The following is a 271,008-nucleotide window of genomic DNA, read 5'->3' on the forward strand; positions in this document are numbered from 1 at the left end:
AGGTGACCCTGGGGGGCTCCTCCACCCCTGATGACTGTGTGATTCTGTGATTCAGGACACCAGGACCCCCCTGAGGGCACCAGGACCCCCTGAGGACCCCCTGAGGACCCCCTGAGGACCCCCTGTGCCCCTCGAGGCCGCCCCGTCCCCTCACAGCTCCCCGCGCGCCACGGGGCCGCCCGGCCCCAACCCGCAGGGCCCCCTCCTCCCTCCTCACACATCCCCCCCTCCCCTCCCCTCCCCTCCCTCCTCCTTTGGCGCCTTTTCCTTCCCGCCACGTCGTTGCCCGCCGCGCTCTCCCCTCCGCCCCGGGGCCGCGCCCTATTGGCTGCGGGGGCCGCGGGCTGGGCGTGGCCTCGAGCTCATGGCGCGCCCCGCTTTCAGGCTCCGCCCCCTCCCGCGGCTCTCCCGGGACCGCCCCCGCCTCCCGCTACTCCCGCGGCCGGCGCGGGGCCGCCGCCGCCACACCGGAGCCCGGCACCGCGCCGAGCAGCCGCCACCCCCCGGCCACCCCCCAAAACCCCCCCTAAAACCCCCCTTTACCCTTCCGCCGCCACCCTCCCGGAGCTTCCCCGGTCGCCGGGAGCAGCCACAGCCCCGGTTACCGGAGCCGCCCCGCTGGCTCCCGGTCAGTTTCGGGCCCTGGAGGGGGGGGACGGCAGCGGGATGCTGCTTTCTAAAATTAATTCCTTGGCCCATCTCCGCTCCGGGCCCGGCGGGGAGTTGCACACCGGGAAGGTGCCGCCAGGTGAGCCCCCGGTTAGGGTCGGGGGGTGGTGGTTGGGGGGGGGGGGGGGCTCGGTTTTTTGGGGGGCTCCGGTGTTTTGGGGGGGAGCGGCGCGGTGATGCCCGGTGCCTCGCCCCGCAGGGAAGGAGAAGGAGCCGCTGGAGAAGCTCTACCAGGTGGGCCCGCTGCTGGGCAGCGGCGGCTTCGGCTCGGTGTACTCCGGTATCCGCCTCTCCGACAGCGCCCCGGTAAGCGGGGGGACCGGGGGGGGAGCGGGGGGACCGGGGGGGGGGGGTCCGTGGTACCGGGGGGTCGGTGGTGGTGGCTGGGGGGCGAGCGCCGTGCTCAGCCGCCGGTCCTTGCCCCGCAGGTGGCCATCAAACACGTGGCCCGGGACCGCATCTCCGAGTGGGGAGAGCTGGTGAGTGAGTGGGGGCACCGGGGGGGGGGCACCGGAGGGTCCCCGGGGGGGTGGGGGGGTCGGGGAGGGAACCGGAGCATCCCTGGGTAAGGGGGAGTGGGGAGGGAGCCGGAGCATCCCTGTAATAGGGGAGATTTGGGGGGTGGGGGGGGGGGGAGTGGAGCATCCCTTGTTTTGGGGGGGGAGTGGGGAGGGAACCGGGGCAGCCCTGGTTGGGGGGGGAGACCGGAGAGGGGAATCGGGGCAGCCCTGGTCTGGGGGAGTATGTAAGGGGAAAGGGAACATCCCTGCTTTGGGGCATTTTGGGGGTTGGGGGGCACTGGAGCATCCCTGGCTTGGGGCGTTTTGGGGCTTGGGGGCCACCGGAGCATCCCTGCCTTGGCGTTTTTGGGGTTGGGGGGCACTGGAGCATCCTGCCTTGGGGCACTTGGGTGGGCACCGGAGCGTTCCAGCTCTGGGGGTGCCGGGGAGGGAACCGGAGCATCCCTGGCATGGGGGGTTTGTGGATTTGGGGGGGGGACACCAGAGCCACCCCAGCCGGGAGGGGGACACCGGGTCTGAGCGCGCCATGCGTCCCCGCAGCCCGGCGGCACCCGCGTGCCGATGGAGATCCTGCTGCTGAAGAAGGTGGGCTCGGGCTTCCGCGGGGTCATCCGCCTCCTCGACTGGTTCGAGCGTCCCGATAGCTTCGTGCTGGTGCTGGAGCGGCCGGAGCCGGTGCAGGACCTCTTCGATTTCATCACGGAGCGCGGCGCCCTGCCCGAGGAGCTGGCGCGGGGGCTCTTCCACCAGGTGCTGGAGGCCGTGCGGCACTGCCACAGCTGCGGCGTCCTGCACCGCGACATCAAGGACGAGAACATCCTCATCGACCTCTCCACCGGCGAGCTCAAGCTCATCGACTTCGGCTCCGGCGCCCTCCTCAAGGACACCGTCTACACCGATTTCGACGGTGAGACCGCGCCCCGGGGATGCTCAGCGCTCAGCATCCCGACCCCCGCCGCCGGCTTTTCCCCTATTGCAGCAGCTCGGGGAGAGAAGGAGGAGGAGGGAGGGGAGGGGGGGGGGGCAGCAATTATCCCAGCCGCCCGGCCAAGTTGCTGCTTCTATTTTTTTTTTTTTAATTATTTATTTTTTTTTTTTGGCACGGGGTGGATGTTGTGAAATGGGAGCCGGCTCCCGGCGTCAGCCCAGACGCCCAACCAACCTGCTCCGGGCTGGGGCGGGAGGTGTTGGGGTTGTTGGGGGGGGGGGGGGGGGGACGGCCCTACAAAAACAAACAGCTGCCGGGGGGGGGTTGCAAAACCTGGTTTGCAGCCGCAGAAGGGCTTGCGTTGCTCCGCTCCCCTTGTTTGCTTTGCTTTTTTTTTTTTGGCAAGGAGTGTGGGGGGGGAAAGGCGTGGTTCCCCCCCCCTCCCTCCCTCCCTCTCCCTTGGGTTTTTATTTTTTATTTTTGCGTGTAACGGTCGGCTCCCAGCCTTCCCCGGCCCCGTGCTGCCCCCTTTCGGCACCGGTGGCTTTTTTTTACAACCCAAAGTTTGTAAACAAGAGTCACGTGCTGGTGGCGCAGGGGGTGGCGGGTCGCACGGTGACCCCCCCCCCCCACCTCCACCTTGCTGCCACCCACCCTAAAGATGCTCGGGCGAGGAACCGCGGTCCCCAAAAAAGGGATTTTGGGGCGGGGAGCATCCTTGTGACGAGTGGCACCGTCCCCACGCAGGTACACGGGTGTACAGCCCGCCGGAGTGGATCCGCTACCACCGCTACCACGGGCGCTCGGCGGCCGTGTGGTCCCTGGGCGTGCTGCTCTACGACATGGTGTGCGGGGACATCCCCTTCGAGCAGGACGAGGAGATCCTGCAGGGCCAGGTGTACTTCAGGCAGAGGGTCTCACCAGGTGGGCACCGGCTCCGGGGCACGCGGTGGGAGAGGTGGCACCACACCCGGGGGGAAGGGGGGCGGTGGGATTTGGCGGCACGCGTCGCGCCGTCCGTGGTGATCCCCCAAAAGTGGTGCTGGGTTTGGGCAGAGCTCGGAGGAGGGAGGACAGGAGCTGACCTCTCCCCGTGGTGGTTTCTCTCCCGCAGAGTGCCAGCACCTCATCAGGTGGTGCTTGTCCCTGCGCCCCTCGGACAGGCCGTCCTTCGAGGACATCTTCAACCACTCCTGGATGCAAAGCGTCCACCTCCCCCAGAAGGCCACGGAGATCCACCTGCACAGTTTGCTCCAGGAGACGGGCAAATAACAGCTCCCTGCCTCTCCTGGCCCTGAGAAGCGAAGGACAGCGGATTTTCCTCCTCGTGACCGTAGCCCCGGGTGGGGACCGTCGCGGGAGCACGCACAGCTCGCTCCAGAGCCCGGAGACTCGGTCCCTCGGTGGCCGCGACCCAACCCAGCTGTCCCGGACTTGAACCGAATGGTCCTGTCTCACTTGATGTTTTGCCAGTAAATTTTATTTTTATTTTTGGAATTTTTTTTTTTTTTTTTTTTTTTTTGTCTTTGGGGGCTCCCACGAGTCTTCCTGGCCTGCTGAATTTGGGACTGCGAGAGGATCGGAGCCCTGACTGCGAGAGCAGCTCCAACCTGGGGACTTGGGGGGGAGGGCAGGGCAGCGCCGCGGCCGACCGGCTCTCTTCTTCGCCGTCACCGTCTTCGAGTGCCTTCAGTTGCAATCCTGGCTGTGCTGGAGGAAATACTTGAATTTTCCTACACTGCTGCTTTTCCGAGACTCGCCTGGGTGTAGAGCTACTTCTTCTCCCCGTGCAAAAGGAAACCGGGCGGATGGAGCTGGGGAGCTGTCTTCGCCTCCCGCACCTCCGAAGCGCGCCGCCGTCTCCTGGGGACTTTTCTTCCTTGGGCTCTTTGCTTCCCGTGCCCTCACGAATGCACAAACAATGCAACCCAACAGAGCTGTAAATGTGTGTACAGAGTTATACAGGAGCAAAGCTTGATGTACAGTTGTTAATAGTGGTAACATTTTACCTTTTTGTTTTGTTTTCCTTCCAGTTTTGTTTTTTTTTAATTTATTTTCATGGATTTGTTTTGTTTGTGTTTTTTTTTCTTTTTTTTTTTTTTTTTTTTAAAGGAAGAGTCCTAGCCACTAGGATAACTTATTTATTTATTTATAACTCCCGTGGGTCCCCAACCCATGCCTTGCTTCTACAGCTGCTGATCCCTGGGTTCCCATTGGGGTCTCCCCCCCCGCGTCCGTCCCGGTGCCTGTTTCACCTCGTGCTTCCGTCGGATGTCTGGCCGTGGCGTGGAGCAGCCACCCTGCTCCCATCTGTGCCCTGCCACGTGCCCGTTGGGGTTTGCAGAGGATTTTCGGCCTTCCCCACGGGTACCTGGGGGGACCCCGGTGCGTGCCGAAGCGGGGTCGTCCGCGCTGTCGAGTCTGTCCGTGTAACCAGTGTGTAGCCGGCGGGTTTTTGTTAATAGCTAATATTGTACAGGGGAATTCAGAAATCCTATTTTTTTTATACATGCGGTTTTAAATAAAAACTTAAATCACTTCAATGCCCCGGAGGCACCCCTTTCTTGCGGGGAGGGAAGAAGAAGGGGGTACCGGTGACCGCGCCGCATCGTCCCCAGCATCGCACGGAGAGGAGGCAGTGAGCGAACGGCAGCACCCGACCCGAAGAAATTCTCCTTAACCGGGACTCGCCGGTCCCAAAGCAGCACGGGGAAGGCTGGACTGGGCCCTCCTCGGGCGTCTCCAGCTCCGACCGCTCCTGGGAGAAGAGATCAAAGGGGTGTGGAGCCTTTTCGTCTCCATTCATCCGCGGGCGGCCGCGCGGAGCATGTGCTCGGCCCGGCGAGTAAACAAACATCAAAGCGCCCTTGCGAAACGCCGGATGTTGTCAGCCAAATTAAATTTGGGTAACGCGGATCCTGTTGCTCCGGCTCTGTCGGCGTGGAGGAGCGTGCGTTGCATGCCGGGGTGCCGGGGGGTGAAGCAAGCCACCGGCGTGCTGCCCCCACCTCCAGCGCGGCTGCGGCCGCAGCCAAGTGAGAGGAAGTCGATCTCCGGATTACGAGAAGTCGGTCGCTATCAGGCAGCAGCGGTAACGCTTCGCTCAAGTTTTTGCCCTCCAAACTGCCCGAGCTCACTTCCCAGCTCCTCAGCGTGTTCAGCTTTGGGGCTTTTTTTTTTTTTTTTTTTTCCTTTTCTTTTTTTTGTATTATGATTTTTGCTTGGGACTTTTTTTTTTTTGTGTTGACGTCATGGGAACAGGGCTTCAAAACTCTCATCTCACGGGTGGTGCCGTGATGGGTTGGAGAGCTCCTTCCCCCACGGAAAGGGGCACTGACCATCCTCCAAACTACTTCCCCAGACCCCTGACTGGACCCAACACAGGACACCATCCTTTCCTTGGCTCACCCCACATATTTCTTGCTTAAAACCCCCCTCCCAGCGCCCCTTCCCCAGGTCACCCCAGGTGAGCCCTTCTCCAAGCTGTGGGGCTGCTGTGAGGGGGCTGGGGGGCCCCCCAGCCCCGTCCCCAGCTTTGCGGTGACTTCGTGCGCTGTGTCACTGCTGCACCTCTGCCCTCAGCAGCAAGCGTTAACTCGGTTTGTTTGTTTTGCCTTTTTTTTTCTCAGCTGCATCTTTCATCTCCTCCTCGAGGCTGCTCAGAGCAGGAAGCGCAGCTCCGAACGGCTTCAAAGTTCAGACCTATTTTGAGATGCGGTTTGCATTTAACCTCCTCTCTTGCTTTTTTCCTCCGGACCATCCGGGAAGCTCGCTCTTTACACGAAAGCAAACCTCCTGCCTCGCAGCGAGGGGGCCTGAGCCCCCCGAAACGCTATCGCGGCCGCCCGGGCTGCGCACGGCCCACCCTTCCCGTAAACGCTCGCTAACTGCTGCGGCGTTTCTTAGAAAACTCGCCGCAGAAAGGCCGAGCAGGTCCGGCACGCTGATAGTCACCGCGTTTCCGCCTGCTGCTGATGATTTTGCTCGCACCACGGCAGGGGAGCGGTGCCATCCTGGGGATGTGTTGTCCCCCCCCCACCGGGCACCCAGCGCTGCCCGGGTGCCGCCTCACCCTGCCGGTGGCACGGGCTGGGTGCGAGGTTTGGGTGCTGGAGGTGTGCGATCCTTGTGCCTTGCCGAGGGTTAACGCCTTTGTGTGTGTGGCTGAGAGCTCTGTGTCCACGTCCTGTTCCTCTGGAAAGTGTGGATGGGGTGGGAGGCACAAAATCAGCCCCAGCACCATCACTGCGCATTGATCCATGTGCGTGGGTTTCCCTTCTCCCTCCCAGGATGGCAGGGTTGCGCTGAAGTTGAAGGATTTTCTCCTTCTCCAGCTTTTCCTGCTGCTTTGCGTCATGGTGAGGGGTGCTGTAAGGAATACATGGCAGGCTGTGGGCTTCCTCCTCACCTGCTTTTCTTTCTCCTTTTCTCTCAGCTTGCTCAGCCTCACACTCTTCCTTCACTGTGTCTTGCATGGAGCGTGAGACCCCCAGGAGAGAGCCCGTGAGCCACCTGTCCCCAGCCCATGAGTGGGAAAGGGGGGGCTGGAGTGAAGGAAATGGCCCTTTTGCCCCTATTTCTCCATGTTTTAGGGCTGTTTGCTGCCCCTTGGGGACACCAGCTATGATGGAAGCCACAGGAGCCATCCATCCATCAGGAAGCAATCCAGAGCCAGCCTCGCTCTCTCGCCTCCCTTCCACAACTGCTCCTCGCTGCCCTTTTTCAGCGTGGGAAGTACCCACACCCAAAAAGAATAATAATAAAAAAAAAAGGCCGGAACAGGACCAGGATGAGATTTCAGGCCATTCGATCTCCCCTTCTGGGAGCATTGGGGTCACACAGAGAGCTGAGGGTGTGCAAAGCGCTCGACAACACCTTTGGCTTCCCATCCTCACGGCCAAGCACCTTGGCTGGGGATGGATGTGTAAAGGACTGACCGAGGAAGCCGCAGCAAGAGCAACATTTCCATTTTCCACATCCCTTTCTGGGAACGGGAGAGGAGCAGCAGCCAGACACCTGACACGGCCGGGAAGGCACGCACCAGCCCTGCGGAGAAAAGGCTCCCGGCGAGCAGGAGCCGGGGAGCAGAGGCTTGGAGGCAGCAGCTCGCCCCGCGTCCCACTGCGAGGAAAACATCTCGCTGCCCCCGAGGCGGCGGCGGAAACCCTTTGGCCCTTCTCACTGCTGTGAGTCACAGGAGCTATTTTAAACACCTGCCTTAGGATGAGATGAATTATCAGCGAGCCGCGTGTCCCACGGCTCCAGCTCCCCGGTAATGAAGCCTCGTAGGAGCCGGTCTCGGAGAGCTTCGCCGACGTCCTGTGTGGCAAGAGGATTATCTCCACGGGGCATGTGGGGAAACTGAGGCACGGCGCCCCGACTCGCCGGAGACCTTTTGCGGTGGAGTTTAAGAGCAGGGCTCAGCCTGCCTGCTTTTTCCTGCCCCATCGCTCCCAAAAGTGAAATGACAGCCTGGAGAAAGTGCGAGCGTGCGGCGAGAGGTTCCCGGGATTGTTCACGGCTTGGGAAGGAGCAAGCTGTGACCACGAGGAGAGGTGGTCCCAGTGCTGCCCGCAGCCTTCCTCGGGTGGGACTGGCCACCAAGCAGCTCCCAGCCTCAGCCCCGTGGTGTCCCCACATCCCCCAGGCAAGGGGATTCGTCCTCTGGGAGCTGTCCCATCTCAGCCGTGGAAAACCACATGAATTTGGGGTGAAACGCCCTTTCCCAGACCTCCAAAAACCCCGTGGTGTAAAGGCGAGCGGGGCCAGGTGCTGGTTTCAGGCACCTGGAGCCCTGCTCGGTACCGGAGCCTCATGTTTCGTCTCGGTGATGCCACTTGGGGTTTACAACAACCTTCCCTAGAGCAGGGTCTGAGCTAACGCTGCCTCCGTGACACACCGAAACTGCATCACTCGGCCCGAGAGTTGGTGGGGGTTTTTATGAGGAAGAAACACTTTATTCACCATAAAAAGAAAACATACCGCAAAAGCTTTCCAGTGTGTAAAGTTGAGTCAAATTTAGCAACTTCAGCTAAAGAGGGATGTTTTTAAAAGAGGTCATCAGTGTTTTTCATCCTTCTCCAAGCTTTTTGTCCCCTTCCTCCAGGGTAATGTTCGTGTTTTTAATCACCATGTTTGTTACAGTTAGGAGGGGGTTAAGCGACCCGAAAAATGAAACAACAGCTCTTGTTTCACACTGAAGCAGCCATTTCAGTTAACCTGAAATGACACATGGGTGCGTGTCAGCGTTTGAAGGGAGAGCGGGTTGCAAGAGCGGAGATCTCACCCTGCTGCGAAAGCTGTGAGAAAAACAGAAGCAGCAAAATGTCATTTCAGGTCAAACCCACGCTGCAATTCTTCACGTTCTCCCCCAAAACGTGCCGGCGGGGCTGGTGAGAAAGCAAGGCAGGGCCCCCCAGTGCAGGCACAACCCATTGGTGCCGACCCCGATGGAAACTGCCCCCGTGCTCCCCACTGCTCGGCACAGATGTGCCACAGCAGCCGTGATCTGCACCAGGCTGCTGCCCGTAGCTCAGTTTTTGCTGTAGCATCCTTGTGTGTGTGCATGGGGGCAGGAGTGCACACATGTGCTTGGATGTATGTCGATGCCCCCCCAAGCATATGGGTCTGGCTGGATTTGGCACATGTTGGCCAGCTGAGACCTGACAGCAATCAAAGCTCAGACACAGGCTTGGATTTCAGTCCCTTTTGTCCCATCCCTTGGATTTCAGTCCTTGGCATCCCTCTTGTCCCATCCCCATGTCTTTTGGGGAGGGGAGCAGAGCCAGTGAGCCGCCATCCCTTCTCAGGCCCTCGAGTCACTCTCCTGTTTTTCTAGCAGGGTGTTTCCAAACAGCCCTTGATACATTCAGCAACCCAAGCATGAGAAGATGAGCTGTGAATTGCTGTTAAAAAGCAGAAGGGAGATCTCCAGCAAGGATTTATCCCTCGGGCTGGGGAGGGACAGCAAAGGGAACCCACCCTGCCCAGCTGGAAGGGCCAGCAGGCACCCAGAGGAGGCTGTGCAGGGACCTGCAGGTGCCAGAAGTGTCTCTAGGACAGCTGGACACAGCCTCCCACCGACACCAAGGGGATGGTTTCCATTTCTCGGTGTGCTGAGCTTTCACGCTTCCCACCGCCGCCTTGCACGTGGCAATCACGTCCCAAACCAGGGCAAATTCCTCGCACCTGGGCGGCGTTTGCAGTCATGTTACGGGACGGGGAGCTTTGCGGTAATGCAAATGGACGTCGCACCTTGCAGACCACACGCTTTGAGCCACGTTGCTCTGGCTGGAAGGAGCAGTATTTCTGTCCCAGTTCGGACCAGCCCCTTTCTGGAAGCCCTGCTCGCCCTCCTGACCAGGATGGCACTGACCCCCCTGCAGCTGGCAGCCTCAAAAAGCTCTATTTTTTGCTAGTTTTAAGTTTCCTTTCTCTGCTTCAGCCTCGGGATGGGAAAAGGAACCGATTCTTCTCGCTCGGCTTTCGTTCTCGTTCAGAACCGAAAGCTGCCATGCTTCTGGGCTCGCTGGTCTGCTCCTGGCCACGCCGTGCCCCCAAAACACCTCCCTGCATCCCCAGAACACCTGGCAGGGAAACAGCAGCAACAAGTGGATTTACACCACTGCACCCGCTGCTAGGCCAGGCTTTGTGGCTGTAACAAGCCTGTGCCGCCCTCTGCTGTCAGCCCCGTCCTTAGAAAAGATAATTTTTCTGCAGAAATGTGCCTGCAATTTTTATTTCCCCCTCGCTTTGTGAGCACGCGCAGCCCTCCCGCTCCCCAAAGGGTTTCCCCACTGCACTCGGGGTGGTGCTGAGGGGACAGGGACAGCAGAGCTGAGGGTGGCAGCTGTCCCTTGGCTGGCTCGGGTGTCCCAGCGTCTGAGGTGTCCCCGAGGGGCTCCCTGCCCGCTGCAAATAGGGGAAACTGAGGCACGGGCTGCGGCACTGACTCGTGGCCCTGCCAGCCACCAGGCACTGCTGAATGAGGCCAAGGCAGCACGGGGCCATCGCGCCTCGCCCCCCGGGATCTGGATGTCCCCATGTCCCCAAGGCCTTGGTGGCAGCACGCGGCCTGTGCCTGCCGCCATGGGGGCCTGGCGCTAGGGGCTGCCCCCATGGTGGGGTTTTCTCCTCAGGGATGACAGAGGGGGCTGGTGGGGTCCCAAGATGTCACCACTAAGTCTGTTTGGGGGTTTCATTTTTAATTTGTTTGGAAGCTTTTGGGGGTTGTTTTCTTTATTTTTGTGTTTATTTGTTTTGATCTCTGCAACTCCCTGAGAGGAAGGGGTGGGGAGCCGGGGGTCGGCCTCTGCTCGCAGATAACCAGGGACAGGAGCAGAGGGAACGGCCTGGAGCTGTGCCAGGGGAGGTTGAGGTGGGCAATGAGGAGCCATTTCTGCTCAGACAGAGCGGGCAGGCGTTGGGACGGGTTGCCCAGGGAGGTGGGGGAGTCCCCGTCCCTGGGGGGGCTCCAGGAGAGGTTGGGGCTGGTGCTTGGGGACACGGCTCAGTGGGGACAGTGGTGGGGGGTGCTTGGAGCAGGTGACCCTGGGGGGCTCCTCCACCCCTGATGACGCCATGACTGTGACTCTGTGTGTTTTGACACCTGTGCTTTTTTTCCACTTTACCCCCGTTTATTCACCAGGCGACCTCCCACACCTCACGGAGGCCGCCCCTATAACCCCACTATAACGCCCTGTTAACTGGGGGACGTCCCCTGGGGGCTCAGTGAGATGCCCCCCGCGCCCCCCCATCCCTCTGGGTGCCATGGCAACGGGGAGGGGGGGAGCACCCGGGGACCCCACCACCCCTCATTCCCCCCCCCCCGCTCCCTGATGGTTCAGCCCGCCGCCACCTCCCCCCGTCTCCCCGCGGGTGGTTTAACCCGCTCCCCCCCCTCCTCCCCTCCATGGTTTTGTCCCCCCCTCCCCCAGCGGAATGGTCTCTCCCGGCCCTCAGGGCGCTGTTTAACCCTGCCCGCCCAACCATTACCGGGGCGGGGGGGGGGGCTCACGAGGGGAGGTCCCCTCCCGTCCCCAGCGCCCATTGCCAGTCCCCACCCCTCGCCCTTCTTCCTTCAGCGCTAAATACTCCTCCCCACTCCCCTCTACAGCAGGCGAGACGGTTCATCCCACCCCCACAATAACCGAAATGGCTCACCCCCCCCCAAGCATCCGAGATGGTACATCCCACCCCCTCCTTCCCCAACCCTTCCTCGCATGACATCACCCCCCTCCCCTCTCCCCATTGGCCGAGCCGCCGGGACCGCCTCGAGGGCGACCAATGGCGGCGCTCCCTTCGCCCTCAACCAACATGGCGGCAGCGGCGGCGGCTTCAACCGGGCGGCGGTGAGGGCGGGGGGGGGGCCGCCGGGGCCTTCTCCGCGCTCCGCCGCTGCGCCGGGGGCGGCCGGGCCCTGCCCGGCCCCGTCCCCGTCCCCCCCCCCTCGGCCATGGCCGCCGAGAGCGGGCGGCACTTCTGGAAGCGCAGCGCCAAACTGCCCGGCAGGTGGGGGCCGGGGGCTGAGGGGGGGGCTTGGGGGTCTTTGGGGGAGGGGCTGAGGGGGCTTTTGGGGGGGGGCTGTGGGGCTTGGGGGGGGCTGTGGGGTTTTTTTTGGGGGCCCTGAGGGGTCTTGGGGGGGCCTGAGGGGTGTTTGGGGGGGGTCTGTGGGGTTTGGGGGGGCTCTGGGGTCTTTTGGGGGGGTTGTGGGGGGCTTTGGGGGGGCCTCTGGGTTTTTTTGGAGGGTTTGGGGTTTTTGTAGGGGGTTTCTGGGGGATTTTGGGGGGTTGTGAGGGTCTCTGGGGTGTGGGGGGGGTTTGGGGGGGCTGTGGGGTTTCTTGGAGGGGTTGGTTTATTTGGGGGGGATTTTTTGGGGTTATGGGGGTTTTTGGGTGTGGGGGGGTATTTTGGGGTCTTTGGGGGGGGCTGTGGGTTTTTTGGGTGTTTTTGGGGTGTTTGGGGCGGTTGTGGGGTGTTTGGGGTTTGTGAGGTTTTGGGGAGGAGGGGAGTGGAGTAAGGGGGAGATGTGGTGCTGGGGGGTGGGGAGGTCTGAGGGGGGGCTGCCCCTGTGCTGGGGGGGCTCCAAGGTTTTGGGGTGAGGGAGGCCGAGCCTTAACCCCCCCCCCCCCTCCACCCCAATGAGACCCTGCACGGAGACACCGAGGAGACCCCAGCCCCCTTGTGGAGCCCCCCCTTTTCATGGAAGTCCCCCCCTTTTCTTGCAGCCCCCTCCTGGAGGCTGCCCCTCCGGGCCCATTTCCCAGGGACATCGCAGGGACACCCCCGCTGTGGGACCAGGGGGCTGTGCTGCTGTGGGGTCGCTCCCTGCCTGGCCCCAGGAGCAGGGCACAACGGGGTGGCTGCAAACCACATACCCCAAACACAAACCCCATCGTGCTGGGGGCGTGTGGGGCCGGGACACCCCCTTTCCGAGGATCCTTCTGGGGTTTTGTGTGTGTCTGGCCCTCCTCGGGCTGTGTTCGTGCTCCTTTGCCTGATCTGAACCCTGCCCTTCCTCTCCGGGTGTAGGCACGGGGTGAAATCAGTCGGCATTAAATCCCAACGGGCTCCCACTCGGCTCCGTGGCTGCTCCAGCACCCTGCTGTCAGTGGGGCAGCCCGGATGGGGCACGGCACCTTCCCCCTCTCCTCTCCTGGTTGGAGCGGGCGCTGTGCAGCCCCTGGGTCCCTCCTGGCCCCATTCTTTCGCCCCGAGCTGCTGCCTTGGGGCTGCTTCGCCTCGGCACGCTGCAGCCAGGGGAACCGGTCGGGGAGGCAGCCAGCCCTGCCCAGGCAGCGACGGGCCCTTGGCAGAGCTCTGCCTCCAGACGGGTTCCTAAATCCCCCCCTGCTGTCCTCAGGGGTGGAGGAGCTGTGTTACCAGCCCTAAATACCCCGTGTGCCATCCTTTCCAGGAACGGGTATGGGCAGGGCTCGTGCCTCAACCCCAAAGGGCAGCAGAGGTGTGGGACACCCGGCACTGGGCGTGGAGCTGCCTCTGGTGCTTCTGATGTGAACTTTGTGAGGTCTTCCCTTGGCTCCCTCTTTCCCTTGCCCCGACAAGCTGGCTGAGGGAGGCTTTGGGATGATCTGGAGGCCGCCCTAGGTTCATTTGCCACGATGGGAGGAATGGGGCCGCTTGGGTTTACGAGCTTCTAGCTTTTCCCTGTTGATTCAGGGCTTGTGGCAGAAGTGGTAAACGTGGTTTCACGTCTCCCGTGCTGCCCCGTGGCTGTTGCATTGGGATTTGTCCCCCCTGTAATTTTTGGGGTGTGTTGGCAGGTTGGCGCCGTGCGTCCCGGTGCGCGTGTTTATTTATTCCCTGCTCTTCAGAGAGGTGAGAGCAGTGAGGGCTGTGTGGCGCTTCCACACTGGTGTGAAAGTGGGGATCAGAATCTGCTCGGATAAGCCCTGAGGTGGCACCGAGCGCCTGTGACACCGTGTCAGGAACCCCGGCCCCGCTGTGATCCCCGCGGCACCACAGTCACCGGTTGCACCACGGATGTGCTGGTGCCCCTCTGTGCAGAGCTACAGGACCTGGACGTGAGCTCGGGGACCTGCTCGGGTCTGTCACGGGGCCGGGAGCAGACGTGGAGTGCCCCGAGGGCCCAAAGGTGCCACCTGGCAGCCGTGGGGGTTGGCCCAGCTCGGAGGTCACCTGCCGGCTGTCTCGGCGTTGGCGCTGCTCCATTTCCACCTGCTTTGTTATTCCTACACGCAGATGTGTGTGTGTGTGTGTGTGTGCTGAGCCCAGCCTCCAGCACCAGCCTCCTCCTGCTCCGTGCTCGTTTCCAGCCCCTGCCCCGGGTCTCCACGTCCCTCCCATCCTCCTGGCCCCGTTGCTGCCACCTCCCCGGTCCCCACTTGTCCCCCGCCTGCTCTCCAGCTGTGCGGGGCTGTGGCCCCCTCCGGCACAGCCAGGCTCTGCTCGTTTCCCTGCCGGGCTCCATCTGCAGCTCCTGGAAGCTCCATCGGGTGCCCTGTCCCTCGTGTGCCAGCTCTGAATGGGCCCTTGTCCCCGAGCTGTGTGCCAGGGGTGGCCAGGGCTTGTTTTCCACAACCCGAGCGTGGTTTGTGGGGTGGCTGTGAGTGGTTACCCCAACGGAGCTCGTAGCTCAGGGTCCGTCTCACTTCCAGAGGCTGTAGCAGCAGTGGTTTGCCTGTCTGACAGCTCCTTTTTGGGATGAGGCTCGCTGTCCCAGGGACGTGTCTCGCTCCAGACCCCACGGGAGGTGGTTGCTTGAGCTGGGATTTGGACCCGTGTCAAACCCCGGATCGTACAGGCGGCTGCTTGGCTCTGGCTCTGAGCCTGAATGTCTGCGTGGGGATCAAACCTCGGGTGCTGAGGGGTCCCAGCGACACTGGGCAGAGTCCTCCCCTGCTCCAGAGGGCTCAGGAGGGTGAAATCCCAGAGGTGGACAGCCCTCTGATGGAGCAGAGAATGAATTTCGGAGAATGATTTTCAGATCTCTGCCCCCTGCTCGAGATCCCAAATCCCAGCTCAGGCTGGAGAGAACCGAAGAGCTCCAACAAGGCTTCCCTTTGCTGCTGCAGAGACCAAATCTTCAGCTGCACGTGGCGCTTTGGATCTGAGGCTCTTTTTTCTCTCTTCCTGCAGCATTCAACCTGTCTACGGAGCGCAGCATCCCCCGCTGGATCCCCGCCTCACCAAGAAGTGAGTGTCCCGTATCTCCCGGGGACGCAGCCCGTCTGCTCTGCAGCTCTGGGGCTCGATCCTGCGGTAGCTGGAGGGCTCCAGCATCCCCTGGAACCCCAATATTCCCCCTCCTCCCTCTCGCTGGGAGTCCGTGTCCCGGTTTGTGTTGCTGGGAAGGGCGAGGTGGAGGCGCCCGGCAGCAGGGTGACAGCACCCGGGGAGAGGCAGCGCTGCCCTGCACGGCCTCCTTGACCCTGTCTTGGCCATATAGCGCTGACGGTTCCCCTCTTGGTGACGCTTCAGCTGGTGGACTTTGACTTCTGTGGCGTAAGGGTGAATGCCAGGGCTCCTCCTGCCCCTGAGGGAAGGCACAGCCCGCTCGGTGCCCTGGGAGCGACCGCAGCTGTGCCAGCAGCGCCGAGGAGCACCGACGGGCTTTGTGCGGGCTCTGCCATGCCTCTCCCCAGGTCTCGGGGCTTTTTCCGTGTCTTAATCCACCCGGGTGTTGTAGGGGGGAGGCAGAGCTGGAGGAACTCTGCGCCTCTCTGGTTTGCCCTGCTGAGCCCAGCAGCCTGGCAGCTCTCCAGCTGCTTCTTGGCACCGTGGCCTTTCCGTGCCCTGATAGCGCGCGGGCTGGGGCAGGCAGGAGAGGCTTGGCGCATGCCCTGGGTTTGAAAGGAGCAACTGGGAAGCTGGAAAAAGTCAGGGACCGGCTGCTCGGAGCTTGGACACGGGGAAGGGAAGAAAATGGGCCGGTCTAAGGCACTGCTCTGATGCTGTTTCTCTCTGGCTTCCAGCTTCATCAAGGACCGCTCCAAGGCCAACGCGCTGCCCGTGAAAAGCAAGAAGGCCTCCAGCTTCCACGAGTTCGCCCGCAACACCAGCGATGCCTGGGACATCGGTGACGATGAAGACGAGGATTTCTCCTCCTCCTCCTCCTCCTCTTTGCAAACTCTGAACTCTAAAGTGGCCAAGGCCACGGCCGCCCAGGTCCTGGAGAACCACAGCAAGCTGCGGGCAAAGCCCGAGCGGGCCCCGTCTGCGTTCAGCGACGTGCCCACCAACTGCAAGGTCATCAAGTCCAGCAGCGAGGCCCAGCTCTCCAGGACAGCTGGTAAGAGCAGCCTCTGGCTCCTGCTCTCTCCTGGCTGACTGCAGAGTCCAGCCCCTTGCTGCTTCTCGTGTCTGGTGCCCAAGAGGCTCGGGCACAACCCGTGTGCCCAGCAGCGACGTTCGCTCCTTCAGAGTAGCCTGTGCTCCAAGGAACCGTTCTCTTCCACTTCCACGTCAATCTCTGCTTCAATATCCTGCATACAACCACTCTTGGCTTCCAGGATCCTGTTTTCTGGGCTCTCAGGGGTTTTGTTAAATTCTTGCTGCCTTTAATCGAGGTTGGGATGCAGCCCTGTAGAGCCCGGTGCAGGGACCCAGGCATCAGCCCCTGCTCCCTCTGCCTTGCTCTGGGTGGAACTCAGCAGGTCCCTGCTGCCAGCAGGTGGCATTGGCAGCCCTCCGCTGCCTCTCTCTGTGCTCGCAATTAGCTCCATCGCTGTTTAAATCACACGAGAGAGGCAGCTCTGAAGGTCGGTTCCTTTGGGCTTCCCACAGCTTCCTCCTGCCTCGTCTCCTGCGTCCTGCCCGCGTCCCCTCACACGTGGTGGGGGAGGTCTGACCGCGGGCAGGCAGATGTCTGGGGGGATGCAGGAGGAAGGAAAGGAAAGAAAAATGAGGGGAAGTGACAGAAGAACAACAGCGGGTCTCTGCGGGCCACCTGAGCCACCAGAGTGGGCCACTGGGACTGGGGAAGGGAGGTGGCAGCTGCGTGGCGAGCCTCTGGCAGCGGTCAGGGAGCGCGGTGGGGTTGCAGAGGTGCTGTCCCCTCCCTGCTCTCACTGTGGCCTCTGTTCCCCGCAGAGGAGGCCTGCGTGCGGACCCCCCTTCAGAAGCAGCAGTCCCTCCCCCTCCGGCCCGTCATTCCTCTCGTCGCCCGAATCTCCGACCAAAACGCTTCGGGTGCTCCCCCCATGACGGTGAGGGAGAAAACCCGCCTGGAGAAGTTCCGGCAGCTCCTTTCCAGCCACAACACGGACCTGGGTGAGTGGCAGCGTTGGGCACCTGTGGCTGGGGAGGAAGAAGGCAGAGGGGGGGGTGCACGTGGAAAAAGCACAATTCGGGTTGAAGCAGCGTCTGCTCCGGGCTGGAGAAAGTTGCTGCCTGCAGCGCTACAGGTGGGGTAGCTGCAGGAATGGCTCTGTTGGCAGATGATAACCTCTTCCACCAGCTGCCTGCCTGTTTCCAGCCTTTCTCCGTCTCACAACTGATGCTGGGGTCACAGGGGGCTGTTGGGTTCTGCCTGAGAGCCCAGCCCAGCTGTGAGGGGAGCCAAGCCCCGAGCTGGAAGCGTCCCTGCGCACCCACATCCCCAGTCACTGCCGGCGTGGAGCCGTCCTGGAGGCTCAGTGTCTCCAGAGCCTGCAGGAGCAGACTGGGCTTTCCTCTCCTTCTAGGTGTAGTGGTGCCTGGACGTGCCTAGGATCTAATCCATTGCCACCACTGTCCGTTTGCAGATGAGCTGAGGAAATGCAGCTGGCCCGGCGTGCCCAGGGAGGTCCGGCCCGTGACGTGGCGTCTCCTCTCAGTGAGTACTTGGAGCCATGGTGCAGGAGTTGGGGGGAAATTTGGCAGCTCTTGCTTAGCTGGGGACACAATCCTACACCTTGGTGCGTCCCAGGTTCAGTTTCACTCGTGTTGGGCCTGTTTGGGATGGAGTCATCGTTTCCCTGCCCTACGGGCGAGCTGTAGGATTTTTGGCCAGGGAGCGTAATTGCTAAAAATCCTCTTCAAGCAGGTGCTGGGAACGTGGTTTGTTCCATTTTGGGAAACTGAATCCTGTAAGGTTGGGTTGTACCAGCTCAGAAAAGGCCACTGGGGGCTGGGGAAAAAAAGCCCAAACCCACAAACTCTTTCCCCTGCCCCGGGGTCCATGTACCCAAAGTTTCCAGGCACGCAGCAGCCTGGTGGGATTTCGGGGGCTGGTTTGTGGTGGGGGCTGAGGCTCTGCCCTGACGTGGGGTTTCCTGCAGGGTTATCTCCCCGCCAACATGGAGCGGCGGAAGCTGACTTTGCAGCGCAAGCGGGAGGAGTACTTCGGCTTCATCCAGCAGTACTACGACTCCCGGAACGAGGAGCACCACCAAGATACTTACCGCCAGGTACCCCGCTGCCTTCCTTTCCTCCCCCTGCCTGCTGCTTGCCCCCGTGCAGCTGGGTCGTGCTAGGATGACTCCTACCTGCTAGCTAGTAGGAGCTTTCTCAGGGTCAGGGCACTGTTTCTGTCCTTTTTCCTTAAAAATTATGGATTAATCCTTCCCTAAATTGGCCAAATAACTGGATTTCAGACCCCAGCTCTTTCCCAGCCCACCTCTGATCACCAGACCTGGGCAAAGGAGACTGGAGATAGAGCTGTAGATGCCTTCCTCTGTGCAGCTGCCATCTGTACCCTCACAGTGCTTGTCAGCAAGCCCAGCTCTTGCCTGGGGTCATTGCAGGGTGGATTCCCTTCTGGTGGGCTGTGTTTGAGTTATTGTGTCCCTTAGGGGTATGGCTGCTGCATGTAACCTGTGCTGTTTTCCAGATCCACATCGACATTCCAAGGACCAACCCGCTCATCCCCCTTTTCCAGCAGCCGCTTGTCCAGGAGGTAAGGGGGGAGCGAGGCTCCTGCCCCACATCGCTGTGGGGTCGGGCAGTTTGTGTGTGGGGTCAGACCAGCACTGCCCCCAGGCTGAGTGGGCTTTGTAGGGTTTCCCTGCCTGATAGCTCCCTGTGGCTTCTGATCAGCAAATTCCTGCTTAAATGGCCTGGTTGTGCCCCAGGTTTGTGAAACGTGTCAGCCTTAGAGCTCGAGGATTATGAGATCAACCTTTTTTTGACAAAACATAGCTAAGGATTGATCAGAGTCCTGAAGCTATCTCTTGGAAACACATTTTTAAACCATTTCTGCGTGAAGTGGTTCGTGAGGAGCCCAGGCAGGGCCAGGTGTGAGAAATGGCCGGGAGGTGTGAGCATCTGTCCCCCGTGGACACAACCTCAGCGTGCGCAGTGTGTCAGGGCTGGAAGTAACAGACCGAGGTTGTTTTGGGGGAGAAGCTGCTGTGGGGGAACTGTCCTGGTCCGTGGCGTTTTGCTGGGAGCACTGTGCTGGTGGCTGCTGGACCAGGAGCCCAGAGAACAACTGTAGCTGTCCGTGTGGCTTTTGGAAAGCTGCCATCTGCAGTCCTTCAAGCAGAGGCTTTGAGGACAAGACCGGGGCTCCTCGCTCTGGGAAGAGTGATTGGTTTAGTGGCAATCTGTGGATCAGATTGGGTTTTCTCTTAGGGCTGCTGTGCTCCTTACCTTAGCCACACTGCTGCAGAGCCTGTCAGCGCATGATCTTTGCTCGCTGAGCTTAGCAGTTTTGCTTCTCCGCCTCTCCTTTGTGCACGGCTAACGCAGGTACCTGCTTTCCTTCCTTCTCCCCTAGATCTTTGAAAGAATCCTGTTTATCTGGGCCATTCGACACCCAGCCAGCGGCTATGTGCAGGGCATCAATGACCTGGTCACTCCATTCTTTGTCGTGTTCCTCTCTGAATACGTCGGTAAGTGACAGAAGTGCCAGTCGCTGCTTGAAGCTGCCTCCCAACCGCAGCGCTTGAAATGGTGTGAGGTGCTGGCATCCAAAAAAAAGCTCGCCTTGCTGGAGGGGACGTGTTCCTCTGCAGCTCCCGTGTCACGCTGGAGATGCGTCTTGACCTTAGAGTGTCTTTGCTGCCTGCTTGAATCGCCTTCAGTTTCGTAACCTCGCTGAGCTCCTCAAGTTGAAGTGCTCAGGGTGGATTTGCATCTGAATGTGCTTGGCTTGGAGGAGGATGGGGCCTCGAAGGCGCTGGGGGGGTTTTGTCAAAGGCCCAGAGCTGGGGGAGGGGGAGGATCTTCCCCTCAGAGCTTGAATTTGGAGCTCGCCCTTGCTCTAGGGAGAGCGAAGTACAAAGAGACCCCGCTGAGAATGTAAAATAAACCATTTAAATAGCGATCCCTGTCCTGTGCTGCCCGTACAGGTGTGTCTGTCAAGCTGAGACTTTCAGAAGGCAAATCGACTTTTCCCTGCTGCTTGTGGCTTTCTTGTCAGCCCGGTGCTTTCAGCCCGAGCTCAAGTCATTTTCACTTAGAGGATTTTGATTCTTTCCCCAGCGCTGGCTGTGTTTTGGGGTTGACATTAATGCCAGGGTGCTGTAATCCCTGTGCCTGAAGTCTCTTATTTTTCACTGTGAGGAGAAGGAAAAAGGACTTCCTAAGACTCCATTAATGACAGAGAAATCCTGCCTGACAAATATTTTAGGGTCCGATCCAAAGCTCGTTGAAGTCACTGGAAGCCTCCCACTATCTGGCTAGGGCTCTGAGCCAGCAGTGATCTCTTTGCGATGTCCTCAGAAGCCACAGGACAGCCACCCAGGTTTCCACAGTGGTAGCCCGTGTGGCCAGGGCTGATCTCTGCGATGTGCCATTGCTCCTTGCAGTCCAAAGGAGGAAAAAAAAGCTCAGCGTGGGGCTCTGCTACCACCTGCAGTGAGCTCTCTTTCCTGGGAGGTAAAGGACGAGCTGTCTGTGCAGGAAGGGATCTGCCCCAAGTGCTGGAGCTGCCTGCGTGTCCCTGGGCTGACTTCTAACCATGCACCGTGTTGGCTGTCCAGGCTCACCTCTGCACGTGGCTGCCGAGCTCATGCTGCACTTGACCCATGTGGGGCCACGCTTCTTGCCATCCTCCACCCCTTTTTATCCTCCGAAGCTTTCTCGCTGAGTTCGAGGACAAGATCAGCAGTGTAGGTGGGAAGGAGCCGGTACCGCTCGGTGCTGCATGGCCCCTGCTGCTCCATCACAAACCCCTCGGGGTTCCTGCGCCTCCTCCCCTTCCTGAGTGGTTTTGTTGCCCGCAGGATGCGGAGCTTCCTGGGCTCTGCTGGCCCCACTGCTCAGCTGCCTGTCCTAGGGCATCCTGGGGACCCTGGGGTGTGTGTGTGATTTGGTGGGAGCTCACAGGCTCTTGATTCAGGTTACAATCTCAGCACGAGGCCAGGCAGATGCCTTGTCCTTGTCCTGTTTGCTCTGTTGGTGTCTCACGGAGCAGCCTCACCTCCAGTAAGGAGCTGTCCCCATCTACCAAGCTCACTTGAACCCACCCCGTGCTTTGGGCATTCCCAGACAACAAATCAGCTTTTCTATGGGTTGCTTAAAACCTCTCCTTGGTGCTCAGCAGCTGATTAATGTTTGGCTGGTTCCCATTACACATCAGATGCTGGAGCAGCCTTCAGAGGGCTGCACGGGCTTCCCCAAGAGCTAAAACATGCCCACGGCCCTAAGGAAGGTGGGTAGCTGGTGGAGGGGATGGTCTGCAGCTTACCACTTACCAAATGCATTCAGGGAGGAATTTGGCAGCTTCGTTCCATGGGAGTTGACACAAGGAACAACCCAGCAGCCCCCGATAACCTCGCAAACTCCCGGGCCCCGTGTGCAGGGGGATTAACTGCAGCCTGGTGGGGGTGTTGGGACCTGGTGGCCTCCTGTCCCTGCTGCAGGCGGTGTGGGGGGGGGGATTTGTGCTCCTGGCTGGGTCCTGAAGGAGGGGAACAGCCCAGTGAGTGATAAAGTCACAAGAAACTCTCTCATGTAGCCTCACCGTGATGCGTGAGGGATCTGGATGACCCCACTAACCTCTCACGCTCCTTCCAGGCGCTGAGCAGGCTGCAGCGAGCCCTTGGCAGATGGGGTGGATTTAACTGCTGGGTCTTAGCACAGCCAGCTCGTTTCCTCCTCTTGCCATGCCTCAGCTGCTCAGCAGCTCGCAGAGGAGCTCTGGGGCCCCACCACTGCCAGATCCCTGCCTGGCGTGGTTCCTCCTCGGTGGATCGATGGCTTGGGCTGCTGGGCACTGCTGGTTTTCAGCTGGTGCTGCGCAAGGAAGAGCTCGAGGGAGGCCGTGGGGCTGTGCGAGCAGCTGAGCCCCCCGTGCTGCCCTCCAGCACGGGCTGCCAGCCCCACGGGAGGGTGGGGATGAAATCTGGTGGCTGAGGGGCTGGGGCAGGGCTCTCAGCTCGGTGCCTGCCAGAGGAAACCACGAGCCCCTTCCCCAGGCACGGGGAGAGGACCCGGTGAGCAGAGGGGTGCTGAGCTGGCTGCACACACAGCACCTCTCAGCTCGGGTCCCGGAGCTGCTGTGCTGAGTCTCTCCCAGGTCTTGGGGCTCGTGTTTTCATCTAAAGCAGCAGTGATGGAGCAGGGGACTGCAGAAGGGAATTCAGCACCCAAACTGGTTCCAGTAGTGACCCTGTCCCAGTGCTCCCTGCCCAGCTCTCTGTATTAGGCTGCTTCCATCCCCAGTACAAGGCCCCGCCAAGAGGGTGGCCCCGAGCTCATCTTCTCCATCCCATGCTCCTTTCCAAGCAAGATCAAAGGTGCCTGTTCTGACTTCTGAGCATCTGGGTTTGGAAATGAGCCCGTCCAGCCCTGCCATCCATCTGTTGATTCAATTTAGCAGTGACGGCTCCCACAGATGCATCTGCCAGCAGCACGATGGCTGCTGTCCTCCCGGGGGCTTCTCTGCTCCAAACACAGCCCTTGCAGCTCTTCCAAGCACAGGGCTGCCTTTTTTCTTTTTTTTCCTTTTTTTCCTGGAGCTCTCCTGTTAGCCCACCTTGAGAAGGAGAGGTTCCGCAGTCCCTCCAGTACCTGGCGCTGCTGTCAGGCTCCGTGCGGAATTAACTTGAACTTTCTCTGTCCAGAGAGATGTTGGGCAGCTGCCCGCAATCAGCCCCTCGGTGTCCCCGTGAGCCCCCTGGTGTCCCCCACCCCCCTGACTCTCCCCCCTGTCTGTTTTGCAGAGGAGGACGTGGAGAACTTCGACGTGACGAACCTGTCGCAGGATGTTTTGCGGAGCATTGAAGCCGACAGCTTCTGGTGCATGAGCAAACTGCTGGACGGGATACAGGTGAGCCTCTGGGGCTGCAGGGAAGCCCCCTCCTTTTTGGGGTAGGTACAGCACCCTCAGCTTCTCTCTGTCTCTGGGTGAGAGCTCTTTGTATCCCTGGCACAGCCCTGGAGCGGCCAGGCAGACCTGCAGCACCCCTAGCGTTTAAAATCGAGGAGGCTCTGCCTGGCTGTTTGTCCTCTGACAGCAGGTCCCGGTGTTTCAGAGATTTCTTCTTTGTTGGGCACGATCTGGGGGCAAAATCCTGGGGAAACGAGCTGCTGCAGCTGTACAGCCACTGCTGTCCCAGCAGGGACTTCACAGCAGGCAGCTCCCGGCGATCAGCAGCCACATCTCACTGCCTGGGGGCTGTCCTGGCTTCCCGCAGAGCTTGGGGGTCTGGCGTGGGTGATTTCTAGGTGTTAATCTGCTGCTTCTGACCGATAGCCTCTCCCCCTAGGATAACTACACCTTTGCACAGCCGGGGATCCAGAAGAAAGTCAAAGCCCTGGAGGAGCTGGTCAGCCGGATCGATGGTAGGTGGCGAGGGGATGTGGGCGGGGGGGAGTCCTTGTGTGACCCAGCAGCACCCTCAGTGCAGGGGGTTGATGCTCGCCTACAAGGATAGCACAGGATGAGCAGTGGGGGCGTTTGGGAGGAGGTTTGAGCTTTTGGAGTGTGAGGAAGCCGGTGTGCTGGGGGCAGCGCCTCGGCCGGGAGCTAGGGCACGGTGCTCCCCAGGTGTGTAAGGGAAACGTGCTGTTTCAGAGCAGGTACATAACCACTTTCGGAAGTACGAGGTCGAATACCTGCAGTTCGCCTTCCGCTGGATGAACAACCTGCTGATGAGGGAGCTGCCTCTCCGCTGCACCATCCGCCTCTGGGACACCTACCAGGTACGCAGGCTCAGTACGTTCCCCGTGCAGCGTGGGGAGGAGGTTTTGTGCAGCAGGGAGAGGGGAGAAACAAAGCATTGTGCCCCTGGGGCTTTCCCAGGTAGCTGGGGACAGTCGGATTTCTGCCCACCAGAGCTGTGAGAGCTGACCCAGAGCTTTTTGTTGTCCGCAGTCGGAGCCGGAGGGATTCTCGCATTTCCACCTGTACGTCTGTGCTGCCTTCCTGATCAAGTGGCGGAAGGAGATCCTGGATGAGGAAGACTTCCAAGTAAGTCCCTGGGAGTGGGGGTAATTCCCTCTGGGAAGAGGGGAGGGAACTGCCCTAGGGTGGAGCCCACTGTGGGCCTGGTCACCCACCCGCTCAGGACTGGCTCCCAGATGGTCTGGTCTCGGGATCTTTGCCTGAAAGTAACTTCTGAGCCCCTGTGCTCAGCTGGAGGCTGCAAACATCAAACACCAGCTCTTCGCTGGGCTCGAGCTCTGGTCACAGTAAGTCTCATTGTGGTTTGGGGGCATCTGAGGTGCTCCCCTCATTCAGAGCAGGACACGAGCACTTCCTAATGCTGCCTCAGAGCCTTTCAGACCTGCAAGAGGGACGAGTGCTGCTGCTTCTGGTGCCATGAGCCTGCTCTGGAGCTGCGTTCTGCCTTCAACTGCCCCAAACTAAGCATCTTCCCCTCTTTCAGGGCCTTCTAATGTTGTTACAAAACCTGCCCACGATACACTGGGGCAACGAAGAGATCGGACTCCTGCTCGCTGAAGCCTACAGACTCAAGTACATGTTTGCAGACGCTCCCAATCATTACCGCCGATAGGTGCCAGGACTCGACTCCCTCCTCTGCCCTGTGCCCACCTCCTCCTCCTCCTGGCCCGATCTGATCACTGTGGCATTTTGTCGTCCCGAGTCCCTCGGACACTCCAGCCGGGAGCTGCTCCTCGCTGTACAAAGCTCACATCGACTTGTCTTAACTCTTCTGTGTGCCTGTCCGCCACTCCACGCGCCTGGTGTGCCACTCCAACCACCGTCAGTATTTCAAGCCAGGGAGAGAGGCTTGAAGGGGCTCGGGGGCAGCTTTGCAGACAAACTGAGCCGAGGACGGAGCCCTCCTGGCCTCTCCCACCCCTGCCCAGGGCTTGTCCAGCTGTTGACTGCCTTGGCTTTGCTGCCGCGTGTTCGCCCACCGCTGCACACGCATACACACGCGCTCGCCGCCTCGCACCCGTGTGCGCTGCCCCATCCCGGTCCCTTCTCTCTTCAGACGCAGTTCGATCCAACTCCCAGACGAAAATGCCTTATCAGAGACTGCCTGGCCGGAGACCTTCCCCGGGGCTGCAGGGCAAGAAGTTTCTCAGGGCCTGGCTTCGCTCCCAGCGTCCGAAGACCGCGAGCGCTTTGTGGCTTCGCGAGGGAGCTGCTCGTGCTCTGCCCTCTCCTCTCCATCCTCATCGCCTTCCTCCAGGTGTTGGCGTGGTGGGCACGGCGGGGGGACCACTCCACCCACGTGTGCTTGGAACGATGCTCGTCGGCTGGCCGAGACCCTCTGCGCGCGCCGTGCCGTCGGTACAGCCCCTCCTGGCCTGGGGGGAGCGGGGGGCTCCTCACCGCCCCCTCACCAAGCCCCCGCTCCTCCGAGGCGTTCTGTGTATATTGTGTTCTTGTGTATATGGGTCAAAGATGTACAATATAAGTCTTCTGTTTGTAGCAGATATGATTTTATATTTATAACATGCATCCCTTGTTCTTCCCATCCTCTCCACGCCTCTGAAGGCTGCCTGGGTACGGCCTCGTTGGGCTTTGGATCCCTCCCGAGGTGAGGGGGGAGCCGGAGCCGCAGCTCCTTCTGCCCTACTGTGTTTTTGAGGTGTTGAGTTTGTCAGGGAGTCGTGTGGTGAAAATATATCTCAAGGCTTCCCACGCAAAGGGGATTTGGGGGTTTAGAGGAGAGGGGAGCTCCCAGTGGGTGCGGGAGCTGGGGGAGAGCAGGGTGAGGAGATACAGGGTACGGTGCCCAGTCCCGGTACTGCAGGGCACAGCGGTGCCAGTGCTGCCGGGGGCTCTCCTGGGCACAAATGGTCCCAGATCCGGTGCTGGCTGCCCCTGGTGCTCCCCATGGTGTGGACGCATCCTCTGGGAACCCGGCACAGCCAGGGCTGGCCTCACCTCCCTCGGTTCTTAACCGAAACCAAGTGTGAATGTTTTACTGGGCTGCTTTCTTCTGCGGGTGCTGTCCCTGTCCTGCTGGGCTTGGCTGCGGGAGGGTGCAGGGGACGGGTCCGGACCCCACTGGGGTTTCTTGGGGCTGTCAGGGCACGATGTGGGGGTGCCCAATGCGAAGAGGCAGCGGGCCGTGAGGCCGGGGCCAAGCATGTGGAAGGCAGAGCCTTGTTGCCAATAAAACTCCAAACAGTGTCTCAAGAAATTGCTTTCCTGACCTGGAGTTTGTTGTTTTTTGTTTTTTGTTTTTTCCTCAGGCATTTGGACTTTTACTTTATTTTCATGTGTGCCTTTTGTTGTTTTCTCTGAGCCAGACCTGGCGGTCGGTAGTTTGACAGGACTAATTAAAAGAAAAAAAAAAAAAAAGAAAAACCAATTGAATTGCAGGCTGAGCTGTGTGGTCTGGCACGTGTTTGGGCTGGGGGTGGGGGGCAGGTCCTTGTTTGGCCCCAGGGGGCTTTGGGCAAGTCGTTTTCTTCCATTGTGCCTCAGTTTTCCTATCCATAAAATCTGGAAATTCTCCTTTTTGTACTAATCTGGGGGAAAGCATTGGGTTTGGTTTTGTTTCAGAGAATGGAAATCACACAGAAGGGGTCGCCCAGCAAGGCTGGGGGCGGTGGTGCTGAAAACCCAGCAGGGGTGGCCCCGGTGCTTGTGTCCGGGGCTGCGGCGGGGGCTTGAGGTTTGGTCTCCATCCCATGGCCCCCACCTCTCCCTGGCCCTCCCTGCTCTGCCCCTGTGACCCTTTCTCCCCATATTTCCCCCCCCAGGTTCACTGCAGAGGGGCTGCAGGGTGTTAATTCAGGGCTCAGCCCTATTACCCCCATGTTCTTTTTTAGGACTTGTTGTCGGGGGGCCACGCTGCTGGGGCCCCCAGCACAACCCCGCAGAGGCTCTGCACCCCCTGCTCACCGACTGCCCGAAATAAAACCCCACAAACTCGCTTCACCCTGCCCCTTTGGGCTGCCCCCACCGCCAGGGGGGCACAATTTAAACATCCCCACCAGGCTCCCCGTGCTTCTTCCACCCATCCCTGGCCCACGGGGAGAAGCCAGGGGCGAGCAGCAGCCGAGCGCCTGGAAGGTGCCATTGTCATGGAAACCTCTTAGCCGCAGAGTAATTCCCTCAGTCAGCATCTCATTTGTTAAAAGAGGAAAAGGAGGAGGTGGAGGGAAGCTATTTTATTACAATCTAATAATTCCAACCCAAAATGCCAGCGTGGAACTAAATAGGCGGGTGGACTGACGTAGGGCCGCGGCTGCTGATTTTTTGGTGCTTTCCTCCTGGGAAGCTGCAGCCACCTCGTGCTGCTCCCATGTCGCAGCCTTCCCAACATCTCTGCTTGCTCCTCAATCCTCATTCTCCCCTGTTTCTTGCAACAGGTAGAAAATATTAAAAAGAAAGTTAGACCCTCACCTTTTAATGCCTCCCCATATATCTTCAACGCTCGCTGAGCCAGGACACTGCACCGTAAAGCCTTCCAGCTGCCCGTGCTGTACTTCACCATCCCGCCGGGTCAGGCTGTGGCCAGGGACGGTAGGGATGGTGAGCCAGGGTTTGTTTTGGCTCTACATGGCTAAGGAACAAAAGCTGCAGTAAGACAGCCTGAGCAAAACTGCTGGGAAGGCACAGAGAGGGGGGCTGGAGCATCCCAAGGTGGTGCCCATGGCCGGGCAGCACTAAGGAGCAGCAGGATGGGTGCTCAGAGCAGTCACACACAGTTCAGCTGTGCTTTTTGTGTGCTTTTTGTGTGCTTTCTGTGTGCTTTTTGTGGCCTTCAGGTCAGCCATCCCAATGCTGCTGCAGCTCTTCCATATCCCTCAGCCGCAGCTGCCACCAGGCTCACAGCCCTGCCCAGGTTCAGCTGCCCGGGGTCTCCTGTCCAAGCTCTTCACCCTGTTCCCTTCAAATTAAATTCAGGTGGAGACAGAGGCGAGGCTTTCTTTTAACCCATCCGACCCCTTGCAAAGCCCAAATGCCCTTTTCCTAGCACACATCACCCCCGTGCCATTTGTGGTGCTGCGGCACGCTGATAGCGGGGTGGGGAAAAAGGAAAGGAAAAAAACAAATCCCTTGGCTCCAGCGGGGTGTCCCCGCCTGCAGCAGCACGGCCCTATGCAGGGAGGGAAAATGCCCGTTAGGGAAGATGGAAGGGAGATGCTCGTTAGGGGAGATGCTCGTTAGGGGAGGGAGATGCTCAGAGGAGCCAGGCTGCAGAGCCCAGCCCTTGCTGCAGCCGCTCACTCGGCTCCTGGCTCCATCTGCAGGAGCCCCCAGGCCCACCAAGAGCCACGAGTGCTGCCAGGAGATGGGATTCAAGCCCCAAATTTCCCCCTTGCCATCCTGCTGGGGCTCTGCAGCCGCCCCAAGCAGAGGGCTGCCTTGCACTGGGATCCCATCCTACAGAACCCAACGCTTCATGCATTGCACAGGGAAAAACTCCCCTGCAGGAGACGTTCGAGGTGACACAGGACTTTGTCTCTCCATGTCTTCCTTCCCCATGGATCCTCTTCGGGGCCATAAGCCCATCTGTGTTGCCTGCACAGGCACCAGGTGAGCCGGGGACACCCTCGCTCTTCCCCCAGCCAGCCCCAGGGACTGGGAAGGTTCCCTCGGCTCCCATCAACCAGGGAGCAAACAGCATTTCCCAGAGCAGAGCCCGCAGGATCAGCACCCTCTGCCTGCCATCCCCGTGCACCCGAGAGGCCCAGACATCAGGACAACACCAGCACGGACTCCTTTTTTTTTTTATACATTAGAACATTTATTTCTCAGAGAGAAAATATAGTCTCAGACAGTCAGATTATAGTAGGTAAAATTAGCATTTGTTTTTTTCTTTACAAGCATAGATTTTCATATTACCTCTCTTATACCATCTGATATAAACAGTTCTAGAAAGCAAATAAACTCACTTTCTACAATAAATAGAGCAATCTGTGCTTTACAGCAGACTGACAGTAACGTTTAGGTCCCGTAGCAACAGCAGGATATTAGCCAATCCAAACCCTAAAATGTCATTAAAAAAAAAAAAAAAAAAAAAAAAGAAAACAAAACGGAACAAACAAACCCCAAGATCTTAGAACATATACACAGGTCACAAGTCCACAGCTGAGCTACCACCTGGAAAAGTGTATGTCCCTCAAAATAAATTACACCGTGTGCATATAAAAGACCCAGCAACACAACTGAGGACTTCAAGAATGGTGACAATAGGTCTAAATAATTTAGAACAGTATCTTACAACTATATACACAACATCCTTCCCTAGCCACACTCCGTAGGCATTATTATTATTATTATTATTACAAAACCCTATGCCCCATCTCTATATGTTACAGGAATCTTCCTTAAAGTGTGGTTCCGTGTCCCAATGTATAAGAAGTGGTATTTTAAAAAAGTAGACCAAGTAGAAATGGCAGTGATTACTCCCCACTATTCATTATTATTAATTATTATTAATTATTATTTTGACCCCACATTCTCTTCAGTATGAAAAAGTTAAAATAATAAAAAAATATCGAGTTAAAAAGCGAAATGGTGATATTCAATCTACAATCTTGCTCTGCACCTTTGGTTCTTAAAATGGGAAAGCAAAGAGGGATACACAACAGAAGAGATCAGAGAAATCAAAAATCCTTGGCTAATAGAAAAGGTTTTGTCATCTGTTTCCGAACATCGGTTGTCCCTGTTTTTGCCGTGCAAACCCAGAAAAAAACAGGGGTTGTCAGCAGAGCTGGGTTTATTTGTTTTGTAATGATGACAATGCTGGAGACCCACACACTAGGGAAGGGACAGACGTGTGTGAGAGAAGGCGAAAAGGCAAAATGGTTGTGTGCTCTACTTAGTGCTTGGTTTCAACCCAAACCAAGCCCGAGGAAAACTTGAAAGAGACAGAAAAGAAGGAAGAAAGGAAGAGGAGCCCCACACCAAATGTGCATAAAACAACACAAACGATGCATCTCCCTCCAACCCTGATCAACCTCAGTGCCTGCAAAGCTGCTCTAGCTCATTGGACACCTCCAAAATTAGTTTTGTTTCTTCAAAAAAGGAAGCTATCTCTGCTTATAGACTCAATTCTGTACTAAACCATGATATGAAATGTGACTGAAACAAGCACAGTCATGGAAATCAGAATTTAAATGTGAAACTACCAAAGAAATTTCTAGGACATAAACACACACCAAAAAAAAAAAAGCAGATAATTTGCTTTTTATATTTAAAGCTCTGTGCATCTGTGCATGTAAGTGTGTGTAGCAGAGGGGAAGGTTACCAAAATATCTCAAACTTTTCTAAATGCAATGCAAGAAATCGAACACGAAAACACCGTATGTAGGCAGGAACAGCGCGATACGAGCTCCTGGCTACAATTTCTTGAGCGTGATGGGACAATCAATGTCATCTAAACAAAATAAAAAGGCCAGTGATGGACAGGGTAAATTTGGCACGAGAAAGTCCAGTTGGGATTTCCATAAAGGATCCTGGTTTGCTTACAGCGGTGACGGGTTCCCAGGAATCGCTCAGGGCTGGCTGGTGACTGCAGACCCTGGTGGCACGGGGGAGGCAGGGGCGAGGGTCCGAACATCCAGCAGAGCTCTGGGCTCACTGCATCAGCTCCCCGTGGCTCCCGCCGCCCAGCAGCTTCTCCTAACACCTTCCTCCCGGCCCTGTAGACTTATACATTTCATCTCCTGCCAGCTCTTCAGCGAGACACATTCAGAAAGAAGCTGGACAGGCTTTTTGGCACGTGTCAGGGTACTTCGAGGAGTGCTGACGGCTGCTGGGAACGGCGCACCTCGCACGAGGACACAAAGGGGTGGCAGCCGCCCCGCTCCCCGCTGGCAGCGAGCCCCCGGACACCCAGCACCCTAGCGGTCTGCTCTGACCCCCAAAGTGGGCAACGGGGTCTGGAGGAGGAGGCCTGGCTGCCCCGACCCGTTACAGGTAATTAGACGTAACGAAGGGGTGATCTCCTCGCACGCGGCTCATGTGAATCATGGCTCGGTCATACGCCACCTGCACAGACTTGCGGATGCTGGTTTTTCGGCCTTCCATCATCTTTAGTTTGTCCACGGTGTCGTCCACGCCGAGGGGGTACACCTTGTCACGCGGGAGCCACTGCCTGAGGTAAGAGGAGAGCACAAAACCCAATCAGCAAGGGCACAGAGAAAGGCAATTAGTCACTGGTTGTCATCTCCCCAGGAGCAGCTACATTCACTACTTTTTTTTTTTTTAATTAACACCCCACAATGACGCTATGAAGGTGTAAATGCCTGTATTGGACATGGGAGAACTGCAGCCAAAACGCCTTCCTACATGAGCACAGGTTTTTCTCCACTGTCCTTCCTCAAAGCTGTAAATTCTCCTCAGAGCTCCGGGGAAACTTGGAAACTTTTGTGTTCTGCACAAAGCAAGTACAGGGACTTCCACTGCGGGAAGTTTTTATCACCAAGACAGCTCTGCCTTCTTCCAGGAGTCTGTAAGCACCGTGGTTTGGGCAAGTACAACCATCTGAGTGCCATCCAAAGCAGGCAGCTCCCAGGAGACACGCTCCAAGTCCAAGCTGACCCCAACCAAACGATGACTTAAACTGCAAGTGCCTCCTCTACACCAAGTTTTGATTGTGCGGTCGTTAGCCCAGGTTAATTAGCACACTCAGAAACGTGCCATCTTTCCTAATGAACTCCAGCCCCATGGAGTTAGATCTCGGCCACGGTTCAATGTTTCCCAGCCAGCCAACACAGCCAACCCACGCAGCAAAGTGCGTCTCCACCATGAAGATGAGGGGCTAAGTTTTGTCTTTGTGACCTTTCTGCAGCCTCACTGCAGTCAGCAGAATTTGGATCTGGCACTAAGCGGGGTCTTAGGACTTCCCTGAGATGCTCTGGCTTTGTACAAATTGCTTGCAAGGATCTAAGAAGTGGCCACTTAAAAATGTCAGGAACCACTGGAGCTTTGTCTTCAATAACAGCAAGGCAAAATAGAGGAAATGTTGATTTTTACTGGGCAGGTAGTTTCAATTACAAACTAAGAGTTAGATTTTTCAAAACCAATGACTACAGCAAGGGGCAGTGTGACATTGCCATTGATTTCCAGCTACAAATCATTAGTAGCTCCTTGAAGAACATGCCCGGTTATCAGGAGGTTCTGGTAATCAGGGAAAGTGAAACAATGCAGCGTACAAAGAACAAGCCTCAGACGTGTGTATCTTTGTACCTCTTTTCTCCAGAGGACATGAAGATACTCAGCGGGTGATGCAAACATGATCCCTGCTTCTCTGCTTCCCAAGAAGAGAGCACTGGCTTTTACTGCCTGTCTTGCCCCTTGCTTCCACCTCTTCACTGCATGAAGTGCTGCTGCAGCCCCAAAATGCAGGAGGCAAGGCTCCCCCTTGCTGCTTTACCTGCTGTGCGTTTGGCTCTGCTCTCTCCCAGGCACCTTTCCTCCATCTGCAGCACAGCCTCTGGGCAGCGTGCCTCCTTCCTCCAGCCCTTCCCTGCCCTCAGGAGAAATATTTGCCCTGGTAGGGCTGCTACCTCCCTAAAGCCCCTTCCAGGGGTGCAGGTAAAGACTATGTCAAGGAGACGAAGGAGGAGGACTCTCGAAGTCCTGCAAGCCTCCTTTTTAAACTGTTGGTGTCTCGTTTTATAGAGGAAAGAGAACAGGCAAATCTACTCTCTTCTCCATTTGCATGTGCACCCCAACTGCTCAGCATCTGCTTTGTCCTCAGTTTAAACCCTGCAGATCTCTGATCCCAGCAGTGCACAGACACCGACTCCTGTGTTATGTGTTACTGTTTATTGCTTGGTTCCTGTTGCATTTGCTGGTTAAATAATCCAGCAGGTTCAGCAGACGGCTGGCTGCCTGCCTCATCAGGGGGACTCACCTTTTCCAGCACAATGCTCCAATTTTACGAGCTTCCCATTGTTTCTCGTGCTGATTTCAGAGCCTTATTGCTCATTTTTAAGGCACTTCATTGGTTTGTGGCTTATTGTATGTCTGGGTTATTGTTACCACATGAGCCTGGTCAGCCACTGACACTAAAATCAGCAGATTCAGTCTGTCTGAGAACAGTGAAAGGCCTTGAGATATTTCACTTGCCCTGAGCCAAGTGCTTACACCTCCATTTTCCATCTGAAAACAAATGGCTTCATTTGAAAACTGCAGGTATCGCTACCCCTGAAAAATCAGGCTGTTAGTTTAGGTCTAAATATGGAAAAAAAATCCAGCATTTTGAAAATGTTACCCTGGAGATTCTTGGCAAATCTTTTGTGCAGCAGGGAAACTGGCTGCTGAGTCTGCTTGTGTTTTGAAGTAAAACGCTCCCTCTAATTTGCCATAGATTTTGACCACTAAATTGGCTCTTCATGTGTCTCAGTGTTTCTGTGGTGCTGTGACCCTGGGTGAAGGCTGTCACGTTGCTCAGCATGGAAATGGAGCAGTCAAATGTCATGGTCTTGGGCCAGGGAAAAGCAGACCAGCTTCCTCATTTAGACTTTTCTTGATTGCTGCACATTTAAATTCTGATTTACATGTAACACCACCATAACAATAACACCTGTATGCTCCCATACGCCAAAGACTACGTTAAATCTTGCCTCTCTGCCACCACAGCACTCACCACAGGCCCCCGCCTGTCTGCACGCACTCACCAGGTTCTCTTGTTGTCAAAGAAAAGGACAAGGAAGAGTTTTTCGCCTGCCTCTGTCTGCCTCTGCTCCCCCAGCTTCAGCACATCCATGGGTGGGACTGGGATGGGGACTCCATTGTGGAGCAAACCCTCACGCGGCATCTTGGGGTCGATTATCTAGTGACACAGGGAAAGGATATTTAAGCACAAACCCCTTCAAGCACTGCAGAAAATGCATTTATTTTTCATGTTCTTTCCGTCTATCCAAGCTACATGATTAAAACCTACTTAGGAAGGGTAAACAAATTGCTTGCTCTATCTCAGCAGCTCTTTTTAACGAATTCTCCTATCCTCAAGGCTTCAATTTGGAAAAGAAACCAGTCAGCCCAAAAGCCAAGCACCTGATGTTAAAAAAGAAGTGAAAGGACAGAAGTATGTGGCTCTGTGGGGCTGCAGATGCATTTAGGCTAATTGGTAATTAAGCACAAACTCAGCATGGTTGTGTTCAGCAGAGGATTTCCCTCCCTCTCTCCAAACCTGCACAATAAATTTAAGACCATTGCTGTACTCAGCAGGCATAATGTTATTTCACAACAGCTCCATTCTGGTGCAATTCGATTGACTTTAGTGGCATTGCTGAGATTTATGCTGTTATTAGATCAGAATCAGACCCCGTATTTTATGAGAGCTGACAAGCAATGCGGGCTTTATCAGGCCAGGGGAGCGCAGACTACAGTCATTTTGGAGAGAAATTACAACAAATGCGTCAATTGTCCCTATATCAAGCAGAAATGTCAGTGTCCAACATTTGTGCTGTATGATCACGGGAGGGGAACAAAGCAGCGAAAGGTGGATATATACAAGGTCTTTTTTTCTCTGCCTCCTGATCCTGGCTTCTAAGGGCTTGAAAAAGCAACTTGGCTTTGACGCTGGCCAGCTGTAGGATTTTATTAAGCCACTTTACCACCACAACACATTGCTATAAAAAAAAAGCCTTATTTTTGAGCAACCGCGCCATGCTAAAGCACAATCTAACTTTGGTTGTAGCCACATCATGATCTAAAAAATGCTTTGGCTGGCCAACACGGCAAGCAGATCCAAAGCTGTTCTCTCCTCTGGGTTCCTACCCAGAGTAAAAGCACGGATGAGGGTCATTCTTCTAGCAGAATCTGCTCTTTTTGACAGCATCAGAACTGTACTCTGCCACGGCCGGGCATACATGCTGTGTCAGCTTACGCATGGTTTCACAGCTCTGCTGTTTGGATGTAGGGACCTGTATAATTTCCGTGACGACTACGCTTGCTTTCAGCCTCCTGCAATTTCTCAGCAGTCACAAGCGCTGTCTCTCTTAGTGATCCCAGCCATAAAGGTACTTCGGGGAACGGCTGCAGCCATGCAGAAACTACACGGAGCAGAGGCGGCTGGAAGAGCCGTGTCTCAAGGGATATATTTAAAAGTAGCAGAAACAAGAAGACACAGTCAGACTACCTAATGTTCTTACTTTTATACTTACTTCAGCAATCTCTCTCTGTTGATAACTTAACAGGCACTTAAAAGCCTGCAGTGCTACTGGCACTTCCTAGCACTAGCTGCACGTTATCCTACTTTGGAACTGAGCATGGTGCTCACTGAAGCCAGGTTTATGGATTTCACAGTAATAGTTAAATATCTAAAAAATGATAAACATTAAGGAAGCACTGTTCAAAGGACTAGGTTCCAAAACATGCATGCATTCTCATTTTCAAGTCAAACATACAGCTGTTGCAAGAGGATCTGTATATACCATAAGGCCAGCTGGGCACCTACATACACAGCTGTACTCACTGGGTAAGAAGATGTACAGGCAGTGAGACACCAGTGGCACCTGGTGCCTGCCTTTACAAAATTTAAGTCTTCTCATTCCTATAGTACTGCAGAGAGGAGAGGGAGAGGAGAGGGCTCTGAAACAATGAGCACAGGGAAAATAAACTGTGAAAATGGAAAAAAAAACACAAAAAACAAAAAACAACACAAAACCCACATAGCACATGATTTTGAGAAGCTTTCCTTTTCTGTCTGGCTACACTGCACACTTGCACTGTGTTCTGGGGTACCTGCACTGCTGCTGCAGACTGCAAGAGAGCAGAAGGTACTTACCAAGGCAGGGTAGGAGGGATAGCCACGGCACTTGGCCCACACGAGCTCCAAGGGCTCCAGCTCAGCCTGACTCTCAAAGGCCATCAGGAGAGTCCTGCCTAAGGGACAGAAGGAGGCATGGCTTACAGGGGCCCAGGTGCCAGCATGGAGGTTGCAATAACACAAGAAACCACCCCATCACCTAACCCAGTCCTGATGGCTTGCCTTGTCTTGGTAGCAATCAGTTAAAGCAGCTGAATGACTGTTGCACTTAAAACACGTTGACAAATTTTCTGTTTCAATTTCTTTTATCCTGTTTGGTTAGACAGCAAGCAGTGAAATTCCAGCTCACTTTTGCTGAGAACAAACCTACTGTCCTCTTATTTGTCACACAAAAGCATACATTTAGTCACTGACATGCACAAATGCACAATTCCAGAGCACTTCTCTTAATTAAGACAGAGAGCAAAATGGAAATCCACTTATTGTTTGAACCTACATACATTTGGTATCCACATCCATACGTGGTAAGACACGCATCTCTTCCACAGTAAGTTTATGATAAATGGAACATGCAATGAGACATAGCATGGCTCCAGTGAATGTCCAGCCTTTTTTATGGTGTGTCAGTACAGTTATGTTCTGCCTTAAGATAGTTGTTCTCCTAAATCATAGGTCTAAGTCCATGCACACACGTAGAATCATAATATCAGAGAAATCACAGAATGGTTTGGGTTGGAAGGGACCTTAAAGACCGTCCAGTTCCACCCCCAGGGACACTTTCCATTCGATCAGGTTCACCAAACTCTGCTTTGAAATGAATAGCTGTAACATTGATGAAATCAAATGGGTATAAAAGTGATGAATTTGGTCCATTACACTCCACCAAGCTAAATTCACCCTCAGTGGAACTGATGAAGCTGTATCTGAGATTGATTTGGACCTCTGCTCGGAGAGCTCCTTTTTATTCCTTGTAAATACGAATATCCAGCCAATTCTGATGTCACATACATTGAGAGTATTTGATCTCTGTAGGAAATGCCTGCTTCTCATTGACAGAAGTCTGTTAGCTACCAATTTTTTCAAACTCGGGTCAGAAACGTTGCAGGAGATCTATTCAAGAGATGAATAACTCATCTGCTAGCTCCTGGCCCTGGAAAAGGAGCAATCTTCATTACTGTGAGTTTTACAGCAGGCAGTGCTTCCTCTGGGGGGAATGGTCAATACTCTGACTTTACCACAAGTCAAACTGAATCTAGAATATGCTGAATACAACCCAAATGAGTGCACTGCCAAGGCAGACCCGATGTGCTTCTCTGTTATTACATTCCAAGCGCATTCTTCTGTTAATGAAACGATGTTATAAAGCACAGAATCGTGTGATTCCAATTCTCCCGATACCAGCCCCTCTCTGTAAGCTTATCTCCAAAGCAGATTGCTGAGCACGAAGGGTCCAGGATGATAACAGCTCCCGCGGAGACAGGAGCCAGTGCACAGGAGCTGTACAGAAGGGCACGGGCATACCGGGATGCCAAAGCTGAATTCTTATTTCAGAGACACCAGTGTAAACCAGCAGTAACTCTATCAATGACACACCATAACCAAGATGAGAATCTGGCCACGTGAGTGCTGGAAGAATGGTGTGTTGCCTTGGGGAGCATTAGAGGAGTGTGACTTAATTACACTATTGGATAGCACAGTCAGACAAAGACAACGACTTTGTTACGAAGACCTTGAAAGCAAGGATAGCAATACAAGAGGGAAGAGCTGTGAAGTCATTTCCAGAGAGACCTCTCCTGTAATTATCATTTACTGTTTGTATTGCAGCATCATTAAGGAGAACTAGTCCCCTATCTGAAGAAGGCAGTGCCAGACACATTACACCAGATCAACAGAAAGCAAGTATCCGAGGAGAACACAGGGCACAAGCAATCAGCAAAAGTGAAAGCAGGAAAAACCTTTTATGCAACAGCATAAATTGGTAAAAAGCAGGGTGATAACACAGGGGCAGGTTAGCATCCTGACCGTGCCATCTGTGTGCTTCCAGGAGGGCTGGTTCCCAACACGCCCTGAGACCTGCTCCCCCTGCTTCAGGTGGGGTCTCAGCCCTATCGTGCTGTGGGACAGGAGCGAGGTGTTCCCCAAAGCAGAGTCCCCGTGAGCCACTCTCACCTGAGCTGCTGTAGTCAGAGTCTCCGTTCACACCGTCCAAGAAGGGCACCCGAGAAAGAGCTGGCTTCCCTCGACTTCGCTTGGGAGGCATCAAACCACTGTTAGAACAGACAGGAAAAGCAGGGCATTAGGAAAAAATAGATTACCCCTGAACACACAGCCAAATAAATGGACTCCCCTGTTTAAAATACTGAAAAATAACTGCACTGGTGCATCCCTGATGTGAAAAGAACACCGAATACTTGAGCAAAACGTCTCTTCTGGTGCAGGAATGCTGGATGTTGTCCCAGCTTTTCCAAGAGTGACGAGGGGGGCCTTATACAAACCTCATTATTAACGTGAGGAAGAAACCCAGCAAGGACTACATGCTGGAGAGGTGATGCCGTGATGTTTGGCACTCGTGCACTCACCCAGTTGTGTGTAAACTTCAGAGAGGACAGAGCAGCCCTCTGGTACGATGCCAATCTATCAGCAACTGAACTCTATCAGCCCAAGTTCTGAACATCCTTTTACCTCCCTACTACACAGATTTCAGAAAATAGCACATCTCCATCTTAGGCAATCACATTTTTTTAACTTCTGGTAATTATTTTTTACAATTCTCTAATAACCACCCCATTCTGAGTGTATTTGGTGCTCAAAAAGACAGAGTGGAGAAAAAGCAGTAAACAGAGCTGCTCCTAAATAGAATAATTGTACAAGTTCTCCATGAGACATCAGCTTGTTTTAATTCCTTGTTTTGTGGGTGTCACACAGCTCTAATGTAATTTTTGCTATGTGAATTGCTTGCAATTATTGTAATAAGCACTTACATCGCACTTTTCATCTTCAAAGTACTTTGCAAACATCAACTAACAAGCCCCCACGCTCCCCTGTGAATTCGGTTTTGTCTCTCTCACTTCCAGATGGGGAAACTGAGGTAAATATAGCAGGGCCATGAGATCAAGACACGGTCTGAAAGCGAGTTTCTGGCTCCTTGTCCTGTTCTGAGTTCATCCTCGCCCCGTGAAGGATTTCTGCATGACTCAAGGGCTCCCATTTAAATGACATTACAACTCTGCGTGAATCCAGCTCTCTGCTTTTTGTTCCCATCCACGCAGCTTCTCGACTTACAATATTTTACTGCAACAGTTTCTTGTGAGATCATGGCAATATCCCACTTACAGGAGAGGCAGTGATGCTCAAGCTGAAGATTTGGGTACAAAACTCAGAAAAAAGGGGAGAGAGGAGGCGGTGTGTGGATGTCAGCTCAGAGAAGCATTAGAGGCCTTTTGCCTCCAAGGGGCTCAGCATCTGCTAAGGGAGATAACTCATCAAGGTGCTGCGTGCTCCCCTGGGGCTGCCCAGCCCCTGACAGTGGATGTGGGATCACTCTGCCACCATTTCCTGCCCTCACAGAGAGCTCATTCCCCCCAAACCCAGGCCTTGCCTCTTTCCACTGACACAGGCACCAGAAGGCCCTCAGGAGACAAAAACCCAGCTCTGCATACCTGCAGGACACTGCCTGTTGCCTCGGGCCTTTCCAAGTATTTGCTAAAACATTTGAAGGAATTAAGGCGCATAATGGCTTATCTTTCTGTCCAAAACATATTTTAAACAAAGATGTTCATGAGTTAAAAGGCCAACTAACAAAACACCAGCTCCTCTTGTGTGCTGCTCCACAACGCACACATTCATTTTTTTCAAAAGTTCTGGATGAAGAACACAGGGATCACCACAAAGTTTGCTTCAGGGTTAAAATGTTAATTTCAACCCCCAACCAACTATGCTGTAGCCAAATTTTAAGCCTTTGAAAACCTACTTATGATGGAAACACTAACCAAACCTTAGCTATACGAGTAAACTTATGCATCTCTAACATTTATGTGTTGAACCTAAAGAAAAAAGCTTCATAGCAGCTAACATTTAGGATCACTCTGCAAAGTAGAGTGAAGTTTTCATTTAAAAAATGCTCCTGGGACTCAACCCTGCTGCAGAATACTCTGTTACACAACAGACTGTAGTCTCAGCCCTAACAATGGGTGTGCACGGGGAATTTTACAATCTCAAGTGCCCAGCTACCACTGCAAGCTTGGGGTTTTATAGGACTAACTGAGCATACACGCTGGAAGGAAGCATAAAGTGACTGAAATTATTTCCCTACTGACAGGCCATCACCCTCAGGATCATCGAAGACAAGCAGAGGGCAATGACATGTCTAAGGCACTGCAAGTATTGCTCACATCAACCCTAGTTGCCCCTGTAGCCTGCACTCACAGCACAGACTGCAGACAATTTTGGCACAATGTTGTATAACTTAGGTTTCACTGTGCAGTGAAAGGGTTGTGAAGTGTAAAGTCAGTGTGAGGAGGAATGGACAGGGAGATAAGACCAGAAAATGGGTATGGTACCATGGTACCTACTGCATCTGACCAAAATACAGACGTTTGCTTTCAGTCTGCTCAGTCCTGTCTGAAAGTTCTGTTTTTGAACTTCTGGAAGGAAGAAAGCAGCCGTTCAGTAGGTGGCAGAGGTTCAGTTTTGCCTGTGGTGCTGGGCTGGCCTTTTGAGATCAAAGGGTTTTCTGGCCTTGGCTCTCAAGAACCGCAGGAAGATACGCATCAGCAAAGAGGATGCGTACGTACTGAGAAACAGGAGTGTAACAGATGCCCACTTGCTTGAAAAATCAAGCAGTGTTCTGGGACCTAGAGCTTAAGAGGACAGGATGGAGCCTGAGAAGTTTTTTTCTTTAGGTTCAACACATAAAATAACTATTTGGGCTGGGTTTTAAACAAAGAAGTTGAATGACAAACCCAAGCCAATAAATCCAGAGAGGAGATATTTTGGGGGAGCAGCTTAGCCCAGGGTCTTACCTGCAGGCTTCAAGCACCAGCCCACTGCCCAGGCCAGAGCCACACTCGGAGTCGGAGCCGTTTTCTGCGTGCTTCGCAAAGCCATTGGTCACTCCTGCCAAGGAAACAAAAGGGAATCAGCCCCAGGAAACAGCAACAACACACAGAGACGCTGCCAAAATTCGGGTAGGGTCCCTGCCTGCTGACCTGGAAAGCCAGGAGCAGTCACAAAGAGGATGAGTGCTTCAACAGGAGTTCCCCAGGCTCAGCTGGAACCCGAAGGTGACCAGGGAGAGGTATTTCTGCTCCCCACACCCGGGAAACTGGGCTGCCTGAAGAAGCAGCAAGTGCTGGCGAAGTGCCCTGGGTAGAAGCCCCCCCTCTTCCTCTCAGGCCAGTACAAATGTCACTGCAGTGGAATATTTCAATTCTGTGTCCCGGGCACTGACTGCACTGGAAATCTTACCTTTGCTGCCAAGTTTCCTGCTCCATGCACCAGAGGGATACCTACACAGGGAGCTGGCATCACCTCTGGGATTAGACAAGAACCAAATCTCCCCAGCACAGGCAGGAAAAAAAAAGGAAAAAAAAGGAAAAAACAAACAAACAAAAAACCAAGACCAAGCACCAACCCAACACTGCCCTAAGAAAAGCAGAGCAGGCACAAGCAGGCAGACGACCACTGCCTTTACCCACCATAAACACAGCACAGGGGTCCAACAGTCCCCAGGTTTCCTGCAGGCTCCCTAGAATTCCATGACCCACACAATTGGCAAAATCGTGTCAAGGCCACTATTATTTCTCCAGCTTTAACACTGCCACTGCCACAGGGAGTGCATTTTTGGGCAACACCTTGGTGTGACAACCCTGATCATGATCACGCTGACCTGCCTCTGTGGTAACACAGACTTGGCATACCAGACACTCCCTCCAGTTAGGAGAAAACAATTGTGTTTGAAACAGTTGAAGGCACTGAATCACCAAAGCAGTGCTGCGATTCAGGAGAAAAACAGCAGTGCTTCTTCAGCAGAGGAAAAATATTACTGCCTAGTTATCACTGATTTTCCAGCACCCTTCCTGTATTTTTCCTTTTTTAATTTCAACTTCTCATTCTGAGCTTTATCCACTGTGGGTAACTCCTCTCTGCTTTAATTACTGGCACACAATGACAGTGTGTCCCTCAGCTAGCAGCTCCTCTTTGGAGAAGACATTCACATTTCCTTTAACCTGTCCTGGTAAGTCAACCCCAATGTGCAATTGCTTTCCTCCCACTCTCTATTTACGAACAACCTTCGACAGCCAAATAACTTTAAGATGGTATTTGAGGTATGGGCTGTCAAGCCTTACACATGGGAGCTGTCCCACAATGGCTGTTAACACAGAATTGGAAAGAAATCACATTGCTGTCACTCAGATGTTCCTTTTCACCTTGAATCTTTCTAAATTTGATCTCAGCTGCTTATCCTTGTTTACGGGGCTCTTTTGAAAAGGAACCTGTTTGGTCTTCCCACTAATTTTATCTGAGTCTCAGAACTGAGAGTACAGCTTGGTTTAAAGGCAGTGTTTACCATCTCATCTTACACGAGTGTTGTGTTACTGGTCCACTGCACACTCCCAAACAAACACATCACTTCTGCAGAAGGAAACCCTCGCTCCTCAGAGTAGCCTACTCAGCACAAAGTTTCCTATGAGGGCAGGAATGCCAGCACTTCTCAACCTTTACTACAGACCCTGCAATCTCCAGCCAGGTCATTCAGCATCTCTGCAAGCAGCTGGGCATGGTGGCTTGCTCTACAAAAAGTGATGAACTCCTCTCAGCAGCCCTGCTGACTGGTGAAAGGAAGAATTACTTGTAACCCAATCTGGGTTTCATCTCTTTAGCTTTAAATGTCTAAAACGGAGCTGTGTAGAGCTGAACTAAGTTACCACAAACTTCATGTATAGTCACGGGAGAAAGAGGTGCAGCTCATTGTCTTGTCTGCCCCGTTTTAGGAATCTGCAGAAGAGGTGAGGCTTTCCTCAGGCACTGAGGCTTTCCTCTGGCTCTGGTGACTGTGTCCTCCAAGCACAAAGTGAGTTTCAGGTGAGCAGTTCACATGCAAACATCTTTACCTGGCCTCAGCGCTCCCCCTCTCCCAGCCCTACCTAGCAGTTTCCAGGTGTACAAAAGGAAGAGAAACCCCAGGAATGAAGGAATCACCTCTCTGTCCTGCCTGCCTGGGCGACTTCTCTCCGTCGCTCTCGCTGTAACTCCTGCTCTGCGGCCGTTTCCGGGCTTGTCGCTCCCTGTCGCTCTGCCCGTGGTCCTCCCCGTTCTCCAGGGAGCAGTCCAAGCCCCTCTGCAGCTTCACCCCATTCTTAGCTTTTTTAAAAAGGACAGATGTCCGTCGGCCCACGCCACTGAAGGGGGGGCTGGTGGGGGTGTCTGCAGGCGGCAAGGCGAGTCCGTTCAGGCCGTTGTCACTCAGCAGGCGCTGGAAGGCCTGGCTCTCCCGCTGCAGCGCCTTCTTGTCAAAGAACTCCCTGTCCGACATCACCTTCTTCTGCAGCTGGTTGAAGGACTTGGTTTCGTTGATGGGTTTGAGCGTCGGAGGGTCCTGCAGAGACTCCAGCTCCGAGAAGGAGGGTGCAGGGCCCGTGGGCTCCAGGGTGGGAGGGTGCGGGGGCTTGGCATCATCTGATAAAGGAACACAGAATCTGCTTGAACATTTTAGAAAGAGTTATTCTCTAAACTACACAGGGTCACTCCTGTCTTCCACTAAGGCCACAGACAGGAGGAACAGCAGGTACTGGCTGTCGACATGCACTAGGAGAGTCAGAAGTAAAATCCAGTTGCAACCTCTCACCTTTCTCCCCTTCCTCATCCTCTTCCTTCACCGTTTTATCCAGCCCCTCTTCCCACGGCACAGGCTCCCCGTTGGGCAAGGTCTTGTTCTGCTGTTGGGCCAACTTCTGCCGAACGGAGTTGATTTCCCGTCTCAGGAGCCGGATGCGTCGCGTCCGGGCACCACTGGACCGCATGGGGCTCACAATGTCTAGCTTCTCCAGCAGCTCCTTCAGCTGGGCCTCCAAGGAGAGGTGAGCCCGGTTCTCTGGCAGGAGGATGTTATCCACTGCAGCAAAAGAAATTGTAACAGTGAAGGGAAGGAGCAAGGCTTTTCGGAGAAGGGAATTCCACTGCTGCTATTTGGGACCACAGCCATGCCTCATTACCATTGATGCTATTTATGAACCAGTTGCTTTAGTTTGGGGATTTACAAAGTACTAGCCTTGGAGCTCGGACTTCCTTCCACTGGGTAAAGAGCAGCTGATTTAACTTGTACTGCCCTCCAGTTCCCGTTACTGTCCCAGGGATGGCAGTGAAAGAACACGTGTCTGCACCCTACACAAGACAGCTCGCAGTCCAGGTCCTTCACAGGCCTGCTGAAGTGCCAGCAACAGCTGGAGCAGGGCAGAGAGCTGAGGGCTGCCCTATCATACACTAACATGAATTTCATAGCAGACTATCTGTATTTAGGAGGGTTGAAACATTTAGGAAATGAATCACAGACTGCAAGCTCCGAATGCTGGATGGCAGAAGTGTTCTGCACTAAGTTTAGCAAAGAAATTGTACACCACTGCCAACCAGTGCTTGGGATCTGCATCCTGAGATGCTGATCTTGGCTGTGGGCATGGCTGGGGTCACACTGTGAATGGAAAGTCTCACCTAGAAGGATTGTTTGGGTCCCAGTACCGTAATGCCACATCATCTCCTCCCAGCCCTTAGGGCTCCATCTAATCTAGTTGGTCTATCCTTTATCAATTTGTTGCCTACCCTGAAAGGCTTTGCACCTCCTGTGCCATCCTAGAACAGGGGTGAACCCATGTCAGTTTTCTCATTCAGTTCTCCCTTATTATTTGTCACATTTGCAACCAAGAGAATCACAGAAACTGAGAAAGAAAATAGTCTCAACCCCTGAACAGTACAGAGTTGGCTCTGTAACAAGCCACAAGTATATAATGATTGTCGTTTTGATTTACAATGAAATATATGACCTTCCCTTAGAGCAAAAATCCTAGATCCACCTTTGCATTCTTCTTTAAAATACCAATTTATGATACACCCATGGCACAAATCAAGTAACATAGGCAGGTACAAGGTTCTGAGGCAGATATGCACTAAAAGAGCTAGAACTAAGTTGCACTTAGCTCCGAGAGCTCAACTCACCTGAAAACCTGCTCTTTGAGGCTATGAAGGAGTTAGATATATGCTTAGGTAAATACATGGGTAGGAAACATTTTTTATGTTGAATGATGGCTACGATTTTCACACAGGCTGTGTGACACGCTCAGAACAAAGTGCATGGTTACGATCTAGCCAGAAAAAAAAAAGAAAATTAATCAACACTCACCATCCTCCCAAGAAAAGCGGTAAAAGTCCTCAGTTTTGGGTGACTCGGGCAGGTGAATCCCCACATCAGTGTCAAAGCCGATGCTTTCAGCCTGCCGCCGTGCATGACGCAATATCGCTCCTCCGAGGTCTCTGAGCCGGACAGCTGCTCGGTGGAAAATCGTGTCTTTAGCATTATACCTCATGCAGTTGGTAACTATAAGGTTAAAGTCTTCCTCAAACTCATCCAATGTTCGGTACAGGTGGGACTCCAGCTTCCGCCTCATGGTGGAAAAATCCATTGGGTTGGAAATGAATTCCAGGTAATCTGGAACCTAAACATATAAAACCTGTACAATTACAAAAACCATTTACTAGCCAACTAGAGCGCATCCATCATAAGCACTCTGAACGCCCTTTCCACCTGCAAGGGGCAGTGCCAGCAGTTTATTTGTGTGTCACCCAGTCAGGGCAGACACATCCTGTCTCTGCAAAACACTACTCGTCTGAGATGCGCTGAAGCTTCCAGAAAACAAAACCCTGTTTTGGCCTGGAAGGATCCCCACACTGTGAGTCCTCTTTGAGATATTCTTCTGTCCACCAGCAGCTTGGGACAAGGTGGTTTGTGCTGCCCGGGTTATGACAGCACATGAGCTTCTGCCCAGCAACACCTCATCTCCAACCCGTCAGACACCCCTAGGAAAGAGACTTGCCTCGTTCAGGTTAACGGGCTCTGCGAAGATCTGGGCAGCATCCTTCTCCTGCAGCAGGTCCAGCGTCGTGCGCAGAAGGACATTGAAAGGCGTCAGCTGTAGCTCCATAGCAGCCTGCTGAACCTTGACCTGGGAACGGGAAAACGGCGATGAGGACAGTTATCGAGGACAGGATATGCAGATAGCATCTCCCTCTTGTTTCTCCTGAATCATCAACCCAGCCCCACTCAGTGGTGGAAACCTCAGGTCATCATGCCACTGGCCTGCTAGACTCACTGCTGAAGAATTTCTGGCAAACAAACAGCTTGTCTTTTCCATGTGCACGATGCACATTAGCAGACAGCACTTTGCAGAGCCTGATTTCAGAGTCCAAACTTTTTGCATGGGGAACTCCTTCTCATCCCATCTCATAAAGCCAAACAAGAGGAAACCCCATGAACTTGAAAGAGTAGAACTAAAAATGAAAACAGGAAGAAGTTTTTCATGCCTGGTAAATTATCCTGTAGAACTCCCTGCCTCAAGATATTATTATGCCAATTAGCAACATTACAAAAAAGTTAAAACTATGTAGGCGTTTACATGAACAACAACACTTGTAATTAGACGAGTGAACATAAACAAAGTTCAAGACACATGCTCTCACACTTCAAGGCAGAAGCCACACCACAATAATGGTTAGAAGCACGTGAGTTTCATAGTACAGTTTCTTACTCCATTCTTTATGGAGTCCCTAATGCTGTCTTGATTTCAAGCTAACAAGTTGTAGCACCAGTTTGGTCTCTTACACTGAAACTCTATTCAAAGGAAACTGGAAAAGGATAGAGGTATTTATTTCTCCTTTAACATTTTAATTTCTTTGATCTTGTAATCCATCATTATGTCATTAAATCAACCACTTCAATAGGAAAGGAAAGCAAGTCTGTTTACACAAAGCAAACTGTATTTGATGTGCTCAGCAACAAGACAGCATCAATAGGAGAATGAATGAAGGCAGATAAAGCAACCTTTAAATCAACAGCATGACCACGCTCTTCCCCCAAAACAGGAAAGAACCTGAACAAAGAGTCAGAACTCTGGAACATCCCTGCCACTCACCTAAAGGCTGGGCTGGGCTGGAGCTCCAACCAGATGCACTTTTCTGTGATACCATATCCATTTCTAAAGCACACTGCAGTTTCAAAAAGCTTTTATGGATTTATCCAACTGAGATATGGATACACCGAGATATCAAAAGCAAACAGATACAAAGCTCAAGTGATTTTTTTTAATCCTCCTACCTAAAATATGTCCACACAGCAAGCAGGACTGAGCCACTGCTATAAATGAGAGATATCACAGCAAATGAACCAGTGCTGGCATCAAGAGGCCTGCAGAAAAGCCGTGGGCAGTTTCTGGACATGAAAAAAAACAGCTTGCAGAGGGGCCATGATCACAGAGGATGCTGATTTCCCCCTGTCTGGCTCCCTGCAGTGCCTAGCAGCAGGGAGAGCACCCAGGCAATGCCTGAGGGCATGCATTCAGGCTCACATGTGCAGGTTGAGTCTTTCATGAAGCTGTCCTTGAAGATACCTTGTGTCAGAGAGCACAGCTGTGGCTGCACTGCCTGACCAGGGGTGACAAGGAAACACCCTCAACAGGCAGAGCTGGCAAGCAGATGAGGTAACTTTAACCAGTGCAACTGCACACAGGTCAAAGAGGGAACTGGAAAATTTAGTAAATTAACCTTAAAAGTGCTTCTTCTCAAAAAGGATACTTAGAGGGCAAAACATGGGAATTTTTAGATGTAAAAATGAGCAGAATTGTGATTTAGGCCTTTTTCTGGAGAGGGTGTTACCAACATCCTGAAATAAACATTAAGGGAGATCCAATTTCTACTCTGCAGAACACCTAGTCCATGCCCAGGACAGAAAAAGAAGGGCTGTTGGAGGTCATGAATACAATTCACCGTTAGTTATGCAAACACATTTCCCCAGCGTTCTGCAGCCCAGCACTGGTCCTGGGGGCAGAGGCTGTTATGGACATAGGTGCTGAGCGAGAGGTGGCTGCTCTGCACATCCCCAGGTCAGACTCTATGAAAAGAGGAAAAAGCTCAAGAAAAACCTGCCGTGCTCCTCTGCCTTCTGCAACACAGGGTGCTTGCATAGGGCTGAAGCAGCAGCCTGACAGCCCAAGGTACCTACCTGCTCCCGTTTGAGCTTTTCCCTCTTACGGATGAGCTCGATGAGCAGCCGTGCCCGCTCCAAGTCATGTCGCAGTTTCTGCCAGTACTTCAGCTCTTCCTTCACTGCGCTGGTCTTCTCATCCTGCTCCTTCTGTAACACATAACAGCGGGGCGAGATGAAAAACACAACTGGCTTCCTCTGTTTTCTCCTCTTTTCTAGGTGTCCCCCATGCGCTGCTCTAATAGCCTGACTCTTCTCTCCTTGTCTCTTGTTCAGATTATGTCGCCTCCTCCCTGCAGTGTTTAGCTGTCTAACAAACGTAACATCAGCCCTTCTGGATTTTGCATTATCTGTGAAGTTTGGCCTAAATCATACCGTAGCTACTCTAGGAAAACACTTCAGTGCTTGCTCACTTCTGCTCTCCGTGCCTTTATATCAAAGTTCATTACAGAGGCTGGAAATTCTTTTTGTTGGCTGCTGTGCATTGAAGAGGCAGCCCAAAGGGTTCACAGTACAAAGGCAAGGCGAGCAAAAGCATTGGAGAAAAAAAGCTATTATTATCCTCTTTGTAACCAATAGGAAATTGAGCCACGGAGAGATTCGCCAAAACACAAAGGAACAGCCAACGCTGGGAGATGAGCTCACACCTTCCAAGACACAGTTCAGTGGTTTCACAATGCAATCATCCTTCCTCTCCTAAATCTGCAGCTTTTCACATGGTTTTGAGGATACAGCTGAGGTGCACATACTTTTGCCTTACTGCCAGGAGAAGGATGATAAATGCTTTGCATGATCTCGATGGCTTATATTTATAGAACATTTGTCTTTAAGAACTTACTTATGGCAAATTGTTAACCTAATACAGCAAGGAAATGCTGAGTTTCCCCAAGCTCCAGGCTGATGAGTGGGAAATATTTGTTTTATTATTCATCCAGAGCTTTCCTGATGCAAACTGAAAGCCTATAAATTCCTCCAACTACAGTAAAACTAAATGTGCACAACACACACAATACCTACTACCTGCCTATGTCACAGGGCAGAGTCTTACTATTTCATTACGTCACCAACTACTTCTCGTGCCAAACACAGCACTGTTTAACAGCATCACGTCACTCTGGGATGCCAGCTCAGAGGAGGAAGCAAAGAAGCCCAGAGCTGATGATTATGTGCAAACTTTCATGTGAACGTCCATGGGAGGGTCAGAAATTCAAGCTGCAGGAAGAATGATCCAAACTGGAATTTAGCCAGGACTCTGGAGCTAACACCCATTTTCCTGAGGAGAGGAACTTCAATCACGAGAGAGGAACGTGGTTCTCTGACTCATCTGAGAGATGAGGCTACCGAGGGCCCGTCACGCCTCTGCACAATCCCAGGTCTCCTGACTCAGGTGGAAAACTCTTACCTGCTGGCTCATCAACACTAATTCTGGTGGCAGAGTGGACATCCCCACTGGTACACTAATGCAGCTATTCAGGCATGAGCATACCCAGAGAACAAAAGTAACTCAGGAAGAGCCACTGTCCTCCTCCTCTTGGAGAGGGACTCTTTATGAGGGCGTGTAGTGATGGGACAAAGGGTAATAGCTTTAAACTAAAAGAGGGTAGATTTAGATTAGATATTCAGAAGAAATTATTTACTATGAGGGTGGTGAGGCATGGGAACAGGTTGCCCAGAGCTGTGGATGCCCCATGTCTGGAAATGCTCAAGGCCAGGTTGGCCTGGGGGTCTCCAGTTTGGATGGGGCTGTGAGCAACCTGATCTAGTGGGAGGTGTCCCTGCCCATGGCAGGGGGATGGAACTGGATGATCTTTAAGGTCCTTTCCAGCCCAAACCACTCCATGATTTTATGACTGTTAGAATTCTTCTTTATGTTCTTCCATGCCTAACTCCTGACTAACAATCCAGGCTCATTAAACAATTCTGTAAGTGCACAGGCGAGGCAACCCTCTGCCTGTTTCACCCTTCCCAGCTATGCAACAAGTGCACCCTCCCAGGCTGTGTGTTTGCCATCCCCCCAGGTGGATCCAGCCCACAGCACGGTACCTGCTCCGCGTTCCTCTGGGACTGGAGGTGTGAGTGCAGGCGCCGGATCAGGGGCACCCCATTCCTCGCTTGGCGCTTCAGCAGCCAGTAGTTGTGGAGCCTCTGCATGAACTGGTTCTTCCTCTGGAGGGAGAGGCCGCTGCAGATTTTGTTCAGCCTAAAGGAAGCAAAGAGGCGTCATGGAGCCAGCTGCAAAGCAACGGTAACCCCGCAGACCCTGGTGATGCCACCAGGTTCCTGATGAGGCTTTGTGGTGGGCAGCTTTGAGGCTGAGTGTCGATGCTTGCCCCGATCCACACCTGCAACGGGCACAACCTGGGGGCTCTCAGCCATGAAGATGTACGTGCTTGCTTTTCAGAGCACATCCCTATTTCAGTAGCAGCTTGGCTGGAGGGTCTGACCAGGGACATCACTGCACAGTCAAAGCATGCAATCCCCCGTTCAGCTCCAAGCAGTAACCTGGAGCTGAAAAAAACTATTTTTCAACTACAGCTGAAAAAGCAAAAACTATTTTCAGTGCCAGAATAACTTTACTGAGGTCACTGAAGTTTTATGTCATGAAGCTGGAGCCTGGGAAACTAACTTGACAGGAGTCCAGGAGTAATATAGTACCTATTTTAACCTTTTCAAACCATTCATTAGATTATACACGGTGCCTTATCAGCAGTCTTTCAAAGCTAATCTGCTGAAATACTGGCGACACATCACCGCAACTCCTCAGGCACCAAATGAGAATTCATCACTACCTAACTCTGCATGAGAGAGCTGGGAGAAAAAACACACAGCCAGATTCAAAGCTGCTTGCAACACTGACAAGTTTGACATGCTCTGTATTAAAAGGAGGAATTAAAAAAATGACGAAATGAGAAGTTTAAAAGAAAATCAATAGGAGGATGACCCCTAATCGCCTGCCAATGTGTAATGCCTGAAGTATTTTAAAAACACCTTCACAGCCATCCATGTAAATTTGGTTGCTAGATGGGTGGTTGCTAGATGCCTGTTAGGGACTACTGAAGATACTGCATTATGTGACAGTTTGGGACTGCTGCTTGACAAGGCAGGGAAACCAGTGTGCTGCTGACACTTACAGGGAAGAGCTCAGGTGAGGAGCACAATCTGAACCCAGGTGTTGCCAGGTTTTGACTGAAGAGAGTGCTCCAAGTTCAACAACCAGAGGGACCGAGTCCTCAAACAGACCCATCCAGCTCCTGCTGCCCAGCTCCAACACTCACCTGTAAGAGGGAATTTGTGCAACTGTCACCATGGGCACAGACGAGCGCCCATCAGTCGCATCGCCGGGCTCCTTTTTGATCTTCTGCTTCAATTTCACTTGGTTCTTTTTCAAGGACCCTTTGGGAGGGCCAGAATGGGCTTCCTCCTCTCCCTCCTCCTTCACAGTGTCCTCCTGCCTCTCACCGGCAGCAGCTGGAGCCCCTTTTCTCACTGTCCCAGGAGGGGAATGGCTCTCACAATAAGCAGTCTTGCGCACGGTGAACGTTGTGCCGTTGATGCTGGTCTCTCTCATGGGTTCGATCTTCATGAAGAGACCGGCCCGCTGGGCACAGGTGACATGGAAGGCAGTGTAACAGTTCACCTTGTGGCACTGGATAGCAGCTCCCATGCCCTTCTGCTTGCAGATATAGCACGTGAGCTTCCACCGAGCCGGGGGAATGTTGTTTATCCCTTCAATGGGCTCCAGGAACACAGTGTTTGCAAAACAGACCTCCGGGATCCAGATGGCACAAACCACGTGAGCCCAGCGGCCATCGCTGGTCTGCTTGAAAGCTCCACCTTTGTTCGGGCAAAGGACACAATCCACGGGGCGAGAAGGAGACTGTAGGCAGCAGCGGCAAAGCCACTGCCCCTCGGGGATGTAGGGCACGCCGTAACACTCCTGGTGCACGGCCAGATTGCAGATATCACAGAACAGGATGACGTTGCTGTTGTGACACTCATCGTCCATGCAGACGCAGCAGAAGGCATCCTCATCGATGAGGGACTGCTGAGCCCCGTTGTTCCGGCTCTCGAGGTACGACTCCTTTTCCAGCCGGTCCACCAGCAGCTCAAAAGTGTCGGCAGAAACTGTCCCGTAACCATCATCCCTTCTCTTCTCATTGACCATTTCCAGCCAGGCCAGATCCTCCTCATCCATGTCATACTCCACCTCTGCATCGAGGTCCTCGGGAGGTTTCTCAATGTATCGGTAGTAGGCGGCAGGGAGAGGGGGGGCATCCGGCTGGCTGAAGATGTCCACCACACGAAAGTTGGGCTGGGGTAAGTGTAAAGACGTCCCTGGTGCGTGTTTGGAGCAGGACTCCTTCTTCTTGCCTTTGGAAGGTGTTTTCTTGGATTTGGAAGGGAAAAGGGGCTGCTCGCTGTTTTCCTTGTTGCTGTTGCACTCCGTGATGTCCTGGGCAGTCAGCTCGTCCTCGGTGATGATTTTTAAGGGATCATAGATGCTGATGCGGTGAAGCCGCCCATCGATGTCTACTTCCACGATCCGCTGGGCCTGAGCATACGTCAGCGTCTCCCGAGTCGGCGAGCACTTGAGGCTGTAGGGAGAAGGAGAACGCCTCCCCTCCAAGTTCTGCCGGGACCTCCTCCGAGGCTTCCTCATTGCTGCGGCCCAGGGTCCCTGCAACAAACCAGCACCAGCGTAAGCCAAGGAGACAACCAAACAGCAGCAGCACAGACTGAAAAAGCCACACGGCACCGCAACAGAAAAACATTTCCACTAAAGACCCCAGCAGTTTCAGGCTTGCTGAGGTTTCTTCACTTTTTTAGCTACAAGCAAGGACCAGATATATCAATCATTTCTTGCAACGCATATCACAGCAACGCACAGCACCCTCCAACGTTCTCTACGTGCATGCCAGGAAATGTGCATACCCCCATAGTACCAGCTGAGAAGAGCTGCAATGTGTTTTCCAGCACAGCATCTAAACACTCTGCTGTGCATTCAGGTCAGCAAACTGCTCAGATCCCCAGGAACTCAAACACCACTTATTCCATCTGCTTGCACCGTTCACACGCTTAGTTCACACAGGCCAAGTTCTTCTCTCTGTTCTCTTGCCCATGACTTTTCTTTTATATCCTCGACAGCACACACAATGTGCTGGATGTTTTCCAGGCCTAAACGAAAGCGCTGTTCCTGCCCTATAAAAGCAGTTCCTTATTTTTTGTGTGTGTGGCTGAGCTCCACGTGAGAAAACCAGCAGCGCTCCCTCAGTCCTGGCGGGAGCTCACCCACATTTCCCACCTCAAGGCTGCCGCTGCCACTCCTTCCTTTCCCACACCGTGGATGCAAAAAGTGTTCTTTTTGCTCCAGTTTTGCTTTCCCTTCTCCTGCAGATGTAGCTGTTCCTTACACCACTCCGCAGACACAACATGCTGAAATGACCCACGTCCCTCGCATTATGCAAAAAGGGTCAGAGAAGCCCAAGAAGAACCACAGGATGAACCGAGCAATGGGTGCTAGCTGCACATCCCTTCTGCTCTTTGGCGGGATCTACAAGGAAGCAAAGGGGAATGAGCAGCACGGACTTACTGGCTCTGGCTCAGCATCAGCCCCTCTGGAGCCACAATCCATGTTCAGGCACCCGAGCTGGTTCTGCGTGCAGGATCCCAGCGGTACAAGCAGGAAAGCAGCAAGACACCTTCTGGACCGAGCTGTCCCAGGAGCTGTGCAATGGTATTCGCACGGAGCCTTAACTAAAAGCCCACGCCAGCTCTGCCCTCGCAAATGGCTAATCAGCAACTGAGATAATTATTTGAGAGTCGGCTCCTGACGTTAAGGAGGTGCCCGGCAAGGGGGAGCGAAGAAGCCTGGAGCGATGAGAAGAGCTGGGGGAGGATGGAAACACGGCAGCAGGAGCCCAGCGCTCTCAGGGCTAAGGAGGGAGGCAGCAAAGAGGGAAAGTGGAGAGGAAGCCAAATGAGTAATGCAAGGGAGAAAGACAGTGTCAGGGATGGGAACACGAGATATGGGAAGAAACAGGCCGAGGAGGAAACGGGCCGAGGAAAGAGGGAGAGGAGGAAAAGAAAAGCAAATGTAAAATCTCCCCAAGAAGATAAGCTGCCCCAGAGCTTATCTGTTGCTGCGCAGAGGCCTGAACCAGCACCTCACCCTCATTTAGAGCATTCCACACTTGCAGCCCTTTTCTGTGGGACTTGCAGACAAGAAAAACCACTACAAAAACACAATTTGCGTTTAGCTGTTGCATTATTTCTGCTCTGTGATGGATATAACCTCACAAAACCTCATCAGAGCGAGCAGCACCTCAAGGGACCAGTGCCTACAAGAATTCATGAAGTTATCCAAGAAAGGAGTAACAAATTCCAGGAGTGACACATTTCTCTCAAAAGTACTGGCTGTTAACCATGAGAGCAAGCCATGGTATAACACGTATGCTGAGAAACAAACAGGCTTTGGGAAAAGTTTCCAAATCCTCCTTTGCATCCACAGAAATAAGCTGCACGTGCCAGTTTCAGTAAGCACACCCATAATGATGGAGTCTGAAAGCACAGCTTAAGCACAGATGCAAAATACGAGAGGGCAATTTCCACCTGCAAATATAGATATCATGATTTCCAGGATTTTTGACTTAAAACGCTACTCAGCCACTTGATCAGCAGACTGCAGAAATGCAACTGAACTTGTCCCAGATAAACTCCAATTGCTTCAACCAGTAGCAAAATAAAAGAATTTTTAAAAAGGGTATAAAGGCAGCTTGATGTACAGATAAAAAAAAAAAAATAGGAAAGAAAACCCTGCTGACATAAGGCTCTCTTAAGTGAGGAAGATGTTGGAGGCAAAAAGTTACACGAACAAAAAGATATTGGAGGATAAAGGAATTAGAATGACCTGACCACAGTCGTTATTAATATTGTGTTCAGGAGAAACAAAGCATTAGCCAATTGCTGGGAGTGCAGAGAGATTAGAGGTTTGCTTTTTAAAACAAAACAACAACAAAAAACAAGCACCCCAAGGAAGGGTTATTTTACCTGTTGATGGAAACAGCAAGGGTAATGCATTCTTGTAGCTTTAGTGAAACAATCAGAATATTGTCTGGAGAAATTACCCCAAGTGGGTTTTCTACTGACTGTTATAAACCAACCCATTTGTAAAACACACAATTACTTAACGCTACACAGAAGGATCTAAAATGGTACGGAAATTGCTGCCAGCAAGAACTGAGTGCCTGGGATAAGACATGCCAGCTGATTTCTAAAAGGTATCTAGATATTAGGAGAGACACAGCTACCCACCTCCAAAATGCCTTGAAAGCAGCCATGAAACGAACTCAGACACACTGCACTGAACACTGAGACCTTGTCTGCAACACAGAAACTTCTAAGAAGCAATCTAGGAATGTTTTGATCTTCTTGGCACACTTGAAAACATCTCCCAGCCACATATAAAAATAATCCCTCTGCAAACAGCATCCGTGCACGCTGAAATGCTAAAGAGATTTGACTTCAGCAGGGTTAAACGCTGTTTCAACCCATGCTGTTTCTGTCCTACCATGGACAAAGGTTGTTGATGTAAAAGCAGAAAGTTCAAAGAGTCGTCCTCTTGCTGTCGCCAGTGTGCTCAAGGCTTTCCAAAAACCTCCCATAAGCCATTTCCGTTGGGTATTGCGCCAGGAACAGGGGGATAGGTTCCTAGAGAGCACAACTGAACAAACAACGTGGCTAAAACGCACAAAGCTGCCAGAGCTTAATTTAATTCTATCCCACCAGTTTGCTCAGAAATGGCTCAATTCTCTCCAGCAGCAGTTTTCATACCTGTGGCCCAGAAACGCCTGGGGTCTAAAAAGGGAACTAACAAAAACAAGCTCCATCAGGAGACTTAAATGTACTACAGGGGTGTAGACAGCTCCACTTAAAAACAGGGAGAGATCCACATTTTATTGGAATACAGGCCCCTATTGTATATGCAGCCTGGAAAAATCCAGCACAAGTGGATCCTCTAACAGGGCTAAATGTCGCTGTGCTTTACACCCATGCAAGGCTCCTCTGAGGACCAGAGGCACCCGCTCACACCTCAGGAGCCCTCAATCTCCTTCCCAGCCCTCCTTAACTCCTGCAGCCCTTCTTTCTGGCCTCGCCATGCAGATGACCAAGGATTTTCTCTCCAGCACCAGGTTTCTTTGCTAAACCTGCAGAGGTCACAAGGCTGAAGCTCAAGGCAGTGATGCTGGGGGAGCTTCTGGGCCATTTCCAGCATGGTGTGTGGATCCCAGAGAAGAGCTAGGTCCCCTGCTGATGAAGATCTTAGTGATTTAAAGAGAGGAAAGCTACCTAGACCTCAGCAGGAGGCAGACGGGAATAGTGCTGCTCTCACTCCACTCCAAAGCATCCTGACCACGCTGACTATGGCTGATACAGCCCTAAACAGCCCGGTTTTAGTTAAGGCTTAGCCTGGTGTTAGCAGCAAAGGCCTCTCCCCGGGACACCAAGTCAGACACGAGGCCTGGAGCCGTTCGTCCTCCCACTCCTCAGCGCTGTCCTGTGCTGGCAGCGCCCCAGCCCTGGGCAGCCGCCTGTTGCTGTTTGCCCTGATTTTAAATCTGCTCCCGCGTAGCAGGGATCGAGCACCTACAGAGCTATTTAAGAAACGTATCCGTGAAATAACAGCAACAGACACCACAGGAGAGAAACTGCCTGAGGCAGCCGCATCCCCTCTCCACCACATGGCTCCTTCTCTTGCCAACCAAGAGCACCAAGAGGGCCAAACTCCTCCACGTACCCACAGTGCCCATGCTTCTCCACAGACCCACACAGACCCCAGACCCTGTGAGTCCACCCCAATCCCTACAAAGCAGCCTCAGGAATTGCTGAGAGCTTTCGAGCTGGTGCATGCTCCGGCACACAGTGATCAATCCCTGAATATTTCTGTAATCGAACAGAGCCACAGCACATGCCAGGAGTTGTGCCAGGCTGCAGGAGCGGAGCTCTGTGTGGACATGGTTGGGTGCGACACGTTTATGGCAGGCTGGGGGTGAAGTTTAAAGGGAAGCCTGGTCACAGCTGCAGCCCCCTGATGTGGCAGGTGCCAGCTGGGGGCAACTCTTGGGAGCTCCTGGCTGCTGTCAAAGCCATGACAGCCCCTCAGGCAGCCCTGGTTACAGCCAGAGAACTGGGGCAAGGCACAGCAGGGTCCCTGCACAGCCACAACGGCGCACCCATGGGTGCAGAGGGCGAGGCGGCTGCGCTGAGCTCTGCCCGTTCTCAGCACCCCGGGGTGCGAAAAAAGTCCCCAAGGAGCCCCGGAGCTGGGCGGGAGGGGGAGCGAGAAAGAGCGCAGGAAAAGCCAAGCCGCTATTGGCTCCCGCCGCTGTCCATCCCGGCCCCGCCGCCAATCCCAACGCGAGGCGCCGCGGGCCTAACGGGGGGCGCGCCCGGCCCCGCCCTTGGGCCAATAGCGTGGGAGAAGGTGGGCGGGGCCGCCACCGGCGCCGTGCTGAGGGGGAGCCAAGATGGCGGCCAGGGGGGGGCTCGGCGGCCGCGCCGCTGCCCGGCCCCGTTCTCCCGGCCCCGCCGCCGCCGCCCCCCGCTCGCTGAGAGCCGCGGGCCGTTAAGCGGAGACCGAGCCGGGGGGGGACCGGCCGCGCTGCTTGAAGCTCCCCCCGGCTCCTTCCCGCCCTGCCCGGTCACCTTCCCGCGACCCCAGCGCGGGGGGTGCGTGAGGGAGGAGAGCCCCTGAGGGAAGGGGGGGGGGGGCCGCGGCCTGCCGCGCACCGCGTTACCTGCCCGCTCCAGCGCTCTCCGCCGGTGCCGCCGCCTCCTTTTAGGATTTTTTGGGGGGGGTTCTCCTCAATTTTTTTTTTTTTTTAAAGCAAACCTTTCCGCCTCCCAACCCCCCCCCCCCCCCCCCCCCGTTGGGGCGGACGGGCTCACCCAGCCGGCGGCGGGAGGGGAGGGCACAAGATGTCGGCTCCGTCCTCTCCGGCAACCGCCGCCTTCTCCTCAGCGCCGCCTCCTCATGCCGCTGCCGCCGCTCCGGCCCCCCCGGTGCCGCTTCTCCTCTCCCCCCCCACAACCTCCAACTCCCTTTTTTCCCTGCTCCCACCCCCCCCCCAAAAAAAAAAAAAAAAAATTTAAAAAAAATCCCTCCCGGGGGCCCCCCCCAGCGCCCCCCGGTGCTGTGTGGAGGGGATGGGGGGGTTGGGGGGGGGAGCAGGGGACACCACGGGCACAAGATGGAGGCGGCGCTGGTGGCGGTGCTGGTGGCGGCGGAGCCCGGCCGAGCGGCGAGGGAAGGCGGCGGGCAGGCGGGGGAGGGGGCTGCCGTGGTTCTCCGCTCCGCTTTCTCTCTGTCTTTCCACCCCCCCCCCCCTCCCCCGCCGCGGGCAGGGACCGCCCGCCCCTCCCCGGTCCCTTCCCACCCCCGGGCTGAGCCGAGCTGGAGGCCCCCGGGGGCTGCGGGGTGATGGGGAGGAGGTTGGGGGGGGGTTGGTTGTGGTTGGGGGTGCTGCTTGTGGATGGTGGTGGTGCCCCCCCACACACACACACACTTTGTGCGTGGTGGAGAGGGGGCTGCAGAGCTGCTGCTGGCTCCGGGTGGTTGGGGGGGGACACATAGAGTCGTCGTGGCCCCCCCCCCCCACAGCTTGGGGTTAGCCCAAGGGTCCCATCTTAGTTACACCCGGAGATGGGCAACCCAGCTTTTGTCCCAGGTTCGGGAGCGTGCCTTCGTGCTGCGCCCGTTTTAATGAAAAATTGTTTTATTTATTTATTTGCAGGAGGCGTGGGGTGCTTAAAAAACACGTGGGAGCCTGCTTGGGAGCAACGCCAGGCGCCGGCTAGCCCGGCTGCGCTGCCCGCACGGCTGCACCCCCCAGAGAGCGTGTAAGCCTTGTGTCTGCCACGGTTCGGCCAAACAAGCAACATCAAACAAATGATGAGAATAATAAGAGTCCGTATTTATTTTCTAGTCTAATATTTCGGGTCCAGATGGCCTTCTAATGTGCAGAGGTGTGGCAGGGTGGAAGGACAGAGAGGGACCAAGAGGAATGAGCGAGGAAGAAGTTATGCTTGCAACTGAGAGAAGTGGTGAGATAGGAACTCCAGAGGCTCCTACACTTATTTTTTATAGCGCGTACCACATACTTGTGCATATGTACACTCCACCTCCCACTCACGATCATGCAGAGGATTGCATAATATTACCATCTGAATTTACAGAATTAACCGAATTGTTTTCAGAGGAAAAATTGAATGTTATTTTCCCTCGTTTACAGTCCAACTATAGATCTTTTGTCTTTTAACGTATGTTAACTGCAGAACATGAGAGCAGCTGAACAGCCTGTGACAAGTCTGTTCTGCACAGTACTCCGGTTGGACCAAAGCTTGCTGAAGCCTAAAAAACATGGCAAAACATGTTCCTTAATGTGGAACAGTAATGCTGTGACAGATTTTACATGGCAACCTCTAAGTACTCCTTTCTGTATATATATTTTTAAAGAATCTGTTGTTAACTCATCAGGACTCAATATTACATATTCCATGATTTTTTTTATGGATGAAAATAATCAGAGTTACAGAAATAAAATACTCTTTTATATAAGATCCCACCTAACCCCCAGAGAACAACAATGCAAAGCACAATCCTATCTATGAAAGATAACAAAAAAAATCTATCAAATAGGTGTTTCAGCATCTGAGTAGTATTGGGAAGACTGTTACACTGTAAGTAAAATCATTTTAATAACTGCAGGGAGCAATTTCACTAGCTCATTTCCCTTCTTTATGTGAGAACTTAGTTTGATTTCAACACAGGGTTTTCTTGTATCTTTTTTTTCCAGTGTTTTTTTTTTTTTTTTTTTTTTTTTAATATGACAAACTTGTGCAACTTCTTTTATTTTGACCTCAGTTTTGAAGCTCTTTATACTCTTAGATTTGCACTGAAATTGGCTTATTATAATCACATTAGGTTCCAGTCTTGCAAAGATTTGCATACATGCTTAATGTCAACCGTGTGAATAGCCCTGTTAAATTCGGTAGGATGACTCGTGCACAACATGAAGTATGCACAGACATCTCTGAAGATTGGGGGCCATATGTTAGAACATCAAAACAAGTTATCCATCATTTAATTTTAAAATAGAGCTGTGGAACTAATGTGTTATTTGAAAAAACATCCTGGACTTATCTCAAATCCCAGAGGCACAACTTAATTTAATTTCTTTGCTCTTCTACTTTTTAAAGGGTACGAGTGCAAAACCAGCGATGTCGCTTCAAATAAAAAGAGCAGCTGAGACAGTTCAAACAGAGCTGGGCACCTTCAGTTGTAATTTTCTTCATATTTATTCAATTACATAAACATATTTAAAAGGGGATAAAATTATCATTTGGAATTGAAAACTGAAAAGTGACCTCTTTTTGTTTGTTGATTCATTAAGCCTCAAGATGAGTATGCTTTTATATCTGTGCCTCAGTTTGTTCTGGGGCTGTTTTCTTCAGAAACACTGAAATTAATGCAATTGCTAAAAAGGATCTGCGCACCTTAAAGGTCAAAAGCCCGATACCTCAAAGTGATTAGCCTTAGCTGCAGTATATTTCAGCTGGATTTGCAAGTGCTCAGCTGTACTTCCTAAGACCCTACTTTTGTGTGGAATATTTATAGCCCTGTTCAGTCCCAGTAACTTCAGAGGTGACACAGGCACCCAGCCCTGTCACCCCAGTGGTAATTAATGGTGTTCTTTTTTTTTAATTATTTAATCTTAACAGGTAAATCAGTTTTAAAACCCTTTTCAAGTTTTCTGAGGAAAGATCTGATATTATAGTTGATAGGAGGAAGATTATAATTTTTGTAACCAAAGGTGGCTAAAAGGAGTTAGCTGTCTCTCATTCAACTGAAAATTAATAGGGGTTAAAGATAAATACTAACCTTTCAGTATTATTTAATAGAGCACAACCCAACAAAAAAGGAGTTATCAATCAGCCAAAGTGCTGACTGCATCAAATGTGCAGCAGCATTGGCTGAACATGGTATTAAAAGCTGTATAAACCCACGTGCTCAGATAATGACCTCGTAGAGAGAAATCAGGCAAAACATCCCATACATCACAATTGCTTGGAAACACTGACATTTTCACAGTGGAGTGATGCTGATGGCCTTGAACATAACTGCAATTAGTGAAGTAAGTGTCCATCCGTTCTGGGGGAAAAAATGAATTAGTACAGGCTATTTTGGGTCTTCTTTCATGTCTCGTTTCTCTTAGTTGGGGAAAAAAAAGACAATCATATTACCAGCCAGCACTCCACTGACCCATGATATGGGAAACTGCAGAGGATTAGGAACACTTTGCCTGGTTACTTAGGCAAGTGAGACATGGAAATAGGAAAACACGTCACCATCCTTCTTGCAGTATTGCAGAGTTCTCAGATGTGTTTATAATTTCCTGTGTTGTTTTTTTTTTTTTCCTAACCCATTATCACACACTTAAAAACTGAACATGATTCATCTGTTTAGTCTTACTTAGAATGTGAAAAGATTAAATAATGAAAACAGACTCTTTTTCCTGTGGGATAAAATAAGTATGGTTTTCTAAGAAGCTGTAGATGCTTTCAAAGCTCTGCACTGAAAGGTTTCTACGTAGTGTCCAAAATGTGGTGAATATCGCGTCCTTGTTAAAAAAATGCTGATAACTTTGTAGTGTCTCTTAAGAAATAAGAGGAAAAAAAGTTTAATCTACTTTTTCTTGCTCACTCAACTCTAAGTACCTAATAAATATGATCTGCCCCATAAAGTTGCAACTCACAGACCCAATTTGCTGTCAAAAAACTTGCACAGAAAGATTGTTTATGATGAATTTTTCATTTTCCAAGTAACAATAAAAAATAATGCTTCCTAAACTCAGAAATAAACGCAGAATGAACACAAGTATTTCATGAGGGACATCTGTACATTATGTGAGGTAGGAACAAATGAATTGTAGCAACATAATTTTTTTATTGTACATCCTTAATATAAATAGCAAGCATATTTCTGACTGGCCTAATTTACAGAATTTTGGATGTGCACTTAATAGCTGAGTGATTCTTACCATTCGATTCTGTATTTTAAAGTATGTAAACTACACAAGGGGAAAAACTAACACAAGGAATGTACATCAATTATGTGTCAGTGTGGGTCATCTAATAGACGCACCTGCGCCCCAGCATAACATCATTTCTGCTTTGACTAATAGTGTCTGTCAGGGTCACACACCCCATGTCTCTTGTGCTGATTTTAAAGTATTTTATACCTTGGCCTGAGTCAGTGTCTCTGCCAAGTAAGTGTTTTTTAAGCTCCTTACATGACAAGTAAATATGAATTATTTTTTTTCGAGTAGCACATCCGTCTTCAGTGAAAAATGTCCATAAGTGCCATGTGTATATGGGGCAGTTGGTCTCTGTAACTGAATGCCATCTTTCCACTATCACCCCGCTACATTTCCTGCTATCTCGTACACACAACAACGCATGCACCTCCCTGGTTCTTGGGCTTGCAGAGCACCCACTCCCCATGCTTGTCACGATACTGGAAAATGCAGAGAAGTAGTATTTGGCTCTGGGAGGATGCGTGGCATACTAAAGGAGTGCTCGGCAGGGTCAGTGAGTGAATGAATGACTCTCAGAGTGTGGAGCCCCCACAGGAAACTGTTAAGATTGTTCTATTTCAGTGCTCAGTGTAAACTCACAGAACAGAAAACCTACTCAGAAACCTGCTCTGTGAAGCAGGCGATACTTTCTGGAAGTATATTCAGTAGAAAGACCGATAATGAAGAGATTCCTACGTGCTACACCTGAAACAAGTGAACTGGTATTTGCACGCTTTGAAAGCAAAATCTGCGTACCCCAACTCGGTGGTGGTCACATTTCCTCTTCTCATGCCCAGTGGTACTGGAAGTTCCTGGTACCTCTTCTCATCCCCTGGTCAGACACAAGTCCTGAATGGCATCTCAGGTTATTTAAAGCTATGGAGGCTCCTTTTCAACTGCCATTAGGACGTTCAATACATTACTTTATCACAGAAATGTTTTCTCCCTCAGTCATCACGGAATGCCAGCAAACTCCAGGCCTTTTCAGGTCTTCCTAGCTTCCCCCTCCCCCTTTGAAGCACGGCAGGACAGCTAAGTCACACTCTAAATTCCCATTTAAAGTGGTCTTCAACCTGAATGGGTCCTTTCTGAAAGAAAGCAGTTCTCCAAAAGTCTGTGCTGCAGATTTACTCCATTTCAGACCCTTGTCCACCTCTGGCTGGCCATAACTGTGTGTCATCAGAAGAGCAGTGTGCCTGACCCACAGTCCTGAGCCATCTCCCCATACGTCTGCGCACACTCACCTGCACGGTGAACCTCCTCTGCTAGACACCGAGCCTGTTTTACTGGGGCATAAGCAGCTGTAAACACGTGCAGCTGAGATGTTTATGGCAGTCGCACAGAGCTCTCTGACCTCTGTTAAAGATTATGCAGTGGACAGGGCAGCCAAGTCAGATGTCAGGTTCAAAGGGACAGAATTTCAGCTGGGGATTGATGCAGCTGAAACCTCTCCCACTGGTCAGGGAGAATGCAGATTGTATCACACAGCAGGAGGAAGGAAGGATGGTCCCTTACTCTCATTAAACTTTGGTTCTTCAAGATCTTGTCAACAGGATCCTGCTGCATGCCTTCCAGCCCAGCTTTCTAGTGTATTTTGAGGCAGAAATGTTGAATTTCAAGGGAATTGAGGGAAGATTGCAACAGCTCTGCATTCAGTGCCCTTACCTAAGGGTGCAGTGAGGCACAGGGCTGTATGTGGCCCAAAGAGATAGAAGCCAAGGGAAACTGCATCAGTGCAGAGCATCTGTGCAGCTAGAGCAAGATAACATCAGTGCAGTCATATCAAAAAGCTGCAGTTGCCATAGGGCTATCCTGAGCAGTGCACGGTGTGAACTGCAGCAGAGAGAGACCAGAAACGCAACATCACCTCGTCTGATTCGCAGTGAAGACCAGAGCTCAAAAAATGCTGTTCATGGTGCACTTCTCCCTTACTTGAGGTCTGTACAGCAAAACCAGAAATCATTCACAGGCAAAGAAGAAAATTGGAAGAGTACTGGAAGTGCACATCCTGGCTAAAACAAACTAAAATGACTCAGCAGCTACAAAAGGGGTGGAGAGCGGAGAAACATTGCATATGTAACTGAGCTCATATACCTTCTATGTTCATGTAACCCTAGGGCCCGTGTTCTCTGGGCTCTTGCACAGAGAAGACCCTGCTCTCTTGGCACACATCCCCTGGGATGGACTTTGGAACAACCACCTGAACCTGTCTGAACGCAACAGGGCAGGAGATGCCAACCAAGGAGATCTTTATGCTGTAGTTCCAAGTTGTTATCACAACTAACAATAGCAGCTGCCTAGCACTGAACAATCTAGTGCCTATCCAACAAGCAGTGGATCTGCAGGTAGATCAGATTCAGCACAGGCTGCAAAACTTTCTGAAGATTTACCAGGCTAACACGCTGAGCTCCGTGCTACTTTACAGCTTGTTCTATTAATACCAAGCTCACCAGCTTACTTAAAGCTAGCTCAGATGTGCTTGCATGTATCACACCTCTGGATCACAGGGTGGATCTGCACATACCTACCAATTTACAGGAAAGGATTTGGAAAGTGATTGCAGTAATCTGTAATATTTTTAACCTTTGCTGTCAACTGCAGGCAGAATACTCTGGCAAGAAATTAAAGAGCTGGGCAGCACCAGAACCATTCTGTACAGCACGTCAGCAACCAAGGGGCTCTAATGATAGCACCTGCAATTGTAGGGAAAAAATGTGGGTCCCAAACAGATCTATATCCATGTACATACTTTGAACATCATTTTACATCTGACAAACCTCGCTGTGTTACTGCTAGCGAGCCTTAAGCTTGATGGCTTTCAGGAAAACCTCTGCAGAAGGGGCTGATTGCATAAGTCTGTGCTCCTGTGCAGACTCTGTAAGACCATAAAAAGATACTTAACCTGAATGAATCATAACTCCATTACTATTTAGGCTTTTCTCTATGCTACCTTTAATATGTAGGTACATGGAACTTATCCAGAGGTTTATTACAGTCCATTCAAGAAAACTAGCAATTTCCATCCATAGCAAAGCTGCAGGTAGATGACTTATTAGAGAATCAATCTTTAAAAGTGGCTGTGCCTTTGTATCCTGCTCAGCATAGAACCAGCAGAAAATGATGTCTTTTTTAAGTACTTCTATTAGTTTTGGTTTAGCAATTAGCATTCCCATGTGATTATTAACCAAAATGGTGTTTAAGGGAATATGTGACAGGCTGGGAGGCGTCCTAATACATATCTAAAGATTTTTTTTGTGGGGGTGAGGCATACTCATTCATATTTTGAGCAGGAATAAAGGCCTGTCAGAGAAAAATCTATTCTATAGCACTGCAGAAAGGGGATAAACAGCTCTAAAGTCCCTATAGTACTTAGGAAGCTCTGCAATTAACTGTTTAGCATATAAGCAATGAGAACTTCTAGGAATAGAGGAAGGAGGGAAAAATTCTTAAACACTGTCCAGTCGCCTGGTCTCACAAATACTGAAGGATCACAACATCTCCTCACATACAAGTGGTCAAGAGAGAGCATTATAATAAGCTGTGCAAGCAAACACGGGACATATTTCAAAAGGACTAAAGAGAGTTAGTGTCTACAGGATTGTAGAGTTAGAAAGAGGGCTGCCGCAGAGAGGCAGGAATTTAAGGAACTACAATACCAGACTTTGAAACTAGCTTGGAGTCACCTTACTCTCCAGAAACCAACTCATCCACATCTGCTTTCCCTGAGATATCCCACACCAGCAATAAATTACACTTGATTTCTTTATAAAAAAGCATTTAGCATTCAGCATTTAGAGAGCAGGCACCAAGGCAAGAACCTACAGAGCTGTAGTCAGCCTGAAGTCACTTTCAGATCCCATTTGCTTATTTTGTTCTGGGAATTGTTTTTCATATTTCTCCTCTTCTAATGATAATAACGTTCATATCAAACACCTGTGTGTTTGGTGGATTGGGAAATATTGACACATACGCATCAAAAATTTCCAGGTGAGCGTCTCAGAGGCAGCAATTTCTTGAAGCCACCAAGAATTTCTCACTAAAGCGAATGAATTAAAGTTTGCATATATAAATAAGAAAGCCTCACCAAAGGAAGTACAGTAAAGGGAATTTGTGAAGCTCTTATTTACAAGGATGCTATTTAGCCTGCAGCAGCTTTTGCACAATAGCAGAAAAAGATTTTCTGAGATGCAATTTATAAGGATGCTGACTGAAGGATCTAATCTGATACTCCAAAACTAAGGTATCTGAAATTATTTTTGTGCTCACTGAGTTGTGTTTTCCTTTCTGCTAATGCTACATTGTTCAAGCAATGCATTCTTATGCTTTTTTCTCCTGTATATACATTTTTTGATCCTTACTCAGGGATCTGAGCCTTAGGACTGACAAGACTTCAGACATTTCCCAAATGGTCAGTTTGAATGTCTCTTCATGGTAAGGGGTGAACAGCTCTTTTAGAAGACTGGAGCAAAAGATCCCAGGTTGACCTGATCCCTCAGAGCAGGGGGAATGAGAACATTGAGGGCTCACATCACTGGACCGTGTAACCAAATACTCGACCTGCTGAGTGATAAAGGCAGCCTGCGGCGGGCAGGGTAGCTTCAGGGAAAGGGTGCTCAGTGAGAGATAACTGTGCTAAGACAGAACCGTTGGGGAAACCAGGCTGAGCATAAAGGCAGAGGCCCGTGTGGGGCAGCAGGACTGCTTGGTGATACCCAGCTCCTTGGGATACCGGGTCTGTGAACGTGGCAAAGCGGCCTTGAATTCCCCAGTTGTGTTTGCAGATAGCACTAAGGAGGAGACAGCACGGATCAAAACCTTGAGAATGAGAGAAGCAGAGCAAAAAGGAGGAGCTAACAGCTGTCCAAGGGAGGCAGCACCCTAGGTGGGAGTTTTGCAGATAGGAGGATGACAAGGTTAGAAGTTTGAGAGCTGCTCTGAAGGGAGACTGAGTCCACAAACAACTGGATTCCCATGGTGTCCTGGGAGCCTACAGCACCTCAGCAACCTCACTGTGCCAGATGCTGTTTGACTGCTCAGGGAAAGGGAACGGGTTCAAAGTTAGACTGGATAAAGTCTTGTTATGCTGAATTTCCCAATTTACTATTTTGCTTTGGACTCACTTCCCAGGCAAATTTACTGTTTTCTTAAAGTGCTAAAACTTGTCCTTGGAAGGAATAATAAGAAAGGAGCAACGTAAGCCCTGCTTTCTCAGCTGGAGGAATATGGGGGAGAAAAAAAGAAACACGAGGTAAAATCACCCACAAAGCTTCAATGAACGTATATTTATCTTTAGTGTTGAAAACTGGGGGTGCTTCCCCCTTCAGTAGTACAAAGTCCAATGCCCACAGTGTGGTGTCATCTTCGTGTTTACACACACAGAAGTCCCACAGGCCAAACGATGGCTATGAGCGAGGTAGCGTGGAATAAATCCGACCTGTCACCCAGCACAAGAAGTGAAACCCAGTCGCAGCTGCACCAGTTGCTACAATGACATCCCACTCCGCTTCTTCGAGTCCTTCCGTGCAATGGGACTGAAGGACAAGATCTCCTTGTAAATATGCTCTTGAAAAACAGAACAAAATAATTGATTATCAGTAGCATGTCTGATTGTGGAGGACACGAATGAAACTTTGACCATTACGTGTGCAGAGAGGAAGCATTCATCTGAAAAGATACGGCAGGTACAAGCTGAGGGAGGGAGTCAGACAAAGCAGAGAGGCAAAAAGAGGAGTGAAGAGAGAGGCAGAAGGGATCTTTGCTGAATACATAAAAGCAGCAGCAAGGAAAGGAAGATGTATGCCATCATTGAGGCATTAATGGGCAGTCGCAGCTAAGCCAGCCTTACTCAGCATGCTCACAGGAAACAGAGCAAGAGGCAGGAAAGTCCCATGCTAGACAGGGGCATGACTTCAAAGAAAAACTTCTTACTTTTCCACTCCTCTATCGAAAGCTTTTCATGTTCCAGAGAATCATCATAGGACTGTTGTGCTTCTGTCTCCTCCTCGATGTCTCGGAACTGTTCGAAATACGGGTGGGCCAATGCCTCTGTGGCAGTAAGGCGCTTTTCCACGTCCAGCTGCAACATCTTGTCAAGCAGGTCCACTGCTGTAGGAGGAGACAGAAACATGGCTAAGTGCATGCAGTGGAGAACGGGCATCCTGAGCATGAACCCTGAAAGTGATAGGACTAGTGTTTCCAGTAATACATTTCCAGACCTGAAAATGAAACAGATTCCTCAACCTGGCCTAGGCAGCATGGAGCTCCTGTCTGTGGTGATGCAAAATCTGCCAAACAGCAGCCTCGGGTAACTTACTAACAGAAGTGTAGGGGTAAATTGTATGGAAGTAACGAATTAGTCTTGGATAGGCCTTGCTGCATGGATGGAGCTGCAAGATCGTAAACAGCAAGCCAGTAATTTCAAGATATTTTTCAGTCACTTGCTTTCACTCTGACACCTGCAACTCAATATAGCCTTAGCATGAGTAATCTATATAGAAATCTATACATCCCTGGTAAACAGGAAGGTAGGAGACTCAGATACTGACTGCCTGTTAGCCCCCTTCTGACTTGGTTTTAATAGCTTCACGCTTTCTTCTTCACACCTTTTAGAAGAGTTTTACTCTCATTTGTAATCTACTTGGGGAAAGAGCTACTTGTAGATCAATTTTTACAGTGAAAACTGCATGTTCCAGCTACCTGTCAAGTACCAAAAGGTACAGGTGTTCAACAGGCAGCTGTGATCTGAACTGTGCAATTCCCCCAGAAAGAAATTCTACTTGAGTGGACTTTGGGGCTCTCTCAGCACTTTATCAAAACCTGCAGTGCCTTGGATGTGGGGCTAGGGAAAAGAAAAAAAAAAAAAAAAAAGGAGCCTCATTCAACCTCATTCAAATATTCCTAATCATAATATCATCTGCTTTGCTACAAGCAATGAGCTTTTAAAGCCAGTATCAGCCAAAATTCATCCCAACTCTTGTACCAAGTGTAGCTGAAGGTGTAGTTGAATACAATTACACACAACTGGTCTAATCCTATAATTTGCATCCTGCAACCTAGACATCAAGTTTGTTAAGACAGCACACTCTTCTGGCTTGTTAATACAAGAGTCTGAAGTTCACCTCTTCCTTACAAGTTGTATGCTACAGACAGTGTCCTTTTAAAATTAAAAACCAAACCCGAACAAGTAGGTGGCCAGTAACAGACCACTGACACTGCAGTGCCAATAAAAATTTGTTTTGCTTTTAATTCATACATATTTGCCCTGGGGAGGGCAGCCTCCTGTGGGCACACAACCTGCAAGGGAGGAGGTAGTAAGAAGTTCTGAGAAAGAGGAGCAACTAAACTGCAGCTACGGCAGTCGATCCAGCTCATTTCCAGCTGTGAAAACTTGTGAGAAATGCTCAAGATTACTTACCTTGGGGATTGGCTTTGGGGAAAAGCACAGATAAATCCTTCTTAGGCAATTTGGGAAGGGACTTGATATAACTCTTAGCCTGAAAGGGAAAGGAAAGCACAGCACATGCATTTACTGCAACTGGACACGTGTGAGTAAATGGGTGGTAAAATAGAGCTCCTGGGTCTCATTACTTAGAAAAAGAGAACAGCAAATTATCTCAGACGTCATTTCAGTGACCAGTTTGTAAGGAACAAAATTTTATCAACTGAGATACAGAAGTATTCATGCTTTAAGAGCAGCTAAGCAGGAGAACAGAGGAGGGATGCAGTTTGCTGGTGTGTTAGGCACCTCACTTAGGAGCCCTGATGCCCAGCCCCTACAACCCGTACCAGTTCTTAATTCAAAGCACTAAAGTCAAATACATCAGATGCATCGCTAAGAAACATCATTGCTGTCAGGAGGAGAGATTGCTGTCTCTCCTGTTCACGTGCCTGCTGTAAAAGCAGCTCCTCTCCCCACCTCTGGCAGTGAGAGGTGAACAGCCACACTGAACATGCTTACCGCTTTGTCCTCCAGTTTCTCCACGAAGTCTTCTCCTGGATGCCCCGTTACTTTCAGGATCTGAGTCAGTTGATCCAGGTCTGGCAGGCTGTGTTAAAGATTATCTGACCTCTAGGAGCAAGCCCTGGACTCCACCCAGCAGCTCAGCCTGCAGACTGCATGCAGGAGCATCCCAGGACCAGCGACAGCTTTGGGCAGGTTGTGACACAAACCCAGCAAAGCCACACAAGCAAAGACTCATTACACTGGCAAAAAGAGCTCTTTTCCTGGGATGCAGTTTTCATCAACAAGGAGTTCTGGCACAATTCTGCCAAAGCCTATGCCCACAGGTTTGAGGGATATGCAAGGGCTGTGGGAATCAGCAGTTTAGGCTGCTGATGTACAGTGTATGTGGCCAGCACAGTGGTGTATTTCTAAGGGTGGCTCTGCCCCCTCCCCTCCTATCTCATCTCTGTTTTCCTCACCAAAAAGACTCCACTGGTCCCCTGTGATTACCTCTTAGTAAACCAGGCCACCACCGATTTCCCTCAGTAGCCTCATTCATAAAAGGCCTTTCACACATGCCAAGAATCATTGCCCCAAAGGGAAAAGGTTCAGTTTGAAAGGATACAATCTTTTCCTTTAAACAGCGTTTTCCCAGTCAGCATTTCTGCCATGATGCAACCGATAGACCAGATATCCACTGTTTGAGGAGAAAGAGAGAGAAAAAATAAAAAAGAGAATGGCAGCTTTTAGGAAGAAAGGATTACAGGAGCTGTTGCCTGCTTTTTCAGTTCTCAACAGTCACTGATTTCAATTTCACTCCCATTTTCCACCCTCCCCTGCCTTTTCTATGCTGCTAAAATCTTGGCTTTCATCATTTCCCACAGGCAATAGCTTTGGGAGTTGTGCAGCTGGGACTGTATGGCTGGAGCACAGCAGTGCTCCAGGGGACACTGATGATAAAGAGCAAAAACATTCTGGTGGATTATGTGAGATTTGACATGGGCATGACAGAGGGATCTTGGGATTTGTCACAAGACAGTCACACAGCTGAAGCAATGCAACTCACCTGTCTGGTTGTAATGCATCCAGTTCAGGATGACTTCTGGAGCTCTGTACCAGCGTGTAACCACATAGCCGGTCATCTCAGCATCAGCGTGTCTTGCCAAACCAAAGTCCAAGATCTGCAGTTCACCAAAGCAAGAGAAAGAAGGAAGGGCAGGAAAGAAAAAAAAAAAAAAAAAAAAAAAAAAAAAAAAAAAAAGGAATCCTACAGGCAACTGAGGATCTGCTTCTAAGAATAAATGAAGCAGATCCAATCAGATAATAATGAAGTTCTAACTACACCAAAACCACTCGTGGGATGGTTCAAAGAACTAACAGGTTTGTCTTAATTCCACTGTAAATTGCAAGCCAGCTGCAAAACCAGTTGTCCTGGGGAGACCCTGCGGAAAGGATCTCTGTCGTGTGCTACCGGGAAGGTCACTTCCTTTCTTGTAGCTTACGTCAATTTAAGAATCTCACAGAGTTTAGGCTTCTAGAACCTGAGGCCAAGGCATGCTCGCAGGCCATTACGACTCACCGTTTCCTATAAAAACACCCTGCAGCTGACAGGAGATGACCTCTCCCTCAGTACTGGAGATGAACATGGCTTGACCCAACCTTTACAGGCAACGGAGCCACTCCCTGTAATATACATTACAGAAAACACATGCTAGACCATCACACCAGTGAGCTGTAAGCAGTCCCTTCAGAGCACTACTGAAAATAATTTTGTCTAGAATCACAGCCACCACGTTTCAGGTCCTAGTCCATGGGAACCAAGGGGTAAGTGTGGTTGTATCCAGCTGTCCTTCAGGGATCGTTCACCTAACACAAGTGTTGCTCAGAAGTATTGAATTTACTTAGGAAGTCATTATGAACTTCAATGCAGCTGGAATTACAGTGACAGGATGTTCATTCCAAGTCTTGGGCCCTGATTCAGCAAGTTGCATAAGCAGGTGAGTATTTCCCACTGTCTGCAACCACTGTGTAATGAGGTACCCTGAATCAAGCCTCAGGACGCAAGAGGAAACATGATGACGCCCAAATGCCAGGACTCCTGCTCGCAGAGCAGTTCCCCAGCAATCTGATATGCTACACGCTACAACGCGCTGCTTTTTCACCTACCTTTAGCTGGCAGTCTTCGTTCACAGCCAGGTTGCCTGGCTTCAGGTCCTAAAACAGACAAGAGCAGAATAATGCCGATGTTTTGATTTGCAACTCGTCAACACGAGCCTTAGTCAAACCTCAGTTCACTCTGGATAGCTTCCCATAACATCCCGAGTCCAATATCAACACAGCAAAGACAACATGCCTACTGTACAGGTTTATATTAAAGAGACTTTTTTTCTGCTTTTTCCTGAAGCAGTTTTCATTCAAAAGCCATAAAATGCTTCACAGCTCATTAGAAAATACAGCATTTCCTCAAAATGCTGCACAGCTGAGAGCAAATACGAACAAGCACAGGGCACAGGAGGGAAAAAGAGGGAGGACGCTAGAGAGAACTTAGAGCAGATGAGGCTATTAATGCAACGATGTGCAGGAATTTGTTAGCTTTATGACCAAGCTGAGTTTCTCCTAAACAGACAAAATCAGAATAACAGTGCACATGAACTTACCCTGTGGATGATTCCGGCAGAATGAATATACTGCAATAAAAAGAGGAGCCACAATGTGATCAACTGCAGATAAGACTTTCTTTTCTCCCACAGAGAAATGAGAGCTACAAACAAGGACTTGCTGAGAGCACAGCCCTGGAACCTGCTGCAAGCCCCTGGCCCTCAGTGCATGACCCCAAATAAAACCTACAATCACAGGAGGAACAATGGCTGGTAGGAGAAGGCCACCTGGCAGCAATCTGAAACCCACAGTGAATTTCTGACAGTATTTGCAGTTATATTGCTACTATAAAGAAGAGGCACAGAGAAGAAGAGGAGATGTGGAGCAATAGTTCCTTACAGAAAGTAAACTAATAGCTTGAACTATCAAAACAAAAACATCAAGATTACAGATAGGAACATGTTCGGTAGATAACAAGAAAACTTCTGTTTTGAGTAATAATCCATGTGAAAAAATATTAAAATCAATCATTAAAACAAAATTGGAAATCACATTAGAGTTGCAAAAACTGACTTTGTGACTTTTATCACACCAGTTAAGCCTTTTGTATATTGTTTCCCCCCTTTATTTAAACTCAAGGTAACAGTGATCTGGGGAAAGGTGTTATTAGGGTGAATTCATTAGTGCCTTTAAACTGCTCTGGCTTTAGGTGAAGGGTATTACAGAGGGTAGTACTATTAAGATACTATCCCTACATTTCAGGGTTTGCAGTGACTACTTTCTGTTCTCTCAGAGGCCCTTAAAAACAAGCACATTCCTCATTGTGTTGAACACAAAATCATTCCCTCCCTCTTCTCCACTGAGGGCCTACGTGGGAAATTCAGCAGAATCCCGTTTGCTCCCAGCCCCTTTCTTTCTGTGCAGAGCTTTGCTAAGGGTTTTGGCAAGTCAGCGACGCAGCCGCTGCCACGGAGAAACCATCACAAGCTTTAACTGCTGCAGTTTCAATACCTGATTGACTAGTGTGAAAGAACAGTAATTTTGATTGATGTGTGCTGGAACAGGAGTAGTTCAATAGCAATTACCTGTTGTCAGTGCACGCAATAAAACCCCCAAGTCTTCCAAGACAGTGCTGGAAGGGGGGGGGTTATTATAGTCAGCCCAGAGTTGACACAGAGCAAGATCTACTCGTAGAGGAGCTGCAGTGAGTCACTGAATCTGCTGATGCCCCAGCCTTGTTGTCATTTCTCCAGACCCACCTACCTTCAACCCTTTCAGCATTTGGTAGACCAGGTACTGGATCTTTTCATCACTGAATTCATGTCCCATGATCTTTTGTAAATCTGTCCGCATGTATGGCATCACCAGGTAGCTAAAAGGCAGTAAGACAAGGCCCTAAGTCTAGAAGAAAAAACACAGGGAACCAGGCTAGCCTTGTTCTCACTTGTCTGTTTCCTGTGGCTGCATCTGACAGGAGCAGTTGGGACTATGGTCCTAGCTAACTAGCATAGCCTGTAGTGATGCTAGGATTTCCACCTGCTCTGAAAATTGCTCTCCTTCCCTCAAATCAGATACCTGACATCAAATAAAAGCAAGGATCTTGCAAAACCTGAACAATCCTGAATTAGTTTACTTTAGACTTTAGCTGTTCAGTTCCAGATGGCCTTACACCATCTGGTAGCTGAAACATCTTGTTCAGCTTTAAAGAGTCTTGTAAAACTGCTGCGTTGGCTACCAAATATATCTTTATAACATTCTTCGGCCGTGCCTTGGAAGACAACATCAAGGTTCCCTCAGCCTTTGGCCTGCCTGCTGAGGCTGCTAATTGGTTTCCAGTCCTCCAGCAGGAATTGCTCTGAGAAATGTCAGACAAATTTTGTGCAGGCTGCTAAATATCCAGCCATCGACTGCAAATCCAAACCCAGATGCACACTGCTAGTGCCCAAGGATGGGGAAGTGAAAACAACTTAAGGACTCATCCAACCTGACCATCAACACTGAGGGAAGTGGAACAACAACAAAAAAACTACTACACAAACAAAAAACGCATCCAGAATCAAGGTGAAAAAAAAAAAATTTGGAAATTCTCAATTTAATTATCCCAGGGACTGATGAGCAATACTTCTCCCATCCTGACTCCAGCCTCTTAGTTAGCAGTCATGCAGCCAGAGCATTAGCACGGATCATGCCACATGTGATATGCCGTGGAATGTAATGCCTCAGTTACCCGTGTCAGTCTGTCTGTGGGGCATTCCCAGCTGTGAACATGGCATGTGATCTATTTATGGGGGTTTTAGCCATAAGAACTGACCTTTGTTTTGATTCTCCTTGTTACTTGGGGATTACTTGGCTTTAGTCTGTCCCTTTTCAAATTGGTCTGTGGAACTGCACCTCAACACGATACGCTACTCTGCTGCTAAGCCTGCAGGTGTCTAGGGCAGTGATCGTGTCTAGACAGAGCCAACACAAACTGCACACTTACAAGTCCTGGAATCCGTGGTAGGAAGGAGCAGAGGTGAAGACATCAAGCAGCCCAATGACCTGATGGAGAAGAGAAGTCCAAATGTAAGCCTGGAAAGCATTTGCTGTGCACGTGGGATGCAGGTAGCAGCCCTGCACCGGCACATGCACGTCTGTGAGCACTGAGAGCTCTACGTGAGGAATCTGAGGATTCTTTGCTATGCTATGCAGCTACTTCTCTTCTTACTAATACTCAGGAGCACCCATTACACATCTGCTCAAGCCTGGTGCCAACTGGGCACAGTAGGCAAGCAGCAGTTAAGCCCTGAGACTGCCGGCACATGCCAACTTTTGAGACGTCTCAATCAAAACTAAGGTGCTGCCACCACAGAAGGCTTGCTCCAAAGTGGCAAGAAAGCTTCCCTTGCAGGAAGAAAAACAGCTACTTACGTTCTCATGTTGCATATGCTTCAGCAGCATGAGCTCTCTGTATGCTCTCTTGGCGAAGATCTCCGACTGGAAGGGGCGGCATAGCTTCTTGATGGCCACTTTTTCTCCTGTCTTCTTGTCTATGGCTGAACTGCAGCAGACGAATAAAAAACAGTTCTGACTATGCAAACATGTCTTAACAAACGTGTGTTTTAACAAGTTCCCTTCTAGCAAAGAGCTAATTCTGGACCTCAGAGAAAAACAGCAAAAAAAAAAAAAAGCCCCCTTGATCTTTCTGTGCTGGCAGAGGAACTCAGTGGAGCTCTCTGCACAGATTTTTCCACCGCATGACTTGGGTTTGCAGACCACAGCCCATGCTTTTTGGAGGACTAGACAGGATACCAAGCAAAGCATTAGCGGCCAGTCTTTACTCCCATTAACATTTCCTCTAACCTGCAGCAATGAGCTGGAGCTAACAGAGCAGTGAGAAGAAGGAAACGCAAATAGTTAAAGGTCAGGATCGCTTCTAGTTCTGCCTTCTCCTTTACTAAGTCATGGAGATAAGGGAATAAAGCAATTTCCTCTTTGCCATCTGCTTGGAAGTTACTGTTAAAGGTACGTCAGCTTTCCTCACTGTTTTCTGGAGCAAAAGCAGGCTGTCACATGCTAAAAATGCAGGCTACTAGAATTAATTCCCCAGCACTAAAGATCTCTGATGCTCTACATATGCTTCCGTATAAAAGCAGGTCTGGCTGAAAATGAGATTCTGCTCGTGAGCTCATGGAAACACGGTGCAAGAGCCATAGCAGGAGAGATGACGTTATTCTCTGATCACATTTACTGTCTGCAGCAGGGTTGGGTGATCCTGTGACACATGCTCTTCTTTTGGAGGCTCTGTAATCAGATTGCAAAGCAGGATCCATATTTCACCAGATAAGAAGGAGGGAGGAACATCCTCAGGCTGTCTTCAGGATTCTTGGTGGTGTTTTCCAGGGACACAGAGGTGTCAGCACACCTCATTACACCTTGGTGCCTCAGCCCCTCCTCAAGCCCTCCAAGAGACAACCGGATGAAGAAAGGGCTTTCTGTGCCAAACCTCACTGTGGGCTTTCCGGAGCAGTTTTGTAATTCCTTCTTCCATGGGGATACTGAAGGGCCATGAATTGGCATCCTCAGTTCCACAGCTTTTAGTGGCACAGCCCACACGAGTGCTGGCACCTTCCAGCTTTGCACACACCTCTCCCCTGTTTTTTTTTTTTTTTTTTTCTTTTTTTTTCTTTTTTCCCTGAAGAGATGCTCAAGTCACCCCTACCATGGTCCCAGACAGCCAGGCTCCATCCACGGCTCCTTCCAGGCACTGTGAGGACCTGAGCCTAGAAAGGGCCGGTACCATAAGCAGAGATGACACTACCATGACCTCAAGGCCATCACTCAGAGGCAAGGCTTTCCGAGTGGCATAATCCAGAAAACACCACATAATAACGCAGTCAAATGGTGCATTCTGCTGGGTTTAGGGCAGACATGCAATAGGAGAGGTGGAAATATCCTGCTCATCCTGGTTTCCCCTTCGGTTTAATGCCAAGGAAGGGTTATTATTCCTTGGTGCAAACCTTGGCAGTCTGTTGAACAGCTTTCTCCGATTGTCAGCCCCAAGTAATCAGTTGTGGTGTGGCCTCCAGCAGTTCAGCTTATCAACAGCTCTCATCTAGCAGAGACAACATCTCTGGTACCATAAGGCAATCTTCCTGCTCATGGCCACTAAGGTCCCTTCCAGCTGCTCTCAGTTATTGGCGATGAGAGCAGACACATCCTCTGAGAGCTTCAGTATGACTGATTTTGTCAGTCTATTCAGCTGGAAAAAGCAAAGGAAGTGCTGGAACAGCTACGCCAGGCAGCTTCGGCGCTGAAGATCACATAGGATATCTTGAGAGGGAAGGGGAGATTGTCTCACTGTCATTAGGACATCAGCAGGTGTTGGCAGAAATGGCAGCACAGTGTAAAAATTCGCCAAGGAGCAAGTGAATTAAGAGGAAAGGACTGAGACCTCACAGTCAGACACCTTCTGCAGATCCGAGGTGCTTTTCCTAACCCTGGAGCGCACATTCTGACCTGCTGTCCCCACATCTGCCCTACAGAGCACGTATCCAACCCCACCACTCAATGCAGGACAGCGTGAGTGCACTAGCTTCAGCCTGCCCCGTGTAAGCAGCGTTACTTTCACCCTCGCCACCAGCCAGAGCTAAGAGTTAATTCAGCTGACACGGCCGGGGTGAGCCCACAGCGTGCTTCCCAGCATTGGTTTAATGAGTAGCTGGAAGTGCAGGATGACGCCAAGGCCAACCTGGGGGCGAGGTCCCACACAGGCCTGCAGGTGACGGTGACACCGCCGCATCCCTGGGACCCGGGGCGCAGCACGCCGTGCCCACGGCCACGGACGGGCAGAGCCAGGTCCCCACCTTGGCTGGGAAGAGCAGCGTTGGGGATGGCAAAAAACTCCTCCCACAATTACAAAATCGCTATAGATTTCAGCAGAATTAACGAGGGAAGAAACGAGCATTTGCTGGTTTTCCTGAATTAGCTCGAGGATGTGCAGAAGCTGGCTGCTCCAAAAATGCTGTGCTAGAAAAGCTTCCCAGCAATTCCCAGCAGAGGACAGCAAATCCTAACTCCACATGCGTCTTTGTACATGAATCAACACCAGTCCCACTCTGCCAAGCAGCGTCCATGCCGTAATAATGCCCCCCTCTCCCCTGGGTCTGTTTTAACACATCCATCCCTCCCTGAGATTCTTCACAGCAGCTGAGGTCCACACAGGGTCCAGTAAAAGATTTGTCTTACTGCTGTTTTTCTCTCCTTTCTTTTTTTTCTTTTTTTTTTTTTTTTTTTCCTAGTGGTCAAGGATTTGGAGGGATTTGTCTTCCTTTTTTCCCCTATGACTCACCCATTTTTATTTTCTTGTAGTCTTCCTGCTCTACTTTATTATAAAGACCAGAAAACACAGTGCAAATATAAAAAAACTTCAAGTTCAGTCTTGCTGCTGGAGTTTGCTGGACTCATTTAAGTGTCTCAGAAGCCCACCTTGCACACGAACAGCAAAGTGGGGAAGGAAACATCTGGTGCCTCTTTGCGTGCTGTGAAATAGGCAGCCAGGGGACAAAGCCAGAACTTAGGCCCCAGGGTTTTGGGATTCCTCCCAGGAGAGGCACTTTGCCCAACACCCAGGAGAGGGGACACACCTCCCATTTTTTGTTTTTTGTTTTTTGTTTTTTGTTTTTTGTTTTTTTTTTTTAAACTCATCATGTTATGCAACAAAGGCTGCATTCAGATGCTATCAATGGGCTGCTTCAAGTTCAACCTTTCTAAAAGTCATCAGTCTCCTCCAATTCACCAGCACAAAGCAAGATCCGACTTCTGCTTGCTTTCACTATCGGCACCTTTGCCCATGTAATTAACAGTCGCTCAATAGCTCGCACTGCTCTCTTGTAGGATGAGGACTGTTATCGGCCAGGAAGGAAATCCCAGGCTGTTACTGATCCTGTTTTACAACGCTTTCTGTTTTATGAGCTCAAACTGGAAGCAGAACTGGGGGCTGTACCACCCAGCTGCTTTTCCCTGGGCAGACCAAAATCAGCTGCCTTGAACCGCCACAGCCACCCCTGTCCCCGGAGGCTTGGTGCTTTGTTCCAGGACCCAACTCTTACCCTTTACAAACTGCTTTCAGAGACCTAGTTTTTTGTTGTTGTTGTTTTTCCCTTTCTGCTAGACAGAAATCCTCCCTTAATCCAAGCTCAAGACCGAGGCGAGCCGAGGAGCTCCCTGACCCGAGGTCATGCCCAGCCTGGCAGCCCTGCCTACCTGCTCCAGCTGCTGGGCGAGCGTCGCGTCCCGTCCCGCTCCCCCCACCTCTGAATGGATGCTGCAGAGGTGAGCTCGGGTTCAGACCTCTCCCCGCTGCCCACCTGGGGCAACCGCAGGAGGAAACAGGTCCATTTTCATCCAGACAAACCACCTCCATCACGCATGCAAATGCCCTTCGTAATGGAGGGGTGCCCCTCGGCACCTCCTCGCTCCCCCCCCCGAGGGATGCTCCGAGCACCCCCTGCGTGCCCCTCGCTGCTCCCCACTCACCAGACGGAGCCGTAGGCCCCGGACCCCACCGGGTGGAGGGACGTGTATCTCCTGGGCAGCTCCCAGACGGTTTTGTTGAGTTCCTGTCTGTAAAAGCCTCGTCTCCTTGCGATGTTCATCGCCCGGCGGGTGCGGGACTGCCACCCCCCCAGAGTACTGGAATACAGCGAGGCTTCTGGGGTGAGACAGGGACACCAAGGCCTTCGGTGCCGGTAAAAAAGGACTCTAGCGAGTTTCCTTCTCCGTGTTCAGCTGATGTGAGCGTGAAGGGACATGTCTTTCGGCCCTCCTCCCTCCGCCTCCACATCGGCTGCGATGAGGCATCAGGTTTCCAGACACGCCTCGGCCTTGTGCAGGTATTTCTGGACGCTCCTATCGGCGCGGGGAGCAGCGAGCCCCACGGCAGACACACCTCTGGCCAGGGCGCAGAGCCTCGCGCTCACCCGGTCTCGCCTCTCGTGCCTGGGCCTGGCGCAGCAGCCATCCGCCGGCACGCGCCGCCAAATGCCGTGGTGGGGCTCGGAGGGGGTCTCGTGAGATCACGGCTCCGATGAGTAAGGGCTTGCCGAGCCGGGGAATCCGGGGTCACGTTTGATGCGGAGGACAAGCCACAGCGCCTCGTCAGACGAGAGGGATGTTCTCTCCAGATGGACGGGGACAGCGCCAGGCTCGCGAAGAACAACCCCAGGGTGCTAAATCCACCGGAGAGCGAGGAGGTGATGGTGATTTTCTCCAAGCTCTCGGCTTGGTTTCCCAGCAGATGAAGGCTGGCTGAGCTCCACCTCCATCCAGGTGACCGCAGCAAGGAGGTACAGGAACCATTCTGAGACCTGCAGGTGCCTGAGGCTCGGCTGGGTCTGGTTTCCTTCCCTGCAGCAGGTCTGACCCCATCCCAGGTGTCCCCAGACAGCACAAAACCTGAGTTTGCTCCTTCCTGCAGTGACAGCAGTAAACACAGGCAGCCTACACCAGGTCGTCCCCTCCTGGTAAGCAGGGAGTGCCTCCACGCTCTGCTTGGACTTTAGCTGCCCAAGTGGGGCTGTAAAGGTGCATCCTGCACACAGAGGAAGTGACTAAGGGGTGCCCTAACGAGCCAGCCCAGCCGCTCACCGTGCTGGACCCTGCCAGCCCTCAGCCCTGCTCACATCTTCTACCAGCTCAGTGCCTGCCATCCGTAAAGGTGGCCCTGCTTTGAGTGCATCTGTGCAGCAGGACTACGATCTGATAACAGGAATCACAGAAAATGCACCATCAAGGATTTAGGGAGGATTCATTTTACCTGGTTACAGGTAACAGCAGCTACAGCAACTGCTCTAACACCTTAGAGCTGGCCCTTATGTTCTTCAGATAGCCATGGTAAGGTCTGCAGCTTTATTAAACAAACCAGGGGCAGGGTGTTGGTAGTGTTTTAGCTTTGCTTATGCATGCAAATAAATCCGGCTATAGCAACAGTATGGTAAGGAAATAAAACAAAGATTGGCTTGGTTCTATAAATACACCTGTGAGCAAGAGGTGTTACAGCAGAAACTGCTGGTACATAAGCAAACATGCAACTCATTTGTAATTTCATGAGCACAGAACTCTTGCTCAACTATGCATGCACACATAACTAATCAGCACGCAATTAAGGAGTTCTAAATATCTAAGACATGTCTCGGCTGTAGTAGGATGAATTAATTTAAGTGACCAACTCAAATCAAATAGGAAACCTTAAGGCATTAGATTAGGAAACCTTAACTCATTAGATTTTGTAGGTGGAACTTCCTTATTTTTCCCCCAGTTCACCTCCCACTGATTTTAGTATCTGTTGTTAACGAGGCTGTATTGTAACTGAGCACACTCAGGAATTAGGGTTCTGGATCCCCCCACACCCACTGCACAGCTCTGGAACAGGGGAGCGTCCAAGAGGTGGATGCCAGCTACCTGCCCTGGATCAACACGCACCACCTTGTTTTATCAAGGCCTGGGAACTTCAGGTACTGAGGCTTTCATTAGCGTGACGAACACTGTTTTATTCAATCATTTCTCTCATCGTCCTGATTGAATTATAGCACCGGTAAGCAACAGAAGTCAGAAAATCTGTGTTAAGGAGAGCCAGGATGCTCCTGCTGCCATAAAAACCCTTCCACCACCAGCCAGATGATAGCTGAAGAGCAAAACAAACAAAAACCCCACACAACTAAATGGCAAAAAACTGTAAACCAGTGCTACTGGGGAAAGGTCCCAGGTTCAGGCAAGTAGCAGGGCACTTGTTTATTGTGTTCAGTAAGAGCTTCCCTACGCTAAACAGAAAAATTTGTACTGTGTCCAGTACTCACGGTCAGACTCTAGGCTAGTTCTGTATCAGAGAAGTCACTTGGGAGAACTACGGATGCACAAGCCTCGTGTCAACAGCGTTGGTCAACAGTTACACAACCTTGCCCCCGGCCCTTTCCTCCCCCCCCAGTCCTGTATGACACGAGGGACAAATTCATCCCTTGCTAGAACTAAGTGTTTAGTACAAGAGGTTTGAAGTACCATCAGTGCAATAAATCTGAAAAATAGGTTTTATTTTTAACCAGTGGTATTGTGACATCTTATCTGGCATAACCAATTACAGCAAAATTCATGGATAGAAACAAAATAGCGGATCTCTTCTTTGAAGTGCATCCTCCTGTTCAGTCCCCAGGCAGCTGAACAGCATTGCACTGCAGGTAGGGAGTGCATGCCACTTGGGCTCCCCTTAGAGTACGGACTTTGAATGAAACATTCCCACTCACACACACGCACAGACACACACGCGCACACACAATGTCTATATTTTTTTTAAAAATCTTTAGCAATATTTCCGCATGGAATCACACTGTAGCATCTACACATAAAATGGCTGATAAAAATAATCTTGCTGTAGGTTTACAGAGTATATCTACATTTTTCATTTGAATACCTGGACTGCCGGTCCAGCAGAAAAGGGAGGTTTTCTGTCTTGATTTTGTTGGTCTAAGGAGAGTTTTACCCCAGAGCATGGCGTAACTCTCTGTTCATCTCACCCCAGACTTTATGAAGTATTTGACCTGAAGAGATCACTGGAAAGTGACCTGAAGAGATCACTGGAAAGTAGCCTAGGAGGAATTGATGGCTTTATTTTTCGTGTCCCATCCCTTTGTGCTGCCTCTTCAAACATGTGGTAAAAACACTACAAACAGTTCCTCTCCATCCCATAGGTAACAAGAATACAAAATACTGCAAAAGCCCTTCTCACATACACGGGTATGCTGTCTGCACAGGATGCCTGCAACAGATAAATGTCTTAAAAAGGTCTCCTCCACAAGTCCTAAAACTGGGCTCCTGAGCTCCCCAGGTATAGTTCTAGCACATAAAAATGCTGAGAAACCTCCCCACTGCCAGTAGCTAACTCTGGGCATTAAATTCATGCAGAGACCTGTAAAATACAAAATATTTGAACCACGTTTGTATTCAAACATACTCCTTTTTCCTGTTTCCTCAAGCAGAGTTCGACCTGCTAAAAAACAGCCAAGAAGCTCTTATCAGAGATGGTAAAATTTCCTCTAGTAAATGTTAGTTTTATATATATAAATACTTATATTTATAGATATAGACAGTGAAAGGGAGATTGTGGTTTTATGCATGCTTATTTCTTTGCTTTGGATTCCAACATTTGTAGGAAAAATTCTTTTCAGGAAATAACTTAAATTCTGGCACAAGATGCCATAGTTGTTTCTTTGAAGAACATTTTTTTACACTTGATCTCACAAGAAACCTTCCATCCCAATCTCTCCTCCTCTGAAATCAGATCAGAACTAAAGAAAAAGGTGCGTGTTTCTGTGCCGTATATTTTATCCTTTTCTCACCAAAGCCTCCACCGCGGCAGGTATTTCACACCGAGCTGCAACACAAGAGGAAGGATGCTGTGATTTCATGGCACTGGCTGAGGTACTCAGTGAAACTGTTCACTGATGATTTAACTGCCCCAGTGCCATCCCCAAGAAGTAACAAAAAGTAAGCAGCTCTACATGCACATACAGCTACGACATGCAAGAACATCCAATCCCACCTTTCACAGAACAAGATACACAACATGTGGCTAGCAAGAATCTTCTCCAGCCTCTGTCTCCTGAGAACTAACGCTGGGAAGCCTCAGAACGAGAAGAGGGGAAGAGGCAAAAACACAGAATACCCAATCCAAGGCAAGATGCTGTTGCCTCGGAAAGTTATTTCCTGAATACATAGAGCTCATGCCTGGCTATCTGGGAGCCTTCACCCTGAAAAACAGCAGGGTCAGATTTTCCACTCCAGACTTTCTTTCCCCTCATTCCCCATTCACTTAAGGCACAAACTTATTTACAGTTTCAAACAAAACCTTTTCACGTTCCAAGAATCAGTCATCAGAAAGCCTGTATGTTCTGCTGTACCTTATGTACCAAGATCTGGATGTAGATCAGCCCCCTGGCATGGAACAAGGCCATCCCTCAACTTTACCCTCACTCCTGAAGAAAACAGAGGAGTCTCTACGCCTATCAACCAACTTCCCTTATTTTGAGGTTACTTAATTGTAGAACAACTGACAAATGGCAACGATTGCAACCAAACTTTGAATGTCACTTTCCCCACCTTGCCCCAGCAGCGCAAACTGTTTGAGCACTGTTTCTGTGGAGGACTAAAGAGCAGTCAGAACAGGTCTTCAGAGGCTTGCCCCAGGCTGTACACAGAATACAAGAGCATGCAGCATGTTTACATAGACTCAGCTTTCTTCCCTCCCCCCACCCTCCCCGATTCAACACACACAAAACCCCTCCACCAAGGAGAATATTGTTGTGACGAGGCACTTGAATGATATTTGGAGAGTCCCTATGAAAAGGCCTTCCCCTCACAGTGAAGTGGGACAAACAGAAGAGAGCAGGTTCTCAGGACTCCATCTCCTCTTGGTCAAGCGGTGGTGGCACAAAGCTGATTACTTCATCGTAAGTCAGGCCTGGTGGGAAAAACGGGAAAGAAACTTAATACGGATTGCTAAAGACATCCCTCATGTCAGAAAACCTGCAATGATCATAAAGGTTCTTTCTAGCTGCATTAAAAAAATCAACTAAGTTTTAATTTTTAAAAAAAAAAAGAAAAGAAAAGAATGGATATAGTATCTCCAAGACTAATACACACAAAAGATACTTCCAAAACATTGACATGGATGCAGTTGAAAAACAAAGACATGAGCAACCATGCCACCTACACGCCTGTAAACTCCTAAGTAGTAATTACCAAGGACTGTGCTAATTACGTGCAGTGGGTGATAAATTCACTCACTGCAAGGACCTCAGAACAAACAGTGTCCACATTTTTTTTTTATCAGCTTCTTTTGCACCTCTAACTAGCATGGCTTAAATGAACTGCAGCTTAAAGGATGGACCATGAGAGAATCAGGCTCCCTCCTTTCCACCAGACTCACTTTTCCATTCTTCAATCTCAAGTTCTCTGCTTTCAAACGACTGGTCATAGGGGTCTGCCACTGGTTCATCGTCTGGGTCATGGTACTGAGCAAAGTAGGCGTGAGCCAATGCTTCCGCTGCAGTAATTCGCTTGTCTGTATCCAGTACCAACATCTTCTCTAGCAAGTCCACAGCTGCAAAAGCACCAAAAGAGAAAAGAGAATTTTAAACAGAGAGCAATGCGAGCAACACTGTGTTCTGAAACGTAGCTCATGGAAGCCCAAGGTATACGAGGAATATCTAGTTTCTCAAGAGGTACCCATCACTCACAATTACTTCCCATATACCCTACAGCCCACATGTATTTTGTGAACTGAAAGATTGCATGCATCTATTCTGACCTACTTCTGCAGCCAAATCAAAACTTTGGGAGAAGTCTTAGTAGCCCAGGACATGCCAGGTTCAGCTCTGGGAAGAGCACATTTAAAAAATAAACAAACAAAAATAAAGAATCAAACCTTACCGAGTGGATTGGCACCAATAAACACATTTTCAAAGTTCATTTTCGGCATGTAAGACAATGACTGGATGTAGTTTCTTGCCTGTGGAAACGAATACTCCGTTAAGTCTAACACAATCGAGCCACCAAGACAGAGTACATTTCAATCATCCTGAAGCACCACTTATTATGGTCTGTCTCCTCACTTTGCCGCCTCTTTACTTGTTCTGATACTTACTAAGCCCATCTTATCCCTTCCCAGCTAAAGGCCACTCAGGACAGTGGAGCACGAGCTGACATTACTTGGGGTTCATGCAAGACCGAGAAGCAAAGAGGTGCTGCAGGAGCTGACTGCCTCGGAGTCCCGACAAGGCTGCGTGCAGTATGGTGTCTGCTGGTAAGCCACACGTTTCACGCAGTGCAAAACCAACTCACTTCCAGGTTCTCCTGAGTCTCAGAAGGCTGTGGTTGAGTATGCACTGTCCAAATCTCAAGTCTTCATTTAGTACAAGAATCTTGCTGAAGAACAAGGAGTTAATCGCCCACCCCATGCCACATGCGAGCATATCATTTCTAGAGGCAGCAAACGCTGCAAGTGATGACCTGCCCTGCAAACCACCCCCTCATCTGCTCAGGTCTCACCTCATGGCTGGGCATCCTGTTAATGAGATATGCAGGGGGTGTTCCCGTCAGACGCATGATCTGCTGAAGCTGGTTAATATCTTAAGTGCCTAGTCAAGGGCTTTGTTAAAAACAGTGCAAAAACCATTTTAAACAGAAAACAGCTGCATACAAAGCATCTCTTCTGCCAACCACAAGGCACATGCCAAACAGGCAGGGTCTACTGCTTTTTTTTTTCCCCCCTCAAATACTTGTGAAAGTTTAGCAATTGCACCAGTGAACACTTAAAACAATGGAGAATTACTACGTTGGTAACAGCGTCAATACAGAAAGGAGTATTTCTGTCTGCCATCAGTAGCATTACACTACAACATGGTTGCTTTCACATTTCCCAGCAGTTTTAAGCCACTGGAGTAGACATTTTATTTGGATGAATCTGCTCCTCAAAAATTTTCCTAGGCTGCTGCAGCTACATAAAGCCTCAGGAAAACAAACAAAAATTAGAACAGAAACAAAAATCATATCCTCCGCACTCGTTACCAGCTTTTTTCTTCCTGCACAGAAAGTATTTAAGTTCCTTCTGGTGCAAAGTGAAATCAGCTTACAACTAACACCTCCTTCTAAACAGCTTTGAATGCACTTTGATATGTGGGCGAAGTGACAGAAGGCAATAAGTGCAAAATTAGCAAAACATTAGCATTGCATAAGACATAAGAGTTAGCTGATGCCAGTGAACAGGACAGAGAAAGTAAGAGGATACCGAAGAAATGCAGCAGAAAAACAAATACAGAATTTCTTACAGTGACACATTTAAAGCCCTCAAATAGTTCTGCCATCTCTGTACAATGGAAAAATGTAGTAGAGACAGTACTTTATTGCATTTTTAAAAAACACTCTTGATTTGAACCTGGCTAAGATCAATTATGCTTTTTATTGCACAATATTAAAGAAGAAAATGTTTAAATCTTACACATACAAACTAATCTTTTGCTTAACCTAGCCAACCTTTAAAGCTTTTCTCTCTCACTAATCTGCTGTACTTCAAATACCAGCCTACCCTTCCTCAGAGTCCCAAAAGGTCAGCTCACAGGCAGCCCGAGTGACCTGCGTTAATCATTTCTACCACGCCAAGAGACACCCCGGGATGTTTGAAATTGGTGTGATATTCGGTAAATCTACCGATTTGTTCCAAGCTGCACTACTTCTACCTTCCTGAAAGGTAATTCAAGGTTAACCTCACATTTACCCTAAGTGTTACACGGGAAAGAACATGAGGTGCAGCACAAAATTATCTTACTGCTCTCCACCACGCTGACCCTGTTACTTAACAGAAGCAGCAGCGAGTGACTTGCTGAAGTGTGTCGTCAGTTACCTGTAAACGAGTTCATTGCCCACTACAGATTGCCTCGTTAATCTGTACTGTTACACCATCCTTTGCTCTACGTTTTATGCACTTTACTTTCAGTAACACGTAAAAATGAATGCCGTTTGAAACTGTCTTTGCAGAAGTTCCCAATCCAAGATTAAAACAATGAAGACATGGCGATATGGCTGAAGGTAGATGTCGCCCTTTAAAAAGGAGGCTGTAGAAAGCTTTTTGTGATTATCTTGACAAAAGGACCCCACACACATAAGAGCACCTAAAAGGCACTTTAGCTCTTATGCTACAAAAGCCTGAGATGGTTGCAGCAGTGTTTCAGGAATTAATCATACTACAGAAGGGACTGTGCGTGTCTAGAAGGTAACACTTGCTCTTGTTCAGTTTCCCTCCCCAGAAAGATCCTTGGGTAGGCAATCTGGAGAAATAATAATTGAGACAAGGCTCAAGTTCTTAGCTGTGAAAAATACTTTCCCAGCAGCATCTGATGATACAATATATCACAAAGTATAAACCCACAAACTGAAAAAAAAAGTCACGAAGCAGTAAAAACAGAATATGGAATGAAGAAATCATACCACAGGCAGAGTTAACAGAAATAAAGATCAGATACACACAGCAAATGAACTCAAAGCCATCCAAGAGTAAAGAATGACAAAAGAAAAATACAAAAAGAAATCTCAACAAATACTACAGACAGACTACAGGAGGGCAACACACAAACTTGGGACTTCCAAAAGGGCAGATATTACAATCAAAGTGTAAACTCACAGACTCTGAGGAGATTTTCTTCAAAAGCTCAGGCCCTGGGGTTCCAACGAGTCTCAAAATGAGCTTCAACTGATCAATATCTAATGATGGACCATAAAGGAAAATGCTGGGACAAATCAAAATGAAAAGCGCAAAATATCAGCCTATTAACGTTGAAAGTTAACGCCTGCCAAGGCCTCAACTGAAAAGCTATTTTAAGCAAACTGTATTCATTCTTCTCGAACAAAATTGCATACCCACTTATAACACAGCTCCATCTGTATTAGACAGATTGAACAACTCGACTAGAAAGGCACCGCATGCATCGAGCTGCTCACTGCATCCCTACCCATCGCGGAGCAGAAGTCCAAGCTTTTTGCCCCGCTGGCAAAGGATGGCTTTACATGCTCACTTCACCCTGTTAGCCCCACACCAAAGTAGCAGCAGTCAGCAGGATTAGGCTGGATTAGTGACAGACAAAGCAGGAGACTGAAAAGTGTAAGCACTAGTATTAAGAAAGTCAAGGCCTTTTGTGAACACCTGACAAGATGATTCAGCCACGGGGAAAATTTGAGAGTTAAGAACGTGACTGGACCCTGCTCACCACCTACAGCTCTGCTATGGGAGGGATTTTTGGCATCCCTGAACCCTTCCTTGCACCCACAGCAGCAGCTGGAGGAAGGGGCTGTGCAGCCAGCAGAGGGTGCTGGCTCCCTCCAGCTGCTGCAGGGGATGCAGGGCAGGAGGTGAGAAGCAGCCGAAGCACAAGGTAGGCTCAGATCTAAGATCTCTCTGGAGGAAGCTCTTGGGTGACAGCACTGCAGATGCAAAGAGTGTTTTAATCCAGGAAAGAGCCTCCACGAGGCCACTTACCATCCTGAGCTGCCCTCTTAATTAGGCAGAAAAACTTGGTATTTGGGATATGTGACAAAACACACACTCAATGAAAAAAAAACAACATTGAAGACAGTTGTATGTCTAAAACTCCACATAGTAAGGAGGTATATTTTTAAAATCATTAAAAGAATAAATCTCCCTTCTTCTCCAAGTTATCCTCCGTGCTGTCCTTCAAACCCCACTGGTGATTCCAGACTGTCCCTAATGTTTATATTTGCCCTCAAAAGTCTCTCAAGCTAGTTACAAGCTTTCCTTTCAATAAAAGCAGTCTATATACTAGATATTTTTTTTCCCCCCTGGGATTAATGCCTTCCTGATGTTTTCAGATGCAGTTACGATTCCTTCTGAGAACATCAGATACTACTCACATACTACTTACGTAAAAGCATCTTTGCACCTACCAAGGGACTGGCTTGGGGGTTGCTTTTTCTTTTAAATGCAGCGTTCCTGTGTTACTGGCAAACTGGATACGAAGGAAATCACCGGTACTCTGCTAAAACCTTTATCTTCTAATTTAAATCATGGTCTCAAGTTTGCCATATAAAACGTAAAGCCCCTGGAAGCAGTACTTTGGCAGAACAGCTGAACTAATTTCTCACTTCTCAAGTTGCTTGGCCAACTCCTACCTACTCAAAACCTCAGAGTAAATCCAATGTATCTAACGGGATTTAGCTTAGCAGCTGAATTGCAAACTCCTAATTATTAATGCTGAAATGAAATCACTGTATCTACTGCAGTAGGAGAAGAAGCACAGGTGCTACACTAACCATAATTAGCTCATTTAAATTGGATTTTCCTCTGTGCCACTTAAAACAGCCCTTATACCTCTTACTGACTCTTGTGAAAGAAACAGTTGTGCAAGTTGAAGACTGCCAGCACCCCTCAGATGTTACATCTCACACCTCAGTTTAAATATTTAAATTCTTTTAAAGGTATTTAATATCGTGTACATCAGGTATGCCAACAGTATTGTTGCCCAGTCTGCTGTCAGCTCTTTTCCCCAGGGACCTCATGCTATAGGAAGATACTTGTGTAATGTGCTTTAGTGTCTTCTCAGATAAAGAAAAGGAAACACAGAACTTGTCACCCACACTGCTACAGGCATGCCAAAACCGAACCACTACATCTAGTTTTATGTCTGCAATCTGTAACCTGATGAATTACAGCGTTCATCTAACTGCAGGGCCTACCAGGTTCTAGGGACGTGAGCCATAAGCAACTACAGACAAGAAAAAACACTTAGTAAATACAAAGCAAAAGAAAAAAAAATGTGCATGGAGAAGGAAAACACAGCATGCAAACCCCAAATGCCATCACCAAGGTACCCGTGACAACTGACAAGTCTCAGTGATTCTGAAATTCAGAAAACGATCTTCCATCGGCACCAGTAGCAGGCATTGCAAGACTAAGAGCTTATCCAGGCAAAGCAAAGGTCAAAAGTTGATTTAACTGCCACCACAGGCAAAAACGGGATGCATCAGAAGAATATGTAATTTCAGGCTAGCTGGTTATGATGAAGTTCCCATATTACTAAACAAAAATAATTAAAGAAGTATTTCTCAGAGTTTAAAGGGAATACAGTCAACTTAAAATACACAAACACACAAAGCTGTCTAAGCTAAAACAAAACATTCAAGGTTTTCTTATTTGTGCATTATCATTTTAATACAAATTGAATTGTCAAACGTCAACTTTCCTACGTTATGTGTATGAATCATTCATATTACAGGAGCTGTAAAAAAAAAAAAAATCAGGAGCATACACTTTTGACAGAAACTGATCTTTGAATATAACAGATAAAAAAAAAGCCCGATGTTAAAAGCCTGAAGGACTCCGATTTTTATTACCTCACTTTTTGTCTCTAACTAGTCTTCCCCACAACCTTTTCTACCTCCTAGCAGAGATTTTATCAGTATTAGAAATCCATCTGTCATGCAAGTATTTTCATTTGTAGATGACAACAGGAACAATTCAGTTAGTGTACATTCAGTAAAGCTAGAAATATTGTAATAATCCTGCAAAGCTAAGCCCATATAGATCACAGTTGTATCACAGTTGTTTTTTCTTTTTTCTAAGAGTACCCAAAACACTTGCTTTAAGGCAATGACAGCCACGTTCAGGATCTCCACTGATTAGTTCCTTCAAGCCTTCACACTAAATTCAGCATTAGTTTATCAGAGGCATAACCATCACACGGAGCACTGAAGACCTTCAGCTCCAAATACAACTTTGTTACTTACCGGACAAAAGCAGCTGTACAGTTTGCTTGTTCTGAAGCCCATTTACAAGTAATGGGAGCATCTCTAAACCTTGTAAATTAATACCCTGTGGGCTGTAAATAACATCACATCACTTCTGCTAAATCCTTGGTGAAAGGGAGCAGTATTTCAGTCAGAGAACTACCTGAACAAGAGGATGATTGTCCTGAGCATACTGAAAAGGCACTGCTCAGTCATTGTCTATTTGATTTAGGAAACGTGAAGCCATAGAGCTGAGAAAATTATCTTGACACCAAAAAGCAACAAGAATGTCAATTTTCCCAGTTGTTGGAGGGGAGGAGTTTCCAAATTTTCAACACCCAGAGTACATGGTCACACTGCCTTCAACTGGAATACAAATTCCCTAGAACTGCAGTGGATGTGGGCATACCGCATCCTTGGCTACCAGAAGCACGGTAAATATACTCAGAATTCAGCATTCCAGTTTGCCAGCAAGTGTGCAGTGACACTGCAGGAGCAGCACAGACCTCAGCATATCTGTGGCACGAAGAAACTATCAAGAGACCAGAAGTACTCAGCAGGATCCAGATCTGGAAAATTCATATTAAAAATTTCAAAAAGAAAAAAGACAAAGAAAGAAAGAAAGAAGAAAGCCTACCGTTACCTTACTTCTATTTGTTTTCTTTAGATGTCAGCAAAACTGGAGTGGAAGCTGATAGCTTGGTGCCTTTCTAGATTCTTGGATAAGTGTAAGATGCACAAACAAGATTCATGACCACAAACACTGCTCCCCTTACCATTCTAACCTCATGACCAAGCAGCATACACATTACTTGAAGTGGGAAACCACCCATGCAAACTGTAAGAACTGTAAGTACTACAAAGTTTCACCTGGGATAGAAAAGGATTGAGCCTAATCCTTGGTAACTTAACCAATTCAGAACAGAAAAAGCATTTAAGTCAAAAGCGTTACTACCATTTACAAGAGAAGTTGAACATTTAGTGTGAAGAGTCACAAACATCTTTAGGGAGATCAAAGTTACTTACTTTGTCACAGTAGAATAATTGACTAATTCCTATCTTAAAAGCAAACATTATTTTGCTTTGTGGATATTATTAGTTGTAACTCACAGCTAAAAACACAGCTGTAGAACAAAATAGATCTTCCAAGCCTGAGAACTTTCTTCAATTCATAAAGAACACACTGTGAAACATTTCTTATGTGTTTCAAATCCTATTAGGAAATATCTTATTTGCAAGTATCAAGATTTTTAAAACTTGACAATGTCACCATTACTAGGATGCAATAAAGTCAATAGCTTAAAGAACTTTGCTCATATTTTAACAAATTAATGCTTATTTTTTTCCCCTTGAAAAAACAAAACTCTGCGTATACCAAAATATAAATGCTAAATCAGCTGATAAAGTAACTTTTTTTCTGGCTTCTTAACCACTTTCCTGTTAGTCTGCTTCTATTCCTGACAACAGGAGAACATGCCAAGGGTAACTAAACAGTAGAGTACAGCAAGTTCAACAAGTTTGGAGAGAGATTACAGGACGACAGGCATAAATAGAGAAAAATGATGAAGCTAGAGCATATCAAAAGGAGAGATGAAAGCGTCAGAACTGTGTTGAGAGTTGCTCCCCCTGCCAGAGAGTTTTGGAACCTGGATGCCTTCCAGAAATAACAGTACACAGAAGGCCAGCACTTCATATATTTCAATTAACGGACATAAATACTAATAAATTAACAAAAGTTAATAAAATTAACAAATTGAAAGAATTAAGTTTAATAAAAGGTGGGCAACATCATTTTCTCTTGCAAAGAAACCCCACTTTTTAGGCAATGAAACATCTTGACGTGAGTTACCCCTGTAAGTCTGTTCAGCCACACAACCAAGTTCTAAGTACAACGCTTTGCATCAAGTCTCCTGGGGAGAAATACCACCAGCTCTTACAAACTGCTTGCTTAAATTTGCCAGTGTCCTACCAAGCCCACTTTGATACCACAGAAATAATTTGGAAGAGATTTTATTCAAGTTTGAGCTTCCACATCAATACAAGCATACAGCGAAAGAAGGCTCGCAATCTGTTTACGCTCAAGCATGGAAGTAGAACCTAAACATTGCAGAGCAGTTTGGAATGAGATCCTTGGCACTAACGAGTCTGCAAACCCACTGCTTTCACAGCATACCACCAGGATACAGAAGAGAGGCCAGAAGGGATGCTTAACATTTGCTAGAAACGTGAAGCATGAGAGGATTCACAGCAGACAGACTACTCCAAGCAGTTATTTTCTACAACCTCAGAGAAAAATAAAGTTTAAATAAACTAAAAAAGAAACTCCCAGAGGTGATCAACACAATTCTAGTCATGCTAATAGACAATACAAAATAATAGATTTGCCTCTTGCACTTTGCACACTGTGATGATTTCTGAACGCACTTCATCATATTGTGAGTGAAAGAAACCATTGATAGTAATTCAAAAAAACAAACCAACAAAAAAGCACAGAACTTGTTTCCTCATGAAGTATGTGAAAGTGGAGATCTCTAACTTCCATTTACAGAAAATACATTACTTGTAAAGGATACGGTCTGTACCAGGGAACAACGTTCTTCCAGTCAACAGTTCAGCCATAATGCATCCCACTGACCAAATATCAACTGAACAAAATAAAATAAAAAAAAACATAAGGCAGAAAAATAAAGTCTCAATAGAATCACCCTATCCAACAATTGCAAACAACTTTGTGCTTCAGTAGCCTCATGGTGTTGAAATAACCTGCAAGGCAGCTGACACTGTTCAATAACCACTTGGCTAAGACTTGTCCGAATAACGTAATACTACATCAGGCAAGTTTTCCTTCCAGAAAGTAACCGGCACTGGACACCACAGAGCTAAGGAGCTATCTACAAAGTCAAGGAGGAAGAAACCCGTTCAAGACTCTAAGGAATAAATTTGTATATGATCTTTCACAAATTCTACCCCAACAACCACCAACTATATTAGAGATACAAGACAAGCCCACATACATGCAAGAGGAAAAGAGAAAAGATGAAAAGTAGTAAGGTATGAAACCAGAGTAACACATTATTCTTATTGCTACCTATGCACCCACGTACTAGAACTTCCTTGGTATTTTTTTCTCCTTTCTGTGCCTGATCTGAAAGAATTCTAGGGAAGCAAGGTGCGTTGCTGGGAAGCTACTCAGACTGGCAGGAGGGTGTAACAAGGATGAAGTGGCTAAAAAGAGAGGAAAGGAAGAGACATTTATATATATTTTTAGCATTTCTTCACCCCATAATCACAGACAGTTTTAAAGTGCATTTCCAGCAGCTTCCTAGAAAGGCATCTTTTCCCTGTTCAGATACACTCCATTCACTCACTTTAAAAGCCAGTGTGCTAGGAAAATAAGGGATAAGCGTTGACAATATTTTCCCAATTGCAATTTCAAAAGGTTCAAGTTTAAATAAGTCTTGTGAATGTTATCACAATGATTCATAACGCTGATCCAAGACTGCAGTTCAAATACTATTTCTGTGCCTTCTTTTAAATCACCCTTACTGGAGTGTAATTACCGTAACTGTCAATTTACACAATCAAATGAAAAGGAACAGGTACATAGGACGACTTCCTTTTTTTCCAGGAATTCAGGAACAGAGAAACCCTTTTTTAGTGAAACACTCTACCTGTCTGGTTGTAATGCATCCAGTTCAGCATGATCTCAGGAGCCCTGTACCACCGGGTAGCCACGTACCCGGTCATCTCATCATCTGTGTGTCGAGCCAAGCCAAAATCCAAGATCTACAGAACAGAAAAGACATCCGCCAATTACTGTCGTGCTACAACGTCTAGTTGTTTGCTGTAACTGCTTTGCAATTCTTGGATTGGGTGGAGGACAAGTGGTGCAACTGCAAAAGTGAATTACGAAACTAAATTTCATGACCTGTTAAAAGACACCAGCCTAGAATAACAGCACTCAGTCAGAATTACGTCTAGGTATCTTGTCTCTAAAACAACCAGGTCCAAAGTAAAGCTATTAAGTCTTCACTTTCAAAGTGATTCATTAAAAACATGTGAACACACAGAGAAGAAACATGAATTCTGTATAAGCACCCTTAAAACCATTTATGTCTGGGAAGGACACGATTAGTTTGGTTTACAAAAGTATTTTGTAAAATAGAAAAATTAATTCCCCCTTTAAATCCAAGGGCCATCCACAATGCATTCACTCAGAATACAGTCAGATTAGTCACATGGGGTTTAGTTACCTTTAGCTCACAGTCTTCATTTACAGCTAGATTACTAGGTTTTAAATCCTAAAAAATTAAACAACATCAGCATTAATGGCAATACATACATTGCTGCACAAGTCTGAAGTAGATAAAAATGTGATTTCAAGTAGAAAATAAGACTCCAACTAGTTTTCAACTCTCTGTACTCAGGAAAATAATTTTATCCCAGAATCAGCTCTCTTCTAGTATATGCAGAATTGTCAAATACAAGCAAAAATACATAAAAGGCTGACTGCACCACGAGTGCTGTAGATGGGTATTTAACAAATAGAGAACCTATTTCAGAAAGATACAGGAACAGAAACTGAGGATCTTGAGAACCACTCCCATTGCTAAACTTTTGACTGTTTAATGAAATTAATTCTCAGAAAATTTCTTCTTGATTCTGTAGGGTACATTGTAAGATTCTGTGTTACATTTTTCAAACACCTTAGTTCATTGCAGGAAGTAATCTCAGGGTTAATACTCACTCTGTGTATTATGTCAGCTGAATGGATGTACTGCAAAGCAAAATGACAAATTTTATTAACAGTCCAAGTAGCTTTCTTCTCATTTCCTCACCAGATAACACTGCCCTACCCCATCCAACGCAATAAAAATGTTACGGCTCATCTGCAGGAGGAACCAAGTGTAGCATCTGTAGGTTTCAAGTACATAGGTATTGCACTCAGTCTCTCCTTAGGAGCATTGCTACCACGAGTGAAATGAGAGAAAAAATGAAACTGAAGAAATGGAAGATTCATAGTCAGGGCAGATTAAAGGACAGCACACTACATAACCTCCCAGACTCTGTCCACAGGAACGTACACAAATATCTTCTGAAATTATACATAGCTTTACCGTTACAAAGTTCCAGAGAGGTACGGAAGGAAAGAATAATAATAAAAGGTTATCCTACAATCCATTAGGAAAGTTACAGAAGCCCCTCTATGCACTCATATGAACCTCTGAGGATATGACATTCATCAAGAACTTGCACTTCCCACTGATGAGCGATCAACATTCGGGCAGCACAGCTGCAGGTACCTTCAGCCCCCGAAGAATTTGGTATATGAGGAACTGCACATGGTCATCTGTGAGTTTCTGGCATTTCACAATGTTGTTCAGATCTGCTCCCATAAGGTGTGTCACCAAGTACCTGTGAACAAAAGGAAACAGGCTATGAAGCAATCTCTTCAGCATGATTAGGATAAAAATTCCTTATGAAGCACCACTAGCAGGGCTGGCTGTCCCAGGCATGTTGCTGAATGAAATATAGTCATGACACACTACATGATGTAGCAGATTAGTACATCAATTCCTACAGCGCTGGTCAATAAAACAAGTGAACAAATTGGAAGAGTGGAATGGCATAGGATGTCCAAATGTCTTTTGCGTTGTATTTCACAACTGCTTGAGAATAATGGCAGACAAATTAAGGTGACAACAATTCCTGTAATAATCTGGGAGAGGTACAGGAGATAAAAAAGATGTTTTGTTGCAATCTTCAGAGAAGTTACCTACACATCATTGAATTCTTCTAGTGACTTGGCAGGGGTGAACACATCCAACAAACCAATAACCTAGAAAGAAAAAGGTAAAGTGAAAGAGCTGTGAAAAATATTCATAGTATACAGTTAATAAGGTCCTTTGTGGAATAGAAACTACTCATTCCACTAGATGTTTTATTTCCAACTACATGAATCATTCAGATGTAGACAAATTAGTATTTATACAAGATCAGACACAAACGTACATTCTTGCGTACAAAAACATTGAGGTCAAAATACACAGGTGTCTTTTCACACCAGCCATCCACTTAAAACATCAAGTGGGAGCCACAACAAATCAAGACAATTCAAGGCAGGTGTAAACACTGGCTTGGAATACCTGATTTTAAAAACCGACTAAAGTTTGGGTCAGGGAATGAATGAATTAAAAAAACACCAGACAAATCTGTTTGCTTCCTGCTAAATCCTTAGTTATACCAGTGACTCCTTATTAAATCAGACCTAGGAGACTATTTTTCCCACGTGTACTGAGTAAGGATCTGCAGCACAAGCAGTGAATAATAATGACTACACCAGAAAGCAAGTCAGGAAAACAGTGCAACGCAAAGAGGACCCGAGTTTCACACGGAGCAGACAGCTTCACACTGTCTCTTGTATTTGCTGCCCTACAAGCCTCTATTCCACCTTTCCTTTTCACACCTAAGCTGTTCTAACAGTGAAGGGTAAAAGGGCATGTGTGAGCTACTCCGTGGAAAAGAACAGCTATTCCTTGTTAACCTGGAAGTATCTTCTAGTCATTTACATTTCATTTAGGAAACAACCCAAATCTGGTCAAAAATGTTCTAATTTTCACTATGATGCACTTTTAAACATTATTTTCCTTCTTTTAATAGTATATTTTTGTTGGTGAAAATATGAGATAAAGACACAGGTTCCTTCTTCATATTTGAAGTCTGAATCTCACCTCTCTTGGATACATAAGCATCATGAACATTTCAGCAATGTCAGCAATGTTTCAAGTGTGCATATGAAACTGAGAGTTGGACTCCTGTGGTTCCCCTTCGGCACTTTTTTTTTTTTTTTTTTTTAAATCTCATTATTTACACTTGCCAAGGATGTCAGGGCCAACTGAGCTACATTTCAGCCAGTAACTAAAGCCAAACATTTCAGGGAAGCTAGACTGTTTTTGGAAAAGAGAACAAGCGGGTAGGAAATAAAAGCCTCTGTCTCATCTACGTTATATATGCCAGATTACATGTTCATTGGGGAACCTGAATGAACACTTTTCTGCCTCTCCTCATATACATCACAACTCTGTTTCTGGACAGACATCATCTTCAAACTGTAATATCCACTCTGCATAATACTTCTTATGTTTCCTTTCTCCAGTGAACTCTTCTGTATCAATATTTACAGAAAAATGCAATGTTACCAACCCATTTTAGCATGAGAAGACGAAAACCGACCTTGCCACCTAGACTTCAGCTTTTTCATTTATCGTTTTTATCTTGCTACACTCTAAAGCTCACTGTCACACTATCCGTATCTTTCATCAACAAGTTCCACGAACACAAATTCAGTCCTTTTGCAGCACATCACTGAGTCAGTTTTAAGGAAGTGTGGTCACCAACAGCTGGAGAGCCCCACTCCCAAATTTTGCATACCCCTTGCAGCGTTTTAGGTTGTCGCAAAGCTTAAAACTTCTTCACATGACACAAATCCCAGTTTGCTCACATCTGCTCAGGGTTGTGCTTTACACAAGCTAACGAGGCCCCGTGAAGCCTGCAAGTATTACGCAGCCATTCTGGACTGCTCTGCAGGTCCGTTTATTTGCTCAAGATCAACATGACCAGACTCGATACAGGACACAAAACTACCCTGTGCTCAAGCTCCTTAAAATGCTGTACCTACCAGATATTCTGCGGTGTTCTGCGCCGTGTAAAACCCCATCTTTTACCTCCAACCTGAGACCTGAACAGTCGTTGCACTAACGAGCCTGTCGGAACTGGCTCTAAACATCCCTGCATCTGCAAGATTTTAAACCACAACCTAGATAAACGTCCCACAGAGAGATGATGGTATGATGAACTGATAACAAATATTTCTATCTATAAACAATTTTTTAAAACATCCTTTTATCCCTTACTCTCAAAGATATATATATATATATGCCCATTGCAATGCTAATGTCAAAAATATTAATGAATACCAGACGTAGAACTCTTGTAGCACCAAACTAATTTCCACTGTTTAATCATATTAGCTTGGACAAAATGGATCGATCTCTGATATTTATTTATTTCAACATTCATTCAAAGCTTTCCTCTGCAACAGTTGGGAGAATATCTCAGGTATGTGAGAAGGTCCAGAATGACCTCCAGGGGATGGATATGAAGCAGGATCAAATGTTATCTCTACCGTTCAGACAACAATATCACACAGAGGCACTGAGAAAATACTGCTGAGAATAGCACAAACGTATCAAAAGCTCCCATTCTGTCAGCCACGCTACAAACGCCAGGAAGATTTAAGGGATACCACCTGCTGGCTGCGGTGCTAAGAAGCCACAACACACAGCTACCGTTGCCACAAAAGACAGAGCTCTGATCAGACCGTCCGGGGAGAACGTTCCAGTGAAACCAGGCTTGTTTGTTTGTTGCCTTAGATAAAAGTAGGCGGCTCCCTCAGCCCACTTGTTAAACATTATTTCCCTCCTGCTAAGCTGGAGTTTGCTTGGACAAAAACCAAGAGCCTTCCTTCCTCTAGGCACTCTGACAGCTCTACAGAGGGCAAGTCATGAGACTTTTCGCTCTGCTGCAGGCAATATTTGCTCCTAACAGCACACAGAACTAATATGCCAGGGTCTGACATGCCACAGACACACACAATTGTTTGACCATTTTCTACAGCAAACTGAAGTTATACTGAGAAACGATTAGACAGCTTGTAACATAGTTCAACATAACATCTGTCACAGTCTATTTCGTTTGTTTCCCTCTGTTGATAATGGATGGCTTGTAAGAAAAGACACCTTGATTTCCCACCCCCACCACCCCCTTTATCCTTATTTTATTTACAGGAATCTAGTGAACATCTACATACTCCATCCCTTTCTGTCATGGTAACATGATGGAAGTCAAAACAAGTAAAACCCTCCAGAACACACCAAATCTTGATATACATGTGTTGTTTCTTGTTTTTCTTTTTTTTTTTTTTTTTTTTTTTTTTAATAAATACTTAACATCACAGCAATTACAGCTTACTGTGCACCAGGAGAATGGACTGACATCACCTGTGTCCTAAATCCTTAGCAATAACCTGCTAAGAAAAAACTTCCAAATTACTCTAGGAAACCTTAGACTTTTTAATTCAGAATTGATCTTAAATAAAATAAAATAATCCAACAACACCGCATGCTTTTCTTCAGCCATAATCCCTTGGAAGACTGCAAGCTTCATATTTAGTTTTAGTAAAACCTGTGCAAGGAGATCCTTACATTCAGCCCTGGTGGATGCTCACCGGACAGCCCAACTTTTCTGAGCATCTCCCTTAACTTACATTTTCATGCTTCATGTGCTTAAGTAGCCGCAGCTCTCGGTAGGTCCGCTTGGCATGGATGATAGACTGAAATGGTCGGGACAGCTTCTTTACAGCCACACGCAACCCGGTCTTTGTGTCAAAGGCAGAGCTACAAAAAAGAGCAATCAAATTGTCAAAATTACTAATTCATAAGCACCCCCAAACCCTGGTAGCAACTCCAGACAGCAACTACGTGGAGACTGAGTCTTAGTCAAATTGATTTCTCCATTTTTTCAATGGAAATTATTCCAAAGCATTCTGGTCCACAACCTGCACCCCCACTCCAAACACCCCCACATTTACATAACTGTTGGTTTCTACAGAAAACATTTATCAGATGCATCTTGTTCACATAAGTAAAGGGAAATTAGCATATTTTAAAAGTAACTTTGCAGAAAAGAGGGATATTTTTATAATTTTTCTGTCTAAAAGACATTTGTGCTTTTAAACATAAATAAAAGCATGAAACTCTGGAGGGAAGAAGAGTACTTGTAAATATTATCCCTATTCTTAAACATACTTTCATAAACCACACTTCATCACAAAATAATTTGCTATGCTGCAGATACCATCTCTAATGGCTTAAGCCCATACAAAAACCCAAAGCCTGCTCCTAATAAAAACCAACTATGATGGTTATTAATCTCAGTTGAAGCTGAAATCAAACCTGTTCGGTTAGCAGATCTAATCCCAAATTCCTACTATAAAAAAATGTACGTGAATAAATGATATTTGGCTGTACATTACCAAAATTTGTCCCTTTAGCAGAATAAAAGAATTAAAATAACGTTTCTTCATTTAAGCACATAAAGAAGTATGTTAAACTTCGACATGCTGCACAAATCGTTCAGTGCTTAGGGTTTACGTTTAAGGAACCGAGGAAAAGCAAGCATTTAGCTGTGAACTAAATGACTCCTCTTTCTTCTCTTCTTTGAAGTTCTTATCGAAAGCCAGCACTGGTTTGTCAAAAAAGGAAAGGGGAGGAGAAACAGAAGATGTGAAATCAAGGTTATATGTGATACAAGATAACCAACAAAGGGCAAGTTTGGAAGGGAGGAAGTCAGAGAAGAGCAGCATGGGTTGATTTTCCTGCTGCACATTGATTCAGGCCAGACTCCTGATTCCATTTAAAAGCCAGTATGTACTCATTCCTGGGAAGCATCAAGTGAAAAGGAAAGCTTCACATTTATAACATAAAGTGTGAAGGAGCTCAACTAATAGAGACCAAAGCCAATCACAAAAACGGTCCTAGAACAACCCCACAGTGCACATACAAAAAAACAAAGCCCCTCTGAAAAAAATGCAGTTGTCATTTATACTTAAAGCAATTAATTGCTTGCAAATTCACTCGCAAAGAGATACATGTAACATCTCAAGGAACTTGCTATATGATGTTTACAAGATCTAGAAAGAAGCTTGTATTTTGTTTCCTGCAGGCTGCAATCCTTCCCCAGGGAGCTGCAGAGCACGGGGAAGCTCGCTGCGCACGGCGGGCATCTCCTCCCGTACGAGGGACACCTGCACACACAGTGCAAAGAAACCTCTGGAAAAGATACGAAAACAGGGCCTGGAGGGAGACCACAGCAGCGCCAAATTGACCCAGCTGAATTTCTGAAGCCACACCGTGCTGCCTAAAAGGATGCCCCAAATCACCGTTTCTGCATCTTTTACAGCCTGGACGGGCAGAAGGAGCCACGATCATTTTGTAACCCTGCTTTCAGATGACCTACATCAAGTTTTCATCTGCCAGTGGAAAATTGATATTTAAGCCGCAACACTTCAGGAACACAGAACGCCTTTTTTAAGCTTCACATTTACCACTTTGCAAAGTGCAAGCAAACCTAATTCAGGCTCTAATTATATGACGATATTTTAGCGATGCTCAAGGTGTTTTCTAGGACTTGGTGCAGAAACGAGATTAGTCATCTGAATTCAATACAGGCTGTTGTGGATTAGTCACGAAGCTCCACCAGCTTTCAAACATCTCAGGTGCAGAAGGCGGCGTGCACCATCTTCTCTTTCATCTCCAAGAGCAGGGGATGCCCCGCGCACCGACAACCCTCACAGCCACCACCCAAGGTCAGATTTCCCTCCTGGTTCCCACACGACTCTCTAAGAAGACTTCAGAGCCACCAGAAACAACACAAGCTACCCAGGAGCCCAGAGGAAAGTCAATTTCACCTTATTTTTCATGACATTTTGGGGATCCTGTTAAATCATCAGCTTGCTGTAGTAGTTTTATGACCTGCAGGGAGACCTGCACTCTGCAGAACGAGGAGTTATTTAACCAGCAGCGACACCGTGAGCAAGTCCAGGAGACAAAACCCCACGTTACTTTGTGTTTGCAATCTAGAGTAACTCTCAAAGTCAGAGGAATTCTAATCTTGGGCATATTGGAGGCCTAAAACCTGTTTCCCTACAGATAAAGGCATGCTGAGTAATTTTTTGCCAATACAGCTATCTGCCTGATGCCATTTACAAGTCCAGAACACGGAGCTACCAGCAGCTGCCACGCTGGAAAACATTTTAAAACACACTAAGCTGGCTTTCATCGCAGCCTTAAAACAGCTGCATTACACTGATCGTATTGCACCTAAAAAAGCCCAACTGGGAAAAACCTGTGAGATCCATAGTTTTAAAATCCCTTATAAAACGAGCTCAACACCAATTCCGAATTTATCACAGCTTCCACAGTTTATGACTCGTTACACAGCCCTGCAGCACGGCACATGCACAGCATCTCCCTCAGCTCCACCTCCAATTCTGAGCTACCCTGAACTGAAACCAGGACACAAGAGCTGGAATAAAGCAATCACTTCAGGGAACCCACCCACTGATTCATTTTACATCTTCTCAGAAGTCACATCTGTAGCAGTCTGAGAACCTAAAGCACACCCAAAATTACTTCAAAGTCCAAGACATTCAAACATTAGATAATCACAATGCCAATTTTTGTGCAAAACTCTTTTGCTAAATGGCATGCTGCTCATGGCTGGTGCCTGTGCAAAGACCCAAGCTGACTGAAGCATTTCATTGGTACCCTTGGAGTTAGCTCACTTGTCCCCAGCTACAGACAGAAAAACACAGTTTGTAGCACCCAAGAGCTTATCAGCAAAACCAGTTGCTTTTCAGATCCGTCTATAAACGCATGGCAATCATTTACCCTCCCAACACACCGTGAGAAGTTGTAAATCCTCCTCTGCTGCGCTGGGTTCTGCTGTATAAAAGCATAAAAGCCGCAACAAAAACCTCCCTCTGGCAAAGACGCGCTCACTCCCGTTTCATTTCTTAATCCACAAAGTTTCCAGCAGGTTCAGCCCTCGCTTTCAGAGCTCTGCTCCCTGCTCCTGTGCGTGCCCGTCTCCCACACGATCCCTCCTCACGTGTGTCCTGCTACCGCCACCTGCGTGGCTGCTCCATCCCACTCCCTGCGCTGGCGTTCTCTGCAAACCACTGCTCACGTCTCCACCACACCTCGCAGGCACTTCCCCAGGGCGCACACGTACTTCGGAGGCACCTGCACACCTCGATAAGGGATTACTAAGCCTAAAGACACACATTGGTTAAAAAAAAGTACACAGAACTGCTGCGAAGGGGATGGGTAAGGTTTAGTCGTTTCCTCCGGAGTCTGATGTTTTAAAATGTCTTAAACCCACAGTATTTTTCCATTAGTTTAAAAGGAGGGGAATTATATCAGGGTCTTCCTGATACCCAGGAAATTCAGAGTCAGTGATGGTAAAACTGCAGAGAGAGGGGGAAACAGCTACACAGCCTGGCAGCTTACGAACAAGAAAGGCTGGAAGACTTTTATGCAAGCTCCTGAGGAGGAGTGAGTCTCAGCTGTGCAATTTCTTTCCAAAGGAAATAAGGTAACACAGAGAGCCTGCAAAGCAATTAAACCAAAAGCCTTATTGTGCATATGGACCAACGTGACACAAATAACTGTTAAAAAAAAAAAACAACACATAAGGAATAAAATAAACTTCAGGGACCACACCAAATCTGCTTTCACGTTTCAGAAGCTGATGGCAAGGAGCACCAGAGCACCTGCTTGCTTAGCTCAGAACCGGCTGAACTGCAGCCTCTTGCAGAGCCTTCCCCCGGCACAGACGAGAGGCGCAGCGAGCCTCCAGCACCACTGAGTCACCCATCGATCCCGTCCCCATCCTGCAGCCTCCCGCACCAGCCAGCCACCTACACCCCTTCTTTTCCTTACACCAGGTGTACTGACCGGTGCTTCGGGAGCCCACGGGCTTTAGCGCAGACCTCGTTACGGGTTTTGACCAAACCCTTTCCATGCAAGAGACTGCGCTGCACGAAAACACAGAACGCTGGCAGGAACAAATGAAATATCATTTCACACAACAGATGTCATTGCAATTGTTACGTGACTTCGGAACGAACAATCCGAGCACACACGGCACGCTTCTCGACGGCTTGGCACTGCTGAATCCCTACTTGCAGCTCCTTACATTTTCAGTTTTTCTAAACTGAAAAAATACTTGAGTGGGATGTTTGAGCGTCCTTCTCCCAGTGCTGCACACAGGATTCCAGAAAACACTAGAATATTTGCTCTAACTTTACACGTGTGCTTTGGCTGCCTTAAACTGCCAGCACAAAATGCCTTTCTCTGTCCACTGACTTCACAACTAAAGTCATCTCAGAATATCCCAATATAAAAATAAATAAAAAATAGAGTATTCAGAGTTGTACTTTCATCAGACATTTGAAGTAGCCTACAGCAGATACTCCATGATCTAAATGATTCATTTGCTGGCTTTATTCCTTTATTTATTTATTTTTTCTTCCACTCTGCAGAATTACCTCATTTTGAAATCCCTCATCTTGCCAACTAAGTAAACAACAAAGCATCTCATTCTAATATAATAATGCTGTAGGCAGATAGATACAGGAGTATATTTAACCAGTCAAAGGGTGGTTAAAACCCCACAATTTCCTCTCCCAATACAGAGGTACTCCAAAGTCCAAGTCTGAAATAAAGCCGGTAACTTATTCCTGGCGTAGAAGGGGGAGGGAGAAGAGGGAGAAAAATCTGTAAAGGCACAGAGAGCAGAGCAAGTCATTGTAGGAACATCCTAAATACTATGCATCACCAGTTGCAGCTTAACAACATTACAGATCAAAGAGAATTATATATGCATGGCTTTTTTTTTTTTAATCCGGACATACTTTCTATATTACTAGTCTTCCTGAATAGTGTCTTTTCTGAAGCACGTTTTCAGGAGAACGTAAAGAAAACCATTAACAGGGACTGCACTGAGGCTCATGTGCCACATGTCTGCGACTGCTTCCAATACCAAATTGTTTCATCGGGGCTGAACACAATTGCACAATCTTTGAAAGTTTTGACACAGCAAAACAGGAAATTCATGATGCAAACTCTTCGGTTATTGGTTGTGAAAACAAACATTGGAAGTGTTACGCACACAATGGAGATTGTGAGGAGGGGGAAAACTGAAGGGGAACGGGCTGCCCGTGGAGGGCCAGCCTCAGTACAATGGCCAAGGCACTGAGCAAATCCATTTCCGACTGCACTCGGGGAGTTATGTAACTGTGGCACTTAAAGGGGTATTTATCGCCTCGGCCTTTCTTTCACCAGATCTAAACCCTTCAAACATAAAAAAACTCAGAAAGGACACTGCTTAGACTTTGTCTTTTGTGGCATATAGGTACTTACATACTCGGGGCACAGCAGCTTTCAGAAATGCATGTGATTTAAGCAGAGCTTCCTGACAATTTTTAACAGCTAGCTAAAGAGCAGCAGAGCACTTCACTTCTTCAAAAATTGCAGCACATGCAAAGCAACTCTTTTTTTATTACCAGAGGCCAGTTTGCATCAATCCTTAAAACATAAATGATATGAATTTGCACATTATGTTAATGAAAAATAGGCACGCCTGCTCAAATACAGCAGCACAGCAGACGTATAGCCATTATGCACTCCTATTAGGAAACTCTGATCACGCTCTGACAGCGCCAAAGGACAGAGAATGAAAAGCAGAACGCTCACGGTGTCAAAATTTCTTAGTAAAAGGACACAGCAATCTGCTAACACACACACCTCTACTGGGCTGCTAAAGCCTAAACGCCACCCTGATTCAGACACGACCTTGTCTTTCAGCTGAAACGAAGTATGCGGCCAAGTTGATTCACATTTAATGATCCAACATGTTTCAGCAGAGGAACTACAACCGAGGCATGTGTTCATATTAGGTAAGCATTAAAGGCTACGCCGTGAGCTGCAAGCCCTGCTGAGCACTGCAGCCCTGACACCCGGACGCCGCTCTTCCAGGCTGCACACTGCAGTAACTCAGTCACTGAGCACGAAAACAACCTCTCCTGCCTTGACCTAATATTGCAAACCAAACAACGCTGTTAGGAAGCCGGGGCTGGGCACGGGGCCCCCGCAGCCTCCCCTCCACCAGCAGCTTCCAGCTCACGGTGCAGGGGCCTGGAGCGTGAATGCATCCTGCAAGAAAGCGGGGCCTGAAGGGAACCAGGACGAGAGCTGGCGGGCTCTGCAAAGCCACAGGGGCCCTGCAAAGCGACAGGGGCCCTGCCAGGCTCTGCAAAGCCTCTGCCAGGCTCCATCCCCTCCTCCCCCTGCCAGGAGCTGAGGGAAGGCAGGGGGGGAAACGTGCCCGTGGGAGCTCGCTGAGGGAGAGGGGGGGGGGGGGGCTGGGCTGTGATTATCTTTCCCCTGCAGAAAAAAAAAATCTGTTTTAGTGCCACCTGCCATGTGGTGCAATCCCCGGCGCATTCCAAAGGCGAGACGTTGGCTTCTCGGCGGTTCCGCTGTTAAACCGAGAGAGGGGGGGGGAAAGAAAAAACAAAAAAAACGGCGGCGGAGGAGGAGGAGGAGGAAAGCCAGGAGTGGGAGAGGAGCCCCCCCGGGGGGGGGTGTCGGCCTCCTTGTCCCCCACCTCAGCACTCACCAGACGGAGCCGTAGGCCCCGGAGCCGACCGGGGAGAGGTTCTGGTAGCGCTCGGGCACCTCCCACACCGTCTTGTTCAGCTCCTGCCGGTAAAACTTGGGCCGCTCCTGAGACATCGCGGCCGCGGAGCCCGCCCCGCCCGGCCCGGCGGGAGGGGGAGGCTCTGCCCGGGGCACCACCACCACGTCCAGCAGCAGCAGCAGCAGCAGTAGGAGCAGTAGCAGCAGCAGCAGCTCCCTCCTTCCTTCCTCCCTTCCTCCTCTTCCTCCTCTCCTCTCCTCCCGCAGGCGGCAGCAGCGCCGTCCCCTCACGCCGCCGACCGTTGGCCGCCGCCCCGCCCGCTCCCCCCCTTCCCTTCAGCGGCTTCTTCTCCTCCCCTCGCCTTCCCCTTCTCCTTCTTCTCCTCCTCCTCCCCTCTCCTCCCACCTCGCAGCCCTGTCACCGCCTTCCCCCTTTCCCTTCTCCCCTCCTCCGCCGAGCCCTGACGGGGTGCGAGAACCCCGGGGAGCCGCCAGGGGACGGGAGCCGGCCCCCGAGCGGCACAGCCCGGGCTGGGCACGGCCCCGACCCCCGCCGCCTCCCGGCCCCCGCTGTCCCGACCCCGACCCCGACCCCGGCCCCGGCTCCGGGCGGAGATGCCCCAATATGGAGCCGACACGGAGCTATCGCGAGAGCGGCCCCGATCGCGACGGCGGCCCCAGAAGGGCTGTGAGGGGAGGAAGCCGCCGCGACATGGCGGAGTGTGTGTGGGGGGGGCAGCGAGGCGGTGCCTCGTGTGGGGCGCTCGCCTGTGTGGGGTCACGGAGCCCGAGGGGGCGCTTGGAGGGAAAATAAAGGAAAATGTGTGAAAAAAATGAGTGAAAGCAGCAGTTGTGCGGGCCTGAGTTGGCCTGCGAGGTGTACCTCGTGTGCTTCTGGAGCTGTGTGTGTTGGTTCTAATTAATTAATTAGCGTTGGTGAACTTCCTGAGGACACTTTGTTCCCTCAGGAGGGCTTCACGCCAGCAGGGATGAAGAGAGCTAAGCTGATCCACCCAGATTTCCCCATATATTTCCCTATCTTTCTGTGTTTGCTTGGAGAACAAGCTATTTCCCAGCGCTGTAAGAGGCCTGGCAGTACCAAAGATATGTATGTGCTTCAAGTATGTACTTAAACCAAGTGAAACCCTCGAGTGCTGCAGGTTAAGCAGGGTTTGAAGTGGAGCCCAAAGTGTCTTCGGTAGGTAGTAAGTACAGGACGTCCCAGCAAATAAATAGCATGGGGTTTAGGGATTAGGGCCGCTTGCTGCTCAGTTGCAGGCTTGAGTCTTATTAGCAGGACAAGACAGACACATTGGGAATGGAATATGGAAGCCCACTTTTAAAATACTGGCTTCTCTGTCAAAAATAAGATTCTCTACACAGCCCACCAGAGTGGGACACTGTCCTCTGCTGCTGGGAGTCCTCACAGAGGTCTAAATAATAGGAAAGAGCTACAGTTAACATTTACCATTGCTTGCATCTAAAAAGTAACTACTTCCTAACATGCTGAGGGGTTTAACACCTTTAATTTGTGATCTCTAGCTTCTTGTTAGTTTTATTTGTTGTGTTAACTTACCTTGAAAAGGTGATGGTGCTCAAAGATGTCATAAACAGCTAAGGTTTCAAGAGCTTGTACTGGTTTGGAAGATCTAAACTCATCCGTGGAAGACCTTGATTTATCTCTGCTTTAAAAAGAGGAAGAAATCGTGCCCTGGAGATGGTTTGAGACTTGCCTACAGCCAGCTGTTTCTGTGGTTTAGGATGACGGGTGTGCGGACGTGTTGGTGGATATGTCTTACAAGACAGTAAATACTGTGTCAGGGTGCCTGGAGCTGTATCAGAAGTCACATATCTCAATGATGCAAAGCACTAAACCTGTACAAACTGATCCTGGCAGTTCAGGAAATGAAATATGAGGAGAAAGCTTAAATCCCAATGATATATTTTTTTTTTTTAGGTTTGGGTACTTTAAAGTGAGTGCATTCTGACAAGACTTACTGCTCACTCAGTGCATCCTCTTTTCCTTCTTTCATCTGCCCATAGCCTCAAAATACGTTCCTGCTTGTCACCACCTTTCTCGTATGTAGGCTCTGGATTTGAATTTTTATTCTGCCTCAGCTGTCGGTATGAGAACTTTAGAATATCTTAGCTCTGCTCTTGCACTGGACCTTTGCTTACTCAGTATGCGCTTTGGGAACTCACATCTTGCCTACTCTGAGTTATAGTGATTGAATTCAGATCTCCTTCCAGATATTAAAAAGCTCAGGAACGTGAGTCAGATGTTTTGGGCATTTAAAAACCTGAATGGTATCAGATACCCATTTTACACAGCAAGTTGCGGCATTTGTGCGGCCTCAGATTTAGCAGCTCTCTGTACGATTCAAACTAAGCCTTTTTCCTCCAGCATGGAAAAAAAGGAAAATTCAGATGGTTTTCTTAGCTGTGGTAGGTTTATGGAGAGAGATTGCATTCAGTTCCCTTAACACGGGCCTGCTTTTGGGATCACATAATGGAGGGGATCCAGGCTGGTCCTCCCTACAGAGCAGGAATATGGCAAATTCCAGAAGGCCCTGGTGTTCCTGCAACTGGCAATTGATTTGCTTGATCCTAAAAGCAGTGTGTCTGTCATGGGTGTCAGCCTCCAGAGCCTTGCTTATCCCTGCTGTTACCTTCATGGGAATTATGTTGGGGTGGATTGACGACATATTATGCTTTTTGTTGGTTTTGGTTTTAATAGATATTTCAGTCAATCACCTTGTTTCTTTATTCCAGTCTCACTGCAAAGAACGAGAGCTTTCATTGTGGTCTCCAGTATTTGCTGTTCCTCGGTTTTTCATTGTGATCAGAAAAAAAAACATGGAGTTAGACAACGACACTGTCCGCACTTGCAGGCAATCAGCAGTTTACAGGGCCCCCAAAAAAATTAAGACAGAGAAGCAGTTTGAAGCATTCTTGGAAAGAAACCTGCCTTCCACCTTGCATGGAGAACTACAAACCCCTCAACAGAACAGACGGCTACATTGCAGGTGAGCTCTATGCCACAAATTGGACAGGGGTAAAGAAATGGAGGAGACTCTTCAATCCCAAATGTAAAAGAGGTGCTGACTTTCCCACAGCTTCTGATTAAAATGCCAAACTGATTGATAACTGAAGCAGATCACCCAGTTACAGAACTCGTACCCAAAACATGCAAAAAGCTTAGCACCCCACTACCAAAGCTGCTGATTTGCAATCCGCAGAAGTGTTTGCTCACTTCAGGACTATGATAACATGAAGGATATATGTGTTGTAAAGGGAAACTGTTGATAGTTGTAGTCCCCTCAGTCCACCTGTCAGACACAAGCTTTCAATTTTTTTTTTTTTTTTTTTTTTACTGATTTGTGCAATTTCTTTGCTCCTATTTCTTAAATTTCAAGAACCATTTTCTGTTCCTTCTTAGCTGGGGACATGGAAAGTTGCATAATGGTATGCCTGAGATTGACCAAACTGCTTTTGCATTATTTTGGAGCTATGGTCCTACATTATTCAAGGAGAATGAGGCAAATGTACTGCCTATACAGCACTAATGCTTCCACAGCCTGATTTTCCCATCTGCCAAAGTTCTCTTTTGGTCATTATACCAGGGATAGAAGCATTTCTTCTGCCAGAGAAGCCCTGTAGGCTCACTAGAAGGCAGGCTTTGTTGGCAACTTAGGAGAATTCCTGGTGTTCTTCCAGCAAGGCAAATAAAATCAAAAATAGGAAGCCCTTTCATCAGCGTCCCTTTTAGTTTTGTTTGACTGTGAATGCTCTTGGTTTTCTGACTGAATCTCTCTTTGGATATGGAGAGGACTGTCAATGGTTATGACTGTGTCTACTCTACAAAGTCCTTATAAGAAAGTAAATATAAAATCTCTGATTCATCATTTATCTGAGCTTTGTTTCAGCATGTAAACTGAATGTATACTGAAACTCAGACTGTTATTTTGGGACCGTGACAGGACCTGAGACTCAAGTCTAGCTATGGGTGAGGTTCCACAAGGTGTGGTGAGCTAATCTAGCAGCTTGCTGCTGCCAGGTGGGACAGGACACACAGGGAAAAGGAGAGTAGGGGAGCCAGACTTCCCTCTTTTTGTATAGCCAGCTCTTACATCAGCTCAGCAACGTGGGCGACTGCAGCCTAAAACTGTGGATCCTGTTTTACTTAAACCATTGTAATTTCCTGGTGGTAAGTGAAGGCAAATGGAACCATAGTTTGACTCACTTCTGAGCTTTCTAGTTTTCCATTTCACCTTGAAAAAGTGCCATTGATTAATTTCTGTAATAGTGAGATCATTTAGACTGTGCAATAGCCATCCATCCCGGCACTGTCTTTTCATATGTTAAAAAATAAAAATAAAAATTAAGAAGGAGATTGGATAAAGATCTGCAGTCAGAAAAACAAAATTACTTGCTGGAAAGGCTTGAATTGTGTATAATTATGACGTGATCTAGAGTTAAGTCTGCCCACCCAGAAATGCCTGCTGCAATAAAATAAGTCTTGCCCAGATGTTGAAAGAAGAATTATACTTTAAAGTCACGGCTTATTGGAAACTTTATCACTGAACTTGCTGCGTAATAAGAAAATGTCTTTATTCCCTCCCCCAACTCATTTCAGAATCATGTCTTTCTTGCTTCCTCATGCTGTTTTCCCTGTTTCTTTTCCACTTCCCTATCTCTTGTGTTTTCTCTGTTCTCTATTTTGTATTCACTGGGCAGCCCAGCATATGGGCACCTTGGACAATAACACGATGGGAAGGGACTCAGCTCTGTAATATTCTCTGGGGCTCAGTCTCCCCAGCCACTGCTCAAGGTTGCAGAAGCCTTGTGCATCGCTTATATTTGGTTTGTAAGTAGAAAATCACCAATATGGCCAGGGGATTAAAAAGGGGAAGGAGGAGCACAGGACTCGGGGGTTAGTCAGAGTTTACCTACTGGAAATTTTGATTCAAAGATGTGTAGGCAAAATAAGTCATCCAGGTCAAGTCCTGCTCATATCTCTGTGCTAAGTAATGTAGTACAGGAAACTTTTTACTGGTTTTTTTTTTTGGATGTGGGATAGGCTTTTTTTTTTTTTCTTTTTTTTTTTTTTTTCCCCTCCAGATGCAGCATTTGTATGTTTGTGGTGTTTGGGTTTTTTTTTTGATCAGAATAGGAGCGATCAAATTACCATCTCCCATTTTTCCGCGGTGTTAATGAGGTCAAGTAATTGATGCGTTCGGTGCTGTGGCGCTGGCAGGGTGTCATACGAATGGCACACAGACTATTTGCGATTCATCTGAATGGAATGCAAAGGCACAGGGGTGCCTATGTGGGACTCACGCTATGCGCCAGCTGGAGCTGGGGAAGGCGAATGCTGGTGTGGGTTCGCAGCGTAGGGTGCCTGCGGAGAACTGACGGTAGCAGCGTGGCTTCTGTGCCTGCACAGTGTGAGGTCATGCAAAAAGGCTGCAGAGCGTGGAGGTTGTAAAAGGCATTGCATATCGCTCAGCTTATTTGATTCTTTTCAGATTCTCCTGGGAAAGGTTCAGAAAGTTAATTCGCAAGATGTTCCCTGTCCTGAATTGGCTTTTTTCGTATCAGTTCAGAGAATGGATCTTGAGGGACCTGCATGCAGGCCTAAATATTGGGATATTTCAGATTCCTCAAGGTAGGCAGAGAGAAAAAAACCACTTCTGCTTCCTTTCCTACGTCAGCCTTTTCATAATCTACCGCCTGTACGTCAATTCTGTTCTTCCAGATGTCATCGGATTATGTGGGAACTTTAATTTACAAGTTCCCTAAATAATTAGCCTATTTATTTGCACATTTGCAAGAAAGTGTATGTTCTATAATCTATTACACAGTGTAATTTCAAGGAAAGGACACTGCCTCTTTTCATAAAGTCTTCCTCAAACTAAATCAAAATATAGACTAATAACAGCATTTTCCTGTATTGCAAACAACATAACACAGTCTTTAAAATCCACCTTGCAAAATCAGGTCTCTTAGATACTTACATTTTTGCTTTCTAGGGCTGTTAGGAATTTGGCTGACCAGGTTACCTCTGCCAATGGTCAATTGCTTCCTTTCCACGTTCTGCTGCTCAATGCTATATGTTATATTTGGGACCTCGCATCATATCTCAGTAGGTGAGGTTTATTTTGTACTGCAAAATGTTTCTACAGGACGTAGAGATTGTGCTCAATGCTGCTTCAAAAAGCCGCCAGGATATCCTAATCTATTTCATCTAAAATGCCGATGTTATTTAGGTGAGAATCCAGAGCCAGAGATTCTCAATTCATTGTTCCACCCCTCTGCAGCTGATCTGTGGTGAGAATTTCAGGAAGTCAGTCCAGTCCCAGCCGTGAGGCGCCCTGTCCCCCTGAGGACACAGCTCCTGTGTCACAGACATCACAGCAAAGGAGACAGCTGGAATGTCAATGGAGGCGTCTCCTACATAAAGTAAAGGGCCAGCGCAAGCTGCTTCCCATTTACCCTCAGGATGTGACTGTGATTCATGATTTAGCTCCTGGTCTTCTCTGGGGGTCTTGTAGATTCTTGCTATGACCGAGCTGTTGATGGTTTTACATTTTTAATTTGTTCAGAAACCAGATTATTAAAATCCTGTTTATGTGTTTATGATAAAAAGTAGACACATGGAGTTCTGGCCTCTTTGGCAGTTCTTTCTCAGACTGACTGTATTTTTTGGACTTGGAAGTGTGTCCCTGCCAGTGGCAGGGGGTTGGAATGAGATGATCTTTAAAGTCCCTTCCAACCCAAACCATTCTGTAATTCTGTGATTTCATGGCAGTTCATTGCAATGAATCCATTTTTGTGCTCTACATTCAAATCTTTTTGTTGTGCATCTGATCAAACAAAGCCTGTTTGTAAAATCGTAGGAGTCTGAAATTTTCGGATGGGACTTTGGAAACTTTAGGTACTTATTCAGAAACATTAAAATATATATGAATAATATTACATATATGAGTGAAAATAGACAGTCTCACACTGTACAGACTGATAGGGGGGGTGAAGAGATGTCTGTGTGCTTTTAAGATGAATCCTTGTTGCAACATCTCATGCAGTTCCATTTTCTTCTCTGTGTTCTGTTGGTCCCAGGCTCATTCAGCATCCTAAATCTGGTGGTGAAAAACATTCTGAAGTCTTTTAATTTCAACCAAACTCTGTCCTTTAATGGTTCAGTGGACAATTTCTCAGGCCCTACACTTACGGAAGATCATATGGAGGCCTTGACACTTACTGCATCAGTAACATTTTTGACTGGCATCATTCAGGTAGAAGATGAATCTATTTTATATCCTTAATGATGTGTCCTTATGTGTGTTCTCTGTACAAATGTGAGAAGTGGAACTGCTTGCATGTTCTTACCACAAATACTAAGCTCAGCACATTTGAGTGCGTATGTTGTACAAACTGGGACGTGAAGGTCTGCCTCTTCCTCTCGGGATGTCTGAAGATGTGATAGGTTCAGATTTATGTGTTGATGATAAATACATCCATGTGTGAAGTAAGTTGTTATCCTTTGTGTTGACCAGTTCTCCAGTATGTAGACCCTTAGGTAGTCCTACATAACTGCCCACACTTGATATAAAGTACTCCTGTTTTGTTTGGGCAGTGTCTTAATTGTGCATAATGAATATAGCATGTTTAAATAACTATCCATCATGCATGGCAGTGAAGAGTCATGCTCTTCAAATACAGAAACAAGAAGGGCGGGTTAGACATAGCTAATTATATTGCATCTCACTTCTCGTTTGTTCCATACAGTTGCTGCTAGGCTGCTTCTGCCTGGGGTTTGTAACAAAATATTTGCCAAAGACTCTCGTTGATGCTTACCTCACTGCAGCAGCACTGCACGTCATTGTATCCCAGTTCATCTTTATCTTTGGTGTCATGCTTGACTTCCATAAGGGCCCTCGAGACATTTTCTGCGTAAGTGAATTCATTATTAGTTGAAGAAATGCATGTTTCTTGTAGGGAACGGAAAAAAAAAAAAAAAGAACAGTTGCAGAAATTGAAGGCAATTTCAGAATAAGTCAGTTGCTAAGGGATATCTGTGCAAGTCTCAGCTGTGGTTTACTTTCCTTCCTGTTGTCTTGAACAGTGTATGGAGATTATTGTGCGACATGCAAGATGAAAAATCTGTGTGTATCTTTAATTATTTATGTAACTTTATAATTCTTAGCATGTCTATATTCATAGCAGAGTATGTCATAGAGGAAAAGGTACTTTTTTTCCTCAGTTGACCATTGTGGGCAACCTTTGGACACACAGTGTCTTTGTCATGTCTTACAAAAAAGCAGCAGACTCAAAGACAAGTTAATGCTAAGTCTTCCTAATTTATTTTACTAATGTCAGAGAAAGGTGGTGTAGAAGAGAGAGGAAGGATAAAACTAGATCTGAGTTACTTGTGGCAGCTTTTTCTCTGCAGATACCAATAATTCATTTTAAATAATGTTTTGCTCTTAGCATCTCTCTCCTCTCACTGGAGATAAGTTTTGTAGCCAAAAGGATGGGTTCAGTTGTCCAGGCAATGTGTGTCAATCTTCTAGAATATAAAAATAGTTGGAGTGTCTGCCCCTGATCCTCTGTATGATGATTCCTTTTCAGGATATATTTCATTACTTCCGGGCTCTCCCAAAGGCTAATGCAACCAGCACATTGCTGTTTTCACTTAGCTTGCCCGTGCTATGGATCAGTAAATGCATCAGCATAACTTATAAACATAATCCAATTGCATTTCCTATAGAACTTCTCTTGGTAAGTGTTCTCCATAATGCCATCGTGATAACTGAATGAACAGTTCAGGAATGACCTGTCTGAGATGGTGGTGTGGGGCTGAATACCACAAACAGCCTTTGTCATTGATTTGTGGGGTGGATTTCAGCAATGAACTTCTTCGTTCTTCCCTGCTACTGTGAAAATAAGCTTTATTTACTTTATTTACTTTTTATTTTACTTACTTTTTATTTATTTCCTGTGAAAATAAGCTACTGTGAAAATAATCCCTCCTCACAAAAGGCCATGAGAACAAGTCACAGTGAATTGCTACATGAATAAAAAGCAGTGTATAGGATGAAACCACCATGGAAACCCAGTTCAGGACTCTGAATGTTAATTCTTATCTTTATTAGAGACTAGAACCATGAACTCGAAGCTTCAGAGTCTTGATCTAACTATGCTTCTTTTTTGGTCTGGAATTGTTGGAAAGGGATATTCAATTTTGTGACATTCAAAAGCAGTTCTTGTTGTAAATTCTGCAATATTTGTTGCTGCTGTTTTCTCCACTTTTCTCTTTCCTGGAAAACAGATGAGCTTTTTTAATCCAAACTTTCTATTGAAATGAAAATTCTGACTTTTATGGATAATCTAGAAATCTAAAAGATAGCTTATTCCATAGAAAAAGCAGCTACCAAGAGCCCCACCTTGCTGACACTGGAGTTGAAGCCATTTGCCACTTGCCCAACAGGGGCCTGTGGGGCACCACCTGTGGCAGAGCATAACATTACAGACAGCAAGTTCTTTATCAGAAAAAAAAATAAAAATTATTATTTCTGAATGTTCATAAAGGTTAATAGGAGTAAAAGAATGATTTGGACTAAGAAAAAAAGTCCATGTTTTATGTGGGATATGTCAGACATTACTACACTGTAGGCATTAGCACATGGCTAGGAAGTATTAATATAACACACTTTATTATAAAAAATACATTAACATTACTTCAGGATGCTGTTATGTTTACACACTGAAAAAATCTGTGTTTGAGTCCTTTAAACACTCCTCAAGATTAACTGTCTTTAGATCTATGGTGTACAGCACCAGGAGCAAATGCTGTATAATCCCTGATACTATTTCTTGTTTTCTTTCCCAGATCATCACAGGCACCATTATTTCCAATCACATTCATGTTTACGCTGAATCTAGTAGTGCTGTGGTCAGTAAGATTCCTCAGAGGTTAGTTATCTGTCCTGTTCACGGGGTTATACTTTTGAGATACGAAAGGATGTTTCAGTCTGTTCTTGAAATCTGATGGGCTGATTCTTACTGGGCAGCACAGTTTTAGGAATAATTCTTCAAGAGATTTAATTGCATCATCGTTTCAGAACATATGCAGAATTCAAACTACAGTCTTTATTCAGGTTTTGTTAGACACAAAAGAAGAAATTTGTATTTTTTGTGAGGTGGAAGCAAAGAGTCTTACATATTCAGAGCATCTCCTGGAAGGTGCTAAATGATGCCTCTGGTGTTGGTCCTGTGTATGGCTTGTGCACACAGCCCAGACCAGGTTTAAACTTACCTGTTCTCTGATCCTGTAGGCTTCTGCTTCCTACAATGCCAGATTTACCAAACCTGAGCAAGATCATTATGCCTGCTTTCTCCCTTGCTATTGTAAGCTGCTTCCTTCTTGTCTTTATTGGAGAGAGGTATGCTTCGCTTCACAACTACAATATTTCCAGCAGTCAGGTGAGGACAAAGCTGCACATACTTCCTAGGCTAAGGAGCAAGCTGAATTCATGCTAGTAAAGCCCCTAGTTACCTGACAGTAGTAGAAGTGCAAGGATGGAGTGAATATGCCACCTGATGGTTTTGTAGCAACTCGTTGCCCTTCCCTATAGAGGGGTGGCTGCTGCACATACATGAAATCCACATTAGTGGCCATCTTTTAGCAAGAGGCCTTGGCATAGCCTCAGTGGTTTGGATGACCTGCCTGCCAGCAGACACACACTGGTGCTACTGAACCCAGAGGACCATTGCTGTTGTGAATCCATGAGATTTATAAAAGCACACAACGTGATTAACTGAAATTGGAAATGGCCAGAGCTGCCATGGCTCTCTGTAGGTGGCTACTGTCCCAACGTATGGGTTCTCTGCCCAGAGTGATTGCTCCAAGAGTCTTTTGCTCCGAGAGTCCAAGAGATTTTGTTCAGATGTACTGAAATTTGCCATGCGTTAGCCTGGAAACTGTGGGGTTCTAAGTGGATTTCTTTATAAATAACAACTAGAGTCGGGTCCATGAGATCCTCTGCTATGAAAACTTTGTACCTTTTAAGAGAACTCATTTAATCATGGGAGACCTTGTTTTCCAGAAGGTTTTCTGGGCTGAGCAACCAGCTAGTGTGAGCAGAAGGAAATATACTTCTTGTTAAGCCACTTCTATTTAGGTAAGTTATTCATTTTGGGGTTTTCTCTGCTTCCTTATATTTCTGTTTTACAGGAACTAATAGCTGTGGGGCTATGCAATATTTGCAGCTCATTTTTCAAAAGCTTTGCTATCAGCTGTGCTATTTCTGGAACTGTCATTCAAGAGAAGACAGGTGGAAGAACACAGGTGAGCTGGGCTGGATTTGTAAAGCTTCTACGCTCATCTAAAATCACTGTATATTGATTGTAGGCTGACATTTCGCCCAGACAATTGGTGAGATGTAAAGTTATATACCCGTGCAACATGAACTCACATGCCCTCTCTGTGTATGTTATGTACTGTAATTATGTGGTATTTACAGCATGTGATGTCTACTGAAGGAAGCCAGAATTCTGTAGGGAGAATAAGATATCTTCATACAGTTTGAAATTGTATTTTAGTTAATATGTCCAAAAAGACAAATGGAAAATTGTTTAAGCACCCTTAATTCTGCCACTTCTTCCTAACTTTCGAGTACTTTGTGATCTTAATATTTTTAAGGAGGGCTTAATATATAATTATAATTTCTAATAATATTTTTTATCATACCTCTTAATTGAATATTTGTACATGACTCACTGCATCACAGAAGTAATTTTGTTTAATAAAAAGCTTGTTCCTAAGGCTGACTTGCATGAGAAGTATCTTATTTCTCAAATGAAGTTATCAAATCAAAATCCTGCATTCTTGTGCATAAGAATAGTCCGTTTAGGCCAAATTTATATCTACTGAAAACTTGAGTATTCTGCAATGTGTATAATCCATTACAGCACACCTGTGGACTTTGTTAATTGTCCCCTGGTTATTTTTCCTACTGGGTGCTGTTACATGGAGCATACCTACTTGTGTAGAGGGGACAAGTAAGGAAATGTTTCTGGAAGGCATCTCTAATAAAGTATTTCTGTTCAGTTAGCAGCAATGATTGGAGCAACTATAATGCTGGTGATTGCACTGAAACTAGGATACTTTTTCCAGATGATTCCTAACGTAAGTGAACATGAAATAGTTATGGTAGCAGCATACTTACTTTCTAAGCATAATATGAAGATTTCCTAGACAGTCGGGGTTATATCATTCTCTAGAGTTAATTGTTTTCATGGGCAGACCGAACCAAAACAATGACTTTAAACTCCCCTAAATTTCAGCAGGCTGAAACACTGGATAATAAACAATGCATCTCTCTCCCATCTCTGACTGTTCAGAACAAGCTAAAATTGCTTGGCTAAAAGCATTCAAATTTCACTGCCAGGGTGTGTAATTTAGATGTATTTCACTTATAGTTTCCCATCTTCCAAGCTCTTTTGCACAACTGTATAACACATTAATGAGCTCCTGTCTTGCATCTGTATAAGTAATTTCTGCTTCAAAATCTTTAGTGTAAAGAGGTAAATAAAATCTTCAGAAATGGGAATTTGTGTTTAGTGTCTCTGATTCTAGCTTGGTCATTGAGGTTTATTTTAAAAATATATGCACTACCAAACTACCTTTTGTGCATTTTTTGCTGCAAACATTTGTTGTTGCAGATTGTTCAGAGGACTCAATTTTTTACTTCTCTCTTAAAATTTTTATCTAGACTTTTTTTTTTTCCCTTTAAGTTGTCTTAGAGAACAACTGACATAGAGCATTACTTCCTGATTTTTTTTTCCTGGCCTCTTTGTGAGATGGGAGAATTAATCCCCTTCCCAAAACTAGCTGACAAAACAGAATTTAAACATCTACTTCCCTTCAATCTCCTTTTCATTTCTAGGAAGGGCTGTTTCAATAAATGGTGTCAAACAACTTCCTAAATTTGGCAATGCACTGCCCATGCTAATTGAAACCACTTTTCGAAACAGCAGCTCTTAATTCTGTAGATAGTGTTGGCATTTATCCTAGTGCTGTAGGAGGCATAGGGATTCACTGGAGAATATTGAAATGGAAACTACATACAGCATTTCAAGAGGAAGTCCAGTTGTGTTGGCAAAAGTAATTGTGAAGTCAAAGAAGTTGCATGCTACTTTCATGTTGCTTTGCAGATCAGAGGAGATCTGTAAAAATTATGGAAATAAGTTTTAAATTCTGAGCAGTTTGTCTTGGATATCTGTGCCTTAGCATGTTGTGGATGCAATAAATATCAGATGGATTTTATTTTCATTATTATTTGTACAGGGTGTACTGGCTGCTATTGTGGTATTTAATATGCTACCTTTTCTTCAAAAGTTTCTGGACATCCCCACTCTGTGGAGACAGGATAAGTATCATTTAGTAAGTAGCAAACAAACAAACAAACAAACAAACAAAACCATCTAAGAATTGCAATGTGCCTTAAAAGGAGAAATGCATGTTTTGGGATGGTAAGGCAAAGCAGTGGCCATTCTCTTAGAAGAGGGATCCTTTGAAATACCCACTGAAAGAATTGTGCTGAAATCTCTACAGATCAATTTGCAATTCTATACAGGGAGAACTGGTCATTGTAGTTGTTTCCCAGATCCCCTGAGAAGGAAATTGTTTAGCTGTCAGTTTGGAATATGTTAACTCTTGTTCCGGATTTCTCATTAAGAGAAACGCCCCCAGTATGATGTGACTCCTCTTAATTATTGAAGCCCTGTTAAAAAATCAGGAGATTTGAGCTGTGCATAAGATTTGTAGCTTGTGGGTTCTAAGGATTGGGAAGGCTTAGCCAACACTGAACTTGATGATAGAAAGGGTCAAAAAAAATCTACCAGACCTGCTTCTGTTATTTGCCATGGTAGAAATCAATCCTTTCTGTCTGGATTGAGGGTTTCAGCATCATCAGACCAAATCTTTATCTGGGGATCTCCGTACAGTTTTGTATTTTCAAGAACAAAGTGCTTATCAGGAGGGAAGTTCTCAGCACCATTTTTTCAGCCACATCTGGATATTTGCCTTGTTCTTCAGGGTAGACTGGAGTGGTGGAGGCATCTGTATAGCCACTGCATATCCCCAAATGCAGGGCAAAGGAAAGCAGGCAGTCCATCTTGTCCATAACTGTAGTTGAGTTATGCATTTTGAAGTCCTGCACCTTTTTCTTGTGATCTTTGTGATGACATCCAGGACTGGGGTAGTCTAGAGGTATTGCTAAGATTATTTTTTTCCTTCAATTTTCAAATGCTGGGCCTGAGTTGGAGGTCATTTTTATATGATTTCACAGCTAACGTTCACTCTGTCTCTTGTTCAAAGGTTATTTGGCTTGGAACTTTTGCTGCAGTGCTTCGTCTTGGTCTTGATGTGGGATTAGTGATCGCCCTGGCACTTGCATTCTTCATAATCAGCATTAGGTCACACAGGTACTTGTAACTCCTAGAGCAAAATGCTGATTTTTCTGAGAGCTGATGTTGTGGAGATAGCTATGCATGTGACAATGGAAAAGTAGTTCCATGTTTGTAAACACTTCAGTCAGGTCATCCTGGAGTCTCTAATACTATCCCAGAGCAATAATCTTGTCAAGTCCACGGGCTCTAGATTGGTCCTTTCTGCAGGTGTGCCATGCAACTGGAAACTGCTCCCTGTAGTGTAGGCATCAGCCAGGAGATGTGGTCTGTATGCACGCATCTGTATACACGCTGCCAGAAGGATAAAATGAGATGATGTGTCTTTATTTCAAATGTATTCCTTAGTCTTTATTGCCATTTACCAAGTTGCTCTATCTTCTCCATAAACCTAATCTATCATAGCTGAGGGAGATTCCATTGGGCCCACATTGCTCAGTGTGTTAGCTGCTATTCCAGCCAGGAAAATCATTTATAAATCCAAGCAACAACTCATGATATTTACCATGATAGGGAAGTACTTGTCTGAGTAGGCTGAAGCCTCTAGAATAACGTGCAAAAAGCTAGGAAATGCCTCAGTTCCTGTAAATATCAAACCAATCCAGAGTGGCTCTGAAAGAATACTTTCAGGAAGAATTTCAGTTGTCTGAAATTCCCAGTATTCCTCTGCTCAGAGTTATGGGTGGAATTAACAAGTGGCTGGCTGGCTGGTCATTGGAGAGCGGGAAGACAGAACTGACCAGAACTCACCCCAAAACCATGCAGCACCATGAGCAAAGCACAATACCCAACCCGAGGTATTCTCCTTAGAGGCAAGATGCTGCACTAAAGCTGCTGCATGGCCTCTGGACCAACCTAGCCCATGTGTAGCCAGCCCTAAGCACAGCTTGCAACTGCTTCCAGCTGTACGTGTAGCTGTATCTTTGAGGAAGGCTGTGGGAAGATGGAGAGCAAACACACTTCACTGGTGTAATAACAATAATGCGATTGTTCCAGACCTAGAAATGGGACATAATACATTCTTGAAGGCACCAGCATACCTTAAGGGTGTGCTTGTGTGCTGCTCCCCTATTCAGCAAATGCTATTTGGGAGTGAATAATTTGCTGTATTCACACCCTCTAAAGTTAGGGTTGGTATATCCAGTGAAGAGGAGAGAAATGGAGATCAAGCTTTTAGGAACATGCAGTTTTTCTCTGCTGTATGTGAAAACCTAATAAACATCTTGTTTCAGAATGAAGATGGTGGAGCTGGGACAGATTCCAAACACGAATATTTATAGAAGTTTATCCGTCTACAGAGCTGTAAGAGGAAACAAAAAACAAATGTTCCATTTCTCTCTGCAATGCATCTTTTTCCCTTAAATGCCTGGGGGTGGCCATTCAGACTCGGTTCATTTGATTCCAAACTTTGAAACTAAAGAATGCTTAAATATCTGGAGAGCAAAGTGACTCAGGTACCTAGCTCAGCCTGCTTGCGCCCCGTGAAGCTCCCTGTGTCAATCTGTGTTGTCCCCGTGGTGGAAGCCACACTGCGGTCATTTCCGGAGCTGTTTGGTATTTTATGCTGACCTGCTTTTCTCAGGCTGGTTTTGTCCACGCTATGTTTGTTTTCACAATAACAGCTGTGCATGTGCTAGACTGACTCACCGATCCTTGTGGTGATGGGATAACAGCTAGGGCACAGGCTTTTTTAACACACTATTGCTAAGACTTGCACCCTACAGAGTTGGGCAATACAGCAGTAGAGAGCATTGCCAGCTGGGTACATGCACAATGTTATGCTGATGGATTTGCAAAGATCAAACAATAGAAAAACAAGGTTAGTAAGACAAGTACATAGTGTGTGTTTTCTGCAGTGAGCAGTATTAAAAATAATTTGCTCGTTTTATATTGTACCAGTCAACTGTCATCAGTGATAGAGCTGCTGGAGGTACGTTTTTTTAACAACAAGAGGAACGGGTTTGTTTTTGATGATTAGGTCCATGTTGCCAGTGCCACTACCAGTGGGAGGTGTAGTTAACATTACCAGAAACTGTGTCCTTAGGATAGCACTTTGCAGTCTATTGCATAGTCAGGAGGGGAAAAACGGCTCCTGCTAAGTACAACTCTCACAGATCCAACTTTTGTCTTAAAGGCAGCAGAGATTGAAGGTGTCAAAATCTTCCAGTGCTGTTCTTCCATTTCTTTTGCAAATATGAATAACTTCAAAAATTACTTGTTACGCAAGGTAAATGCCATTTTTTTCAGTTAGTGGAAGTTTCTAAGATCTATTATCTCTGTAATAAGACTATTTTTCTCTTTCAGATGGACATGAAGGCAGTGCCTCTAGATCAAAATGAAATGAGGGATTTAATTTCAGATTCTTGGTCAGACAGTTCGCTGGAAAGCAAAGATTTTGAATGCTCTTGTGTCTGTGATCAACCTCTACCACCACCTAGGGTCAGCTTTAAAAGTACATTTATCTAATCTGTCTGTTCGAGGTGTCTGCTTTTCAGTTACTGAGGACAATGCTCTTAGCTTGCCAGAATTTAGGAGGATGTAAAAGTTTATATAAAGCATATATATATATTTGCTGTTTGAAAATAAGCAAACATTACCATTGTATTTCTTCATGTATACTTCATGATAGAGCAATAGAAGCTCAGCTTACTGGGTGAATTAACTAGCAGTTGAAAAATTCAGCACATCCTCTCTTCTTCTCCTCAGCCAAGAGAATTAATTTTGTAAAGTGCTTCAGTAAGCATTTTTTTCTTTTTCCCCAAAGAAATGAGTGAAAGTGGAATGTGTACCACTGCCAATATTGCCAAGAACGAGTACAAAATGCCACAAAGGCAGCTGTGATTATCCTGATCAGACAATTATCTCATATCTTTCCTGTAATTGGCTGCTGCGTGTCTTCTGGAGAGTCACTCATATCCCTCTTTATCTGAATTTTCCAAGCCTTAGTTTATGAAAGAAACTTCAGGCAAAAGAAGATATTTTCCAAACAGCTACATGTAATTTTTAAGTCCTTTTATGAGAAATGGGTTGAAAGATAGCAGTCTGGAAAACATATGTGGCACCGAGGTGCTTAGGAAGCAATGGATAATTTAACAGCATCTTCTAAAGTGCTGAAATGCAGAGGGTGAATTTTCCTGTCTTGTGCTATAAAAATAATAATTAAAAAAACACACACACACACATTTGGAACTATTAAGAAAAAAATTTTACATTGGTCCACCTAGGGACCAGCAGGCATACAAGAAGGGAGACGCACAAGAGGTCTGCAGAACTCAGCCAGTAAAGGTCAGCTTACTGTTGCCTAGGAAGGCAATGCATTGTAAAAATATGAGGAAGGAAAATAAAATGTCTTCTTAGAGTGGGAAGAGATGTTGTATGAAGCCACAGAAAGTGTTTTTTAATTTTTTTTTCTGCTTTTTTTCTTTTATGGAAAGTAGAAATAATAAGTCAGGTGGCAGTATCTCAGGCCATTTCAAGATGTGGAAGAGTGAGGTACACTAGTGCTATTTGGTGGCTGAAGGCACTCTTCTAACCACATCTGAGGTTTGCTCAAGTCACCTGCTACTTTGCATACACTTGTGGCTTTGTGATATATTTAGTGTTACTTCAGATGTGCTTTTTACCATGAGAGAAGAACTATCATGTGATTTACAGTGTTTATTTGCAGAAAAAAAAATATTAAAAAAAAATTCCACCCCCCTGGGCCTAGTTCTTTCAACCACTGATGTATTCTCCACTTTCCATCCTAGATACCATATACAGCGAGACTGGTGAAGCAAAGTCACACAGGCAGAGCTTCCTCGTCATCTTCAGTGAATTTGGTACGCTGGTCCAAGAATGGAGACAGACACAAATCGAAAACGCTCCTGGTGGGAACAGCTGATGCACAGCTTCCATCCCCGGGCACTAACACAGGAGATAAGACTGAAAAGAAGGAGGATGAAGGGAAAGGAGCTAGCCCTTTGGCAGGTTCTGCAATAGATAATTCCTCAGTACAGTTAGGTCAGGAGGAAGAGTCAGTGGATTTGTCGTGTCCAGTTCACACCATTATTTTAGACTTCAGCATGGTGCAATATGTGGATTTGCAAGGCTCAGACTTACTGAAAGAGGTAAGGAACCTAAATCTAGCATGAAAATGGGAAACCTAAAGTTTACCCGATATCATATGTTTTTGGTTAGCCTCAAGTGCCCTGCTACGTAACAATCTATGTATCTTCCCGTTGACCATTCAGGGTGCAAAATTAATCTATTTATTTTCAGAAAATAATAACTTCCCATAAAGCCACTTTTTTAAAAGCAAAAGTCACATTATTGATGCTTGTTAAAACCTGCCATCCATGGTCATTAGTTCTAAAATAATGTAAACCAAAAACATACTTATAAAAATCTCTAATTTGCTGTTTCCATTTTGGCTGTTAATTTTTTTCTTCCAACTTAGAAAAAAAAAAATCTCTTCTTTAGAAGTGTAAGATGTAAAACTATCAGCTATCTTTTCTTGGAGTGATTTGATTGCTGAATGCCTAATTAGCCTTTTCTTTGAAGTAAGACTTGAACATTTTAGTCTTCAAGTGGGGACCCTAGCCAATGGAGAGATATATTTAGCAAAAATAAATTTATTGTAGCTGTGCTGCTCAGAAAGACAGTTCCAGATGGATTCTTACTCAGCTCCCTCAAAGTCTATAGCTCAACTTCAAAGAGTTCTGTTTAATTTGTTCCTAACACCTATTGGGAATAATTGTGCATTGAGCTGATCTCCCTAAGATCCTTGAAGATTTATTTGCCACCTATTAAATGACTTCCCCTTTGGGGAGGGAGATGAGGTCTTTCCAGATTCCTTCCAGCCTCATACTGTGAAATCCTGTGATTCTCTTGTGATTCTCTGAAATATTGAGGTTTATGGCTTCTTTTTTTTTTCCCCCTTCAAAGTAACTCTTTTTTTACGCCTTTTAATTACAAAGGGCCAGGAATAGAGAAGATGGTGAGAAACAATCCCCTCTAAAATCTGGTTCTTTTAAAATTAAGTTAATACATCTAAAAATGCTGGACATAAAAATTGAGACTAACAGAATTACAGGTCATGCTTGAAAACTCAGGTTCCTATTCTCATTGCTTACATGTGGGCATGGAGTCTGTGTATGTAGAAATGTTTTGAGTTAACCTGTTCCTGTAAGACATTTTTGTATAAGTCAAGAAATAACACTGGGTGCTGCATAGTGCACTGCAGGAGGGTCAGCAACTTGCCCTGGTTTTGGAGTCAACACTCATTTAGATCTTGAACACCCTGGCTGTTTAGCGCTGAGCTAAGAATTGGGATTTGAGATGCTGGAAGAAGGATTTCCTTCAGAGACAAACCATTACAAAGGAGTTCTTTCTTCATTTATGTTTTACCTTCTGGTGCACTTACATAAAGCAAGATTACTCTAATGCTGGTATGGGATTCTTTCCACAGATCATCCACATGTTTCGTGATGCTAGCATTACAGTCTTCATAGCTGGCTGTCACCGTGAGTACAGTATTTTTTTATGGATATTAACTGATCATGAGGGATACATTTTAAATTTCAGCTATATGTTTCAGCTATACTGCTTGTTGTGACTTCTGCTGCTGTTTATTCCCCCCCCCATTTTTATAGCCTCTGTGATTGCAGTGCTTGAGAAGAATGATTTCTTTGTCAGAAGTGTCACCAAACGAATATTCTTTCTAACTCTTCACGATGCCGTGCTGGCTGCTTTGGAGAAGCATCAAAAGCCAGATGGGCTACAACTTAGCTCGAAAGAGGTTGCCGATAGACTACAAGCTAAACACGAGAAGGTAGGATATTTTGCTTACATTTAAGTCTTCGTGTTGTTAATTACTCTGTCAGTAACTTAAAAGGCTTGTGATGTTGCTGAGGAAGTAGGGCACAGCAGATGCTCTTTTGAATTTTTCAGTTATTTTGTGGTTTGCAATGGACGGAGACCAAAAAACAAAAACAAAAAAACAAAAACCACCAACAAACCACCAATAATCCAATTTGTTTCTCTGAGTCCTGTGTTCCAGCCTGGGGAAAGACAACTTTGTATGCAGACTGGAAAGGAATCAGGCCAGTTTTGCAGCAGGGAATGACTTTGTGGCATTTTAGACAGTTTCCATTTCTCCCACAGAGCAAGGACCCTGCCAGGGCAGAGCAAAAGCTCCAAGCTTTTTATTTCCAGAGGTTACTGCACCAGCTCCCTTGGGGCTGTTGGGAGAAGTGAAGGACAGCACTGGCTTGATTTTCCAAAGAAATGAAGCTTGTGCACGTGATCTTTCTGCCAGTCCTGTGCAATAGTTTTTAAGCTCATAGGCTGTGTCAGCCAAGTTCAAATAGGGTAGACAGTTGTAAGTTCCAGGAAGAGCCCTTCTTCTGAGCAGAAGATTCCAGTAATTGCCCCACCTCGGAAAAAGAACCCAGCCTTGGCTAACTGTGCTGTGCATACCGCCAGGCTGGGGTCCTATAGCTGAAGGAGGGGGGAATGAAAGAAAATAAAATAGCCAAATCCATAAGAAAATGGGTTTCTTGTGTTCTGCTGCCCACGGAACAACTTCTTTAACACTCTTACATTGGCATTACACTGTCTAGCACAAAGGTATTGAACTTCCTGACTCTCTCCCATAGAATGAAGGTGTCAGTACACATTCACCACTGCTTAGGGGACGTGGGGAAAAGGTTGGGAGCAGCTTCCATGTAGGAGGTGACAGTGGTTCCCCAAAAGTCCACTGTGAGACGAGGCTGGGCCAGATGTGCAGAAGGGACCCACAGCAGCTTAGAGCTGGCAGCTTGGCAGCCCTGCTGGCTCATTCCTTCAGCAGCTGGGGTTTTGAGCTGCCCTGTGCTCCCACGGCCCTCTTGCTGCTCACATGCTAGTGCCTTGGCATGGGAACCGCGCTTGACTGGCTCAACTGACTGGCCACCCTTGGCCTAGAGCAATGTTTGTGTACATTTCAGGAAATAGAGTCGCTCTTGGAGAAGACCAGAGAGTTTTCCTCTACAAGGAATTCTGACACCAGATTTCTGTGTGAAGTGCCATCAGATATCTCATGCTCAGCCCAGAACGAAGCAGGGCCAAGCCCTCTCCGGCGGTTTGATTCTTCATCCTTTCAACCAGATTTCGAGGACCCAGGCTGGGAGAAGAGGTGGAAGTAGACCAGCAATCCCTGAATTACAAGTGTTGGGGAACTGGGATGTCAATAGAAGGGAGAAAGGTACTGTCAAGCAACAGTTCTGGTGGTTCTTATCAGCATTTGATGTTATTTTTTTTTCTTTTCTTTTCTGTTCCAGAGTTCTTAAAATAGACAGCCTGACTAATGCCTACAGTACTTCTGTTGTTCTAAACAAAAAGCAGCATTTATATTATTGCTTTCAGGCATTTTCAAATAGATATAATATTAAGCAATAGCAACAGCAGAGAAATTTCAATGTACAAGATAATTCCTAGTTTTGTAGTGAATTCTAGCAAATGATATGCACTTCTTTCCTGAAATTCTTTAGAAATTAGTTTAAATGCCCCAACTTAGTACTTTTTATATATTTATTGGTTGTTAGTAAGTAAAACTCATCTGCCATATCTTGGCAGATTACATGCAGGCAGTTTCATTATCTTCAGAAGTGTGTATAAGTGTGTAGAGTGATGTGAAGCTTCAAAGAAAAGCATTTTGTCATTACTGTTAGACAAATTGCTGAGGTTGATAGTCTGCACTAACATAACATGATGCCAGTCCTTTGAGTAATTTTCCCTCCATCTGTCTAGCTACCTGAACTAAATCCCAGTAAACAGTAATTTATTTTTTCATGTTCTTTGCATTCTCTTGCTGAAATAGTAAAGAATGGAGAAATGTTTTCATTTTGTTCTGAAGAGCCAGGAAAATTATAAACTAAGATACAGTTAACGCTTGGGGAAAACAAAATCAGCTTACTTCTATTTTCTGTACGTCAGCCGTAGAGTTTAACACAGTGTTATCAGTACAGAGGAATGATCTAGGATTACACTGGAAGCAGAAACATTTACCTACAGCAGCAATACATGCCACGAGCTTTTGCCATACCCTCAGCTGGAGGATCATTTCATGGCACAGACTGCCCACTGCGAAGAGCGAAATTAATTAATTGAATTAATGAAATTATTTAGTGAAATTAATTGTAGACGAGTGGCCAGCACTGTGTCTATATCCTATTCAGCCCCATTTCAGTGCAAAGTTTTGGTGTAAATGATGGGTCCTTTATATACAGGTCTATGCTCTGGGCTGAATTCCAAAACATGTGAACAGCTCTAACTTTCGCTGCTGGGCATTGCCTGGTTTCTTGATGTAGAGTAATAGCATGGTGGTTCCTCTGAATTCTGCTCCTGGCTGCTAAATTTTAGCAATGATACAATGGCTAATAGGAATGTTAATATTAAACTACCTGTAATGTACTGCAGTGAGTTCTTCTCCTCTTTTTTCCTTTTTTTTTTTTTTTTTTTTTCATTTAACTTCATACTCTTCCAAGGGGTTTCTCAAGGGAAGCTGCAGCTCTGCATGTGTGAAGTGCAATGGCGAAGGATTTTAGTGAACATTACTGTGCTGAGTTGCTTACTGGGAAGGAAACTGAGTGCTGGAACCCTCATACCTTTTGGACTAAAAGACAGGAAAAACTGAAAGCTGAAATGGTATTGAGTAATTCTCAAACCACATATGCTTCCCTACATTGTTTTGGACAGTGGCTTCACGCCAAGCTCCTCTCAGCTCTGTTCAAAACAGAGTAACACAAACCCCATGAAAAGCATAGCCCTCACTTCCAGATTCTCTTGGCTCTCCTGTGGCAGCCTTGATTTAAGATGAAGTGGCATTCCTTGCTGTTGGCACCATGCAAAGTCTGCACTACAAACTCAAGACTTGATTTTTTTCTTTGGCTTGCATAGCAGAGCTTGGAATCTTTCCTTCCTACCCCCATGACTCTGCAGAGCTGAGCACCAGGGGACAACTCAGACGTCAGTATGTTAGCTCTCAAATTATGGGTATTTGTGTTGCAAAACAAATACCTTGCTGAGAGGAAGTCCAGACAATCCTGATCTTTTTCCCTTATAGCTGCACGGTGCCATAACTCTGCTCCTGCACATGTACAGAAGGCTTCTGTGTTTAGCCAAGCACAAATCCCTGGACACAGGCTGCAAAGTGACAAAGCACGTACTTTATGGCCGAGGACTCCACCTACACCTCTGAAAAGCCACAGAAGTCAGAGTTCAAAGGCCTGTCTGTAATCGTGTGCTTGCAGGCAGTTTGATGTTCTCACCTGACCTAGTTGCAACAACCCCAGTTGTTTTGTGCAGACAGCAGCTTTTTAATGCTCTTCCCAGCTAGCGTGATGCCACGAGGTTTTCCTAGCAGGGCACGCTGCAGCAACCCAGGCAGCTCCCCCATTGCACCGTGAATTAGAGGACACAGATCCCAAAATATCACCATGCACGTTATCATTACACACTGTGCAAAGTGCACGCAACCTGCCAACCCTGCTGGCGTTTTATTAACACGCTGCTTTGCTGCATGAATGGCTGCAGAAGACAAAGCAGTGGAGAAGCCCCAGGAGTTGCAGGGAGCGTGGCAGGAGCAGTTCTTGGGGCATTGTGCTGCGGGGTGTCACCCTGCACAGGGAGTATGAGGAAGGACCAGATGGACTGGTTACAGATGGGCACGGTTCGGGGGCATTCATTCTGCTAGTGCCAGGCTGTCTGGGGAAAGAGGGATGGATTTGGGCTAGGGTCTGGCAACCCTTTGAGGGTACTACCCCAGACTGCGTTTTTCTATCCCAGATTAGAAGAATCAGGGAAGAAACCCTGCAGGAGTGGAGGTGCTCAATCCCCTGCCAGTAATACCTTGCTTCTGCAGGAGACCTCTGCGTGAGGCTTAGGTTGTGATGGCACGTGGTGATGGAAGCAAGCATCCGAGGGTCTGCGATCCTTATCTACATCCTTGCTTTGCTTTGTTGCCTTCCAATTTGGCCATGTGCCGTCTTTGATGTCCTCACATGAAGAAATCTGGCCCAGGAAGCACGAAACAGAACAGCAGCCCTGGCAGGTAGGAGCTGCACCTCATTAGAGCCAACTGCAGAGCACATTTAGTACAAACACGGGGCACCACATCCCTCTGCAGTACCGGGGTGCTGAGATCCCTGCAGGTTTTGTGCTGTTTCTGCTGGGACTTCTTTGAAGCAGGGGCTTTCTGAGAGTTGCTGCAGGATATCAGTGGGGGGACTGCATCGTGCTTGAGGTCTTGCAGCTCACATTGCTCTGAATCCCAGGTGTGCAAATGCTGAAAATTAGAAGCGAGCTTGTCCTTCTGTGTTGTGTTAATATCATATTTTGTGCTGCAGTTTCTCACTTAAAACTCTTTGCAGGGGGTCAGAGGAACTATGCCCGTAACTCCCAGAGCTCGTAGTGGATAATAAAGCAAAACCTACAGATGATGAAAAGGCCTTTTCTGCCTCCCCAAATTGCCCACGTGTGTACCTACCTCCCCTGGAAAATATTGATAATCTGATGCCAAAGGGCCCTGCTTTAAAATGCCCTGTGCGAGGCATCTGGCCGAGGACGCGCACTGCTGGGTGGCCGCGGCTCCCTCTGCTGGTTTCCCCGCAGCACCGGGCCGCTGTGCGGGGCCAAAATCGCTTTCTGGAACCCCAGAGGATGCAACAAGTGCTCGTAACAAAGCTACAACCGGTTTTTTTAGGGGTAAAACGGTGTTAAACAGAACGGAACTAGAAGCTCTATGGGAAACGTGTAACCCCTGAGATACTGGTCCAGCAAAGCCCATGGAAGTGCTGTATCAGTGCTGGTAATGCCGCCTCCGATTCTCGCATGGATCCACCGAGGGGATGGAAGCACCACGACCACAGAGCCGTGCTGGCACCTTCATTACCCCCCTGGTAATTAACCAGCCTTCCCCCTGCCCCGCGTTATTCGCCCAGCTGGGGGCAGGACGACGAGGTCCGCAGGAGGCTGTGCCCAGCCGGCACCCAGCGCCCCGGCCCCACCGCTGCCCCCACACCGGGAGGTTCGGGTGGGGGGGTGGGGGCGGAAATTTGGGGCAAATCCGTTCGGAAATCGCCACGGCGCTGCTCCGGGCGTGGCGTCTGCGCTGCGTGCCGCCGGCCGCGCCCCCAGGGGACGCCGGCGGGGGCCTGGGCACCAGCTCCAGCCCCAAAATCCCCAAATCCAGCCCCAAAACCCCCAGATCCGGCCCCAAAACCCCCAGCTTCCCCCCCTCCCAAGAGCCAGCGGCCATTTCCCGCCCGTTCCCGGCGCGGGCGCGGGAACCAGACCACGCCCCCTTTCCCTCCAGGCCACGCCCCCTCTCCTCTTATCCCGCCCCTCGCGCGTCACACGCGCCGCATGACGTCACACGCGCGGCGCTCCGCCCCCTTCCCCCCAGCCCCAGCCCCCCCCTCCCTCCCCTCCCCGCGCCATGCCGCTGCCGGAGGCGGCTCCGGCTCCCCTCCAGCCCCTCCCCGCGGCGCGCGAGCGGGGGCGGAGCCTTCGGCGAGCGGAGGGCGTGGCCCCGGCGGTTGGCTCCGCCTCCAGCAGCTCCTCGAGCCGGGGGGAGGAGCCAGCTGCGCCGGTGGGCGGGGCTCTTCTCCGGCGGCGGCGGCGGCGGCGCGCGAAGCTCGGCGCATGCGCGGCGCGGCCCGGCGTGGCGCAGGGGGAGGCGGCGGCGCGCATGCGCGGGGGGCCCACGGGGCTGCCGGCCATGGAGCGGAAAGGTGCGGGCCGGGAGGGGACCCCCGAACCCCCCCCCAAAACCCCCGGTGACCCCTCGCGGCTCCCCCCCGGTCCCCTCACGCCCCTCTCCCTCTCTCCCCGCAGTGCTGGCGCTGCAGGCCCGGAAGAAGCGGACCAAGGCCAAGAAGGAGAAGGCGCAGAGGAAGTGAGTGGGGGCCCGGCCTCCCCCCCCCCCCCCCCAACCCCCCTCACGAGGCCTCCTCAGGGGGCTCCTGGGCGGGAAGGAGCGGTCGGAGCCCCCCCCCCCCAACCCCCCCTCAGCACCGCCGGGTGGGGCCGTGACGGGGACGAGGCCCTAAGGGGGGGGGTCTCGGCCTCCAGGGGGGGTCTCGGGGTGTGTGTGGGGGGCTCGGCTCCTCCTCACGGGCACGGGGAGGCCCCGGTGGTGGCTCCGTGGGGTGGGGGCCGGGCGGTAACGGAGCCCCCTGGGGGGCTTTGGGGGGGGTCCGAGCCCCAGCCCGGGGCTGCAGGCGCCCGTCTGCCCCCCCCAGAGCAGCCCCGTAACCGCTGCTGGTAGGCACCGGGCTCCCTTTGCTCCCCTTCCCCCTTTTTCCAACTCTTATCGCAGGAGCCGAGCGCCTCGTTCATTCCTTCTCTAACTTTGATGCTGTCCTGCGGCTCCCTTCCCACCGCAGGAATCTCGCAGGGCCCTCGGTGTGGTGAGCGGCTGGGTGCAGATAGGAGAAATTAAAGGATCTGCAGTAAACGCCAAACAATGGCTTCCAGCGGGCCGCCTGAAGTGCTGCATTCATTGCCGTGTACGGGTTCCTTCCCGGTCAGCGGTGATGTAAATCCCCGAGCCTGTTCTGTAAATGCCCTTTATTTCTGTAAGGACTCCATACCCAGCAGCTTTTACACTTGCTGGTGCACAAAGTAAGGCTTGGGGTAGGCGTGAGGTTCGGGGTGCCTTCCTTCAGACCCGTAATGCTTTCTTAGTCACTTCCTCTGACAAATCCTGCGTCTTTTTGGAACTTTTTAGGTTGGTTTTGTCTCCCTGCCTGGTTCTCAGGCAGGGCTCTGAGGGGTGAAGAGTGTTACTCTCAGCTCTCTGGGAGATGTGTGTTATATTTCCCCACTGTTTTGTATGTTTTCTGGTATCTTTTGCAGATAACCTTAGCACAATTTTTGAAGAGTTTCTCCTTGATCTTTGTGTCCTAATTTCCCAATGAATAATCACGTGTTTAGTTTTCTTCTTGCCTACTTTAGTTTTTTTTTTCTTGTTCAGCTGCAGACAACCAATGCTGGCTATGTTTGCAGTTGCAAGGACTGTTTACATGTTAATCCTGAAGCTGTTGAACGTTAGCTTCCAGTGCTGGCGTGTTTTTAATAAATAAATGAATGAATCCTCTTTAACCACATAGCTGGAGCAAGTCCTGTCCAGGGCTGCTGCTTGATCTTGCCCCTAACTCTGATGTGAGGGGAGAAGTATGCTGCTTGTAAAGTGCTGTGCTTACCTTCTGAAACTAGCTGCTTCAGCTCTGTTTGCCAGTGCTATTTATTCGATCCTACCTCAGAAGTTAAAGAAACTCCCAGGCACTTTATGCTTTACGTTGTACAATGCAAAAGGCCCAGCATCAGCCTCTGATTTGGAGGCCCAGCTGCAGATCCGTTATGCTATTTAAATACAAAGCTGCTCTGCTTAAATCTTCTAAAATAAGCTTAGCTGCATTGTTGTAAGACTTTCTCCATAAAATCTAAACTTGAAGCCACGTGAAATGTCCTCTTAACACACATTGTTCAATGGCAGTTGGTCAGATCACTCGTCACTTTTCCTATATGGAACAGCTGATTTTAAAAGATTAGGATTGGCAAGAGTTAGGAGCTGCCTCGCGGGTAAGTAAAAATGCAAAGAATGTTCAGAAGGGATTTAAAGTAATTCAAAATTGTTTTCACTTTGGAGGTGAACTATACCTGCTTTGTGTTTTTATTGTCAATCCAATCTGGCTAAAAACAAAGAAAAAAAACACTTAAAATAATTGTGCATAGTATAAAACTAGCAAATTGTCTCTTTCATCATTCAGTAATGAAAATTGCAGCAATTTAGGTTCAGAGAAGAACAGGCTAAATTGTTTAAACAAAGTAAACCCCTGTAAATACTAATTGCAGTTCCATTTATAAGATTTTTTTTTAATGGGAAGGTCAACAAAGTTCTTTGTTCTCTGTGAATCTTAGTCTGCTCCTCTGTCTTCTTGTCCTACCTTTTTAAAAGCTTTATTTGATATCAATGAAGGAGTGAGTATGTGTCCTAATGTTCTCTTCTGCAGAAAGAGCTGGAAAAGCTTCTTGGTACTATGAAGGTGTGAGGTACCCATTTCTTCCTGCTCCAATAAGTTACCCCAAATCTTCTGGTCGTCTGCAGGAATCACTAAACCAGCTGTTTCAGATCTCTGTTTAGGAAGCTCCTCCTAGCCTGATCGTCTGTCCTGCGTCTGCTGCTGCGGAGCTGGGAGGCTGCTGTGGCTGTGGACCTGTCGCCCTCCGTTTCTGTGAGAGAGGAGGAGGAGGAAGGCAGGGAGAGTTGCAGCTGAATGGCTGGGGGGGACAAAAAGCAAATCTAAATAGAGAGATCCTGAGGTCTAACGCTGCCTGTTGGGTTGCTTTGTGGCCTTGAGGGAGGCATTTATTTAATTTTCCTTCTCTCTTTTCCATCATAAAGGAAATAGAAATCATTTTGAACAATTTAAATTCTACAAAACGAGAGGCAAGTTGCTGTTTGGTCTTTATCAGTGTCAGGAAATGCACATGTCAAAAAGTTCTAGTCCCTAATACAACGTGGGGAGTTTGGTATGTAGGCTACTGTAACATAGGCTGCTGCCAAAAGATAATGTTGCTGAAAGCTATCTGGAAAGTATGGGATATATTTTATTTTATATTTTATCATCTTGTGAGGTGGGAAGATCTCTGGCATTATCGGGTGATTCCCAAACTTCAAAAAAGCCCATCTTTGTTTTTCTTTTTTTTTTTTTTTTTTTTTTTTTTTTTTTTTTTAATGAGCTTGTAAGCTTAAGTTTTTTTCTTACTAAATTTTTGTTAAGTGTAACCATAAACTTGTCAGGCAGCTGGATCTGATGAGGTGGATTCAAGTGGTTGTTTTTGCTTGATTGCCAAAAATCTGGAATACTTCTGCATTTCTTATTTTGAGGCAATTACCCCTCAGAGCTGAGCAGATGTCTTAGGTGTAGTGTTTGCAGAGGTGCTTGGGGAAGCGAGGAGCTGCACGGCACTCTCCTGGGGACAGTTCTGGTGCTGCTTTTCCTCCCGTGAATTTTAGGGAGCTGAAAACACCATTCCTGCATTGTGGTGTGCTGTGTGAGCTGTGCTGGGTGGGCAGAAGGGTGCGACGGGTGTGCCGAGTGCTCTGGCTTTCATCAGCCACAAGGTGGCTGCTGCCGTGCAGGGCCGGTAGCACAGAGCACGTGTGGCTGTAACGGGCTCGTGGTGCTCCAGGAAGCAGCGTGGGCTAGCAGGAGTTTTTCTGAAGGCTTGGGTTTTGGAGACAATCCCTGGGTACTGTGTGGGTGGGAGTGTTGCCTTGAGTTGGCTCTGGTGCAGGTGGAAGGGCTGGTAACCGGCTGAAGCGGTGCTGGCACGTGCATTTGGGTAGTTTCATTTCAAAGGGTCCTTTCGTGTGCTCTGAGCCTCGTGCTGTGTGAATGACAGCCCAGTAAGTGGGGAAGATGAGGGATTTGATACCAAATCATGCTTCTGTTTGACCTGAAATGCAAATATGGGTGCATTTTCCTAATGGCTCTGACTTATAATGGAATTAGGCGCTTGTGACTACTAATATTTTGCTTCTGGTCTGTGGCTGTTTTTTGTCTGGATTTTTGCAAGCACTCCATGATCAAGCTGTTCTTTGTCCTGGAAAAAACAATCCAGGTTACTTCTGCGATTAGGACCCAGGGCTTAAAAACCAGGCTAAAAAATAACTGTCCAGATTAAAAGCACATAGACAAGAAACAGAACAAGTAGTTGCATATTATATCTCACTTTTCCTGAAATGAAGGAAATAAGTGTATTATTAGAACTAGGCTACGAGGCTGTCTGCTGTCTAGTTAATTGGGTATTTCATCAAGCCTAGTGTCCTGCTTTAGCAGTGACTTCTGTTCCAGGAAAAGTTGGCCTAGTCGTGCACAAAACCAGCAGTTGTGTGTGTAGGGAATGAGGGGGTTGAGCTGAGTGAGCCTCTGAGCAGAATGTTTTATTGCTGTGAGCACGAATAACTACGAAGGTAATGGTAGCCATACAGCTGTAATGTGTGATGTGTTCTCAGAAAGGTGCATGATTGCAGTGCTTTGTTCCCATCTGGAGTGCGCTGATGAATTTGTTTGGTCCTTATGGGCTTTGTCGAGTGGGAGATGTTTTTTCACAGGGCTTTAAATAATTCTTCAAGCTCCCTTTGCTGCTGGAGGGAGAGCAGTGGCAGAGTTCAGCTGGTACAGTGCCACCATCCTGATCCCTCTCCCTCTTCCCAACTGGATGCAATAATCAGCATCTTCCAGAAGATGTTTACAATTATCTGCAATCTCCTGGCCAGACTCTTGTCATGCGGTGAAGCCTCGCGTCTTTCTTCCTCTGCAACTGAAAACCAGTAGAATTGCTAGATGAAGACAGATCGGGAAATTGGTAATCTTTCTGTCTTTACACTCTTTCCAGTTTATTATTGCATTTCTTGCTCGTATCACCTCCTTGCTGTCTTTGGAGAGCCCTGGAGTTCTGGCAGCCCACTTCAGTTCCTCTTCAGCTTGCTTCTTGAAGACTTTGCCTGGGATCGGGATCTCAGGTTGTTTTCCTCGCTTGTCTTTCATAATTAATACCAGGGCCACATCTTTCGTAAGTATTTTGAACGTACATCGAGAGCCAGAACTTGATGCCTCGCCCACGAGGTTTTTCATTCAAATCCAGAAGTGATGATCAGACTTCAGCGTGACAGGCCGTAACGTAAGCTCTGCTGGTTTCCATGGAAGTCCTCAGTTTGTGTAGCTGGGAGAGCAGACGCTTCTCCAAACAGCTCGTTAAGTGCTTCTGTGGGGGAGTAGCTGTGGGGAGCGAGAAACTTAATTGCCTCTGTTATTTGTACATTGGTGGCATTGTCATGTGAAATTCATTATTACTTACCTTCCAACTGAACTCCCACTGATCTGCTAAACAGAAGTATGTTCCGGTGCCTCTGCATTCAGTTCTTTGGGAACGAAGTGTTCCCAAACTGGTCCTGGAGGTTCTCAGCAGTGATCCACGATCGTTGCTTCGATTTCCAGCTCTAGCTCTGGAGCGACTGACCTACAGCAGCAAGCACGGCAGATCCGCCGCCCTGGCAGCGACTGCCAGTTCTCTATTCAGAAAAATAGGGGTGGGAGAATGAATGAATTGCACGTAATTACTAAGTAATGGGGGTTATAGGCTCGTAGCTCCCCCACAACAGATGCTCCTCCCAGACTCCCTCTAATACTTAGAAAATTGAGTAGAAGGGGTAAGGTGCATGCAAGCAGGGAAGTACTTCTGCAGTACAGACCTGAATTCATACTCAGAGTTTGGGTTTAGACTGGCAGTGTTTATTGAACACAAGGTTTGCTTGCAGATCTCCAGGTAAGCACGTTGGAGGCTGGCAGCAGCAGCAGTCATTGCTCTGCCTCGATGTGCCTTAACACGACCCTGGGATTGCGGGCACACCGAGGAGCAGCAATGAGATGCAGTCTGCGAGCTGCTCCCCTTACAGACACTGTCTTGACGCACAGGTGCAAGAACGGGGGAGAGATTTTAAATGTGGGCTTTTTACCACACCATATGGAGCTTCAGGTCTCTTTTTTTTTCCCCCTAATGAAAACAAGGAACCTCTGACAGCACTCGAAGCAAGGTCTTGCCCTGCTCTACAGCCGTGGAAGTCTGTGGGCGGGTGGTTACAGTGGCAAGGGTGTTACGGTGCTTTTATCCGTGTCCTACGGGGTGAGCCGGGTTGCTCATCACTTTAAATTTCACCAATGAATTATGTTTAAGGATGCAAGTTTAATATAATTCCTCCCAAAGAAGGAATGACAACTTTTAGTGCTGCCGGCGGCGTAAAAATCACTTAGGAAAGCGATCGTCCTTGGCTTCCTACAGACAGCTTCAGACCTCCCAATACCAAGGGCACAGCGATGTGAGGTGAAGAGAAGGACTAAGGAAAGCATTTTTCCTTTGCTCATACGTGCGGGTGATGGGTGTGACAAAAGTGATTTGGACTGAGTGTGTTTACTGCCTTCTGTGAGGGCAGGAAGGGTCTGGATTGTATCCCTTCAAAGCAGGTAGGAACGTAGCACACGTTTCCAGTGTTTTAAGGACAATGGAAGGGCCTTTTGAAGAAGTCACTTGCTGGCCTCGAATAGGAGAACCAAACATCTCTCCCAAGCATTTTGGTATGTAAGTTACTGGCATGGAGGAAACAAGATCCGAGTTGTGGCAGTGAAGCTGTGGAGGCAGTGCTGGTGCCAAACAGTATGAACAGCCCTGCTTTTCCCTGCTTTCCTCTTTTTTCTGTGCTCCCCCCCACTTTGGCTATTGGAGCCTGCTTCAGAGCAAACTTGCAAGAGCACACACCTCGTGCGACCAGGGCTTCTTAACGTGCCTTTACCTTACTTCTATTGGGCAGGCCAGCTAAGTGATCCCACGGGAGACAGACGGGAATACAAACAAGTTTTTTCTCAACTCCCTGAATGCCTTTGTAAGGAGTGAGTGATTGAAGCCTTGGTTCCTCCACATGGCTGCACTGTCCCCGCTGTGCATGGCAGGGGCAAGAAGAGTTGTTGGGCAACAAATGGAGTGAACGAGGAGCAAAATGGTGTCTGCAGTGGAAAACCTGCATGTTGCTAGCTCCTCTTCCAGCATGAAGAGCTTTGGCAGCTCTTAATGCAGCGAGCTTTTCAGGTATGGAGTCAGCTGAACCCAACTCCTTAAAGCTCTCGGTGTAGAACTGCAGAGGCAGCCTCCGAGCGCCTTCTGCTCGCAGCCATCCCTTCCTAGCAGAGTCTCTAAATTATTACTCGCTAGTGTCGCCTTGCTGCTGACCTGCTTCCCCATGGCTTACACAAACGAGCAGGCCAAACAGGCCCAGGAGATGGCCAGGAGATCGCTGCATCATCTGAGGAAGATGAGCGGCGACTGCTGCTGCACAGAATGCTCACTTCTCTTTACTTCTTAAGACCTGGTGGAGGTTTGACTCTTTCTTCAACTTTTTTTGCTGCTTTTAACCGTAAAGGATACGTTTTTCTTGTAACCCCGGATGGGAGAGGCTTGGAATTACTTCAGAAAAGGCATTTTCTCTTTGAACGCCCTTGCTCTCCCGTGTGATCGTACCGGCACCCCTGTATCAAAGGGGCTGGGCTGCCGGCAATTACCAGCAGCTCCATCCCGGCTTTGAATCCGCTGAGCCACCGCATAGGCAAATAAAACCGGCTTGTGCAGGAAGATGAAACGAAGGATCTGAGCGAATCTCTGCGTTTCATTAGAGGGAAGATCGAGGCAGGTAAACATCAAGAGGAGGAGACGAAATCTCTTTACGCCCGGCCCCCGCCGCACCAAATTTGCAGGAGGGACCGGCTGAGAGCAAACCCCCAGCCGTGCTGCGAGGCCCTTTACCTGCAATGCAGTGCTGGGCAGCTGCAGCTAGGTGGTGGAGGCAGAGCCCTCGCCTCCCTCGCACAAAGCTCAGCTGCGCTCGGGGAGAAGCAGCCCCTCCACCCGCCCTCCATGTCCCCTCTCCTCCCCAACGTGGCCCCTGAGCTTTGATGGCTCTTTCCAAAACGATTGGGCTGGCTCCGGGAATATCTTTATCCATGGGAGGCCGCGCTTCGTGCAGGTAGGTTCCCCTCTTGGCTTTTTTTTTTTTTTTTTTTGGCTGGTGACTTGCAGTTTTTTGGGCAATCCTGAGAGAATAAGGACTTTTTTTTACCCTAGGTACAGGTTATGAATTCCCTAAAAGAGCTGGCATTTTGCCCTAGCGTTGCTGTTCCGTCTCCTTCGGTAAAATGCTGCTTTGTAGTTGTGGAAAAAACTGCAAATCCGGTGAATTCTGATGATGAATCAGTGCATCCAGGGAGCAAAAGTAAAAGGCGATCGAAATGTTTTCAGGTAGAACAGGGGTGGTTTTTAAAAAGTACCCTAATCCACTAGATTTTTTTAAAAAATGTAAACCATTAACCATTTTTTCCCAAAGGCTTTTTATGTTTGTTTTGCAATGTTGCTGCAACCGCTGTCGCCTTTACATACCGGGTAGGGATTTTTTGCTGCCCGTAGCAGCCTTTTGTGCCTGTGGGAGGGATGCAGGCAGCTGAGGGCTGTGGGTTTGTGCATCAGTTTTTCTTTGGGGTTAACACTGATCTGCACCACTCGAGACTGCTTTAATCCCCGTCTGCAGTTGGTGTGGCCACTGGGGGAAGGAGGCAGCGGGATGGTATCTGGTGAATTTGCACAGCAAGGCAGCAAACGAGAGAGTCTGGAGGTGATTTCATGAAGCAAACAGCACTGTAGGAAGGGATGTGACCTGAATACAGCTCTGTCTCCCATATTATAACCTATTATACCAACCAGTGCTCCACAGGACTCGTCCCAGCTCCCCAGGACAGGCTGAGATGGGGCTGCAGGCGGTGTGGTGCCTCGCCAGCCCCGTCTGCGAGGGGGCAGAAAGCTTCTGAGTGGCTGGATCCGAGTGCTTCCAGCACCTTCTTCCTTCATGCGTGAAATTCCCCTTATTGAGACGCACCGGGGCCGCAGGATAGCGTGCTAGTTCTGTGCACATCACTGGGCTGGGAGATGAATCTGCTTTTGAGTCCGTCCTGATGTGCTGCGTCTTGCAGGGCTGCAAAAATCTGAAAGCAGCACCAGGGAGAATTACTCCTTGCTGCTTGTGCCACAGGTGTGGCTGCCGGGCTTCAATTCTCCTTAAATTCTCTATCTGGTTCCTTGCTCTGGGTCTCCTCGCCCTATTTATAGGGTCTGATAGGTCTCAGCATCCCCATTTCTGGGGACAGTGTGACTGTAGCTTGTTTGACTCCATAGGAATGCAGCACTTCTAAAGTACATTTCTGGCCTCCCAGACTTGTTTCCAGTTTCTCTTACCCCCAATTCATAATTCCGTGGCTCACAAGGGGAAGAAAGATCTACTTACAAGCCACCTTGGGGCTGGATCAAGCTCCGGGGTAGCTGATAAATGTCTCATTAGCCTGGCAGCAGCGGAAGGTCTGTCTGTCTGGCGGTCCTGTGTCGTTCAGGACCATGACCCTGCATTGCTCATCCATTCCTGAATTCCCAAACCAGGGCTTGGTTGCTCTGATGGCAGACCAAAAGGAAACGCTGGGCAGCGTGCTTGTGGCAGGGATGACGTGGTGGTGCATCTTTGATGTAATGAACTTCAGTCCCTTGTTGTAAACGGCTGCAAATCTTGTCACGATCAGATCGAAAAGGGTGATTCTTCCTTTAATGCTCTGCAGGTATGGCATATACACATAGATCTAATGTGCAGAAATTAATTAATACGAGATTTCAGCAGAGTGTGCATGTGGTAGGTAAATGCTGAATGTGCATTCTGTTGCATGACCACTGCAAAATGAAATGCTACATTTGTCATAGCTGAAGGTCAGTTGGCACAGCCAGGGTATGATGCCTGACTCCAAGGCAGGAGCTATGAAAGCTGCATCCCAAAGCCCACGTACATCAGCGTATCCCCTGGTGTAACCAGTGGCTGTTTCAGCAGTTAAACCTTGGAGCTAAATGAGTTGTGTTTGAAGTAGGGTGGTGGGAAGCCTGAGTTACATCTGCTGCTTCCCTGGAACAATAGCTTCAGTACAGGAAACTTCCACGAATTCACAATGACAAGCTCATTGTAAAGAATGTTATCTGGTGCTTGTACGTCACTGCTGTAAAGAAATAAATTCTGGTACCCACCTCTTTGGACAACTCCAGCTTTTTTTTTTTTTTTTTAAATATTGTACTTCTAGGAAAAGAAAGCTTAATGTTGGTGTGCAATGCTTGGCCATTAAACCTTGCCAATGCAAATGAGCTACAGGCATTGTTTTCATTACAAATGCTTGCTTTCTACAAAAGGATATTGAAAACTAAACTTTGTAGAGAATTGACCGTTCCCGGCAAGGCTTTGTGAAGTGAATGCCTCCTCTATTTCTGTATTGCTGTGTTATAAACCATTATAAACATCTTATAAACCATTGGGCTGGCTGCGAGCTGCGTGCTGTTGAGAAGAAGGAATCGGGGCACAGCAGGGATAGCAGCAGTGGGTTTTAGCTCGGGGATCTCAGTGCCCAGGTTTGAGGGCACTGCAGTGGCCTTTGCCAGTGAGATCTTCGTGTGCAGGAACTGAGCTGCCCTTTGGTGTAAAGTTAGACACAAAATGAGTGGTTTTATTTATGAATGGAGGAGTAGAAAAAAAAAATACCCCCTCGGTGCCTGATTTCAATCCCTTTCCAGTCTCAAGCTCTCAGGAGGATTTGCAGAACATCTCTGTGCTCCGGCTCTGCACAATTCAGAGCTGCAGCAAACCTTTAGTGATGAGACGAGCTCGAGCTTGTGACTTTAGAGTTCCTAAGTGTTTGAAAAAGGATTGTTAAATGGTCATGTCATGTCTAGAAGATGAGGGCAAGAGGCACAAGTTCTAAAACGAGTTAATTCTTAGTCCTTTGGAAAAAAATTAAATACAGGTTTAGTCTTCAAAATAGCATTCTCCAGCATGTAAATCTTCAGGGTTGGTGAGATGGCATCCCATCATCTTAATTTGCTGTAGAAAAATCCTCACTGACTAAAGGGCTGAGAAGGAGATAAGAGACTAACACTTTCATGGAATCACCAAGCTGATTATAACTCACCATTTTGTCTGGACTGTCTTCTTCTTGTACTATAAAAGCGAACCCAGGACCTTAAATTGCATTTCTCGCTAGTGTATGAAAAGCTGTTCATATCCACTTTAGGATTAAAAGCATGTAAGTGAAAACCAGTTTATCTGAAGGTTGAATGAGGAGTGCATCTCCTCTGTTATCAGCAATCCCTTCTATAAAATGTAAGTTACCGAATTGCAGCATAACGTGTGTGAGATTTAACTGTTCTCTTTCAGACCTGACACTCAGCACCGGGGCCCTGCTGCCCACTCCGAGAATGATCTTCCAGAGCAAGAGGAGGAAATCCTGGGATCAGATGATGATGAACAAGAGGATCCAAATGATTACTGTAAAGGTGAGAACTCACCCGTTTGGGGTGTAGGTTTTTCAGTGCAATGGAGACATTCCTTAGTTTTCTTACCTGCTGTTGGGGATGAAAATAAGACTTTGATTATCTTTTTTTTTTTTTTTTTTGAAATTGTATGAAGATAATCACATCTCTCAAGCTAACCTGAAACAGAGAAACTGTTCTCCAAGGTAGCCTCTGTCAGTCCAGACTTGAGTTGGAGAGTTGTTTTCAGTGCATGCTCAATGCTTTTAGCTTCTTCTCTGTGGCAGAAGACTTTCAAAATCTGTAAAAGCAGACAGTCATTTTTCTGATTGGGGGGGGCGGGTGTGTGTGTGTGTGGAATGAATTCCACTTTCAACTAAACTTTAAATTATTCACTCTTTCCTTTTAAAAGTCATCATCTTAGTAACCATGCTTCAGATAATTTTGTGTTTGCAAATACAGAGCAAATGCAAAGATCAGAGTGTATAATTCAATACCAAAAGGGTCAGGCTTATTCTTTTTAACATAGCAAATTAAGTAGCTGGAATGCTGATCATGCAAATTCAGCTGAGCAGTTAGCACTGCTGTTCTTCTGTTTGTTCTGTTTTCTGCAAGGGATGGGAAAGAACTAGCATCTTTCTCTGGCTTTTCAGGTGTTCATGTTTCAGCCATGGAATCTTCCTGCATAGTCCCCAGCTGAGGGATGCTAGGAGTACACAGCTTTCCTATTTTCAGTTGTGAACTTAAATGTCAGCCTGCCTTTCAGGCAGGAAAGCAGTTGCAATGGAAGCTCTGTTGGGATCTTGGCTGGAGTGCTCTCACTTGATGGAGAAGTAGCACTCAATAGCAGTGCTGATACTCAGACCATTCATAAGCTGCATTTTCCAAAGGTTGTTAGCCTGGTGAACTTCAGGTGCTTTCGCTGAAGAAATTTTTTTGTGATGCTGCAGCAGTGATCTACATTGAAAAGGAGAAGTCAGTCGTTCTAGCTCAGTTACATTAAAAAGACACTTTTCAATCAAATAAAGAGCTCTTCACAGCTCTTCCTCTAATATATTATACACGTCTTTGGGCAAAATCCAATTAGAGAACCATTTGCATTTGTTTATATGATAAAGTATTTAAACACATCAAATAAGTCTGCCTCGAGTTGTGATGCTCGTTCCCCATAACCTGTTCTTCAGCACTTGCGTGCTCTCTTGCTATATCAACGTCCCACTGTTTTTTCTAGGTGGTTATCACCTTGTGAAAATAGGGGATCTCTTCAACGGGCGATACCACGTGATTCGGAAGCTGGGATGGGGCCACTTCTCCACTGTCTGGCTGGCCTGGGACATCCAGTAAGTCTTTATGTCTTAGCCAGCGTTTCTGGCAGGAAGCCCCAGGCTTGCACAAACGTGCATCTGTTTGTGTTTAGATAAAAACAAAACGTGCCTGTCTGTATCCTCATGCAGAAGTTTCTTTTTGATATTGTTCATTGTTGATATTAGTTCATTTTGCGAGACATGACTAGCATGCTTTATAAAAAGAGGCCTAAGTCGTCATAGTCTTCACAAGACTGCTTAAACCTTGTTTTTCCATGATTTTGTAAATAATTCTCTTGCATACGAGAGCTACTCACTATGATCCTGGAGAATAACTTCTGTGTATGAGAGCTAACAGTCTCCAATTTACTTACCGTGTGTGCATAGAGGGAAGAGATTTGTGGCAATGAAAGTGGTGAAGAGTGCAGAGCACTACACAGAGACAGCACTGGATGAAATCAAGTTGCTAAAATCGGTGAGTGCCTGAGAGCAAGGCTCAATTTAATTTGCTTTGGGGAGTTCAGATTAGTCAGATGCTTGATCTTTCCGGATTATGTGGCAGTAAATATTTTGGGTAAGAACCTCACGCTATTGCAGTAGATCTGCTCTTCAAAATATATTCTTGTCTAGTAATTACCTTAAGGCACGCAAAACTAACCCTCTTTTTCTCTGCAGGTCCGCAACAGTGATCCAAACGATCCCAATAAAGAGAGAGTTGTTCAGTTATTAGATGACTTCAAGATTTCAGGAGTTAATGGCTCTCGTATCCTTTTTTTAGAAGAAAGGCGTAGAGGTGGGAGCTCTCTAGGTAGCCATCACGTCAGGGGCTGGTAAATGTTGCCTTAGCATCTCTTTCACCGCCCAAGGAGTCCTGCTGTGAAATCATTGCCCCTTGTATGCCTTAGAGCTGCCTGCAGAGCTCGAAGCTGTAATGACCACTGAGCCTGACGTAATATGTATAAGTCACCGAGACAGAGCTGCTTAGTCATGCTTTCAACCTAAGAGCTGCTGGCGTGGCTACAGCTCAGTTCTGAATCAGGATCAAGGTAATGTCCGAGGTACCTTTTGTGGCAAGAGTGCCTATCTGTCTCAACTCTTATTTTTGCAGGCAGCCTTGTAATAACTCCTTGTTTAAGTAAAGCATTACAAAATGCCAGGGTCAGTAATTAAAAATAGCAAGCACGTATGCAGTCTGTAACTTGATAAGGTGGTTTTCTAGCTAGGGTAGCATCTTACCTTGGCCTTTACCAAGGTATATATACCAAGAGGTATAAAGTGTATTGCTTTGAAAAATCTCCTGCAGGTCTGTGAATAATCTTCTAGTAGGCAGTTATTTGTGGGAAGTTGTGATAATGCATCCTTAAAATTTGCAAGTTAGCCTTTTTTTTTTTTTTTTAATCTTTCAGCTTTGCAGTGTCTCGAACATTATTTCAGTGAGAACTACCAGGCTGCGGGTTATAAACTTTCTAAAGTTCTTTGAAAATGAGTAGCCACGTAACATATTTCCTCAACTTTTTTTCCAGAACCTAGCACTGAGTAAATGTTGACTTGAGGTATTTCTCTCACTTGAGAAACACATGCATGCTTCCTGCAAGTGTAGAAGAAAATTAGTACAGTAAAATCCTAGAAGGGTGGCTTTTAAAGCAAAAGCACAATACTGAATGTGTCAGTAGTGACTGTAGCTGTTGGAGATCTTATAGACAAATAATGTAAATATTATTGGAGTCCAGGCTTGTAAAAAGTTTGTTTTGCTGGTAAAGAGGCAGGGTGGAGGAAGTAATTTAATTGTTCTGAGGATGACTTATGAAATGGAAATGTGATTATATTTTCAGGTACTGCTGGTACAGAGAGATCCGGCATTGAGTTTTGCCCGGGGCAAGAGTTTAAACAGTTCCAAAGCTTACATTGTTGGCTTGAAGCTGCTTCAATACTAGCAGGAAATACTAATGCATGGTTGCTTGTGTAGCTGGCTTCCACCCAAAGCAGGAGATTGCTACTGCTGCTTTAGGACCATTGTTGTAACCAGCTCTGTCCTTCTGTATTTTAGGTTTTGGGTAAAGCACTGATGCGTATAATGGGATGGTGCTGTTAAGGAGTGCAGCTGCTCTGAGCTGTGTCAGAAGGATGAGAGTTTGTTAATGTAGAAACGATTGGTATGGACTTGTTTTGATCCCTAGTCCTGGGAATTGAGGGCTCCTTGGGTCAGGTTGTCTGTTTTTTTTCCTTGACTTAGTTCCAGATATCTGTATGGTGTTTGAAGTTCTAGGGCATCATCTACTGAAGTGGATCATCAAGTCAAATTACCAGGGGCTTCCACTCCCTTGTGTCAAAAAGATCATTAAACAGGTATGTTCTGGTTCTGACTGCACTGTTCCCCTTGACCCACTGAGAACTCATAGTGGGGCAAAAATTTTCAGAAGAAAACAAAAGTTAAAAATCAATGGTATCTCTCTCATGCAACAAAGGCGTTCTTCAGCTATTTCCCTTCTCTCCTGCAAAAACCTCCTGCTACAGGTACATGTTTTCTGTCACTTAAACCCTGATGGGAGGCCAGCTTTGCTTTTACCCTCTTCTTACCCTCACAAGTGCAAGTAATTCTTCCTTTAAATTGTCACAGTAAGTACAGTGCTTAATGATGGGAAAAGCAAGAGAAACCTGTTCCTCCTACTGGCTGGTTGCCTAAGAAGAAACATCTTTCTATGTGTGAGGTAAAGGGGATGAGGAAAGTATGATCTTATTGTGGAGTATTAAAATCTGATTTTCAACTGCAGTAATTTAAGTTATGAGGAACTATTTTAATTTCATACTTAAAAATCTTTATTCAGGTCTGTGTTTTCTGGAAGTCTAATAACCACTGATCACATCAGCACTAATGTGGAGTGTTCTGAAACAAAAATCTCCTTGAGGTTTGCTAACCATCATGGGCAGCTGCTGACCTCTGATTTTGCAAATTCAGTCAGATTTTGGTTCTAGAGATCCTTGCCTTTTCTAATAGTTGATTATCTTCTCTCTCATCTGCAGGTTCTTCAGGGGCTGGACTACTTGCACACGAAGTGTAGGATCATTCATACAGATATTAAACCTGAAAACATTCTTCTGTGTGTGAATGACCAGTATATCCGCAGGCTGGCTGCAGAAGCAACAGAGTGGCAGAGATCTGGGGCTCCCCCACCATCTGGCTCTGCAGGTGCTTTTTTCATAAAAGTTGGTGCTATTCCCCCAGTCCTCCTCACCCCCTAAATCATAACCGATTTCAGTAGGGAAAACTTCCAAATTCAGTACAGTGGAACAATAATGCAAGTAACACTTGCAAAAGCCAGAACTAAGTTGTGAAGTTAGTCATTTTACCTCAAAGATACTCAGGAGGTTATCCTCAGGAGGGAGGATACATTCATGCTGACAGCTGCTTTTAATGCAGGTCTTTTTTTAATCTATCTGGAATAGATAAGGTGGTAGGACAGTCAGTCTTGTATAGAATGCACTGCATAAAAGCTAACACACTCAAAATACCCCTAGAGTAAAAAATGTAGTGAGGTCATTCTTGCACTGTCTACAAAAGTTTCTCCTTTCATTGCATGATGCTGGAAAAATGCATTTGGGGAAGTTCTCAACAAGGTGATTTATATGTTAGAGCAGCCAGTTTGCAGAAGTCAGAAAACTTTTAATAGAAACAGGTTCCTTGACATGCTGATGTTCCTGAAGAGCTGAGGGCAAAATTTCAGTTGTTACTCTTGAGAATATCCATCTGTACCTGTAGGTACTTCTCAAAAACTACGGCAGTGCCGATTGGAATGCTCTGTCAGTCTTAATTTTAGAACATCAGCATTTAGCTGAGCCTGTTGCAACATAGCTTGTCTGGGTTAGGTTAGGAAAACTCCCTTAGATTTGGTATTTTAATGTTTTGGTTTGCATTTTCTTTTCGGTAAGATGCATAATATGTGTAGCAAATGAAGCTGCATGACAGGAAGTGTAAGTCTTCGGTATCAGTCAAGCAAGTCTGCAACCTGTGACTTTATTAATGCATTTACTCATTTAATGTTTTCTCAGTTTGTTAATTCTTGTTGTACTTTCATAGAGGAATGAACATTTAAAATACCATTTGCTGATTGATACCTTTAAAGTGCTGTTACCAGATCACCTAGGAAAAAGCTTACCTTAAGATAAGAATCCAGTTGCAGTCTTTGACTATAAACATACTGATTTCCTGATCTTGCCTTCCCTTTCAGTGAGCACTGCACCACAGCCAAAACCAGTAAGTGTAACAGCTTTCATGTGTAAGTATCTGTCAACTTCTAAGTAGCACCCGCATTGTCTCATAATCCAGTTGGCATTAAGGAGAATCAACCTTATAATGAGATCAGAAGGAAAAGCGTGATTTGTGTGTGCTGTAGACAAAAACACCAGGTTCGGTGCTGTCTTGGAAATGTAGGTAGATCTGTCTCAAATATATCACCATCAAATAAATCTCTTTGGTGGTTTTGAGGTCTGTTGTGAAGACGACTGCCTGTAGAGTCCGGGATCCCTCGTTTGGAGAATGCTGTTGGTTTCTCAGGACATAAATGCAGTGAGAACAGACAACTGTTCCAAGAACCTTAGTATTTGCTTTGTGTCTGGGAGGAGAACTGTCTCCAGAGTTTTCATTCCAGACTGCTTTCTCAGATCTAGAAAAAAGTAAAGCTTGGCTTACTTCAGATTTATTGAAATATGAGATACTAAGTCAAATTTCCCTGCTTGCTTCTGTGTAGGCTGACAAAATGTCAAAGAATAAGAAAAAGAAGTTGAAAAAGAAGCAGAAACGTCAGGCTGAGCTGCTAGAGAAGAGAATGCAAGAAATAGAGGAAATGGAGAAGGAAGCAAGCCCTGGGCAGACACATCCTGAAGAGGAGGAGGAAGCTCAGAGCCCTCTAGAAATGCTCATAAAAGTTAGCCCACCAGATGAAGATGCTGGCAAAAAGACAGGTAAGGACCTAAAGTATTGCTGGCGTAGCACAGCTGTGTTCTTTCACTCAGCGCAATGAGTAGAGTGGGCATTTGTAGGAGAGGTGGCTGTTATTTAACATGTTTGCATTGCATTCTGCTCATGTAAAGAAGCTGGAAAACTTACTTTACAAACTAAATGAATGATTGTTTACAGTTATATTTTGAGACCCTTGTATTTCTGAGGCCTTCTTGAACAGCTTCAGCTATTACTTTGTTTAGACACACTCTTTCTTCTCTTTTTCCGCTCTTGCAGCTGAAGTCATTGTGCACGAGCAGTCTATTCTAATGGAAGGCAGCGTGGAAAAATGTGCAACAGAAATAAATTGCAATGGGGTGATACAAATGACGGACTTCCCAGACTCTGGCAACCAGGGGTCTGTGCGACTCGAGGATGACCTTCACAATGCCAATGACTGTGGCGATCACTCTCACACCCAGAAGAAGGAGAACTTCCATAGTTGTAATTACAGTCAGCGAAATGGTGACACGGAGAACAGGCCTCAAGCAATGTCGGACTCATTCGTGCCCTTAGTTGCAGAGGATTCCATGGTGTGTCAGCCTACGTCCAGCGAGCAGCAATCATTCAACGAGCAGGAGATCAGCCATTTGCAAGAAAGCATCCGGACAGAGATCCCTTCGGAGGATGAGAATGAGAATAATAGCCCATCAGATAACAAAGGTACAAGAGGAGCTGTGTGAGGAAGGGCTCCTTTCCCCTCGATGTGGGGGAGCTGTGTTACAACACTTCATCAGAATATTAATAGAAACCTCCATTTTGGGGGCTGAAGTGATCAGAACCACCTGTTTGAACCTTTTCCTGCCAGGGGTAATTTACCTGACAGTCCTACCCTGAGACATTTTGCTGTTTGTACCTTCCAGTTGCAGCTGTACATTAATTTTGACTATCAAATGCATAAGTGCTTCCGCTTCAGTATACTGATAAACACAACAAATGTACTTACACATTTGTTTTTCATTATAGGAACATTCCCTTCTTTATATCAGCTATCGCTACAGTTAGGAGCTTAAATCTACAAATTGAAGCTTAAGTCTGCAAACTATCACTGGTTGTTACATTATGGGATCAGTAGCTAAGTGTGTTCTGATTGTTCTGTTCATGCTGTGGAGTAAAAGCTAACTGCTCTCGGTTACCTGAGATGAGTAAATGGTTTCCCAGAACTGGAAATGCAAGCAGGCTGAAACAGTTTATACAGCGTAGGGGAAAAAGAACACTTCAATAATTCTGTTTGAATGTGATTTGTTTGGGGGCGTGTGTGGGAGCTGCAAAGCTTGTGGGATTAGAAGATACGATACCAGGTAATGTACTGCAGTTAAAAACAAACAACCTGGAATGTGTTTAAAAACCTGAATCAATTGATAGATCTGTTTTTGTATCCTTGAGTCAGGGTCAGATCCAGTATATCTGCTTGGAGGAGGAGGCAGAAGCTCACATTTGTAATTCTCTTTTAAATTTTTCTGTAGCGTTTTCTTGGCAGAGCGCTGCTAGGGAATTGTGTGAAAAAGCAGCAAGTGAAACTTAAACTTTGAAATTTGGACAGTGTTTGGTTGGATGCCCCTAGTAGATAACTAAGTGTGTTTGCTTCTCGCAACTCTCTCCCAAATTGCTTTTCGAGAGCTACAGCTGGATGTAATTTAGTGACTTAATATTTTTGCTCTCCACCACATCCATTGAGGTTTTTCCCAATATATACTTTAGCTCTTGTAACTGTCTGTGTTGCTGCAGTGACTGATGGCTGTGTCAAGAAGATGCTATTCTCTGCGGACTCCTGTCCTTCAAGGATTTAGGAAGACTTCTTAAGGGTTGAGAGGCTTGTTTAACTTCTGGCAGTGCCCTTACTTAAAAAACCTGTCTTGATATAGACAGCCTTTAGGTCTGTGCTGGAAAACAGTCACTCTTGCATATATTTTCTTGCCCTTCTGCTTAATGGTGGTGACTTTTGGTCATAGATTGAGGCTGATTTTTATACCACAGGCTTTGGAGAGGGAAAAGTTCAGATCTGAAAGTAAAATCTTTCCTGGGTGGGGATAGGGCTGTAGGATTTGGATGACAGATGGTAGTACTGTCCACGTAGCTTTAATCAGCTGTTGTACGTGTTGCCTCTAGGAAAATCGACTGCTGGGAATTTCCTTCTTAATCCTCTTGAGCCCAAGAATGCAGATAAGCTTAAAGTGAAGATAGCCGACCTAGGAAATGCCTGCTGGGTGGTAAGTTTAAAACCTTTTTACATTGACAGTTTAAACCTGCTAATTCATTTGCGGTATGCCGAGATTGAAAAGAATCCATAAAATAGATTCTGTTTTATGCCTGCTTGTGAGAGCTGTGATAATTCGAAACCATTGGTGGGGGAAAAAGAAGCAGGGAACAGGGATACAAAGAAAGAAGTTGTCCTATAAAGGCAGACTTCAGCCTGTGTTTTGGGTGCCTCCGGTCATTAGATTACTTCTTAATAGGCCTTTGAACAGTGTCGCATCTAATGTGTAGAAATCTGCATATGTGAAACTTCTGAGGGAGTCTGCAGCTCCTCTGGAGGAAGTTGAAAAGAATTGCTCTGTGCCTAGTTGTGCAGTTTATTAGCTTGTCAAACCATCTCACTGGATTTGCAAGCACATGAAAGAGACTCATAAATGGTTTTATTCTTTGATGATTGCCCTGTGCTGCTTTTAAGTGTTTCACATTTCAAATGGGAGAAATGTCTATTTTATATGGCTTTTAAAGTGGCAAAATAATTGAAATCTTACAGGAAAGGAAAGCTTCAAACTTGGGTCAATGGCAGGCTTGCAGCATCTGGCAGGGCTGCTGTCCCTGTGTTGCTTTACCTGCCTCCATGTCACTGAATCACGGCCTCTCTATCACAATCTGATAGGAGAGGGTGCAAACTCTGAAACTGTGTTCCCTATTCTGCCTCTTTGCTTTGCTTTCTTCTAAATTGCCAGACTTAAGGAGTGTCTCGTGTAGACCGTTTAAACCGTGCTTGTAGGAATATAAGGAAATATTTAACAGAGATGTAAAATTCAGATGAAGTGTGATGGAAAGGAGCTCTGATCTGCCCTGGCCTTCCAGGTTATTGATTTTTTTTTTCCCTTTAAACCATTTCCAACTGTGCAGTAAAACATTTGTTCTGTTTAGCACAAGCACTTCACTGAAGACATCCAGACAAGACAGTACCGATCCCTGGAGGTGTTGATAGGATCGGGGTACAACACCCCTGCTGACATCTGGAGCACAGCGTGTATGGTGAGTGGTGTCATCCAGGGGATTTCAGACCCCTGCTCTGGAGCATTTTGGGAAAAACTCACGTGCTGTGCACTCCAGGCTGCTGAATCACTAGCCAAGTCTGGAAAAAGAAAGAAGGAAAAAAGCTGCTAGTAACAAAAAAAAACCCACCCATCAGTCTTTCAGCCAACATCCAGACTTGTGAAATACCATGTTTCCATACCAAAATTGGTTTATTTTTTCCTTCTGCATGTAGCTTTTCCCTTGAAAGTCAGGATTTTGGTGTACAACACCAGCAGATTTCAATAACAACTACACTTTAATGTCATTCTTTGGAAAAACAAGGCAATTATGCAATTCTGAAACAGTCTTCATATAAAGAGCCTTTTTTGCTGCATCCAGTCTTTCACGGATGTCTTTAGTATCATTTCATATTTTAATCTCATGCATCCTCTGCATGTTTGGAGTCATAGTCTGAGTAATGCTGAGACAAGGCTGAAGCTGTTCCTGTGATAGCTGGCAAACGTAGTGATTTAAAAAAAAGAAAAAAAATCTAGTCAGTTACTGCGTGTGCCTCTTCGGTGTCTCCATTCTGTGTTTTCTACAAACTACAGCTTGGATTTTATATTTTAAGCTTGGAAAATATTGAGCGAAGTCCTTTTTGCTGTCTTGGAAAATACTCTGTGATTTTGATGGATGTGGTAAACATGGAATGCAGTTAGGGGCATGTTGTCTCTGCAGGACGTGGGGCCAAAATATTACAGTGGTTACTCCTAGTGCCTAATTCAATAGTTTTTCTACAGCAGTCCTTACAGAAAACGAAGAATACAGAAGGTCAGAGGTACTGTTAAGTGAATATGTGAAGGATAAATGTGTCATGGAATTCAGGAGTGGTCAGTGGAAACGAATGCCAGGTTTTTTCCTTGTTTCAAACATGTTTTTCACATCTATAGATGAATGTTCAGAGATGAACTGTTTGAAAGATGTTGTTCTAACATAGGAAGTTTTAGGGAGGGAAAGCTTTGTAAAAATATCTGTAGAGTTTGGACATTTGTTTTTTAGAATGCTCTGGAGGCAAAAGAGAAGCTAAGCATGGGAAAAGCCTTTATTTTGTACAATTTCACACAAGCTTACGGTAGTACAGTGTGATCCAAAATTTATTATAGACGTGCCTATGATGTTTTTAATGCAGTTACTAAAATGTTACGAAGTAATTGCTCATTTTAAGATGGTAATGGAATACTAGAATTTCCCAGCTTAATTCTTTTGACCACTTTGCTTCTGGCCAGCATGCTTCTGGCAGAGATGTGCAGAATCAACCTGCAGTGCTTCTAACAATGTGTGAAGTGCATTAAAGTGATATAATATGCTTGTTTCTGTTTTAGGCCTTTGAATTAGCAACAGGAGACTATTTGTTTGAGCCTCATTCTGGAGAAGATTACTCACGGGATGAAGGTATGTTTAAGTCTTTTTTTTTTTTTTTTTTTTTTTTTTTTTTAAATGGGACACGAAAGGCAGTGGATCCTCCTTCAGAAAGAGCTTTCTCTTGTGAGATAGCAATGTAAAGACCCATTGCAAAAAGATGATTTACCCAAGTTACTGATGTTAAGGGACAGCTGTGCTTAACTCTTTGCAGTTCTTGTTCTGGTGTTTACTGTTCCTTTAACCACTGGATTCTTTACCTTCTCAAACTGATCATCCCCGCAAACTTCCCTTTTTTTTTTTCCCCCACCATACCTCTTGACTTTTTGTCCTTGCTTGTTGTAATCTGGTTTCAGGTGCATCTCAAAGTGATTTCTGAAGGAGGTAGTGTCCTTGTCTTTAACATTCCAGGGAAGGAAACTGGGGTATATATAGAGAAAGTCTTGTGTGGATGTCATATTGTCTTCTCTTTTGAAAAAATGCAGATCACATTGCTTTGATCATAGAACTTCTGGGGAAAATACCTCGCAAGCTCATTTTAGCAGGAAAATATTCCAAGGAATTTTTCACCAAAAAAGGTAAAAGGAAATTAAGCAAATGTCACTTACCCCCTTGCCCCACACCCCAAATACACAGGAATGCCTTACTGGCAATCTTAGTCTTTCCTTTGTTTTATGAAAGGCTTTCTCTGTAAAAAAAAAAAAAAACAACTGCAGCTAAATATAAGGCATTCTTTTCTAACTGCTATAAAAATATAATACATCTTCACATAAAATATTTATATAAAATATATACTCATCTTTAAAGTCTTCACTAAACAACTTTGTTCCAGTATAATTACTGAAAAAGTGCCTTGAGTCCTGAGCTATGTGGCTAAGGACACATTTTACCTTGTTGCTCATCTTAAAGCCCTAAGTAGCCCAGAAGAAATTCTTGGCTTAGTTAATACTTTTTTTAAAATGATAAATAATAATAAAATAATCAACTTCTGTTAGTAGTGTTTAGCTTCTTCCAGCAGTGCTGCATGTATAGCATGTATTCCAGTCAGTGGCACAATGCTTATCTGTCACGTCAAACTGTATAATTGATGATTTAATAAAGAATATTTGCTGATCAGAAATAGCAGAAAGGAAAAAAAAAAAAGTGCATGTCTTGAACAATCTTCAAAAGCAGATAGCAAAGTGGTTTTAGTATCATTTTTTTTTCTTCAGCATGGTCCACAATTGCATCTTCCCAATGCTCGAGTAATTGGAAGTTTTTGAATTCGGTCTGTGCTGTTAGCTGCTTGGCATGTTCTGCAAGTCGTGGCCGTAGCATGGCTGAAGTGAAACCTATTTGTCTTGGCTTTCAGGTGATCTGAAGCACATCACCAAACTGAAGCCCTGGGGCCTTTTTGAAGTCTTGGTGGAAAAATACGAGTGGTCCCAAGACGAGGCAGCTGCCTTCACAGACTTCTTACTACCAATGCTGGAGCTGATCCCAGAGAAAAGAGCGACGGCAGCAGAGTGTCTCAGGCACCCCTGGCTTAACTCATAGAGGCTTCGACCCAATGCCACAGCACTACACTCCAGTTTACAGCATAGCATACACACACCCAGCTGCCCCTTCCCAGAGCCGTTTTTTCCCTTGATCATTTTCCGTGTGAAGTTCTTCCTTCAAGGCTTCCAAGATTTTAGATAAATCTAACCCGTTGCGCTGAGTTTGCTTGTGTGACTCAATGGGGGCTATCCTCAGCCAGTGGTGTCGGCTGTGTTTTGGGCTTTGCCAAAGACTTAACTAGAACATGAAGCTTTCCCTGAGTCTCCTCACTGATACGCACCGTCTGTTATGGATGAGAGCTCACCGGTGCTCAGATGTGCTCTGTTAGCTAAATTTCAGGGGGCTGTGAAGATCTGAACTCATCCTCATCTCACTGACTCAGGAGTCCATTCCCCGCTGTTCACCCAGTAGCTAACAATGGGGTGAGAGGTAACAGATGGCACCAAGGTGGTGTTTGCTCCTTGTAGAGCAAAGACCTCAAAATCCTCCATCATCTTCTAGGTGTCTGCTGTATTCTTTGTTTTCCAGTCACATAATTTTTCTTTAGTTCTAGCTGCTTAATATTTAAATCTAGATTTATTTTTTTTTTTTGTATCATTTGCTTCTTCCTCTGAAGTGCCCCCTCCCTTTTCTTTTTCCCTTTCTGTGTCCAGCTAGTCAGAATAGTTTCTGAATTCAGTGATGTTTTCTCCTTGTTCTCTAACGCCTGAGCCTGTGACTAAAAGGTGACAAGGAAAATGAGCAGAAGCTGGAACTGACCGAACGCACAACCCTCAGCATCATGATGGGTGCACCCTCTGGCTGCAGAGAGGTAGCCTTGTGGCAGGCAACTTCTAACGTTTTAGTGAGCTGTAAATTTTTTGGTTTTTATCCCTTTCTGGCACTTTTTTCGCCTTGCTTGACGTGGTTGTTGTACCATTGACAGATTGGCTCTCACTGATGCAGTGTATTCTCTCTCAATTTTTGACCATTCGCTTTTTTTCCAAGAAAGGGCAGCAGCATCTGTATCCCAGCCACGCTATAGCTGTTGGCTTAAGAACTCAATGCTTGAAAGTAAAGGTTTCCTTTAATTTGCTTCAGGTGCTCGCCTTCAGAAATAACCTTCAGAAATAACTTCCCAGGATGGGATTGCCTTTTATTTTCTGGGGCATCAGCACAAGGAGAGGTGGAAGAGAATTCCACATCAATACTGGATTAGCTGTTTCTAGAGTTCCCCCAACTAAAGATGCCCTGTGGGGTTTCTCTGTCACCTCAGAGGAGGCTGGATGTAATAACTGAGTGGGTTAATTTTTAAAGTTAAATCACGGTGGCGTTTGATAGTTCTACGATGGCTTCTTTGAGCCTTGCCCATCCTGTTCCAGACGCAGCGTATCCTACTCTCGAGCAACATTTGGCAGTGTTGAGACTTCAGAGGCACATCTTTACCCTGGACCAAACCGGCCTTTGGATTCGTGGCAGCTCTCAGAGCACAGAAGTTGCCGTGCCGGAGGCCACGCAGATGCTATCCGAGACGCTTCCATTGCCAAAGCTGCCAAGACCACTGTTAACGTCACTGTGTGTGTGTGTGTGTGTGTTGGAAATTCAGGTTAATGAGAATTTATTCATAAACCATGGAGTCGTTTAATCCACTTACAGAGTTCCTCTAGCCCGGTGCCTGGCTGGGCTAATTAATGCAAATCATGCTGCATGTTCTTGTAGGGGTAGGTCAGGTTCTCTATGCATATAATCTAGAATTAAAGGAAGGTAACGTACCAAATGAGTTTGGGACTGCCAATCTGACTTTTTTTTTTTCTCCTTTTCACCTGGAGTTTTTCCAGCTGTGTGTCACTTCAATCTCTGTTACAGGAGGACTGCAGACAGGACTGGATTCCAAAATCCCCACTGTCCACGTACTGTGAAGTTACATTGGCAGGGCAAACGATTTCTGTTGTCTTGAAAGGTCACCCCGTCTCGTGTACTTCAGGCTGGCTGCTCAAAGAACTCTTCCTAAAAGGGGTTTGCACACTTGGAGAGCCCCTTCCCGTCCTTCCCTTCCCCCTGCCACCCCTGTCCGGAGGAGGATGTTTGTTTTTTTTTTACCGTGGGAGCCAAGGCAGGAGCCAGCTCGTGAGTTGAAGACCTGCAGAAGCAGCTGTCGGGATTCAGTCTTGTACCGTGTGCTCGTTCACCTGGGGTTTGTTAATTTTCCAAATTGCCGTAAAGTGCTCACACTAAAGGATTTGTACTTGCTGTGTCAGTCTAAAACCTGAAGGAAAATACATTTTTATTCTTTCTACTTGGGTGCTTTGTCTTTTTTCTTTGTGAAAGCCATACAATAAACAGATTATTTAATAACTAAGCCCTACTCCTCATGTTCCCTCTGTAGGTCTGTTTTTCCTCAGCTTGTGGCCCTTGGGTTCGATTTTCTTTGCTAGTTAGCACTGGGTTTGGATTCTCTGGGGCGAAACTGTTTGATGGTGTTGGTAAATATCTTTGATTGAATTGTAACCCATTTTTAAAGGGGGAAGAAGCCAATAGCAGGGTAACTGCTGCAGTTCTGCCGTGCTAAAAGCTGCTGGTTTGAATTCTGCCACACACGGTGTCATCTCTGCTCTCTTCCCTAGCAAGGTCTCTTAACAAAACCTTCCCAACCACTTCCTTAGGGGGAGGTGTAATGCTGGAAGGCAGCTGTGAGAACCAAACTGACTCCTCTGCTGCAGGAACCAGCAAATTCCAGCAAGCAGGACTGAAAAATGTTCCCCAGGTTGGTCGGTCCTGCCTCCCGACCGGGTGAGTGAGAGGTCCTGGGGCTGGGTGGGAGGGCGTGCTGCCCTGGGCAGGCGAAGGCTGCGGGGTGGGGGCTGCTGGATGGGATATGGAATTAGGGCTAAATGGGATTAATTGGGTGTGCGTGGTGCTGTGCTTTTCCCTGCTGGGGTCTAAAGGTGGCGTGAGAAGCTGATCTGGGGCTCTGCAAGGAATTGGCTGTCTCAGTATTTCCAAACAAAAGGTCGCAGGGAAAATGTGTGACACAGTCAAGGCTTTTCCCTGTCTCAAGGAGACCAGCACAAAATCCAAAACGCTACCTTTTTTATTCAGAAGTCATTTCCTTGAAAGAAGGTGGTGTACAAACCCCAAGGAGCAGCAAATCGTCTCCCTGTTCCTCCCTCTCTTTCCCTGGCTCTGCTGATGGGCTCAAAAAAAAACCCATGTCCAACAGGGCTCTTCCCATCAAACCCTGTGAGAGCTGTGAGCTGACAGCGGACCCTCGTGTGAAAAGAACAATTGTAGAAAACCCAAAAAATTATGGGGGCAGATGTAGAGCTCCTGAAGAAGTCATTTTCAAAGGGCTTACATCTCTTGAAGCTGATGAGAGCAGTTCTAGGAGTCCCTGGGAAGAAAGGAAAGAAAAGGTCAGCTGTTGCCACCATTAAACCATAGCAAAACACCCAATTTTAAGTTCTTTGTCACTTGGCACGGCGTGATGTTTTCCTAGTTCTGGGAGGCAATGCAAAGCCAATTTCTCATTTAACCTCAAAGAAAACCCCTCGGTATAGCACCAGGAGCTATCGTTGCCAGTCCTTCATCGATTCTCAAAGCCCAGCAGTGTTGCACGTGCAGGAAATGTCAGAAATCCCCGTGGGCATCACTTACATGGTGGTCGGCTGTCAGTCGTTGCCCTCCTCTGTAAAACAAAAAGGTAATTGCAGTGTTAATGCGGTGTTAATGGGATGTGGTAATAATACTGGTGCAGGTGTTCTGGGGGTTTGTTTTTTGGGGTTGTTTTCCAAAAAGCTCAAAAAAAAACGAAGAGCCCATGGGGTTTCTTTGCTCTAGACTCAACCCAGGTACCTCTGCCTGGCGTTTGCAGGGTGGGGGGCTCAGTGAAGTCCTGCTCCCACCCCTGCTGCCTCTGTCCTGGTCACCCCAGGAAGCAACCCCCCAAATAACCCCCATCCTTTGGGACGCGTGCTCAGCCCGGGCTGCCTTTTACCTTTGCTCTCCACTTTAAAATCCGACGGGAGGAGGTTGTCCTGCCGGTTGCCCAGCACGAAGGCCAGGAAGGAGAGGATGAGCGCGTCGAGGATGCCGATGATGCAGAGGATGTACGCCCAGCGCACGGTGCAGGCGCCCAGCGTGTATTTGTCCGTTTTGTCCCCGCACATGCGCCTCACCTCGCTCGAGTCCCAGCCGTCGGGGTAAATCAGGCAGCCGATCATCAGCCCCGTGGCTGCAAGGAGGGGGAGACGTCGCAGGTACTGCACGTGCAGGCGGGGAGGTTACAGGGAATAGCACGGCCACGACCACAAATATTACAGGGAAAGAGCTAAAACCAGTTGGCAAGGCTTAAATATTCCCCAGGACTGTGCTCCATCCGAGCTGGGGATGGTGCAGCGTGGGCACGGCGCTGCCTTCCTACACCGCTGTTGCTTCTTCCAGCACTGGCCTTGTTGCCCCAAAATAAGGCCTCCTTCAAGCAAAACCACTTTGGTTTTGCACGAACCAACTGAGTTTGTGCAAGGTGGAGAATTTCGTTGCTCTGTGCACGGCTGGATTTGGGTTTGCCAAGCCGGAGCCGCTGTCAGCAGCAGCAGCTTTGTGTGCGGGTGAATTCTGCTTGCTCAGCTGTGCTGGTTCCAGCCAGGGCTGAGAGCTGCCCGTGCTGGGAGCCCTCCCTGCCTGACCTCGGTGACCAATGTGCCCACTTGCCTGCAGTGTTCGCAGCTTTGCTGTGGGAGTCCTGCCACCAGCTGCCCAAGGGCCACCTCCTGCCCCCTATCCATGGGTTTTCTGGCAGTGGTCAACCTGAAAATCCTTTCCAGGTGCTTGCCTTGTGCTCTGCTAAGGGTTTTTATTCCCCTAGCTTAGGGGAAGGAGAGCAGCAAGGACAGCGGGCAGCTTCCTAGGTCAGCACGGAGCATTTTTCATCATCTAGAAGCAGGCAGCCTCTCGTGTGCTTAATCACTCCTTGCTGTAGGTAATGGTGAGGAAGGGCACAAGGACAGGGGAGGCTGGAAGGAAACTGCTTCTCCTGGGAAGACAAACCCTGGCACGTAGCAAACCTGAAGGTGGGATCTGCTCAGCTCCTGCTCCCTCTTCTAACACAGCAGCCTCTGCATCCCCTGGTGCAGGGGGAGAGCTGTGATTTGGAGCCCTCGGCACTGTGGAAGAGCAAAAGGAAGAGCAGCAGCGCTGGGGGGACGCAGAGTCCCTTGGCTGTACCCCTGCACACCCTCTGCAGGGAATGAACCCCTCGGTTTGCTGGATCTGGTAGAGCCAAAACCTTGCAGCGATCTTCCCCCTTTCCATCCATGAGGGATGGGGTTGGGATTGCACAGAAGATGCTGTTGAAACCCTAAGGAGTAGGTTTCAGAGCCTCTGCCTCGAGGAGCCTGAAGCAGAGGTTGGGGGGTCACCAGCAGGGAAGATTTGGGCATATCCGCATGGCTGGAGCTGCCTGCACTTGTGCTTTTCTCCCAATCCAGCAAAAAAATGTAGGTAAAAGCCCCAAATACAGCAGCAAAGCCTTTCCCTGCTCTCCCTGGGAGGCTGAGCTGCCCCAAGCCTCTTATCTAAATCTTCACTTGAGCTCGTTTCTTGAGCTGGGAACTGGAGCAACCTCACACTGCTGCCACCTGCCCTCCCATGGGACACCTGGGGAGCGTGGGGACAGCGCCTGGTCCCTGCATCAATGATTCAGGAGCTGCACAGGTCGGGGTTGGGTTTCAGCGGCGCTGGATCAGGCTGGGTTACCGACATCTCAGGTGTCCGGGGCTGGAGGGGGCTGCAAGGTGGGGTGGAGGAGTGTGAGGATGAGAAAAGTGGGAAAGGGGGGTGGTGGCACTGAGCCTGTGTTCAGTCCCTACACCTTACATCTGCCCCATGCTCAGGGCAGCTTCTGCAGGGGACAGGGGAGGCACAAAAGGACCCAGCAGTGCCCTCTCCATCTCCCTGCTGCATCCCTAATGCTCGGAGCATGGAGCCCTGCTCCCCCAGGGATGCTCTGAAGCACCAATCCCACTGTGATTTGGGGCCACCAGGGGCTGTGTTCCTCATCCCACGAGGTTTTGCAGCAGGATCAGCGCCCACACGCAATAAGTCCATCAGGTCTCAGCTGCACAGTGGCTGCTTTACCGACTGCAAATTCCTCCTCTAACCCATCCAAGGGAGCGGAGCGGGCACAGAGGTTGTGCTACTGTCCCTTTCCTGGCCAGCCCCACCATGACACAGTCCAGGGGGATCAGCAGCTCCCCACGGACCCCTCGCAGCCCTGCCCGTTACCCCCTGGCCCTGCTCACCTGCTGCCAGCTGCATCCAGGCGCAGACTTTGTAGACGGTGGCCGCGTTGCAGAAGAAGAAGAGGCTGAAGCAGAGGATGGAGCCGATGATGAGGAAGGTGGAGATGCCCACGAAGAACATCGCCGTCTTGAAGGCGCTGGAGGGGATGGTGCCGAAATCCAGGGGGCTGCCCTTGCAGATGAGCTCGCCGGTGAGCGCATTGCCGATGCAGTAGGAGAAGAGGCCGAAGTAGCCGGCCTGGGGCGTGTCGATGCTGTCGCCGATCCAGTAGGGCTGGATGAAGGTCACCACCATCAGGATGGCGAAGCAGAGGGTGAAGAGGGCCCACAGCACGCCCATGGCCCTGGCGTTCCGCACGTAGTTGGTGTGGTAGATCCGCGCCGCCTCCTGCGCCGGCAGCAGCTTGGGCATGGCCGGAGCGGGGACCCCGCCGGGCCCCCAGCGGCCCCCGCCGCCCCCGGGGTCTCCTCCCGGGGTCCCCTCCCGGCCCTGCCCCGCTCCGCCCCGGCCGAGAGCGGCGGCGGCGCCGCGGGGAGGCTCGGGCTGCGCCGGCGCGCCCCCCCCCCCCGCCTCCGTTCCCCCTCCCCGGGACCGCCCCGGGAGGCGGCGGCGAGACCCCAGGCAGCGAGCAGGGATGGGGAGGGAAGGAGGCAGGGATGCGCCCCCGGGGTGTGCCCCAAGGATGCGCTCCGGTGCCTCTCGGATGTGCCCCGGGGCTCCTGGGATGAGCCCCCGGGATGCGCCCTGGTGTCCTAGGGATGCGCTCCAAGGATGCGCCCCTAGGATGCGCTCCACGGCCCCGGGATGTGCCCTTCGGATGCGCCCCTGGGATGTGCCCCGGTGCCCCAGGGATGCGCCCCCGGGATGTGCTCCACGGCCCCGGGATGCGCCCCTGGGATGTACCCCGTGCCCGTCCTGTGAACCCCGGTGCCCCTGGGATGTGCCCCGCGCCCCTTGGATGTGCCCCCAGTCGTGCCCCGGTGTCCTTGGGATTTGTCCCATTCCCCTCGGATGCACCCTGTGCCCAAACCGTGCCCCTTCTGGGCTGTGCCTCCAGGATATGCCCCGTGTCCCCAGGATGCGATCCTGGGATGTGCTTTGTGCCCCCTACCTGTGCCTTGTGCTCCCCCCGCCCCCCGTGTGCCCACGGGATGCACCCTCCATCCTCTATAACCCAAGAAGGGTGGGCACAGGGTGCATACCACGTGCACGGTGGATGCACCCCTGGGACACCACCTGTACCTCCACAATGTGCCTCAGCAAGCACCCCTGGATGTGCCCAGTGCCCTCATGTGCAGCCCAGAATGTACCTCATGCCCCAGGATGTGCCCTGCACCCCACTGTGCACCCCAGAGTGCTCTCAGGGTCCCCCCTGGGATGTGCTCTGTGCCTGAGAATGCACCGCAGGACATGCTCTGTGCCCGGGGATGTGCTTCATACCCCTGCTGTATGCCCCAGGTCCTTGCTGAGTGCACTGGGATGTGTGACGCATCCCAGGACACGTGCTGAGATGCCCCTGGGATGTGCTGTGCACCCCTTGTTGTGTCCCAGGATGTGTCCTGGGCTGTTCTGTGCACCCCAGCTGTGTGCCAAAGGCTGCTCCCCTCCGCCCTCCCCAGCATCACCTCAGTCCTTTCCCCACTGGAGCACACACGGGGTCCTGTGGGTCCCAGCCCCAAGCCAGCAGGGCTGGTGGGGTGCAGGCAGGGAGGGGACGAGGTGCCAGGACCCCCCAGGGCACCTGTGGGCACCTCAGGGCCTTTTGCCAGCTGCCACCGTGGTGCTGCCCTGCAGCCAGGGCCAGCCTGAGCCTCACCCCCGTGGCTGCCGAAGGTCAGGGCTGCCCGGGCGTTAATCATTGCCCAGAGCAGCCGGGTTGACGTGGGTGCTAAAAGCTGTGCCATTCCCAGAGCTATTTTCCTCTCATTAGCCAAATGCCCCGCCCGCTGAAACACCAAGAACAAACATCCAGGGGGTGCCGGGGGGACCTCGGTGGGCTCTGAGACCCCGAGCAAGGCTGGCAGGGGGTGGGCTCACTCCTGCCACGCTTTGGGTTTCCTTAAGCGGGTTTCTTGGTGGTGATGTTGGGTCGATGGAGCAGCTGGGCTTGGGATTTGGTGTTTTCCCGGAGTTCCTGCTGTTCCATCGGGGCTCGGTTTGCCCTTGAAGCCCCATGCGAGCAGGGCAGTTAGGAGACAGTGGCTCATCCCAGCTCCCCGGGGCTCAGGGCGAAGGATTGCAGGGAGGATTGGTCCCACCGTGGCAATCCCAGCGCTGTTATTCCACACCTGCTTTGGCCAAAGGCGCTGCCGTATGGCAGGGAGGCATCACCCCTGCAGGAAGGGCACCTGGGGACGGGACACATCATCCCCAGCTCTGTGCCGTGCCACCACCCGCGCTGGCACTGCACCACGGGCAGCGAGGGCATCGCCATTCCTCCACGGCAGCCCGGGGAAGGTTGGCCGTGATAGGAGAGGCTGCGTCAGCTGGCGGAGGTGCCGGCTATAAAGTGCCCAGCCACCTGCAGCAGAGCCCCGAGCGAGCCCACCATGGCAAGCACGCTGCAAATCGGCCTCCTCCTCTCCCTGACGCTCCTGGCCCCAGCCCTGGCCGCGTCGCTTGAGCGAGGGCTCATCTTTAATTTGGTAAGAGGAGGAAACCCTGTCCTCGCTGCAGCCAGGGAGCGTGGCGCTTGGGGTGCGGAGGTGGCCGCGATGTTTTGGTCTCTGGTGGTGGCCGTGGGGGTGCCCCGAGGTGATGGCTGCACCCCTGAGAGCAAAACTCACTTGCAGCTGGGGAAACTGAGGCAGACAGGACGGTGTGCTGGGTTTTGCAGGGCTGTGAGGGGTCTCTCCTGCTGCAGAGGGGCAGGGAAGCCTGTAAGCCGACAGGCGTGAGGCTCTTGGTGCCGGCGAGGACTCTCCCTGGGGGGCCTTGCAGGGTATATGGGGGGAGAAAGACTTCCCTGCAGCATCTCAGCCCTAACCCCATGAGCTGGGCAGAAAACAGCACCTCGGCGGGCCGTATTTTGGGCCAGAATGAGTAAATGCTGCTGGGTCTGCCCCAGCCCCAGCCAAAGGGCAGAGCGATTCCGACACCTGCCCCAACCCCCTGGTTCCGTGGCTGTGGTTCTGGGGGGGGGGGATCTGAGCCAAACGTGGGGCTCACACCTCCCCTCGCCGCTGCAGGACACCGGGGAGCTGTGCCTGCAGAGTGCCCAGTGCAAGAGCGGCTGCTGCCAGCGCAACAGCGGGCTGAGCCTGGCCCGGTGCATGCCGAAGGCGGCCGAGCTCCAGGATTGCTCCCCGAAGGTAGGTGCCTGAGCAACGCGGTGTCCCCATCCCGTCCCCGTGGGTCACCCCTCCAAGGTGGGGGGGCCGGGATGGTCCCTCTACCGTGCCCCCGTCCCCGCAGAGCCTCTATGGGGTCTACTACAAGTGTCCCTGTGAGAGTGGCTTGACCTGCGACGCCGACAGGAGCATCGTGGGCTCCATCACCAACAGCGACTTCGGCATCTGCAGGGACAAGAACGACACGGCGCGGTGAAGGACGTGAGCCCCCCCCCGGCACCCCCAAAACAAGCCTGGTGCGGTCGGGGGGTTCTAGTAAAGAGCATTTCTGCTGTCGCAAGCCGGCGTTTTCACTCCGTGTGTCCTGGCACAGGGCAGGGGCAGCAGGGCCAGAAGGTCCTGGGAAAGCCGCGGGGAGACGGCTTTGTGTTTGGCGTGTGAAAAGGGGTATTGATCAGGGCTGTGGCCGAATGATAAGCTGGGAGCATTCATAAAAAGGGTGCAGGGGACAGCAGGGAGGGAGCTGTGCTGGGTTTTATTTGCTTCTGCGAGCGCGGCGGCTGTGAACGTCCCCTAGGAAGCGGATTTGACGGAGGACAAGATGTGATTCAAGGCGGCGCTGCCCGCTCTGTGCCTGCTCAGGGCAGCGGTGACCTCCCCATCCAGCCTGTGAAACTGCAGCTTCATGACGAGTTTGCACGCCTGGACCTGCACTGTCAGGTCGGGGTGGACGAACATGACCATGAGGCGGTTGGCCAGGTTGGAGTTCTCGCCGAAAAGGACCTCGTAGAGGGAGCAGCTGTCGCTTTTGGGGCTCTTGCTCGGGCGGCGGGGCTGCGAGCAGCCCTCGTGCAGCACCTCCAGCAGCAGCAGCATCTCCAAGAGCAGCGTCTCCGGCTGCGAGTTGTTCAAGATGCTCAGGATTTCGGGCCGAACCTGGTTGAGGAAATGCTGGGAGACAGCGGCCAGGCTGGGGGCAGCCCCAGGGTGGAAACGAGGATGCAAATCCCCTGCAAATCCCACCGGGCGCGGGGCCGGGGGCCGTACCTGGCAGTTGAGGATGTCAGGCAGGATTTCTTCCTTGCGGGACAGCGTGACGAGCAGCCTGAGGACCTGCAGCTGCAGAAACACCGGGGATGAGGCTGGGAGGGTGGGCACGGTGCAGGGGGGGTCCCCGCCGGGCACGGGGGGCAGCGTACCTGGATGTTGTAGTTGTCCAGCTGCAGGAAGCCCAGCAGGTTCGGCACCGTGCGGCGCAGCAGCGGCTCGATGTTGGGGGGCACGGGCAGCGCGTTGAGCAGCTGCAGCGCCGCCAGATGCACCCCCATGTCCCAGGAGCAGCTGACCATATCCAGGATTTTGGGGTAATAATCCTACAGGGATGGGGCGGGGGGTGATCAGGGAGCCGTGCACACCCGACCACGGTGGGGGCAACAGGGGGTGTGAGGGGGGGAAGCACTGACCCGGACTTTGTCAGTGAACAGGGACCGGGTGACAAAAGCCCTGAGGGTGTTCAGCGCCTGGATCTTGGTGTCCCGGTTGTGGTCGTCCAGGCAGGAGGCCACCAGCTCGACGTGCTCCGGGCTGCAGGTGGGCTTCTGGAGGGAGACCAGACCGGGATGGGATGGGATAGAGATGGGATGGGGATGGGGTGGTGATAGGGATGGGATGGGGATGGGAACCGCAGCACCCCGGAGCGCAGCGGGGTGCCCTCGTGCTGTCCCCACTGTGTCCCCTTCACCTCCGTGTCCATCAGGTAGATGCAGCGGGCGATGCTGCGCAGGATGGCGCTGCGGGACCGGCCGTCCTGCTGCACTCTCAGCATTTCCAGCAGCTCCTCGCAGACTTTCCTGTTCAGAACCTCCTCCACGGGCAGCCCTGCGAGCAAGCGGGGAGCCGCGGTCACACCGGGGCGCAACGTGGTTCCCATGGGGAACTCAAATTTCGCTTGGGGTTCACGTCCCGCAGGAGGGGAAACTGAGGCAGGGAGGTGGCAGAGGAGGGACCCCGGTGGTCCTCTCCCACCCACCCTCCCGGTGGTCCGGGCTTTCCAGCCGGTAGCACTCGGTGCTGTCGGGCGCGCCGCTCAGCCCGTCCGCCACGGTTTTGTAGAGGAGGTAGATGGCCCCAGCACCCGTGGCCACGCTCAGGACGTGGCGCCCCGTCCATGTCCCCCAGCACGCCGCCATCCCCGGCACCGCAGCCCCCGGAGCCCCACGGGACCGGGGCGGCTTCTGGAAGCAGAATCGTCCCCGCGGTGCGGAGCCTTGTGAGGTCAGGGGCAGCACCGGGACGGGGCGCACGTGGGTCCCCGATACCCCCTGAATCCTGGAGACCCCTCCCCGTGCTGTCACTTTGTCACAGTGCCCGGGGACACGAAGCCACTGAGCTGGGGATGTGGGGTGGGGTGAGCCCAGGGGAGCACCCGCGTCCCATGGGGGGGTCCTGCCCCTCTGAGCCCGGCGTGGGGGGTGGCACTGTGCCTGGGCACCCGCTGGGACACGGGGTTGGGGATGAGGAGCATGGGGCTGGGGACAAGGAGCATGGGGCTGGGGATGTGGGACGCATGGAAGGGGACAGGGGACACATGGTGAGGGACAAGAGACAGGGAAGGGGACGTGGAATATGGGGCAGGAGGCATGGGACAAATGGCAGGGGGCAAGGGACGCATGGAAGGGGAAATGGGACGCAGGGAAGGGGACAAGGGACACAGGGAAGGGGACAAGGGACACAGGACATGGGGAGGGGACATGGGGCAGGGGACATGTGCCATATGGCAGGGCTGTGAGACATGGCACATATCCCCAGCCCTGCCACCTGCTCGGGGCTCAGCACCCCAAGGTGCCAGCAGGGAGGTGCTGCCCCCCCCAGGGCACTTACTGGGCATACTGGGCATACTGGGAGCGCCGCCAGGGGCTCTGCACCCTTGGCATGGGCAGGATGCGGCCAGCGCAGGCAGGACCAGCAGAGGGCAGCCCCCACCTCCCCGAGCACCCCCCAGAGCCCTGCGGACCCCCCCAGCCCCATGGGGAGGGGGGATGCTCAGCCATAGGGGCCCTGTGGTGCCCCCTGAGCCCCTCTTTTGGGGTCACCCTTTACCAGATTGGGGGGGGACCACTGGGAGGGGGCACAGCCTGGGCCATGCCCTGTATATGACGGAGTTTTTTTTGGGGGTGGGAACATCTTCCTGGCCCTGGCAGGGAAATACTGGCGAGGTGGGGAGAGTTGAGGGAGGGGGGGGGGGGGTTAGGGAAGGGTGGCAGCACCCCCCAAAAAAATGAAAACCTCAAACCCTCATCCTATTTATGGGTGAGCAGCGGCTCGATGTTGGCAGCTCCCCGCAGCCGCCTGAGTCACGGCGTTAACAAACACAGGAAGGGGCCCCGGTGCCTGTGGGGTGCTGCAAGCCCCGGGGGGGGCACCCCGAGCTTTTTTTTTTTTGGGGGGGGGGCATGCACAGAGCAGCCGTGTGCTGGCAGATGGTGCTTCCATCCCCCCAAAAATGCAATTTATTTTTTTTTTTTGGGGGGTGGGGGGTGCCGCCGCGTCCCCCCCCAGCTCCGTTCGGAGCTGGGGGGGGACGCGGCGGCACCCCCCACCCCCCCAAAAAAAAAATATTGACCTGGGGGGGGATTGAGGGATGCCCCCACCTCCAACACTCACTACTTTGCACGGCAATGCGATGCAAACGGGGGCAAACCCATAAATCCCCCCCCCCCAAAAAAAAAACCAACCCCACGCACCCCACTTTGCCCCGCAGCGGGATGCCCACAGCGGGGTGACCCCGCTCCCCCCCCCACACCCCAAAACCACCCCGCGCCCCCTTAAAGCCAATCGAGGGGGAACCGGGGGGGGGACACCCGGCGATGTTCCCGTGTCCCCCCCCTGTGCCCCCCCCCGCCGGGGCTGTTTTTGACAGGAGGGTACAGGATGTTCTGCTCGCTCTTGCACAGCCTCGCTCCCGCTCCCCAACCTCCCTCCTCCCTCGCTCCCCCCCCCTTTCCTGCCGGCCCCATGGCCTTCACCTCGTCTTCGCCGCGCCGCTTTAACCCTTTTTCTTGCAAAAAGGCCGTTTTTTAAAATTTATTTATTATTATTCCTATTATTATTCTTACCCTTGCTATTCTTACCATCACGATCACTATTACTATAATCATTACTATTATTACCACTACACTTATTATTATTACTCCTGCTATTATTACCACCATTGCTGTTACTTTTATTATTATTATGAGCAATATTTCCTCGAGGCTCCCTTTCCACCCCCCCCAACCCCCCCTCAGGGGCTCCCCACGGGGCTCAGGACACCCCCCTGAAGCCTTCCCTCGCCAAAATCCCCCCGCAAGGATCCCCCTGGGATCCTTCCTGCGTGGCATTAACCCCCCCAGACCCCCAGTCCCTGCAGAGGACCCCCCCCCCAGCAGGATTTTAGCACCCAGGTGGGTGCCCCCCCCCCCAATTCCCAGCCTTGGGCAGGGGCCCGATCCTGCTGCGGGAGCAGAACGAGCACGGGGACGGCAGCGGGATGGGATCAGCCCCCGTGGCATCGGGGTTCGAGGGTCCCAAAGGACTCGGGGGCTCCATGAAGGGTGCGAGGGGGGGGTCATGGGTGCACCCCGGGGTTGCCCCAGGAGGGTTTTGGGGCCGGGCCTGATTTTTCCCCACCTCCGGATGCGGGGAAGCCCCAAATCCTTGGGCCGCTGCCCAATTCCGCCTCCACGCACCCACAGCACCCGAGCGGGGGTTGCGGGGGCCGATCCTGCTCCCATGGGGCAACCCCCCAAGGCCCCGGCCCCTTTTTGGGGTTTGCTTCAGTCCTGGGGGGGTTTGCACAGCCCCGGGGAGAGGGCTCGGGGCTGGCACTGGCACCACGGTGGCGGCGTTTTGGACTTTCACTGGAGGAAAAACAACCTTTCTAGCAAAAAAAAAAAAAAAAAGAAAAAAGAAAAATTCATGAAAAGCTCTCTCTGGTTTTCCTCTTCTTGCCAAAACCAATTGTTGAAGATTTTTTAATTTTTTTTTTTTTTTTCCCGGCCTCTCCTGTTTTTGCCTTCGCATGTGGCAGGGGGAACAATGTCGCTCGCGGGGTTTTCTGCTCTTAGGTTCCCCCCCCCAAGAGTTGGAAGAGGGATGGGTGCTGGCCCTGCCTGGGTGTCCCCCCCCCCCTCCTGTCCCCTCCTTTAGGGCTGCTGCATGTTGGGAACATCCCAGGGGATGGAGGGATGGGGGCACCCCAAAACCACCCCGCGGGGCCGAGCGGTGCCCAGCAGTGCCACGTCTGGCCCCGAGCCCCCCCCCGGGAGCAGGGCACAACTCGCTGCTGCTTGGAAAGGGCAAAAAAAGGAAAAATTCCCCCAAATTCTGTGGGGCTGGGGGCAATGCTGGGGGCTGGGTGAGGTGCCAGGGGGTGGTGTGCAGGGGGGGCGCACGGGGGGCTGTGCTTGGGGTGATGCTGAAGGGGATGCTGGTGGCTTATGCTGGGGGGGGGGACACTGGTGGGGGACAAAACTGGGGGCTGCTGCAGTGGGGTACGAGGCTGGGGGTGAGCTGAAAGGGGGGAGACTGGGGGGACAAAATGGGGGGGCTGCTGAAATGGGGGCGATGCTTGGGGTGACACCGGGGGCGATGCCACCTGGGGAGGGGGCGACACCATCCATGGCGACCTGAGCAGGGACCCATCCCCTTTACGGGGCCTTTCCAGCACCGGGGAGGGGAATCCCTCCCTGCAACCCCCTTCCAGGCAGCAGGCAGCTCCCCCCTTACCCCCCAGGGAACCCCCCCAGGGACCCCCCCCCCCAACCCCGGGCAGGAGCCAGGGCTGGCCTCAGCCCCGCGGAGCGGTTTCCCTCGCACACCCACTTCCCCGGCTGCTGACTCAGGCTGTTCCCTGCTCTCCCGCGCCCGGTACATCGCGTCCCCACGCCGGGCGCCTGGCACGCCGCCCGCCCGCCCGCCTCGCCCGCGAGGTGCCGCACGCTGCGGGGTCAGGGTCCGGCTTCTCTAAGGAGACCCCCTCCGAGCACCCTCCCCAAGCCATGAGCTGCAGGGCAGGGATGTGTTTTTTGTGGTTCTTTTTTTTTTTTTTTTTGGGGGGGTGGGATTCAACCCCAACATAACCGAGGTGGCCCTATAACCACTCGGGCACATCGGGGGGTCCGGCGATTCGTCCCCACCCCACGGCGCATCCCCAAGGGGTTGTGCACCCTTTAAGCCCCCCGCCACCCAACTCCTCGCTGCGGGACGAGGCCAGGGGGCCCCGGCAGCCCTGCAGAGGCTGGTACAGTTCGTTACGTCCCGGCCGGAATGTACTTTGTGCTACCAGTGGCCCCCAGCCAGCACTACGGGGCCGGACGTTATTTATACTCCCCGCTCCGGCCCCGCTGCATCCTGCGCCCGGCGCTCGGGGCGTTATCTCCGGCGGTTTCCCCCCGCGCCGGGTGCAGGAGGGAGCCTCAGACCCTTCCCCCCTCTCTCAATGCGTTAACACTCGCGTCATGTTTAATGATAATACGGGTTTTTAATTTTTTTTCCCCTGGAGGAGGGAGAACCCGGGGCAAAATGCGCGTCCTGCGGCCGGGGAAAAGCCATCCCGGTGGGAGCTGCTGCTGGAAGGAAACGCCGCCGGCCTCAGGGCTGGGGACATCGATCCAGCCCCGGCTGGAGGCGATGCACGTTCGGATCCCAACCTGGAAATTTTGGGGTTTGAAACGCACGTGGAGAGGCCCAGGGCTGGCGGTGTCGGAGGTGGCAGGGCAGGATCCGGCCTGCGGTGGCGCAGGGGCACAAGCAAGGGCGCTGGGTCCCCACGTGTGTGGGTGCCGCGGGTGCCTCGTCCCCGCTCAGCAGCAACGTTTTGCTGCAGGAACCGGGGTCAGAGCGAGGCGAGGAGGCTCGCAGGGCCGGATCTGGCCATGAACGCATCCGGCCACCTCGCCGGTAGGAAGAATTTGGGGGGATTTCCTGCAGAAAACAGTTCTGCGTCCCCTGTGGTCAGGCAGCTCTGCACTGAGCGGGTGTGCTGGCCCTGCTGCTTCCCCTGTGTCCTCACGTTCCTGTGTCCCCATGTTCCTGCGTCCCCATGTCCCTGCGTCCCCACATTTCTGTGTCCTCACATCCCCAAGTCCCCATATTTCCGTGTCCCCATGTCCCTGTGTCCCCACTTCCCCATGTCCCCATATCCCTGTATCCCCACATCCCTGTGTCCCTACGTCCCCATATCCCCATATCCAAACGTCCCCACGTCCCCCCCCCAAGTCCCGCACATCCCCGTGTCCCCATATCCCCCTGTCCCCGTGTCCCCTGTGTCCCCAACTCCCCATGTCCCCACATCCCTACGTCCTCATTTCCCCATTTCCCCCCCAGTCCCCACATCCCCATGTCCCCACATCCCTGCGTCCCCATATCCCCCTGTCTCCGTGTCCCCACATCCCCGTGTCCCCATATCCCCGTGTCCCCACGTCCCCCCCCCGTCCCCACGTCCCCCCCGGTCCCCACGTCCCCAGCACCCTCCCGTCCCCGCCGCGGGCGCAGCTGCACCTCCGGCAGCGGGGACGCGGTGTACCCGTGCTGCCTGTTGTGCAACGCCGCCTGCGCCTCCGTAAACACCCGGCTCCCGCGCCGCCACCGCCGCCTCCCCATTACCCCCCCGCATCTGGGGCCAAAACCGGGGCACACCCTGAGGGGTGCCGTGGAGGGTGGGGGACAAAAAGCCGCTTTGCTCCCCAAAATCAGGCTCGGGGCTGAAAGCCGAGCAGCGGAGGCTGGGATGGATTCGGTCCCGCCGGTGAGCGGGGACCATACGGGGAGGGGATCCCCGGGGGGGGATCGATGGAAGCCGGGGAGCGGGAGGAAGCCGGAGAAATGCGAAGTGCTTTGATCTCCAACACGCTCGGGAGATTTCACTGCTGCGGCTTGCGGGTCCGCAGCCAGCAGCGGGGACGCCGCTCCTCCCCGCTCGCGAGGCAGATCAGCGCCGGTTATTTTTAGAAGACACAGATGAATAAAAATATCTCCCATTTTATTTTACTTTTATTATTCCCCCCCCCCCCACCCCGTTGTTGCAGCCTCCTCCCCGACATCGCGTGAGGTGCCCGGGGCCCACCACCAGGACGGCTGTCGGCCTCGGGGTGGGGGTCGGGGCTCTGCCCCCCACCCCCCCCCAAATTTCGGTCAGGGTTGAAGTCTCCTCCGGTCCCTGTCCCTTGGGGACCAGTGACAGCAGCGTGGGCTCCGGCCTCAGGCAGGACGCGTGTGGCCAGCTGGATGGCGAGGGGAACAAGCAGTGCCCCTGGCAGCCTCAGCAGCGCCTTCGGGGATTATTTATGGCATTTCGCTCCCGAGGAGCACATTTCCTCTCGGGACAGGACAGGAGGAACAGGGCACCGGGGTGGGGGTCATGCACCCAGCCCCCAGCGCTGCATTTGGCGCATTTTGCACGGATTTCTGGGTTAAACCCCCAAATCGGGCGATTTATTTTTCCCCTTGCTGCAAAGCGCACACGGTGCCGCGCTGCACCGTGGCCTCATTCCCGTCATTCACCCAAGCACCTCAGGCTCCTCGTCCCCCCCGGGGGAAGCCCCACCGTGGCCCCTCTCCCATCTTTTCCCCTTCCCTCTGTCACCTCCAGCCCCACCGGGTGGTCTCGGGGGGCTCCGGGGCTCCCACGGTGGCTCCACGGGTGGCAACCGGAGAAAAATCCCAGCTCAGCTCCGTGGCCCCGCGGCTCCGGAGCGCGGCGGGGTCGGAGCTCAGCGTGGGGTCTTGCACAACGCCTGTGCTGCAACACCCAGGCACGGGCGGGTGAAGCGAGGCCGGAGCTGGAACGGTGAATTTCCTGGCTTCCCAAAGCCGACGTCAGCCCCTGCTCCTTTCACGCCTCAAAGCAAATTTCCTCGCGAGCGGGGCTGCGACATCGACATCGGGGTGGGCGAGGACGGGGTTGCGGCTCCGTAGCGGTGCTGGTGTCGCAGCCACTGCAAAGACTTATTAAAAACAACCCTCCTGTGCTTTCTTCCCATATATTTTCTTATTTTTGTCTCTGCAAACACATTCATCGTTCCCGTGGTGTGTAGCAGGCCGCAGCCCCCGGCACTGCCGCCGGCCTGGTGCAATCCTACAGGGCCTCGGCCTCTGCCCTCAATATGCAGCTGGGGAGCTGGGACCCCAAATATTGATCCGGTGAAGAGGAATTGAAAGCTGTCAGAGGCCGGGCAGGAAATATTCGAGGCCAGAGCCCGGATCCAGGCGCTGGGGCAGTGCCTCGGGCAGTGCTGGGAGTGCTGGACCCACTGGGGTCACGTTAGGCGAGGAAAAGCCCTCCTAAATGAACCAAATCTGCCACTTTTTTTTGAAGCGGGCTTTAGTTTTTACTCTGTGTTGCCATTTAGGGCCGGTTTTATCTAAATTACAGCTGGCAAAGCCTAGTTCAGCATCAGGGGCCAGCCCTGTGGGAGCAGCTCGGTGACGCAGCCCCGTGGGGGATTTTATGGGGTCAAGATGTAAGGAGCAGGTTGGGAGTGGGGGCACCGGGTCGAGCACAATCCCGATAAAATCCCACACATTATAACCACCCCCCGGTCATTAAACCCCTGTTTTCAGTCTGCCCAGGGCTAAACCCCCCCCCAGATCCATTTTTTTTGTCCTTCCTGGTCCAGGCGCTGCAATTTCCTGACCAGGCCAAAGCAGCGCTGGGCTCCGCGCTTCCAATGTGCTTCATTTTTCCCTAAAAAAAGGGGTATTTTGAGGCAGCTCGTAGGAAAAATCTTATCAGGGTTACCGCGAACGGGAACATTTCTGCCTGTCCCCACAGCCGGAACATCCCCCCAGAACAACGCCCCCCAGCACCAGCTCCTGGCGGGTGTTATTTCTGATTATTTATTATTTATTATTTATTGTTTATTTTCCCAGGGTGTTGGGGTGCCCATGGGACATTTCTGGGGCTGTGGTCCGCGGAGGGATATCGCTCGGGGCCACTGGTGCTGGGGGCTGGGCTGTGGCAGCACCGGGGGGGGCTTTGGGGCACTGGGACTGGGGTGGCCTCGGGGACCTTGCAACCCTTTGGGACATTGCATGGAGACAAGACCCCCCCGGGGGCATTGCATGGGTACGAGACTCCCCCCCCCCAGGGCATTGCAAGGAGCTGCATCCCCCTGGGACATTGCATGGGGGTAAGACCCCCCCCCAGGGGGAATCGCATGGAGCTGCACCCCCTGGGAACATCACACAGGGACAGGACCCCCCTGGGGGCATTGCACGGGGCTGAGACCCCCCCCCCCAGGACATTGCACGGGGATAAGACCCCCCCGGGGAGAATTGCATGGGGATAGGACCCCCCCAGGGGGAATTGCACGGGGTTAAGACCCCCCCCCAGTACACTGCAGCGGGACAAGACCCCCCCGGGGGCATTTCACAGGGCCAGGACCCCCCCAACCCATTGCACCCCCCCCATTCCGCCCCCAACCCCGCTGCCCCCAGCAAGTGCTCGGCGCGGGGGCGGGGCCAAGCGGGGCGTGACCAACCCCGAGCACCACCCCCTCTGCTTTGCATATCCCCGCCCCCTCGACCAATAAAAAACCCTCTCCGCGAGACGGGCGGGGGTAAGAACCAATGGGAATCGAGCTGGGGGGGGGGCGTGGGGGAGCCCCGGCCGCGCGGGGGCCGCTCGGAGCCACTCGGAGCCGGGCGGCGGCGGCGCGCAGGTGGGGAGCGATCGTGTCACGCGTGGGGGGCTCGGGGGGGGGCGAGAGGGGTCCCGGGGGGACACGAGCTCGGCCGGGGACCCCCCCCTTTGCCGTGGGGTTTCCCCGTTTTTTATTTATTTTTATATTTTTTTTTCGCGTGGAAATCCGCGGGAGCCCACGCGGGAGGGGGTGCTGGGGGGCGTTGGGGGTGCGGCTGGGGCTGGGCTGGCCCCAAATGTGGATGGGGAGGGGGCAGCCCCCAAGGGTGTGCCCCCGGGGTGGGGGGAGGGATTTGGGGTTGGATTTGGGGTCTCCTTTGGGGTTCCTTTTGCGGTTCCCATTGGGGTTCCCTCTGGGGCTGCCTTTGGGGTCCCCTCTGGGGTCCCTTTGGGGTCCCTCTGGGGCTCCCTCTGCAGTTCCTTTTGGGGTTCTCTCTGCACTTCCCCTTGGGGCTCCCTTTGGGATTCCCTCTGCCTTGGGGCTCCCTTTTGGGTTCCCTCCGGTGTCCCCCCTGCAGCCCCTTTGGGGCTCCCTTTGGGGCAGGGACAGCAGTCCCCACAAACGTGGCATCCCGTTGAGCTCCCTCTCCCCCCTTCCGTGGGCGCGGAGCTCTCCCAGAGCTTTATTTTTAGATTTTTTCCACCCAAAGCACATCCCCAGGTAAGCTCGCCGTGCCCAAACCGGAGCCCGTTGTGCTCAGCCCGGGGGGAGGATTTGGGGGCTCAACGGGTGGCCCCAGCTCCGCAGGCGATTTGGGGTCCCCGGCACAGAGCCCTGTGGCTGGGGCACCTCGGTTTTGGGGTTTCCTTCTGCTCGATGAGTGGGATGGATCAAAGAGGGAAGGAAAAACCCCAGAGCTGGCACTCAGGGGTGTTGTGGGTGGTGCTGGAGCCGTCTCCCTCTCTAAGGGGCCGTCGAAGTGGTTGGGGCATCGCTGGGGCACCGAATCCGGGCTGCAAATGGATGGCAAGTTAAAGGAAAAAAAAAAAAAAACAAGTTGGAAATGCAAATTGCTCCTTCCTTGAAACTGCCCCAAGCCGGGTGCCTCCATCCCCGTCCCTGCCCCACAACCGGGGGAGCCCGTCGGGAGATCCGCTAGGTGCCGAAATATCTGGCTTTTATCAGACCTTTCCCGAATTGATGGCGTTTTGACCCAACGGCGGCGTCTGCGCTTGGACGCGGGGCTGACACGTCGAAGGCTGCCGTTCGCAGTGCCTGGGTTTTATTTCCAAGGCGGTGACCTATTTATGGGCTAACGCCATCCGGGGGCACGCAGCCACCGGCGGCGCGGAGGAAATGACGGCCGCCGCTCGCAAGGGTTAACCCGGAGCCCCCCGGCGCTGAGCACCACCGGCTCGCTCGGGGCTGAGCATTTTAGAGCCCCGGGATGTGGTTTTGGGGACGCTCCCCAGGCCCCGATGAGCCCGATGGAGGAGCGGCGAGGAGGAGACGCGCGGTGGCAGGAGGAGAGCGGGTACCCGCGGAGGAGTTGCGCATCGTCCGGAGCTCACAAGGAGGGAAGAGCGCACGTGGTGGCGCGGGTCGGGGCTGGGAAGGCGACGAGGCTGAAGGAGAAGAGCAGGGAGGAAGGACAAGGAGGTGGCCTCAGTGGTGGCATCCGTGGTGGCCTTGGAGGTGGCCTCGGTGGTGGCTGCAGCGTGGGACCCGGTGCCGGAGGGACCTGGCGGTCCCCAAGGACAATTCCCAAGCCCGACCTTTCCTTGCTGGCACCGGGGGGGTTCTGGAGAGGCAGCCCCTGGCCTTGTCGTTGGAGAGCATCCCCAGCAGGTAATTAGCTGGGTGTTAATTAGTAGCCTGCACCTCCTGATGCACGGTGCTCCCGCTGCTCCTCGTTAAGGACCAGGGGTTAATTAACAGCGGGGGGGGGGGCACAGCGTTGGCTTTTCCCAATGTTTTCACCCAAATGGTGCGGTGGGTGCTGGCGGAGGGCCTGGAGGCCAGGAGCTCTGGTGGGCTGTGCTGATGTCACCTCGTTCGTTACCTTCCCAGCTAATTACCCCTGGCAGGGGTGATGGGGGGGCTGTGCACCTCGCCCCCCCCCGATGCACAGCCCCGGGGGTGGTCCCGGGGTGCGGGAGGAGCGGAGCCGGGTAAACACGTTTCAAAAGCATCCCTGGCGCTCGCGCAAGGCAGCGTGTTATTCTTTAATCTGCTCTGGGAAAAGGCTCGGACACCTCCCCGGGACAGAGCGGGCATGGCCTGAAGTCCCCAAAAATTGGGGATAATGTGCAAGCTGGTCTGAAATCCCCAAAACTGGGGATAGCGTGCAAGGTGGTCTTCAAACTGGGGCACCGCAACCTCTCCTGGCTCTGGGTGCTCGTAGCTCAGGAAGGAGCCCCACCATTTCATCCGTGTCACAGGGAAATAATGAATTATTAGCTTTCTCTCTCTCTTTTTTAATTATTATTATTATTTTTTTAATGCTGCATGTTAGTGGGTGTAAAGAAATGGCCTTGAGTGCTGTAGTGCGTGAGTTAACGTAACTTGTTTGTCGTGGGGCTGACGGGCTTTCTCCAGAACCAGTGGTGGTGGCTGCAGTAACTATTCCTGATTATTTTGGGTGGCTTTATTAGAAAATTGGGAATATGGCTGTAAAGGAACTGTTGGCAGCACGGGGGTGGGATGGAGAGAGGTGGCAGTTCAACCCTCTCGTGCCTGCGATGCTCCGTGTTCGGAAATAGCAGCGCCGCTCTTAGGAAATAAGCCTCGTTAGAAGGATTCCCATTCCAAGTATTTGGGGCTTTCGGTTAAATTTAATCGGTTAATTAAATAAGGGCAGCTCTGGGAAGCACCGCCTCTCCTCGCTTGCATGCAGTGATGTTTCTGGCTTGGTCTCTCGAGCAGCGTGCGGCTCGCACACGCCGCCGGCACGCGCGCGCTCCTCTTGGCCCCACAGTGTCGGGGGGGCACCAGCCCCCAGAAATCACTCCTGGGGGACCAACACCCTGCATCTTACACCATCTGTGAGCTGTCCTGGCTGCCTTCCCTGTGCCACCTCCCTTTATCTGCGCTGGGCTGCTTGGGGTCACTGGTGGTGGCGTTTCCCTGCCCTCTCCGAGCAAGCCCCCTTGGAGCGGGGCTGCGATTTCGGAGCGAGCCAGAGGCTGTGTGCAGGGGTACTTGGTGCTCAGGGCGTTGTGCTGGGCTCGGTGGGGGTCTCCAGCTTGCAGTCTTGCAAACGGGACACGATAATTTGGAAATTATTTTCCAAAAAATGTTGTGCATCCTCCCCAGCGCTGATTTGTGCCCACCCGGGGCGGCTGCAGGCAGAGGTTGGGTTTTATCCCCCCTGCAGCCGTGCAGGACCCTCGGTGTAGGATCAGCCCGCTGGGGTTTCACACCCATGCTCTCAAAATGCTGCTGAGGATGAGGAGTAATTAATAAATTAACACAGCGCTTTTGTCACTGCGGGGGGTTGCTGTGGTTGAGGCTCACCTGGCCGAAAATAAATGTATTTGTCGAGGCTTTTCGAGGCTTTTTCGTTCGATGCTTTTACGAATTGAGAATTCAAGTCTGATAGCTGCATGTATCCTGGAGAAAACACAACATTGGAGCAGAACTGGCAAGAAACAAGAAGTTTCTTGCTTACCCCGTGTTAAATTAATACGAGTTCCTCTTTGCCCGGCGGTGGCACGGGCGCTGTCACCCCGTGGGGACCGGGGCTGGTGGCCGGAGCAGCTCGGAGGCACCAGAAAATCCCACCCAGGTCTGGCAGCTCGGCTCCTCCTTGCCCATAGGCGTGGCTGCTGTTTTGACATGCAGACAGAAGCAAATCTGTTACATATATATATTTTTTCCTATTAATATTATTTTTTTTTTCTCCCTGGGCTGGGAGGAAACCCGGCGAGAGGAGGCTGCCGGCTCCCTCCCGATGGCAGCGCAGCGGGGAGCGGGTGCCAAGCAGTGGGCAGCGGGCTGGTGAGAGCTTTCTCACTTTTTCAGGACGGTTTATGTAACCTGCTGGGAAGCAGTGCTTTTTTTTTTTTTTCCTCCCCCCCCCCCGTTACATAATGCTGCCTTAGGAGAGCTGCAGGAGATCGCCTTCCCCTCGCACCGCCACCGGCCCCGTGCCACCGCCACCGGGCTCGCCCCGCGCCAGCCTCCGCCGCAGGGTGGTGTCAGCCCGGATCCATAACTCCATGGCTTTAAATGATACTTTTAACATAGATTTCAATATATATTTTAATCCATTTCAATATATATTCAACATATATTTGAATAAATGTGTCCTAGATATTTTAATGCATTTAATATGTATTGTAATTGATATATTCTAATAGGTATATTTTAATATCCATTTTAATACCTATCTATATCAATATTTTTTTTAATATATTTTAAAAAGTCACCATCTGAAGTTGTGTCCCCCACCCAGATGTAGCAAGCAGGGGGCTGGGGCACGGTGCCTTGCAGCCCTGCTCCGTGCCTCGCTCAGGATTTGTCCCGGTGAGCGGGGTCGGTGCCGGTGGCCGTCCCCAAAGTGTACCAGCACCGAGGGCACGAGGGCTCTGAGGGCGAGATGTGTCCACGTGCACAGGTCCCGATTGCCTCCAGCCCTGGGAATCTCCTCCCTTTGAAGGCCGACAGCCCGTAAATGTTTATGGGCTTTTGCTTTCGCCACTATATGTTTGTCTTCTGGAGTAAAGGAAGGGAAAAAGAGGAAAAAAAAAAGGGTTCTGGCGGTGTTTTCTTGCGTTTTTGCACTTGGTGTCGAAGCTCAGGGTGTTTGGGCTCCAGGGCTGGGCACTGCGTGCGGCTCCGGGATGTTCGGGGCTGTGGCAGCCGAGCTCGTTCCGTGCAAGATCTCTCTTGGAGGCGACCTGGAAAAATGATGGATTGCAAAAAAAATGCAGGATCTCCTCGGGGGCAGCGTGTCAGCTGGTTACGGTGCCTTGCTGGATAGCCAGCCGAGCAGCCAGAGTGGTTTTAACGGGTTTATATCACACTGTAAGCTGCAGCAAGGTGGGGGGGGGGGGGGGGAACAAACCCTTTTCTGCCGAAATATTTGTTCTGGCAGGGGGCGAAGGGCAGCGAGCCATCCTGCTCACTTGTTCCTCCCGCTGCACCCCAGGCTCGAGGGCAGCCTCTTATGTCTGAAACAGGAAAAAAAAAAAAAATCAGTTATGAGCTGGATCCTCGCTGAAACCACTTCAGAAGCTGAAAAATATTAGCGAGGCGAAATGATGAAGCGAATGTGAGAGGAACGCATGCCATCGGGCGCGAGTTAGCCGCGTGCAGCAGTTTCCTTCCCCCCTCCCTGCGCTCTTCATCGCCTAAAAGCCGCCTGGTGCCACGCTCCCAAATCCCCCCGGTGTGCGGGAGGGGAGGGAGAAGCTCCCTCTGGGGGACTGGTGGCACTGGGGGACACGGGGCTGGTGGTACTGGAGGATGTGGAGCTGGTGGCACTGGGAGGTGGCAGTGGGAACATGGGGCTGGTGGCACTGGGAGATGGCAGCAGGGACATGGAGCTGGTGGCACTGCAAGGTGGCAATGGGGGACATGATGCTTGTGGCACTGGGGGACATGGGCTGGTGGCACTGGGAGGTGACAGCAGGGACATGGGGCTGGTGGCACTGGGGATATGGGGCTGGTAGCACTGGGAGGTGACAGCAGGGACATGGGGCTGGTGGCATTGAGAGGTGGCAATGGGGCACATGGAGCTGGTGGCACTGGGAGGTGGCACTGAGGAAAAAGAGGCTGGTGGCACTGGGAGGTGGCACTGGGGGACATGGGGCTGGTGGCAATAGGGGACGTGGTGCTGGTGGCACTGGGAGGTGGCAGCAGGGACAGGGGGCATACTCGGCGCGCAGGGAGCCGCCTGCGCTCCCCGCGAGACAGAACCGGGGGGTGTCCCCGAGCCGGGATGTCCCCACAGCCTCGGGGACAGAAGGAGTTAATGCCACCCGCGGGCTGTGAGCTCACAGCGGCAGTACACCGAGTTCGAGTTCGCTTCAGTCCACCGTGAGTCATGGCTCACCCCGCGCGCTCCGCGGGGACGGTTCAGCAGGGTGCGTGCGCGGCGGTGGCGGCGGCGGCAGCGCCTCTGTTTGTGTTTTGTTTTTCCTCGCAAGAAAAAGTTGCCATGCCCGGCTCCCCGCGCTGCTCGCTCCTTGCACAACGTGGCCCCCGGGAGGTTTGCTCGGGCCGCTGATTTAAAAAAAAAATAATGAAAAATAAAAATTAAAAAAAAAAAAAAAAAAAGGGTGGGGGAAGTGAAGTGGCTAGGGTTAAAGAAAAAAAAAAAAAAAGTGAATTTTTAGTTGAAGCGGTGACACATTTCGAAAGCAGCGATGTGCGAAACGGTCCCGAATCCGGGCAGATTTGTGATTTAAGAGCGAGGCAGGGAGGCAGAGCCCCAGGTGGAGGGGATGTGGTGGCGGCCCTGGGACCGCGCCGGGGCCGAGCCGAGGTTTCTTCGGAGCTGCCTCCGTGCCTCCGAGCCTGCGGTGGTTTGGGGAAGGACGCGGTGTGCCTTCGTGGGAAGCCGGGCGGATCTCAGAACAAGCGGCTAACGAAGCAGCAGGGCCCTGGAGGTTCCTCTTCGTCACGTTTGAGGCCGGCTGGGCTCATCCATCCCTCCGAACGGCCGGCTCGCTGTGCGGGGAGCCAGGCTCCTGTCTGATCCCGCTGCTCACCCCAAAACAATCCCAAATGGCATCGGGTGCCGGCCCCATTGTTGGCTGCTTGGTCTCTTGCTCGGTCTCGGTTGCAGGTGTCTTGGAGCCTCTCACCTGGGAAAAATTGCTGTTTTTTTTTTTTTTATTTCCTTCCTGCTGCACATAAACATTTTGCTCAGTATTTGTTTTCTTAGAGGAAAGCCTTTTCCCCATCGCAGGGAGGCGACGCCGCGGTGAAGTGGCGAGGAGATGCTCCAGCTGGGGTCGTCCTTCCTCGCCCTGCACCGGTGCGCTGGGAACGGGGACAGGGACGGGGACAGCCCCGGGGCTGTTGCTGCTGGTTCCCAGCCTGACCCTTGCATTTTGAAGCAAGTGTTGCAATCCGAAACTTGCAGCCACGGCGCGGTGGCGTGGAAGCGAAAGCACTCTGGGCTGAGCGGGTCTTAAAAAACAAACCCCGGGACGCTCAGTGCTCGTTTTTCCATTCTGCTGAGCCACGCCGTGACTTTTAGCAACGGGCAATAAAAAAGTTGGAGAGAACAGAGGCGTAATTTTTTTTCTCCTTTTTTCCTAAACTGATGCTGAGATGCCGAATGGCGCGGGATGGGAGCGGTGAGCGAAACCAGCCCTTCGGTCACTGCAGGAGAGCGTTGTGCTCGGCGGCTCCGTGCTGTGCCCACGCTCTGCAGCCTGCACCCGGGGTGCTCGGGGCAGGGGGAGCTGCCCCTGGGTCCCCATCGTGGGGATGGGTTCGGTGACAGCAACACGTGCGACCCCGTGCGCCCTAGGGCAGGGTCCAACCCGGCTGGGATGTGCCCGGGGCTTAAAACCACAGCCTCACTTCTCCCTTCTTGCGAAATCCTCTTTTAGAGTGAAGCGTGAGGTTTGGTTTTATTATTTTTATTATTTATTATTATTTTTTTTCCTCCCCTCTCCTTCCCAGCTGCTCGGGACACCGGTTCCCGTCGCCCCGTGCCAAGCTGGGACCCCACGAGCCGGGCTCTCACCCACCCGTGGGGGAGATCTGCGGGGCGAAGTTTTGACTTTTGCAGCTGGAAAGTTCCCGGAATGCCGATTTCTAGGAATTGTGGCCCGGGATGGTCGCGCAGCAGGGTTTTGTGAAACTCGAGCACGTGGGATACCTGCCTGTCCTCAGCCCCGGGTCAGACATCTGCGTCCCATTCCCCGCTCTGATTTTTTTCTCCTTTTTCTTCAGGCTGGATGATAGCGGCAGCTGTGCGGAGAGGGGGTTGTGAAACCAAAGGGCTTGTTTTTACGGGGTGGATTTCGGTGCGGGGCAGCGCTGGTGTCCTGCCCATTCTCCTGGGGCGCTGATTTGGTGCTGTGGGGTTTTTGTTCGAGGGAGTTTCTTCGGGATGCTTCCTCTGAATGTCGCGGGCTGTTTGGCGAGCGCACGAGCGGTGCTGCAGGGGAGCGAAGGCGGCCAGCACCTAGGGGTGAAGGCACCCCCAATCATGCAGAGCTTAAAAGAACCACAAGAGCTTAAAAGTGGTTAAAAAAACCACTTTTGTTATGCTTGCTCTTAAATATACAGTAAAAAATGCATTTTTTGTGAAGCAGCAGCTGAAATAATGCCGGTGAGGGCTGCTGGCGGTGCTGATGTGCCCATGGGTGCCGTCGGCTGCGCTCCCTGGGGAGCAGCACGGAGCTGGGCCCCGGCCGACGCTTCCCCTGCTCGTGTTGATGGGGAAACAACGAGAGCGTGGGGATGAGGAGGGGGCAGCGGCTCTGCTTCTAATCAGCTCGAGGGTTTTGTGCGGGCTGGAGCTCCTCCTGTCTCACTTTGGGCATCCTGATGTGCAGGGCGTCCCCAGCCCGTGAGCATCCTTGCTTCCTCTTGTTCTGCCAGAAGCTCGTTAGTGTATTTCACGTTAATGAGCATTTAAGTAGAGGTTGCATCCGGATGCTGAAGCCTCTGGATTTATCTTGGTTTTAAAACTTGTTTGGTCAAGCTCTTCAAGTAAAGATTTATCAGCGGGGCTACTGGTCAGCTGGTACAGCAGCGGCTGACCAAAAGCAAGTTAAAAACCCAAACAAACCCTCTGCTTTTAGAGCTCAGAAACGGCTCTGCCACTGCAGCACCAGGGAAAAAGGGTTTGGGGGGGCTGGTTTCAAGGGCCGGCGTCTGTGGGTGCGCACTGAACCCCAGTGCTGTGCTCAGAGCCGGGACAGGGGCTCTGGAGCTGTTTTGGGGTTCGCATAGGACTTTTTTTCGGAGCTGCAGTGTGCAGAAGTGCCCTGATGTAGACTCAGGTCACGGTGTAGATCCCTGTGACCCCCTTCCTGTGGTGCCCACCAGATGCCATTTGCCTGCTCTTTGAGCATCACTGGCCGGGCACATCCTCGGTGGACCACGGCGCCGGAGCCGAGGTGCTGAATTCTCCGCGCGCACGCTCGCGCCCCGCTGCAGGGGTTCATTTGCTTTAATTAAACACCATTAACCTCGCGGCACCGTCGTGGCTAATGGAGCGACGGGAGAGAGGGCTGTGCTTGGGGTAGCTCTGTCAGAAACGCCGAGCTTTTGCACTGGGTAATTAATTCCCTGCCTTCACGCTTGGCTTCCACGAGGAGAAACGTCCGGCTGGGGCATGGCGAGCGAGGTGCCGCTGAGCCCCCGCTCCCCGCGCCCGCGGGCATGCGCCAAGCCCGGCGAGCGGCACATTTCCTCCGGCTGTTTGTTTGAAATTAATGGGAAGTTTGGATTCCCTCCAGCTCTCCCCCGGCTGCACTTGTGCCTCCGAAAGGCTGCTCCGAGCTGGAGAGGAGCGGGAGCAGAGCGGTCTTTTTCCTGCGACTACAGCTGTGGTTTTTTTTTTGGGGGGGGGTAGGCGAAGGCTCTTCGAGCTCTTTCACAACGTGGACAGCATCTCTTGTGGGCTCCGTCCCTCCCAACCGCTGCTGACGCAGACCTTCTCCCCCTGCCTTGCGTTGGATGCTTGCCCTGGATGACTGCACTAATTGCTTACGTCGAAAAATAACGAGGAGGATGCGGGTGGTGTATTTTTAGATGTCTCTCGGTGGGATTTAGCAACCGGCGATGCGGAGCTGGCATCTCCGGAGCCGGCTTCCCCATCCCCGCGGTGATGCTTCGTGGCCCTTGGGAGGTTGTGTGCCGAGAGGTGCCTCTGCTTGGGTGAGCACCCCGCTTTCGGGCTCCTCCTGGGCATAATTATCTGCAAAAAGGGGTTCCCTGAGCCATGCGGCATCCAGCTTCGGTTGTGCCGCACGGGATGCTCGTGGGAGGCTGAATCCTGGCGGCGCCGAGTCGCGGCGGTTCCCAAATCCGCTGGAAATAGCACAAAATCGGTGCTTTTGGACCCAGAATCTCGGAGTCTCGTTAAGCGTTACCCCGAAGCTTGTTGTAGTTGGGCATGGCCCCAAGCAGTTCCCTCGCTCCTGTTTGCAGCTTCCACGCAGAGCCCTTTGTGTCTCGCTGGCTTCCTGCGCCGAGGGGAGGCTGGAATTCGGCTCGTCCCTCCCAGCGCTGGGTGCAAGGAGTGCAATTATTCTTACAGCCTGACTTAGCTGCCCTTGGAGCTGAAAGCATCCTTTCTTTTCTGTTTATGAAACCCCGAACGGACGATTTCTCCTGCTGCTTACCATCAGCTTCCACACCAAGGGCTGTGGGAAAGTTTCGCAACGATAGGGACTTTAATAGATCTGTTTTATGTCTCAAAAACCATTGCTTTCTAATTCTGTGTCACATGTTTCCTTGATTACGTCTTGCGCAGCGGTGTGGCTACCAAAACAAGTCCAATGATTCGAAGGAAATCATCAGGAAATATTTTTTTCCCCAACTTGAGGCCATTCCTTTCTCACCAGGCAGCATTCAGCCAGGGGGTGCCAGGATGCACGGGCTTCACCCGCCCCGGCCTCGCATCGCATCCTCGTGACGCTTCCCCGTGCAAACAGCCACCACAGACTCCCACGAGTGGCTCCACACCCGTTTTAAAGGAAAAAAAAAAAAAGAATAATCATCCTCGTGTGCTGCTCGTGCTTTGTGTCAGCAAAGCGTTCCTGGCCACCAGAACGGGCACATCCCCGTACCTCGCATCGCGCACCGGCTGTGGCCAGCGCCTCACCCACACGGCTCTTGTTTTGGGCAGTGCTTTGCCCCCAAAAAAGCTGTTTCTTAGGGACTTTCTGCAAATTTTTGGGATTCTTTCGGTGGTGGGTTTTGTGTAGTTTTTAGAGCTGCGTGCTGTGCCCGGAGGTCTTCCCGCCTGGGGAGAGACCCCGCAGCGACGCGTAGCCTCAGCACTTTTTTGGGTGTTCTTGGTGAGCGAGAGGAAACGAGGCGTGCCTGTGGTCGAGCTGTTGATTTAAGAATAATGCAGCCTCTGACGAAACAGCGAGTAATTCCTCGTGGAAAATAATCCTCATCGATGTGTCATGGCTTTGGAGCACAATGCTGGGCTGGTGCAAACGCTTCTAAGCCAACGTAGCTGGGCACCTTGGCATGTGCCCAGGGGGCTTCGCTGCTCGCCCCTGAGCATCGGGGCCTCTCCTGGCATCACCGCTGCCCCAAAGCAGCCTTCAAGCAGCAGCCCTGTGCTGACGTCCCTTTGGTGGCTCTCGGTGCTCCCTGGGGTGAAATCCAGCCTCCCACTGGGGCCAGCATCGTCGCGGGAGGTCCCAGAGGTTGGGTACGGGGATGAGTCCCTGCGTGCCGGGAATCCCATCAGCCAGCACGTGCTCACCTGCTGGCACAGGTTTTTGGTACAACTCTTGCCGGGGGAGTCCCTGCGGCACCGGGAGAGGTGTGGCAATGACCTGGGGGGCTCAGCGAGGTGAGAGCATCCCCGTGGCTGTCCCCGCTGCCGGGCAGGACGCCGGGGACACGGCACGGGGCTGCGTGCGCTCGTGGTGGTGGTTCGGCGGCGCTGAGCCTGGGTGGCCCCTGGGAAGGGATTTTCCGCTCTGCATGCTTGAGATGTTCTCTAAACTTCCTGCAGGGCCAGCAGAACCAGGGCTCTCGAGCTTTTAACCCTTTCCCCTGCCTCCTGCCCGCTCTCTCCCCAGCTCTGCTGCTCCAGCCCGGGGACGATGACGACCGACGAGGCCACCAAGCCCGAAGGGGAGGTGCAGGCGGCCGCCCTGGCCGAGCGTGGGGAGGACATCACACCCGCTCAGGACCGCGGCGTGCTGAAGGTGAGCGGGGTCCCACGGCCACCACAGCCCTCGGGGCACCTTGTGGCACGAGGGGACGAGCATCAGTGCCGCGGGGAGTAACGAAGGGGCGAGCGCGGCTCACGGAGCCAGAGAGCGCGGCGTGGATTCGGCGCGCTCGATGAATTTTCGCTGCGATTGTGCTTCTAATCGGATTATTAGCTGCAAATCCACAAAGCATTTTTGTGTGTGACTCACAGACATTAGAAAGAGCGCATTACTTAGGTCATCCAGGCTGCTCCACAGCCCCTCTTTTCATATTCAGGGCCGTTTCTGGATAGTTCTGCTCACCAGCACTTGCTCTTCTCCAGCTGAATAGGACCTTCCTCTAATAATAGCATCCTCCCCTGCCTCCATCCTCAGCTTGGGAACTGCTTGTTCCAGGCTGTAGCAATATAAAAAAAAAAAAAAGTGTTGACAAGAAGCGAGTAGTGAAACGACACACCCCTGCGAGTGAAATCTGCACGGGCTGAAAGCACGGGGAATTTGGGATCGCTCCCCGTTGGTGCTGACACCTCCGCACCGCGGGCTGAACGCGGCTCCGTGCGGGGCTGGCTTGTAGGGGATGGTGGAAGGGGCAAAGGGATGGTTCCCCCCCGACCTCCCCATGTCTTAAGGCACCTTTGGGGCATGTGTTTATGTATAAACATGTACTGTAATATGTAACATAATGTATTTATTTAATATATGGGTGTTTATGCAGCCTGAGGTCTCCGTGGCTCCGTTCTCATGGGTGCTTTCCCTCCCTTAGATCATTAAGAGGCCGGGCAACGATGACGAGTCTCCGATGATCGGGGACAAGGTGTACGTGCACTACAAAGGCAAGCTGGCCAATGGCAAAAAGTTCGACTCCAGCCGCGATCGGAACGAGCCCTTCGTCTTCAGCCTGGGCAAGGGTAAGGGGACGGGGTCCCCGCTCCCATGGCGCTAAGGGACAGCACCAGCACGGTGTTGTTTTTTTGGGGGGTGCCTCCCTTATTGTTTTTTTTGGGTTTGGGGTTTTGTGTGTGATGTCTGCCTCTCTCCCAGGCCAGGTGATCAAGGCGTGGGACATTGGGGTGGCTACCATGAAGAAGGGCGAGGTGTGCTACTTGCTGTGCAAGCCGGAATACGCCTACGGGGCCGCCGGCAGCGCCCCCAAAATCCCCTCCAACGCCACCCTCTTCTTCGAGGCAAGTACGGGGCCGGGCTGCCGCGGGACAGCTCGCTCGCTGCCTTCTGCTTTGCCAGCCAGCTCCTAAAAAAAAAAAAAAAAAAAAAAAAAAAAGCACAAAACAGCTTGGATTCCTGAAACGTGTCCCTCCGCTCCAGGAACCGGTGCCAGTGTTTTCTCAGAAATGTGTGTCTGAGCCGGAGAGGCTGCGGCCGGGGAGCAGCCCCGCGGGGAGAGCGAGCAGAGCCCTGCTTTAAAAAGGCAGGCGAAAAGGGGAAAACAGCTCGGAAATGCCTCCCTGGGCTGAAAAATCCCTTCCCGGCGCTGCTCCCGCGCTGCCTGGGGAGCCGTCCCCCTCGCACCTTCCAGCCCCGGTTGCCTCCTTGCCTGCAGGATTCCTGAACTCCCTTTTACTGTTACTTTGTGTTGGGCTTCAGGTGCTGGCCGTGGCCCAATTCCTAATAAATCGGGTGTATTATGCTGTGGCTTTGGAGCTGGCTTTTATGGGCAACTTCTGCTCGTCAGCTGAGCGGAGAATTAGTTTGCTTGGCTCCCCGGCTCGGGGCTGAACTGCTGCTTTGTGGCTTCCCCGTTGTTTTTCTCCTCTCCTTCCCCTCCACCCCCAGCTCTGCCTACCTTCCCTTTAATTCTTCAGGTCGAGCTGCTCGATTTCAAAGGCGAGGACCTGTTTGAGGACGGGGGGATAATCCGGAGGATCAAGAGGAAAGGGGAAGGCTACTCCAACCCCAACGAAGGCGCCACGGTGGAAAGTGAGTAGCGGGCTCCGCGGGCAGAGCCGCACGCCGCCGGGCTCTGGCCGAGCAGGGAGGGCAGCGGTTAACTTTTGGGGTTTTGGTGAGCTCCGAGGAGCTGCCCTTGGCACGGCCCGCGGCTGCCGTTCCAGGGCTGCTGGCTCCGAGGGTTTTACTGGAAAACCTCGAGGCGCGGGAGCAGCCAGCTGGTGATGGAGCGGCCGGGCGAGGACAACCCGCGCTCTGTTTTTCCCGGTCCTTCCTGCCGTAGGACAAACACGGGCCTGCGAGGCTGCCGGGGAGGGTGAAGCCCCATAGGGTTTTGGGGTCAGACCCTTCCTTTTTTGCACATTTACCCCTCCTGCGTCCCTGCCTGAGTGGCTGCATCCAGGAGCGGCGTGGGGGATGCTGAAAAACCCAGGCTCTGCCTCCTGGTGGGAATTTTTCAGCAGTTCCCCTGGGCTCCTCGTGATGCTGATAGTTGGTTTGGGGCTTTCTATCGCATCTGCCGTGGCACGGAGCCTTGCCTTTTCCTTCCCATGTGGCCAGGGGACGGTTGCAGGCTTCTGGTCACCACTGACAGAGGGGATGAATTAATGCAAGGGGTTTGTGGAGCCAGCTGTGCTCTGAACCCACATCGGGAGCCGGCTGGGTGACGAGGAGCTCATCCCATGCAGCTCCTTGCTCCCAGAGCCTTCTCCAAGAGCAGGACGCAGTAATTCTGGGCACGTTTCTGGAGCAAACATTTCACCTAGGCGGTGAGAGCCAGGTTTTTTTTTTCTCTCTCCTCCTAAGAACAACTCAGCCATAGATTTAGAGCTACCACGCGGTACAGAAGGCATCCAGTTTCTTCTCCCCATTTCAGAGCTCCTGTTCGCTAAAGAGGGTCCAATTAACTTCCATTAGCGAAGGAGAAATTGGATCTGAACTCATAAAACTCCCTGCCTGAAACGGCCAGTTCTTCTCCCAGGGTTTTTTAAGGAGATTTTCTTGTCCCACACTGATCTCTCCGCCCGTCACATGCTCGATGTCGTCGCCGGACCCGGCCGGGAGTAGGGTTTCAGGCTGGCTTCACCGTCTCCAAGGTTAACCGAAGAGACAGGCTAAATATAATTGAAACCGGCCCAATTCCCACCTGCCTTTTTAGTGCTGTTTTTATTTATTTTTTTATTTTTTTATCTAAAGAGGCTGCTGGGGGCGAGCACGTGGCGGGCGGCGGCGTGCCCAGGGAGTGCTCCTGCTTTTTCCTTCGTGTTGAGCTGTTGGCAAACGCAACGGTGGCGCGATAATTTGGAGCAGGTTGGAGGCAGGGAGAGGGAAACCACAGCAAGTGGTTTCTCCCAAAGGACACAGAGGTGGCTTCTTGGGGAGGGCTCCCCTTGGGTGCCCGCCACCCCAAAGCCCACTTGTTCCCAACCTATTTCAAGTGAATGCTTGGTTCTAAGTGAGCACGGAGAGCTGGGGGCGCACACGCACAGTGCAAATACTCGAGCTGAGTGACCTTGGAGGCAGCCTCGTGAAACGGGCACTGCCCGTGCAGGGCAGAGATGGGGAGCTCTGGGCTGGTCCCAGTGGTGGTGCCGCTGCGATGCTCTGAGCAGTGCATAACTCGTTCACCTCCCCGCACACCAGGGGTCACAGACCCCTAAATGCATCCCGCTGAGAAAGGAGCAGCACAAAACAACCTGGGAAGCATTTTGGGGTGCAAATAGGCTTAAATTGTCTTTTTTTTTTTCTCCCACAAACACAGCGCTATTTACCTCGGAGCTTTGCTCCAGGCACCAAAGGTGGGACCCCAAGGAGCAGCCCTGGGTTTTGTGAGCCCAGCTGCCTCTGCGCGGGGCTGCCCCTCGCCTCGCTCCCCCCAAAACCCTGTCTGAGCTCCGGGAGTAGCCCCAAGGTGCCCGGCATCGCCACCATAACCAGGTTGGCCAAAAACGTGTGATTACCGGGGTGAGCATCCCCAGGCTGGAGTTTTGCAGGCGTTTTTTTTTATATAGGTTTTGAGTTGTACAGACCGCAATTCACGGTTCCGGTTCCTAAAACGCGGGCTGCAGCCGAAATCCCGCATTCCAGCTTTTGTTACAACCTTTCCCCCCCCCACCTCCATCCTCCCCCCCTCCTCTTCTCCATTTTAATCTGAGTACAAATTGCTGTCAGCACATCAAGTTCGTGTGCCAGCCGCGCTCGGTACACTGTGTTCTGAGCTCTTCAAAAACAAAATCGCTGCAGGCACCGGGAGAACAATAAGTCAGCGCGGCAGCCGAAGGGATGTGCGGCGGCCCAGCGGGGGCTTTTCTCCCCGTAATCCAAGAGCAGCCGCAGCCAGCTGACCTGCTGCACACAGCGCCCAAACGCTCCTGGAAACCAGCGCTGAGATCTCCCCGTTGCTTTCCGTGTGATTAAAATGGAAGGAAAGCTTTTTTTTTTTTTTCCTTTTTTTTTTTTTTTTAACCCTCCGAGCAAGGGCTGGGAGCTCGCATCCTCCCGGGCAGCCTGTTGTAAGCGGGCTGGGGGGGGTGCTGCCACGTCCCGCTGGTGATGGGGTGACCCTGGGGAGATGTGGGTGGGTGCTCGTTTTGGGGCCAGGCGGTGGGCACGGCTCAGGCTCACCAGAAAAGGCACCTGGATGGCAGGGGGGTGGCGTGGTGCCATGGGGATGCCCGTTTTGGGCTTGATGTCCCGTTTTCCTGCACCTAAGGAGATGAAGCAGGGGTTAGTCCCGGAGGTGGGTTTGCTGGAGGGTTTTCCACGTAGCCTTGAAGCCCGGTGGCAGGTTGCTGAAAGCTGTGGCTGTGCTCCTTGTCCTGAGCTGGCTGAGAGCGCGCAGCCTGTGTGTCCCCTCGCTGCTGTGCACCCCTGAGGGATGCAGGATGCATCCTGGCGTGCTGCAGGGAGCGAGCATCCTCAGCCACCCCTGTGCCGTGCCGTGCTGGGGGCCTGGCATCATGCAGGCAGGTTGCAGAGGAGAGCATCCTCGGGTGATGTTATGGGATGGCCCTGCAGGCACATCAGTGATGAGCGACGTTTAACACCCGAGTGCTGGAGCTGCTCGTGTTCACACTGGTGCTGGTGCTCACCTCCCCGTGACATCCAGAGCCAGGTGCTCTGCACCCTTCAGTAGCTCAGGATCCGTCCCGCAGCCACCAGGTCGCCTTTGGGTCCCTCGGTCGCTCGCCCTTTGCCGTTTGGGGCATTCTCTCAGAGAGGTTTAAGGGAAACTCGTTCCCTGATCCGCAGCACCACGCTTGAAGGGCAGAGACATCACCGAACGCTGCACCACCAAGGTGCAGGATGGAAAGCAGACCATCACCAGCTGGGCACAGGGTTGTTTGCTTTCCAGGGGTCTCTCCCCATTTTGCCAGCATTTATATGGGCACGAGAAACCCTTCCTGCTTCAGCTCTGCAGCGTGCAAAGGAGCTCGTGGCTGTCCGGTGTGGGTCTTTCCCACCCTGGGGGCTGCCAACACCAGCCCAAACGGTTGCAAATTCTTTAAGCAGTTCTGACAGCGTTATTGCCTGCTGTGATTTCTCTCCTCTTAGAAGCTTTTATTTTTTTGGGTTTTCTGTGGTAGGTAGGAGTTTCTTATGAAATCCCTTTTACTTTACATTTGCTTGCGCGCTCGCGTGCACTTGGGAGGGCAAAGAACACGCGGTGCCCCCCCCCCCAGGCGTGCACCGTCCTCGGGATCAAATCAGTAAAGAACAATCTCGCCGTGGAAATCACGCCAGGAGCACCAGGTGGCGAATGTGCCAGGTACCCGCTGTCCGCTCTGGCTGCGCCTCTGCCAGCTCCCCGGGCTGGAACAGCGCGGCCATTGGTTGAAGATTAAAAAAAAAAAAAAAAATTATAAAAAAAAAAATGTTTATCTTGTACTTGCAGTTCTTAGAGGCAGGAGAACACGGCCTTGTTTTTGAGGTATAAGGCAAGGGTATGGCGCTGTATAGGAGGCTTGTAATCGCCGTGATAAACTCCGCGTGGCGGCGTGCCAGGAGCAATATCCAGTTCCAGTAAGGCTGACTCGCGCAGCGGCGCACGAGGGGAACATATTAGTCATTATGTTTATCTGTTGTCTGCTCCTTGCTTAGACAAGATACGGCTGCCTTGCTTCGTTAGCCGTGCTCCTTCCTGAGCCCTCCTGCCCCTCTCTGTCCCCCGGGGGCTCATTCGGCCGGCAGGCAGTGCCCCCCGTGCTCCAGCATCCTCCCGCTGCTTCCAGGGCTCCAGCTCGACCGGGGGCTTTTGCTGGATTTTGGGAGCTTGAGGAACATGTCGTTACCTGACAGAGTTGCCCCCAGCCCTGTTAAAGCAGCTCCCTAAGGCAGCCAGCGCAGCCGATGGGCAAAATCCTTTGGGAAAGGCTTTTTTGGGGGGGAACCGGGGATTTGGGTCCTGCACGGCACCAGCTGCCCGCAGCCTGGCACGGGGCTTGCTCTGCCCTGCAGTTCACCTGGAGGGCTTCTGCGGCGGCACCCGCTTCGACTGCAAGGACGTGAAGTTCGTGGTGGGCGAAGGGGAGGACCACGACATCCCCATCGGCATCGACAAAGCGCTGGAGAAGATGCAGCGGGGAGAGCACTGCGTCCTCTACCTCGGGCCACGGTAAGGGGCGCAGGAGCTCGGCTTGAAGCTTTTCCGACCTCTGCGGCTGCTTTAGCCTTGGTGGAAGACAGCAAGCACGGCAGGAGGGCTCCTCCAGGAGAGGCTCGGGTTAGCATCGCCAGCAGGGCCAGCCAGAGGGGCGAGTGGCACGCAGGCAGGAATTTGGAGATGGTTTTAAAAGCAGGTGAGGTGGCAGGGGCTGCATCCAGCTCCCGTGGCTGGAAGGAAAGATTCAGCAGGGCTTTTTTCCTGCACAAGGAGGGAGAGGTGTAGAAAAAAACAGAGGTGATGGCACCCGGGTGCATCTGGAGAGGATGGTCCCACGTGTGTAATGCACATAGAAAGCAGCACATCTTTGCTGCTGTATCACACAAAAATGTTAGTGAGCGTAGAGCTAGATGTGAAAGCAGAGCGAGCACCCTGGGTGCGTGTTCGTGGCCGAAATCTGCTGAAATGAGGATTTAGGGACTTCTCTCCAAACCCTAACAACCCTAGCCCTAATTAGGACCCTAAAAAACACGTACGATGCCAGTTTCTCCCATCAAAAAGTGCTCCCAACGGAAGCCTTTGGGTACACCTGAGCTCCCTTGGGGAACCTTTGCGCAGCAAACAGAGCAGGGCTCTTTGGGGGCTCTTTAGGGGCTCCTTTTAGGTGGCTTTTCTACCTGCATTTTAAAGGTGCCGGTTCATCGAGGAGGATATCTGGAGAGGAGAGGGATGCAGGCAGTGGAGGGCGCATGGGGCTGAGGACAACGTGTGCCCGTTGTCCCCTGGGTGCCCCCCAGCGCAGCCCCTCTGATCTCTCCCCATTTCTGCCCTTCCAGGTACGGCTTCGGCGAGGCGGGGAAGCCCAAGTACGGCATCCAAGCGAACGCAGAGCTGGTGTACGAGGTCACGCTTAAAAACTTTGAGAAGGTGAGGGCAGGACCGGCCCCGGGGTGCCCGGGAGCTGCTCCTCTTGCAGCATTCACCCTTTGTCCCTGGCGTGGCTGCGCCGCGGCCCCTGCTGAAGCAGAGACGTCAGCAAGGGATCGCTGTGTTCTTAATTTGTTCTTGTGTGTTGGTTTGTTTTATTTTTCTGGCCGGGGTCCAAGGCTGGTTCTCTTATTTGTTCCTAGGCTTGTTCCTTTTGTACTTTTTTTTTTTTTTCCCTCCTTGGGCTGCACAGAAAAAAAAAAAAAAAAAAAAAAAAAAAAAGTTTTGTGTCCCGCCAGCCAGCCGGGGCGGCCAGGGCCAGGGTGATCACTGGGGGGGCTGCACACAGGGGCTGGGGACAGGGACAGGGACATGGGGACAGCACAGGAGGTGCCACTGGGATGGGGCAGGTGCTGCTGGGTCCCCAGCCCCGGCTGGAGCAGGGGATGGTGGCAGGACCCTCTGCTTGCCCTCTCTGCTGAGGAGGTCTCTTCCTACCCACTTTTTTTTTTTTTTAATATTTTGGGGCTTTGTTTTACTTTTATGTTGAGATTTTTCATCCTGTGAGGTTGCAGTCGATGAACTGCAGTGGATGGACTGTGCCGTAACACTGGGCTCAGGGGAAATCCCACACCCAGCAGCGATTTACCTGGTGCAAAGGGGTCCTCTGCACTCCGGGCATGCACCCCACGTGTGCCACAACTATTTTCCTCTTCCCTTTCACCCCCAGCCCCTCAAACTTAACAAGCAGCCACTTCTGCCCTATGCAACACCACCCTGACAAGCCCCACTCATTAAAAAGAAACCCCAGAAAGCCTCGTGGATCCACCTGGCTTGCAGCATCCCATTCATTTCCCTCCCTTCACCGCTCTCCAAGGGTGTGCGTGCCGGTGGGGCCGGCGTTTGGAGGTGCACGGTGCCTCCATCCCGGCGTGCTGGTGGGTCCTGTGCCCCACGGCCGTGGCTCTGAGCGTTTCTTTGCAGGCCAAAGAGTCGTGGGAGATGGACACCAAAGAGAAGCTGGAGCAGGCTGCCATCGTCAAGGAGAAGGGGACGATGTACTTCAAGGTTTGTGAGCGTGGCGACACCCGAACGCGAGCGGGGAGCTTGGAGCAAATCCTGGACCTCCAGAGGCACCCCTGAAGGGGTGTAAATGTCAGAAATGTGCCCCCCAAACTTTCCCTGTCCCTCTCCCCATATAAATGATGAGCTCCATGGGAGGTGCAGCCCCTGCCCACCCCTTCCCCGCCCTCGGTGATTTCGGGCACAGATCCGCTGCCTCCCCAGCTCAGTTTCCCTCTGTGCTCCATCCCAGGAAGGAAAATACCTGCAGGCGGTGATCCAGTACGGGAAGATCGTGTCCTGGCTGGAAATGGAGTACGGCTTGTCCGAGAAGGAGTCGAAAGCCTCCGATTCCTTCCTGCTGGCTGCCTTCCTCAACCTGGCTATGTGCTACCTGAAGCTGCGCGAGTACACCAAGGCCGTCGAGTGCTGTGACAAGGTGCGGGGCCGCGGGTTTGCTTTTACTCTTCCCCCCCCACGTATCAAATTTGTCCGTGTGCAAGCAGCAGTTTGCAAACAGCAGCGCATTATTGGCATCCCCACCGTGCCTCCTGTGCCCTTTGCGTGCGTCTGTGTCAGGAAATTATTAATTCTTTGATAAAGGGCTTGCATTTAACGAGCTTGCCTAAGGTTCTTAATCACGTAAGGCTGGCTGCCTTAAGCAGGATGGTAAGTCGCCTGTGAGACGTGTCTGGGACATGAAGCTTTCATAAAATAACAGGAAGCAGGGAGACAAAAACCCGTTTAATCCGAAGGAGCCCTCAGCCCAGGAGCTCCCCATGCTCCCTGGGTCCACGTGCCGCGTTCCTGCGTGATTCCAGCTCTGTGGGGGCTTCTCTCCTGCTGACCTTGCTACCCACAGTGGGGTCTTGTGCAAGGAGATATTTTTAATCAGCTAAAATATATCAGTAAAAATTACATAAAAGTATATAAAGTATATAAATTGTACATGTATAGCTGCAAACTGGTTATGGAAACAGGTGAATTTTTGCAGAGCAGGATGCTCTGGAGACTCGGAGCCTTTTCCTTTGTCCTAATTTGAGCATTTTTAGTGAGGCTTTGAGCTTAAGGAGGTCTTTGAAAGCCACCCATTGAGCAAACCTAAACCGGGAGGGCACGGGGCTGCACGAGCAGTGCCCACACAGCACTGGTGCTGCAAAACGAGGGAGCTGCTTCTGGGGAGCATCTTCCCTTGCAAGGAGCTGATGGCATTTGCAGGCAGGGGAAGGTTCTGCACCTCTGCTCGTGGTGACACGAGGCGTGAAGCCACGTCGGTGCACGTGGTAGCTGTGGCCATGCTGTGGATGTGTGTGCCCCGAGGAGGTGCTGGGCTCTGGCGAACTCTGTCCTTCCAGGCGCTGGGGCTGGACCAGGACAACGAGAAGGGCTTGTACAGGCGGGGCGAGGCCAGGCTGCTGATGAACGAGTTCGAGCTGGCAAAATGTGACTTTCAGAAAGTGCTGGAAGTGAACCCGCAGAACAAGGCCGCCAGGTCGCAGATCTCCGTCTGCCAGAAGAAGACGAAGGAGCACAACGAGCGGGACAGGAGGATATATGCCAACATGTTCACCAAGTTTGCGGAGAGGGACGCGAAGGTTGGTGCTGCGTGAGCATCCGGGCACCCCGATTTGGCCACATTGAGGGATGCTCAGCAGGCTCGTGGGGAGAAAAGAAGGGTTAAAACGGAGGAAATTGGACATCGGGTTGAGGATGCTGAGGTTTGGGAGCACGGCCTCCAGCTGATAGAGCCTGGGTGGGAAGGAGCTGGTTGGTCCTTGGTCAGCAGAGGACGCAGAGGCTGCTGTCAGGTTGTCAGTAAAAGCATTTATGGTGTGGGCTCTCGACAGCTGATGACAGGTTTGGTGTTTGGACATCGCTCTGCCGGCCGTAGCCGCTGGCCGTTGATGACCTCCTGGCCACCGGCGGCCTGGGTGAAGTGAAATGTCATCCACCCCCTGGCAAGGCCAAGGGTATTTTGAGACATGATAGTATGGATTTCCTGAATCTTGTAACCCAACGCCCTGCTCCTCTGCTCGTACAAGAGATCGCTTTCGCGTAACAGGCTCTAATCCAAAATTCCTCCAAACAAAAACCGATGCACGGTGTACTGTAACGGGAGAGGACACAGCTTTGCAAACACTCTGTACGGGTAATTTTTAGTATAATCTCTTCTGAACCGGTGCCTGAAAGTGAGGCGGTGGAATAAGTGAGTGCTGCGGGCAGGGAGCAGTCCTGCCTATGGGGCTGCGGGCTGTCAGGGGCCGCGTGCTGTGGGCTGCATCTTATATATGGCCTGGAGCTATAGCTCTTATATGGGCTGTAGCTATAGCTTGTGTATGGGCTGCAGCTATAGCTTGTTTATAGGCTGCAGCCATATAGCCCAGTGCCGGGGCTGCAGCTGCAGCTTATATATGGGTTTGCAGCTCTGTATCCCCGTGTAATGGCTGCAGCTGTAGCTCATAGATGGGGCTGTAGCTGTATAGCCCAGTGCAGGGGCTGCAGCTGTAGCTCAGCCCTCTGTCTCCTCCCCGAGGGCACCACCTCCTCTCCTTGTGGCACCGTGTCTGTCTGTCTGGGCTCGCTGTGCCAGTGCCCTGCAGCATCGGGGCAGCTCCCATCCTTCCCAAAGGCTCACCCAGAGCTGGGACAGATGAGGTCTCACCTCCACGAGCCACCGAGCCAGGAAAGCAGGCGGCTGGGGTCCAAGGAGGGTCTCTTCTGCCCTGCTGGGCTCAGCCTCACCTCCGAGCCCTGGCATCGCTGCCGCCGGCTGCTCGTCATTTCACCTCATTCCTGACTCTCTGTGGTTCTTTTGCTCTTTTGCAGGAAGCGGCTAGCAAAACCGGGGTAGAAAAAGAGGCAGAGAAAGCGACTTGTGCACAGGGGCTGGAAACGGCCGGTGCTGGAGGCAAAGAGGCCAAAGGCCACGTATGATGGAGGGGCAGGAGGAAGGGAGAGCCTCCTGCCCTCAGCCCGCACAGAGAACGGTTTTTGCCAGGACTCAAGGACTCGCCAGTGTTTTCTTGTAAAGCTTGTTACAGTTTGTGTGATCGTGGAAGCAAAAGCGCCTCGCAAAGAAAAACAAACCCAGTCCTGCTGCCGCGGGCGCACTCACGGCTGGGCGCGAGCAGCGGGACGGCGTGGGACCACCGCAAGCGGAACAAACAGCTTTCCAAAGGAGGGGGGAAAAATAAATAAAAGTGGAAGCTCTTGGCTCCCGGGAGGTTTGCGCAGACAGCTCCTCGCAGCTCGCTGGACTTGGTGTTGGCTGGCTGTGCCACGGCCTGTGTCCTCCGAGACGAGCTGGGACGTGGGAGCGCTTCGGCAGGATGCGACCGAGTGCTCCGGCACCGGCAGAGGCAGAGCAGCCTCCTCCTGCGCTGCCTTCATCCTCCTCCTCCTCCTTGCCCCAGGGCTGGGAGGGGAGCTGCAACAGGGACCTGGCACCCTGGCCCCCTGTGCTCGCTGAGTTTGCTGTCAGGGTGGGCTCAGGCTTCTCCTGTTGGTCCCCTGCACGTGTCCGAGGGTGTTGCAGCACGAGAACGAAAGCCTCCTGCGTGCCGGCCACCTCCTGTCCCTCGGGGGAGGCGATTCCCCCTCCTGCGGCTGCAGAGGCGTTTCTCATCCGTGGTGACCCCTCTGCTTAGGGATTTACAGTTCGGCTTCAAAGCACTGTTTCATTGGGGGAATTTATTTTTATTTTAAGAGGCTGTGTTTTATTTCACTGGAGGGTGAAAAAAGGCTTTTCCAGCGCTGCTGCTCGCAGGTGCCTGAATCGCAGCCAGCAGTGGGCTCAGATTTTTAAACGGGGGTTTTATCGCTTAGCTGGGGCCCAGGTGAAGAAGAGAAGCAGCAGCTTGGCACCTCGAGGGGCAGGAAGCGAGATAGGTGTTGTCACTGAGCCGGTACCGCGGGCTCATCAGTGAGCACCCCGTGCCGGTGCTGCTGCTGCGACCTCGCCCGTCGCCTTCCTCCAGCCTGTTGGGTGCTGTCACCACCTTTGGAGAACAGCCTTCAGTTTGTTTGTTTTTGTTTTTTATTTTTACTGTCTGTCCTTTGTAATACCCCTTTTGAAGCTTGAAAATAAAGAACTGAAAAAAAAAAAAAAAAGGAAAAAAAAAAAAAGGCTCCTCTTTTCTCCATCCTGCCGTGAGCAGCCGTGGGGGTGATGGGTGGGGATGCACCGGCTCTAGCGGTGGCTCCATTCCTTAGGGAATTATCGGTGTCCCCTGTTTTACAGGGGGTGTTGTTTGGGATCTCAGCAGGGCTGCTTCTCCTGGGCAGCTTTATCCTGAAGCCTTTTTCATTTGGGAGATTCGGGGCTGGAGCTGCAGGATGCATCGGTGACACGCAGGGTGGGTGCTGGGGAGGAAAGGCTCCTGCTAGGAGTGCTGGAAGCAGGGGCTCTGCAAAGAACTGGCTTTTATTTATGAAAGCAGTGCAAAAAAAAAAGCCATTTTGGGTCAGCCCAAGCCAGGTTTTCCTTATGAAACACCCCTGGCTTGCTCTGTGGAAACTTGCCGTTTCTGGGCTTTTCCCCCCTATTTTTAAGCATGTTTTTATTTCAGCTGGCTTCTCGAGGCTTCGTACTTTTCTCCTCCTTTTAAGAGAAAATTGAAGGTGGGCAGATGAGGACAGTTTGGAGGTTAATGGGAGCATTTCATACCCAAGTCATCGAAACTCCTGGTGCTGGTTGCATGCAGCTCCGAGCGCCGTGCACGAGCTGCAAATAAACCCGAGCAGCGACGCAGAGAGGGGCTGCTGTTCTCTTCAGCAGAAATGGGAGACAATTATTCACCCAGAGCAGCTTTTTAGGCTTTTCAGAGCCTTGCTGCTTGCTCTGCAAGGCGAGGGTCTCGCTGTCTTGTCCCTCTCCGTGGCTCAGGGTGCGTCGAGGACGCCCTTTGCTGGGCGCACGGTGCTTAAATGCCATCTAGTGGGCCTGGGCTGGGAAGGGAGGCTGAGATGGGGTTTGGCGTGTGCATGGCTGGGCAAGGCCTGGCTGAGCCCAGCAGGGATTTGTGCAGCTTTGTTTTGTCCAGCATTCAACCAGAGAGCGCCTGCAGGCAGCCCTGGCAGGGGGAAGTGGGCTGGGGGGAGCAGGGAGGCAACGCAGGGCCAGCATCACGCAGGGGCTGGGTCCCCTCACCCAGTGGGACCAGGGCTTGGAGCAGAGATTGACCAGCACAGGGCCACGGCTCGGAGCAGAGCAGGGACCAGCACCACCCTAGGGCATGCAGAGGACCCCCCCCAGCATCGCCCCTGTGTGAGCTTCCCTCACACGCATCGTGCAACCAACCCAGCTCCCCTCGTTGTGACACCAAGATGCCATTTGGAGGTGGAAAAAAGGAAAGTATCCCTAAAAAGAAGAGGTGGCATCCCCTGGGAAGCTATGGAGCCTGCCCTGCAGGGCTCCCACAGCCGGCACTGGGAGGAACCATGCACCCCAAAAGCCCCTCAGGGTCTGCTTTATGCCCCACTCCCACCAGCTCCCCGTTTTCTGGGATTACCGCGACAGCTGCCGCGCTCTGCCTCTCCCCACGGGGCTGGCCGGCAGCCCCTGAAATCCTATTACCCAGTTGCAAGAGAAAGAAAAAGTTAATCGCATCCTCCACTCGCTCTTCCCCCACGGTGGTGTGGGGCTGGCGGAACCGGCGTGGGGCTGAGCCCGCGGTGCTGAGCCCATGGAGCCGGCCCCGGGCCGGTAGCGACTGCGGGGGCTGCTTTTGGGGAGCAGGTCGGGGCCATGCCGCTGCAGACGGAGATCCTACGAGAGGTCTGGGCGGCCGAAAGGTGAGTGGGGCCGGGCAGGATGAGGTCCTCGGGGTGCGATGCGCTCCCCTCGTGCGCTTCGCCTGCTCCAGCTCCTTTTTTTCCTATTTAATTGCGGGGTGATATTCTGGTTTAGGTTTTTTGTTGTTGTTCTGAGGGTGGGTGTGAGGATGCTCGTTGGCTTGTAGAGGGAAGGAGTTAATTAGGGCGGATTTTGCCAAATTAACCTCGTTGCTCTCAGCCTTGGCAGAGGCAGACCCCGTCCTGTGCTGCCTGGTGGGGAGGGACGAGCTCGACCTGGTGAGGATGGGGGCAGCTGCTTTGGAAAAGTGGGGTGCCTTTTGACTCAGCACCACCAAAAATGGCCATTTCAACCCGTTCTGATGCAGAAGTGATGTAAAGGTTTCAATGTCACAAAACAAAATGAGTGGAGCCGAGATGTGAGACCCAAAATACTGGCACACGCACCCCGCTCCTCCTCCTCCTCGCTGTGTCCTTTTAAAAAATAGGAAGGTTTGGGGAAGGAAAAGGCTCAAATATTTATTTTTGGTGGCACTGGATGTATTGGCATGGCCAAAATGGGATGAAGCTCCGAGGAAACAGCAGCATTTTGGGAGGGTTCCAGGGGAGGTTCCCCCCCCTCCCCACCTTCCAGCTCTCACCTGAGCAGGATCCGGCCCCAGCAGGAGGCTCTCGCCCCCCCGGGGAAGCTGTGTAGGGTTCAGTTCTCCCCCAAACCCCCCAGAGCTGGTGAAAGCCCTCACCCCTTTCCTTCCTGTGCCCCCACAGCCCCAGCGAGGAGTCGGGGAGCCCCCAGCGGCAGAAGCCAAAGCAGGTGAGTATTAATCCTTCCCCACCCCCCCCCAGGTCCTGGCTTTCCCCAGGGACTGAGGACGGGGACGCCCCCAGCCCCCAACCCCACACCAGGATGGGATCAGGTCCTCCCTCGGGGTGCTCAGCCCCAACTGGGGGCGAAATTTGGGACCCCCCACTCCCTCATGCATCCTTCCAAAGCCCATCTCCATCACTCTGCAGGGCCCATGAGGTGGGCTCTTTGTTCCTAATTAGTGCTTTCATTAAGCCTTTCGGCTGAGCTGTCAGCGGCGACTCACTTTCCAGGGGCTGTGACCCCGACAGCCGCTCCCTCTGCTCTGGGGGGGCTGCATTTCGGCACAGCCCCCGGGGGTCAGCCCCCCGCAGAGGGGGGTCTCGCAGAGATGTAATCAGCCTGCTTTAATTGGCAGCCCCTCCTCAAAGGGCTTCGTTAAGTAACGAAGCAAAGGGCCGGTCTCCCGCGCTGCTTAAGGGATTAAAGGGGTGAAGGAGCTATTCGCGGGCAGCAAGCTGAGGATAGAAAGACCTGGGGTTTCCAGCCCCACCAGCAGACCCCTGGGGATGCACGTTAGGAGAAGGCAAAGTGTTGGTGCTGGGGGCTGGATCCGGCCCTTTGTAACCCCCCTGCGGTGCTGCTGCACTGGGGGCTCTGCCCAGGAGGGACCCAGCGGGCAGCAAAACCTTGGCAAGGGGGGAAAAGCCCTGTTTGGGGTGGGGACCCTGATGCAACCAGCACTGTTGCACCTTCTGGGGGCCCGGAGCTGGCCCCTACTCCCCAAACGTCCCCTGCCCGCAGCTCGGCGCTGCACCACATGCTCTGTACTGGGTAAATCAGCGTTATTTATAGCCCAGGTTAAAGGGGATTAGGTGTGCTGCCTCTAATCCCCCGCTTCCTCCCGCCTCGCTCCTCACTGACCTCGATCCTTGAGGCTCTGACGTCCCCCAGCCCTCCCCACGGCCTCGAGGCTCCGTACCCACAGCCAGGTTTCCACGGGGACCTTTTGTGTGGGTGAGAGGAGACAGGGGCACGGAGCTGTGCTGCCTGTCCCCGTGTCCCTTGTCCCAGCTGGGGTCCCCCAGGGTGTCCCCTGTCCCCAGGAGACGATGGGGGGGAGGTGGCTCCCCATACAAAGCCACCCCACGTCCCCGTGGCAATGCCAGCGTCATGTCCCTCGTCCCCTGGGCTGGCACATCCCGGTGCCACCTCTCTCCTGTCTGTGTGCTAACAGCCCTTTTGGTTTTCCTCCCTCTGCTTTCCCTCCGCGGGGCTGCCCCACGGTAAGGCGCCATTTGATGGGGTGAGCGCATCCCTGCTCCCCTGCCCACATTTCGGGCACCCCTGCTCCCACAAAATGCCCACATCTGGGGCATTTCAGAAAGGGCTCTGGCTGCTGTAAGAGCAGGGATCTCACCCTGGGGTGATCTCGTCTCGGCAGCACCATCAATGAGGGCAGAAGCTGAAGAAGAAGCGGCAGGAGCCCACACCGGAGTCTGCACCCGAAGCCAAGCCCCGGCGGCTGCGGGTGAAGAAGCCGGGCGAGTCGGGGGGTGCAGAGGAGCCCCCTGCCCCGGCACAGGGTAAATGAGGCAGCCTGGGGGTCCCCCTGCCAGCCCCAGTCCCCCTGAAACTGGGGGACGTGCGGGGGCTTTGCCATTTGCCCTGGGACACGCCAGGCCCCCCAGCCACGGCGCTCTCCATCACGGGGTCGTTTGAAATGCCCAGGGGTGAAGAAGCTGAGGAAGAAGAAGGAGGAGAAAGGGGAGGAGGAGAGCGACAAGGATCGCTGCCCCAAAGCCACTCGGGAGCCCCGAAAGAAGAAGGAGAGCCCAGCACCCCGCTCCCGCGTGGCCAAGGGCCCGAAGAAGCAGCAAGGTGAGGGGGGGGGACACGGCAGGCAGCACCCATCCCCACCACCCACGAGGTGCGTCTGCAGCAGCTCTGGGGTGCTTTTTGTCCCCCAAATCCGCTAAAGGCACGGGGAGGAGGACGAGGACCCCCAATCCCCGGCCCCACGCGCGCCCCCGCGTCGCGCGTGTGCGCCCCGCGGCTGCAGCCACGAGGGGGCGGTGTGGCCGTGCGCGCCCCCGCCGCCACCCACGGCCGGGACCGTGCCCACGGCAGCCGGTGCTTGGGGGGGGGACGGTCCCTGCTGGAAAAATTGGGGGCTGCGGGGACCTGCTCCCGGCAAAGCCGTCCCATCGCCAACGCCGTTGTGACCCCGCTGGGCAGAGCCGGCCGAGGACTCGGAGGATGAGGAGGAGGAGGAAGAGGAGGTGGAGGACAAAGATCCGCCGAAAAAGCTCAAGAAGAAGGTGCCCAAAGAGCCCCCCGCGGGTGAAGGACGGGAGAAGAAGCTGAAGGCGAAGGGTGAGCGAGCAGGGGGTGGCTCCAGCCCAGCTCCGTTGTCACTTGCTCGAGTCCTGTCCCCATCGCTGTCCCAGGAGGCTCAGGGGGCTGGGGGCTCTCGGCCATCTCCCCCTCCCCATATATCGTCTCCGTTGCTCACCCCTTCTTCCCTGTCCTCTGTCCCCCTCCCTGTCCATCCCTCCAGGAGACAAGAGTGACCCCGATGGCAAAGCCAAACCCACCAAGAGCACCAAGAAGGAGCCGACGGCCATGTTCCAGGTGAACGGGGAGAAGAAGGAGAAGAAAAGCAAGAAGAAAGGTACCGGTGAGGGGGGTGGGCAGCCCCGCTGCCCCCAGGTGGCACCCTTGGCCAGCAGCACCCACGCCACGTAACGGTGTCCCCGTGTCCCCCAGCCACCACCGGCAGCGATGAGGAGGACGACTCCGACTCCAGCACCAAACCCATCAGGTCGGAGAAGAAGAAAAACCCCGTGTCCCTCTTCCAGACCGGCGGGGACCCCCCCAAGGAGAAGAAAACCAGAAAGAAAGGTGAGAGTCTGCTCTGCAAGGGGGGTGGTGGGGCTGGAAGGGCTCTCGGGGTCACAGGGCACCCCTAGTTATCGGGGGCTTGTTACCAATGGTGTCGGGGTTCCCTCCGTGCTCCTGCCCCGTTCTGCTCACAGCTCCCCCCAAAGCAGCCGACAGCGAGGAGGAGACCCTGGAGTCACCGCAGAAAAATTCCAACAAGAAGGGCAAAGGGAAGAAATCCAAGAAGGTATGGGGGGAAAAAATAAAAAAAAGAGGTGTGGGGATTTTCCCTGCGGGGAGGTTGGGGGGGCTTGGAGCATCCCCTGGGGTGGGCAGCGGGTCTGGAGAGCAGCAGGGACATCCGTGCTGTCCCCAAAGCGGTGCCACATCGCGGGGGGATTTTGGGATTGAGGAGCTGTTATCTAGGAGAGGAGATGGTGGCACATGGCACGGGCAGGGCTCGAGGGCTCTCCGGGAAGTCCCCTGGGTGCTGTGCACGAGGAAACGCGCTCGAAGGGCTCTGGTTTGGCCTTGCAACAGAAGGAGGAGAGGCCGCCGTCACCCGTCATCGAGGTGGACAACCTGGAGGAGTTCGTGCTGCGCCCGGCTCCGCAGGGGGTGACCATCAAGTGCCGGGTGACGCGGGACAAGAAGGGCATGGACCGGGGGCTGTACCCCACCTATTACCTGCACTTGGATAACGACAAGAAGGTGAGACAGGGCGGGGGGGCGGAGAGCATGGGGCTCTGCACCCACCCTGGGAGCACCCTGGTGATTTGGGGTGGATGCTGGTGCACGTCCCGCTGCTCCTGCGTGTTCCTATCCCTGTCGTTCCTCCTGGGAAATGTCCCACGTTGGTGAATGCCCTGCGGTGGCCACGGTCACACTAATGACAGCCCCGGCTGGGACACCGGCGGTGTTTTGGGGCTCGTCTTGGCTGCGGGGACATTGCGCAAGGTCGCGGCCGTGTCCCCAAACAAGGTTTTGTTTCGCAAAACCTTGCGCAAAGGGCACGGCGGGGCGATGGCGATGGCACTGCCCCGGCCCCGCCGTCCTCCCAGGTCTTCCTCCTCGCCGGGAGGAAGCGCAAGAAGAGCAAAACCTCCAACTACCTCATCTCCATCGACCCCACGGACCTGTCGCGGGGCGGCGAGAACTTCATCGGGAAGCTGAGGTGAGGCAGGCACCCCGTTTTGCCGGCACCCCTTTTTTTCTCCCCGTGCCGGCTGCGGGCCGGGAGTGGGTTCGGCGTGCGGGAGGAAGGCTTCGGCTGGCTGAATTTCGGTGTTTGCCGCTGTTGGCTGTGACCTGAGGAGCGTCGGGGGGCAGGGAGGGGGAACAGGCTGGGCCGGTTCCTCCCGTGGGGCAGCTCGAGGCGAGCAGAAGCGCCGGCGAGCGCGGCAAGCCCCGGCCCGCTGCACCGCCGAGCCGCCGGCGCCGTGCCGCAGCGCCTCTGAGCCCACCCCCCGGTTTTGGGGGACGGGTGCCCTGAAATGGGGACAATGGAGATGAAGGGATCAAGGCTGGGTGCTGGTTGCGCTGCAGCCTTCGTGCTCGGGGCTGGATGGGGGAAGCAGGAGGGGTTGGCGGGTTTTGAGGTCGGAGCAGTGCTGGGCTGGGCTGGAGGGGTGCGGGGATGCTGTGGGGTGGGTGGTTCGGCCCCCCAGGATCTGAGCACCCCAACCCTACACGAGCATTGCACTGAGGAGAGGGTGCCCGGGCCAAAAAGTGGCCAGCAGGAGGGGGGGAGAACAAAGGTGGGGAATCGGTGGGACCGGCTGTGGTCACGTCCTGTGCCGGTGCTGCAGGTCCAACCTGATGGGGACGAAGTTCACCGTGTTCGACAACGGGGCCAACCCGGACAGGGCCAACGCCGACTGGTCCAACGTGCGGCAGGAGCTCTCGGCCGTGGTTTACGTAAGAGGGGACCCCGGGGGGCCCCAAATGGGGCATCCAGAGCATCGCCCCGGGGGGGGGGGGGGCTGTGGACCTGTGGGGTGGGCTGGATCCGGCCCCGAGCCCTCAGGCTGGATGCTGGGGAGGGGCTGCGGCCCGCGGTGGTCGCTGGTTTTATGGCCGGGGCTTCTCTTGCAGGAGACGAACGTCCTGGGGTTCAAAGGGCCCCGCAAGATGACGGTCATCATCCCTGGGATGAACTCGGATAACGAGAGGGTGCCCATCCGGCCCCGAAACGTAAGTCGGAGCAGCCAAGGGCCAAACAGGGATGGGGCCAGACCTCCCCCAAAGGCTGGATTTGTTGGGGATTATCTTGGGTTTTTACCCAGTTTGGGGCACAGAAAGACTTTGAGGCGTTCCTAAAGTTGAAGGCACCTCTCTGGGAGGTGGAGATGAGTGTCAGTGTCCATATATTTTTCTCCGGGCTGTCTCCCCTCTCCCAGCAGGGCCCTGCCATGGGGCAGCGTGTCGGGGAGCACCCAGGGATGGGGCACCCCGCTGGGAATACCACGGGGGTGGCAGGGCTCCGGGGTGCTCCGGGGTGCTCCGGGGGACGCCTCCCCTTTGCCATCTCCCCCCTCGCCCTCCCCAGGACAACGACGGGCTCCTCATGAGGTGGCAGAACAAGAACATGGACAACGTGATCGAGCTGCACAACAAGGCGCCGGTGTGGAACGACGAGACCCAGTCCTACGTCCTCAACTTCCACGGCCGCGTCACCCACGCCTCCGTTAAAAACTTCCAGATTGTGCACGGCAGCGACCGTAAGCCGGGGGCGGCTCGGGGGCTGATCTTGGCTGGGGTCCCGGCACCCCTGCAAGCGCCCTTTTTGCTGCATTTCTATTTATTTTTTTTTGTCTCGCGGGGCTGCTCTGGGGGCCCTGCTTGCGTCCGGCAGAGGGAGCGCGCGTGTCACCTGTTGCCGGGCAGATTAGGGCAGGGACCCATCCTGCAGGGTGCTGAGCCCAGTGCCACGCCACGGGGGCACCCCAAGCACCCCCCCTGCAGCATGCGCCCCACATGGCCGATATGTACACCCCTGGGGCACGTGGCACCTCGGGGACAGTCCCTTGGGGTGTCCGCGATCACCGATGCAGGACCCAGCCGTGGCTCTGGGGTGGGTTTGCACCCCTAAACCCCACAGCACCCCCAAACCCCACACCCCACGGGATGCAGCCCCACGGTGAGGGTCCTGCCACGGGGCAGAGCTCAGCCCCGGTGCGAGCAGCCGGCCGCGGCCGCTCGTCACCTGTCCAGCACAGTCAGAAGCCATCGGCACCCGGGGTGTTGGGTTACAGGACAGAAAAAACCTGCCGGGGGCCCCCGGTTATTTTTACAGATTTCCTGTCACCCGCGCTCCGGTGACAGCAGCGGCCACGCCACGGGCGTCCCACGGGGGTTTGTGGGATCCGCGCCCCTCCGTGGGCTCTGGCTACGTGGGGAAGGGGCGCCAGGGGGGGCTGAGGGGTGCCACGTCCCCGCTATACCCTGCTGGACCATATAGTGGGAAAACATTGGGTTTTGATCAATTGTGCTGCAACAGGGCGCAGGAGCTGGGCGCAGGGTGGCTGCTTTGCCACGCCGCTCTTTAAATCCCCTTGGAAAAGGGACGGGGGCGCAGGGAGGGGGCGCAGGAGCCGTCCCCCTCCCCACCCCACGCGCCCTTCCCCTCTGTCCCACAGCCGACTACATCGTGATGCAGTTCGGGCGCGTGGCCGACGACGCCTTCACCATGGACTACAACTACCCGCTGTGCGCCCTGCAGGCCTTCGCCATCGCCCTCTCCAGCTTCGACGGGAAGCTGGCCTGCGAGTAGCCCCCGCGCCTCCCCCACGTCCCCCTGCGCCCCCTCGCTCCCCATTTTTCGCTCACCCAACTTCAGCCGCCCGATCCCCGGCTCGCCCGGGGCCGGCTGCGGGTCCCGGGCAGGAGGCAGAGTCAGGCCCGGGGTATATTTAGCAGATGAGGCTGCCTGTGATCCCGATTTCATCCCTTTGAGACGTTTCTTGGACTCGAATCCTGGAAACTCATCCCTCTTTTCTTTTTTTTTTTTTTTTTGGTCTGTTTTGTATTTTGTAGCGTGTTCTTTAAACAAGAAGGGGGGGTTGGTGGTGTCCTTTGGTTTGGGGTAGTTCCTCGTCCCCCTGCGGGCGCGTGGCCGGGCTCTGCCCAAGGTCACCCCACGGCACCCCCAGCGCCCACCACCTCCAGGACCAGGATTTTATTTAACATTTCATTTAAGCACTACGAGTGGGTGCAACACTGCTGGGGGGCAAGGAGCCCTCAACCCAGCCCAGCAGCAGGGGCCAGCCCCCCAGCACCCCTTTGTTTGCTCCTCTGCTGTGCCCACCACTGCTCAGTGCCTTATGGGCACAAAACCCCCGATTTTCACCACTTTCTCCGGCACAAGTGGCTGTGATGTGCCCAGAAGTGCAGCGTCCCTGCAAGCCGTGGAGGTGCCCATGAGTCCTGTGGGATTTGGGTCCCCAGGGAGCAGCCTGGCCCCTGCAGGGTGGGCATGTGCCGGAGGGGCAGCCGGTGCCACCAGGAGCAGACCTTGGAGGGAAAAGCGTGGTCGCAGGCAGAAGCATCGGGTGATTCACGAGGTGTGGTGCAGCTCTGAGCCACGCTGCTGCACGGGGACCGGTCCCGCAGAGCCCCCGCTCCATCTCCGTGTGTCCCCAGAGGGGACAAAGCGGGGGTGCCACCCCGTGACTCGGGCCCCTGGGTTGTAAATGGGTGCTGAGCAAGGGGAGATGCTGGAGAAGGGCGGCGTGGGGGGAGCAGGGCAGCTCATGGCCTGTTTTCTAGCACCGCCCCAGCTTTGGTGGGTGAGGATCTGGCTGCATGGAGGGTCCTAAATCCCTGATTTCAGTGATGAGAAGCACCGGGACCTATCAGCGTGTCCCAAAATGCCATCCCGATGATACTTCTCTCCCTTGCTCGTCTCACAGACTGCACCCCAGGGATGCTGATACAAGTTGGGGTCCCCTTGCCTGGGTGCAGATGGGTCCTTCCCAATCCTGGGCTTGCTCTGAGCCCCCAAAGTGCCACAAAAGGTGACTGGAGCGGCCTGGCAGAGGAGCAGGAAGCAGATGAGACAGCCGTGGTTGTGCAAGAGGGGTGCTCGTCCTCACTGGGCAGTGTCGCAACACCACCGTGGCCTGAGCCTGTCCCTGTGCTCCCATTGTCCCCATGCTCCCATTGTCCCTGTGCTCCCGTTGTCCCCATGAGCCCATTGTCTTCATGCTCTTGTTGGGGTTGGGGGCAGAAAGTGGCAGTGCTGGACCCGTGCTGGACCCCACACCTGGTGCGACGCAAACGTGGGTTGGAGAAAACCCCAGATGCGGGGAGCGGTGCAGGATTGTACCCCCTGTGCTGTGTCCCTCCATCGTAGTGGCACGGGGACTGGAGGACTCCTTCCCTGGGTGCCACCAAGCAAGCCCAGGGTGGGACAGGCTCCCTGCACACCCCCGTCAATGCCAGCACTGGGGGGAGGTGACAAGGGACCAGGGCAGCAGCCACACCGCTGGCCGACATCTGCCTTGGTGGCTTTGCAGAAGGAGCCCATTTTTCCCCAAAGCCGCACAGATTTGGGCTCCGTGATTCATCCGATGATTGCACGGGGGGCAGATGGGGCTGTCCATGTGCCTGTGCGGGATTTTATCCCTTACCCACACGGCAAGGCCCTGGGAGTGAGAGGAGAAACAGCCGCTGGGGTTTTAGGCCAGCGTCTCCTGGCTAGGTATGGCCGGCAAATGTGGGGGAAAGCGAGAGCTTTCTGCCCAAATCCAGCCGGGAACCACACATCTGTTTGAAATTGGAACACGATCGGCTGACGGGTGAGGGCTGCCTCCACCCGCACTTGTCTCCGTTTCCTGTGCACCGGTGGAAGCCGAAAAGCCAAAATGCAGCCGGGGAGCGGGGTTCGGCTCGAGGGGCTCCGGGAGGTCTCCAAATCCCAACGCACGCCCACCCGGGAGCACCACTCATCCCCTGGGAGCTTCTCCCTTAAAACACCCCTGTTTTTTTTTTTTCCATTATGACTTGCACCCCAAAAAAACTCCCAGCCTGCAGCCCCGCAGAAGCAGCCAAAGGGAGCCTGAAGCTGCAGAGGGTGTGAGGCGCGATGCCACCGCGTCCCAAAACGAGCACCTTCGGAGGCGATGTGCAAGGAAGGCGCACAGCCTACAGCAATTACAGCGCCAGCCGCCTACCCCAAATCGCTCACACAAATCCTCCTAACCCAAACCAACTGCAGCACAAGGAACAAATGAAAACAATTTAATAGGGCGATGGATATTCGGGCCCTTTGTTTGCGCTGGCTGTTAACACCAGAGGAGATGAGGAATTGAAGCACAAGAAATGTGTATCTACTTTGGCCGACGGAAAGTGTGACGGATGTGCCGGCAGACCAATGGGTGAGGATGAGGATGTGTGCGTGGGTGTGAAAGGAATGCTCGCTGCAAGAAAAGATCAAAAAAAAAAAAAAAAGCAAAAAAAAAAAAAGGGGGGGAAAGAAGAAGGAGCCTTATCAACTTCAGGGGAGGCCAAAGTGTGCATCTTCCTCGGAGAAAGGATTTTCTCAATCCCAGGGGATGAGCTTTACCCTGAGGCGGAGACTTTGAGGCTGCTCCAGCTTCAATTTCGGGGGCTGGAGTTAGGCTGGTGGTGCGGGGCTGGATTTAACCCCATGAAGCACACGAGTTCTTCCCGGGAGCCAGCCCAGGAAATGCATTTTATTTTTGCAGAGAAGGTTATCAGGAAAAGAGGGGGAAAAATGTCCCAGTTCGATGTTGAGCATCCCACCGAGGACACACATCACCACGGTGCCACAGGCAGTGGCTGCACCCCTGCAGGCATTCCCCATCCTGCTCTGATAAAAGGAGGGATGCCAGCCCGGGATGTGAGCATCCCAGTGGGACCAGAGGGGAGCCCAACACACGGAAACTCCTCACCCCAAAATTTAAGGGCCAGAGCCCCTGGGTTCCCAGCACGTGCCCTGCCCGGCAGACAGCAGCGCTCAACCTCTGGGGCTTTTGGTCCGCGCTTTGAAGTGGTGATACATTAATTAATTAAAGAAGCAACTGGGACGTGTGCTTTTCTCTCCGCTCCCCCCTCCTGCAAATTCATTTCCATGATGTTTTTCACGTGGGAAGGCAGGCTCTTGCCTGATAAGCCGGGCTGAGCTGTGGGTTTGCAGGACGGGCTCCTGCTCAGCACAGCGACCGACAGGCAGTGCTGGGGAAGCCAGTATTTTTCAACTGCTTTTAGAAAGGAATCATTTTTTAATTAGTGAATCCATTCTGGAGAAGTGTCGGAGTTTTACAATGTTGTAGCTGTTCTTGGTGTGTTGCCTAGACTTGGATGTTCTGGCCATAAGAAAATATTATTTATGGCATTGCTGCTCGCAGCTCTTTTATATTATAATTCGGGAAAGGAAGTCGCTGTTCCCACCAGTGGACGAAGAATAGCAGAAACCAGGATTATGAACTTCTGAAGGAGGAACAAATAAAAATCCTAATCGGCAGGGCTGAAAAAAAAAAAAAAACAAAAAAACACCCAAAGCCAGAGCGGGGCTGGGATTGCCACGCTCCAGAAGGAGCTCAGCCCAGCATGGCAGGCGCTTGGATCGCCGCCGCCGCGCCGAAGCCCGGTCCCGCAGACGCTTTCTGCACGCACTTGGAGCTCGGCGCAGCGGTAACCCCATTGTTACTCCCCTGCGCAGAGTTACATGTGTTCCTAAACATTTGCAGATCAGGCTTTTATTCATGGGCTAATGCACGCTTGTTTGCTCATGCCTTACTCAGCCTAAACTCCTATTGAACTCAATTAAGTCTGTCATCTCCAGGAGCAGTCAATGTCATTTTTGCCCAAGTAAGGGATGAGTAACGAGTGCTCAGAACGGCCCTTGGAGAATAGCAGCCATTTTGTTGCAGTTTTTGGTCCAGATTCTTACAGTTAGCACCAGGCCAAGGGTGGAAGAATGCGATACGGCTTTATTAATCATCCCCGATTGCTGAATGTGCTGGATGCTCCGGAGATGGTCGCCTTGCAGGATGCAGCGTTGGCTGTCTCGTCCCGAAACGCTTGACTACAACCCAGTTCGGCACGAAAATTAGAAAAATATGGTTTTGAAAGGGATGGGATGCAAAGAGCATCCCTGCCCCGAGCGGAGCGCCGGGAGGATCCCGCTCCCCGATTCACCTCTGCGTGCGTCCCACCATGGCACAACCCAACGTGGCCGGGTCCTGGGCACGTGCCAGACCCTCTGCGCTGTGGAGCTGGGGTTTTGTGCCTCTTGCTGCCCAAATTGGGGCCACGGCTCCCGGCAGCGGGGCTGGGCCACGGCCAGGGCCTCGCATGCAATCAGCCGGCTGCGGCTTAGCGCGTTACCACCCATCGGCTCGCTCGTAGGAAGTGACCGCGGCCCCGCTGCTGGCTGGGGTCCCTTGGGAAATCACAGCCTGGGCTGAGATCCCCGCCCGGGTACTGGGGGGAGCCGGGGGGGGGGGGGCTCGTGGGGGGCTGCGTGGGGACGTGGAGGGGTTTGGAAGGGGGTGAGGGGATGGGGATGAGGAGGGGGTGAAGGTGTGAGGCAGGGCATGAGGGTGGTGGAGGTGTGTGGAGGGTGATGAAGGTGTGAGGAGGAGGATGAAGGTGTGAGGAGGGTGATTAAGGTGTGCAAAGGGTGATGAAGATGTGAGGAGGGTGACAGAGGTGTGCAGAGGATGATGAAGGTATGAGGAGGGTGATGAAGGTGTGAGGAGGGTGATGAAGGCGTGCACCGGGCAATGCAGATGTGCAGATGAAGGTGTGCGGGGCGGGATGAAGGCCTGCAGGAGGAGGATGAAGGTGAGCCCAGGAGGACGAGGAGGTGCAGGGGGACACGAAGATGTGCGGGGTGGGCGACAAAAGCTGTGCCGAAAGCCACCAAGGCGAGCGGGGGACCCCCGGCAGGAGGGCAGGGGGGGTAAGGACGGGAGGAAGAGGAGGAGGAGGAGGAAGAGGAGGTGGATGAAGGCTCCTAGAGGGCGCTGCCGGGGCCGGGGCCGGGCTGCCCTTTGCTCACAAACTCCCTGCGGAGGGGAACGAGCCCCGTCCCCCCCCAGCCTCCCCTCTCCCCTCGGTGCCCCGACCCCCGGCGGGCCTCGCCGCTGCCTCCCCGAGGCCGGAGGCCGGGCAGGGAGGAAGGAGGAGGAGGAGGAGGAGAAGGAGAAGGAGGAGGAGGAGGAGGAGGAGGAGGAGGAGGAGGAGGAGGAGGGCGGAGGGTCGGCCCTGCCCCGCCGCCTCCTGATTGCCTCCCAACTTTCTGCTCCTCCCTTGCAGAAACTTTCCCGTCCCTGCGCCTGGCTCCGTGCGCGGACTCCGGGGCCAGCAGCGCTCCCGCAGCCCCGCCGCCCTCCCCCGGCCCGATCCCGGTCCCGATCCCGGTCCCGGACCCGGTCCCGGTCCCGGTCCTGATCCTGCTCCCGATCCTGGTCCCGGTCCCGGCACCCGCGGCCGGCCCAGCCCTCCGAAGCACGGAGCAGGTAAGCGCCCCGGGCGGGGGCTCCCAGCCCCCTTCCTCCTCCTCCTCCTCCTCCTCCTCCTCCTCCTCCTCCTCTTCCTCCCCCCGGCAGCACCGAGCCTTGGCAGCCCCGCGGGGTGCCGGGGGGGCTCTGTGGGGGGGGCACGGCTCGGCTCGGCTCGGCTCGGGACGTGGGGCCCCGGCAGCCCCCGCTGCGCCCCCCTCATCCCACCCGGGCCTCAGCCCCCGGGGCTGCTCCTTGCGCCCCCCCCGGCCCTGCCCCTCCTCGCCCCCCCCGGGGCCCCCACTCAGCTCCGGGACCCCCGTTCAGCACCGGGACCCCCCCCAAACACTAACCAAAGCCACCCCAAAACCCTGCGGTCAGCCTTGCCTTGGGTGCCGGGGCTGTCCCCAGGGTGCCCCCACCCCAAACCCTCTCCGCCGCCTCATTTCACGTCCCCCCCTCTCCAAAAACTTTCCAGCCCCAGACCCCCTCCAGGCCTGGCAGCGCTCAGCACCCCCCTGGCCCCCACTCATCTTTTCCAACCGGGAGCCACGATTCTACGCTTCTAAAATAATATATTCATTTATTATTATATATATATATATATATTATTTTTTTTTTTTGGTAATCCCCCTTTGCGCCGCGCATCTCCGGGGCGCGGGCTATAGGGTTACAAAGAGGCCTTGTGCGCGCTGCGGCCCCGTACGTTATATAAAGGGCGGCCGGCGTCGAGGCCGCGATGCCCACCCCGAGCCCCGGGCAGCTCGGCGGGGTCGCGGGGCCACCGCCGTGTCACGCTCCATGTGTGTCACACGCATGTAGGGGATGACCAGGCGCTGACTGTATGCTAAACACTTTGTGCCTCGTCATATGGGCGCATTGCTAACGAGTCAGCAATTAGATGTATAATTTTCAGCTGTGTGTCATCTTTATTATTATTATTATTTTATTTTTACACCCTCCCTCGGTTGTGTTGTTTTTTTTTTGGTGGTGTTTTGTTTTTTTTTTTTTTTTTCTTTTTTTTTCCCCCCTTGTATCCCCTCCGAGGAAAAATAACGCCCAGCCCGGCAGTGCCGCCTGCCTCCGCCCCCCGAAACCGGGCTGTGGGCAACACGTTCGGACCAGAGTGGCTGGAGAGGGGAGGAAAACAAGGGAAAATTAAAAAAAAAAAAAAGATATTTTTGGGGAGAAACCAGCTGGGAATGACACCAGTGGCTCTGCTGGAGCAGCGGGTGCCCTGCAGCCCCCGGTCTCCGTTGGCTGGTTGGCAAAGGACGAGGGGAAGGTTTGGGGACTTTTTGGCTCTTTGCGGGGGGCCGGGGCGAGCCGGGCCAGGCGACCGTCCCACCGTCGAAGTGATAATCTCCTGTGTCAGGCGCGCCGGGGTATTTTTGGGCTCCGGCGTCCTCTCTCCTCCTATCGCTTTACCCCGCGCGGGTACGTGCGCGCCGTGAGTCAGGGCTTTGGCGCTGCCCGGGGGGCCCCGGCACCCCCCCTGTGGTTTTGGGGTGCTGCTGGGGGACAGCCGGGCTGTGGCAGTGAAGCGAATTGGGGGGGCTCGGGCAGGTTGGTGTCCCCCACCCCGAGCACTGTGGGCACTTTGGTGGCCCCAAAGCTCTTCCCAGCACCTGGGTTTTGGGGTGGTTCATGGGGCGGTTTCGCCGTGGGGTGGGAGGAAAAGGGGGTGGTTGGGGGGAGCCCCCCCAAGGTCACTAGGGGGTGGTGGGGTCGGGACCCTGCTCGCAGGCAGGTGTTGGCAACAGTGTCCCCGTCACTTCCCCACTGGAGGGGACAGGCACGAGTGTCCCTTGGGGAGAAAGCGCTGGATTTGGCCCCTGTTTGGGTCTGCAGCAGGGATTCACCCTTCCTGGGCTCCCCGCTGGTGACAGCAGGGACAGGGCTGCTGGTGGGGACAGGGTGCGCGGCCACCCCTTCCTGGGTGACACAGGGGGACCTCGGGGGACCTCGGGCATGGCTCGGGGCTGCGCTCGTCCCCGTGGCGGGCGCGCGGCTGGCACGGCACCGGCTCTTCCAACCAAAATAACCCTTTGCGAGCAGCCGGGCTCGAGCCGCGTTGCGTAACGGCACCCGGGCGCTTTGGGTGCCTCGAGGACCCTCGGCTGGGAGCGAGGGGTCTGCTCGGCTCAGCCACGGCCGTTCGGGGCTCATCCAAACCCTCCCGCTGCCGTATCCCGGCCCTGCCTCGCCAAACCCTGTCCGAACTCATCAGCAGCCCACAATAAAAGGGACTCGCTAGCGTTTCCCATGACACACGGGCAGTATTTATCACGATACCGGAAACGGCATCTTCTTTAATCGCCGTTTAACCCCCTGCTCACCACCGGCAGGAGGGTGCCGGGGCCGTGGCCAAAGGGCAGGAGCGTTACCCGGCGCTGTGCACGCGCAGGGCGCAGCGGTGCTCTCGGGAGGTGGGGGTGGCCGTGGCAATCAGCTGTAATTAATGCGTTAAAAAATCGAGGAACCGCGCTGCTCCCGTCAAACGCACCCAGTTGAGGCCGGCGTGAGGTGAGCTCAGGGGTGCTGGGACGGGGAGAGACGTTGGGCTGTCTTTTGGGGAAAAATGGGGGTTTCTGCCTTATTGCCTTTTCTTCCTTCGGTGGGAGTGGGGCTAGAGGTGAATGTCAGGGAATGGGCTGCGAAACCCTTCCCAAAACCCTTCCCGAAACCCTTCCCAAAGTTTCGTGGCAAGAGCTCTTTGTGGGTTTGGCACCCCTATGGCCATACAAGCAACAGGCGGGACAGATGCTGTCCAAAAAGCTGCCATCTCCAGGAGCTTTTCTCTCTTTTAACAAAACTTTGACAATGGTTGCAAGGCTGGAAGGGGCTGGTGGGGCTGCACAGAATGGCCCCGTTGTCGGCACCGCTGCTGGTAAATAGTGTCTGGGGGGGGAGCTTTTATCCTGGGGTTTTTCTGCCACCAACATCCGAGGCGGTGTTTGGGGTCGGTGCCCGGGTCAGGCGCGTCGGGAGCGTGCTGGAGTCGCGGCCGAGCCCAGGCACCTGTGTTGTGGCTGGGGCAGGCACCTGAAGTGTGTGGGCGTTCGCTGTTGCCACCGTCACGTGTCGTCTTATGAAATGTTTTTTTCGGACGGAGGGAGGGAAGGAGGGAGGGAAGGTAATGATGGGGTGAGCAGTCGGGGCCGTGCCCCGCGCCAGCCTGCAGCGGGCACGCGGCGATATGGTGCGGGTTCGGACAGGTCGCTGGGGCTCCCTGGGCCGCGGTTTTACCCATCTGGGAAATGGGAGCAGCGGCTCCCGTGCGCTCAGAGGCAGCCTTTGGGTGTTTGACTGTTGCTTGTGCACCCGGAGCAGAGGGTGGTGAGGTGCTGGGTGCGAGCGTGGCCCCGTGTAGGGCGTTGTAGGGTGTTGTGAGGGGTGTGGATAGCTGAGCCTGGCGGAGGGGACAGGCCACGAGCCCCGCTGTCCCGTCCCCTTGCCCTGCGCTGATCCTAAAAGGTTTGGAGAAACGTGGATGCCCATGGAGCATGTCCCCCCTGGTGGTGCAGACATGGATGGAGCCCGGCCCCTCACCGGCTCGTAAATGGATGCGCTGCTCCGATGTCCCCAGTGTTGTCCCTGCACCGTACTGGGACCAGCACGGCCCCATGGCCACCCCCGCAGCGGGCTCTGGGTGCGTCCTGCGAAGCGCCAGGCCCCGGCTGGCTAAAGCCAACCCGCTGCTAATCCTCAGCCATCCTCTTAAGAGCCTGAGGCCAAGAAGGTGACTTCAGCACACGATGGCTGCAGCTCGCCCTGTAATGTTTGCTCGCCGGGGCCGGTGAGCGAGGTGCGAGCGGTGGAGAGCGCTGGCTTTTCCCCTGCGCCCTCGCTGCCGGGAGAACGGACGCAACGCGGAGCTGGCAGCTCGCTCCCCTCGTCTCGGGGCTGGGGGACGGGACGGTGACAGCAGGGCTGGATCTAATTTTAGGCGCTGGGCAGAGCCTCGCGGGAAGCGCCGGGCAGCGGGGACGTCTCGCGACGCGATGCCCGCGAGCAACCTCGGCGGAGAGCGGGCGCCGGGAGGACCCCAGGTGGCCCCGTGCTGCCAGCCCGGCTTTGCCCCTTGGGCACGAGCTGCTGGAGAGGCTGGGGGTCCGGGGGCAGTGCTCCTGCTTATCCAGGACCCTCCGAGCCCTGGCAGCTCCGTGCCTCAGTTTCCCTGTGGCGAGGCGGGAGGAGGCAGGAGGGCTGGCCAGGCTCGGGGCTCCTCGCCTGGGAGCGCCAAGCCTTATTATTTCCCCACGACTGTCTCCTCCTCACTCCTCATAAAATTAGATCCAGCTGTTCACAATAGCCACTAACTTCTCTCCGGAAGATGTTCAAAGTTTACAGACGCGGCGTGCGTGGAGGATGGGCTGCCGTTCCCATGCCAGCTCCCTCGCCCGCCCTCCCCCAGCGCCTGCCAGCTCCTGCCTTCCCCAGGCGGAGGCAACGCCGCGGCGCCCGCACGCAGCCGCACGAGCCCCCGCGCGAAGCAAACCTTGTGTGTTCCAGTACCAGGAGGACCTGGGGTGCTCCGTGGTCCCCGCTGCAAAGCGAAGCTCCTGGGCAGGACCCCGTTTTCTCCCCATGAGGTGTCTCCCCTGCCGGAGCAGCCCCGAGTGTCGGCACGCGAGCTGGGCAGGGCGCACGCTTGGTGCACGCTTTTGGTGCTCCCCAACGCCTGTGCTCAGCTTTGGCACGAGTTTGGGCTCTGGCTGCCGTGCAGTGTGGCTGTTGTGCCCCGTTGTAGCCTCGCCTGGGTGGCATTGCAGAGAGTCAGGGTCCTGCTCCGACGTCTGTGCGTTGGCGCGCCGGGGGCTCAGCGCGCTGCGCCGGGCTCCCTGGAGCCATTGGGCCAACGCTCCTCTCTGGAGCTCCTTCTTTTACTAATAATACCGCCTTCGTGTATTTTTAGCAACTTTCCTCCCCAAGGATTCCAGAGCAATTTTACAATCTGCAGGAGCGGGAGTTGCTTTGCCCATTTTCAGCGCCGAGAGGCTGCTGCTGTGGCACTGGGAGCACTCGGTCCCCCCGCACCGCTCCCCGGCTTGCCCTGCCCCGGGGCTGCTTGGGGGGGGGCTTGGTCCCAGGGGGCCCAGGCAGCGTCGAGAGGTGCTGGGGAGAGGGCGATGCGCTGCCACGGGTGTGCAGGAGGATGCTTTGCTTGCCCAGTTTGTTTACTGGCAAGCAGCGAGCAGTAAAACGCTGCTATCCCTCAATACCCCTCTCTGGGAAGAAATCGCCAGCACAGCCTGCGCCATGCAGCTTCTGCGTGGCCTCGGCTTGTCGGCTCTCCCAAGCTAAATAAACTCGCTTCGGGAGGGCAGGGGAACGCGCCTCCTCGCAGGGCGACAACAACCCAGTGCCATTTCCGTGTCACGTTTTGCCCCAGACGCGGGCAGTCGGAGCCATCTCCGCGTCTCCGCCGGGACGGGAACACCACGGCCCTGATGGCACCAACCCTTGGGATCGGGGCAGGAAGGGCTGCAAAAATACCCGTGGCCTTGCAGGCTTCCCCCCATGTGCTTTTTTTTTTATTTTTTGGGGGGGAGGATCAGCTCTTGACGCCCCCCCCCCCTTGCTGTGAACCTTGGCACCCCTCTCGGTGGGGCAGCGCGGTGCCGCTCGCCCCCGGCCGCGGGCGCCCCGGGCTCTGGCGGTGCCGGCGCAGGCAGCGGGCGCAGCTGCTCCCGGGCAGGGTTGGGTTTCGCGGGGGCGGAGGCGGCCGGGGCCGGGGGTGGGTGTGAAATCCACTGCAGCCTTCCTCCTCCTCCTCTTCCTCCTCCTCGCCTGGCAGCCGCTGGCCCCAGGAAGACGTTCGCCCCTGCTGCGGTGGCCGGGCAATGGGGTCGGCAGCACCCAGAACTGCTCCGCGGAGGTGTTTCTCCTCTCAGGGGTATGGCCACGGGTTTGTAGGGTCCCCGGGACGTCTGTCCCACCCAGACAGAGGGACACCATCCTTGCTCTGGCTCCTGAGGCTCTCCCTTGCCCACGGTGGGGTTTGGTTTCCCCTTAAGGGCGAGCTGGGGGTCCCAGGGGGCCCAACATGCGGTTGGTCCCGGGATGGGAATATTTTGGTGCAGGAGCAAAGCGAATTCGAGCACGTGTGGGGGCCGTGCCATGCTGCTGGCCGTGCCCCTGGGCCACCCGGTGCTGGGGGGGGGGGTCATGGGGTGGCCGTCACGATGGCCCGTCCGTAGCAGGCAGCTCCAACCCTGTTGTTTCCCTCCAGCTCGTTTCATAACACAGAGAGCAATTAATGCCGTAAAAGCTTTCTATTTATGCGCTGCTGGGTGAAACGCCCCGGCTGGGCAGGGCGGGAGGTAATTGGGCCGGGGAGGGAAGCCGGGGTAAGGTGTCCGTCTGTCCCCTGCCCTGACGTCCCGGCCCCAAGAGCCTTGAGCAAAACCAGCCCGGGTCCCAAAAACCAGCTCTGCCGGGGCCCGAGGAAGAGGAGGAGATGGAGGGGTTTGTTTGCACGCCCGCTTGCGCCGTTAGCAGGGAGCACCTCGCCCGGTGGGGCTGGGACTGCCCCGGGCTTTGCTCACCTCCTGTCCCTGCTCCGTGCCCTAATTTTCTAGGGCCAAATCACTCGGGTTCCCCCGTCCTTTGCCCTCTGGAGAGCCTCCCGCTCCGGGACCGGGGCGCTGAGCATCCCTCAGCCTCGCGCTGCTGGGCGCGAAGCGGCCGCGAGGTTTCGGGGCTGGGGTCGGGGAGCAGCGGGCACCCCCGTGCCCCCCGGCAGCGCCGCCGACCCCGGTGGGACGCTGCCACGTGGCCTCCTGCGGTTTCCCCGCTCCGATTGCTTCCTGAGCCGCCCGCCAAGCCGGAAGGGACAGGAAGCGATAGAGGAAAGGAAATTAGTCAGGCCGTCCCGCGGGGAGCACCGGGGGCTCGGCTGCCTCCCCGGCCCCCAGCCCGTGCCGGGGGGAGGCTGGCCGGGGTCTCGGTGTCCCTTGGGGGACGGGGTGGCCCCGCAGTGACCGGTGAGGCCCCAGGTGGGAGGGGGCAGGCTGTTCTTCCCCAAGCAGGGGAATTCCTCGGCACAGCCCCGGAGCTGCTCGGAAGAGGAGCGAGGTGAAGGCAGAGCTGTGCCGTGCCCCAAGGAGGTTTTGGCAGGGCGTGGGGTGGTCCCCGAGGGGGCTGGGGACCCCCGGCTCCTGCAAAGGCCAGGTCAGGTTCTTGGCTGGTGCCAAAAACAATCCTGCTGTAGGGTCATGCTCGGGCTTGGTGCACGGCACGGGGTCACGGGCAGACTGGGAAGCGTCTTCCCGTGTGCATCGTGGCCTTGTTGGGGTCCCCCCCGGGTAGGGCCATGTCACAGGGGGGTGGCGGAGGTGGCAGCGGGGTCACGAGGAGCACGGTAGGAATGATTTTGGTGTGCCTACAAACTGCGTCCTCCCGCCAGCCCCCCAGCCTGCTCCTGCGGTGCGTGGGGCCGCCCGCGAGGCTCCGCTTCGGGGTTTATTCGCTTGGGGTCTTGCAGAGCCGGTGCAACGGGGCGGCCCCTCTCGGCACCCCCAGCGTCCTCCTCGGGGCACGGCGCACTGATCCTGCCCCAGTTTCAGAGCGGGGCCGAGCCGGGACAGGTTGCACAGCCCAAGGTGGGGGCTGGATGCTCAGCACCGGGGCGCGGGTGCCTCCCGCGTGCCACCGACGGCGGTGGCCCTGTCTTGGTGCCGTCCCCCCTTTCCCGTCCCCCAGCGGGGCGGCGGTGCCGGAGCGGTTGCTTGTGCAGGTGAGAGGCTGCGCCCGGCCCCGCCGCCTGCCCGGGCTTGTTGCTGAACTTTTATCCTTTCGCCACGGGGTCCAAGCAGGGGGGGGGGGCCGGCAGGGCTGGCTCGCCTCGGGGCCCCCGTGCGGGAAGGCAGGCGGGGAGCAGGGTGGCGGCCGGATCCCTCTTTTTGCTGGTTCTGCTCACCCCCATCTCGAAGTGTCCCCAACCCTTGGGGTCCTGGTGCTGCTCCCCACGGGGTCAGGGAAGCCCTGGGTAAAGGGGGGAGCTCGGGGCTGCTGTGCCCAAGTGTCCCCCCCCCGGGCAGCGGGTGCTGGCACCGGTGGCCGTGCCGTGCGTCCCCGGTGAGTCAGGGAGGATGTGGTGGCCAAAGCCACCTGCACCCCGATTTGCAAAGGGGCAGAGAGCAGCAGCCCAGTGGTTGCAGCCAGGGTGGGGGCGACGCTGCCACCTGCATCGGGGCCACCCTGGTGCCACCAGGAGGGCAGGGACAGCTGGGGCAAGGCGTTGGTCCCGTGGCGTCACGCTGGTCAACACGGGACAGCTCCTGCCTCTGGCCAGGCTCAGTGGTGTGACAGGTGGCTGGGCAATGCGGGTAATGGGATGTGGCTCCTTTGCGTGGGGCAGACCCCAATTCTTGGCTTTCCACCCCGTACAACACGGGGTTGGGGTGATGCACGGCCTGCAGGATGGGGCAGCGCTTTTGGGACCCGGCACGCTGGGGAGGAGGGCACACGGTGTCCCCCAGCTCGGTGCCACTGCTGGGGACGAGGTGCCACCCCACACCTGGGGGCTCTGAGCAGCACCATCCCCATCCCCATCCCCACAGCCCCTACCACATCTGGCTCTGCTGGTCCCAGCCCCGCTGTGCCCTACAGGGCCCCGCTCCTCACCTGGGCACCACACCGCATCCACACCTCTCCCTTCCCCTGACCCGAGCATCCCCTTCCTGGCCAAAGCAGGCTTTTGTAGGGGTTCCTCGTAGCCTTTCCGGGCTCCCCAGCCCCAAGCACCTCCCTGCAGCCCCCCACCACCTTGGCCAGCCTTGATCCACAGCAGGGCCGAGCTCGGGGCGAGCGCACAGCCCGTGGGAACACCACCTCCATCTCCCGGCGTAACCTTGGCCTCTCCGGGAGATAAGGGCAGGAGCTGCCCCGGCCGCATCCTCCCCTGCGCCCATCCCGCTCCCCCTTCTCGGGGACCCCAGGGCTGCGCTCCCCTTCTCCTTGCTGGCCAGCACCTTTGGGGGCAGGACGTGGCACCCCACAAATGCCGCCTGCGGGGCTTCGCCCTCCGGGGCGCATCCGTGCCGGGGGTCCCCGCGCCCCAGGGGAGGGGGCTCCGTCGCTGGCCTGGGGAGAAGCCGGAGGGAAGGAGAGGATGATAAGGATTTTTCCGGCAGGTCCGGTCCCCTCCCTGCCCGGATCAGGTCGGGCAGGCCGGTACCTCGGTCCAGCCGTGCTGGTTTCCTAATTGCTCCTCTTGTTGCTGTTTTGTAAGGCTGGGTGGAGCGCTGCGCTCGGCCCCGCGCCCCTTACGTCAAAGCTGTGACTTGCCTGCACCCTCCCTCCAGGAAATAAAATTTCTTGGCCTGGCAAAAAGCAGGTTCGGTGGAGGAGGAGGAGGAGGAGGAGAAAGAGGAGGAGGAGGAGGAGGAGGAGCTGCTTCCTCGCACCTTGGCCGGGGCCCCGGCTTCGCCCTCCCTCCTCTCCAGGGCCCTGTTTTTCCCCTGCTTCCCTGAAAAAGGGATTTCCCTGCTGGGGAGGGGGGGGGAGGCAGTGGGGTGGGAGGGATTTGGGAGGGCTGGGGGGGGCTGAGAGCCCTTGGGAAGGGGCCGGTGTGTGCGGCGGGCAGGGGCCAGCACCCCCCCTGTGTGTGACACTTGGGGACGGTGGCCGTGTCACTTGTCACTTGGCTTGCAGCAGTGCCACCGACCCTATAATTCCCTCTGACAGTACAGGGGGGAGATCTGGGGGGTCCCTGTGAAGCCCCCCCACACCCATTCTTAGGGCTTTCCCCTGGGGGGCTCAGCTGAGCCCAACCCCATGGGGCTGCGGGCTCCCGAGCTGCTGGGGGGGGGTCTCGAGGCTGGGGGCTCCTGGGCTGCCGCAGGGCAGCTGGGGGCTATCGGGGTGCCGTGGGGCTGGGGGGGGTCCCAGGCTGCTGTGGGGGGGTGTTATGCTAGTGGGGGGGGGGTCTCAGGCCCCTACATGGCTGTGGGGTCGTGGTGCTGTGGGGTTTATCAGGCTGAGGAGGGGGAGCCGCAGCCCCCACCAGCACCCGCTGCGACCCCACTGCACGCACGGGGTGGGCACGGGGTGTGGGGGGGGCCCATCCCCATGTGTGCCCCCCCCCAGCTCTCCGTCTCCCACCCCGTTTTGCCCCGCTGGTTTCTCAACCCCCCCCCCCTTGGCCCTCAGGGCTCCCGGGGCTTCACGGTGGGGGGCACGGGGGGCGCTGGGGGCCGTCCGGCACCGCTGCCGCCATCCCTCCCCGGGCTCGCTGGCTCCATCCTACAAATCCAGTTCTCCTTATTTGGCCACACTGCTCGGCAAGAGGGGGAGCGCCCGGGCGAGGGGGGGGGGAGGACAGGGGGGGAGCGGGCAGGGGCGGGCGGCGGGGACCAGAGGGGGCTGACATCACACCGAGGGTGGCGTTTGGGCTTTGGGGCTGGGGGGGGAGAGGAGAGGAGGGGAAGGAGGTGGAGGGGCGGGGGGGGGAGAAAGGGGGGGGGGGGGAAAATAAATTAATTATTTTTTTTTATTTAAAAAAAAAAAAAAACACCCAACCGCACAACACAAACCAGCCTCGCAGCGCGCTGCTCGAGCCAGCGGGTTGCTGCAGTTCCTTTAAAAGGAGATGTCTGCGCTGGAGACCTTTGCACACTCCCAGCCCGTCCGGGAAGCGCGGCGCAGGGAGACACCTCTCGCTCCCCACCGAACGTGTTATTGCAAAACCCCGCTCGGGAGCCGGCCCGGAGGGGGGGGTGAGGGCTCCCCCGGCAGCCCCCGCAGCATCCTCGGGGTGGGGGACGCTCCGGAGAGGTGCCCCGGTGGCAGGGGTCGGGCTGCCGGAGGGGTCTGGCCGCCTGGTTCCTATTAACGTGGCTCAAAACAGGCTTGGGAAGCCCGTGGAGTCGCTGCCCTGCCTTCAGCAGGGTGCGACGGAGCGGGGTTTTTAGGGGCTGGAGAGCCTCTCGGGGTGCTGGCACGGGGTTGGGGTCCGTAGGGCTGCTGCTGTCCCGTCCCGAGGTGGCACCGTGTGCCCGAGCGCCTCGTGCAGACAGCGCGCCATCCGGGCACCCCCCTCCCCAAATTTTATTCGGGGTGCTCACTCGGTGGCTCGGTCCCACTAAAATTTGGGGTGCTCGTGGTGCAGCCGTGCGCTCGGGGCACACCACTTGGCATCGCGTGCTCGGCACCGGGGTGCGCTCCCAGCTGCCCGGGCGCAAGCAGGGACCGAACGGGCAGCGGGGCCGTACGTGGGGCCACGCTGTCACCCGCACCTCCGGCACCCGGGAGCAGGGGTAGCAGGGTCTAACGGGTGTCCCTCTGTCCCCGCAGGTTGTCGCGTGTCCGTGGGGGCTCGGGGTCGGAGCCCAGAGCAGCCAGCACCATAGCGTCCAACAGCTGGAACGCCAGCGGCAGCCCCGGGGAGGGGCGGGAAGATGGCCAGGACGGCATGGACAAGAGTCTGGACAATGATGCCGAGGGGGTGTGGAGTCCGGACATCGAGCAGAGCTTCCAGGAGGCGCTGGCGATCTACCCCCCCTGCGGCCGGCGGAAAATCATCCTCTCGGATGAGGGCAAGATGTACGGTGAGTATTGGGGACAGGACGGCACCCGGCGGCACGGGCGCCTCGCCGGGCTTGGAGTTACAAACCGGGGCTGAAGCGAAGCCTCCTGCCCCGAAACCACGTCTGGGGAGCTCCCCCGACCCCAAAAGCGCCTCCCCAAGCTGCTGGGAGCAGGGCGGGCGGCGGTGACCCGTGTCCCCTTGGCGGTGCCGGGGCCGTCCCCTCCCTGCGTGCCGGCTCTCCCTCCCGCGCCCTCCCTCTCTCGGCCGTGCCGGACCGACAGGTTTGGTGGAGCCGAAGCCGTGAGGCAGGGAGCGGGCACGGCTCCCTCCCGCGCCCCTCCGCACCGCTCCCCAAACCCTCCCCGACCGCAGCCCGGCGGCAGGGAGCATCCCAAAAGAAGCGTGGCCGGGGTCACCGGCCCGCCCCGAGCTCCCGGTTCTGGTTTCGGTGCCACCGTTGGTGAAATGGGGTTGATGGATTTTCTGGGGTCCCCCCAAACGCCTCTGTCCTGGTGGCAGGTGATGCGGGCAGGGGCGCCTGGTGCCACCGAGGAGGAAGGTGCCACAGTGTCCCCATCCCTGCCTCAGCAGGGATTCCTCCTCCTCCGGTGCTGTCACCCCCAGGACCGGTGACCTCGGTGCCATCTCCACAGCACCGGTGCCTCCACCCCTGACCTCCAACCCAAAGCCACCGGTGTCACCGCCGTCACCCACACACAGCAGAGAGGGACGGGCAGATCTGGGGGTCCGCGTGCGACGCTGTGGTGCCCGGGACACGCCGCAGCCACCCCCATCCCCGCGCCACCCACCCGTGCCACCCCGTTTGCCGGGGCCCCCAGCCGGGGCTGGCGGCCGAGGGGAGCGCAGGGCTTCCCGCGCGGGCGCATTTTTTGGATTTCTCCAGGAATAGCTGAAGTGCCGCCGGGAGCCTGGCCCCGCGCAGCACGCCCGGGCGCAGACCGGTTTTTCCAGCCTTTTGGAGACATCTGGCAGCTGCTTAAAGAGGCAGCGGCCCCCGCCGCCTTTCATCCCCCCCCCCCAGAGCCCTCCGCAGCGCCCAAAAGCCTCCCCACCTCCTCCCGGGGCTGCGCAGGGGCTGGGGACCCCCGGGGGGCCGAGCTGAGCCCTGGTGGGGCACGGCAGGGGGCCCTTCTCCTGCAAGCAACGCGGGGGTGGAAAGCAGGGTCTGACCCGAATCGGGGCTGGCAAAACCCCAAAACCCCGGGGAGGGCGCTGGGGTTCTTTTGGGGGCTGCACATCCCCGCGCGAGGCACCCGGAAGGGAGCGATATTTTGGGGAGCCCCTTGGCAGCACCCAAAGCGCTTGGAGCCGGAGATGGGTGGCTTCACCCTGCGCCCAGCACCCTACATCCAGGGCCTGGTGGGTGCCAGCGTCCCGTAGGGTTGGGGCGAGCGACGCACGCGTGCCCCAGGAGCAGGTGGGAGCCGCGGGGCCGGGCCGGGCACGCTGCTCGCGCCGCTCGTCGGCCGCCGGCGTGTCCCACTGGGTTATTTTTAACAGGGCCGTCCAACTGGTTCACGTGGTGGTGTCAGGGGAGAGGAATTCGGGGAATGTGGTAATTTGGAGGAGGACGTGCCCTCGCCGAGGGAATGGCACGGCCCCGGGTGAATCATCACGGGGGGACGGGGACGGCCGTGGGCACCCGGATGGGTGCTGCAGGGTGCAGCCGGCCCCGGGTGGTGCCGGGATGCGGGGTGAGGCGGGGATGGGTGCGGGGAGAGGTGTGGGGAGATGCCCGGTGCTGGGCACAGGGTGCTGGGCACAGGGTGCTGCCCCGCTCGGGTGTGTAATCGCAGCCAGGTTCCATTTCCCATATTTATTTCCCAAGGGCTGAGCATGGGGATGGGATTCGGGAGCGGGGAGACGCCGAGGTGCTCGGGGAAGGCGTACCCGTGCTCCAGCACCGCATCTCCCCGCAGCCAGGGCCGGGCAGCGCCCCACTACAGGGCGTCACGTCACCCGGGCACCCTTGGGTGCTGACCAGGGCAAGGCAGGGCTGGGCGCGGGGTGCCCGGGGCGGGCGCGGGGCTGCGGCTCCATCCACGCCGAGGTTTCGGCAAGCGAGAGCGAGCAAGCCCAGGTGGTTCGTTAGGAGCTGCTGGCTAATTAAAAGGCGGCCCAAACGGTGATACTCACACCGCAGCCGAGGCTGGGTGACAACACGCCGGGGCACCTTGGTGCTTCGGGGCTGCTGCGGGGTGGCACCGGGGCACCCATGGGTGCTACGAGGGGACAGGACGGAACGAGGGGACACCTCGCCGGCTGGATTCAGTGTGCCCACGTTGCCAGGGGACCCACGGTGGCCCCCGGCCACCACCCCCTGCCCGCTGCGGGCACCCCGAGGCGCAGCCGTCCCCGCAGCACCTGGCCCTGTCGCTCCCCCCGCGTGTCCCCCCCCCTCCTCGGAGCGCCCAGTTGCTGCGGGGCTGGGAGGGGACGCCCGGGGTGGGGGTTATTTTTTATCTATTTATTTATTTAATTTTAAAGAGTGCTCTTTTTTTTTTTTTTTTTTTTTTTTCTTTTTTTAAAAGTCGAAACCCGCTCCAAGGGCATTTCGACAAGTTCCAACCACGACCATCTGGTCCATTAAAATAAATCTGGCGTGCCTGCCCGCCCCCGTGCGCGGGGGGCGAGGCGGCGGGGGGACGGGGACGGGGCTGGGAGAAGAAAGCTCCCAGCTGCTCTGACGTTTGAACGTAGATTGGCCACAGCTGGCCCGTAAAATGTGGCGCAAAAGCACTTCTGCTTCGAATTAAGCCCAGGACATTAGGAAATACTGGTGGAAAGGCCAGCATGGCTCGCGAGCGCTTGTGGGGGGAAGCGGGGAGCCGGGGGGGGGGACCCCAGGACCCCCGTGGGAAGGGCTGCGGGAGGGGGCTTGGCTGGCTCCCCCGCTGCAGTCAGATTTTTGGGGGGTCCTTGGCCACCGGTGTTGGGGGCACAGCGGTGGGGGGGTCCCTGGTGGCTGCCACCCCCCGCCGAGCCCCCCAGTCCCTGCCCCACGGTGCTGCCGAGCCCTGAGGGTAGGGGCTAAAAGAGGGGGGTCCCCGTGCTTTGGCTGGGGGGCGGCCACCCCCATGTCCCCTCGGGGCCACCCCGGTGTCCCCTGGAGCCAGCCAGCCGTCGAGGCAGCGCCATCTCCCGGCAGAGCCTCCCTCATTAAGGACCGGCCTCGTTACGGACCGGTGCCATCGGGTCCCCTGGGGCTGTCCCCTTGTCCCCCACTGTCCCCTTGTCCCCCCCTGTCCCCGCTGTCCCCCCACGCTGACGGCTGCGCTCCCCCGGCAGGTCGCAACGAACTGATCGCCCGCTACATCAAGCTGCGGACGGGGAAGACACGGACGAGGAAGCAGGTGAGACCACGGCTCTGCTTTTCTTTTGGGGTAGGGGATCGGGATGGGGGGTGCCCGGTGAGCCTGGCGGGGTCCGGCTGTGCCGTGCCGCCCTTCCCGGGGGCGCCGTCCTCGCCTCCTCCTCCTCCTCCTCCTTCTTGTGCTGGTTCGGCTCCGTGCTCTCCGTAAGGAGCTGCAGCTCCATCGCAGCAGCCTGTGCGTCCGTCGGCGTGCGCCTCCCTCTGCTTTTCCACCTGGATCCAGAGGCTGTCCCCACCTTGCTGCGTGCCCCTCGTGGCACACCCTGTGGGGGCGGCACCCCCAAAAGCCCCGGGCTGAGACCGAGCTGTCCCCATCACAGCCAGGGGACAGGCTGTGCCGTGCTGGTTTTGCGCAGCCCGGGGTGACACAGAGCTCGCTGCCCTGATGTGCCAGCACCTGGGGCTGGCAGCACGCAGGCAGTGGGTCGGGGGGGACGTTGTGGTCCCCCCCCTTTTAGCTGCATGGCACTGCAGCCCTCCAAGAGGTGCATCCGCTCGTAACACGTCCAGTGGTTCGTTCCTGCCCGCCGTGGCCGTGCCGTGTGTCCTGGTGGGCTCAGTGGCTGTCCCCGAGGGGACACTGGGGAGCAGGAGATCTCCCACACAGGGGTATGGATGGGTTTGGGGTGTTTTGGGGTCACTCGTGCTGGGACTGCCCCGTGCCACCATCCCCATACGGGATGGGCATACCTGCACCCCAGGTGCTGCGGGGAAAAACTCCTCCAGGGCTGCTGCTGGAAGGAGAGGGACCAGGGTCCGGCCACGGTCCTTACGTCCTCTGTTCTCTTGTTTCACCTGAACCCTCTCCATGGGGGGAAGGATGGAGCACAGGGCAAAACTGGTGTTCTGGGCCACGCACACGTGCCCAAGCACAGGGGACAGCACATGTGGTGGTGATGGTGTCCCCTCCTGTGCCTTGTGCAGCCTGCTGCGAGAGGGAACGTGCCAAAATGAGCCCTGGTGCCTGGTGGGCACAGAGCTGGGGCAGGGCCATGCACCCTGGGGGGCGGCTGTCTGCAGCTCAGCCCCTTTGTCCGGACCCTGCACACTCACAGGGCTCTGGACAAAACAAATTTCTCCTCGCCTTTCCCACCTGGAGCCCTGGGGACCGGCCTCTCTGTGCCACATCCCCCTCGGGGACACTGAGGCACCCTACGGGGGCACCCAGCGAGCACCCTCGGGGCTGTCTGCAAGAAAAGCCCCTGCACTCACACCGGGGAGGGGGCTGTCTTTTCGGGACCCCCCCCAGCAGCCCACAGGCTTCGTTCCGAGCAGCACCGGCGGCATCCAGCGCGGCGTCCCGCGGTCCCCCCAATTTTTCCTCCCTCTCTAGCTCTCCCCGCCGCAGGAGCATCGGCGTCTCCAGGAGCACCCGGGGGCAGCCCCGCGCCCCCTCTTTTCCGCACGTCCTTTCCCCCTGGGACGGCGGCGGCACACTTTTCGGGGTCATGTCTTCACGCTCTCTGTGTTTTCCTTTCCGAACGGCGTGGCGGGCCCTAGGTGTCCAGCCACATCCAGGTTCTAGCTCGGAAGAAGGTGCGGGAGTACCAGGTTGGCATCAAGGTACGTTGGCGCCCGTGCCCAGGTGTTCCCGGCGGTGTCTCTCTGAGCATGGGCAGCCCCTCTCCTTCCTCTTCTTTTCCTCTGGTTGACGGCTCTGCTGTTCCCCTCTCCTGCTCTCTCTCTGCAGGTCTCTAGCCACTTGCAGGTTCTTGCCCGGCGGAAATCTCGGGAGATTCAGTCCAAGCTGAAGGTACGCGCCCGCTTCCCCGCCTGGCCGCTGACCACTAACGCTCTCCGCTCTCTGGTGTGCTGCTTTCTCTCCTTTGGATGGCTTTTTTTTTCTTCCCCCCCTCCCTTCGCTCCTGGAACCCGGTGGTTTTGTAGCGGCATCGCTTTGGGGTGCCCCGAGGAAAGTGCAGCTGGAAGGGCCGGTCGAGGTGCCCGGAGCCCTTTTCTCTCCCTCAGAGCAGTGAATTTTGGGGGGAAAACCCCTCTTTTTCACTCAGACCCGGACCCAGCCACATGGAAGGGGAGGATTAAACCTCCCCCGGCGATGCACAAGCGCTGCCCTCCTCCTTTGGGCCAGCCAGGCTTCCCCCAGGAGGAAAAGGACCCAGCCCAGCGCAGCCAGCACAGTAAAGCAAAATTAAAATGGGACCCCCGGAGCCGGGCTGGTCACAAGCGTGGTCCCACTGGGATCGTGCCAGGGGATGTCCCATGCCAGGGGATCACAGAAGCAGCGATGTCCCCAGGTCCCTGCAGGCTGCCTGCTCACGCTGCAGCATGTGCCAAGGTGCGGGCACGTTGCCCCCCCCGGGTGGTCCCGGGCCAGCCCCGTGGTTCCAGGGGCCAAGGGAGCCGAGCAAGGAAAATCTGGATCGCCCGCTCCTCTGGTTGGCTTCTCTTTTCCTTCCTTCCTTCTAACTGCAGCCCGACTAACCTTTCCGTAACCGTTTCCACCGTTCCTCGTGGTGGTGGTGGGGAGGGTGGGGATGGCGGGTGGGAGGTGGGCACGGCTGGCACGGGCAGGATCGGGGCCGTGCCCCAAGGACGGAGCCCTTCTGGGGTTGGATCCAGTCCTGGTGTACACGGTGCGAAGTTGGGGACAGCGTGGTCCCCATGGGCTGCCCCCCTTTGGGGACGTCCCCTTTGCACAGCCTGGGATGCTCCGGATTTAATCCCTGCACCGTTAAACCAGGGAGCATCTCCCCCCTGCCGGTCCCTGGGCCAGATCCAGGAGGGATTTTCCTCCTTTCACCTTCCAGAGGATTTGGGGGCCCGAAAGCTTTCGGCACCAAGCCCATGGGGTTCGCTCCCAGCACCTCTGGGCAAGGCTCGCTCAGTCCCCAAAGTGTCACCACCTTTTTGGGACAGGGCACCTCTTGGTGCAGGGCACCACCTGGCAGCTTGGGACATGTCCTGAGCTTACCCTGGGGTTTTGGCCCCTGAGGGTTCGAGGACCACCAGGCTGTGCCCCCTGAAAGTGCAGGGCAGGTTGTGGCAGACCCCAGTGCCGGGAGGGCCCCAAACCCCGGCTGTGTGCTGGGAGAAGCCAGGAGAGGGCACCCCAAACCTTTCGGGGCTGCTCCTCGGGGCTCGTTTGTCAAAACCAGACCCCAGGAGGGGCTGCAGGGAGATGAGCCAGGCAGGGTTAGCAACAGCAGAAGCCTTTGCAATGGGTAATAATAATAAAAAAGGCTTTTCTTGCTGCACAACACACAGCGGGGGGGTGCAGGAGGAGCAGAGAGGCTCCGGGGGCTGCTCTGGCTGGGGGATAAGCGGGGAGCTATCGACCTCGCAGCCGCAGCCCTGCCGTGCCCCGGGTGAACACAAATCACCAAATCACCCGGCGGTGGTGGCTCCGTGAGCAGGGAGAGGTGGAGGGAGCAAAGGCTGAGCCCGCGGGACCCGGGCGGCACCGCGGTGCCCTCGGCTCCTGCCCTCCAGAGCAAAAGGGGAAAAAAACAAAAACAAAAAAAGAGGAAAGAACAAAAAACAAAAACAAAAAAACAAACAAACAAACAAACAAAAAAAAAAAAACAAAAAACAAAAAACAAAAAACAAAAAAAAAAAAAAAGGAAAAAAATGGGTTCCTTTACGGATTTCTTTTTTTTTAATTTTTTTTCTTTTTGAGGGTTGGGCTGTGCAGCTCGTTGGGAAGCCCACAAAGGCGTGGGTCTGGCTCGCTGCACCCAGCGGCCGTGCTGAGCCCCCAAAATATCGGGGCTCGGACACCCCGGTCCCAGCAGGGCCAAGCTGTGGACATCGGTGTCCCCCTCCAAAAGGATGGGTCGGGGGGGCTCTGTCCCCAGCCCAGGCTGCGGTGACAATCTGGGGGGGGGGTTACACGGCTCGGGGGGTGCACGCCCAGGCTCTAACCATTTCTTTTCCTTTCTTTTGTGGACAGGCCATGAACTTGGTAAGTTTGTGCTGGTTGCCTTGCCTTTATCGCCCCGTCACCTTGTGCCCCCCACCCTTGCTACACCCTTGGTGCCCCCTGGGGGGGTGGGGGAGGGACAGCTTGGGGACCTGGTGGGTCCCACACAGGGGGGACACATGCAAAATGATGGCATTAATGAACATGGCTGTATTTTGGGGGGGGTATTTTGGGCATTCACCCCTGATCCCTCGCTTTGCAAACCCTGCTTGGGGAGGGGGGGGTCCCAGCCTGCTTGGGGCTCTGTGTCACCCCCGTCTCCCCTCTGTGTCCCCCCCCCCAGGACCAGGTCTCGAAGGATAAGGCTCTGCAGAGCATGGCTTCCATGTCCTCGGCGCAGATCGTGTCGGCCAGCGTCCTGCAGAACAAGCTCAGCCCCCCCCCTCCTCTTCCTCAGGCCGTCTTCTCTGCTGCCCCCAGGGTGAGGAAGGCTCCGCGGACCCCAGGCTGGGGGGGGTGGGAGGGGGATCAGCCCCCATGTATGGACTTGGGGGGGGGGTCCACCAGGCTCCTGGGGGTCTCTGGGGGCTCGGTGTGGGACTGGGGGGGGGTCAGAAGCCGCTGACTGTGTTCCCTCTGCTGTTCCAGTTTTGGAGTGGGCCGATCCCAGGACAGCCTGGACCCTCTCAGGAGTAAGTAGAAGCCCCCACCCCAGGCAGCGCCCCCCCCCACACCTTGACAAAAGGGCCCCCGGCCTCGTTACGCTAACGACCTGCTTCGTTTCGCAGCATTAAACCGTTTGCACAACCAGCTTACCCCATCCAGCCACCCATGCCTCCATCACTAGCCAGTAAGTGCCGTCCTCGCCGCGCTTCGCACCCCAAAACAGCTCCGGGGCCCCCCCTCTCCCAGCTCTGTGTCCTATCCCACCCCCCCAGGGTCCCCATCCCAGCCCCACAGGGGTAAAACCTGGGGTTTAAACCCAACCAAACCCCCTCCCCCCCCGGTGACGGGGACCCCATCCCCACTTACCCCATCCTACGGGGGTGCAGCATCCCCACGGGGCCATCCCAGGAGATTTTGGAGGGGGGGGAGGGATGCACGGCGAGGGAATCGGATCCCCCCGCAGCTCAGGGTGGGGGGGGCTCTCCCCAGCTGACGCTGCCCCCCTCCCCCTTGCTCCGGGTGCCCCCCCCCCAGGTTACGAGCCCTTGGCTCCGCTCCCACCAGCCGCCTCGGCCGTGCCGGTCTGGCAGGACCGCACCATCGCCTCCGCCAAGCTCCGGCTCCTCGAGTACTCCGCCTTCATGGAGGTGCCACGGGACGCCGAAACGGTAACCGTGCCCCCCCCCCCCCGTGTGCCCACCCCGACCCCCTCGGGCCACCCAAAAGGCTCGCTCGGCCGGCTCGGGGCTGGCCGTGCCCGTCCTCGGTGGCGCTTCGCTTTTGGGCTGACCCCCCCCCCGGTTTATTTTGGTCCCCCTACAGTACAGCAAACACCTCTTCGTGCACATCGGCCAGACGAACCCCTCGTACAGCGACCCGCTGCTGGAGGCCGTGGACATCCGCCAGATCTACGACAAGTTCCCCGAGAAGAAAGGCGGCCTCAAGGAGCTCTACGAGCGCGGCCCCCAGAACTCCTTCTTCCTCGTCAAGTTTTGGGTACGATCCGGTTTTCGAGCTTGGGTTCGGGCTCTGCCTGCTTTCAGGAGCTGGCGAGCGTCCCGAGAGGCTCCTGAAGCCGATGTCCCCGTCCCCAAGGGAGCGCTGGCTCCTGACAGCTCCCCGCGTGCTTCCCCCCCCAGGCGGATCTGAACAGCACCATCCAGGACGGGCCGGGGACTTTCTACGGTGTGAGCAGCCAGTACAGCAGCGCGGAGAACATGACCATCACGGTCTCCACCAAGGTGTGCTCCTTCGGGAAGCAGGTCGTGGAGAAGGTGGAGGTGAGTCCTGCGGGACGGGGTGGGAGCGGGGTCCCCGCCGCGGGTCCTGGCTCAGGATGGGGATGGGATGGGCAAACCCCCTGAACGGGGTGTAGGACACGAGGGTACCACCCCGGGCTGTGGTTCTTTCATCCCTGGCCCATGAGCACCATCCCGGGCCATCCCCATGATGTCCCCGTTGGCCACTGCCCTCATCTCCCCAATTTTGACGCCCTGGCTGTCCCCGCAGACGGAGTACGCGCGGCTGGAGAACGGGCGGTTCGTCTACCGCATCCACCGGTCCCCCATGTGCGAGTACATGATCAACTTCATCCACAAACTCAAGCACCTCCCGGAGAAGTACATGATGAACAGCGTCCTGGAGAATTTCACCATCCTGCAGGTACCTGCCCGCATCCCCCTCAGATCAAACCAGGGGTCCCCTGCCCAGGGCGCTTTGTATTGACCGCACAAGTGCAGCAGCTGGGCTGGAGGCCGTGCAATGCCTCCCCTGAATAATAGGTACCAAAATTTCCATGGTGTAGTTAAAGCAGCTGGGCTGGAGCCCGTGTAACCTCCCAAAGAATGGGAAGTGAATTTTTGGTGGCGCAGTGAAAGCAGTGCCTGGATTTGTGCGTCCCCAACCCACCCGACCTACAGGCAGCAAATCCGCACGGTGCAAACCGAGTGCCTGTGCCTGAGGCCGTGTCCTCTCCCTCCCCTCCAAACTGCAGGGAGCAAATCCTGATGGTGTCAATGATGTAAAAAGTGGCTGAGACCAAGCCCACGCGCTCACCCTCCTAAGTAAGGGGTAGCAAGATTTTGGGTGGCGCAAATAAAGCTGTTGTGCCTGTTCTGTGCAGCCCCCGAGGAACAGAGTGCAAATTTAGCGTGAATTTGGTGCAAACGAAGTGGCTGTGCCTGAACCTATGCAATCTCCCCCCCCTACATAAAAGCAACCCCCCTCCTTGGGCTCTCTCCTGACTGCGCTCTCTGCTTCGCCGCAGGTTGTTACGAACAGGGATACCCAGGAAACCTTGCTCTGCATAGCCTTTGTTTTCGAGGTCTCCACCAGCGAGCACGGCGCCCAGCACCACGTGTACAAGTTGGTGAAGGACTAGGGGCCCTCTGGGACGGGCGGGGGCACGAGGGGCGCGGGGAGGGGGGGCCGTGCAGAAACGCCGCCCGTGCCCCCCGGCCTCGTGAGAAGTCATTTGAAGAGAGAAGGAGGAGGAGGAGGAGGAGGAAGAAAAACAATAGCCAAAAAAGACTGACTTGCGATCGCAGATGTTTTCTACTTAGGAACAGTTCCTTTTTTTTTTTTTTTTTTAATAAATAAAAAAACAAAAAAGAAGAATGAGAAAGGAACCGTAGGGAGAAAGGAACCCATGTCCGGTGATGGAAGGGGACAGAGCAGCCCTCGGTGGCACCGATGAAGGCCAGCACCGTGCCGTGCCGCCCCCAGTGGGACGTCGGAGCGGAGGACGACCCCCCCCCGGTCCCGAGTGGGCAGGAGGAGCACGGTGGCTCGGCCAGGACGCGGTGGCACCAGCCCCTCGGCATCGTCCCCAGGGCAGCAGCGTGGCTGCGGCGTGGCAGAGCCCGGCGCTGGGGGTGGCGGCGGGGACGTGGGGACGTCCCTGCAAGGCCAGGGCAGAAGTGCCGAGGTGGGAGCAGGTAGGAGCAGGGCAGGAGAGGGGCTGCGGAGGGGGGGTGCTGCTGCTGCTGCATCCCAGGAACAGGCACCCTTGGGTGCCTTAAAAAGGAGGGATGGGAGAAGCTGCGTCTCGGGTCCCTCACCCCAAGGAGGGTGCTCCTTGTCCGACCCCGTCTGGTGGTGTTGGAGTGGGAGGGCATCGATGATGCAAAGCAATTTCTTATGGCTCTTTTTTTTTTTTCCTTTTTTTTTTTTAATTAAAGTGCTTTTTAATACTTTTTAAAAAGACACCGTGCTTGGAATCGGGATCTGTCCCTCCTGTGCTGCTCCGCGGTGCTGGGGACCTGCTCCCTGCCTGTCCCTGGTGCCGGTGGCCAGAGGAGGTGGCGGAGCCGAGCTCACTGGGTCAGAGCCATACGGCAAAATTACGTGGCTCAGGCAGGCACGGGGAAGGTTTGGGGTCACCACACTCACGTGGGGTCCCTGCAGAGTGCGGCTGGGTTCGTGCGTGGCAGTGGGAGCCCCGGGCTGTGCTTGCGCTTTCAGGGATTACGCTTGGGGGCTTTGCCAGTGCCAAGCACCCCCGGTGTAGCTTGCTGAGGTGTAACGAGGACAGTGCAGTGGATTTGCCTGATTTACTTTGCATATGTAAATTTCCCTTTTTTTTTTTTTTTTTTCCCTTTTTTGCCTGTTTTCTGTGTTGACAATTCTGGTGTCGGCTTTTCCTGGCAGCCCGCAGAGAGCGGCCGGGTGTTGGCTTGGGCAGGGAGGAGCGCGCGGTGCAGAGCTGTGAGCAGGCAGAGGTCGGGGCAGAGGGGACAGAGCGGGGACAGAGGACACGAGGGACACGGGACTGGGTATTTCTGCGGCATTTTGGGGGCTGCAGCCCCAAAATAACCCAACGCAGCGTGCCCGGTCCTGCGGCGGCGGCTGCAAGAGCATCCCCGGGAAGGATGCAGAGCGGCAGAGGTGGCGCGGAGCAGGGTGGCAGGGGACAGGGACCCGAAGGAGGTGACAATTTGGCCCTGGCCTTGGTGCCGGAGGGGGAGCGAAGGCAGCGGGAGGTGCAGAGCCAGGTGCTGCGGGATGGCAGGAGGGATTTGGGATGGGGGAGCAGGGGCTGGGGAGCCAGGGGGGGTGTTGGGGTGCGATGGTGCCGGGCGCGGAGGGGCAGGAACAGCGCAGAGAGCTCAGGATTCGGCCTTGCAGCCCCGCGGGGACTTCGACCTCACCGCCGGGAGAAGCCACCCCCATGCCCATGTCCTGCTCGAAGGAAAAAAAAAAAAAAAAAAAAAGGAAAAATGGGGAAAGCCACAGCCCCCCCTACCCATCCCAGGGCTGCGCCGCCCAGCTGCGTTCTCATATGTAGCATGTTTGTTTGTTGTTTCCTGGTTTTGTCTGTTTTTTGTTTTTTCCTTTTCTTTTTTTTTTTTTTTTCTTCTTTCCTTTCCTTTCTCACCGATCTAAAACTCTGGGAATTAAAGCTCCAAACCTCCCCGCCACCACACACACGCCTGCCCTGCCTCTTGCCTCTGCCTCCCCCCCCAGGGGACGAAGCTCTTGGTTAACTGGACCGGTTTGTGCCTCCCTCCTTCCCTCCAGCCCCCCCCCCAGCCCACGCACACGCGGACGCCCACGCAGGCCCCCGGCCCCGGGTGGGATTCAGCCACGACCCCAGAGCCACTTTTCTCGCCCCTTCCCCGACCCCCTCCGTTCTCCTCCAGTGTATTTATGAATTTCACATGAAGTACTGTTTTATTTTTTTAAAAGACTTTGTAAAGCTTACCAGGGTTACGATCACCATTTTTAGAGCTGTGTCAGTCCACAATGTTTAAAAAAAAAAAAAAATCCATTTTTTTATGTATTATATTTTTTGTGTATTTTTTTTTTTAATCCAGCTGTGATGGGTTGTATCATATATTTGTTGTGTTTACTGTATCTGTCCAACTTCAGAGAGAGGAGACTGTGGAGCTCCAAGAAAACTGCAGTCTGCTGAAAAAACCATTAAAATTATTTGTTCATGGGTTGGCTCAAGCGGTTCTGAAGTTCCTGGTTTTTGGGTTTGGGGTGGTTTTTTGGGGGTGTGATTTTTTTATTTTTTTTTCCTCCTCATTTCTTGTGGTTTGCTCTGGCAGCAGGGGCCATGAGGGGTGGGTGACAGCCCCAGCTCCGGGCTCTGGGGCACATCCTACAGATTTTGGCAGTGGTTTGCAGCACTGGCCATGGGTTTGCTCGGTTGTTTGGGTGCCTGCTGGGTTTGCCTTCCCCTACAGCCACACTCCCCTGCCTTAACCCCCAAGATCGGGGTCAAGGGGAGCCCAGATCCCTCGCTGGGGTCACAGACCCGTATTTTGGGTGGTTGCAGCCTTGCCCATCAGGTGCTGGAGGGCTGAACCCATGCTCCCAGTACAAACTCCTTCCTAAACCCTTTCCCGCAGCCCCTTGGCTTCATCCTACCCCCACCCCAAGACGGAGGGGGCCCTGAGGACGCCCTTTAACACTCCACCACTTCTCTTTTTCCACACCAAACAGCCCCGCACGCCATCACAACCCCCCCAGGGATTTATTTCTGCCCGGTGCCTCCCGGAGGGGGACCCCCAGACCCCGGCTGCGGGACCCCGCTACCCCCAGCCCCGAGCCGGCCGCGGAGCGGGGGTCTCGGGGCTGCCCCCCCCAGATCCCGGAGCTCCCCCCCCTCTCCCTCCCCGCTCCCTGCCCCTCCCCACAGCCCCGCGCACCGCCCCGGCCGCTTCCTTCCCTCCCTCCCCTTCCCGCGGCGCTGCCCGTCGGGACTCGTAGTCCTGCGGCTGCCGGCCCCGGCCAGGTCCGGTCCCGAGCTGCTCCCCCCCCGGACCCGCTCCGCACCCCCCCGGCCCCGCTCCGCACCCCGCACCCCGCCTGTTGCTCCGCGCCCCGCTCCCGGCTCCGCGCCCGGCTCCCGGTTCCTCGCCCCTCTCCCGGCTCCGCGCTCCCCCTGTTGCTCCTCGCCCCGTTTCCAGCTTTGCGCCCTGCTCCCGGTTCCGCTCCCACCTCCCGGCTCCGCACCCGGCTCCGCTCCCGGCTCCGGGCCCTCTCCAAGGCTCCGCGCTCCCCCTGTTGCTTCTCGCCCCGTTTCCAGCTCTGCGCCCTGCTCCCGGCTCCGCGCTCCCCCTGTTGCTCCGCGCCCCGTTCCCGGTTCCTCTCTCAGCCCCCGGTTCCGCACCCGGCTCCGCTCCCGGTTCCTCGCCCCGCACCCGGCTCCGCGCCCCCCCTGTTGCTCCGCGCCCTGCTCCGTGCCCCCTTCCCAGCTCCGCTCCATCTCCGCGCCCCGGCCCTTCTGCGCCCCCCCCCGCGAAGCAAAACCCACCCCTCTCCCCCCGGGCTGGGGATGGTACTCAGGGGGCTGGGGATGGTCCTTGGGGGGCTGGGGATGGTCCTCGGGGGGGCTCAGCCCCACTGCAGGCATCGGGGCAGGAGCACGGAGCTGCTGCTCTCACCTTCCCGGGGGCTTTGTGAGGAGCTTTTGGCCAGGGAAAAGCAAAGCAGAGCCGTGGCCAAGGGGTCCCTTTTTTTTTTTTTTTTGGGGGGGGGGCCACTCGGGACAGGTCGTGGCCATGGGGTCCCGTGGCAGCCCCTCCGGGACAGGTGGTTGGAGCGCTCACATCCAGCCGTGTCCCCGGGTTTGCTTTTTGCACTTTTGAAACCTCCCCAGGAGGCGATCGGTGGAGGAGCGAGGTTGGGTCCGGTTCAGGGTCCGGGTCCTGGAGATAGGAGCTGGGGAGGGTGGGGGGGGCCCTGCCTCGCAGCTGTGCTTTGAGGCAGGGTTAAAGTGTGCGCAGTGAGCTCAGGACCGGAGGGTTTGGGTGCCTGCACCCCTTCCCTGGCCCTGTGCCCACGCTGTCCCCGTCCTCGGGATGGAGAGGTCACCGGGGATGAATCTGGGGTTCAGGATAGGCCCAGTGGAGGGGAGGGTGTGGATGAGGCTGGGCACCCCGTCTGCTCCTCCCTCACGGCCTTTGCCTCGGCCCCTCCGCCACCGCAGCGCGGCTTCCCCGGCTCTCGGGGCGCCATCACCCCAAGGCTGCTCCCTGCAGGACCCCCCCTCTGCCCGGTGCCGCCCGGCCGAGCCCCGCTGAGCGATGGAGGGGGACCCTGCGCTGCGCCTCCGCGTCTTCGACCTCAACTGCTGGTGAGTCCAGAGTCTGCCGGGGCTGCGGGGACGGAGACGGGGACAGCCACCCCAGGGGATGGGGGCCTGGCCATGGGGCTACCTGCCTGCCCCCTTTATTTCGGGTTCGCACCGCTCTCTCAGCCCCAAAAGGCTGTGAGGTGCTCGGCTGGGCAGTGCCCCTTGTCCCCACTCCCCACTTACACTCCCCCTTCTCCCACCAGGAAAGGGCCCCCCATTTCCACTCCATCTCGGGTGGGCATCTTCGCCTTGCAGGCAGGAAAATCTGTCCCCAAACAGGCTCCCTGCACACCCCTCTTGTCCCCATGTCCCCACAAGGCCCTTTCTCCCTACCCTCCCTTTCCCCCCAGCTGCCTCCTGCCCCGTATCATTACCAGCACCCTCTCCCCCCTCATTCTGTGTCCCCACGTGCCCCAAACCTCCCCCAACCCCCCCGAGCTGTCACCGCCTGCCCCTCTCCACCAGGGCCATCCGCTACCTGAGCAAGCGGCGCCAGGAGCGCATCCGGCTCATCGGGGACAGGCTGTGCCAGGAGGGCTTCGACCTGGTGCTCCTGCAGGAGGTGAGGCCACGCGTGAGCTGAGCGCGCCCGGTCTCAGCCCCGTGAGCCCAGGGGCTCCCGTCCTCCGCCCGTGCCGCTGTCCCGCAGGTATGGAGCGAGCAGGACTACAGCGACCTGAAGGCGAAGCTGGGAGGCTGCTGCCCATACTCCCATTATTTTCGCAGGTGAGGGGGGCCAGGCTGCTCCCCTTTTTCCCCCCGGGTGTCCCCAGGGCTGTGCCGGGGGGGTTTGCCCCATGGAGAGACCACGGTGCGGGTGCTGTTGGTGTCCTGGCCCCGTGGCACCGGGGAGCGCGGCGCATGGGGACGCACGGCGGACCCCAGGGTAGAGGGAGGGAGATATGGGGAGGGGGCACACGCTCACTGCACCCCCCGTCCCGCAGCGGTGTCATCGGCAGCGGGCTCTGCATCTTCTCCAAGTTCCCCATCCTGGACACGCTGCTCTACCAGTACTCGCTCAACGGTTACCCCTACATGGTGAGTGGGGTAGGGGGGCACGCGGCACCCCCAGGACCCCACAGAGCCACGCCGGACCCCATCTCTCCTCTTCCCTTCTTCCAGCTCCAGCACGGGGACTGGTTCTGCGGCAAGTCCGTGGGGCTCGCCGTCATTAACATCTCCGGGATCGTCTTCAACGTCTACGTCACCCACGTGAGCACCTCGGTGTGGGGGACACGAGTGGCCGCGTGGCCTTTGCTGTCCCCTCCCTGCGGCAATTTAATGAGATAGTGCCTAGGGTGGGGGGGCTGCGTCCCAAAAGCCGGGCTGTGCAGTGGGGTGGGGGTCCTTTTGGTGGGGTCAGCCAGCAGCCACGGGATTTGAGAGACCCCCAAAGGGGCCGGGTGGGTTGTAGGGAGCCCTGGAGCTGCAGAGGGAGGTCACGGCCCCTTTGCCCCCCTGTTTTTGGCAGCTGCACGCCGAGTACTGCCGGGAGAAGGACGCCTACCTGCCGCACCGCGTGGTGCAAGCCTGGGAGCTGCTGCAGTTCATCCGGTGAGCGGCCACGGACTGTGGCTGGGGGGTACCGGGGGGGGGTCCCAGTTTCCCACCCCCACCCCCCCGGGGTGTGGCGGGGGAGGCTGAGCCGGTGCCGTCCCTGCAGGCACACGGCGAAGGCGGCCGACGTGGTGCTGCTGGGGGGGGACCTGAACATGCACCCCCAAGACGTGGGCATCCGGCTGCTGCGCTGCTGGACGGGGCTGCGGGACGCCTTCACCGAGACCAAGCACTTCGAGGTGAGCGGCACGGGCTGAGCGGGGGGCTCGAGGGACACCCCCGTGTCCGGGGGGGGTCCTGAGCCATGCCGGGACATGGTGCTTGCTCGCAGGGCTGCGAGGACGGCTGCACCCTGATCCCCAACAACTGCTTCACCGTCAATTCAGAGCTGCAGCCCTTCCCGCTGGGCATCCGCATCGACTACATCCTCTACAAGGTGACGGGGACCCCCCCTGGGCTGGGATGGGGGGGTTATGTAGGGGGACACCTCCTGACCCCGCTGTGTCCATGCCCAGGCTGGCTCCGGCTTCACGGTGAGGTGCGAGGAGCTGCAGACCACCACGGGGACAGCCCCGGGCATGGATATCCCCTACTCGGACCACGAGGCCGTGATGGCAACGCTGCACGTCCAGAGGACGGGGCAGGCAGCGGGTGTCACCCCCAGCACGGCCGGTAAGGAGGGGGGCACCCCCCCAGCACCCCCCTTTTTGGGGGATCCTGGTGAACAACCGACCAGGCGAGAGGTTGGTTCAAGACGGAGAGGAAATTTTGGGGATGCTTCCTCTTCCCAGCGCGTCCCCTTTCGGGGAGGGAGCTGGCGGAGGGGCGCGGGGATGGGGAGAAAAAAGGGTACAGAGGGGGGTGCCGCTTCACTGAGCCCCCCCGCCTTGTCCCCGCAGTGCCGGCGCTGGTGGAGGTGCTGAGCGAGGCGCGGACCGAGGTGCGCGTGGGGCTGCAGGCGGCGCGGCGGCAGCGCTACTCCTCGGGCAGGATGGCCCTGCTGGCCCTGCTGCTGCTGCTGCTGCAGGCCGCGGCCGCGCTGGGCGCCCTGGCGGGGCTGGCGGAGGGGCAGCCCTTCCCCAAGCTGTCCTTCGCCCTGCTGGCCTTCCTCGCCCTCGGCGTCCTCCTCCTCGCCACCGGCCTCCACCTCTTCCACACCATCGAGGTGAAGATGCTGCAGGGCACCGAGGAGCAGATGCGGATGGCGCTGGGGGTGCTGCAGGAGCGCCCCGGACGCTCCTGACCGGGGGCTTGGGGGGGGTTCATCCCCGGCCCCATCCTGACCCGGCTCAGACCCTTTTTTCTCCTTGACTTTGGGATTTTGGTGAGCAGTGCTGCGGCAGGCTCGGTAGCGCAGGTTCCACAGCCGCCTTCTGGGGTGGAATTGAGGTTTTGGGACAAAAGGTTTGCCCCCGTGGGAACCATGGTGGAGGCAGGCTTTAATTATCTTTTTTTAATATGCCCTTTCTGTCTGGATGGACACCCCGGGGTGTGCGAGCACCTCGGCCTCCCCCTGCCCAGGACAGCCCCAGGGGCTCCCCCTGAGAGCTTTGGGCCACCCCAGCAGCCGGATTTGAGTCATAGAGAAAATAAAGGCGGTGTTTGAGCCCTAGGGCCGCATCTGGGAGGCTTTATTCAAAGGGAGGGGGCTTGCAGCAGGGCCAAACGAAATGCAGCCGGGAAGGTGTGGGGGCACGGGAGGAACCTTTGGGTGAGGGCGGCCACGGAGGAGCCTGCACCCAGCAGCCCTATGACAGCCCAACACAGCCGGGGACTGCAGAAAGCACCGTGTCAGCAGGGGGAACGGCCCTGCAGCACCTGGAGACTCCTTAAAGGTCCGAGAGATCGGTGCGAAGGGCACTTTGGCATCGGCAAGCAGGAAGAGCCCCAAAGGGGCAAGGAGGAAACAGCCACCAGCGGCTCTTGTCCTCTGTGTCACACGCACCTGGTGCCAGCCCTGGGCAAAATCCACCGGGAGAGCGGCTGGTTAAATGTCCCCGTCCCCCTAAAGTCACGTGGAGGTTTGTGACCCTGGTTTCCTGCAGGGGATGGGGACGGTGGCACCCAAAAGCAGAGATGCTGTGCGCTCAGCCCGCTCTGGCCGTTGCTGGTCCCAATTGTAGAGCCAGATGTGTCGGGCTGGGATGGATGTCCTGGGTCGGGAGGGATGTCCTGGGTTGGGATGGATGTTTGAGGTTGGGATGGATGTTCCAGATTGACATAGATGTTCAAGGTTGGGATGGACGTCCCAGGTTGAGGTGGATGACCTGAGCTGGGATGGATGTCCCAGGTTGGGATGAATATCCTGGGACGGGATGGATGTTCCACATTGGGATGGATGTCCCGGGATGGGATGGATGTCCTGGGTAGGGACAGATGTCCTCTGGTGGCTTCCCAGGGCTGCTCCTGATGCTGCCCCTCCACACCTGGCACCTCCGCTGAGCTCTCCCTGTGGTGGCCGTGGTCACGTCCTCACTGCCGGGAGCGAAGTCCTCTGGGGCCCGGGAGGGCCAAGGCACAGGGCAGGCTGGGTGCCGCTGGGGACTCCACACCCGCTGGGACCAGGCACAGCCTGTCCCGAAGAAGCAGCAGCACAGCTCGAGCACGAGGGGCTCTGCAGGACCAAAAGCTTCCGATGCCGCTGGCTGGGTCTGGGCAGCGTCCTCCTCGCAGGGGTCACATCCATGGGATCTCCAGCGCCGGGCGAGACCCCAATAACCCATGTTTTGTTTTGTTTGTTGTTTTTTTTTTTTTTTTTTTTCTCCTCTAGCAAGCTCTGTGCAGAGCCACTGCAGCCCACGCGTTTCATGCCCCCTGCAAATTCCGTTTCCAAGCAAGCGCAAGGCGAAGGCGCTCCAGCCGCACGCGGGGACGCCCTCTCCGCGCCCCAGAGCCGGGGGGTGCTCCTCGGTGCCACCCCCGCCTGCATCCACCAGCGGGTCTGGCCCCTCCGCAGCAGCTTTTGGCAAGCGGGGACCTGGCTTTGCCACGGCAGCAGCTGCCCGCGAGGCAGCTCAGGGCGGTGGTCGGCCGGGGGGGGGTCTGCTCATGCACCCCCCCGGGAGGAGCCGGGGGGTCGGTCAGGCGTGCAGCTCGCTGAGCCGCTTCTCCTCCTGCATCTGGATGAGGGCGTTGCGCTTGTTCACCACGTCCAGCAGCTGTGCCAGGGTCTCCTTCTCGGCCACGCAGTCTTCGGCTGTCTTCAGGGCTTCTGCAGGAGCAGGGGGCTGCAGTGGGGCCGAGGTGGGGGGGTCCCAAGCCTGGCCCCGCTCCCCCCCCATCCCGCACGGGCGCTTACCCTCCTTTTCCATGTACCAGCGCAGCTTCTGGTCCAGCTGCCACTGCTGCTCCTCCAGCTTCAGCTCCTGTACCCTGCGGGGAGGGAAGGGTGGGGGGGTTCTGGGCATGGGGTCGGGGATTTGGGGGGGGGGTCCCAGGCAGCCTTTATCTCCCCCGGCCTTACGCAATCATGAGGTCTGACTCCTCGGACATGAGGCTGTTCTTCTTCTGCACCAGGTACAGCAGCTGGTTCATCCACTGCGTCTTCTGGTCGGCCGGGCTGCCTGTGGGGCAGCAAGGGGGGGATGAGTGGGGTGCAGACCCCAACCTTGGGCACCACGGGGGCCCTGGCGCCCTGTCCTTACCTCCCTCATCCCGGAGGAACTTCTCCAGCTTGATGCCTTGCTGCTCCAGCTCGCGGAAGGTCACTTCGATCTCCTCCAGCCGCCTCTGGATGGCCTGCGAGGGGAGGGTGGCAATCAAACGAGATCCGGGGCATCCCGGTGTATGGGATGGGGATGGGATGGGGATGGGGATGGGGATGGGGACCTGGCTCAGCCCATCAGGGTTACCTGTGCTTTGCAGAACCGCTTCATCTGTGCCTCCCGCACCCGGCGGGGCAGCGTGCGCTTGCAGGTGGCGTACTTCAGGTCCCCAAGGATCGGGCACTGCAAAGGGACGCAGGGGGTCAGGCAGGGCCGGCCCCAAAACCTCGGCATCAGGCCAGTGAGAGCCCAGTGGGGTCACTGCTGTTTGGGGACAGCACTCACAGACTCCCCTATGGTGCCCAGGTCCAGGCCTTCCTCCTCCTCTGCCCCCTCCTCCTCTTCCTCGCTGTCACTCTCCTCTGAATCTGCACCCCCAAAAAAAAATAAGAGCTGTTTCAGGCCACCCGGCAGCAGTGGGGCATGGCAGGGTGCAGGAGGGCCCCAGAGATCCCAGCAGGCAGCCACCCACCTTCCTCCATGTCCACCTCGTGGTCCTCCTCCTCCTCCTCCTCCCAGGCAGCCAGCCCCGGCCGCAGGGCAGGCAGGGCCTCGGGCGCCGCTTGCAGCCGCAGCCGGGCTGGTTTTGGGGGCGCCTCGGCCTCAGCATCCCCGGTGAGGCTCAGCGTGGACAGGCTGAGCTTCTCCAGGGGCGAGAGGACGATCTTCCTCCTGCCTCCTCCCTCCTCAGCCTCCTCTGCCTCCCGTTGGGGCTCTGCGCCGGGACCCTTGTCCTCCTCTGGGACATCATCCTCCCCCGAGGGTGCCACCTCCTGCTCCTCCACCTCTCCGGTGTCCGCAGCATCCTCCTCCGCCCCGGGTTCTTCCCCCAGCTCTGGGGTTGCCAGCGGGGACTGTGGGGACCCGAGCACCTCCTCGCCCTCAGGGGATGCACAGGGGCTCTCAGCGTCCGAAAACGTGGGGTTGGCATTGACATCCTAGGGCAAAGCCAGGGGTGGTGCACCGTGGGGCCAGAACGAGCAGCCACCCCTCTCCAAAATTTCTGGGGCCCGATTTCACCTATGGGGATTTACGGCTACTTACCCCATCGGGCAGCACCGGGGGCTCACTGGGGGGCATATCCATACCGGGGGCGTTGGGGTCGTGAAGCAAGCAGTAAAAATGACCTGGAGCGGGGGCACGAGCGTGTGACGAGCGAGCGAAGAGATTGCAGAGCAGAAAGCCACCCGTCCCCAGCACCTCATCCCAAGAACCCTGTCCCCAAGCCCTGCTCACCGTCCTCCTCGTGGAAGGCGTAGTCGCCCAGGCGCAGCGTGGCCCCGCACTGCCAGCACTGGAAGCAGCCGCGGTGGAAGAAGTGCCCCTCGGCGCTGGCCCTCTCCAGGATGTAGACGCGCCGGCCACAGAAGTAGCAGGCGTCGCTGCTCTCCCCACGGGACGGCGGCTGCAGAAGGAGAGGGAGGGTTGTGGGGGCACGGGGTGACGGCACCCACCCGGCCCCGGGGCTTTGCGGGCGCCGGGGAGGGGGGCATGGGGTTTTGCCCCCCTCTCTGCTCGCTGCTGGCACCACGCAGGGAGCGGCAGGACTCGGCTCCGGAAAACCAGTTGGGTCAGGAAACTTGCTGGGAGGAGCAGCCAGCCCGTGGGCGGCCGCTTGCGCAGCGCCGGTCCCAGCCCTTGGCTCGTGCCCATGTGCAGGAGGAGCCGCGGTGCCACCACCCCCCCGTGCCCACCCCGAGGGTCCCCTCCCCGGGGCAAAGCGAGGACCAACCTGCGCGGGGTCCGCGGTGGCGGCTGGTGGCTGGCTGTGGTCACCATCCAGAGGGTCTCCGTCCAGTGCTGTGTCCACCTAAGAGCGTGCCAAGGTGGGGGGGTCAGCACCCGTTGCCCCCCCGTGGGTTGCACCCCCCAGAGCATCCCTCGTGGTGCGCGGTGCGGACCCACCTCGGCGTCCCTGTGGATCTTTTTGGCCTCGGGGTCCTTCTGGGCGCTCTCCTGCTGACACAAACGGGGGGCTCGGAGCTGGGGGGGCACGGCCGTGGGGTGCCACGAGGGGCTGGGGGGTGCTGGGGTGCTCACCTGGGCACGTTTGTGGGTCAGGGTGCGGCTCTTCTGCAGCTTGCTGAGGAAGAGGATGGCGCCCCTCGTGCCGCGCGGGGACAGCGGCTTCTTGCTGACCTCCGCCGACGCTGCGCAGAGGGGACGTGCTGGGGACGCACCCTGACAGCGGGCAGCACCCAGCCGGCCCCGGGGGGGGCTGAGGGTGGGATAAACCCCCCCGAAATCCCTCACCTGGAGAAGGTTTGAAGGCTTCATAGAACTGGCTGAGGTAGGTGATGAGCCCCAGGCGGTCGGGCTCCGCCATCGAGGCCATTTCGGTGCTGGAGAGGACGGGTTGGATGCCCAGCTCCTGCTCCGCCGTGTCCAGCATCAGCTGGTGGATCCCGACGGGATCCTGGGGGTCCACGGCGTGGAAATCCCTGCGGGGAGGGTGGGTGCCGTCAGGGTGGGCTCTGCAGGTCGGGGGTCCCGGGGGCCGGGCACTCACACCAGGTCGGGGCGGAATCGGTGGACGAGGGCGCAGAGAGCCAAGCCGCTGGTCCAGGAGCTGGTGAAGTCGGTGACCTCCACGCCGCGGTACCCGGCCGTGCTGGCCTGGCACCACCGCAGCAGCTCCTCGTAGGCGTCTCCGGAGACAGCTGGGGAGGCAGCACACGCGTCCCCATCCCACCCCGGGGACACCCCCTCCGCAAAGCCCCCCTCCCTCAGCTTTAAATGCAGCCCCCCGGGGACCGCCCCCGTGCAACCTCCCCACCCCAAAGCCCAAGGAGCGGGTTGGTGAAGCACCCGTGGGTGTTTCATGGCTCGGCACCAGAAGGAAGGGGACACCTCCTGCTGCTGGAGAAGGCAGCGGGGGGGCCGTGTCCCCACGGGGGTAGAAGGGATGGATACGAGCGGTGCCACCAGGATGGAGACGCGGGCGGTGCTGGGAGGAGCGCAGCGGGCGGCTGGGCACCAGCCAGGGCTCCGGCACGAGAGGAGGAGGATGGGGAGGGGAATCAGGGCAGGAGCCGCTCTGCCGTGGGCTGCCAGGGGGGTCCTGGTGGCGGGGAGGGGCTGGGGCAGGACCGATCGCTCCTACCGGTGCTGAGCCGGTTGTCTCTCCTCTTCTTGTGGTCCACCTCCACCGTGCCCACGAGGTAGAGGTCCCGGACCTGCCAGCGGGGACACGCAGGTCACCAACCGCACTGAGATGTTGGCACCGTGCCGGGAGGTGGCCTTGGTGAGGGGGACACCCAGACCCCCCCCAGCTCCCAGCACCTCCCCAGCACCACCTGCATCCCCAACGGGAAATGCGTTACGCTCCCTGGGGACCTGCAGCCTCAGCCTGACACCCCTGGGGGACAGGGGACCTCACAAACCGGTGTCACCCGGTGTCACCCAGCCCCGGATGGGGGCTAAGCAGGATGGCTGCTCTCCTCCGTGCCCGAGCGGGGCTGGGTAGCAGAGACCCGGGGCTCTGCACCCCAAAAAAAAGCTCAGGGCTGGGTACCTGGTTGGCTTTGATGGCGTGCAGGTTGATGTTGGGGTAGCGCGTGGCGGGGTCGATGCTGTACTGGCTGACGTTCTTGTTGGTGTTGTCCGGGGAGGTTTGCGAAAGGTGCTGGTAGATGCTTTCCCTGGGCGTGAGGGAACAGCGCTGGGTGCCACCGCGGGGACACGGCCCCTTTTTGGCCACCCCACCGAGGAGACAGAAATCCTGATTTGGGATCAGCCCAGCCGGGCTGGGGGTAGCTCTCACCTCTCGGCCAGCACCTCCAGCGGGGGGGTCCCGGCCGCCCACCGCCGCACCATCCACGCCGCGTCGAAGGCGGCCAGGAAGCCCCTGGCCACACCGGTGCCCAGAGGCCAGAAGGGCTGCGGAGAAAAAGGTGAGAGAGGGATGGGGCTGGAGAAAGGGACGGGGCTGGAGCCACGCAGCCGGTCGGGGCGGCTGGGAGGAGGCGCGGAGCTGCCGGGCTTGGCCGGAGATGAAAGCGGGGAGAGACAGCGAGACGCGCGGGGAGCGGACGGACAGACGTCTCCTCCCCAGCCCCACGGCTGCAGCCAGACGCTGCCACCGATGCAGTCACGTCTGGGGAGGAGCCGGGCTGCTCCTCCACCCCGAAAATCTCCGGTGGGGATGCAGAAGGGACGACCCCGTCCCCACCAAAGCGTCCCGCTACCAGGCACCCCAAATGCTTCCGCTGTTGGGGAACGTGCCCGTGGGGACGGGGGCGAGAAGCACTCAGGGATGGGGAACACAGCGCAATAAACGCATCAGGCAGCCCTTGCTGGGAAAGGGGAAACTGAGGCATGGCCCTCACCTCCACCAAGCAGTCGCCCACCAGCCCCAGCAGCAGGCGCGCCCCGTTGTGCTCCCGCACCAGCGCCGCGTTCTCGGAGCGGGTCATGCAGGTGAAGTCGAACATGTCGACGTCGGGCAGGGCCCGGTGGTTGAGGGCGAACTCCAGCTCGGGCAGGCGGTAGTTGGTGGAGAAGTTGGCGGCTTCCTTGGCGTAGCTGAGGAGGGCGTCCCGGTTCACGTTCTCGTCGGCCAGGAGGCTCTCGATGTCCGGTTTGTCCTGCGGGGACGGGGATGGGGAAGGGGTGAATGCGGCCAGGCTGCGGGCGGTGGCGTTTGTCCCCCAGCCCAGGGGGACGGGCAGCTCCTGGGGCCGGATCCTGCCCGCCTCACCTGCAGGATGACCCCCTTCTTGAGCAGGCTCTGCTTCTTGGCCGTCATGACGAAGTAGTGAGTGTCGTCCTTGTAGTAGACGATGTTTTCCAGGTCGATACCTGCCGATGGGGAAGGGGCTGAGCGGAGCCGCGTGGGGCCACCAAGCATCCCCTGAGTGGGGGCACCGTGTGGGGACACACATCCCACCCCAGGGGGGACATCCTGGGTGCACCGGGGGATAAAAGGGAACCCCCAGGGTCTCCATCACCGCTTGGGGCCCACCGACCTGTTTTGTTGTAGAGGTTTTGGAAGAACTTCTGGTTGTAGATCCGCGCCACGCCGCTGATCTCCGACACCTCCACCTCGGCCCGGCTGTGGCGGTTGACGAAGTTGGTGGTGATGCCGATGGCCACCTTCCCCCGCGTCTCCTTCCTCTTGAACCCCTCGGGGACGAACTTGCCGCCGCCGGCCGAGATGAGGACGTCGAACTCGTAGTGGTTGAGGGGAGAGGAGCTGGGCTGCAGCACAGCCCGCCAGCCGCCTGCGGAGAGGGGGGGGGTCACGGCGTGGGGCTGGGCTTTTGGGGGCACCATTTGCGCCTCGTCCCCTCCCCGGAGGGCTCAGAGCCACCGCCGCAGCCCTGTCCTTGTCCCCGGGGACGCCACCGGTGCCTTACCCTGGCCGTCCCCCCTGCTGGCGGGGGGCAGGAGGTCCTTGAACTGCACGTTGATGTGCACCTCCACGCCCAGCAGCAGGGCCACCTTCAGCAGGATGAGCTGCAGCTGACGGATGCCTGCGGGGGGGACAGAAAGCACCGGGAGCTGCGCCCACATCCGCGTGTCCCCCACCCCGGTCCCCGGGGAGCCCCCAGCACCCGACTCACTGATGTGATCCAGCGTGCCGGTGCAGAAGCGCCCGTAAAACTTCTTGGCCCCCAGCGCCCGCAGGTCGTGGATGGTGAAGGGCCAGAGGTGCAGGACGTTGTTGCGGGAGAAGACGTCGCGCTTCTCCACCAGCACCACGCGCGCGCCCAGCAGCGCCAGCTCGATGGCCACCCGCAGCCCGCAGGGGCCAGCCCCCACCACCAGGCACTGCGGAGGGGACGGGCGGTGGGATGGGGGCAAATCTCGGGGCTCAGCATCTCCCCCCTTCCCCGTCCCAGTGCAGGATCCGGCCCTCCCCGCTCCCTTTCCTTGCTCCCCGGTGCTGCTCCTTGCAAAGTGGGGGCCCTGCGGGGTGAACCTCCCGCCCCCCCCTCCCCGGCTGAACCTTTGCACGGTGGCGATTTGCAACGGCAGCAATTCAGTGCTGGCCGAGATAAGGCGCCCACGCTTCCCCTCTGCAGCAGATGGGGAACGGGGAAATTTTCACCAGCATCGGGCTCTGAAGTTTGAAGTGCTGCCAGCCGGGAGGTGACAGCAGGGACAAAAGCTGTCAGCCCTTGGAAGGGCAGGAGGGGAATCCCCAGCCCCAGGGGGACACCCGGTGCTGGCACCCTAAGGGCACAGCATGTCCCTTGGCCCCTTCACGCCACGGAGAGGCAGCAGGGCTAATGAACAGCCCCAGCAGCACCCCAAAGGGCACATCCCGCATCCTCAGTGTGCGAGTGAGGACGTCCCAGTGGATGCCCTCACCCCAGGGACGTGGCACAGGGCACGGAGGGACCCAAACCCACACCCCACGGCCAGCGGTACCTTGGTGTTGGCGCACGCCGTGCCTTGGTCGTAGTCCTTGTGCCCGGCTTTCTTATCCAGCTTGCTCCACAGGGCCTTGGCGTTCCAGTAGTTGAGGCCAGCCTTGAGGCCGTGGTAGAGCTGCAGCCCGCTGCCCTGCAGCCCCAGCTGCTGGCACAGCTCCTCGAAGCAGCTCAGCACCTCCTGGCACTGCCCGGCCCGCAGGAAGCTCTCGAACAGGGCATGGGCCGGGTTGGCCGGCTCGCCGTCCGGCACGCTCATCCTGCCTCAGCTGGCAGCCTGGTGGGACAACGGGGGTAAGCAGGGACAGCAGGGGACAGCAGGGACAAGCAGGGGACCCCCTGAGCCCCCATCCTTGCCAGGGATGCTGCAGGACCTGGTGTCTCGGCGCGAGGTTTCCCAGCGGGTGCTGCAGCCGTCGCGGACCCCGCGGCGATTTGGGTGAGGGGGACACCGAAATCTGTCCTCTTTCTGACAGCGCCTGGCTGAGCCTCCTCTGGGTGCTGCACCCAGCAAGCCACGGTGTCACCCTGCAGCGGGTGACGTCAGGGGAGGGGACGGGGACGGCTGCGGGTGGCGAGCGGCTTCCTCTGTGCTGCTTGTACCTGCAGCGAGCGAGAGCAGAGCGGGGACGTTTGGAGCAATGAGGTCGCTTCCTTCCTCCTCACAACGGGGCAGCCAAAGGGGGCCCCGGCTGCCAGGACAAACCGCAGGGTCCCAGTTTAGCAGCTGCCCCAAAAAGCAGCAAAGCCCAGCTGCTCAGCACCCACGGGGCAGGAAGGAGCAGGATGGGTTTTGCAAAGCAGCGAGGGGAGATTCGCGCCCACCTCCGCCTCTGCTGCCCCGGCGGGGCGGAAGCTGCCAGCCTCGAGGCACGCAGAGACGAGCAGGGAGGAAGCAACGAGGGGGGGGGAAATAAAAAATAAGCAAACCACGGCACCGATGGCCCCGGCAGTCATCTTCTCTGCGAGAGCCAGGGTGCAGAGCATCCCCCAGACCCTCCCCGTGCCCAGCTTCTCCCCGTGCGCTCCCTGCAGCCGCCAAGCGCCCGGCGCCGTCCCCAAGCCCCGGTGCCACCGCGAGCCGAGCACCATCCCGTGCCACCTTGTCCTGGCACAGCCCGCAGCTTGAAGCTTTGCCCTCTCCAGCCAGCCCCAAACCCCGGGGGCTGGGAAATCCTCGCCAAACCCTGGGGCTGGGAAAAACCTCCCCAGCCCCGCAGAGCAGCCGGCCAAGGCAGCGAGGAGGAGCAGCCCGGTGAAAAGTCTCGCCCAGGAGCCGCCGCGCTCCTACCTTTGAACCATTGAGCTTTGCCCTCACGTGGAGCTCCCCGAAGGCAGCGGCCGGCCCCACGGCTCTGCAGCGAGGTGCCGGAGGGGGGGAAGGACACCGCAGCCGAGCCGCGCTGCCTTCGGCAGGGCAGGGAGAGGCGTTTTGGCACTGGAGAGCCCGAATTCCAGCTGGGTTTCAAGCCCGGTCTCTTTCCAGCAGTGCCTCAGAGGACGCAAAGTGGTTGTGCACCTCCCGAGCATCACAAACAGGAAACCTCAGCATTTTAACCTCTTCCTGCCTGGGCAGACACAAGGACGAAGCAGCCAGCTGGGCTGGAGCAGGTGCCCACGGGTCCCCAGGGTGGCGGCGCGGGGACGAAGGGCACAAGCCACGCGTTCGTGGCAGCGGGGGCGGGTTTCTGAGCATCCCCCACACGGTGCCAGGGGGAAATAAGGAGCAGAAAAACCTGGGGAAACTGAGGCAGCGCTGCCAACCTGACCGGAGCAGGCAGGCACGCCAGCCCACAGCTTCCTTCCCTCCTCCTCCCCAGGAGGCTGTTCTGGGCGCTGCGGCTTTTCCCCGGGGAGCTCACACCGCCGCAGGCACGGGGCAGGATGGGGGCCATAAAGCACCCACGCTGGGAGCACCCCTTCCATCTCCACCCCTCGGTTCCCCCCTGGGACGGGAGCTCCCTGTGCCAAGGAACTTTTCCAGCCCCGGCGCTTTGGGCTCGGCGAGGAAGCCCGGAGGAGGCAGAACAAGCAGCCTTGTGTTACGCCGAGTTTCCTACGGAAGCGATGCTCGGGCTGGTGCTCCGCGCCCCCTCTGGCATGCCTGAACCCCCCACGATAATTTCAAGCAAGGGCAGAAACCTCCCCGGATACTCAGCTCCTGCAGATCTGCTGCAAAGAACGAGCCTGCAGCCCGCAGGGGCTGGTGCCAACCGGGGAGGGGGGCACGGTGCTGAGCCTGCTGCCCCCCAGCTCTGCTCTCCCCACGCCCCAGTGTGACTGCTTTTTGCATTTCTGCCTTCAAAACCGCCCCGGCGAGGCAGAGGGAGGAGGTGGGGGTTGCAGCCAGCCCTGACTCAGCTCGTGGTGGCTCCGGTTGGGGCGGCTGCAGAAACGCAGCCCTCGGGGACGTCACCCGGGGCTGGGGCACGCGGAGCAACCCCACAGCAGGGGTGCCCCGCTTCGCTTATGGGGTCACCCCCCCTCCCTTGTTCTCTCCCGCTAGGAAAAGGCAGGGAAGCTGCTGTGGGGTTTCTGGGCTGCCAGCAAACCAGACGTGTCCTCCAGGCACATGGAAAGAGGGTGGGAAAGGACACGGGGCCGCGGTGAGCTAATGCGGGCTGGGAGGGTTTCCAGCAGCAGCAGCAGATTCCCTTGCAGCTGGGCCTCTCCCCTCGCTGGTGAGCGGGCTCCCAGCACGGACCGGGCTGCTTTGGGTTTGGGATCCAGCCCGGAGAGCCCAGGGTCAGGCTGCTCAGCCCAGCCTGGACCTCGGGAAGGTCCTTCCAGGGTCTCAAGGTCGACCAAAAATGCCATGGGTGGGATGGAGCAGCTCTCGGGACCACGCAATGGGGCAGCCCCAAATCCTGGTTTTGGGGCATTGCACTGCTGCCAGAAGGGACCCCAAACTCCTGGTTTTGGCAACTGGTCCCATCGCACTGCTGCTGGAAGGGGTAAAGGCAGAGGGCAGTGCTCTTCCCATCCCCGGCACTGTGCTCAGGGGGAGCAGCGCCCTCCTCCCCGGCATGCCTTCGGGCAGGGAGATGGCCCCGGCCAACGCCCAGAAGCCAGCCCTTATCTGGCCCTGCTTTAATCGTTGCAGGAAGGAGAAAAATCAGGCGGCTGCTCCAGCTGGGGCCGGGTCGGTGGGTGTGTGGGCACATCCTGGCCGAACCCTTGGCTCGTGGCAGCTCCGGGCACTGCAGCAGTGCCCGAGCCCCCCTCGTTCCCCGGGGTGCAGCTGCTGGGAGAAGGGTGAAGGACGGGGACAGACCCATCACTGGTCACAGCGAGGGGCTGGCTGCTGCAAAAAAATACCCTGGGAAGCTCGTGCTGAAAGCCTGGGGTACCGAAATCCCCAAGGTACCAAAATCCCCAGGGTACCAACCACGGGCAGGTCCCAGCTGCGGCTCCTGCGGCCACCACCAGCAGAAGCGCGCCCTTCTCGGGGCATTTTGGCACCGTCCTTTGCAGGGGATCCCCAAAACCACAGCCCAGCCCCGTCAGACGTGGCTCCGGGGGTGTCACTCCCCCAGCCTTTGAGCTGCTCGGCGCCAGGGGCTCGCCTTCGTCCCCCCCGCTCAGCGCCACCCCCTCGGGGCGCGCAGAAGGAGCCTCCTGCAGCCGAGCCGTGCTCGGGAGGAAGTCAGCGAGCAGCCAGCCCTGGTGTCTCTTTCCTCCTCCTCCTGCTTCTCCTTCATCTCCAGCCCCAGCTGTCCCCGTGGGGCCATCTGACCGCGGCCAAGGGTACGGGGACAGCTCTGTCCCTCTCCTTGACGCAGTTTCGCACCGACAGACGTTTCCGGGAAGCCTCTCGCTTGGGCTGGGCAAAAATAACTCAGCCCGGCCTCTGCTCCGGCCTCCTGCTGCTGGGGATGCTCTGCCTGCGGAGCAGCAGCAGCTGTGCCTTGGGGGGACGGCGGGCTCGTGAAGCCCGGGGGCTCTGCACCCCAAAAATTGGGGCTGGGACCACCAGGGATGGGGGCACAACAGGGGGTGGAGGGAGACGGAGCAGAGGCTTACACGGAGCATCCTCCTGGGATGGGGGAAGCCCCTGTCCCTTTGCAAAGCTCTTCCTGCTCGGTACTGGGAGCACTGGTGCTACTGGGGAAGGGTCCAGGAGGGGGGGGGCTGCTCCCTTTGCCCTCTGCCCCGTGGTGGCAGAGCCGAGGGGCTGCAAGCGAGGACGGGGGGGACCCTGCTGCCCCTGGGGACACTCAGAGGGGCTTCATGGAGACCCCTCGGGGGGACACAAAGCGCCCCCACCGCCACCGAGCAGCCCCAAAAGGCACCCTGGGGACCGCTGCTGGTGCACCCCCCAAGTGCGCGCCCCCACCCCAAAATCACCCCTCGGGGGTTCAGCAACTGGCAGAGCGATGCTGGTGGATGGGATGTCCCTTGGGAAGGGGACATTGGGGTGCTCCCCTCCCCTCCTCCCCCGGGGATGCTCTGCCCGTCCCCTCCCCACTCACCTCCAGGGCTCCGCGCTCGGGGAAACTGAGGCAAAAAAAAAAACAAAAAACGGGGCCGGGGGCGGGCAGGAAGGGGCTGCCCCGTCCCCTCCTCTCTCCTCCCGCTTCCCTGGCCTCTTCCTCCTCCTCCTCCTCCTCCTCTTCCTCCCCCTCCCCACCGCGGGTCCGGGCTGCTGGAAGGCGGCGCTGGGAACAGCCCAGCCGAGGAGAGGAGGGGCAGGGCGGCCGCGGGGGCTGCCCGGCTTTGTGCTGCTGCTGATTTTTTTAATTTTTTTTTTTTTTTTTTACTATTATTTATTTATTTTTAGCTGCGAGCGTGGGTTTTGAGTGCAGCTGCGGAGGCTGCAGCGCCGGAGCTCCTTCCTCCTCCTCCTCCTCTTCCTCCCTCCCCTCCCCAGCCTGGGGGTCCCAGCCCCGCGCTGGCGCAGGGATGCGCAGCGCGACCCCTGCCGCGTTTTTGCCTTCTGGGCTGAGAAAGCAGCCTTTTGGCAAAGCAAAACACAAGGTTCCGCCGCTGAAACACACCGTTTCGCTTCCCATCCCCTACTTCCCTCCTGCCCCCAGAAATAGAGCCTGGGAACCAGGTCCTGCTCCGCGCAGGGGGACGCGCTCAGCCTCGTCCCCAAACGAACCCCCCGCGTCCCCGAGCGCTGCTGCCCTCGGGGAAACTTTGGGGACAAATTTTCCACCTTGGGCAAAGGATCCCAGGGGGGTGACCGTACCTTGGGGCAGAGGATGGAACCGCTGGGTCACCGAAGATTGCTCCTGGCCGGGTGTTTTGGGGGATTTGTCCAGCGGTGGCCTCCTCGGGGTGCTGCTGGCCGCTTGCCCCATACTGGGGCAAGCAGCTGGGCGAAGGGGCTCGCAGGGCGGTGACGCAGGGTGACAACCTGCCACGAGGCTGCGGTGACTCAGGGACACGGGGCGAGCTGGCACACGGAGCCGGGGCTACGTCGGCAACCTGTGAGTCACTCGCGGCGCTGCCTGCGGCCACGGGGACGCGGGACGGCCGGCCCAACACCTCCATCCCTCCTCCCCACAGCCCTTTGGGGTGTCCTCACGGGGGTCCTGGTGCAGGACCCTCACCCACAACCTCCCTATAACCAGACTGGGGTGTTTTGAGCCCCACAACCCCGTGCAAATCCCCTGGGTGCAGGCATGGCGGAGCCCACCCGCGGCTCGGAGGCGCGAGAGGCCGGGGCGGACACGGAAATGGGGCGGCTGCGGAAAGCTGGGCACTTTTCCCAGGCACGGGAGCTGTCGGAAACAGCTCCCTCTGTTTGCAAGCCCTTCCTGGCGCTACGAACACGGCTCGCCGCTCCTCGGCTCCTTCCAGGCGCAGGTTTTTTTCCCCCGGGGGGAACTTGCTGGGAAGCAGCACTCGCTTTTGATCACGGTGGCAGAAGAAGCAGAGGCACACAGCGACGGCTGCTCTGCGGGGCCCCAGGGGTGCCCACGCCGGGGCTGGGGACAGGGACGGAGGTGGTGGCGGCCCCCAAAACGTGGGGAGGAGGAGAGCAGCAGCAGCCTTTGGTGATGAGTGCCCCCAGGGAGCAAGGGTGTGCCACCGCAATGGCACAGCAGGGACACAGCTCTAATGCCAACCTGCTGGCCCCAGGCAGCCTGCTTTGTGTCCCCAGGGAAAAGGGGACACGTGGGCACATCCCCATAGCCCTCAGCGTGGCGTGAGAACGAGGAAACTCCTGGCAGGGCTGGGGGCTGCTGCAGCTTCATGCCCGCAAGCTGGCTCCAGCCCCCCTCAGCTCCTAGCACCGGGCATCGCCCCCTGCTCCATCCAAAAACTCCCCGATTCTGCCTCCGATTTTATTTCTCTAGGGTCTCTGTGTTTCGTGGCGGGGGGCAGGAGCAGTGATGGAGAGCGGGTGCCCCCCAGCCGCCTCCCCCCCGCTGCAGCTAGGCCTTGGGCGACGCCGCGGGCTGCAGCCGCTGCAGCTCCAGGACGCGGAGGAGGAGGAGGAAGGCGACGCTGAGGAGAAGCAGCCAGAACAGAACCCAGTAGTGCTGCGGGAGGAAGAGCCACGGCCGCCACAGCTCCGCCGGGGACCCCTTGGACCTGGGGAGAAGGTGACAGGGGACGCTCGTCACCCTAAAGCGGCCCCAGCAGGGATGAGGGGCCCTTTTGCAAACCCCAAACGAAACGAGGCTGGGGAGGGTGCAGGTGACCTGCAACGCACGGGGAAACTGAGGCAGGGGCGAGATGAGGCAGCCACAAACCATCCCTGCCCTCCGTCCCCAAGCCCCCCAGCTCCATCCCTACATGCCAACCACTTTGGGACCACAGAGCCCCCCCCCAAAGGCTGCAGGGAGGACGCGGGGTGCGCTCACATCAGCCCAAGCTGCTCCGGCTCCTCGCCTCCTGCGCTCGTGTCCTTGCCATCCGCCCCAGCCGCCGGCTCCCCGCTCACGGTGCTGCCCCGGCCCGGTGGCTCCAGCTCGCTCCTGGGGAGGGAGAAGGCAGGAGGCTGTGCTGTCCCCCGTGGGACGGTGGCAGACGGGGCCACGGTCCCCTCACCACGCAGTGTGGGTACCTCTGGGTGCTGGCCGGGCGCTGGGGCCCCTCCGGCTCGCTGGCGGGGGACGCTCGGCCGTCCGTGCTGGCACCTGGCTGGGCACAAAAAGGGGGGATTTTGAGCAGCCCCCCAATGGCACCGAGCCCTGTGGTGGGGGCGCAGCCCCCTCCTGTCCCCGCTGTGCTGTGCGGGTCCTTACCAAGAGCTGCTTGGGGATGACGGCGATGCTGACTCTGCGGCGGGCAGACGCCTGCGGGGAAGCGAGGGGCTGCGGTCAGCATCACGCCCCCTCCCCGCGCCCCCCAGCCCCTTCTCCCACCTCCCCACCACGGGCAAGGGGGCACCGAGGAGGAAGAGGAGGAAGAGGAGGAGGAGGAAGGACCCTGCCAGCCTCCCGCCAGCCCTGCTGCTACGGGGGGAAGCCGGTGAGGAGAGGGAAGGGCAAAGCCAAGAGCATCGTGCCTGTCCTTGCTGCTTCGAGCCGTGCCACCGGGGCTGCCTGACCCCTCCCCGAGCGCTCCCCTACCTCTTGAGCTGGAGGGGAACCAGTGCCGAATTCGAGCTGGTGCTAGAGAACGGCCTCCTGCCAGCCAAGCCCTGCAATGCAGAGGGACCTGCCTGAGACACCCCGGACACCATCTCCCCCGTGGCCGCCCCTAATTTTTGCCCCCATCCTCGGTGTTTCTAGCAGACCTCGCCCGCAGCAAGCGGCTGGGAAGGGTGGTGCTGCCCGGGGGGGTGGCGGGTGCGCGGGGACAGCCGGGTGAGGGACGGTGGCAGGGCACGGGGACGATGGCTGGGGGCTGGCAGCGGGGCTGCTTTGCCCGGTTACCTGCTGGAAGGATCGCATCAGGGGGTGAGGCCTCAGCCGTGGCTCCGCGTCATCTGGGAGCAAGGGAAAGAAGTCTTAGATTGCCTCCAAAATACAAAAAAAAAAAATAAAAAATGGGGGCTGATGTGCAGGAAAATGCAAACGTCCCCCCAGTTGAAGGCGAGCAGGGCCCCGTGCCCCATGCCTGGCACGAGTCCCAGGGGTGCCCTCGCTGGGGAGACCTCGCTCGGAGCGTGCGTGGGGTTTGCAGGGCCAGGGGCTGGGGACAGAGCGTCCTTTGTGTGCCCCCCCTGCCCTGCATTCCCCGCTGAGCCACGGGCTGACGGCTCTGCGGCCACCAGCAGCTGCTCCCACCCCGTGGCTGCCGTTACGGGGCCCCTCATGCTTGTCATCGGGTCGGGTGGCTGCGGCCCCAGCTGTCACCCGCCCCCGTCCCCAGACCACGCACCCGAGGGGCTCGGGACCAAACCCCGCAGCCCACCTCACCCTGGGTCTCGGCCAGCTGCCGGTTGCGGGAGTTTTGCTGGATCAGGCGCTTCATCTCCTCCAGCTCGGCGTGCTCCCGCAGGTGGTGCCGCTTCAGGTTCTCCACGTGCTGGACCATCACCTCCGCCGCTCGGCTCATCCGCGCCTCCTGCAGCCGGGCGGCACGAGCCATCAGATCCCAGCTCCTCTGTCCCTACAGCCCCCCGGTGTCCCCACCACCCCCGGGGGCTGACAGCGGTGCAAACGGATCCCTTACACACACCCAAGGGCGGGCAGATCCCTTGCACCCCAGCGTTCACAAGCAAGATTCCCACACCAGCAGCAGGAGGAGCACGGACAGACCCCAGCAAGCCCAGCGGTGCGTCCCCAGCGCCCTCCACCCCACCCCGGGTGATCACCGACCTGATGTACAGCCCCCAGCTTCTCCGCAGCGCTCGTTGCCCGCTCCACGGCGGCCACCAGCACGGCCAGGCTGTGCTGCAGCTGCTCCAGCGTCTCCTTGCAGCCCGCGTCTGAGCAGGATGCGCCCAGCCTCTGCGGGGGGACAGGGGGAGGATGGGGGCTGCTGGAGACGAGGTTTCCAGTCCTCCAAACCCCTCTGGAGCTGGAGGTCCCCAGCAGATGCCAGCCTGCCCCGGTGCCACCTACCTCCAGGGCAGCCCGGCACTGCCCCAGCTCCTCCTGGATGTTTTCCTCCGCCGCATCCCGTGCCCGCTTCTCCACCTGCACCCGTTGCCGCAGGGTGAAGACGTCGCAGCGAAAAGCCAGGGCAAGGTGGGCAAAGGCTGCCTGGGGGGCAGGAGGGCACACAGGTGGGACACAGGATAACAGGAAGGCCACGGACTGTTGTCCCCATGGCACAGCCAGCCCCCTTTAGCATGTCACCAAACAGGGCTGGTGCTGAGGGCAATTAGCGCTTGCTTTTCCCCAGCACTCATTAGGCTGCTGCATGCAGGGGGCAGCCCCCAGGAGATGCCACGGGCCTGAGACACAGCCCCAGGCAGCTGATAATGCGTGGGAATCCCAAACCCTGCTGGCAGGAGCGTGCCAGGCAGATGCCAGCCCTCGCAGCCAACACGCCGGACGGCAGAGCCTGCCTCAAGCCCTGGCACTCGCAGGACAATTAGTTTTATTAACGTGGCTTCTGCTGCCTCCCTGGCTGAGGGCGAGCTGCAGAGCGCTTTGCAGGACTGCGGGCGCGCAGAGGTCGGGCTTGTCTCGCCACGGAAATGCGGCTGCCTCCGAGTGCCAACAGCGTCACCACGAAAGGGACTCGTGCAGCGACTGCCAAGGGACTGCGGTGCCAGGGCCGGGCACACGGCGTCCGTCCCCTGTCCCTTGTCCCCTGTCCCCTTTCCCCAGCCCACCCCCGGCCCCCGGCAGCCCTCACCTCCACGTCCTGCTCCGTCAAAGCCACGCTGCAAAAAGAGAAGTGCTGTCAGGGGTGGTGGCACCAGGGGGCTGCACGCCGAAAACACGCTTGGGCTGCTCCCTCGGGTGCCAGCCACCTCCAGAAGTGGGACCCCCGCCTGCAGAGCAGCTCTCGTGCCATGGGAAGCCCCATCCCCGGAGCACGCCGTGCCCCGGGACCCCCCACCCCGTCCTGCAGCCCCCCAGCAGCGATGCCGGTGCTCTCCCCTTTTACCTCTGCAGGCCCAGTCTCTCCAGCACCGGGAGCTCACCGGGGAAGCTCAGCAGCGGCTCCTCCAGGGTTTCTGCATCTGCGGGGAGGCAGTGACACTGCTGGAGAGACCGCTCGTGGAGGCTTTGGTCTGCTTCTCCTCCTCCCTCTGCCCTCCTGTCCCAGCGTGAGAACATCCCGATCCTTCCCCCAGCACCAGCAGGGTTTCACATCCCCCAAACCAGTCCCCGGGTCTCCACCATGGGAGCGAAACCCCACAGGATCCCAACACCCCAAACACTTCAAGCCCCACCACGAGGGGACCCAGCCCAGGACCCGGACAGGGACTCACCTTCCTCGGTGCCGTCACTGTCCCCGGTGCGCACGGCCAGCTCCTGCCTGTCCTTGCCCGGCTCCTGCGGAGGGGGACAAGGGTGCTGTCGGAGCAACCCCCTCCTGGTGCTGGACGGCATCCCAAAAAGAGCATCACCGCGTGGCTCCGGGGGCCCGAACCCGGCACCCTCCCGTCCCTCTCACCTCGCTGATGCGCTCCGTGTTCTGCTCGCTCCCAGCCACGACCCCGTCTGGGTGCCCCTGGGGACTGCTCATCCTCCCTGGGGACAGAGAGGGCGGTGGCAGCGGGGTGGCAGAGCCCCCAAAAAAACAAAAACTCCAGGAGTTTCCCAGCAGGCACAGGCTGGCAGGTGTCCCCCCCAAACACCTCCGCATTTTTAAGGATATCCCCAGCACTCAGGAGCAGCTTCAGGGGACCCCTTCATGCTCCCCAAGATGGAGGGGGCATTGAGATGCAGGGAGAGGGGCCCCCTTCCCAAACCCACGCGATGCTGCTCAGGAGGGTGCACGAAACAACCCCTCTCCCCCCATCCCCACTGCCCTTACCTTCATCCGGAGACGCGGGGAGCCCGGCCGGCTCTGCCTGCTGCTCCCTGCGGAGAGGAGCCCGAGTAAATCCCAAAGAAACTCCACTAAACCCCAAAAAAACTCCAGAGGGAGAGCCGACATCCCACCCCCACGCTGCCCCAGACCTGGCTCCTTCCCGAGCATCCTCCCCAGCCCGCTCCGTCCCCGCTGGCCCCGGCACAGGCTCAGCCTCCCCCTGTCCCTCCGCTCCCGCAGCCGCTGCAGAGGAGCCGCCGAAGCCGCTCGCAGCCAGCTCTGAGTCACCGGCCCGCGGCCGCGCTCCTCCTCAGCACATTTATTGCGCCCCGGCTGCCAAGCTGGCCTCTTCGCAAGCACAGCGGCACACGCAGCTGCTGGCAGGGCCCCCAGGAGTCATCTCGTGTCACCGCCGTGGGGACAGAGGGCTTCAGCACGCGTGCACGCTCCCCAAAATCCTGTCCTGGGTGCAAGGAGGTGCAGCAGCTCTGTAGCATCCCTGCTCGGTGGGGCCGGGGACGCTGGAGCACCCACACGAGGAAATTAAGGGGCTGCTGTGCAAAGAGCTTGTGCCAGAGCCCAGCGTGCAGCTAGAAAAAGGGTTTGCACCCCCAAAATTTGCTCCAGGCTCCAGACAGGGCTCAATGGAGCTATTCCCTGCAAGTCAGTCCCCAGGATTAGCAAGAAAAAGACAATAATAATAATTTCTGCTGCGCCCAAACGCCGCCCGGTGCCACCAGCCAGCTCTGCCAGCCCCATGGTGGCCCCGCTGGCACCCGCCAGCCCCCGGTGCCCCTACCTGTGAGCCGGGGGGCTCTGCCGGCAGCCCCTCCTGTGCCGCTGCCGCGCCGCACGCCCCTGGGCACGTCCCTGCGCCTCTTCCCCCGCGCCCGGCGAGGTCCCCGCGAGCGGCTTCATTTGCACAGTGCGGAGGCTCCAGGACCAGCACACCTATCACGAGAGACACATATTAGCTGCGCGCAGATGGGAGAACGCCTCTAAATGTTATATTTTTAAAGCGTTTTCGCACCCAGCAGGAGCTCCGAGCTCCTCTGCTGCTTCAGCGTGGAGGCATCTGTGGGGAAAGGGGTGGAGGGGCCCCAGCGGGACGCAGAGGGGGATGCTGCTGGGACGGGCACGGGCACCGGGAGAGGAGAGCGAGGGATTTATGGCGAGCCACCTCTCAATACAACACTGAGGGCAGATTTTCCCCTTGCTACCCCCATTTTCCTGCCCCTCGTGGTCTCTAGCATCAAGGACACGATCCTCAGCCCTACATGGGGTATATTTGCACCCCCTGCCAGCCTGGGCACCCTGTGCAGAGGGGGGGCATCCCGCTGTGCCCCAGGCTGGGGGCGCTCCGAGCAACCCCGCCTGTCAGGCTCCTGGATAGATAAATAGAAGGGATTCCCAATTCCTTCTGTAAGCAAGCCCAGATGCCTCATTTAAGTTGTTTTGCAATGTTTAAAAAACAGAGAGAGAGACGGCAGAGAGCCCGGGGAGTCGCTGCCAGCCCATGATGATCGCCGTGCAGAAGGGGCTCTCCTGCAGGACGCATGTCCTGGGGAGCTGTGCCTGCAGGAACGCAGCTACGGGGCAGAAGGAAATTATTTTATTTTATTTTATTTTATTTTATTTTGCCAGGACAAAATGCAGCAGAGATTTAAGTGGGCAAAGAGCAGGGACCGGCTGAGCCCCCCCCAAACCTGTGCAAAGCCTCAGCCTCAGTTCCCCCGCACCAAGTGGGACAATTCTGCTTCTCCCAGAGCCTGCCCAGCCTTGATCTCGGCGTAAAAGCAAGCGATGCTCCAAAACGTCAAATCCCTAATGCCTGTCGGCTGGGAATTATCCCCGACACCTCTGCCCAGGGGTCCAGGGAGCCCCCAGGAATCCCCCACCTCATCCCATCAGCGAGCATCGGGTTTTTCCCCAGGGATGGCCCCCGCTGCGGAGCGTTTGCTCGGTGACAGCCGCCGCAGCCCCCATGGTTTGCCCGCTCGCAGCTCCTCATCTCTCTCTGTTTTACGGCTGCAAATCCAGAGGCAGGCAGCTCGCTCGCACACAACGGGGCACAAACAGAACCCCCCAGGCAGCCATTCCCAGCTCTCTCTTGGCTCGGGGACTTCAGTTACCTGCCCAAATCCGTCCCGAGCAGCCCACGGCTCGCACCCAGCCCTCGGTGCAGTCGGGTCCCCGGGAGGGGGCCGAGGGGGGCGGCTCGGCCGGCGGGTCCGGGGCCCCAGGCGGTGCAAGCCGGCGGCGGCAGAGCCTCCTCGGAGGGGAGAGCGACTGCATCTGGAGCAGAAGGAGCTGCCAGGGAACGGCTCGAAGCGAGAAGGCCTTTAAAGGACATGCCCGAGAGCGGCCGGGAGCTCTCCGCTTGGGGCCGGGGCAGGCTGAGCGCCTCGCAGGTGGCCGCGCATCCCCTGCTCGGGGCACGGGGCCCCATCCTGCGGCCTCTAGCAGGGGGGGAGAGCTGCTGTCTGTGGCTAGAGAGCAGAGCTGGGGCTCAGCATCAGCCCCCACAGCAGGCTCAGGGTCCCCGTGGAGATGGGGGCAGCCCTACACCTTCATAGGGGGGCACAGCACAGAGCTAAACCAGGATGGGTGGCGAGGAGCCCCCGTAGTGATGTGTTCAAAGCCCCGTCCCTCCTGCCCCCACTGGCAGCCCCGTTTCCCCCAGCCATCAGCCCCACTGCCCCTTTCCCTGCCCGACCCCTCTGCTCAAATCCATCGCATCCCCTAAAGCCGCTTTCTTCCCCTAATGAGCTTACGTGGAGTTGGACTCGATGCTCACAGGGGGCAGCCTGCAGGCAGGCATCACCATCAGTCCTCCCCCTGCCCCTGCTGCAGGTCTTTGGGGTCTGCAAATCCCCCAAAGCCTCAGAGGGCAGCCAGCAAACGGGGCAGGGCTGGCCTGGCCTTGTACCCAGCTGCTGAGGGCACAGGATGCGGCCCCGGGTCCAGGGAGGGCTCAGAGAGAATATTTGAGGCTTTGAAGCAGGAGCTGTGCGGTGCCACGGTGGGATGAAGCTTTTGAAATGGCCACCAGCAGCTCTGCCCCACCAGGCTGGGGTCTGCAAATGCCCCTGGAGCTTCATGGAGGTGTTTTTTGTTTTGTTTTGTTTTTTTCCATCCTGGGGCAAAGAAACCCTGCTTGGCCCTGACCCAACAGCAGAGCTGCTGGGAAGCCGTGAACCATCTTAGGGGAGGGACAGCCCCAGCTGCCCCCTGCCTTCCCTGTAACACACCTACCTAGCGACACAAGCAGTGGTGTGCATGATTAGCACCAATTAATGCCAATTAGCACCTTGTAAGCTCACACTGCCAGCGTGGGTGAGGGAAATAGCCACAGCCGTGCCCCAAGGCAGACTGGCACCGCCACCTGCTGCCTCATACACCCTTCAAAGGCCTCCCCTAGGATTCCCCCTTTTCCCCATCTCTCTGTGATGTTTGCTGCCCATCTCCAAGAGTCTCAGGGTGTGAGGGCTGGTCACTGGGGCTGGTCAATCCCACTTCCTAGGGAATTTTCTGAGACCCACTGTGAGCAGAGGTTGCTGCTCTGAGCTGTGGGAGGATGCTTGGGGCTCGCAGTGGCAGGGCCGGACCCATCCCACTGGTGGTACCACCAGAGGCAGCCAAGCCAGGTGCCAACAGGGGTGATAAACCAGAGCAGCAGAGCTTTCCCCCTCACCTCTAAATTTGGGGTTTCCCTGGGAAGGCAGAAGAAGTCTCCAGGCACGGTCAGGTTTGCACAGGCACTGCTGATCCCATTGCTAACCCCTCCTCAGTGCTTTGGAAAGGGGAGCCCCGAGCAGAAGGGAAGACCCAGGCACCTGCCTGCTGCATGCAATACCATTCCCCTCCTTGCTGGGCTCCTTGCTGTCAGCATCACACGAGGGGCTGCTTGGGCACGTGGGTCTAACCTGCACGGGTTGGTGCTGATGCTTTTTCTTGTCTCTCCTCGACACTGCCTGCAGCCAGGACACACACAGTGGGGTATGGGAGTAAAAGGGGGCAGAGGGTGGAAGCTCAGGGGATGGAGGATGGACACCCTGTATATACCAGTGCCTTCCCATCGACACAGCCTCATTAACCAGCCCTCATTAACCAGTGCAGCCTGCTGACCCCATCCCTGCAGGCGCCCTCCTTCCCCCCCAGGAGCAGCAGCCTGGCCCTGGGCTGGCAGCACGCCGCCCTCCACAGCCTCTGCCCGAGCCTCCTCGCGGGTCCACGGTTGCAGAAAGCAGCTCTGACAGGGACACAGCCCTAAAAACACCACCACGTCAGTTCCCCACACCAGAAAAGAGCTTTTCTGCCTAAAAGCTCCTCTGTTGCCCACCCACCCCCATGCCAGGGGGTCCAAAGAGAAACACCACCCCTTTATGCAGGCCGTTGTATTCACAGAGCCTCTACCAGCATTTGCTAGAAGCACCCAGGGACTTTTATTTATTCTTATTTTTCAACCTGGGAGCGCCTATATCACAGTTAAGCTCTAGGGCCTTAAACAAGCGCAAGCAGCCCCACGCACAGACCTGCTGAAGGATGACGCAGAGCAAGACCCTTGCTGGGACATCTCCAGCCCCGAGAGCTGAGCGGCTGCTGGGGGCTCGGGGTTCAGCCCTCGTGCCTCCTCCGGAGGGGTCCCGCAGGAGCTCACGGCCCCGGCATCTCCCCGGGGCTCCTCCCGAAGCTGCGCTCAGACGGCGGGGACGGCGGTCATCTGGATTATCCACTTCTCGGCTCGGGAAGAAAGCCGCTCAGACAGGCACTGGCTGCTGCTGCTGCGGCAAAG

At 53.7% G+C, this 271,008-nt stretch overlaps 16 protein-coding genes across 32 annotated transcripts; 9 read left to right on the plus strand and 7 right to left on the minus strand.

Annotated features, from left to right (window-relative positions):
* Positions 1-451: 451 nt before the first annotated feature.
* On the plus strand, positions 452-4,657 carry PIM1 (Pim-1 proto-oncogene, serine/threonine kinase). 2 transcript variants are annotated; one of them, XM_082778619.1, is made up of 6 exons: positions 452-748; positions 869-975; positions 1,098-1,148; positions 1,731-2,097; positions 2,866-3,042; positions 3,233-4,657. In XM_082778619.1, exons 1-6 carry the CDS (start codon positions 667-669, stop codon positions 3,388-3,390), a joined length of 942 nt encoding a protein of 313 aa, XP_082634745.1. In that variant the 5' UTR covers positions 452-666; the 3' UTR covers positions 3,391-4,657. The 2 variants fall into 2 exon arrangements, with proteins under 2 accessions (XP_082634745.1, XP_082634746.1); XM_082778620.1 differs by lacking the exon at positions 1,098-1,148.
* A 6,768-nt stretch (positions 4,658-11,425) lies between these two features.
* Positions 11,426-26,245, plus strand: TBC1D22B (TBC1 domain family member 22B). Its single transcript, XM_082778533.1, has 13 exons — positions 11,426-11,628; positions 14,737-14,793; positions 15,573-15,889; positions 16,690-16,869; positions 17,343-17,413; positions 17,859-17,987; positions 18,410-18,475; positions 19,298-19,412; positions 22,689-22,795; positions 23,235-23,310; positions 23,543-23,670; positions 23,843-23,938; positions 24,357-26,245. Exons 1-13 carry the CDS (start codon positions 11,573-11,575, stop codon positions 24,483-24,485), a joined length of 1,527 nt encoding a protein of 508 aa, XP_082634659.1. The 5' UTR covers positions 11,426-11,572; the 3' UTR covers positions 24,486-26,245.
* A 2,277-nt stretch (positions 26,246-28,522) lies between these two features.
* On the minus strand, positions 28,523-58,182 carry BRPF3 (bromodomain and PHD finger containing 3). Of its 4 annotated transcripts, none has more exons than XM_082778557.1 (13): positions 57,820-58,182; positions 51,150-52,552; positions 49,918-50,074; positions 47,893-48,024; positions 45,713-45,841; positions 45,022-45,334; positions 43,477-43,743; positions 42,831-43,307; positions 40,652-40,745; positions 37,800-37,897; positions 35,649-35,746; positions 33,535-33,689; positions 28,523-31,004 (listed from the first exon to the last, which is right to left on the minus strand). In XM_082778557.1, the coding sequence occupies exons 2-13, from the start codon at positions 52,532-52,534 to the stop codon at positions 30,821-30,823; spliced, it is 3,489 nt and encodes a 1,162-aa protein (XP_082634683.1). In that variant the 5' UTR covers positions 52,535-52,552; positions 57,820-58,182; the 3' UTR covers positions 28,523-30,820. The 4 variants fall into 4 exon arrangements, with proteins under 4 accessions (XP_082634683.1, XP_082634684.1, XP_082634682.1 ...); XM_082778558.1 differs by lacking the exon at positions 57,820-58,182 and adding an exon at positions 57,669-57,770; XM_082778556.1 differs by lacking the exon at positions 57,820-58,182 and adding an exon at positions 53,465-53,942.
* Positions 58,183-67,275: 9,093 nt separating this feature from the next.
* On the minus strand, positions 67,276-82,008 carry MAPK13 (mitogen-activated protein kinase 13). The gene is made up of 12 exons (XM_082778412.1): positions 79,564-82,008; positions 75,457-75,586; positions 75,029-75,087; positions 73,810-73,918; positions 72,606-72,635; positions 72,115-72,162; positions 71,015-71,129; positions 70,574-70,645; positions 69,964-70,043; positions 69,421-69,499; positions 67,935-68,111; positions 67,276-67,568 (listed from the first exon to the last, which is right to left on the minus strand). Exons 1-12 carry the CDS (start codon positions 79,680-79,682, stop codon positions 67,489-67,491), a joined length of 1,098 nt encoding a protein of 365 aa, XP_082634538.1. The 5' UTR covers positions 79,683-82,008; the 3' UTR covers positions 67,276-67,488.
* A 55-nt stretch (positions 82,009-82,063) lies between these two features.
* MAPK14 (mitogen-activated protein kinase 14) lies at positions 82,064-108,008 on the minus strand. 2 transcript variants are annotated; one of them, XM_082778413.1, is made up of 12 exons: positions 107,671-108,008; positions 100,694-100,823; positions 97,149-97,207; positions 96,672-96,783; positions 96,116-96,145; positions 95,622-95,669; positions 95,040-95,154; positions 93,942-94,013; positions 86,125-86,204; positions 85,507-85,585; positions 85,004-85,177; positions 82,064-84,535 (listed from the first exon to the last, which is right to left on the minus strand). In XM_082778413.1, the coding sequence occupies exons 1-12, from the start codon at positions 107,784-107,786 to the stop codon at positions 84,468-84,470; spliced, it is 1,083 nt and encodes a 360-aa protein (XP_082634539.1). In that variant the 5' UTR covers positions 107,787-108,008; the 3' UTR covers positions 82,064-84,467. The 2 variants fall into 2 exon arrangements, with proteins under 2 accessions (XP_082634539.1, XP_082634540.1); XM_082778414.1 differs by lacking the exon at positions 86,125-86,204 and adding an exon at positions 88,253-88,332 and having other exon boundaries at positions 82,065-84,535; positions 107,671-107,992.
* Positions 108,009-110,526: 2,518 nt separating this feature from the next.
* SLC26A8 (solute carrier family 26 member 8) lies at positions 110,527-130,344 on the plus strand. The gene is made up of 19 exons (XM_082778303.1): positions 110,527-110,716; positions 113,219-113,358; positions 113,723-113,839; positions 114,810-114,985; positions 115,479-115,643; positions 116,322-116,471; positions 117,583-117,665; positions 118,028-118,175; positions 118,927-119,040; positions 119,803-119,880; positions 121,042-121,137; positions 122,074-122,180; positions 123,395-123,464; positions 124,297-124,389; positions 124,467-124,601; positions 125,912-126,271; positions 127,612-127,666; positions 127,796-127,974; positions 129,131-130,344. Exons 1-19 carry the CDS (start codon positions 110,547-110,549, stop codon positions 129,326-129,328), a joined length of 2,634 nt encoding a protein of 877 aa, XP_082634429.1. The 5' UTR covers positions 110,527-110,546; the 3' UTR covers positions 129,329-130,344.
* Positions 130,345-133,835: 3,491 nt separating this feature from the next.
* Positions 133,836-159,876, plus strand: SRPK1 (SRSF protein kinase 1). Of its 2 annotated transcripts, XR_014319003.1 has the most exons (17): positions 133,836-133,915; positions 134,019-134,079; positions 145,027-145,145; positions 146,353-146,461; positions 146,813-146,900; positions 147,101-147,188; positions 148,665-148,771; positions 149,447-149,612; positions 150,652-150,677; positions 151,171-151,384; positions 151,659-152,084; positions 153,531-153,631; positions 154,554-154,661; positions 156,026-156,095; positions 156,548-156,640; positions 157,414-158,030; positions 158,255-159,876. XR_014319003.1 is itself a non-coding variant. In XM_082778284.1 (16 exons), exons 1-16 carry the CDS (start codon positions 133,873-133,875, stop codon positions 157,596-157,598), a joined length of 2,004 nt encoding a protein of 667 aa, XP_082634410.1. In that variant the 5' UTR covers positions 133,836-133,872; the 3' UTR covers positions 157,599-159,876. The 2 variants fall into 2 exon arrangements, 1 of the variants encoding a protein (XP_082634410.1); XM_082778284.1 differs by having other exon boundaries at positions 157,414-159,876.
* A 777-nt stretch (positions 159,877-160,653) lies between these two features.
* Positions 160,654-164,394, minus strand: LHFPL5 (LHFPL tetraspan subfamily member 5). Its single transcript, XM_082778621.1, has 4 exons — positions 163,880-164,394; positions 161,575-161,811; positions 161,235-161,265; positions 160,654-160,971 (listed from the first exon to the last, which is right to left on the minus strand). The coding sequence occupies exons 1-3, from the start codon at positions 164,289-164,291 to the stop codon at positions 161,249-161,251; spliced, it is 666 nt and encodes a 221-aa protein (XP_082634747.1). The 5' UTR covers positions 164,292-164,394; the 3' UTR covers positions 160,654-160,971; positions 161,235-161,248.
* A 1,973-nt stretch (positions 164,395-166,367) lies between these two features.
* On the plus strand, positions 166,368-167,510 carry CLPS (colipase). The gene is made up of 3 exons (XM_082778670.1): positions 166,368-166,525; positions 167,069-167,191; positions 167,295-167,510. The coding sequence occupies exons 1-3, from the start codon at positions 166,430-166,432 to the stop codon at positions 167,424-167,426; spliced, it is 351 nt and encodes a 116-aa protein (XP_082634796.1). The 5' UTR covers positions 166,368-166,429; the 3' UTR covers positions 167,427-167,510.
* Positions 167,511-167,681: 171 nt separating this feature from the next.
* Positions 167,682-169,699, minus strand: ARMC12 (armadillo repeat containing 12). Its single transcript, XM_082778254.1, has 6 exons — positions 169,200-169,699; positions 168,912-169,048; positions 168,634-168,768; positions 168,370-168,543; positions 168,218-168,289; positions 167,682-168,106 (listed from the first exon to the last, which is right to left on the minus strand). The coding sequence occupies exons 1-6, from the start codon at positions 169,357-169,359 to the stop codon at positions 167,744-167,746; spliced, it is 1,041 nt and encodes a 346-aa protein (XP_082634380.1). The 5' UTR covers positions 169,360-169,699; the 3' UTR covers positions 167,682-167,743.
* Positions 169,700-177,851: 8,152 nt separating this feature from the next.
* On the plus strand, positions 177,852-202,278 carry FKBP5 (FKBP prolyl isomerase 5). 3 transcript variants are annotated; one of them, XM_082778465.1, is made up of 11 exons: positions 177,852-177,870; positions 189,534-189,662; positions 190,432-190,576; positions 190,710-190,852; positions 191,489-191,603; positions 196,032-196,188; positions 197,013-197,103; positions 198,088-198,171; positions 198,419-198,604; positions 199,521-199,760; positions 200,992-202,278. In XM_082778465.1, the coding sequence occupies exons 2-11, from the start codon at positions 189,558-189,560 to the stop codon at positions 201,097-201,099; spliced, it is 1,374 nt and encodes a 457-aa protein (XP_082634591.1). In that variant the 5' UTR covers positions 177,852-177,870; positions 189,534-189,557; the 3' UTR covers positions 201,100-202,278. The 3 variants fall into 3 exon arrangements, with proteins under 3 accessions (XP_082634591.1, XP_082634590.1, XP_082634592.1); XM_082778464.1 differs by lacking the exon at positions 177,852-177,870 and having other exon boundaries at positions 199,620-199,760; XM_082778466.1 differs by lacking the exons at positions 177,852-177,870; positions 189,534-189,662; positions 190,432-190,576; positions 190,710-190,852 and adding an exon at positions 190,915-191,270.
* Positions 202,279-203,911: 1,633 nt separating this feature from the next.
* Positions 203,912-211,618, plus strand: TULP1 (TUB like protein 1; the record flags this gene model as incomplete). Its single annotated transcript, XM_082778606.1, is given in 15 exon segments — positions 203,912-203,958; positions 204,727-204,772; positions 206,208-206,216; positions 206,220-206,349; positions 206,495-206,644; positions 207,002-207,204; positions 207,206-207,437; positions 207,533-207,667; positions 207,802-207,893; positions 208,187-208,357; positions 208,708-208,820; positions 209,455-209,563; positions 209,741-209,839; positions 210,195-210,366; positions 211,285-211,618. Coding segments are annotated over 15 exon segments (1,842 nt in total). The 3' UTR covers positions 211,419-211,618.
* A 5,316-nt stretch (positions 211,619-216,934) lies between these two features.
* TEAD3 (TEA domain transcription factor 3) lies at positions 216,935-240,810 on the plus strand. 4 transcript variants are annotated; one of them, XM_082778546.1, is made up of 14 exons: positions 216,935-217,134; positions 228,418-228,671; positions 231,962-232,026; positions 233,547-233,609; positions 233,737-233,799; positions 235,957-235,968; positions 236,270-236,407; positions 236,575-236,618; positions 236,715-236,776; positions 237,127-237,260; positions 237,415-237,588; positions 237,732-237,872; positions 238,102-238,254; positions 238,859-240,810. In XM_082778546.1, exons 2-14 carry the CDS (start codon positions 228,536-228,538, stop codon positions 238,970-238,972), a joined length of 1,299 nt encoding a protein of 432 aa, XP_082634672.1. In that variant the 5' UTR covers positions 216,935-217,134; positions 228,418-228,535; the 3' UTR covers positions 238,973-240,810. The 4 variants fall into 4 exon arrangements, with proteins under 4 accessions (XP_082634672.1, XP_082634673.1, XP_082634674.1 ...); XM_082778547.1 differs by having other exon boundaries at positions 237,157-237,260; XM_082778548.1 differs by lacking the exon at positions 233,737-233,799 and having other exon boundaries at positions 216,936-217,134.
* Positions 240,811-242,303: 1,493 nt separating this feature from the next.
* On the plus strand, positions 242,304-247,834 carry SMPD2 (sphingomyelin phosphodiesterase 2). Of its 2 annotated transcripts, XM_082778665.1 has the most exons (11): positions 242,304-242,332; positions 243,530-243,676; positions 244,142-244,238; positions 244,326-244,402; positions 244,621-244,714; positions 244,799-244,888; positions 245,148-245,230; positions 245,340-245,472; positions 245,565-245,669; positions 245,749-245,905; positions 246,133-247,834. In XM_082778665.1, the coding sequence occupies exons 2-11, from the start codon at positions 243,627-243,629 to the stop codon at positions 246,474-246,476; spliced, it is 1,230 nt and encodes a 409-aa protein (XP_082634791.1). In that variant the 5' UTR covers positions 242,304-242,332; positions 243,530-243,626; the 3' UTR covers positions 246,477-247,834. The 2 variants fall into 2 exon arrangements, with proteins under 2 accessions (XP_082634791.1, XP_082634790.1); XM_082778664.1 differs by lacking the exon at positions 242,304-242,332 and having other exon boundaries at positions 242,418-243,676.
* Positions 247,835-247,971: 137 nt separating this feature from the next.
* On the minus strand, positions 247,972-261,024 carry MICAL1 (microtubule associated monooxygenase, calponin and LIM domain containing 1). 5 transcript variants are annotated; one of them, XM_082778657.1, is made up of 26 exons: positions 260,569-261,024; positions 256,666-256,938; positions 255,749-255,977; positions 255,373-255,651; positions 254,562-254,769; positions 254,355-254,471; positions 253,965-254,219; positions 253,697-253,797; positions 253,326-253,583; positions 252,761-252,876; positions 252,512-252,638; positions 252,101-252,173; positions 251,507-251,657; positions 251,251-251,438; positions 251,038-251,147; positions 250,903-250,956; positions 250,730-250,807; positions 250,234-250,402; positions 250,042-250,124; positions 249,470-249,935; positions 249,283-249,365; positions 249,085-249,180; positions 248,878-248,971; positions 248,697-248,796; positions 248,532-248,605; positions 247,972-248,444 (listed from the first exon to the last, which is right to left on the minus strand). In XM_082778657.1, the coding sequence occupies exons 4-26, from the start codon at positions 255,631-255,633 to the stop codon at positions 248,314-248,316; spliced, it is 3,393 nt and encodes a 1,130-aa protein (XP_082634783.1). In that variant the 5' UTR covers positions 255,634-255,651; positions 255,749-255,977; positions 256,666-256,938; positions 260,569-261,024; the 3' UTR covers positions 247,972-248,313. The 5 variants fall into 5 exon arrangements, with proteins under 5 accessions (XP_082634783.1, XP_082634781.1, XP_082634785.1 ...); XM_082778655.1 differs by having other exon boundaries at positions 256,666-256,942; XM_082778659.1 differs by having other exon boundaries at positions 250,903-250,953; positions 256,666-256,942; positions 260,569-261,023.
* A 25-nt stretch (positions 261,025-261,049) lies between these two features.
* Positions 261,050-270,941, minus strand: LOC309887004 (uncharacterized protein). The gene is made up of 15 exons (XM_082778383.1): positions 270,749-270,941; positions 267,013-267,164; positions 266,217-266,263; positions 265,854-265,930; positions 265,669-265,732; positions 265,341-265,416; positions 265,086-265,113; positions 264,344-264,484; positions 264,098-264,229; positions 263,696-263,843; positions 263,210-263,262; positions 262,577-262,627; positions 262,396-262,472; positions 262,193-262,306; positions 261,050-262,091 (listed from the first exon to the last, which is right to left on the minus strand). Exons 2-15 carry the CDS (start codon positions 267,129-267,131, stop codon positions 261,761-261,763), a joined length of 1,458 nt encoding a protein of 485 aa, XP_082634509.1. The 5' UTR covers positions 267,132-267,164; positions 270,749-270,941; the 3' UTR covers positions 261,050-261,760.
* Positions 270,942-271,008: the final 67 nt, after the last annotated feature.

Source organism: Aythya marila (assembly GCF_965140915.1).
Source record: "Aythya marila genome assembly, chromosome: 24".
In the NCBI taxonomy this organism is placed as follows: domain Eukaryota; kingdom Metazoa; phylum Chordata; class Aves; order Anseriformes; family Anatidae; genus Aythya; species Aythya marila.

Coding starts and splice junctions, on each gene's coding strand:
- BRPF3 (XM_082778556.1), bottom strand. CDS start 53,506: ATGGATTGTGGCTCCAGAGGGGCTGATGCTGAGCCAGAGCCA. Junction 45,335..45,712: donor AGCCCGTTAACCTGAACGAG/GCAAGTCTCTTT, acceptor TTATATGTTTAG/GTTCCAGATTACCTGGAATT. Junction 37,898..40,651: donor CTGGTGCTTGAAGCCTGCAG/GTAAGACCCTGG, acceptor CTGTTCTAACAG/TGGTTTGATGCCTCCCAAGC.
- MAPK14 (XM_082778413.1), bottom strand. CDS start 107,786: ATGTCTCAGGAGCGGCCCAAGTTTTACCGGCAGGAGCTGAACAAGACG. Junction 96,784..97,148: donor CTAGAAGAATTCAATGATGT/GTAGGTAACTTC, acceptor TTTTGTTCACAG/GTACTTGGTGACACACCTTA. Junction 85,586..86,124: donor ACAGGATGCCCAGCCATGAG/GTGAGACCTGAG, acceptor TCGTTTCCACAG/GCAAGAAACTACATCCAGTC.
- CLPS (XM_082778670.1), top strand. CDS start 166,430: ATGGCAAGCACGCTGCAAATCGGCCTCCTCCTCTCCCTGACGCTCCTG. Junction 166,526..167,068: donor GAGGGCTCATCTTTAATTTG/GTAAGAGGAGGA, acceptor TCGCCGCTGCAG/GACACCGGGGAGCTGTGCCT. Junction 167,192..167,294: donor TCCAGGATTGCTCCCCGAAG/GTAGGTGCCTGA, acceptor CCGTCCCCGCAG/AGCCTCTATGGGGTCTACTA.
- PIM1 (XM_082778619.1), top strand. CDS start 667: ATGCTGCTTTCTAAAATTAATTCCTTGGCCCATCTCCGCTCCGGGCCC. Junction 976..1,097: donor GCCTCTCCGACAGCGCCCCG/GTAAGCGGGGGG, acceptor CTTGCCCCGCAG/GTGGCCATCAAACACGTGGC. Junction 3,043..3,232: donor CAGGCAGAGGGTCTCACCAG/GTGGGCACCGGC, acceptor TCTCTCCCGCAG/AGTGCCAGCACCTCATCAGG.
- LHFPL5 (XM_082778621.1), bottom strand. CDS start 164,291: ATGCCCAAGCTGCTGCCGGCGCAGGAGGCGGCGCGGATCTACCACACC. Junction 161,812..163,879: donor CTGGATGCAGCTGGCAGCAG/GTGAGCAGGGCC, acceptor CCCTCCTTGCAG/CCACGGGGCTGATGATCGGC.
- TEAD3 (XM_082778546.1), top strand. CDS start 228,536: ATGGACAAGAGTCTGGACAATGATGCCGAGGGGGTGTGGAGTCCGGAC. Junction 236,619..236,714: donor CAGCCTGGACCCTCTCAGGA/GTAAGTAGAAGC, acceptor TTCGTTTCGCAG/CATTAAACCGTTTGCACAAC. Junction 237,873..238,101: donor AGGTCGTGGAGAAGGTGGAG/GTGAGTCCTGCG, acceptor CTGTCCCCGCAG/ACGGAGTACGCGCGGCTGGA.
- ARMC12 (XM_082778254.1), bottom strand. CDS start 169,359: ATGGCGGCGTGCTGGGGGACATGGACGGGGCGCCACGTCCTGAGCGTG. Junction 169,049..169,199: donor AAGCCCGGACCACCGGGAGG/GTGGGTGGGAGA, acceptor GCTTGCTCGCAG/GGCTGCCCGTGGAGGAGGTT. Junction 168,107..168,217: donor CTGACATCCTCAACTGCCAG/GTACGGCCCCCG, acceptor TTCCTCAACCAG/GTTCGGCCCGAAATCCTGAG.
- SMPD2 (XM_082778665.1), top strand. CDS start 243,627: ATGGAGGGGGACCCTGCGCTGCGCCTCCGCGTCTTCGACCTCAACTGC. Junction 245,473..245,564: donor CCGAGACCAAGCACTTCGAG/GTGAGCGGCACG, acceptor GCTTGCTCGCAG/GGCTGCGAGGACGGCTGCAC. Junction 245,670..245,748: donor TCGACTACATCCTCTACAAG/GTGACGGGGACC, acceptor GTCCATGCCCAG/GCTGGCTCCGGCTTCACGGT.
- FKBP5 (XM_082778465.1), top strand. CDS start 189,558: ATGACGACCGACGAGGCCACCAAGCCCGAAGGGGAGGTGCAGGCGGCC. Junction 189,663..190,431: donor AGGACCGCGGCGTGCTGAAG/GTGAGCGGGGTC, acceptor TCCCTCCCTTAG/ATCATTAAGAGGCCGGGCAA. Junction 198,605..199,520: donor CCGTCGAGTGCTGTGACAAG/GTGCGGGGCCGC, acceptor CTGTCCTTCCAG/GCGCTGGGGCTGGACCAGGA.
- SLC26A8 (XM_082778303.1), top strand. CDS start 110,547: ATGGAGTTAGACAACGACACTGTCCGCACTTGCAGGCAATCAGCAGTT. Junction 113,840..114,809: donor CTCGCATCATATCTCAGTAG/GTGAGGTTTATT, acceptor TGTTGGTCCCAG/GCTCATTCAGCATCCTAAAT. Junction 119,041..119,802: donor AGACAGGTGGAAGAACACAG/GTGAGCTGGGCT, acceptor ATTTCTGTTCAG/TTAGCAGCAATGATTGGAGC.
- TBC1D22B (XM_082778533.1), top strand. CDS start 11,573: ATGGCCGCCGAGAGCGGGCGGCACTTCTGGAAGCGCAGCGCCAAACTG. Junction 15,890..16,689: donor CCAGCTCTCCAGGACAGCTG/GTAAGAGCAGCC, acceptor TGTTCCCCGCAG/AGGAGGCCTGCGTGCGGACC. Junction 22,796..23,234: donor AACTGCTGGACGGGATACAG/GTGAGCCTCTGG, acceptor CTCTCCCCCTAG/GATAACTACACCTTTGCACA.
- MAPK13 (XM_082778412.1), bottom strand. CDS start 79,682: ATGAACATCGCAAGGAGACGAGGCTTTTACAGACAGGAACTCAACAAA. Junction 71,130..72,114: donor ACGAAGACTGCCAGCTAAAG/GTAGGTGAAAAA, acceptor GGTGAACTGCAG/ATCTTGGACTTTGGTTTGGC. Junction 69,500..69,963: donor AGAAACTGGAGGACAAAGCG/GTAAGCATGTTC, acceptor TTTCCCTTTCAG/GCTAAGAGTTATATCAAGTC.
- LOC309887004 (XM_082778383.1), bottom strand. CDS start 267,131: ATGAAGCCGCTCGCGGGGACCTCGCCGGGCGCGGGGGAAGAGGCGCAG. Junction 263,844..264,097: donor AGCTGGGGGCTGTACATCAG/GTCGGTGATCAC, acceptor GCCCGGCTGCAG/GAGGCGCGGATGAGCCGAGC. Junction 262,628..263,209: donor TGATGCGATCCTTCCAGCAG/GTAACCGGGCAA, acceptor GCTTCCCCGCAG/GCGTCTGCCCGCCGCAGAGT.
- SRPK1 (XM_082778284.1), top strand. CDS start 133,873: ATGCGCGGGGGGCCCACGGGGCTGCCGGCCATGGAGCGGAAAG. Junction 146,462..146,812: donor TGGCTGGCCTGGGACATCCA/GTAAGTCTTTAT, acceptor GTGTGTGCATAG/AGGGAAGAGATTTGTGGCAA. Junction 156,096..156,547: donor AGATTACTCACGGGATGAAG/GTATGTTTAAGT, acceptor GAAAAAATGCAG/ATCACATTGCTTTGATCATA.
- MICAL1 (XM_082778658.1), bottom strand. CDS start 255,633: ATGAGCGTGCCGGACGGCGAGCCGGCCAACCCGGCCCATGCCCTGTTC. Junction 251,658..252,100: donor AGACAACCGGCTCAGCACCG/GTAGGAGCGATC, acceptor CTGCCTCCCCAG/CTGTCTCCGGAGACGCCTAC. Junction 248,972..249,084: donor AGCGGTTCTGCAAAGCACAG/GTAACCCTGATG, acceptor CTCCCCTCGCAG/GCCATCCAGAGGCGGCTGGA.